The sequence below is a fragment of the Arvicanthis niloticus genome, chromosome 7, assembly GCF_011762505.2.
Source record: "Arvicanthis niloticus isolate mArvNil1 chromosome 7, mArvNil1.pat.X, whole genome shotgun sequence".
Classification (NCBI taxonomy): domain Eukaryota; kingdom Metazoa; phylum Chordata; class Mammalia; order Rodentia; family Muridae; genus Arvicanthis; species Arvicanthis niloticus.
The window spans coordinates 74,260,096-74,470,103 of record NC_047664.1 but is presented as its reverse complement, the minus strand read 5'-3'; the positions used below and the strand labels follow the sequence as shown (position 1 = coordinate 74,470,103).

General features: G+C 44.0%; 4 protein-coding genes across 18 annotated transcripts; 2 read left to right on the top strand and 2 right to left on the bottom strand.

The window, feature by feature from the left end:
• Positions 1 to 18,872: 18,872 nt before the first annotated feature.
• Spata18 (spermatogenesis associated 18) lies at positions 18,873 to 53,620 on the bottom strand. 4 transcript variants are annotated; one of them, XM_076938653.1, is made up of 13 exons: positions 53,259 to 53,618; positions 45,528 to 45,633; positions 45,290 to 45,405; positions 43,824 to 43,930; positions 36,571 to 36,666; positions 34,290 to 34,475; positions 32,384 to 32,732; positions 30,901 to 31,059; positions 28,809 to 28,984; positions 25,277 to 25,400; positions 23,603 to 23,722; positions 21,635 to 21,680; positions 18,873 to 21,327 (listed from the first exon to the last, which is right to left on the bottom strand). In XM_076938653.1, the coding sequence occupies exons 1-13, from the start codon at positions 53,343 to 53,345 to the stop codon at positions 21,320 to 21,322; spliced, it is 1,680 nt and encodes a 559-aa protein (XP_076794768.1). In that variant the 5' UTR covers positions 53,346 to 53,618; the 3' UTR covers positions 18,873 to 21,319. The 4 variants fall into 4 exon arrangements, with proteins under 4 accessions (XP_076794768.1, XP_076794769.1, XP_076794770.1 ...); XM_076938654.1 differs by having other exon boundaries at positions 23,639 to 23,722; positions 53,259 to 53,617; XM_076938655.1 differs by lacking the exon at positions 36,571 to 36,666 and having other exon boundaries at positions 53,259 to 53,620.
• Positions 53,107 to 73,600, top strand: Sgcb (sarcoglycan beta). Of its 2 annotated transcripts, none has more exons than XM_076938657.1 (6): positions 53,107 to 53,226; positions 61,460 to 61,669; positions 65,644 to 65,829; positions 66,531 to 66,722; positions 66,962 to 67,093; positions 70,669 to 73,600. In XM_076938657.1, exons 2-6 carry the CDS (start codon positions 61,490 to 61,492, stop codon positions 70,870 to 70,872), a joined length of 894 nt encoding a protein of 297 aa, XP_076794772.1. In that variant the 5' UTR covers positions 53,107 to 53,226; positions 61,460 to 61,489; the 3' UTR covers positions 70,873 to 73,600. The 2 variants fall into 2 exon arrangements, with proteins under 2 accessions (XP_076794772.1, XP_034364764.1); XM_034508873.2 differs by lacking the exon at positions 53,107 to 53,226 and adding an exon at positions 58,031 to 58,132.
• A 140-nt stretch (positions 73,601 to 73,740) lies between these two features.
• On the top strand, positions 73,741 to 99,484 carry Lrrc66 (leucine rich repeat containing 66). Of its 2 annotated transcripts, none has more exons than XM_034508339.2 (6): positions 73,741 to 73,947; positions 75,801 to 75,914; positions 76,172 to 76,651; positions 90,355 to 90,524; positions 95,586 to 95,775; positions 97,270 to 99,484. In XM_034508339.2, exons 3-6 carry the CDS (start codon positions 76,177 to 76,179, stop codon positions 99,042 to 99,044), a joined length of 2,610 nt encoding a protein of 869 aa, XP_034364230.1. In that variant the 5' UTR covers positions 73,741 to 73,947; positions 75,801 to 75,914; positions 76,172 to 76,176; the 3' UTR covers positions 99,045 to 99,484. The 2 variants fall into 2 exon arrangements, with proteins under 2 accessions (XP_034364230.1, XP_076794767.1); XM_076938652.1 differs by having other exon boundaries at positions 73,905 to 73,947; positions 75,401 to 75,914.
• Positions 99,485 to 133,079: 33,595 nt separating this feature from the next.
• Positions 133,080 to 200,876, bottom strand: Dcun1d4 (defective in cullin neddylation 1 domain containing 4). Of its 10 annotated transcripts, none has more exons than XM_076938650.1 (12): positions 200,617 to 200,753; positions 181,629 to 181,735; positions 181,437 to 181,507; positions 181,226 to 181,265; positions 173,570 to 173,684; positions 170,972 to 171,063; positions 162,515 to 162,585; positions 159,503 to 159,594; positions 149,978 to 150,086; positions 138,491 to 138,595; positions 136,440 to 136,542; positions 133,080 to 136,259 (listed from the first exon to the last, which is right to left on the bottom strand). In XM_076938650.1, the coding sequence occupies exons 5-12, from the start codon at positions 173,638 to 173,640 to the stop codon at positions 136,204 to 136,206; spliced, it is 699 nt and encodes a 232-aa protein (XP_076794765.1). In that variant the 5' UTR covers positions 173,641 to 173,684; positions 181,226 to 181,265; positions 181,437 to 181,507; positions 181,629 to 181,735; positions 200,617 to 200,753; the 3' UTR covers positions 133,080 to 136,203. The 10 variants fall into 10 exon arrangements, with proteins under 10 accessions (XP_076794765.1, XP_076794761.1, XP_076794760.1 ...); XM_076938646.1 differs by lacking the exon at positions 149,978 to 150,086 and adding an exon at positions 140,422 to 140,503 and having other exon boundaries at positions 181,629 to 181,707; positions 200,617 to 200,750; XM_076938645.1 differs by having other exon boundaries at positions 181,629 to 181,707; positions 200,617 to 200,746.
• Between the last annotated feature and the right edge of the window lie 9,132 nt (positions 200,877 to 210,008).

Here is a 210,008-nt window from a genome sequence, read left to right as displayed (position 1 = left end):
GACCCTAGCTAGCAGAAAGCTTTCCTGCAGCAGGCTCCATGGTGTCGGTGAACTGGAATTTCATTAAGAATGAGACATGCTCACGCAGAACCAGGATAAATAGAGGAGGGAGATGCTCTAAGAACCAGCACATCCCCTTCCACAGGAAATGGGGAATGTTTTAGTTTCTTAACAAGCATATCTTAGATGCTGGAGTCAAGAGGGGACAGAGAGACAGTGCGTGGTGTCTGGGGCAGTGGTAGGGTCAATGCTCACGTATATGCAATAGCTGATGGTATGTGGGGCTTTTTCCTCAGAACATCAGATGTACCCATGCTAATCCCAGCATGATGAAGAAGCCAAATATTTTCCTGTAACTAAAAATATAAGTCATAGAGTGAAGTGGAAAGTTTTTAACCCCATTTCTTCATAATGTGGGTGGGTTTTTTTTTTTTTCTTGATACGTTTCCAGTAAAACTGCACAGTGTTTCTCCACAGATGTCAACAGCAGCCCAGGGGCAGCTGGTGAAAACCTTGGCAAGCAGACCATGAGTCGGAGTGTTCTTCCACCAGACGTCACAAACTGTCTAGAGCAGAGTTAAGCCCGATGTGTGCTAACTCCCAGGTGGCAGTTATCCCTGTTTCTTACAGCAAGAGTTATAAGCTGTGTCTGAATTTCTTGGGTTTCATAAATTGTGGTAAACAGAATCCATTTCTTTTTCTTTTTCCAATGTAATTGAGCAACTGAGATCCCTGCTCTTGATAACACTGAACAATAACAGGCTTGTTGACCTGTGTTTGCAGGGCCTGTGATAGGTTTTATAAGTCACTTTCACAAAAGCTTCTTGTGCTTTAAGGTCAAAGCGTTCTTAAGCACCTACTAGAGTGATTTTTTTCATTCCCTTTGTATTTCTGGATTAAAATCCTAACCTTTAGTGAGTTTCAAGTTTAAAAACCCAAACTCTTGCAAAAAAACATGTCTTCTGGATTAGATAAAAAGAAAAAGTTCTACCAGGTGGTGGTGGCAGCACGTGAATTCAATCCCAGCACTTGGGAGGCAGAGATGGATAGACCTCTGAGTTCTGAGTTCAAGGCCAGCCTGGTCTACAGATCAAGTTCCAAAATAGCTAAGGCTACACAGAGAACCCCCCACTTCCAAAAAAACAACAACCAAAAAAAAAAAAAAAAACCCAGAAACAAACAAAAAACAGACAAGAAGAGAGGGAAAGGGAGGGGAGGGGGAAGAAGGGGGAGGGGAGAGGAGGGGAGAGGGGGAGGGGAGGGAATGGGGGAGGGGAAGCGAGGGAAAGGGAGTGGAAGTGAGGGAAAGAGAGGAGAGGGGAGGGGAGCAGAGGGGAGGGGAAGGGAAGGGAAAGGAGAGGTTCCATGAATTTGGTCAGCCAAGTCTGAAAGGCCTAAGGACCCTATGTAAATCTCAAAGGAAGCAATAAGAGACTTCTCTGTTATCCCCTTGGTAGATTATCTGAACAAAGATGGCTGCAACTAAACCCAGGCCCCTCGAAGTGTGATCCCAGCACCCAGGCCCCTCTCAGTGCACTGCACCTGCTGTCATCAGGAGGTGTGTTGTTTCTCCAGTCTGTACATCTGGGCTGGGCTTACATCCTTAGCTGGCGGGATCTGTGAGAACTGACAGTGTTCTGGACTTTGCACAGTGCCCACATCTTTGTCCTTCACAAACAACACAGGGTAGGTTAAAGGATCACTAACTTTGTCATCTTTGTCAGCAGCAATCATGTTAACATTTTTTTATATAAACCATCCCACCCCTACTCATGACTGACACTTTGTCTTACTGTTGTAGCTTCTGTACAGGTACTGGTCTAACAGTGACCTGTATTCACGACTGAAGTCCACGGTTACATTGCCGTCCACCGTGTTTAACCCTGGATGGGCTTGACCAGCTGTATCTATCCTTACAATATTAACATGCATGTTATCCTCATCTTCTTTCTAATCACTGGCAAGCACTGACCAGAGGTATCTCATTTAACCCCAGAAGAAGCTGTTCTTGGGCTCAGTCTATCAAGAAAGAACTGAGATTGGATACACTAAGCTATACGCATGAAGGACAAACAGTAAGCACAGAGCCCAGGAAACTCCTGTCTGTCTTACCTTAAGACCTGAATTCATTTTTAGTCAATTTTTTATTCATGAACTCACTAATAGAGCTCACTATTACAATTTCATATACAAATGTACTATATTTTATCATTTTATCTCACCTATCTCTCTCCAACTTTGTCTATGCCCCTCAGTATCATCTTCTCCTCTCAGATTCTTCTATGACTATTATGTATTATATTATGTATTATGTATTATGTATTAATTATGTATTATGTATTATATTATGTATACACGCACTTAGTCCAATTAGTTTACTCATATGCTTCCATTAAGACTGACCACTTAGTCTTGAGTAACCTATCAGAGGAGGTCACCCTGGAGAAGATTGACTCTCTCTCTCTCTCTCTCTCTCTCTCACACACACACACACACACACACACACACATACACACTGTCTCTCAGAAGCTATCGACTTCTGTAGTTTTCCATTGTTTTAATTTTTATCTTCAGTTATAAGGGAAGGTGGGCATGTGCATGTGAGTGAATGTATTTTTCCTGCAAAAACCAAAGATCCTTCTGGAGCTGAAGTCACATGTGTTTGCAAGCCACCTGAGGCTGGTGCTGGGGCTCGAACTCAGGTCCTCTGGAAGAGCTTAATTTCACAGGTTAATAAGTGCTCTGCACTGATGAGCCACCTTTCCAGCTCCCTGCCTTTAGCTTTTCCATTAAAGGTGGGGCCTTGTGAGCCAGTTCCCCATCCATGGTGGTTTGGTGCAATCTTATGCAGGCAGCCATGTTGTTGAGAGCTGATGAGTGCACCCTTGTCACATCCAGAAGACACGTGCTTGCAAGAGTACCCCTCCCTGGCTCTTTGTAAGGGACAAAGTGGTCAGTCATGGGCTACATTGTGAATGAGGGCTGGAGAAGACTGTGGAGTCCTGGGAGACACGTGCAAGTGAAGGAAGAATGAAATCAAGGACATTAAGACAGAAGAGCTAGTAAAGTTAGTAAGGTGACAAGAAGCCCGGACATCATGTGACAGAACAGGTGAGACACCTGGGAGAGCTGGGTGTCTCAACAACCCTGATGGATAAAACTATTTAATATGAAATTCTGTGCCCATTGTTTTACAGTGGGATGAGACAAAGCTCCCAGGAGGATCAACAGAACCCTGACCAAAGCACTACCACAAGCCACACCTGTGTATTCATGATTCCTGAGATGGACATCTCCAAGATCTCTCTAAGCCTGGAGTCACATGGGGGTTTGGTGTAGCTATAAGATTCAAAGTGCAAATTAAGATTTCAATAAAAGGGGACAACTGAGTCGGAGGTGGACTTCTGAATCTGACGTGGGCATTGGTCTTTATTTGAGGTTTGGTCCAGCTGCTCCCATCTCCATCTTAAAAGTTCAGGAGACCCCGGATGACATCCAAGTTACATAACCATTGGGTTCAATCAAGAATTTTCAACTGAAATCTCCCAGATGGCTCCATTCAACCTGTTCCAGGCAGAAACAAACAAACCACATATTTGACCCTGTATGACAGACAGAACGAACAGAGTGAATGTGTGGGCCTTGGTGGGTGTATATTTTCCCAGCTGCTTTTGCAATAGAAAAAACTTGTAATTCAAGATTTGCATAGTAGTTATATCAGAGACAAAATCAACTTGTGCCTTCTAGATGAAGATGAAGAACATGGAACCTCCACTTGCACTGAGCCAGCAGCAGCTCACACATCTTTAGAGTATAGGACATTTGAATATCAAGCTCTTGTCACTAAGGACTATTTATTGCATATTTTTAATCACCATGATACCAATATTGATGAATTTTCATAATTCACTTCTCACAGCAAATATTATTAAGCTAAAATGGGAGTTAGAAACTTTGTTCAACTGTGACTAGTTTAATATATGGAAAAAATAATGGATTGATGACATAAGAATTTATTCTTTCATATGACAGAGACCTGGAGATCGATCAGCCTTCCAGGGATGATGTCATGATTCCAGGAAGTACCTACAACTCTTCCTTAGTCCTGCTCCATCTTCAGCTGTGGCTTGCATCCTTAATGGGGCCACTTCTTCCTGAAGACTGCTAGAAATTCAGCCAAGACAGGAGGGGGAAGGAAGGAAAGGGAAGGGCTTATCTGTCCCTTTTACTGAACCTTTTTAAGAAATCCTTCTCCCAGTCCTGTTACAGATCCCTGGCCAGAGCACAGATAGCAGACTGCAGCCACAGCAAGGAAGACTCCAATATATTCTTGCCATCAGGGCAACTGGTTCAGGGTTCAACTGAAAAAGCAAGAAAAACAGAATGGAAGGCAACCTGCTCTTGCCATCCGCTGTGGCTCCTGATCTGCTTTCGGCTAGCACTTTTCCCTTCTTCCATTTTACTGATGTTATTCAATCAGTATCAGGTACATCTTACTTAAAATTTATAAGGATGTGTTAAGGAAGCCATGAAGTGGGTAAGGTGCTTGCCTAGCATGCATGAGTACTTTGAATTTGATCCCCAGCATCACATGGAACTGAGCATGATTGCATGAGCCCATAATCCCAACACTGAGGAGCAGGCAGGAAGATCAGTAGTTCAAAGTTACAAATTGAGTTCCAGCCAGGATGAGCTACATGTGGCCCTGACGCAGAAAAACAAAATTAAATTTTTAAATTCTCAGGGAAGACTTAATCACTCCCACATTAACTTCGACGAGGGTATAGTTTGTGTCATTGTGAAATTGCTTTTGAGCATATGATCTCTAATAAAGTTGAGTTTTCTATGATCAAATGTTGAACTTTAAAATTACCTTTAAAAAGACACTCTCAAGTATATTCCATGCACAGTTTGGATGTTGGAAATCTACCAAAAGTCCATGTGTTGAAGCTTTCACCCAACAGATGGTAGTGTAGGGAAGTGCTGTGTGACTTTAGGAAGGGGAATTTGTGGAAGATTGTTAGGTCTTTGGAGGGTGCCTTCAAAGTGGACTATTGAACCTCAGCCACTTCCTTTGTCCTTTTCTTTGTTTTTGTTGTTGTTTGATTGTTTGGTTGGTTGGTTGGTTGCTTGCTTGCTTGCTTGGTTTGGTTGGTTGATTTGGTTGGTTGGTTTGGTTGGTTGGTTGGTTGGTTGGATGGATGGATGGATGGATGGATGGTTGGCTGGATGGCTGGATGGCTGGATGACTGTCTGGCTTGTTGGTTGGTTGGTTGGTTAGTTGGGTTGGGTTGGTTGGTTGGCTGGCTAGCTGGCTGGCTGGCTGGTTGGCTGGTTGGCTGGTTGGTTGGTTAGTTGGTTGGTTGGTTAGCTGGTTGGTTGGTTTGGTTGTTTGGTTGGTTCGTTGGTTCATTGGTTGGGTTGGTTGGTTGGTTTGGTTGTGTGTTTGTTTGGTTGGGTTGTTTGGTTGGTTGGTTGGGTTGTTTGGTTTGGTTGTTTGGTTGTGTGTTTGTTTGGTTGGGTTGTTTGGTTGGTTGGTTGGGTTGTTTGGTTTGGTTGTTTGGTTGGGTTGGTTGGTTTGGTTGGTTGGTTGGTTGGTTGGTTTGTTTCCTGGCCATGGCATGAATAGTTTGCTCTGCCACATTTTCCCCCAATTGCCACCTAGCATGTGACCTGAGACTCAAACCATGGGTCTGCCTCTTCTTAAGACGGAACCTCCAAAAGACAAGCCAAAATAAACATTTTTTCTCTGTAAGTTAACTATCTCCGGTATTTGGTTACAGAAGCAGAGAGTTAACAAACAAACGCACCATATATAGCAAAAAAAATGAAAATAATATTTCATGTGTCAAGAAAGACTAGATTACACATTAATAACTCATAAACATTAGCCAAGATGCCAGATGAACCTCTAAAGAAAGAGCCAGGCTAGTGGAACCTCAGAAACATGACTTATGCACCCCAAATAACAGACACACAGACTCATGATGCTCAGTCTATACTCACTTCAGAACCTTCTTAAAGAAGAGTTGTAAAATACTCAGAAATTATTCTCTCAGACACTGGATAAAACGTAAAGTTAACTCATGCATATAAACTGCATTAGGGTCCACCCAGTCCCCACTGATAGGACTGAGAAGTCCCTGGAAGCACATTCATGAGTTCTATGTCAATAGAGACACTTTCTTTATTTCTCTGATTAGAGAGAAGCCATTTGTGGATGTTCCAGAGCTTGAAATTCTAATAACCAAAGGGGTCCACACATCCTGCTTACTTCTGTAAGTTCTCCTAGTGTCTCACATAAAGTGCATATGGTTGACCTTTCTATCCCCATTGTACAGCAATAAATGAAGGGGTCTTCTGAGTCATAATATAGAAAGTGGCAAGACTAGAAAGAAAGATTTAGTGTCTCCAGCCAGTTCTCTGTGCACAAAGCAAGTGAACACTACAGGTCCAGATGCTTTGCCAGGGATCACAAAGCCAGCCTGTGCCAGGTAATGGGTACTGCTCTCTAGGGACACTGTCACTCCCAACTCTTCCCTAGAGTAAGTGCTGAACTGAGATTGTCATCAGGCCAAGCCTGTCTGCCCCTGTGCTCCAGTCTTCTCCCCAAACACCCACAAAACACTGCTAAAGCTCTGGGCTCTATCCCCCATGTCATTTCATGCCAAAAATACATCATTCGCTGTTTCCTCCATCCCACAAAGCTTCCTTGTGATGTGATTCAACTAAAATCAACTCTTGAAAAGACACAAACTGGCCTGACCGATGACAAAGTTCATTGTTCTTTCTTGCTACTTACTGGAAACCCATATTCAAACCCTTGTTGAAGCCAAATGGTTGCAGAGCCAGCCACATTATCATCCACAAAAGCATTTGTCATTTCCCAAACTAGTTACAAACCAAGTTCGGGTTCACAGGAAGCCCCCAAGGTCAGACAGTGTTTTCAAGGTCCCAAGATATGAGCTGTGTTCCCTTTAAGGTGGACTGAAAATCTAAACTTGAAATGATGGTCTCTGAACCCACTCCTCTTAGCCTGTGGGCTCCAGCTGCTCCAGTTTCATTAGGGTGACTTCTTGAAGCCTTCAGATCTTATTTCACATCAGGCTAAGTCTGGTCCTGATTAAAGTTGTGGTGGGAGCATATGGCAGTCAGAGAGGTGGAGGCTGAATAACAAAGCCCTGCAGGTTCATGCCGGAAAAAAAAGAGCCCAGGAGCTGCCTGTGAGTTTTCCAAGTTGGGTTCCACATAAAACCCAAGCTCGTGCCCTGCCTGTGTTCATATATTCAAGTTAATTAAATTTTTAATTATTAAAAATGAGAGCAGCCAAAGGATTTACCAAACATGTATTAAGGTATAAATACTATTCAGAGTCTGCTGCAATCCATTTTAATAGGAAAATGAAGGGGTGGGGGTGTGCTGTGACCATTCCTGTTTTGCTAGACTTTTTCATTAGCAGAGTGGGAAGCCTTCAGTGTTTGACTTCCATCGGACTAGACAGAAAGTACATGTGCTCAGAAATGCTCCCATTTGATGTCAAAACTGGCTGTGCAAGGAAGAAATGGAGTCTTACTTCCTGTTAGCAGAGCCCCAGACCAGAGCAAATCGGAAATTATGCCAGTTATTTGGTTCATGTAGGACGGGGATTCTGCAAACATAGGCTTATTATAGAAAAAAAGAGGTGGTGCACTGATCTTTGTACTGAAGCTTGTGGGTTCTTCATGGCAAAAACAAAAGCAGAGAATCCTTACCTCACAGTTCTGAGGTTTTCTTCCTATATTATAATCTTGCAAAGTATTTCAAAACAGGGTGATAGGATACAGTGAGATGCTCCTGGTTAAGGCTGTTTGAGGGGAATGTTTGCTTTATTTTTAAATATGCATTATTATTTTTTGCTTGTGTGTGTGCATGCGCATGCGTGCATGCATGAGTGTGTGTGTGCGTGCGCGCATGCGCGAATGTATCTGTGTTTATGCACCTATGCATAGAGCTACCTATAGAAGTCAAAAGAGGGTGTTAGATTCCCCAGGAGCTGAAGTTACACTTAGTTCTGAGCCCCACATTTGGAGGCTGGGAGCCCAACTCCAATCCTTGACAAGAGCGCCAAGCACGCTTAACTGCTGAGCCATTTCATCAGCCCCCGTTGTTTTCTTGTTAATCGACATGACAGTTATCCACCTTTATGAGTACAATACACATACATTGTATAATAATCAACTCTAATAAATAAATATTACTTCAAATACTTCTCATTCCTTTGTGGCAAAACAGCCAAACTACTCTCTTTGGCAGCTTAAAGGCTGTTTTCAAAGTGTCCGCTCTCTTTTCCATTAAGAAAACAAAACAAAACATAAGTCCTTATGCACAATTCTCATTGCTTTTCAAAAAAATTGCTTCTATGCATCTGTTAGGAAAACGTGTGTGGTCACAACCTGCACACTTTGCTAGCTCTTTGCACCATCAGTAAGATGAGGTGCTGACCCAAGGTTAAACTCCTGGGCTTCCTAGAATGCCTATGATGGTCCATGGTCAAGACAGAATGGCAAACCAGAAGAATGTAGTGACTCAGAGACATGGAGATGGAGGGCTTGGGGCTGGGTAGAATTTCTTGGGGAAGCAAGGTGCTCAAGGTGCTCCTGGTAACTTCTTCCACAGCTGCTTCTCTTCTGTCCTGTGGTTTGTGCTCTCCATGCATCTCTTTAGCATATGGTTAAATTCAGTTCTTACAAGCATCCCATTTTACTCACCACGAAAGATAAGTGTCCTAGTTTACTTTTCTATCGCCATGATAGCAAAGACACTGCAGCCAAGGCGACTTATGCAAGGAAACGTCTTATCTGGGCTCCAGTTCCGTGTGGAATCCACGATCACGATCATCCTGATAGGGAGAAGTTGTGGATAGGCGAGCATGGTGCTGTAGTGAAGAGCTTATATCCTGATCCACAGGAAGGAGAGGGAGAAGGAGAGAGAGAGAGAGAGAGAGAGAGAGAGAGAGAGAGAGAGAGAGAGAGAGAGAACACTAGCTGGGAATTTTTGGTCCTTAAAGCACACTTCCAGTGACACATTCCATCCAACAAGGCCACATCTCCTAATCCCAATCCCTCCTAAACTGTTCCAACAGTTAAGACAGTATTCAAGTATGAGTCTGTAAGGGCCATTCTCATTCAAACCATCACAGTAAGTCTCTGGGAAGTTATTCAGTGTCCTTGAGTTCACAAAGGAGTCATGGGCAGACCCAGGGTTTCCAGGCATCTGACTTAAACATAAGATCTGAGAAGGAGCCCAAAGATCAAACCACCTATCCTGGTACCCAAAGGGTAAAGGGTTGGTTCTTTTTCAATAATGGAGTTGGATGTGGCCCCAGGAGACAGGAATGGAGTATGAAACCAAAGAAAGTGAACAGACTGGCTGCCATCTCAGAGGCAGAGGCCAGTGTTCACACCTTTGCTTCTATGGTGTCTGCCACTCTTCTCCACTGACATAGTTTAAATATGGTTGAAGTGTGTCCCCCAATGGTCCATTACTAGAAGTTGGTCTGAAGCACAGTGGCAGATAGTAGAACCTCTAATACAGGGACCCAGTGGAAGACATTTGCTCATGACAGCTTGCATCATCATGAATGACTTAATGTTGTCTCACAGGAGTGAAACAGGTCTTGGGAGACTGAGAGCATTTCTTGCGAAAATGTGAGGCTGGCATATCCCTTTGAGTCCCTTTTGGGAACATGTCATCCACCATTGTCACTTGCTCTCTCATCAATGTGAGGCAATCCACAATAAAGCCCTCACCAAGGTCTACTGGATACCAGTGCCATACTTCTGCTGAGCTTTCAGGCTTGTAAATAAACAAACCTCTTTATTGGCTGCCTAACCCCTGGCATTCTAGTATCACAAAGCTACAACATCCACCTGTTTCTCCTGGCTCTTTCCTCCCCACTTCAGATACATCCCTCCTACCGACTCCTCCACAAGCATTTTCTTTCACTCTCTCCCTTTTCAATACACAAAGGGGAACTCCCACCTGCTAGTAGGAAACCTTGTTAGAGTTAAAAGAGTCTTCCCAGCTAGAAAAAAAATGCCAAACAGAGAAGAAAAAAAAGATGAAAAAAGAATTCAGATTGACAGTATGTATCTGCAATATGATACCCTAAAGGGGGTCAATGTAGGTGATTTCTGATCTTCTGTCTCTATCCTCTTGGTTCTACTGTATCTACCAGAGCCTTTGGTGCCCCTCAGCCCCTACACAATGGAGACATGGTCCTATAGATGAGGCCATTCCTCATTCAAGAACATGCCCTGGGAAACAATGATAGAAGCTCTTGTAACTGGGGATTCTGGGTCTCAGAATCTGGTCTCAGAGTGAAATCTCTCACCCAGCTAAGATGCAAGAAGATCCTAAAACAGAAACCTACTAACCTTTGTCCAGGATTGCCTGAGAACAAAATGCCACTAAATCTCTGACATCCTGGGAGGATTTGTCATCCTCTTAAAGAGGTATTGGCACTCTATGTCTGAAGCTTCTGACCTACAGTTTACAGCTGAAAGGGATCCTGGTACCCTGTGTCTGAAGCTGGCATCCACTCCACTCAGAAGCTACTCTGGGAGGCGTGGGTGGCTTCAAGAATCATGGCTGACCAGACTCTGAGCCTTCCCTTTTGGACACAAGCTTCTGTACCAGGATACTTCACACATTCAAGGCAAAACCATCCAGGGCAGGCTCCAGCTTGTGTCATGCTAGAGTCTGAGGCAGACAGTGAGCTTGCCTACTTTCAAAGAAAAGACCAAATCCCATCTTGCTTGGGCTGGTCCTAAGAAGTGCTGGTCTAAGTCAGGAGGGAACCATTCATGGTAACAGGCAATGTCTTCATCTCAGTGCACCCTACTATCCCATGTTACTTGGAAGCCCACGTTCCCTGGGGAGCCCAGATAGTCCACTGTTCTTAAAGCTCTGAATGAGGGAAAGTGATGAAGTCATACCCAGCTGTCTTTCCTCAAAAAAGTTTGGAGACTGTTCTGTTTAACATCACACTATCCCTGTTCCTCCCTCCATGTTTGCTGTGCCTCCCTCTGGGCTCTGGGATATAAAAGCTCAAAGGTCAATAGTTAGGCAGAGCTGACACTCCAGGCAAGATTGTGGGACATTGGGGACATCATGGAACAAGCCTGCTGGCCCTGGTGTCTGCTGATTGTAGCTACATGTGCACATTTTAAGGGAACAAAGGAAACACAAGACACCAAGACAATTGTTTGTAGTTTCTGACAATAAAAAATGGGACTCTCACCTATGGGAGATCTTGAAAAAAGCCACGGAGGGTGTAAGGAGAGCTCAAGTGGGAGCTTGTTTTTATAAAAACAAGACTGGATTCATACTGTATTCCCACGAATGTATTTCATATGTAAAGGATTCAGAAAAAAACTAAGGTGCAGCCTCTCACACACATGTATAAGCCAGTCATATGCCTTTATCTGAACACTTGGGAGGCAGAGACAGGTGGATATCTGTGGGTTTAAGGTCAGTCTAGTTTACATAATGAGTTCCAAGCCAGCCAGGGCCACTTGGTCTCTGCATTGAAAGAGAGAAAATGAGAAAGAAAGAAAGAGAGAAAGAGAGAGAGAGAGAGAGAGAGAGAGAGAGAGAGAGAGAGAGAGAGAGAGAGAGAAAGGAAGAAAGAAGGAAGGAAGGAAAGGGAGATGGAGGGAAGGAAACAGAGGGAGAGATGAAAAGGGGAGGGGAAGAGAGAGGGACAGAGAGTGAGACAGAGAAAGGACACAGAGGCAGAGAGAGAAGAAAACAGAAATTAGTTCATATAGGCCAGGCTGGTTTGTTTTTCTGTCTGAAAGCATGAGGAAGTATTCTGATGTTTACCCCCTCCCTAAAATTACTACATTTTTAAAACTATGTGTAAGTATACCAAGTGTATGCCTGCTGTCTATAGAAGCCAGAAGGAATCGGCACACCCCCTGGAACAGGAATTACAGGCAGTTGTAAGCCACCATGTGGATGCTGGGAATAGAACCCAGACCCTCTGCAAGGTCAGCCAGCACTCCTAATTGCTAGGTTCTCTCTCCAGTGCCTCTATTTTCAAATATTAAAAATCAAACCAGAAACTTGCTGGAGGTCCAGTAGCTGGTATTATTCAAAGGAAAACGGAAGGCTTCTTTGGTTCCCACAGCTTTACTGCCAACATTGGCATATTTGGAAATTAATGACTATATTTAAATGCATTTAATTCTCTGGAAAAGGGATCTTAACAGAGAGGTGGTTTAGTGGGGAGCCTCTCCAAGCAAACTCTCAGACTTTGGAGTACGAGTGTTAGGTTAACTTTGCTTAGGGCAGCTCTTCATCATAGTCAAAAAGATACACATTTCAAAACCCTCAGCCAAAGAATGTACAGAAGAGCTGCAGTCAGCAGTCAGCCAGGCTTCACCATCTGTCCGTATCTGTCTTTCCGTCTTTCCAACACAAGATGTTCTCTTTCAATATGAATGAAGATATTTTACTCAAATAAGAGCTTCTGGCTGCTGAATTCCTTCAGTTGGGCTCACTGTCCCCTTGGAAGATTAAGCACACTATTTTTAGAGAAGCCAGTCATGTCAGACTGACAGTTCACCTCTACAACAGGCCAGGGCGTAAAACGCTTACAGGAATAAGGTGGCATTTGGTGACAGGATCAGTTCCTACCCACAGGCGTGTCACCAGATACCGGAACTGAGCTAGGCTAGGCGTTGTTACACACACACACAAACACACACACACTCTCTTTGGTTTCACAACAGCAGAGACAAGTTACTGATACATGTTATTTCATCTGGCATGAGAAGTCACTTCTTGGGTTGGATTTTGTTTCCAGCAGGACTTAATGAACAGACACAAATCACCATAGGTGTCTACCAGCCAAGTTAAGCTGGTTTGGAGACAATTCAGTAATTCAGAGCTTGGACAATACATTCCCATAATCCCCTAGGATGTTGACACAGCTCATCATAGATTTATTCCCTTGTTTCTTGATACTGCGTTAAAACGTTATTGCTGAGTTATTAAACAGCTTAACTTACCTCATTTGAATTCAAATGCTGATCTGTTAAACTTTTCCTCTTGCGCAGGCTCACTGCAGGCCACTGGGTGCAGTGCAGTGCCAGGGTAAACTGTTCTCAGAATGGTCTGTCTCAAGCAGTAACGCCACTGCAGGTCTCACAGTTTAGTTGTAGGTTCTTCTTAACAAAAACCTTCATTCCCAGTGTAAATCAGCTGTGTCCCTAAGCAGATTGGTGAGGACCATTTTGCTTTCTCAATTGCAGTAAGACTTCTTTTTTAAAGATAATATTTTTATTAATATGTTGAGAATTTGTACAAGCAAGCAATGTGTTTTGATTATATTTACCCCAGCTCATCCACCTAACTCCTCCCAGATCTAGCCCCCATTTCCTCTGCACTCCATCCCAAGGTGGCGTTCTGTTTCCTCTTAAACAATTTACCAAGTCTAGTTTGTGTTCCTCATATCCTCATATGCTTGGTTGTGGGGCCAATCCACTGGATTGTGATCAGTCTACCGGGGCCACACCCCTGAAAATAAAAGGATTTTTCCTCCACTAGAGGATGTCAACTGCCAGTAGCTCTTCAGTGGTCCAGACCTGTGAGCATTACCTATGATGCTATAAGACAGCTCTACAGCTGTGTGTGTGTATATGTGTCTTCCTGAGTTTGTGTGCACCATGTATGTGAAAATGCCTTTAGAGGCCAGAGGAGGGCATCAGAGCCTCTGCAATTGGTGTTAAGGTGATCGATCATTAGTCATAATGTGAATCCTGAGAATGCAGCCCAGGTTCTCTGCCAGACAGGAAGAGTAAAAACTGACACCCCAAACAGTTCATTGCATCCATCTCAGAAAGAATTCCAGGTTGGTGGTGTTAGGTTGAATTTTTAAAATACCAAGATAGATACATAGATACACAGACAGACAGACAGACAGACAGATAGATAGATAGATAGATAGATACATACATACATACATACATACATACATACATACATACAGATACATAGATACATACATATAGATACATAGATACATAAATGATTCACAAATGATAGATGATTGATAGATAATAGATAATAGACAGATGATTGATAGATGAGAGATGATTGATAAATGAAACAAATAGATGATTGATAGATTGATAGATAGATAAATAGATAGATAGATAGATAGATAGATAGATAGATAGATAGATAGATAAGAATTATTCCCACCCTCACCCCTTGTGCTTAAATTGTTTCTTGAGCCTTAAGAAGATCACATACATACATCCTTTATGTGGTGCTGTGACATATCTGCTTAGTAGATTTTCTGACACGCTATATTTTATTCTGACCATTCATTATCAATATAAGCTTTTTTTCCAAGTTTACAGTGGGCAGCTAAGCTAGTGATGACGTTGTAGATATTATCTGAGGGCTAACTTATTTTTTATTTTTGAACCATTGCCAACAGTAAGCATGCTCCTCTCATTTCCTAAGCAATATTGCCATCTAGTGCCTTCTCCCAGACATTTCCCAGGGAACTTCTGGGTCACAGGCCTGAGTTTCCCTGGGAAGTGCTACCTGCTGGGATTTCTTCCAGTTGTGGCAGCAGCTTCTTGGGGGGGGGGAGGGGCACCATGAAGAATTATGACTTTGATCTCCTAAATCCAATGCCTTTCCCTTTCCCTATTACATTCTCACCATTAGACATTCGAGAGAGAAAGGCTGAATTCAAACAAAGAAACATTGGAAGAGCCATCATTTCCAGCTAACCTTGTTTAGAGAATTAGTAACCCAGCCAAGCCTCTCAGAAGTTGTCTCACTCAAATTAGAGTTGCATGTGGCTCTTTCTTTAAAGCCTACCTCTCACCACTAAGACGCTTGGTGTCGGCAAATTATATTGGGCTTTGAAAGAAGGGTGTGGGGGGGCTTCGTTGTTCATTAGGGAACAAAGCAAGTTCATTTCTGACAGTTCTGGGGTCACTGATATTTTTTCCGTGTAGAAGTCCAAACTGTTCTGCTGAAGGTCTGAGGGAATTCCAGTCATGGCAGGCCACCTGTGGGGTCTGATGTTCAGATGTCACCTTCTCTCTTTGAGATTTTCCTCTAGAGACACGGGAGTAATAACAAGCCTGGGTCATCCAGGGAACTCCTAGCTTCCTTTGGCATGTAACGGCGACTCTTTGGCTGCACTGGGGAGTCACGGTCCTAGCTATGACCCCAGCTTTCAATCAATCACACATGCTGAGCACAGATCTCTGCATTGTAAGGGGGTATAGAGATATATTTTTCTCAGCAACAAAACAATGTATCCAACACTAAGAACAAGAAAATATGGATATATTATATATATATATATATATATATATATATATATATATATATATATATATATATATATATATAATGAGCATTCTCTCCCAGCCTCTACTTCTGTGGCCAATGATCTGCCATAGGTTCTAGGTACAGATGCAGATAAGGATTACATATGCTCAATTTTCAGTGGCTTACAGTATTTCTGGATTGAAACAAGTAGTTGAGTTCGCTCATAGTCTTTAGGTTACACAGCATTCGCTGTTGAGAAAATCCCGGGCATTACATTAGGTCTACTATATCCTGTTTGAGGGTCAATAAAGCCTGATCTTAGGCCAGTATTTCCAAACCTGCCTGTTTGTGCTGATACAAATGCCCCAGAGACGGTTACTAGGCTTGACAGAAACCCACAGATGCACCTTTGATGTGCAGACCAAGTATTTTTGTCAACAATTTGGGAAATACTAGCTAATATTTTCATTGAATTCAATAAGCTAAGAATAACCATAGCTCAGATTTATTGTACATATAGTTTATCTTTTTAAGTTGTTTTTAACAGCCTAAATATTTAAAGTTGGAAATAATTTGAAAGTTCAGTAAAATGAATGCAATCTATGAATCATATGTGAATCTTTATGTGAAATGTCATTTGCTGTCTTCAGAGCCACTCATACTTAGCTTAAAGGTTAGATGCTTATGTGTAAGAGAAAATGCATGGGTGTCAAAGAGATGAGAACACCCAAAACCGGGAAAAGGGAGAAATTCACAGAGAACCAGAGAGAAATTAGAAATGAAAAATGTAAACATATAAGGTAGAGGATTTAAAGGAAGACATATGCACTGGACAAATTCTGGCATCAGCATTGGAAACGAAGGGAATTTTATCTTATAATACAAATATATAACATATGATATTATATAATATTATCTATTAGAAAACAAAGATAAGCATGTATAAAACGCACAAGAGATTCCCAAGTGGGGCCTTTTACTGGGTAACCAATTGTATTCATACATCTTTTACTACTATAATAAAATACTAGAGGCAGGTTATTTATACTAAAGAAGTAAGCTTTATTGTAGCTTAGGGTCCTGAAGGTACGTGGGACAGAGAGTGGTAGTCTTCTTGCTAACAGAGTCCACAGATTGCACAGAGTTCCACACAGCAGAAAATACTGAGTACATGTGTTTATGTCTCTTCTGCAGCCACCAGGACTGAATCATGCCCCACCTAATGACACTATCACCTCCCCTTAATAGAACCAAGATTACACCCACACAGCACCCCACAGTGTGAGTCAGGTATTACTAAGCACCACCTTGCAGTACACACAACCCCACAGAGCTTACTAGGCCTGTGTTTATTAGATGACATCGCTCTGATATGTCAATCTCTTGTAAAAGTTAATATAATGGTTGCCATTAGTCATCCCCATATTTAATTCTTTAAAAAATGAACCCCAAAGACAAGCATGTCCTAAAACTGGGTTTCTAAAATGCCACCCTGCAAGAGCTCTGTCAGAATCTCTCTCCAACAACTGGAAGTCAAGTCGTGGACTATCCTGTAACAACAGCAAGTTTCTGGAATGATAACAAAGGGAACCCACTCCATCCCACCTCACCCACAGGGCTGGACCAATGCTAACATCTATCTACTAGTCTATGGCAGGGCTCTGATCTAAAGAGACAGAACTATCATGGGAATGCCCCAGTGCCCCAACAAAAGAAAGGAGTTACTAAAGGACCTGATTCGTAGCATGACACCCAAGACCTTCTGACAATTGCCCAATGACTATGTAGCTTTTCTAGTACACTTTACAGCAAGTTTTAACACATCATTTCATTACTAAAATTTCTAAAAGCACTATAACTCAATCTGTAGTTAAATCTGCAACACACATACTTGCCAGTCACCCAGTAGAAGGAAACGGATGCCCAGCTTTGAGGGAGAATCATGGGTGACAATTTGGAAAGCCTGTTCGTGCAAACCCCTGCTGGGCGCTTTTCAAATGTGAAATTGTCCACTCACAGTTCCTTTGAAATGAGAAAGCTGGCTCCCATCCTACTCTCAAGGCCTCTGCTCAGTCCTGGATGAAGGCTAACCTGCCATTCTAAATATCGTTTATTCATGTGGTCCCTGGGCTCACAGTTCCATGATCTAATGCAGTTTGTAAATGCTAGTTTCTTTAAAGTTCCATAACATCCTCACCCTTGATTATATGTATGAAATTACTCAAAGCCATACCACTAAGGAATCTTCCACCAACTCCGGCCCTACAGAATGATCTCAGCAGCACTCTGCCCACTATGGCATGGATGTATGGCGTGCCTAGAAACAGATTAGAGTGGTCAGCAAATGCCCTGCTGTAACTTAAACATACAGGGGTGGAGCAGCCAGCTAGGCTGATGGGGCGTGTTCAAAGCCATGTCCTGGGAGCGGCTTCTTCCTTCTTATACTGATTTCTTTTAGCAATATCAGGATTATAGATTCTAGCATCGAATTCTATTCTCTAGTATACTTAACCACATTATTCTACCCTTCCCTTTCACACCACTCATTCCCCTTCTCCTGTGTGTGTGTGTGTGTGTGTGTGTGTGTGTGTGTGCTCATGTGGATGTGAGTGCATGTATGTATGAGTTGAATGTGGAGGCTGAATGTCTTTCTCAATTTGTTTCCACCTTCTTTTCTTTTTTTTTTTTTTCCTTCCCCTTCTCCCTCTTTCTCCAGTCCCGCTCATTCCGGGCCCCTGCTCACTCTGGGGCCCTGCTGGCTCATATGAGGGCATCAGATCTCATTACAGATGGTTGTGAGCCACCATGTGGTTGCTGAGATTTGAACTCAGGACCTCCAGAAGAACAGTCAGTGCTCTTGACTGCTAATCCATCTCACCTGCCCCACTCCACCTTATTTCCAGATTCTGAGGCTGATGCTCTGCCTACTGCTCTAAGGAGGCACCCATACCACTTTATTTTCAAGACACTCCCCCCACCCCCGTCGACCTGAGCTCACCTGTTTATCTTAGGCAGGGTGACCGGGAGCTCCTTGCCTTGGGCTTGTCTCCACCCTCCCAGCAATGGAGTGAGATACAGGATGGACTGTCACGCTCAGTCTTACGAGTGCTAGGATCCAAACTCAGATCTTTACATGTGCACAGCACGGACTTTACTGAAGGAGCTGTCTCCCAGCTGCTCCATCTTGTTTAATCAAGAGTTACTTGCCTGATAATATTTTTGAATCCTACAATTGACAGCATTTTCCTTGCTGTATTATTGGGCCTTACTGTGTGTTTTGCTTTCTGCTTGTTGAAACAAGGCCACCTTATATGGCTCAGGCTGGCCACAACTCACAGGGGGCATCCTGAACAGGTGAGAGAAACAGGGAATAAGAAAATATAGCCAGCAGCCATGTTTTCTCGTGAGCTGAAGCTGTCCCAGGGCAACTGTGGCAGGGTACAGTCAGTATTTACTTGAATGTGTGATCATGGTTCACTTTCATGGATTAGTGAATGTGGCGGGGGGCACCGCCAAACCCACGAATCTGGAAGAAAGAACTCTATTGTGATTTTATTATCAGATGCCAAATAACAACACAGAAACTCACCATTGACTAGGAGTACAGAACTTTCCAGCTTCAGACACCCACGTGCCATGAGGACAGGCCAGCCTTCTTTGGGTTTAGAGATGCATTCCAAAAGATACTTTTGACCCTTTGGCTTTCCCTGTGTGGCTATAGTTCACGTTAGATGCTTGAGAAATGGCATGTGGCCCCCTGAGAGTAGGAGTAATAACTGGACTATTTTTCCATAGTGGATGCTATCGCAGTTTCAACATGCACTCAGTTGTTTAGGAATGCTGTAGCTGTCTAAGTCGGGTGAGACTGGCTTTTACCTGAAATGTTATCAAGAATAGCCCAGCATCTCAGGAAGCCACCTCTAAGGGCAATATGGCGCTTCCTGTGCTGGTGTGTAGCACCATATGTGACTTCACATATGGATGCTGGGTAAAAATCCATCACTTAATGCTTTAATTTTACTTTCAAAGATGGTCCTTGACCATTTTTAACTAAAAAGTTTTCTTGAAAATTGCTCAGAGTCAGTATACTATGTCCACTGTTAAATCCGTGTGGCCACTGACTTTAGTGGATATTCCAGGATACCCAGAGTAAACGCTTTGCTATGTGAAGTAGTGAGTCTGTTAGAATTAAGAGATGTTCACTTTTACCCAGTCTGCTCTTTCTATAAAGACACTGAGCTCAGAGAGGTCAAGGAACTTGCTCAAGACTACACAGAAAGCTAATGGCCAATGGGCAACAAAGGTTACCAGGGTACAAAGCGTTTCTTTCAGCACGTGGCCTGGCATCAAAGAGATCATGGCAAATATGTGTGCACATGCATGCGCAAACGTGCGCACACACACACACACACACACACACACACACACACACACAAAGAGGAAAACCCAAGCCTCAGAATGAGCTGCTGATCACAGATTTCAAGGAGCAGAGACTAAAGGGGGTCCTCTAACCCTGCCCTCCAGCATAGGAGCAATTTGCTTAAAGAGGTTGGGTTTTGCATTTGTTTGGTCCACACAAAAAGCAATAGGTGCTGGTTTGCACTCTGACATGTGTGTATGTGTGTAAGGCTGGCCTGAAAGGGAAATTAGAAAAATAAAGCTTGGTTATCTGGAAAGAAGAATTGTCCATTCCTACCTTGACTATGTACTCCCAAGTACATCACAGTGAAGCAGTGAAAAGAGATAAACTCCATTTAAAAATTGGTAAATTGTGCTGGAGCCGTGGCTCAATGGTTAAGAAACTGATTGCAGCTCCAAAGGACCCAGGTTCAAAAATCAGTAAATCAAGCCCCTCTTTTGGGGCCCTGAATGCATGTCCTCCAGCCAGAGGCTTTCATGGGAGGTCTTCGATTCCAACTAGATACGTAAGTGGAGGGGTGGTCCAGGTAAGCATTATGTTTAACACCTGCATTAAAACTTTGAAACCCTCCCGGTCAGGAGATAAACATCACACGATTAACACCAGTCTCAAACTGACCTCTGACTGCAGCCGCGCTCTGCCGGAAACTCTCACATGGCCCCCATTCTGGTGCATCTTTTATTACTCCACATTGATCGATCTTTAGTGTGTTGCCAGTCTATGAGCTGATTAGTTTGTTAATTAAGACTGCATGTTAGTTAATTGATTAAGTTTGCTAATTGATTGTATAAGAAAAGATGGAAAAGGGGAAATGTAGGGGACGTTAGTCCTTGAAGCCATAGCTTTCAAATCTGAACTGATTAAATAGCACCTGTATACAGTGGAGAGAGAGAGAGAGAGAGAGAGAGAGAGAGAGAGAGAGAGAGAGAGAGAGAGAGAGAATATAAAACAGAAAACTCATGAGCTTTCCCAAAGAGAGAAGCAAGCTAATTAATTCTATCCTTTTAAATTAATGTCTTATTAGTGTCTCCATTTACCCTAAGAAAATGGTATTGGAATAACTATGGCTGCCTTTGAACCCTTAAGAAGGGATCAGAAGACCAACTAAAAACTTCTCAGGAAGCTAAAATCTGAGTTAGCAATGAGAGTGTTAATGACTGATCTGTAAACTAAAATCTCTCGTCCTTTCTTTGGGCCTCAGCTGGAGAATGACTTCTATTTGTGCTCCAAGACTTGCTATGAAGGAGCCCCCGTACTTCGGGAGGGAAGTCCATACCTTCGAAATGGACTATGTCCAAATGAATATGGTCCTATATGCCTATATAATCGTCTTTTATGAAATTAATGGAATTTGCTCCTATAAAATAAGATGAACTGCTATGTACCCAGAGTTACAAAGGCACTGAACCACAGCACTGAATGCTCTGTGCAGAGTGATACACAGAATTGCCTTTTCATTTCATGTTAAGCGAGTCGGAGGCAGACAAGGCAGGTGGGTGGACGCTCTGAAGAAGCTGGCTGTTCCAACCGTGGCAACGAGCGTGGCTGGTGGGTTTAATACCCTAAGGAGAGAAATAGACAGCTTGTTACCATGGCCACGTTCTGCACATCCTTCAGAACTGCCTAATGGGAAAGAAGTAACCAATCTTGGGTCACCGCAGTTCAGTCTCTCCATGGAGGTCGCTCTTTCTGTAACTCATGAGACCAGCCCAAGCACCATCGGTGAGAGGACCCAGAGATGAAATGAACTGTGTGAACCAGAGAGGGAAGCTATTCCTTAGGAATAATCATTTTGCTCCAAAATGTGGCATATGCCAGAAAATATTGAAAAAAGCAGAAAGCTTGCTTGGCCTTCATTGTCCCACTTACTTGCGAACGTACATCTTATTGGAGAAGGGCTTCGACTGCGAGATACCTAGAAATGTAAAAGAGTGATGAAGATTACACAATCTCAGAGGGTGGATTACCCATAGATAGTTCTTAAAACTAGCCAATTTGTTGCTCTGAGGGACTGAATGACCTGAGTCTCCCTCGGCTCATTAAGTAAATTCATATCTAATTTGGTTTAAATTACATTGTTGACTGGAAGTTGGGTTTTAAGAGAAGAAAAAAAATCTTAACATAATAAGAGCTAAAAATGATAGGTTCAATGGATTAATAAAAGAGAAGCTTTTAATGTAATTAACTAAAAAGAGCTAAAATTATGACATTAAGCTTAAAGACTCTTTATAAAACTTGTCATGTGTCCAACCCTTTCCCTACTAAAGAAGGCTCTGGGCATCCAAGAAAAAATAATTTTCACATCTCACCTTCACTAAGCAGAAACTACCACATTGAAACTTCAAGTCTGATCCCAGCTGCATGCCTCTCTCCTGTCCTGACCTCTCAAACATATTAGGTAAAAAGATACTGTCCAAGACAGACTGTGGTCTGTGGAAATCAAGGCCTTATTTAAGCCTGAAAGACAGACCGACTGAAGTATTTATATTTCATCTTGTAGGTGCCTCGCGCCTTATTGAAGGGAAAGACAGCTGGGTAGAGAGAGAAAGTTGGCTCAGTTTCCTCTTTGAGAATGTATTGTATATCCTCATCTACACCTGAAGCTGTGTTGTTCTCCCTGAGTAAGAATGATAGAAAGAAGGAGGTACAGACATGTCTCAGGACTCAGTGCAGGGGACACTCCCCTTGAAGAAAACTTCACTGAGAGTTCAGAGTTCAAGCCTCCAGGGCCTAGGGCACTATCTGCTAACTGTAATATGTAAACTACACTCTCCTCTGATACACGGTCTCCTCTTGGGGTGGAGAGACATCCCATCAGGATGCTCTTAAGGCTTTTTTTTTTTTTTTTTTTTTTATGAGGCCACTAATACATGAGCCCTTTTTAAACCTACTATACATACTTATTCGTGAATATATATGAGTACGTTTTGTAAAATTCCCAAGAGCAAGAGGACTGTGTCCGTTTTGTAGCTTTTCCACTTTCCTGGCATTTCTGATGTGGTTTTCTCCCTCTCTGACATCTGTTCATCCTAACCAAATACCAGCTTCTGTGAGCTGCTTCCTCAGCACCCCAAGGTCTTTGCATGGTAGACTATTTTGCACCATGTCACCCGTGGATCTCTCAACTTGATCTGCATCAGGATCCTCTTTGAGAGCGAGGCTCAACACACATATAAATAACAATGTACACTTGAAGGGATAGTGGATCCGTATTGTGGTCCAGCCCTACATTTAACAGACATTGACTGAATGTTATCTGGTGAGTTAATGAACAGTGGTGGGCTGTTGTGGTGTTTTTAGGAATGCAAATACTGTGAGTTTTTCAAAATGATTTCTATGTCATTTTTCAAATTTAAATAGGAGATTAGTAATCTTTCCAAGGATTAATACTAATTAATAATAAGATAATAATTTTATCTTTCCTACTTTAAATTTGGGGACAAATTAATACCTTAACTGCCTTTTGGGAAATATTTCAGTCTAGGATCTTTATGTAATTCCTTCAAATACATGTATGGATTTCTAAAGGAATGAGGGACCTCTGTTCAGATCTGTGACTCAAATGTCACATGTCCATATGTCCAACTGATATCTAACACCCTGGTCAAGGATGAAAAGAATAAAACTCATAGATAAGTAAAGTCTATTATTCCTTGAACTAACAAAATAAGAAAATTGGAGAAAAATAATAAACACTTCTGTTTCTTTCTAGAACACTAAACTTCTTAGCCATAATAGTATAAAAGAAAAAAAATCACATAGGTCATATCAAGGCAACAGTTTCCTTTCTACTTATGGATTTGCAATCACCCCTTTCATAGGAAAGTATTATCGTACGAGGTTGTCTGCAGGAATGGTTACACAGGAATGTACCGTGCTTATTCCAAAACGACCACGAGGACAGATGGGGCTTAAACTCCTGCTACGGCATCGCATTACTGGTCGCACAGAGCTCCACTGCAAGAAAAAGAAAGAGACAGACTACCGAGTCTGTGACAGTAGATACGGCTTACCATAGGCTTTAATGACCCTCACCACCAGTGTGAAAAATGCTCCTATTCTTCCTGCAACATCTAATACTTGCCAAGAACTGCTACGGTAAAATCCCATTGTAATGAACTCAAGGCTACTCCCATTCTGGTGCTCGCCAAGTGTTTCTCTGAGTAAGCCATTAGAAACCACGCTTGGCTTTGGGCTTGAGTGGGTGGTACACTCAATTTAAATCTCTACCACCTCAGCGCCGCATTGAGGTCATATAGATTACAGAAGAAATGTCACTGAATGCAGTAAGAGGCCTCTGTTGACCGGAGTCCACAGAAAGAAGATTCTACACCAAATTCATGTGCTGTTTGAGTTGTGGATCAATACAAAGGTCAAGTGTGGGTGACACACTTGGCGAGAGAAGAGATCAGTAGACAATAACTACTTGACCTGAGCCTGAAAAGTGTGACTGAGCCCTCTCCTTCCCTTCCAAACAGCACTTCATGAGTATAAAATTTCTATAAGGACAAGAATCCTGCTTTATGAAAATATTCACTGTAGAGCACACATTGTCAGACAGACAAGATCCAATTTTGATCGGTTCGGCCTTTGAAGCATAAAACATTTTTAATGGAGAGTTTCCACTACAATGGGATTTTAACTTGTAAAACAATCACCAATATCCTAAGTTAGTTTTTAATAAACTGCCCTATCCCCTACTGTGTGCAACCTCAAAGCAACTCCCTCTCACCCAGTTCAGAGAACAGAAACACAATCCAATGCCCCTGCTTTGTTCTGGGCAAAGGGGCTCCCCTAGGAATACACCTGATTCTGTCTGGGAAAGGCTGAGGTAAATACTACGTCATGGTGTGTGCATATCCAAAGTTTGTGGCCATGAATCTCAGCACACCAACCCCTCCCACTCTCACACATGTATGCACACTCACACACAGTAACACACACCACACACACACACTCAGACACACCACACTCACACATAAACACCACACTCACTCACACACACACACACACACACACACACACCACCACCACCACCACCACCACCACCACCACACCAAAGACTCTATTTGGGAGGCTGTTCAAACCATCCGTAAGGAAGAGCTATAGGAAGTACCTTTCCAAAGCCAAACGGCCTTCTTCCCACTTCCTCTGCCCCACTTTCCTTCATCCTTCCCTTCCTTACACATCATACCAAGGAGAAAAAAAACAGAATAAATGTATAATTTCCCCAGAGTGGAGAATTGGGATGTCACTATATCTCTAAATGGAGGGAGTAAATGAACCACGGCTAGCTCCATCTTCAACTGCAGCAGTGAAGTCACTGCCGCGGGGATTACAGAGAACTGTGGGACAGTCCCAAAACAAGCAGCTGTTTCTCCTTCTCCTTTGTATGAAATCTTATCAAAGAACTCTATTGACTTCTTTCATAGAATCTTTGGGTTTATAAATGTTCTCGAACTTGTGAAGCAAACACTGGGGATGAACTGTCACTATGCAAGGCCACCGTACAAAAGCCCCTCTCTTGGTGACAGCTTCTCCCTTCATAATGACACAGTCATGCTCCATGAGAGCAGGCCACACGTGATAAAAGACCAAGGGAGCAGTGAAGTCCGAGTCATAGCTGCGGCGGTACCTGTGGGAACACAAAGAGACCAAAGATACTAAGAAACTGTTTTCCATACTAGGGATCAAACCCGAGCAGAGTGCAGGATAGACAAACACTCTGGCACTGGGCTATGGTCACCAGAGGGGAGTTAAGTGTTTTGTAGTGTAACTAGGGGAAACCCAACTAAAATGTCCATTTTTGACTAGGCTTAGATCTAAACAGTGATCAGATACTCATTCCTTTGCTCAAGAGATGGTGTGTGTTCTCAGGCTGTTCTATTTCTCATGCTGGGCAATCTTCCTCTATGGACAAAAGCAAAGAAATCTAAAAAAAATGTTTAAATAAATTAATTTAAATGTGATCTAGTGGTCATATCCAAAGAGGGATAATTAACAGATCAATGAGTATCTGAATGAAGATGGTGGGATCTCTCTCTCTCCCTCTCCCCCCCCCCTCTCTCTCTCTCTCTCTCTCTCTCTCTCCTTCTCCCCCTCCCTCTCTCTCTCCCTCTCCCCCTCCCTCTCTCTCTCCTCCTCCCTCTTTTTCTCTCCCCCTCCCTCTCTCTCTCCCCCTCCCCCCTCTCTCTCCTTCTCCTCCCCCTCCCTCTCCCTCTCTCTCCCTCTCTTTCTCTCTCTCCCTCTCCCTCTCCCTCTCCCTCTCTCTCTCCCTCTCCCCCTCCCTTTCCCCCTCCTCCCTCTCCCCTCCCTCTCTCTCTCCCTGTCCCCCCTCTCTCTCTCCCCTCCCTCTCTCTCTCCCTCTTTCCTCCTCCCTCTCTCCTTCTCTCTCCCCCCTCCCCCTTCCCCTTCCCCTCCCCCTCCCCTCCCCTCTTCCCCCCTCCCCCTCCTTCTCCCTCTCTCTCACTTTTTCTCTCTCTTGATTTTTGTATGTGTGTGGACATTTTGTTACATACATTATGTCTGGGCTCTATGTCCCTGCAGATGTCACATATCAACCTATTTGTCAGTGACTTGGTTAAAAAATAGAAAACTTACTCAAAGGAAGGCAGAAAAAAAAACATAGGGGACAGTACCCAATAAAATAGCTCAATAGTCTGGAGCAATAATCCAGTGTAAGAAGATAATACGTAGTATGAATACATGAGGGTGTGGTGGAGAATGGAAAGTATGTTAAGATACAGACAGAGGAACTATATAGTTTAGTCAAGACACAAACAGCAAACAATAATAGCAAGCTTAGTTTTACTTAAAATGAGCCAATGGTATGTTCTAAGGCTAATAGTAAAAGAACTTCTATAACTTAGCTAATTTTATAGCTAGAGATAACTAAGGATGAAAAGGAGTCAGTCCCTCTCTGCTGCTCACTTCGGCTGGGGTGCCTATATCCAATTCTTTGACCCTTGCGTTAAAAAGAAAACTCGACAGAGTGTACTGCCCAGGCCAAGGATCAGAACAACTTGTCAAGGAGTCTCCACCCCATTTCACATGAAAAACTACAGTGGCATGAGGCCAAGAAAGGGATTTCAGTGGTTGCTTCCTGCGAAAGGATGCCAAGTACCAAATGTTTGGGTGTGTTCTGTAACTCCCTAAAGCACATTGAATCCACAGGGGACTGCTTCAAGACCCAACAGATACCATGGTCCACAGAAGTTTACATGCCTTACATAAAATGGTCTCATAGGCCGGGTGTGTGGTGCACACATTCTGCTTCTAACACTAGGGAGGCTGGGGCAGAAGTATTGAGCTTAAAGTCAGTCTGATCTAAGTAAAAAGCTCCAGGCTAGTTTGAGCTACATAGTAAGATTGTTTATAAATAAGTGTATAATATACATATGTGCAATGCTGTAACATTTTCCATAACCTATAGACTTCCTCCTCCATACTTTAAGCCACATCTAGATAACTTACAATACCTGATACAATATAAGTAAGATATGACAATTATTATTCCGTATTAAGGAACGACAAAAAAATAATTTATACATATTCATACTTTTCCCTGCTATTTTAACCACTGGTTGGTTGACTCAACAGATAGGAACCTTTAGACACAGGGAAACAACAATAGAATCAGATTCTGCTGTAGTTAGGAACTCTAACTTCAACTTCCCAGTCATCAGGTACACATGACAGTAGACTTCCTCTGGTTAAAAGCCTGTGATGGAGAAGCCAATGAAGCATGCAGATTACACAAACCAAAATGGGTGAGCATCTGAGTGATACTACCCATATTCTAAAGAAGAAAGAAATAGAGATAGAAAGTGATAAGGGTTTCTGTAAAGAAAAGGACTCAGCTTTGGGGCAGTGTTCGAACATTCAGTTCTTCCAGAGTGGATATATGATAGGAACACAGACACGAAAGAAACTAGAACATATCAAGGGAGTGTAACATGTTCTACCAACCAGAAAGCCCATTCCTGTTATGAAAGAAAGATGTGTGGTCTCTCTCATCAACAAGCTTAGAAGAATGTTGGACAGCTACCTACCCTGAATTATGGCTTTAAAACCTGAAGTTCATGTTTTCTAAGCACTCACCAAATGCCTGACATCATCCTAAGTACACCATCTGAGTTAGCTTAGCTAAACCCTCTGTGGTCCTAGGGAAGAGACATTAGTATCCCCCACCCCACTGTCTTAAAAGAGAAAAAAATGAAAGGCAGAAAAAGAAAGGACTATGACCAAGATCACATAGCAACAAGTGGAGTCAGGATTTCAGGCTAGGCAGCTTGAGGCCAGAGCTGTTCTTCTTAACCACTAGCTTGGCCTCTCCTCTCCAGTAACTAGTAATCTTGAGCTACAGCTGAGATCTTGCCAAGACTCAATGAATGCTTCAGGTTATTTCAACTTCAGGTTTATTAGAGGGGTGTTCGCCATGTGAAATTTGGTAGACTCTAATGGTTCTAGACAAGAGTCCAGAGCCACCCTTCACACACATCAGCATGCATGATTGTGCCTGGTGTTTATGAACCACAGCCCCCCAAGCCCTGAACTAGTACCACTGCAGAAAATAGCAGAGTGCAGTACAGATGTGTGCATCTCTAGTGAATGCCCGGACTGTGCATGCCACACTTTGAGAGACCTGGTCTAAATTATGCCGTAAGAACTGCTCTCTCTGATCCTCGACCTTTGACCTCCACAAGAGCATCCATCTTTCACATGTGTGCACATTATATACCACACACGGAAAAATAAAATAAAATTTCAACAATGGGTTGTATTCACAGAATACATTGGGTTGTTGTTGTTGTTTTTAACAATCAATGCTCCAGCCATGTTCCAGGTATCTCCTTAGCATCTCCACAAAGCTAATGTGTTCAGTGCAGAATGAGCCCAAAATGGGAGTCCAGATGGTGATACAGAGAAACCCATGGCAGGGGAGCGGCTATTGATCCCCCACCCCCCAAGGTTCTTTCCCCTTCACCTTCCTAAGGAACAGAGACAGTGAGCATCTTTTAGCACCTGCTCCTGTGCCTCTTACTTGCAATCGTTAAAGACTTCTCCATCTGCCCCAAATGCGATATCCAGGGGCGGGTCTAAGGACTGCATCGCAAAAGCAATGCAGCAAATCTCCTGGATGAACTCAGTGAGGAGGCAGAAGTCAACTTCCGGCGGGAACGAGATCTTGGGGTTGACGTTCATGGCACGGATCACATCCTGAAAGACAAAAGATGGCACGAGTTTGCTGCAGATGGGTGACAAGAAGCTCTCCAACATCCAGAAGATCCCAACATCAACTGGAACGGGATGGATGGTGGAGAAGAGTGTGTGAGTGAAGGTGAGTCAGTCCAGAAAAGGGCGCAGGCGTGTTACAGGAGAAAGATGCTGCTGCTCGCTAGTAGGAAAAGAAGAGAGAAAACGTAGCAGAAATGACAAGCTAACAGCAAGAAAAGTAGCTTTTCACAACTAAAGAAAGAGGCTCATGGTGCTGCTTTATTAGTTCATGGGGGAGGGGTGCGTGCTCATGTGTGTACATAGGCATGCAGGTACATGTGGAGTCCAGAGGTTAGTGATGGATATCTTGCCAGATCACTCAAACTTAATTTTTTTAAGCCAGGGTCTCTCCTTGAACCTGGAGCACACTGGCCAGCCAATGAGTCCCAGAGATCTACCTCTCTTTGACTCCTCATGCTGTGATTACAGATGTGCCCCTTCACCCAGCTGTTATGTGTGTGCCTGGAATCTGAACTTGGGACTTCATGCTTTGACGGCAGGCATTTTACAAGCTCAGCTTTCTCCCCTCCTTGCTTTTCTTTAGTGAGTAAATGTATGAGACAGCAGACAAAAACTCTGGCTAGTCCCTCCCTATATCATCACATAAGCAAAATAGCTTGGTTTTTTTCTTAAGTGTTTACTATGCACCAAGACTTGTCCTAGACAAATGGCCCACCTCCTTTCATTGAGCCTGCCCGATAACTCTGTGGAACAATGATCTCTACACTTCCTTTCAGAGATGAGAAAGCCAGAGCACTGAGGGTTTAAATTCATGTGGACTGCAACAAAGCAGTCATGTGGCAAAGTCAAGATCAAAGCAGCACTTATTTCCCAGAGCCCTTTCTCTTAATAACTAAGATGTTTCAGTACTGGAGAGGTATCTTGGTGGTTAGAGGCACTGGCTGCTCTTCTCAAGGACCCAGGTTCAATTGCCAGCACCCACATGACAGCTCAAAGCTGCCTCAACTCCAGATTCCAGGGACTCTGACGCCTTCATACAGATATACGTGCAGGCAAAATGCCAACATATGTAAGATAAAAATTAATAAATTATGTTTAAAATAACTAATATATTTCAACTCCCAATCTCAAAGACCCACCTAAAAGAGATGACTATAAAACTCAGAACATTTTTCTGTGAGATGTCTAAGTAAGAATCTAACGGGGTACGCTGGGCGGTGGTGGCTCACGCCTTTAATCCCAGCACTTGGAAGGCAGAGGCAGGTGGATTTCTGAGTTCGAGGCCAGCCTGGTCTACAGAGTGAGTTCCAGGACAGCCAGGGCTACACAGAGAAACCCTGTCTGGAAAAAAAAAAAAAAATCTAACGGGGTGACCCAGTAGATAAAGCATTTGCTACAGGTCTGAGGACCCATGTTCCAATCCCAACACACACATAAATTCAGGGTGGCCATGGCAGCCTAACTGTCTTGGTACTAAAGAGGCAGATACTGGAGAGTGCCCAGGAAACCTGGTTAAAGTACCCAAATCAAACCTGGTTAAAGTACCCAAATCAGCAAGCTCTAATTCCTCAGAATTAGGAATTAGTAGTAACTCCTTAGTAGTTAAAGTGGAACACAATCAAAGGAGACATCCAGTGTCAACATCTGGCCTCTACAGATGTGTACTCACCCTCACAGACACATGCAATACATAAACACATACCTCACTTGCAGATACATGCAAAAAAAAAAAAAAAAGAAAAGCAGCCAATATGGACCAGGGCTTCAGGGTAAATTGAACATTTTTCTCTTCTACCACATACAAGTAAATCAAATATATAGACGGATTCCTGAGTTATCAGTATTCGGTTTGTCTTCATCAGCCACACACAACTCCTCACAAGAGACAGAAGACTTACACTGACACTGCTTTGAGAGTCATAGAGGTCCAGATGACAAACAATATATTCGGAGACTGTAGTCTCAAAGTCATTGGATCCCACGTTTGATGGCGTCAGCATCTTCCTCACCCGGATCTTGAAATGCCTGAATGCCATTTTAGCCACATGAAATGCCTCCTGCACAGGAAAACACAGCAGGTTAATCTAATGAGGAGTGGAGATGAAAAGGTCCAGAGAAAGGACCCAGGAAGAGTTCAAAATGCCATACCACTAAACATGGTTGGTCAAACATGGCTTTGACCTGTGAGATAATACAACTCAATTTTTAAAATTATATATAAATATACATGGCTACCCACTAATTTTAAGACAAGTGAGCCTTGCGTTGGTAACTCTGAGGGCCACAAGCCTGACAATGCAGACCCAAGGATGTGAGTCCAATGCTATGATAGCCCCACGATAATGTTGTGGTGCTTGCCAAGACATTAAGGGAAAGCAATCCATCCCAGATCCCTGTTACAAACTCAGTAAGCCTTTATCCCATACCTGTGATACAATGTTTACTGGTAAGACCTGGTTTCTCATGGAAAATGTGGTCTCTAAACTCACACAGCTTTAGCCAAGTCAATAAGTGACTCTTAGTTACATAAGCCAGGCTCTTGTGAAGAGCTGAATGGTGAATGCTTCAGGCTTTAGGCTTCACTGGCTACCATCTCTGTCACTTAATGTTTTTACCACACCCCTTTAAGTATAAAACCATTCTTCATTCTTAGTTCTTAGGCACAAGCCAGATGTTTTAGGAACAAGCCAGATGTGGCCCATACTTGGCTGATGCTTGACAAAAATGAATAGAGCCAGGATTTCTAACATGTCCGCTCTCCTATTAACACAATGTTTTGTTTTGTTTTGTTTTGTTCATGTTTATTCTTGTAATAGGGTTTTAAGATGCCATCCTCCCATGAGACAAATCTTTGGAAACCAAGGATTATATTTTAAGTATCTTTTACATCTGTGAAACTCGAACAGCTGACAACGCTTGCCGGCGTTAGTAACTGGTAAATAACTTGAGTTGAAGATTGAGTTAACTTATTCTGTAGTTTTCTAAGAGTGGTGGAAGACCAATAAGTAATAATCATTTAAAGCAGTAGCCCTACTGTGTGCTCATGTAGTCATACACTGTAAAAGGCATGGTATCTGTCAGTTTAACATGGACAAATTTGAGCTAGTCTTGTGTTGTGTGACCAACAGGCCAATAGATGTCTGATCAACATAAACGTTAATATATGTAATATGTATACGATATTTTTAGCAGTCATGAAAAACCAAATAGTTCCCAAATATAAATAATGGAAGAATGGGAGGAAAAGAAGGGAGATTTGGAACTGATGGGGAGATGGGAATCCTCCCTCCACAGTGACTTCAGGATGCACCAGCTTTTTAAGGTTGCACCATTCAGTTTGTGTGCTCCCACCACCTCAAAGACTGCAGATGTCGCATTTACCACTGTGGCGATGTAAATGATCCGCTGCACGGTCTCGGCCCTGTCGATGCAACGCCTCAGCAAGCACTGCGCATCCAGGCGGGCCTGGGAATAGGCGTCGCTGAATCGGGACAGGAGAGCAGCTTTGCGAGCCACGCTGGACATTTTGGAATGGTTTGGGGACGGGCTTCTGATCTTGGCCACTGTGGTGCAGGGGCTATTGGACCGGCTCTGGCTGTGACTGTGACTGTGACTGTGGCTGCGGCTACGACTGCGGCTGTGGCTGCGGCTGTGGCTGTGACTGCGGCCGCGCCCTCGCCCGCGCCCACGCCCACGGGTGCCTGGGCTAGGAGACCGGCTCCTGGCCGACCTGTGGTTGTGGAGTAACAAGAATCAGCATGGCAAGACAGATTCACTCTTCCCTTGTTCCTGGACTTCCTAAACAAGTATTGTCCGCACTTAGTTCACAAATGGCACAGTAGCACCATACAACCTCACACATATGAGTGGGGCTAGAGGGGCCTGCGGGGATTATCTCCCTACTACCTGTGGAAGCAGGAGAATGTATTTTTGTCTCCAAAGGCTTCAAAGGCCCCCAGAAATCAGAAACAATACACCATATTTACTCAGTGAATCAGAATTTACAAAGCCCTGTCCTTGGGAGTACCTTAATTTATGTTTTTAGTCACCCCGTATCTCCAGCTTTGACTGTTGTTTATTTCTCAAAGGGGAAACCAGAAGTCCTCAAGGACCGTCTAGGGGCAACTCCTGCAGCGAGGGCCAAAGTTAGCACTCAAGTCAGATGCTAGGGTTTTTTGAACTAACACAGCATCCAAGTACTTCCCAGGGCCTTGTGATTGAACCCAGACTTCTAGCAAGAGCAAAACAGACTATCAGAGCAGCAGCCCCAAGGCAATTGAGACCACAGAGGGAAGTCTTAGGGGAAAGAACTATTCAAGTAGCAGGAAAAAGCAGTCAGCCAATCAGCAGACTCTGTGAGTGGAGAACACCACCTCCCTTCCTGTGATGCCAATTCCCACGGGGCAAATACTTCCAGTGTTCCCACTGGCTATTCAATACCAGTCAGTATCAGCAGAGCACAGAGGAAAGAGCCTCCGCAAAGGAATGACTCAAGAAACATCTAGGTAAACGGAGATAGTTGGGAGCCAATGCTCAGATAACCTCAATTAGGAAATGCCTGAGGGGCAAGACAGGTAAGGCAGAGTTAAAGACACGCGGCTCTGCCCTCATCTAACACTGACATACTCATCTGCTCCGTCTGTCCTGTCGAATGGGAGGGATTTCATGACAACAGCGTATACACGGCCATTAACAGGCTTAGAGAGAAAAGAGGATATGACAGGCAGGTGGCTCACACTTAGAATCCCACCAATCAAGATGTTGAGGCAGGAGGACTGCAAATCTCAAGTCAATCCTGACTATATAAGTGAACTGCAGACTACAAAATGAGACTCTTGTCTCAAGAAAAAAAAAAAGATCAAACAAACAATAACAAAAAAGACAGACCAAAAAAAAAAAAAAAATGCAGTGTAGTGAAAAAAAAAACAAAAAACAAAAAAACCAGTCTAGTCACTGGACACAGGACTCCTAGGCTTCTGGGAAAAGACCCTCATCTTGTGGAATGCTCTGTCAACATGTACTAGCCATGCAAGAGCCAGCTCACACAAGCCTGCTTTCAAAGCCAAGACATCCCGGGCATAGCTCTCAGCCATTTTTCCTGGATAGAAAGATTTAGTTCCAAAAGGTAACCCCTTTACAAATGGAAGCTTCTCGGGCCACGGGGGGGGGGGGGGGGGGGAGGGGGAGTGATTCCACTTTCATACTCTTTCACTGTGCAGACTTTTACCACTAACTCAGAAAGAAACAAAATCAAAGCCTTGAAAGGATCCATGAGAGTCTGTCAGACCTTCCCTGGAGACCGCTTTTTTCAGCAGACAAGACAGCGATCTCGTCCTTGAGATTTTGCAGATGTTTCTCATAGTTGGACACCGCCTCTTGGGGCCGTTGGTCTGCGGTCCGTTTTCTTGAAGCTCGGTGTTCACTTTTAGTGGTTTTGTGGCGCGCATCCTCCTGGGCTTGAAGAGATTTGAGCCTAACAAAGGGAAACAAATAGATGTGAAAAGGAAAGGAAACAGAAGATGGGGAAGGGAATACTTTTTCTAAGAGGTGAGGGAGGGGAACAGAAAAGGAAGAAAGGGAAGGGAAAGAGAAGGAAGCAAACAATTGTCTCCAGTCAGCATGTCATCCTCACATAAGAAAACTCTGTAGGAAATATATGTGAACACATACGATAAGCAAAGAAGAAAATTGCTGAGACAGGGATCCTGCCCACTCCTACAGCTTACTGTGGGTTGGGGGGAAGCTTCCTGAAGAAAGGCTATTCGTGTGGGTCCCCTGAAAATAAAAGAGTGCTTTACAAGGAGTCTCATCTTTGTTGAACAAAATTCCAAAATCTATTGACTTTCAAAACTTAATCCAATGCTGGTACAACCCCTTGCTCCCACCAGTTCATTTCTTGAACAGAGAGTGTGAAGAAAGCCTATGCAAGACTAGCTGTAGTTATGAACTGTAGGAGGAGCTAAGGTGGGAGGAGTAAGGAAAGGAGGAAGAAAAGGAAGAGGAAGATCGAGGAGACGGAGGAGAGAGATGTAGGAGCCATGGATGACCATGCATGTACCAGGAGCAGTCCTGGGTAACAACATATATCTAGGTTAGTTAATTGGAAAACACCTCTAATTGTATGGGCATATTGTTATTGAGCATTACCAAACTTATAAAGCCTTTGATTAATATTTAAGCATTAGAGTCTCATTTTCTACCAGGCCTGTGTGGTTGGCAGGATGGTCTGGGCACAGCCCAGCCTTGCGGAGACAGCATGGAAGATTGTCAGAGCCATTTCCCATGCTGGTGTCTTATGGTTGCAGAGCCAGTGTCTCTGGTCACCTGAGTGGATGGCCTGAGCTGAGCAGTGGCAGTATGCTGCCGCCACCACTCGTGGCCGCAGGCCTAAGCTAGAACATGGCGGCTGATTAAGAAAAGCCAGACTGAATGCCACCGATTTAAAATATTACTATAATAATGAACTTAATGGAGCATGAAGATAAAAATGTTAGAAATAAAATTGGCATCCACATTAATATCCAAAGATGTGACCACTATAAAACAGAAGCAAAAGCCCTGAGGACCTGAGGTGATAAAACCAAGAACTATGGAAGAAGGGAAAAAAGAGAAGGGGCTGGTTAGGATGGAGAGAAGTCAGAAGCTCTGAGGGACTTAAAGATGCATGAGAAACAGCAGAAGACAGCTGGGTAATATCACTCACAAATTCAAAATGGTGTGTCAACCGGGATGTAAGAGGTCAAAATAAGGCCAGGGAAGAAAGAAGTGGGAACAGCATCCTGATAAGCCTCCAGAGTGTTCTAGAACAAATTAACACTAGAACATGTATGGAGAATAAATTAAGCTAAAATAAGTATGAAAAGCATCAAAAGCTGTGTGTGTGTGTGTGTGTGTGTGTGTGTGTGTGTGTGTGTGTGTGTAAACACTTCCTACGTGCTCCTTTGGAGGTAGGAGGGAGCATCAAAGTTAAGATCCAAGGAAATCAAAATTAAGATAAAGGACCTGTGCTCATTGTTTCTCTGTAAAAACAATCAATAAAAACTTTAGGAACTAGTCTGGAGTCTAAATTAAGATTTAACAAAAGTATATCCCATTGTTGCATGCAGCGTTAAAAGTTAGTATCCAAGAAAGTGTTCAACATAAAAAATAAAAAAGCTAAAACAATTGAAAATGATGGAACCCATTTGAAACTGACTTCTGCATTACTTTTTTCTCAGTGATCAAACAAAATAATGTAAAATAAAATGGTAGAGTCCAAGACCAAAGAACTTCCACACTGCTCTTTGATGTTTCCATATACTGTCTGGAAGAACTAACAAGTGGAAACTGTAAGTGCCACTAGAATGGCAGGGTGCTTGGGTTCCTGGATACGATGTTACACTTTAGAAACTTCTTGTATTCAATAAGATATTCTTGTAGTGAGAAAAGAAACTAAATATTCAAAAAAAAAAAAAAGCCTTGCCTTGTTTGTGAAGGGGGAGTTCTCATATTGTAATAAATGACTGAAAAGCTAAACTCAGTGCCTCAGTAGCAGCTGCAAGAATTTTATAGGCTTTTTTTTTTCTTACTGCTTTTTTAGCTGATTTATCTCCTCCTCTGCAGCCAGGAGGGATATGGTTGATCCATTCTTGGCTCCTTCAAGTCTCTTTCCACTTTCAGCCAGACTGTAAGAAAAATCAGTAATCTAAAACCAGATCTTTCCAAATGGGAAGGCTTTCCAACTTGAGGGATAGGTTTTCTAAGGCACTTCTGACCTGTGTTATAAATTTGCCTTAAACAACATCAGATTCTCAGCCCTCAGACCATTGCAGACAGTATGACGGACTCAGACAGAAACACACCATCGTCCCTTGCTTGGTCAAACATGTAAGATCTGCATTTTACACTGTACACCAGTTTCTATTGTTGCTTCTTTTCATGATGGGGCTGCATTTATTTTTCTAGTACTTTTTCAACATAAAAACAGTCACTCGTCCATTATGGTGATTAATTCTTGTGTCCAACTTGACTGTATTAAGAAACACTCTGGTGAAGTATATGTCTGGAGTTATGTTTAGGGGGATATTTTCAGAGAAGATTAACTAGAAAGTGGGGAGAATGACCTTTAATGGAGTCAGGAACATTCCATGGGCTACCTAAAGAAAGAGAAAGTGAGAGCCCCTGAAGGCCAGCATTCTCCTATCTCTGCTTCCTAATCTGTGAAGACATGAGCCAGCAGCCTCCAAATACCTCCCATGTCTTATGCTTCCATCATGCCTTCCTGTCTGTGATAGACTGTAACCCCCTAAACCATGAGCCAATATAAGAATTTCCACTAAGTTTCATCTTTTTGGGTGTGCTGGTTAGTTTTATGTCACCTTGCCAAAAGCCAGAGTCATTTGGGAAGACAGAACTTCCATTGAGAAAATACCCCCACCAGATTGTTCCCTGTGGGCTCAGCTCACTGCAGGCAGTGCCACCCTTAGGGACTATAAAAAGCAGGCTGAGCAAGCTATGAGGAGCAAGCCAATAAGAAGCACTCCTCCATGGCCTCCGTGTCAGTTCTTGCCATTAAGTACCATGAGTTCCTGTCCTGAGTTCCCTGGAGGATGTACTTCAAGCTGTAAGATGAAATAAACTCTTTCCTTCCCACAATGATTTTGATCATGTCTTATCACAGCAATAGAAATCCTAACTAAGACATCAGGTATTTAGTCACAGCCCGAGTAAAGTAACTAACACCAAAAATTGGTCCTAAAAAGTGGCATCAGTGCTGTGACTAGATGACCATTGTCACATTGTCAGGGAAATGTTTTGTGAAAATAATAGGAAAGATTGTGACACTGCAGGCTGGAGAATGCCCTATCAGAGCTTAATGGGCCTCTGGGAGGAGCTCAGAGGACCAGAATGGAGCTATGAACAGTGTGGAGTGTGGATGCATGGACAGGATCTGCTTGCAAGGTTTCAAACTAACAGGACTTTATGGGGACTCAGGCTGGAAGCCATTCCTGTCATTCTGGCAAAGAATCTAGCTGTCTTCTGTCCATGCCCTAAGGCTGAATTTAACAGTGCATAGTTTGTTTGGTAGAAGAAATTTCAGGACAGCATACTATCCAGATTATGGCATGGCTATTGCTCACTGTGTTTCGCCAGATTTACAGTGGGAGTGGGCAATGGAACATAAAGACTGAATAATGCAGTTTGAAGAATGGCATAAACCTGGTTATAAGGATAGAAACTGAAGTGTGCAGTTTAGTGGAGGGAAAACTGGAAGCCAGATAGAGTTGAAGACTGAGCAGGTAAAGATTAAATACATTAGCATACTAAAGAGAAAAAGTTGGATATTGCACAGGGACCATACTTAAGGTGCCTAGAGGACAGGATTCAAGCCAACAAGAAATTCTGGGTATGTTAATACAAACTCATGTGAAAGGAGAATGCCTGGAAAGACAAGATCTTCAAGACAAGGCCCCACAGAAAAACAACTGAACAAGAAAGTGTTTTCATTTTCACCTGAGTTCAGCTGAGTAGGCACTATGGCTCCAGGGAGACAGATTACCTCTCAAGATGGTGGGAGGATTTAGTGTTAGCCACATGGCACTGGTTTGGGTTTTGTTCTGACAGGTATGCAAGATGCAAGAATGAAGGAGGTGTGAAGGTTTATACCAAGGATCCAGAAAACCAGTGAAAGCAGGCAATGTGTATCAAGGTTGGTTTGTCTGCAAGAAGCTCCAGAATGCACTGTGCACCAGACTATGAAAGTGCAGCTTACATTGCAGTGAAGACCCCAGAATATTAGAGATATCTGAAAAATGGGGATACTCCCTTAAAACAACTGGAACCTAGATAATTCCTCAAGAATGCCAAATGTCACACATGGAACCCCAGGATTTGTTTTGGAATCGCTAGATCTCTCTTGCTTTTATCTGGTCTTTCTTTTTTTCTTTTTTCTTTTTCCTATGCTTCAGTTCATACCCTTAAGGAATGAGTGTATTTACTGTGTCTACTGAAATCATTGAAGTTTCTTCTTTGTTTTATATGGGTTAATGGAGTCCCTTGAATATCAGAGAACACTTTGAACTCGGGCTTCTGAACAATTTTAGAACTCTTAAGCCTTCGGGGACTCTTAGAGAAGAAATGAATTCACTTTGCACTTTAAGAGCAGCTTGAGACTATAAAAGCCAGGATAAAATTTTATGATTTAAAGTGGTGTGCTTGGGCATCGGGCTGGCTAGAATCAGATTGGTGATGGTTGGCTTTTTAAAATTCTCTTTTCAGAAGTGTGTGTACTCACACATGCCACAGTGCATGTGTGGAGGTCAAAGGACAACTTGTGGAAGTCATTTCTGTCCTTCTACAATGATATCAGGTATGGGACTTAGGTTATCAGACTTGACAGAAAACACTTTCTAACCATTGAACCATCTTGTCAGTCTCAACACTTAATTTTAACGTCCACTTGACAGGCTAAATAGCATTCAAGGTATCATTCTCTTAGGAGTTTGTCTGTGAAGGCACTTCCAGAGACCATTAACTGAGAAAGACACTCTCTAATGTGGGCACCATCATCAAATCCTCCCGAAGAAAGGAAGAAACGGAAGGAAACCTGCACAACACCAGTATATTCCTCATTTTCTGCTTCCGTCCCCCAATATATGAGCAAGCAGTCTTCTGCTTCTACAGGCAGGAGTTGTTCCTGCTACTAGGCATTTCCTGCCACAATGGAATGCACGACCCTGCCTCTGAACCACCTTGCCTCCATGACATTGGTTTTTCGTCAGATATCTGGACACAGCAAGGAGAAAAGTAGTTTATGCATCCACATATCCCATGGATTTCTGCTACTGATTTCCTCCACTTTCTAAGCACAACTTTCTAAATAGCTTGGTCAAAGTTAGTATCCAGGACCCTCTTGACATCGACCAAGCCACATTATCTTTCTCTGACTCGAGAATTTACATTTAGTGAGTGAAAGTGAGCCATTCAGCATTGGCTGAAGACCAGTGGTTCTCAGTGCAGCTGCCCTGGAACAGGGAGACATCACAGGTTCCCAGAGGGCCCTCAATATCTCTGACTTACCTTCCTGAAATATCTAGGCTGTTCCATCAGAGCAGCCCTGAGCCTACAGACTGCACAAGCTTTTCAGTGAAAGGATAATGGGGGATAAACATTGGGATCCTGTAATGCTTTAGATCATAAATGTATCCTCAGAGTTCAAGAGCGGTAGGCTCGATGTCTGGTTAGAAATGCTACTGGGAACATATGGAGCATTACTTCTTGGAAGATTCTAGAGCACTGCCTTTAATGGGACATGAAGACTCTGCCCTTTCTCTCTTCACTGCTCAGCCACTATGAAGTTAGGTGTTGTACTTCACTGGCAACTTCCTGTCACGATATCCTGCCTTATTATAGTCCCAAGGGGAAGGGCCCCAGAGACCATGGACTGAACTCTAAAACCATGAGCCAAAATAAGGTTTCATCCTTTTAAGGTATTTGTCTCAAGTATTTTGCCACACCTATGGAAATCTGACAAACACAGATCTTTACTTAGAGAATGAGGTAGACTGGGAAATAATGGGATCAGTAATCTCTGCCAACCCCACATATTCCAGGCAATTGGTCACTACCTAAAGTGTAAACCCACCCCACCTTCGACGCCGTGCTACTTGCCACCTGACACGCCCCTCAAGCCCAGTGTTTCCTCTTCCACTGAATGTCATCCACATTCACCTCATATTCATACCACAAACTACTAAATACATTACTCATCTTTACCCTCAGTACCTTTAGGTCTCCATGACGCAAAACTTTGTGAAAGATGAAATGAATGAATGGATAAACAGAATGCCTAAAGTCTAAAAGGGTGCTGGAGAAGAAATGACTTAATATGGCTGTGGTAGGTTGAAGGGAAATTAGATCGTTCTAATAAAATTTGAATAAGATTTTAAAGGTAAATATGAAAAAAAAATGACTTTTTTGATCAGAGAATTGAAGAAAATGAACAGTAGTCAAGAAAATGGACCAAGAAGAAACGTGCAGACATGGAGAGGATATGCATTCCCTCCTTACACACAGCATGGGGGTTTGCACAGCCACACACAGGCACATGCACTAGTTGAACGTGTTTGGATGACACAAAGCATAGTTAAGACTGGTGGAGATACTTTCTTGAACTAGAAGCTGTTTTAGTCCGGATAATATATTTTATTTAAATGGTTTGTGGTGGATTGATTTGATATTTTTCTGAGTAAATTTCTGAGATAAATGATACTCAGACTCCACCATTTGGGAGATCTTAAATAAAGAACAGAATAAGAACCAAAAAAGGTGTTTAAACAAAACTAAGCAAGATAGGAACATGGCAGCAAGCATCTCGGTGAGTGTAAATGATTCTGGAAGGGAAACAAGTCACTCGGAAATGATCAAGAAAATGGGGCTCGTGAGATGAAAGGGCCCGTGGGTGTGGTGGGCACTCTTCTTACAAAAATATCTATTCACCAGTGTGGTGATTTGAATAAGATTAACACCCATAGGCTCACATATTTGAATGCTTAGACATCAGGGCATAGCACTGTCTGGAAGGACTAGGGGGTGTGGCTTTGTTGGAGGAGGTGTGTCACTGGAGGTGAGCTGTGAGGTTTCTGAAGCCCAAGCCAATCCCAGTGTCCTCCTCTTCCTGCTGCCTGTGAATCCAGATGTAGAAGTCTCAGTTTCTTTTCCAGCACCACATCTCCATGCGTATTCCCATGTTCTCTGCCATGATGACAATGGACTAAATCTATGAAACTGTATACCAGCCCCAATTAAATACTTTCCCTTATGAGAGTTGCTTTGGATATGATGTTTCTTCACAGCTACAGAATACTGGCTAAGACAACCTGGTTTCCTGGTCTTGTTACTCATTAAAAGTGGTGTGAGACCTATTCAACTCACAAAAGGGAAGTAGGAAATCTCAGACCCATCTTTGCTGGCAGACATCAAAACTCAACCAATTCTCAAAGCTTTAGAGCCATCATGACCTGAAGCAGCTGCCAGATAATGTTTCAGGAAAAGGAACCAGACAAACCCTGATGCAGAAGCCACCCGTCTAAGACACTGGAGCTTAGAGGGGACCAAGGCCACAGGGACCACAAGGCAATGCAAGACCCCAAGTGACTCGCCTTCAGGATGCCCAAGAATAGAGCAGAAGGAAAGTGGCCCTTGGAACTTAGTAAACATTTTATACAGAGGACTATGATAAACAAGATAAGCCCCTGCCAACTAGAAGTGGTGAATGGAGGGATCGGCTAACATGGTTGAGACACAGCAGAGTCCTTCAGAGGAACTCAGTTTTTGTGTGTGTGCACTCAGCTGCTGCATAGATATGTGTAGAGGTGTAAGCACACAAAAGCATATCTGGAGTCAAGTATGACAAAATGTTGACAGAGTGAGCTAACATGACTTCACCTTTACATTTCTTTTTCTACATATTTGAGAAGAAAATTTATATTTTTTTTTTCTACATAGATAGAAAAAAATGGGAATTTCATCAGAGAAAAAGATGGAGAGACACACACTATCTCACCCCTGATTTCCTTGCTGTCTTGTCCATGGTAGGAATGAAATGGAGGCTGGGAGTTGAGGTTTTTTGTTTTTGTTGTTTTAATTAAGCATGTTGAATGGTGTTTCATATAAATTGTTTACCTTCAAGTCAGACCCAAAGTGTGAAATTTCTTTGCAGTGGTTTCAGAAGCTTATCCTGACACTGATATTTCTGCTGCCTGACATTGTTTAACTTTAATATATAAAATATATATTATTTAATAGTTACTAATATATTATTAGTTATTAATAGGTATTGTTAATATCTTAATATATTACTTAAATTTTTATATATTTATATATTGAATATTATATATTAACTATAATATATATTATATAATATGTACATATAATAGCTAGCTATTCCAAGATATAAATGTTCCTTTAAAAGAGAGCTATAGATAGATGGTCAATATTGTTTTTCTTTTCTTTTTTTTTTTTTGTTTTGTTTTTGGGTTTTGGTTTTTCAAGACAGGGTTTCTCTGTATAGCCTTTGGCTGTCCTGGAACTCACTCTGTAGACCAGCAATATTGTTTTTCATCTTGATAGGATCTAGGAGATAAGTCATATGCATGGTGGCATATGCCTTTATGTCTTATATCTATCTCTCCAAAAGCAAGGTAGGTGGATCTCTGAGTCTAAGGCCTGCCCTAGTCTACAGCTTGTCAAACAAAAACAAAAACAAACAAATAAAATTAAAAAACAAAAAACTAAACAAAAAAAACCTCAAAAACCTGGGATATAAGGCATGCCTAAAGGGATTATGTAGATTAAACTGAAGTAGGAAGAAGTAACCCCAAATTAAATGAAACTGGAGAAGGGCGGTGAGCCCAGCACTCATCTCTATGCTGCTTAACTGTGTATGCAGTGTGAGCAGCTGCTCCCTGGTTCAGCCCAGGCTTCCTCTGCTGTGATGGGCTGTATTCCTTAAACTGAGCCAAAATTAACCTTTTCTCACTTACACTGCTTAAAACTTTTCTTGTCAGATATTCTGTCACAGAGAACAGTAACTGGTAAGGTTTCTGTCCCACTTACAGTTCCTGCCTGTCTGATTTGCCTCATCTTTTCACACACACACACACACACACACACACACACACACACACACACGCATGCACGCATGCACGCATGCACGCATGCACATGTACTTATTTACAAACACCCACATTTAACATAACCCATTATTCTTTTTCCATACTTAAAAAGTAATTAATTTTAGAACAATTCTGTTTGAAAAAAAGATAACTTGCATTCCTCTTACTCGTCTTGAACCTGGTTTGGTTGATTCTCTGGGATGGATTCAGTGTCTGATTGCTGTTGGTCCTGATCCAGGGCATTGTCTTTGTTTTTGCCTTTAGGACTGAAATCCTGTAAAGAAAGAAAAAAAGTAGTACAGACTTTGAAAATAACATGGATAGATTACAAGAACACTGTGTTAAGCAAAAGAAGCCATCCACAAAAGAGCACGGCTTCCTGTGTGTGAGCTTCTACAGCAGAAACCCTCAGTCCGGAATAACAGAAAACAGATCAGTGACTGCTCTAAAGGTGGCACAAGGCAGGCTAGAAACAGGGGTGGGGTGGTGGATGGGGGTGGCTGATGGTTTGTGGATCAGTACAGGAATGAGTTTTGTGTTTGTTCCTTGTTCAGAACGCATCTGCTGTAGGTTTCACTGAATGTAAATTACAACTTGATTTTAAATGAGGAATCTAAAGCACCATTCTATACCATCTCTATGCCCAGAATAAAAAGAGTTTGAAGCATAGTCCTAACTTCTGAGTGCAGAATAATACCCACAGGAAGTAAAACTCTGACCAGCCTAAGTCCTCAAAAAATAGTAATGACAACTGGCTTCTCTGAGCAGAGAGAAATTTTACCATGTGCCAGGTTCTCTGCAAAGAGGAGAAATGTCTTTGTATACCTACCACATTTTAAAAATCAGGATCCTACCATTAAACTGGCAAAATCATTGTCCCCTTTTGGCCAGTAAGTATATGTAAACATAAAAATTTACAACTTTGCCAAGATCTGCAGAGAATATGGGTTTCTCTTCAGTTTGGTTCCATCCTTTAGCTACTGTTTCTTGGTTAGAACAGCCCACTTTAACTACTTCCATTTTTAGAAAGAATCTCTATAAATCCATTTAAACATTTCAAAGCAAAACTACTCCCTGCCATGGTATACAATATGGCTACACTGTCTCTTTCAAGAGCGCACAGGTTGGAAGCTTGAGTCCTAGTGTGGCCAGGGGATAGGCAGGACCCGACAGAAGAAGCAATTAGAACATGGAAGGCCAAAAGTTCTCACAGGACTCTGGCTAGTTCTCAAGAGAGTTATCGAAGGAGCAAGTCTATCTCCTCACACGTTTTAGCTTCCTGCCGTGCCATGTGATCACTTCCTCCCATACATACCACCACCAGTGTAAAGCTGTCCCCTGTGAGATGTTCCCTGGAGTTTGCACCATGCTGCTTAGTCTTTCAGACTCTACAAGTGTAAAGTAAATACACTTATGTGTACATCAGCCACCCTGGGGGAGCTTGTTGTGACAACAAGATACCTTAATTACGGTGTATATTGTCTTTCCAGTGTGGGAACTTTAGATGGTGTCTAAAAGCTAACACTGGCCATTGAAAGTCACCAGTCCCAGGCCCAGTGAGGACACTTTGCTAGTTGTCCCATCTTGAAAGTTTCAGTGTCATTGTGCTGTGGTGATCCGTGGGCATCCCTACCTGTATAGGATGGATCTCAGTATCCATAATTTTTCCCATGTTTAAAGAACTGAAGGAAGTCTGCAGCAAAGGCAAAAGGCGACTCTTGATCGTTTCCACGCCTTCATTATGTCCCCCTAAGAGAATGAACAGCGAAGTTGAGCAGGGGTTGATGGGGAGGAATCTGACAGAGGACACACAAAAAAAGCATAGAGCAAACAAAGGGAAAGAGGCTGGGGGAAGCAGAGGTGGCTCTTACCTTCTTGAGCTGTCACTGTGAGGATCCCAAAGAGTTGTGCCTGCACTTTGGCAACTTGTTCGATGAGTTCGATGCAGTAATTTAGATTTTGATCACAGGTGTTTGACTGTAACGTCGAAACAGAAGGTATCAGTAAAGTATAGTTTCTGGAACCCACTGCAGATAGATAAGAGCCTGTGTGGTCCAGGGGCTACTAGGTTCTGACAAGCTCTGACAGAGACTGCTGGGCACCACCAAAATCTAGTCCCCTGGACACGTGGCCAGGATTGAACTGTGTGGCCCCACGCAACTCTATAACTGAGTTCAATTGGTCTGGGATGTGGTGTGTATCATGACCAGGCCTGGCAGAAGAAAAAAAAATCACCTGAGAAATCCTGTTTCTGGATTTCCAGATCTGTTATCTAAATGCAGAGGAAGCACCAGAAATCTCTAAGGGGAGAGGAATGTGGAACTGCAGGACCCCACCAAGCTGTTAACCTGACAAACACTGACACTGAACAGATAAATGCCTGCGAAAGTTGTTTTGTGAATGTGTGAGCCACTGAGGTTTGGGGAATTGTTTCCATAGCAATGACTCTACCCAGTAGAATCCTGAAAGAGAGAAAAAAATAAATCCCCTTACAAACTGAAGACACTGCTTACACCACAATACACATTGCCGCCTTGTTTATCTCTCCACCAATTAACTCATCGTGTACTTAAAGTTTAGTTTCCAACATTGTATGTGCAGAGTCTACAACTCCTCCTTTAATAGCAAGAAGAGATTGTGCTAAGAGAAGGATACAGTGGGAAGAAAGACAAAAGGATCTCCAAGTCTACGAGCCGAAAAACAGTGACAGGAAGTGTGAGGGGCATCAAGCCCACTGAAGAGCCACCATCTTGAGAAGCTGGGGAAACGTTCTAAAGCCTGTGAATAGTTTATATTATATCTTAGTTTATATTCAGCTTGGATCATTATTTAATGTTCATAGCTAAACCTCAAACTTATTTCAACACTGAAAAAAAGGAACAAACCCACAAAGAATAAATCCTGTGGGTTCAAACTACATAGATTTATGTAGGGATCAGCACAAGTTTCCCAATCTTGCTGAATGGACTTATTTCCCATCCCATACAGTAGAGATGGTAATACCCTGCAGAGCGTTAGGGAAAAAAAACTAAACAAACCACACCCAACCCTTCGAGAAGTAGAAGGCAGCTGTGAGGTGGTGTGTAGCATTGAAAGGAGTCAGGGATTAGGAATCAAGCAACCCTGGGTTCAAATCCCATTCTCCAGTAACGAGATGAGTTCTTTTAGGAGTGAGATGCTCTGTATCCTCAGATTTAGGAAGTGATTGACTTTTGGAGCTAACTCCAAGCATAGATCTTAAATTAGAAGTATGTCCATGGCATCTCACTCTCTGCTTCCATGCCGTGCCTGGTATCCAAAGGAGCATTTGTATACACAACACAAATATTCAAACAGGATATGCCAGGACATGTTACAACACGTCTAGCTCCCCCACACAAAGCACTGCATAAGATGCTTGAGTTACACATTATCCAATCAGCCCCACCATCTGATAAACAGAGAAAAGATGAGAATTAAATGCATTCTGTCCAGAGTCCAGAGCCTCCAGATTCATTCATTCAAAAGTTCTTAGACGTTTCAGCCCCTGTGCCAAAGTTACTCTTAAAATTAAACATGTTGACTTGGAATGAGCTCAGCAGCTGGTGAAGTGGATGGAGAGTGAGAAGCAAATGGGTTCTAAATGATCATCCCAGACTATATCAATCAGGAGTTCTGTGTAGGCAGAAACTAGGGGCTGAATGAGACCAGCTCTGAGGACGAGGAAGGGAAAGGGAAATGGGAAGTTGAGTTCACATCAGGGTGATTCTGGAAGAGAGGCAGAGTATGTGGGACAGTCACTGGTGTGGGGATGAAGTAGGAGGGCAGGTCAGGCTGAGGGATGTTGAAGTAGGTACCCACGGTTAATCACGTCTACATCAAGCAAGACCCCACTGGTGCCAGTGTTACCTAAGGTGCCAGCGTTACCCAAGGGTAATGAGTTTTGGCTTTGGCGGTTCAGGGTCCCAGGAGGACAATCAGATGAAAATAGAAATGCCTTATGAGAATCCCCAACCTAGCCTCTATTCCCTCTCAGCACATACACCTTACAGGATGATCCTCAGAATAACCCTATACCTCAGCTACCTTTACCACAGAGACTCACCAACACAGGAAAGTCAGGTCGTTTGAAGGGAGGATGGCTCAACTGGGCTCTACACTGCTTCCCACAAGCTCAGAATGTGAGAAATGCTTCATATCATTCATACCACAGCTCTATGAGAAACAGGTAGAAAATGCATCTGTAACTCTAAAGAGAGGCTGCACTGGGGGTGTGGCTTTGGATGGGAGAGAGTGGAAGCCCATAGAAGAGAGATCACAGGGAAGAGACAAGATGGGGAGATCATGCTCAGGTCAAGGAGGACCATCTTGCTGTGTCAGAAGTGGGCTGGGGAAGAAAGGACAGTAAAGAGCAAAACTAATGGTGAGGAAAAAAAAGAGAGAGAAAAGGACAAGATGAAGAACCAAGACAGAGAAGCAGAGGAGGGTTCTGGAAAAGGAAGAGCAGGCCTCCACTATGCTGTACCATGTACTTGCCCTCTCAGCCACTCCTTAGCTGCCTGACCATCAGAGTGGAGCCGTAGAACTATGGTCATATGACATTTCTCTTACTAGCCCCCTGGTTCCACATCGGCATTCAGTTTGGGTAAGCCTACACTGTCATGCTCACAGAGTCAGCCAAAAATGTCTTTCTCAGAAGGTGCTCCCATCATTAAGCGATGCATAACAGTGTTTCTGGCAAAAGGACGATGAACAAGGCCCATGTGTCATTTAAAAGCAGAACAAGTTTGCTTCCTTCCCCTGCATCCCTTCTAAGTGGCACATGAGATACCAGCTACGTTCTCACAAGGTGAACTGAACCAGAGATGAAGAGCTTCCCTGGGACTGTTCAAGAGAAACATCTTCCCACTGAGACCTTGAGGTTCAAAGACTTGTTCATTCCTGCAGCTTGACCTAACAGTAAAAAGATAGCAAGAAAGATAACGTTGCCTACAAGTTTACTGCTTAGATTGCCTCCTGAAGAGTGAGTTAGTTTACTGATTGGGGCGTGGTTACAGTGGGCAAGGAGTCTGTTTGAATACACCACGGCAACATCGACAGACCTCAACCACAAATACCAAACAGAAGACACACCTCAGTAAGATCTCCTTTTGTGTGGTGATATTTAATACCGTGTTTTTAACTATTTTCTTTAATGTAAGAGAAGAGTAATACAGAGAGAACTCCTCTTACATTACCAGCTTTCCCATCAGTCTCATTCATTCATAAATTAAATATCCCAATCTTTCCTAAGGCTAGGAATTGATAGAATGCTTGCCTGCCATGCAAAAAGCCCTGGTTCTGTCCCGTGCATATACAAGTCACAATGGTTCACAGTGATCCTAGTTCATGAGAGGGGAAGGAGAAAAATTAGAAATTCAAGTTCATTTCTAGCTACATAATTAAGTTTGAGGCCAGCCTGGGCTACGTGAAACCCCTTTTCTTAAAAAGAACAAAGACCAAGCAAAATTTCTGAATGATAATGTCCTTGCATGTATTATTCTACTTTAAAAATATCATCTATAGCAAGATAGGATGGTCTACCCCTGTAAACCCAGAACACCCAAGAGGCTGAGGCAGAGTGACTGCAAGTTAGAGGTTAACCCGGGATACAATAAGACCCTGTCTCAAAAAACAAACAAACAAACAAACAAACAAAAACTTGTCATCTATCCTGTCTTGAGGATACAGTATAAAGGATAGCATAGTGAGCATTTGCTACTATAATTATAGAACACACTTCTTCAGAGCCAAGTCGTGGCACAAATAACTCAGGTTCACTCCTTACTCCACAGGACTTTGAGGGGAAATGGAAGTATCTCGGAGGGAGGGAGGAGGGATTCAGGCCTGGGCTGACCTACTGAAGACACTCTAACATAAGATGAATTTCAGATGGCATCTCCAAGCAGTGATTGTCATCCGAATTCAGCTCTGCACATAAGACGATACATGCCTTTTGCAGAAGTGGCTAATAAAAAATACAGATGCTGTGCCATACATTTCAGGTAGTTAAACGGCATGCTCTCCCATGAGCCTGAAGGGGAGTTCTTGGTGTCTTTCATCTTGTCTGCTTAGTATGGCAGACTGATTCATTCGTACATTCTGTCGCCTCAAGTATTATCCAGCTCCAAACCCTTTTTCCAGAGGTTCCCGTTTCCCCGTCACAAGAGAACTAGAATGGCCTGTATAAAACCTAAGTGGCCCTCTTCCTGCATTATGCTCTCAGTCTCTCTCTGGCTTTCAGAAAAGGCTGAACTCCCAAACTCCTCAAAGCTCTCTGACATCTGCCCCCAACCCTCCACCTTCTCTGCCTCAGCCCCTACTAACCCTACATCTTGCACTCAGAGTTTCCTCTACCCTTCTTTCTCTTCTGCAGATTGGGGCTCATCATTAAAATTCAGCTCCATCAGGAATGGAGAGATGGTTTCAGAGTTAGAAGCTGCTCTTCTGAGGACCCTGGCTTAGTTCTCACGTGGAAGCTCATAGCCATCGCTAGCTCTGGCTTCAGGGGACCTGCTGCCCTCTTCTGGTCTTTTCAAGCACTGCGAAGTGATGCACAGGCAAAACACCCATGCACATAAAATTTTTAATTAAAAATGTAGCTCCCTGCTCCACCTGGGTATCCATCCCATGTGCAGTTACCAAAGGCAGACGCTGATGTGGATGACAGGAAGTGCATGCTGACAGGAGCCTGATATGGCTGTCTCCTTAGAGGTCTGCCAGAGCCTGGCATATACAGAGGCAAATGCTCACAGCTAACCATTGAACTGATCTTGGGGTTCCCAATAGAGGAGTTAGAGAGAAGACTGAAGAAGCTGAAAGGGTTTGCAGCCCCATGGGGAGAGCAACTATACCAACCAACCAGAGCTCCCAGGGTCTAAACCACTAGCCTGGGAATACATAGGGAGAGACCCATGGCTCCAGCTGTATATGTAGGGGAGGATGGCCTTGTCAGGCATAGGTGGGAGAGGAGGTCCTTGGTCACATGAAGGCTGGATGCCCCAGTGTGGGGGAATTCGAGGGCGGGGAGGTGGGAGTGGGTGGGTGGATGGGGGCACATCATAGAAGCAGGAGGAGGAGGACGGGATGGGGTTTCTGGGTGGGGGGAATGGGGTAAGGGAATATCTAAAATGTAAATAAAATGTCCAATAAAAAAAAGAAAAAATATATAGCTCCCAATGCTAATCCTCACACCAAGTATAGGCAGGTGCACGATACGCTCTGGAAAAAAAAACGCTGAGTAAGTAAAGATGCCTTGCAAAAGTTAGTGTCGAGCTCACTGACTTGTTGGCCAATAACTATTTGTTGGATGAGTTGTTAAACTCTTGATAATTGTCTCTGTTCCTAGCTGAACAATGATGGTGAGCAGCAGGCTGAAAGCCGTGGATCCAAACCAAGCTGCCATTGAACTTAAAAAAACAATCTTTAAAGGCACTTGGGACAAGGCTTACACTAAGTTTAACATCACCAGAATGGCAAAGAGAAGCAGGACCATTTGTTGTTGGTTTTAGTTTGGGGGTTTTATTTTGGTTTGGTTTGGTTTGGTTTGGTTTGGTTTGGTTTGGTTTGGTTTTTTAGGAGATGGTTGAAAAACATCCTCTTCCTGGAATATTTTTAATAACACTTTATTACATTTAAGTATGGGTAGGAGGCGCAAATGTACCCTGGTGCCCCTGTGGCAGTCAGAAGACAATGTGTGGAAGTCAGTCTTCTTCCATCATATGGGTCCTGGGGATGGAACTCAGGTCAAGCAAGGCTTGTCAGCACAGGGCATTACCAAATGAGCCATCTCATCTGCCCTAAAAATGGATTTTGTTTACCTCAATGAGGAGGAGGAAAAACTTCTTTCATGACCCAGAAGACTACTGTACTGGATACTTTGAGAATAAAAATAAGTCAAGAAACATTTTTAAGGCTTTAGGGCATAAATTGAAATTCATAAAGAACATCAACTCCCCATTTGGAAGCAGGCAGTGACTACCCATGGGTAGCATACAGCTTTGTTTACTCTGGACAACTTTAAGCAAGAAAGAATCAACCTCCGGCAGAGATCTCATCACTTCTCTGCACACAATATAAATCATAGCAATTGGGTTTGAAATTTTTAAATTTTCAAACCAGGCTTTTGTTGTTGTTGTTTTTCATAGTGGTTAGTTGACACTGAGGAAGGAGAAACCATGGATAAAGAGAAACTAAGGCACAGTACACAGTGAAGCCTGTCTCAAGTCACAGCTACCAGTGGTGAGCGCAACGGTGGGGCTCCCCAAATCAAGGCAGAGATGAGATGGGCCAGAGAAGGAAGCCTCATGAGGGAAATGAAGGGAAAGCTAAATCTGGTGTTAACCCAAATCATCACTAGCTGGAAAAAACTTGAAATTGTGTGTTGTATTTAGAATTGATCTGAGCCATTTATTCATTTTCTTTTAACATTTCCCACTGGGGAATGGCTTTAATTGGGTTTGTGATTCTAAAGAATTACGCACGGCTTAAGTTAATTCTAACTAAGCCAATAGGAGTACACTCTGCAACGTCAACCTTCCAGGCCAACACAGTTTACAGCTTTTTAATAAATGGAGTTTCCTACAACGAACCTTTTAACAACTAGAGTTCGCTGCAGTGAAGATATATCTGAAGGTTTAAGTCAAAATTCCCTGGTACTAATAAAACCTCTTTGGGGATTACACGGCTGTGCTTAGCAACGAACCCAAATCGAAAGTACATATAACAAGACATGGGATACGTTCCGATGTAAGTGCAGAAACAAGATGATCTAGATTTTATAAAGCTCAGATCTAAAAAGTAAGTTTACATATTGTTTAATCCATTCCCAACAATGGGACAGATAAGGTACCCAGGGTAGCTAGGAAACGTTATTTGACTAGTTGTAGCCACAGATAGCACCTAAATGTCTCTCTGCCGACTGCTCCTCGCCTGGGTAAAAAACTCAGAGCCTCCTACTGAAGACACTTCTATCAAAGTGACCCAAGTTCAATACGCAGCTGTTGAAATACAGCTGAAGTGCCATTAGTGAAGTTTGGAGTGTGCTTCCGAGTGTGACAGAACGCTGGTGACACAGTAATTTCTTACAAGTCCTAGCCAACACCTCCTGGAAGCTGCCCTGGTACCCTAATTGCCATGCTGACCAGCACGCAAACAAAAAGTGCAACCTTTACAAGTGTCCCTTTTCCTATAATAACACCCAGGTGTACATTTAGAAAAGTTGACTCGGATAAGATCCTGGGACTCCCTAAAAAGTGAGAGTCTTACGGAAAGGCAAGGAGGAGGAGGTTGGATGCAGTGGAAGATACTGCCAAAGCAAGCCCAGAGAATGGGAGTGGCTGGCAGCTCTACCCTATCCTTCTGTTGCTAGACTCGCGGGTGTCCATGGTTACCGAACACTGGTTAGCACCCTGCCCCTGGTGAAGAGTTCCGATAGACGTGGGACTTTCTTCTTTGACCTGAGTAGGAATCTGAGATCCCCGTTAGGGTCTCAAGAGCCGTGGCTTTGCGGAGAGACATCCCTGTCAAGGTTGTACAGAGAAACTAAGCAGGGTGAGCCATAGTATCCCCCAACCCTGACTTACCTTGTAGTCACTAACCCAGTAGGTGACTTTTTCCTGCAACCCTTGAAAAGATTCGCTTTGGGCCAACTTCTTCACGCTCTCTGCCATCGCGCGCTCTTTCGCGCTTCCGACTCCGGGAGGTCTAGTTAGTAAAGGGGACGAGGGGGTGGGTGGCCTAGGCTGAACGACTGGGTGATGTAGCTTAAGGATATTATCTTCCACACGGGCTCAGAACGCGGCTGGAGTGTCCATCCTCCCCCTCGGGTCGGACCGGGCAGGTCCCCCCTGCCCGGCGCGCTGTTCTGGCTCCCCCGCAGCCGCCTGCCAGCCAGGCCATAAATACCCCGGCGATTATTAAACAAACCTTGACGTGGCGGCCGGCTGCCAGGGACCCGGGGCTAGCGTCGGAGCAACGCCCCGCCCCCCACTCCTCGCGCGCAGCCTTGGGATCCACCGCAACTGCGACTTTCTCCCACACCCCCGCGGTGGCGCTGCCGGCCTGGGGCGAAGGCACCGAAGCAGTCGGAACTCCGGCTTGTGCCACCCGCTGGGGTACATCCAGACCCTGGGGTAGGGGTGGGGGGCTGCTGTGGGACTCTGCGCTGGACTTGGACCATCCAGGAGAAGAGGGCTGGGAAACCACAGGACACCTAACCTGGGCTGCACCTGGCTCTGGGTGACAGTGCGTACCTAGGAAAGCAAGTTAACTCATGAAAATTTTGAGTAGACTTTCTGAAAGCCACTTCCTTGGTTCTTTCTTTATTCCTTCCTCCACCCCTGGGGTCTTTAATTCTCCATTTGTCTTTGTGAAATTGGGACCCCAATTTCCGTTTTTACTACTTTTATTCTGGGCTTTGTGGCCTCCTACTCTGTGGGTCTGTCCGTTGATTTGTACTGTATAGAAAGACACACAGACAGCTAGCTACACGGCAGGATCCTCACCCTGACTTCCAGGTCTTCCTCAGCAAGGACCGGTGCAAGTCTGTGTTGTGTGGGAAGTCGGTGTGGGTGGGTGCCATGACACTCTTGTCTTCTGCTCTCTGTGTCCGGGACCTATATTGCTGTTCAAAGGAAATCTAGCTTCTGTTCCATTTGCACGAAATTGCTTTTCAAACGGAGTTTCCAATGGTAAGATTTCCCAGTCTCTGACGTTTTTTGTCATGCAAGCTCCAGGACCTGAGTTTGGATCCCCAGGACACATGGTGTTTGTTTGGTTTTGGTTTTGGTTTGTTTGTTTGCCTGGTTGGTTGGTTGGTTGGTTGGTTTTGTTTTTTTTACAGCTGGGCACTGAGACAGAACTGCTGACCAATTAGTCTAGATAATTCCTGAGCTACCAGTTCAAGCAGAGATCCTGTATCAAAAAAAATAAGGTGAAAAGATTAAGACACTATCTGGCCTTCACACATAAGTACAAGAGCAGGGAGAGGGAAAGAGGGAGAGAGGGAAGGAGAAAGAAGGGAGGGAAGGAGCAAGAGAGAAAGAGAGAGAGAGTATTTTGTCCTATATGTTTTCTTCCACTTAAACAGCCAACACTCATGAGAGGAAGACTCAGCCGGTTCAGATGGACACTGAAGGCAGGTTCCTGGACTAGGAAGCACTGAAGCCAAGGGTGCCTGTATAGTACCAATGCCAGCATGCATTCTCTCTGGGCAGACCAAAATTATTTTCCTGTACAACTTCTCCATGCCCAGTTTGCCTAAAGTACACAGAAAAATGCAGAAATTGTAATCTTTCATAATTTTAGTAACAAAACATTTACAACTAATTTAAACACAGAATAAAAGAGAAAAACAAGGTAAATAGATTGTATTGACCCAAATACCCCCTACACCCAACCAAGGTTTTTGTTATAGTTACTTCAGCACAGAAGGGATCTCTGCCCTCAACTTTTTCAGCGCTAGTACAAGACAGGAGCAAACACTCCATGTGATGATGGCCATCAAAGGGGAGGTCTAAGCATGCACCAAGACACTGTGGGAGTGATGTGTGGTCAGTGTTGGCAGATACCCTTCAGCATCTCAGAAGAATGACAGGGTACAGCATGAAGGCAGTAACTGAGATGGGTGATGTGGACATAGATCATTTTCACACATTTAATAGCATTTAGTGGGTTTTTATGATGACCTACCCATCTGCCTCAAATATAAAAGGAATAAAGTATGAAAAGTATGAAAAGACTGGCTTCCTGCTCCCTGGGATCTTACAATCAGTAGGAGACATAAGAACCATGCCTCAGCGTACAACACACTAACAGGACAAGTATTCGACTGCAGACAGTGATTCTTCCCTCCCTTACCTCTTTCCCTGTCTTCTTGGAACAAGATTCAGAGGCAGCTCCGTAAGAATGGAGGAGTCTACTAGGAAGAGACAAGAAAGTGGATGCAGAGACATAAATCCACAAGGGTAAGAAACAGTAGTGTCCACCGTGACTGCAGAGTCTGAGGCATGCCAAGGATAGTCCTGGGTCTGGGCATCATGAGCCTGGTGTACCAAGAGATTAATGCTTATTTCGTCAGCAGTGGGAAGGCAGCCAGAGATATAATCAGAATAATATGTAATTAGATGTCTTACATGCCATATGAGAGTTTCTAGAAGAGGTGGGACTGGCCTCAGCAAGAGCTCTTAGGAGGCACAGAGTGAGGGGAATGTGATCTTTCTCAGAGATATTGTATACTGAGTGTGAAAGCAGATCTATGTCAGAGATACTTAAGATATTTTACTTTCAGTGAAAAAGATCGGTATTGAGTCATCAAAGTTATTTAGTGTTTAGTGTGTGTTTGGTTCCCTCTGTGATCAGGACTTGGGGTAATATGTCATGATATACTGTACTCAGTCTGCAAGGAGCACACAGTCTACTTAGGAGAAAGTTATGTTAAAAGCAAAATAATACAAGATAAAATACTGAATATCAAGTGGGTGTCATAGTGAGCTGGTATAACTCCAGTTAAAACAAGACCGCTGTGATAATTAGTGACATTGCAAGAACACAGCACCCTCCAAGTATTTCAGAAGGGGGAAAAAGCTTCAGAACAGAGCCATTAGGCATGACTAACACTACCCTTGTGGTTAAGTCAGTGAATTGGTTCTCTTTTTTGAAAGACAAATTGTGGGGTTGGAGGGATGGCTCAGAGGTTAAGAGCATTGGCTGCTCTTGCAGAGGTCCTGAGTTTGGCTCCCTGCATATGTTTGGTGGCTCATAACTGTAACTCCAGTCCTGGGACATCTAACGCCCTCTTCTGACCTCCACCAGCACCAGGCATGAAGGTGGTGCACATACATATCTGGGGGGAAAAGCATTCATGCACATATAATATGAAATCTTAGAAAACAACAGCAACCAAAAGACACACTGGCAACGAGAACCACTGGGTGTCCTGCCAGTAATGCATCAGCAACAAGAATCCAAGGAGAGGAGACCCATCTTCAGACAGCCGAGGGCCATCTGACTTCAGAAAACTCCATTATTGAAGTACCTATGTGGAGATGAGTTGAGAAAAGCAAGGTGGGGCTTCTTCTCTTCTTGAAACCTGGAGTGCCAGACAGCTCTGGGAGACATTTAATAAGTTTCATTATTTTGAGTGATTGAGACATGACACAAGATTAGAAACAGAGTGCCTCATACTGGTGACCAGAGCTTCAGGAGGCTTGGAAGAGAATGTGACATTTGATGGGTTCTTGGGGGGACAAAGGAGTATGTCTGTCAGAGAAAAAGGAAAAGACTTGGGCATAGTGTCAGTGAAGCACAGGAACTCAGAATCAGTCAAAAGCCATGTTGTCAAAGTTGATAAATGGGACCACAGCCAATCTATTACACAGACACTGCCGATTCTCAAACCTGTGGATTGTGATTTATATAGTCTTCCTGACTAAAATGCAGGTTTGTCCCAGTCAGTGATGGAGCAGGGCAGTTTCGGCAGTTAGGGAAGAGGACAGGAACAGGCAAATGACCACATAGATACAGCTTATATCCAAAATCAGACATGAGGGTGGAGATGGGAAGCAAGGTTGAGAGACATTTGTTATATGTCAGAGTATTTAACTCCACAGAGAAGTAGGTTGGAGCAGCAAAGTGACCGTTGGGTTACAAAAGCAGCGCCTGGAGAAACGGAAAGGGAGTCGGACATTCCCCTGGGTGGCCTAGCCTACTTTTTAGAAACTATTCATGATCTGAGGAACAGTTCTTGAACTTCGGACGCTACTCGATTGTTTTCAACTTCACGGATTGTTATAGCAGACAGCAACCAATGTGTACCGGTTACCTGCAGCTCTTGAGTGTCTTCCTAGTGCTCACTGGTGTCAAGTTAGGTTCCTAAGGACCTAATGTAGTCAGCACATCTCCAATATCGTATGTATGGACAGACAATTTGCTTCTAATGCCTCAAAGAAAGAGTGCCAGATTTGACTTTACAGTACTCCGGGGTGGGGGTGGGGGGAGTGGAGGGAGAGACTAGTTTGATTGAAGCTACTTAACTCCTTTCCACTTGGTATGGCACCAAGCCTCACCCACGAGTACTCTCGATGGCATCTCTCCCTCCCAATCCGTCACAGCTAGGGATGATACAGTATCCCAAGATGGGGAGTTGATGGAAGACAAAGGCGTGTTACGGATTTTGAGGGCGTCTTTTCCAAAGAACTTGAAGACATCCCAGAGCGCTTGCGGTCCCTGCCACGCCCATGCAACCAGGCTTCACCGTAACGAGTTAGTTACGGGCCTCCAGGGACCCGAGCCTACACAGACTCTTGCCCACTCTGGATTTCTTTCGGGGGCGTGGCGAGGGCGTGGCGAGGGTGTGGCCGTCGAGGGTGTGAGCCCCACCCCGGTGCCAGAGCGCAAGCGCGGGCTGCGGCGGGCCAAGATGGCGGCAGCGGCGGCGGCGGCGGCGGCGACCGAGCAGGTCTGTGAGCCTGCTGCGGCCGAGGGCTTGGGAAGCCGGGTGGCTGGGTCGACCCCATAGAGGGCGGGGACGAGGGCGCGAGGGCTGGGCTGGGGCGGCGGAGCGAGGCGGCAGGGCGGGGCAGCAGGGCGGGAGCTGTCCGCAGCCAAGATGCTGGTTAAGGCCGGGCTGGCCCCTGGGCAGAGGCTCCCGGCCGGCCAGATAGGGGATCTGTCCCTCTGCGGGAGTGACACGGGTCATGGCCTGCGGAGCCTGCGCCTGGACGTGCCTCCCCGCAGCCAGAAACCATGAGGATAAAAATAACGTCAGCTAGGGCTGGGAGACGGCCCCATACCAGCCAAGTCGTGGTCAGCTGTTGCCTGGCGTGGATCGTGGCCAGGTCTTGTTTCTGCCATGCCCGATGTGCAGACGGCCCAGATTTCCCCGCCCACTTTGGTTTCTCGGAGATTCAGATACCAATATAAAACTGACCCGTGTCTAGTGGGTTTAAGATTACTTTTAAGAAATGCGTTATCAGATGTTTCCTGGTCTTCGTTGTAAGCCTGGAATATACAGGCTTCCCTTCAAATAAATATCAAGCTGTACTTGAGCATGCACATGTGTGTATGTGCGTGAAGTGTGTGAATACAGGCTCGTGCATGTAGTTGCCAAAGTGACTTATTATAATAAAAAGCTGTTTTTGTAGTCACTACTTTACTGTTGTTTCCCTTTGTAAATAACCAGTAAGACGGTTTCTCTGTAGAAGTCTCATTCTTCAGCATCACTGCTCCGAGAAAGTGAACGAATGAAGTTGAAAATATTCAACTGGGGAATATTGTCTTAAGTGGCTAACATTTTAGCAATTGACCTGTTAAGTATATGTTCCTGGAGGACTCATTCTAGGAGGTATGAAAAATGGACATGAAATCTGCTTAAACAGACAACAAAATCCGCTGTGACAATAGGCAAGTAGAGATTCAGAACAAGATGGAGAGGAACAGGTGAAGCTGAGAGATAGAGTGGACTTGCCGGGAGTGAAGCTATTCTTTGGTTTTCCTAGTTTACCCCTTAACTAAATCAGCCTCTGGGTTAGAGGAGTCTTTGTTCTTCTGCGTGTGCATTTTGATGCTCTGAGGTTCTTCTATTCTACTGAAAAGTTACAATGGCCTGCTCACTTGGCTAGCCTAACCAGAGCAGGGCTGACTGAAGACAGCTGAGGAGAAACAGACATTGGGCTTAATGATCTGCTTTCCTCAAGTTTATATTTGAGCATGATCGGATGCCTTTGTATTTGGGATCCCGCTAACTATGTAATCTATTCTGTTCGGGAGTCATTGTAGTCCCTGCTGTATCACAGTCACTGGGGCCTCACAGTTCTGCCTCTTAAAGCTTCTCCCCCACCTTCATCGCCAAAGGAAGATGCTGGTATCATCTTCTCCAGCTCTTCTATCCCAGTTCTCAGTTGGAGCATGAGTTTGCTCCAATGTAAATGTCTTCAGGAGGAGCTGGCAAGATGGCTTAGTGGATAAAGGTGATAGCCACAAAGACTGACAACTTAGTTCCCGAGTTCAGTCCTGAGAACTGTCATGGTGAAATGAGAGGCCCAACTCCCGAAAGTTGTCCTTTGACCTCCACACACATATACCATGGTGCATGTGTCCCTTCATACACTAAATTAAAAAAAAAAAAAACACTAAGAAGAGGGGGAGACTGGGGGAGGGGGAGGGTGGAGAGAAGGAAGATTAGGAGGAAGAAGGGGAGGAAAATTAGGAGGAGTGGGGAGGCGGAAAAGGAGGAGGAGGAGGCCACCAGCAGCAGCCTCAGAGACATGCCCCAGGATGAAGTTCATCTCATGTATGGTGGCACCTTTGTGACTGCCACATCTTTTGCTTCATTTTTCCCTTCATGGGTGTCTCTATCCCACCCTAGTTTATCTCAGTACCTCAAACCTCCATCACCACATAGTCGGCAGGTGTCTGCTGACCTCTGTAAAGTGTTCACCTAGCGTTTGACATGCTGAAACACATGTCCTGTGTGCTCAGTAACCTCCAGTGACTCCCAGTTAAACAGACCATAAGATTAGAAGAGTCTACACCCTGCTGAGAACTGGCTCAACCCGGCTCCTCTTTCTACCTTTCTTCCCCAGTGTTGCCATATCTGGCCTGCCCATTCCTCCCGTTTTCCTAACAACTCCAGAGCGTCCCAGCTCTCCCGTTTGAACTCTGCAGCATGTATTGCCTGTACTACTGACTCCGGCACCCTGACATAGAGAGTGCGTGTGCCATACAACACAATGCAGGGCCTTAATAACTACAAAATACAAGATTGTGTCCTCCTCTCTTATGTCCAACTTCTTGTGACAGCGTTTAAGCATAACAGTTAGTGCACACCTTCTACAACGAATGAATTGTCTCAGAGCTCTGAAAAAAAAAAAGCATGGAACTTGGGCAGTAACCATTCCTGCTGGTCCTTAGGTGTTTGAATCACATAACGTGGTTGCTTAATGACACTTATGGTCAAGGTTGGAAGTTCTCAAGTTTCTTTTTTTTTTTTTTTTTTTTAATCCCAGACACTCTATTTATCCTCTTAACTATCCATTGGTATTTACTATATTAAAAATTAACCTGAGAAATTGTTAAGACATAGAAATGCCTGAGCAAGTTCTCCATTGACTCCTAGAATGGTGATGTTATTGTAAGTGGTCACATGGCCTCTGCAGACAACAGCACTTATTCCGAAGAGTGGAGGAGTAAAAAGTACAAATCTCACAGGTGTCTTTCAGAACGTGACTGACATTTCAGACCCTGAAGGGAATTCGGTTGACATCCCTCCTAAACATATATGCTCATGCAACTGCCCCGAACACTTCAAACATTACTGATCTAGGATAATATAGGCTTTAGTCCACTGAGTTATAAGTAGCAGTCTGTGTCAATCATTCCAAACTCTTTTCACGTAAGCAAGAAATATGAGTAAAACTCTAATAGACCATTAGTAAAGATAATATTATCGACTGCAATGTGTATGTGCATGTGTGTGTGCGTGCGCGCACTCATTAGTATCGATAATATCCACTGTAACGTGTGTGTGTGTGTGTGTGTGTGTGTGTGTGTGTGTGCACCAACTCTGCCCAGAAGTGAGCTGTCCCCGTGTTGACAGTGGGATGACCGGAAGCAGAGAGAAAGTGTGCTATATGACAGTGACCCTGAAACCTGCAACTCACTGTGACTTGCAATTTATTCGTGGGACACCTACCAACAACCAGTTCGGCTTTCTTTAATTGTGAATTCGAACTTAACAAACGCATCAAGAGGAGAATACAGCTGTTGCATTCTGTTTTGTTTATAGCCAGGCTCCAATGGGCCAGTGAAGAAATCCATGCGGGAGAAGGCCGTGGAGCGAAGGAACGTCAACAAAGAGCATAACAGCAACTTCAAAGCTGGGTACATTCCCATCGACGAGGATCGGCTCCATAAGACCGGGCTGAGGGGGAGAAAGGGCAACTTAGCCATCTGCGTGATCGTCCTCCTGTTTGTCCTGGCCGTCATCAATCTACTGGTGAGTACGTGGGACACCGTACTCTCTCTGAAGTTACCTTGGAAGAAATTTTCATCTTTTTATCATGAGATCATAGATTCCGCTGGCAAACTCTGTATTGGGACAGTCTGTCTTCTGCTCCTGTACTGTGTGTCTGTCTTACCTTCTGCTTTTCTATGTGTGTTTTTATCTCCTATTGGACTTTAGTCAGTGCTTGAACATAAAGAAAACCTAATAGGCTTCTCTCTCCAGTACCACAAGAATAAGTAAACAAAACTGAAAAATCTAGTAAGATAATATATGCATATATTAATCTCAGGTAGTAAAACACTGATGGATTTAAGGGAGTTGTCTTTTAATGAAGGCTGTGTAAGGTCAGTGGGAGAGAACTTCACTGTGACTCTATTGCCCTTTTCTCTCCAAAATATACAATTTCATTCAATGTTGTTTGTCAAACATGAGCACTCTGGTGGTGTTGACCATCTGTGTCCCATAGTCTCAGCTCCACTATCAAGCTGAAAGCTCTGCCAGGCCCATTCTCACTGAGGTCAAGGCCCTGGCCTGTGCCTTCCCCTGGGTAGTTAATGTTTTAAAGAAGAGGCTTCCTCATATGGCATTGTAACTGCGGTGGTTAACCCTGGAACCTTTGGCACAGGCTTCTCCATGAATGATACTATCTGTTAAAAGACAGCCAGTGACTTCTCTCTCTTTTTTCAGTGTTCATGAGAAGGCTTTGGACTCTGCATTCCTCCAAAACATTTGTGTGTAATCCCCCACTGAGATTAGAGCTGCCACACAGTTTTTAAAAAATACCATAAATAGCTTTACTGGGCATTCTAAATTTATTGTGCCTTATACGTTTGGAGACTGCTGGCAAGGATGACTGAATTAAGACATTTCAATCCCCTTCTCCAACACAGCAGTGTCAGGAAACACAGTTATACTTGAAGGGAGTGAGAAGTGGACGAAATCCTGAGGCATAATTTATGATGACAAAAGAAGAGGGAGAATGGCAGATAAATTATCAGAAGGGAAACTGTGTGTGTGTGTGTGTGTGTGTGTGTGTGTGTGTGTGTGTGGTGTGCGTGCATCTGCGTGTGTGTGTGAGTGTGTGTGCATCTACATGTCTGTGTGTGTGCATCTGCATGTGTGTGTGTGTTTGTGTGTGTGTGTGTGTGTGTGCATCTGCCCATGTGTGAGTATGGAGACTCACAACCTGTATTGATAAAGTGTACAGAAGCCAGAGTTAGAAGACAAGGGCCTTACCAATCAGAATCAAGACAGGAATTGAAATAGACAAATTCTGTTAAAAATATGTAGTTAGTAAAATTCCCTGAGCCACATTTCCTAGCTAAGCAGATTCTTCCTCTAACCACAGCTAAACCATATGTATCCAGATACCCTGGACCACAGCACGAGTGAGTTTCCCTCCTGAAAGCAGGGCAGCCTGATGGAGCACAGACTCACTTCCTACACTCCTTTACCTCCATCCTCTGGCTCCAGCTTCCTCCAAGCAGGCCAAAGATGAGGACCCCTCCTCCCTGGAGAGTTAAGACACCCAGGCTAGAGATGGAGGACCCCTCCTCCCTGGAGAGTTAAGGCACCCAGAGAGAAAATACCACATGACAGTGACATTTGGCCAGTAAAAAGCCTGTAGATCAGGGGCCCGCCCACAGCAGGAGTCCTCTGTGCTGGTGAATGCCAGTGGAAGATGCTAAAGAGACTGATCACTCAGATTCTCTCTGGGCCTTTTACAGCTGCACACTTAAGTGTGTGCACTGTGTCGGGGGTCAGGAGACATGTGAGCATAACAGTAAGAACTGGAAACTGATAGAAACCGACATACCCACCGTGGGCAAAGCGGAAACTCAAGATGAGAAAATGTAACAGAGTCAGGAGGATCCGGAGTTCAAGGCTAGCCCCCACTACATAGGATATGAAAGGCTAGCCTGGACTGCGTACGATCTTGTCTCAGGAAACTACAATACAAAGAACTCCTTAACACTAAAATCAGTTTCTTCAGAAAAAAAATAATGATATTCCATTCATGAAACAAAAATAACATAACATTCAAATGGTGCAATTAAATAATGAAGAAATCATAGAAATTCGCATATGTGGCTGGAGAGATGGCTCAGCTATTAAAAGCACTAGCAGCTCTTGCAGAGGTCTGGGATTGGTTTTCAACACCTGCATGGCAGCTTACAACTGAACAGTTCCAAAAGATTTGATGCCCTCTTCTGGCCTCCGAGGGCACTGCATGCATGGGGTGCACAGACAATACACGCAGGCAGGACACCACCACCACCCCCCCCCAAACACACACACACACACACACACACACACACACACACACAATAAACAAATCTTTAAAAAGGGCAATATACACATACACGGGTGGGTAGGGAGGTATTGGAAAAATAAAAAAGCTCTTCCATAGAGTCCTACAAAATTAAAGCATCATTCTGGGAGCATTCTAATAAAAGCAGATTCAGAAAATGAGAACAAAGAAAGCATTGAAGGAAAGAAATCAAATAAAACGATTTTAAGAAAATTCTCTGAAGCCCAGTGTTGGGGCAATAATCTTTTAATTCTAGTTGTCAGGAGGCGAAAGCAGTATCTCTGTGAGTTCAAAGCCAGCCTGCTCTACAGAGTGGATTCCAGGACAGCCAGGGCTACAGTGAAAGCCGTCTCAACCTGAAAGAGAGAGAGAGAGGAAGAAAATAAACAAAGGAAAAAAGAGACACTTCTCTAGAAAATTGAAAGCAGTCTGGGCTCGGTGTGATATGCTTTAAAAGAGAAGGCAGCAGAAGGAGGGAGAGACAAACAGACAGACTGCACTATCACTAACTTTTCTAGAGTGGCGATAAATGTGTTTTGTGGGAGAATACAAGTACAGAGTGTCCCTGTCCCTGGACCTGTTGTGAGCTTTGGAAAAAGCAAGGCAATGGAGCTGTGGCCTTCAGAGGTCAGAGGTCAGAGGTCAAGTCTCAAAAACGTGTGTGGCCAGATTGTCTCACATGTGTGAGGGACTGTATAGACTGTCTCACCATACACGTGTGCCAAACACCTCTCCTTCTAAGTAAGCCTCTGTGCTACCAGAAGAGTCTCACCATACACATGTGCCAAACATCTCTCCTTCTAAGTAAGCCTCTGTGCTACCAGAAGAGAGCCCTAAAGCTTAGAGCTTGAGGGCGCAGATACAGGAAACTGGGCGTCTCATGTGTGAGAAGGCATGAGAGGGAAAGTTCACAGCTCCATCATGTGGGTGACCCAGAGACTGGCCAGTCCTTGGTGGAGCAAAAAGACCAGGTCCAGAAAACCCAACAAGAAATGAAAAACAGAACTGACGTTATCTGAGCAGCTTGAATTGCAGAACATTTATTTTTCCGAGATTTGCAGAAACATACAAGTGTTCGAGATCTAGTTCAATTTATCAAAGAAAAGAAAATATTGAACTATGAAGACATAGATATTAAAAAACAAGTTAGAGTATAGTGTTTGGTATGATGGTGACTAATACATGGTCGTAATCAGTAAATACTGAGCAGAGATTTGACCGAGTCTGTTTGGAGCTGGAAGAGAAAACACATAACAGTAAGCCTAGATTCTCATCTGCTAACATAGGAGATAAAGCAGAGAAAACCTTATTGGGTAAAGGAAGGAATACAGTACACATTATTTAGAAGTAGGAAAATCGGGTCTAGATGGAATAGCTTAAATTGACGAACATGGTTGCTTGTCCTTGGGGAACCAATGAGGAGAGAATAGGGAACAGTAGCACTGCTGTTTATGACGGACCTCCTGACACAGCCAGCTCTTGACTGTGTGTGCTTAGTGTCTTGATAAAAATATCCTCTAAGAAGACCACCAAGGAGCGTGTTCATCTCACTGATTAAACATGTCAGGAGACCTCGCACACTGGGAGAGCACTGCTGTTTGCTTCCGGTGTGCCTGGTGCGTGCCTATTAAGAGCAGACATGCCTGTCTTTCAGATTACACTTGTCATCTGGGCCGTGATTCGCATTGGGCCAAATGGCTGTGACAGCATGGAGTTTCATGAGAGCGGTCTGCTGCGGTTCAAGCAGGTGTCCGACATGGGTGTCATCCATCCACTTTATAAGAGCACGGTGGGAGGAAGGCGGAATGAAAACCTGGTCATCACTGGCAACAACCAGCCAGTAAGTTTCCACACCAAGGGCAGTGTGTGGAGGTAGAGGGGCGTGGGCAACAGTTCTCACGAGAACCTACAGACGAAAGCTGGAAATTAGTATCTTCTCTTTTAAAAATATGCATTATATACACAAACGTATCCATGTTCACAAATACTCAACAGTAATAATGTTGGCTTTATGATCTTGCTAGAGTTAGGTACTTAATATTCTAGGTTTTTTTTTCCAGTAGAAGCACTCACTGATGTAAGAATATGTAGATCACTGTTTTCTCTTCCATGTGACAAAGCTATCGCAAAAGCCCCCTCCCAGATCAGAAAGCCCAGATTCTGGGAATCAGGAAGAGAACTGCTACTCGCTGGCAGACAAGCCCAGTGCTGCTAACACACAGCATTTAGCCGAATGAAACCTCAAGGGCGTGCCATAACACCACCATGTCCGTCTTAGGGCCCAGCCATGTTCCCTATGACCTGTGTTGTTGCACAGTGGGTCACGTATGAGCAAAGGAGTGTACAGACCTGCGTTTTAAAGTTGATTATCGTCCAGAGTCTTGTGGGCAGGTGCGTTGGAAAGAACTTAAAGTCTGGCTCTTACTGTCCTTTTAGACTTTGTCCTTTCTGATCTGTAGCACTCTTAAAAACAACAGTCTTCCTAAATTTTGTCTGCAGCATTCTTTGAGAACATACTCATAATGAAGCATTTTTCTCCAGATTGTTTTCCAGCAGGGGACGACCAAGCTGAGTGTTGAAAAGAACAGAACCGCCATCACCAGTGACATTGGGATGCAATTTTTTGACCCAAGGACACAAAATATTCTATTCAGCACGGACTATGAGACTCATGAGTTTCATCTGCCAAGTGGAGTGAAAAGTCTGAACGTACAGAAAGCGTCTACTGAAAGGGTTCGGCTCATTCTCCCATCATCACTGACGGGCTGGGGGAGGGGGTTGTCAGTAGCTACGCCCTGGGGTGAGGGCTTAGGCCACCTGAGAACCTGGCCTTAGCCTGCACTCGGACTAAGTCCTCTCTTTATGCTAATCTCCACAATTATAAACCTGCCCTTCATAGTCTAGAGTTGAGATGTTCCCTTCAATTCTCTCATTACCCACAAACTCTCCTTAGCATGTGCTTTCATTTTTAGATTACCAGCAACGCTACCAGTGACTTAAACATCAAAGTTGACGGGCGTGCAATTGTGCGTGGCAATGAAGGCGTGTTCATCATGGGCAAGACCATTGAATTCCACATGGGAGGGGATGTGGAGTTAAAGGCTGTAAGTATTTTTTTTTCTGTGTGAATTTAAGATAATTATTTTGGAATAGTGTATAAATACTGAAAATGACTTTGTCAGGATGAGATGAGATAGACTGTGAAATGAAAGAAAATCATAAAATACTTTGTAAGATATCTCATTTCTTCAGAACGTGAAGTTTATAAAATCTGGAAGGATGCTGTAAAGTATTAATAGTGTTTAGCTAAGAGTGGTAGAATAACAGGTGATTTAATTTGTAAATCTGCTTATTTGCATTTTTACATTATTTTAAAAGGAGGAAAACCATAATCCAAACAGACGTTCTGATAGAGCATTTTAGCAGATCAGACCATGTGTCCTGAAGTAGCTGATATTGTCTCATTGAAGGTCACTCCCGTTCATTTCCAAGTTGTGTATTCAAGAGGAGAATACTTGAATGGGGACACACACTTTTATCTGACACCTGTTAGCTGTGAGGGAGAAAGGCTGTCACCACTGTGACATTTGCTTCAGCTTCCCCGATTATCCCAGAGCTTCAGTCAGCCTCCTGCTTCAGGCAGACGAGCTGCAGCCTGCACCCTTCTTCCTAGGTTGCAGTTTCAGCCAAAATAGAGTTACCTGAGTGCCTCTGGGCGCCTAGCTCACGCCACTTACCTAGGGCTGAAGACATCTGTGTTACCAAAGACAATTTGTGTTACATATGCCAATAGCATTCTTAAACCTGAACACTTAGAAGTATTCACCCCTCTCAAAAAAAAAAAAAAAAGTTCAGTATTCTTAGAAATAATAAACTTTAGGAAGAAAACTAGGTGTTTCACTTTGACAGTTCCCCCAACGTGCTTAGTCCCATCCCTGGATGCTAAAGATGAATGTGAGTTATAACTCCTGCCCAAGGGGTCACAGGCACCCTGAGGTTTCCACTGTGCTGTGGTGGGAGCTCTCTGAGGAATGACAAGCAGCCCCCTGAGGGTTGCAGCTGACACTGAAGGTCCGAGGTGAGGTCTGAGCCCTTTGTGTGTAAGCTTCCTTTATTCTGCCCACCAGGAAATCCGTATCCTATTCTGCCTTGTCAGTGTGACAGGCCATGAAATAGTCTGAAGTAGTCATACCTACTAATTTCTAGTACTGAAAAAATACTCAGCTTTGTAAGTCCATTGATATCGATAGAGTATAAACTAATCACTAGCAATTATTTTACCACACAACTTTTTAAATGTTTTTTCACTTTTATTTTAATTGGCATGTAATATTCTTATTTATGTGGTACATTGTATGTTTTGATATATGTGCACATGATCAAATTAGAGTAAGCAGCACGTACATTATCTCAGATATCACCTAATGCTCTTAGATGAAGAGCATTCAAATTCATCTTTCCTGACTATTAATACACAAATACTGTTAACTTTAGTCACCCCTATGCTACAACGTATTGGTTGCTGTTTAAGAAATATTTTCAAGAAAGTAAAATTAAATGACCACAAGATGGCAGCATAGAAACGAAATCTGAAACAGCCCTTGCCACTGCGTTTCCTGCCTGTAACTTTCAGAATAATATTGAGTGCTTTGTTCTGAAATTTTGGATGGTCTCCCAGTAAAATCCATGCAGGTATTCCAAAATAAATAAACTTGGAATATGAAATGGTTCTATTCCAAACAAAATGGTTCCAGGCAAAAGCCTGTACACAGCAGTGGCCATTCTGCCCCTCTGACAGTTTTAAGCCCCTCCCTGAAGTGATGACCCCCATGCTTATGACCTGTGCGCTGGCCTCTCCTGTTAAGTATGGTTCTCTAGTCCAGCTGCCCGGCCTCCGTTCCACAGTCCACAACCACAGGCATCTGAATTCTTCAAGTGTAAAACCTTGATGTCCTGGCTCCTCACCAGACTGCATTTCTATCTGTGCTCTGCCCAACCCCCACTGGCAAAGCTCAGCTCTACCTGCAAGTTCCCTGCAGCCCCTGGCTGCCTCTCACCAATGCAGCAGACGTGGTGAAACTACTGCACTACCTGGACTGTTGGAGCAGACGGTTGGCCCCTCTGTGCTGTTCATCCATTAGATAGGAGCTACTTCTCTACTCAGAAGCTAGGAGCCACTGACATTTTTTATGAGATGGGGTCCGACCTGTACCTTAGGCTGACCTGGACTCAAATCTTCCTGCCTCTCAAGTGCTGGATCAGAATGCTGGGATTTAGATTTGTGCCTCGGCACCTGCCTCAGAGGGACCTTATAAGAAGACCCTGTCTCTTATCACCCTCTAAATGGGCTCCCCTTCTATTTCCAAATAAAACCCTAAGTCTATCCCCCAGCCTTATAGGTCTCCCCCATTATTTCTTTGTCTCACATCCTACTGTACCCCCTTCCCTTAGCCTCTGTGCTTCATGTACCCTGAACCTACATAAGATACACCCTCACTGCGGCCCTTCCAGTCAGTGTCCTCCACTGGAGTGCCTTCCCCAGTGACCCACATGCCCCACCCACTCATGTTTCCACTTTTATTGGAATGTGACCTGATCAGGAAGACTGTCTCTGCACCTTGTGTAAGCTACAGTCCTCAGCCACCTACCCTTTGTTCGCCCCGCTTGTCCTCCCTTGTAGCATTTATCCCACCTTGTGCCCTACAGAGTGTCCTATGTGTTGATTTATTATCTGCCTCCCTGCACTCAGTGACACTCTATAAGAACGTGTCTATTGCCCATATGTTTACTGTCATCTCCCCAGTACCTAGGATGGTGTCCAGCAGATGACAGCATTTAGTCATTGTTTGTTAAATGGGAGAAAAGAAGGGAGAGGAGGGGGAGGGAGAGAAGTCGAAACTCAACTGGTCTCTCGGGAGGCTGAGATGGCTCAGTTGGAGAAGTGCTTCCAAACAAACATGGGGACCTGAGTTCAGATCCCTCACACACCCAAATAAAAGCCACGCATGTCAGTGGCATGAGCCTATCTATACTCCTGGCACTAAGGCTGTAGAAGCAGATGGATCAGACACAGAAGCTGACTCTCTGAGCTCCAGATTCAGAAGGAAAGAGACCTTGCAACAAGGAGTATGATAGACAGCTACTGACAAAGATGTGCGGCATGCACACACACACACACACAGTCTTTCTTAAGACTACAGTATGAGAATGATTCTGTAGCTATAAGTATAAATAAGAAACCTTCAGTTTCTTTGAAGGCCTAGTCTAATAAACTATATAGTTTTAATATTTAATTGAATTTCTATTAATTAAAATTAGTTTCCTATAAGAGAAAAATACACACTGCCCCCCCCCATCAACAATATCAACATCAGTCAGTAAAAATTCTCTGGAGTCAAAAATTATCCAAGACTTTGTCTCATGTGCAGGATGTGATTTTGACTAGTGCTTGCAAGCTATGTTGCAGACTTACTGGCGCACAGTATGGGCTGACTAAGCGAGGAGTCGCCTTTGAATCCTTGTGTATTTTGTTTTTGCTGTGGCCACAGTTGTTTTGATCATGGCTTTACTCTCTGACTGCCGTCTCTTCCTCTTTATAGTTCCTAAGTCTTGTCAAGTTTAGTATCTTTCTTCTGTGCCCACTGATGGAAGTGACTAACCCGTGTTGCTGTCCCCATAGGAAAACAGCATCATCCTCAATGGCACCGTGATGGTCAGCCCAACACGTCTGCCCAGTTCCTCCAGCGCGGACCAGTCAGGGAGCGGTGACTGGGTGCGCTACAAGCTCTGCATGTGTGCAGACGGCACACTCTTCAAAGTACAAGTAACAGGCCACAACATGGGCTGCCAGGTCTCAGACAACCCCTGTGGAAGCACTCATTAGAAGGTGCATCGCAGGGCTCAGTGTGTTCAAGCCTAACTTGACCTTCCCCTTTTTAAGAATGCATGTGACCCATGTTTCTACAGAGTTTGCCATAACTTGTAATTATTTTAACTGGGGAGTACCACTGTATCTATTATGTACACTCCATATTTAAGGGATTTTTGAGTGCCTAAATTCTAATACATTTTAGTAAGTTGCACTGATACTCAAATGACAGTTCTCTAAAACAGTTATGAGAAATTAATAAAATCAAAATTAATCTTTGAGGAGTTTTTAACATTTTACTATCTCTTGTCCTAAAGGACAAAGGGCTGAAGCAGTTAAGACTCACCATCAGTAAGCCTTTGGTCATTTCTAATGGGGAGAGATCCACTACAGATGTTTGGAGGGGACAGGGACACTGTGCTCTGTCTTTGGCTTTTAAAGGGGAAGGCACAGATTTTTAATGCATTAACCCAAAGCCACATTTTTCACAAACAAATCATTAAAGAACTTTCCATATATAAGCTTGTAAGAAACTATGTTTCCTTAGTTTTGCACTAAAGAAAATACTGTATGGTATGTTTACTTGAAATAATGATACATGTAAGTATTTACAGTGTGTGGACATTAAACACAATCACAGCTCTCACTCTTGTGCAGTGACAGAAGTGTCATCGTCAGGCCTCTCCTCGCCGAGCACTGTCCTGGGCACTGTACAATCTCTCTGATTCTCACTGCACCTCTCTAAGTAAGTGCTTTGGTCCCAGCTTACCCATCAGGAAACGCAAGGTCAGGGAGGTTCAGGAAGCTGCCTGTACTCTGTGGTAAAGGACGGACTCAGGGTTGGAAGTCAAGTACAATTCCAGCCCAGGTGAGCCTAATTCCAAAGGTGTTTCTGCCTTTTTTACTATCTACACTGAACTTTCAACTATTTAAAACTCTCAAAGGATGAGAAAAGCCTAATCCTAATTTACCTAATAGGTAAAAATCAAGAATGTGTGCTACTATAGTTAAAATACCAATGCTAGCAAAACATGACCAATCACTGTCAGATTTTAAACTATCTTGAGCCAGTTCTAAGCTGTCATTCAATAGACAGATCTACTTGGTCTGCTTGTCATATAGAAGCACCTGAATGAGTTAGAGAGGCTGCTGGCGTACTTTTCCCTAAGCCTGGGGAAGCTCAGTGGAAAGAAGGGGGGAAGCTAGGCCTCAGTAGGCCCTGCTGTTCTGAGGTTGTTCCTCCAGTGTCCCATACCAGCATCACCCTTTAGAGTATATTGTGCCTAGAAACTATACACATGAGAATATAGGGTGCTACTTCGAGAGATGATGCAGGTCATTTTAGCTAGGTATAAAACTTTTATCTCTGTTCCTCATCTCAGTCTCATTTTAATTACTTACAGTCCTCAAGCCAATTGACTTGTAGCATAGTTTATACTTTATTTAAAAGAATTTCTTGGTATTACTAAGACACATGAGATCTGGGATGAAGAATACATCGCTCTAAAGTAGACATTAGTGAGGTATCATGGACCTAGCTACAGAGAAAGATGTTTGTATCCTGTCATGGTCACTTAGAACTGTATGGATAAGAAATCAATACATAAAACAATTTATGTTCAATATTGTCACAATTCTGTCAAAGGGGAAAACTGAGTACCTTGTAGATTGTGAATTCGGGCTAAGGTAAGAGTTGACTTGAGACCTGACACTAAGTGCAGATTTTATATATATGTAAAGAAAGAGAGTAATTTATACCTCTGGATATATTCAAGTATTGTTTAATAACTAAATAATTCTCAGAAAAAAACATGCTTGGAATTCGCATCTCCATGCTCAGTGTATTTTTAAATTGTACATTTGTTACATGTTCTATTTAAATTTGTTTTGAGAGTTTCTTTAAATAAATATTTTTACTAATTCCACAGAACACTATATTACAAAGTATTATTTACTAAATATGATTCATGAAAAAGTGTATTTTTACATGTCTGTGAGAAACACTTGTGTTTTGATACATCTCCATTGAGCACTTTGAAGTTTGAGAATATCCTGATGCTTTGTAAACTCGTGGTTACTAGGTATGGTATTTTAGACCACATTGCAGGTAAACCCACTGACACACTGACCTGGAAGCTCTGATTGGTGCACAGTGAAGCTGCACTGTTAAATCTGGCCACCAGGGGGCAGATTCCTTCTCATGTGTTCATTTCTTCTGTTTTGAACATTCCACACTGAGAGGACTTACTGCAGCCCTGGGGAAGGAAGATGCAAGAGGAACCCAGGGAGGAAAACAAACACACATTTAAAGTAAGGAGAGCATTCTAGAGGTGAATATAATGCAAAGCGATAGAAGAAATAAAAGTAAGACTCCTTTCAGATTGTCCAGTGGGGCTGGGGGATATACAACACAAAGCAGGAGCTAGCTGCCTGCCATCAGCCACAGCCTTTTAAAATATGCTTTATTGACAATCTTTTTGCATTGTGACAGAAGCAAAATAAATTTTGTGTGATAGTTTTGATGATGAAATGTAGAATTTCTACCTGGTTTTGATGAGTGTTTTTTTTAAGGGGTTAGAATTACTGTGTTAAACTGGATGAAGAGGGGAGCATTGAAGTGCCGGTTATTATAATCTTTTGAATGACATCAAGAAGGGCAAAGGTTACAAGTTACTCCGCACAAAAATATACCTATGTATTTCAGATTGATGACCTCTGTTTACAATAAAACTCTGAGAACTTTGCTGTCAGTTTCTTCATGACTTTATTAATGAGCGTCTACATTGGCACAGACACACAGACTCTAAACATGGCTGGAGGCTGAGGCGTCGAGAGCTGTTTATATGAACTTTCTGCAGTCAGAGGTAGAAAGCTGCCCATTTGCCCACCCTCTGGGCCTTATAAGAAGGCTTCTCCCCCAGTGGCCAAAGGAAGGGTGAACTCAGTAAGGGAAGAGCCTAGAGATGAAAGGGTTTGACTGGCTGCAGAGCTGGGTAGGATGGGCGGAGCCTCAAGGGCACAGATTTAAAATCCTCCCCTGGCTGGACCAACTGGAGACGTACCAGTTAGAAACTACCTAAGGACACTAAGGTAGGCCCCAGGAGAGCGTCCTGTCCTTCCCAGGCCTCATTACCTGAAGGGCTTCACTGTTTCCAGCTTCTTTTTCCAATTTCTTAGAAAAGAATTAATCTTCATCTTTTCTGTACTTTTGTTTTCCCTGTTACCTTCTCTGTCTTTTTGACGTACACCTCCCCAGTTATTTCTAACTGCTTCCTCACACTTGAACCCGAATGAGTCTAAAGAGTCACATTCCACTTAATCACTTGTACTTTCCTCTGGAGTTCTCTGGTTTGGGGGGTGGGGGGGAGACGTGTTGTTGTTGTTGGTGGTGGTGGTGGTGGTTGGTTTTGGCTTTTTAGGTTTTTTGGAGTTTTTTGGGTTGGGGGGTTTTGCCACACACATAGACGTTTGTATGTAATATAATGTTTCTTTTCATCTTAGACATAAAATTATCCTAATCTGCCTGTTTTTAGAACAAATCTCTTCACTATCAATCTCTTCACCTTGAAAAGGGCCGGACTATAAAACCCTTTCATTTATATGCCGTTTTAAAATGTACCTTTGAACACCATCTTTTTCCTCACTGTTGAAAGAATGTGCATACTCGTGTTCACGGTATGTTTTTGCTACTGTTACATTAGCTTGGCATCCAGTTGTGTGCACAATGATTGCAACTTTAGTGTCAAAATAAATCTTTCTCTGACCAAGAAAATGAATTCAGTTTTCGGTATTGCGTAAGGGGTATACTATAATTTCCTGCTTGCTGTTGGTAGGGCACCTTTGCCGTTTCTGTACCTAAATTTAGATGTTCTCTGAGAGGTGGGAGAGTTGACCTTGCATGAAACAAAAGTTTAGAAGTTGCAGCAAGAATGTCCTTCATTCTGTGCATGCATTCATGCAGAAATCATAGCCAGTGACAGACTCCAGAGCCTTAACTCTAGGAGGGCCGGTGGAGGAGGCAAGCTACTTGCTCTCCTTTTGCTCTGTGTGCTAACAATGTGTGACGGCATTGACATTCTGTCAAGTCGAATGGAATTGAATGCACTCACTCAATATTCACTGAAAATATCAGGACAGCAAAGGCACAGAATTAGCTACTGTAAGAAAGACAAGTTCAGACCCTAGGAATTGAGATGAGACTTGACAGATGTGCCCCACGACTCAGACTGTAGAGGGGGGTGGCATTGATCATGGATTAAAGGCAGGTGAAAAACTCATTTCACTGTGAGGTAGACAGACACATTCCTCGCCCAGGCCAGAGCTTGCCATTACCCTACAAGAGTGGCTCGTCAGGGTAGTTCCAGTACAGGAAGTTTTGAATGCCTACCTTGGAAATTTGGACTATAGGCAATTAAAAAGCACTTAAAATTTTCAAGGGAGAAAACTGCATATGGAAAACGGTATTTGGGGGAGGGGAGACCAGGCAGGAATGGGTGATTGGTGGCTGAGAAAAAATGTTTGTATTCTGGCTTTGTCTTCGCAGGGTTTAGCTTAGAGCAAGTCTCTCCGATGCATCTCCCTCATCTCTTCCAGGTGCTTTCCTGCATGCATTCACCTTTGTAACGTGTACACACTGCTTTCCAAACCTACAGTTGCTCCCCAAGAGTGAGGGGGGCAAAGACTTGACATTTCTATATTTTATGGCACCTCATGGCTTGGGGCAAACCATCCTTTTCATGACCATTTTTATCTACTCTGTGTGCGTTTAAAAGGTTTTTAAAATGATGTGAAAAGTAGCAAAAGCCATAAGCATAAAGCCTGTGGCTCTCGTCAGGAAAGACTCCAGCGTCTGCTCTGTGCTTGCACTTTGTGTTCGTCGGTGAGGTTCCTGCTCTAGGGAGACTGCAGTCATTCATGTCATAAACCGCATGACGGTGTTCTAGATAAACAGAGCAGACTTTGCCCGATGCTGGGGACACGGACCTGAGGCTTTTCTGGGAGGAAGTCGGACTCACTGGAAAGCAGATCACAGGCTGGAGGATACTGAGAAGGCAGAGGTAAGGCCTTGGTCAATGTGTATTTCATGAAGACCCAGGGGAGGTCTTTCCATTAAATGAACATCCATGTCATTGTAGTCTACAGTTACACCTTTTGGGTAGTTTCTTTTCAGAACCTAGTTTCTAAGAAATCAAATGTTCACTTCGGTTGATAATTGAGTGGGTTTTCTAAATCTCGAATTGGAGATTCAATTTCCTACTTTTGATTTGCTTTTACATGTTATTTTGAGTGGTCTGATTTGTTTACCCTTTTCCAGGCATTATGAAAGACTTCTACGTCAGTGTTACTATCATAGTTACAGGTCTTTGCTTTGTGGAAACAGTGACAAACCCATCAAGAAAAAGCAGTGTTTCCCTGGATCCTGAGTACCAGAGGGATGGGGATCTTCTGGCAAACTGGTCTTCTACAAGACACACATCCCAGAAATCAGACGCCATGGATATGAGTTTCTATTTCTTTAGAGTTCTCTTCCAGCCTCACACAAAAAAAGAACAGCACATTAAACACCTGGACCTCAGTAACCATCGCATATCAAAACTGACCCTCGCCCCTCTCTCGAATTTGCATGCTTTGGAGGTACTCAACCTCAGCATGAATGCTATCCACTCCCTCTGGCTGGATCTGCCCCTGCCTCCTTCCTCAGAGCAAAGGCGCCACAAAAGCTGCTCCCACAGCCAACTCCCTCGGCTAAAGGTGCTGATACTTCAAAGGAATGGACTCAGTGGCACTCCTAAAGGTGAGCGATTTGAAAGCATAGATGAGACAGAGAGAGAGTTTGTGGGGAACTGGTGTTTTCTGTCAGCAAGAGTTCTTCTGTATTTATGTTCAGTTTCAAGGGATCGGCTGAAAAGGCAAAGCGGTGACCGAGAAAATACAATAAAGGCGTTTCCAAGAGGCACTGCCTGCCAGAGAGGAATTTACAATTAGTGCAGCATAATGCCCCACTTTTTCAGTCGCATTAATGTAGTATGAGTTTGTCAAGAAACACCAGGACTATCTAGGTGCTAGATAATAATCTCTGATGTATTTAGTTTGGGCTTTGGCAGTTGTTTGTTTGTTTGTTTGTTTGTTTGTTGAGATAGAATTTCACTCTGTAGCCCAGGCTGGTCTGGAACTCCCTATGTAGACCAGAGATCTGCCTGCCTCTGCTCCCCAAGTGTTGGGATTAAGCATAAATGCCACCAAGCCTGGCTACGCTATCTATTTGCTTGCTATATGTATTTATTAATATGTGCAAGCAGTGAGAAATAATGTATACAGGTATTTTAATATATAATATCATTTAAATTAAGCATGTTGCCACATTTACAATTTTTTTCTTGAAACATATTTTGGCTTTTTAGTGTGTCCTCTAAATGTAGACCAGGAATATCTCAATATCATATAGTTGCATGTAAAACTTCCTACTATGAAACCAAAATCAGAATTTAAGCTGCACCCTGGAGGTACCGCCTTCAGTTTTCTGGAACAAGAGAGTTTTTGATTCAGAGCCGAAGGAGGGTCTTTTAAGGGGTACATAAAACAGACTTACACCAGCCTCCTCTTCCCACCCAAGTCCTGTTCCTAAACTGGGGCGGAATTTCAGAGAACATTCCCCCCATCCGACTTTCAGATTGGAGAAAAGCCTTCCATTTGTGCTTTTTCAAAGCCCTTTGAGAAAAACCCTGGCGATTCCCTTCTCTGCTGCCAAAGGTCCCGGGTAGAGATGGGCTTCTTCCTTTTGAGGTTAAACTTCTGGCTTCAAGAATAGAAGAGGGGAAATGGTGAATTTGTAGAGGGAACCACAGAAAAACAAAACAAGTCAGTCCTGCCTCTGGGGTTCTGTCAGAACTCTGGCAAATGACGCCTTCAAGTTAGGAAGGATTCGGACGCCCCGAGCCCACAAAATGTGAGGATCTGATTGGGCATCATAGTCCTTTATCCAGTCCTTTCGTGATGTGAGCTCACGGCCTGCAGTCAACATACACAAGAAGTTTGCCCCAGGTTGGATGCCCGGCAACACCCCTTGCTGTTCTCCGATTCTGTCTAGGGCTGGCCACACAACCTTGAATCCCATCTCCGAGGGGAGGAGTTGGTGAGCCGTGCCTCTTGGATAGTGTCCCAACTGCTGACCTGCCTTTTTCTCCTCCTTTTCTGCTCATATGTCTAAATGATAATGTCTAGATAATGCAGCTGCCCCCCGGTCTATAATCACCATAAACCCATCACAGGCCACAAATACCATAGGTCAGAAATTTATTTATATATACCTGTTGGAGTTCCAATATTAAATGACTCCCACTAAAGGCTCACGTGTTTGAACACGTGGGTCCTTAGGTGATGATACTGAGTGGGAAGGTCACAGAAATTTTAGAAGGAAAACAAAAATCTTGCGGAAGGAAGGACATCACTGCGGGGCGGACTTTGGGGCCCTTGCCATTCTCTCTGGGCTTCAAAGCTTGGATGCAATGTAACCAGCCAGCAGCCTGCTCCTGCACCACCCTGCCTGTGGCCACGCCTCCGCAGCCATAGTGGGCTCTAGCCCTCTGGAACTGCGGACCAAAACCCCTCTTATCCTTATGTTGGCTTTGCCAAGATAGTTTATCATAGCAATAGAAAAGAAACTAACCAGGCACCTCACCCAGCAGGCATTGCTGCTTGGCTCACCTTCCCTTAGACCTTCTCAGGACACTTACATTAGCAGGAAGCTTGAAGAAAACCGTGGAACACAAAGTCCATTTTCTGATAAAATGGTGGGTAGATATCTCATGTAACATTGAACACAATACTGAAAGGTGTGAACCCGTGGCTGCGGGACACACTTCCATGCCATCGTAAACCAAGAAAAAAAAAAAGTAACTCAAAGGCTCCATAAGCTTTATTCAAATTGTTAAGATTCAATGTAAAAGAGCCCTCATGCCTCTGTAATGCAGGAAGTCGTGCTCAGTACGTGGTAGCAATTAAAAGATGTAAAGGTAGTTTGGAAACCTGAAAATGATTTGCAAATATTGGTTTTTATTGCTCTCTTGGCACAAATTGAAAACAACGGTATAGGAATAAATGATTAATTTGCTTCTCTCTAAATCTCAAACTGTCTTTTAAAATGTTAAATGGTTATTGGCATGAAGGGGATCCATAGCCCACTCTAATTCATGAGCAGAGCACTGTGCATGTCTACTTAGCTGTGTTTTACTGGTCCTGAACAGTAATAAATTAGAAACACCACAGAAGGCAGCCCTCCAGCAACTAGCCATGTAACATACACTGCCTCAAAATTCATGGCTTGTATCTTTAAATAGTGCCTGTCTATATGACACTCAGAGTTATTATACAGTTAAAGCATCACACTGACTAATCTATTGTCAGGCAATCCTGTGTGTTGAGTCAACTGTGATGTCACCAATAAGCTTTATGTTGAGGAAACACCCTGGTCAGGTGCTGGTCAATACAAAAGAGAAGCCAGGCATGAATTTAATCTTAATGATAGTTCCACCTTCCACCCAGAACCTTGGAAGAGCTTAACTTAATTAACTCTTGAAAAGGGAATTAGTATCTTTTAATGGCTTAAAAATCAGCATACTGGTTTTTATATGACTGTAACATAATACCTGAGATGAACAACTTAAAAAGAAGGAAGTTTTAAGTCATAGTTTTCGGCCCATGGCAGTTGGTTCTGTTGCTCTGGGGCCTGTTTTGAGCTGTACATCATAACAAAAGCACTCGGTAGAAGTGTCTGACCTCGTGGTATCAGGCAATGAGAGGTCACAAGAACTCCAAGTCCAACAGTCCCCAGCAGGGGCATGTCCCCAGTGGCCTCAAATTATCTCTTCAAGGTTCCACTTCCTTCCAGTAGCTCTGAGCTGGGGACTAAGCCTGTAACACATGTCGTCTTGGGCACACATATCCCGGCCACAGCAATCAGTATTTTAGAAGTTTAAAGCAATGGGGTCAGCCTCTAAGTCCCTCACCAGGCAGTATTTCAGTACTTTATACAGTGAACATGCTGGGGCAAACACCTTTCTGTGGTTCCTGGGAGGCTGACAGGTTGGACTGCTGTCCTCATGTTAACCCATCCAAGTTTCAGAAACCAGAGGGCTGCCTTAGAGGCAAGGTGAGAGAAGAGTTGACATTGGAAATGAACAGAATTGAGCAAGAAGGAAAATGCAGTGTCTTATAAAACAAAAGCTTTCTGTATCCTTTAATCCTGTACCCACAGGATTTAGATTCTAGAAATAAAAATAACTATTGTTCTCAAAATCAATTCAGTTTCTGAAGGCATAAAATGTATGGACAACATTAGGCTAAGAGGACAGGGCTTTGAGTCCCTTACACACCTTGATCACAATAAGGGAGGACATGTCGAATAAAATGGCTCACCCTGGATCATTGTAGACACTACTATAATTTTAAGTACTTGGAGCATGAAGCCATAAGGCCAGAGTGGTGGTGTGCAGTTATCCGGTGAGCACTTGGGAAGGCATGCAGAAGTTCATAGTTCAAAGACAGTGCTCACTGAGGTGGTGGTTAGACTCCGGTCTCCGCCCTTGTACTTACTGACCCTAATATGATTTCCAGGAAATAGTAGGACTGTCTCTGGCCACTTAGATACTGGATGATTCAATTCCACCCCTTTCTAGCCTAGGTAATCATCAGAATGAAGTTCTATAGTTAATTCCATTTCCTCAAAGTCGCATCTGAGTTTTCCTCTCAGCACTGAGTGTTCCTCTCTGAAAACATGGACTCTAACTGCCGCGGATGTTCCAGTGCTGGCCAGCACCGCATCACTTTGTTCATTTCAACTACCCATCACCAGTGGCTCAAATAAGAAGCACATTCTTCCCCACTTAGAAATGCACCCTGGAAACATAGATATGTTACTCAAATCACCTAACTCCATATTGGGAGACCTTAAGTAGGCAATGGCATTTGTAAAAACCATACCAGTCCCTTAATAAAACAAAATTTTAATCTTCTACAGTTGAAAGAGGTTCCTGATACTGAGTCCTGTATCCACAAGAAATTTACCCTGTTTGGGAAATCTTGGGTTGGCTTTATGAGGGAAGTTGAATAAGACATCTTACTGTCTTACTGTATTCTATTTACTTACTGACCTTAAACAACTCACCATAAGGAAGTCTTATCTCTGAGAGCGAGGAGTATACAGGATCAGCAAACATGGCACACACTGTGTAAAGACCAGAATACAAAGTGACAGTCATATAAAATAGCTTAGCACTGCTTACTTCTCTCTCTCTCTCTCTCTCTCTCTCTCTCTCTCTCTCTCTCTCTCTCGTATGGAATAGAGTTTATTTAGGGCATGGGGGAGTTGAGAGGATAGTAGAGACAGAGAAAGGCAGAGAAGAGGGAGGAATGTAGAGAAATAGAGGCCGGCCATGAACACGTGGAGGGTAGGGAGGGAGTGAGGAGAGAAGGGGCAGAGAGGGAAGAGGGTAAGGGGGTAAGAAGCAAGAGAGCAAGAGAGTGTTTGTTCCCTTTGGTGTTGATGGATAGCCCCGAAGCTCTTACTGTGGGGCCCACTCCAATCTTTTCTGTCCTCATTTCTTCTTTGATTTCAGGTACAGTAGAATATTAAAAGATATTCAGGTGATCCACAAATGTTTGAGATCTATATGCAATGCAGGATATTTCTCAACTGCCATGTTGCTATATTCACGCTTGTGTGGACCTCCATAGTGTTGGAGGCCCCTACCCTTGCTTGCTCGGAGCCTTCTTGGATCTGTGCTCTGACGGTAAGCCATCAGACCTGAAAAACAAGCCATCTCCCTCTCCAGATAGGACGGAGCCATCACTGCAGATGTTTCTCCACACCCTTAGTGTACTCTGTCCTTCCCCTTCGGCTCACCAGCCCCCCAGCTCAAGCAAACACTGGTTTTTCTCCTGCATTGTAAGCTCACACTTATGTGAGTGGAATCATACAATACAGACAGAACTTGACTTACACTGGTTCAAACTGAATGTCTCTTTGGTTTTACAATGATGACAGAAGAACGCAGTCAGTAGAAACTGAACTTTCGTTGTAGAAAATTATTTAAATCCTGGCCAAGAGTTTTCCCCTACCTTTGTTATTGAATTCCCAGATAAAAACCACATATAGCCTTTATATTTTTAATCAGCCTTAAGCAGCACAGTAGCCGGGCAGCCGTCTACCCTCTATGTTGTTGGGTCTTCCTTTCCTATAGATAACTCCAGAGTTATTACTTACCAGTTCCATCTGGACTGCTCTTAACTACAATTGGGCAGCCCTCAGGGCCATGCAGCTCTGACCCTTAACCCATAGCGGCTTCTCCTTTCTCTCCTCACATTCTTCTTTGTGGTCCCAAGCCCCGGAAACCTAACTCCCTATGTTTCTTCTGCCCAGTTATTGGCTGTTGGCATCTTTATTCACTAATCAGAATAAACTTGGGGGCAGGCTCCCAGGAACTATGTGCAGACTCCAGGTCTTGGGGGCACGAATTTAACATTCAATAGACAGTAAAAGACAAAACCTCAACATACTTTGCACTTTGTTTTTGTTCCCCTGGGGCCTTTGATACGTAATATATAGTTCTGTATGACACTGGACACTGGCAGAGTCATGGCTCCCAGTCTGCCTCTTGATCATGAGGGTAAATAGCCAGTGACTTTGCACTGCATAGTAAGCTATTAATGCTTACAATATTAATAATTTAATATATTATTTGGCAGGTTAGTGTATTAGTAAGAGTTCTCTAGAGTCACCGAACTTATGGATAGTCCCTATATAGTAAGGTAATTTATTATGATGACTTACAGTCTGTAGTCCAATTCCCCAACAATGGTCAGGTGTGAATGGGAAGTCTAAGGATACAGTAGTTCCTCAGTTCCACAAGGAGTAGATTCCGACAGACGTGCTGGCAAGTAAAGGCAAGCAGGTGAAGAAGAGCAAATCTTCCTTCTATCAATGTCCTTACATAGGTCTCCAGCAGAAGGTGTGACCCAGAGGAAAGGTGTGCACCACCATGCCTGGATCTGGGACTTGTTTTGACCCAGGTTGACCTTGAACTCAGAAATTTCCTTGCCATAGTCTCCTGGGATTCATAGCCACTATGTCTCAAGATCTCATGTCAAGATCCAGGTCAAAAACTTGTATTTCCCAGCTTCAAGATCTGGATCACAGGTGAGCCTTCCAATTCTGAATTGTAGTTCATTCCATGTATAGTCAAGGTGTCAACCAGAAACAGCCATTACAGTTTGTTATATTAAAGCCATTTTGACATGATATTTTTAGCCTATGGGTTTATTGAAATGCAAAATCATTGTACATCAGGGAGCATCTGAATGTACTTTTTTGTTTCAGTCCAGAATCTTTATTTCAGCGTAATTATTTTGATGTTTACTCATGTTATCATAAATATTAAATTTTGTTATTTTTTTATTGATGAGTATAAGTCATAAGTCCATCATCGACCTGCTGGTAGATAGGCTATTATGCGGGAGGGTCTAAATGCTGCAATGAAGTTGGGTGGAGAAAGATAAACTACTAAATAGACACTCAGCAAAAGAAAGGGAAAGAGTGTGTGTGTGTGTGTGTGTGTGTGTGTGTTATGCATATGTTGATTCCATGTATTTTCCTCTGTTGCTTTCCAACTTAATATGTTATGTGTATGTGCATGCATGCTTGTACTATGTGTGAGCACACATATGTATGAGTGCACATGCATGTGTATGTGCGTGCATGTAAAGGCCCAAGTTTGCCATTGAGTGTTGTTTTAGTTTTATGTCGTTCCTTTGATAAAATACCCTGACCAAAAGTGACCTGAGAAAGAGAGCTTATTTGGCTTAAACTTCTAAGTCACATTCCACCATTGAAGATGTCTGGTAGGAACTCAAGGCAGAAATCTGAATGCAGAAACCGCAGAAGAAAGCTGCTTGCTGGCTGGCTTGAAGGCTTGTACTTAGCAAGCTTTCTTGGGGGGGGGGGGGTGTATTTTATTTACATTTCAGATTTTATCTCCTTACCCCACTTCCCCCCACCACCCAGAAACTTCCTATCCCATACCCCCTCCTCATGCTTCTATGAGGCTATGTCCCCACCTACCCCCACCCCCAGTCTCCACTCCCCACCCTCACATTCCCCTCTGTGTTTGTCCTTCATGGGACCAAGAATCTCCTCTCCCACCTATGCCCGACAAGGTCATCCTCCCCTACATATACAGATGGAGTCATGGGTCCCTCCCTATGTGCTCCCAGGCTGGTGGTTTAGACCCTGGGAGGCTCTGGTTGGTTGGTATTGTTGCTCTCCTCATGGGGGCACAAACCCTTTCTGCTCCTTCAGTCTTCTCTCTAACTTCTCCATTGGGAAACCCTTGATCATATCAGTGGTTAGCTGTGAGCTAAAATCACCTTCCCAGGAAGTCGTGCTGCCCAGAATTGGCTGAACTATCCTATAACAAGCAAGATAATCCTTCACAGACCTGTCCACAAACCAGTCTAACTAGACAGTTAACCAATTAAAACCCTTTTAGGATGTGCCAAGTGGGCAGTTAATTCTAAGTATGACAAGCAACTTCCTTGAATGATCTCCACCTTCCATTAAGGCAAGGTCAGTCACTGAACCTGGGGGTTTTCTGTTTTGGCTAATGTACCTAGCCAGCCTGTTCCAGAGATTCTGAATTTACCCACTAGTTGCTGAATTTACAGGTGGCCTACCACCACCACCTGGCTGCTTTTATATGAGAGCCAAACACTGGTCTTCATAGTTGTATGATAAATACTTTACCCACTGAGCCATATTCCAGCCCTCTACCTTATTTTTTGAATATGGTAATAAGTCTCTCACTTAACCTAGAGCTCACCATGTTGGCTAAACTGGATGGCCAGCAGGCTCCTGGGACCCTCATGTCTCTGCCTTTTCACAATGGGGTTCTACACTCACTACCGTGCTCAGCTTTCATGGGAGTGCTGAGAGTCTGAACCCAGGTCCTCCTGTTTTCACAGAGGTAGTTATCCCCTGAGCAACCTCCCAGCCCAGAGAAGTTCCAGACAAAAGCCTCAGAATGAGAAAATTATCAGGATAAAGAAGCCCACTGCATAGTGATATGGAGGCTCTTTCTTTAAAGATAATAACAACCTGTAATAATCCTAGACACAAATGCACTTAATGATGAAACATATGGATACTTGGGGAAAAAAACATAGTTCAATATCCCTCATCAATAAATTGAGGAGACAAGCAATCAGTAAGACTCTAGCTGAAGTGATAGTCTTATCAAAATGCTTGATCCAGTTGGCATATATAAAATGATCCTTCCAGAACTAGAGTGATGGCTAATAGGTTAAGGGTTCTTGTTGCTCTCATGGAAGACCCAAGTTCAATTCCCATGACAACTCATGACCATCTGTAACTCCAGTCCCAGGCATCAGGAATGAACATGATACACACACAGACACATACAGACACACACAGACATACACGCACAGAGAGAGATGAGAGACAGAGAGAGAGAGAGGCAAAAAATCATACACTTAAAATAATGAAATAAGACAGAAGTTGGTATCAAGAATTGGGGTATTGCTGTGGCAGAACTGACGATGCTATTTGTTGAAGGAATATGGAAGACTTTGAGACTTTGGACTAGAAAGGCAATTGGACACTCTAAATGGGGCTTAATGGACAATCCTAGCAGGAACATGGAAGACAGTGCTAGGGGAAACTGTGGGGGCCCAGCTCTAGAAGTTTCAGAAGAGAAGAATGTTAATATGTGGCTTAGAGACCATTCTTGTGATATTTTGGCAAGCATGTGGCTGCTTTTTGCCCTTGTCCAAAAAAAAAAAAAAAAAAAAAAAAAAACTGCCTTAGGCTAAACTGCAGTATTTTGGATTAATGACAATGACATTGGCAGAAAAGATTTCAAGACAGCCTAGTATCAACTGTGCTGCATGGTTACTAGTGATGACTCTTAAACAGATCTGCGATGGAAAGGGAGCAGGTGGGACAAAGAGGAGAAAGGGAGGGAGCACCAGGAAAGGTAATGGAGATAAATCCATGCACCAGGAGATAAAAAGTGTAAAGAAAACTCTGATGCTAAATGGAGTAACGAGAGTAATGACCTCAAGGCAAGACTCCATTCAGCTCAGATAACAAGCTGTGAAATAGAATTCAAGAAAAGCTTAGGCAGAGAAGGAAACCATTCACAACAGGAAGCTGTTGCAGCTGTAATTGATCAATGGGGCCAAGTTGAATCCCCAGCAAGTAGCAGAACTTGTTAGTTTTAGCCACATGGTTCTGGCTCTAAGAGTCAAGAATACAAGAAAGCAGTTGTGGAGTCTTCCTCTGCAGCTAAGGAATGCTGCTAAAGCCAGGCGTGTGTCAGGCATGCATGGAGGCCCAGAGACTAGGTGAGGCTGTGAAAACAAAGCCTTGATTGCCCTGGAGACCCCAAGATGCTGGAGATGCCAGAGTCGTGGGATACACACTGAGGAGAGCTGTTAACAGGAAGTGGAACCAGCCCAAGAGAAAGAAGAGTGCTGCAGTCAACAAAGATGAGAGAAGTTAGAGATCTGAGGAGCCTTTTGACATCAGACATGGACATGCAGAGTTTGGAGTTTGCCCGGCTGGTTTTAGGTCTTGCTTTGGTCCAGTGTTTCCTCACCATTCTCCCTTTCCTTTCTTTTGGAATGGTGATGTATATCCTGTGCCATTGTATGCTAGAAATACGTGATCTGACTTTTAATTTTGATTTTACAGGGGTTACAGGTAAGAGATTGCCATGAGTCTCAGAAGAGACTTTGAATTTTGGACTTTCAAGCAGTACTGAGACTGTGACAGACCATGGAGATTTTGAAGTTGGACTGGATGCAGTTTTGCATTATGATATGACTATGATCCTGTGGGGACTGAGGAGTAGAATGTGGGAGGTTGCCTAAGAATGGCCCATAGGCTCATATATTTAAATGTTGGGTCTCCAGGGACTCCACTATTTGAAAGGATTAGGAGGTGCGGCCCTGTTGGAGGAAGTGTGCCCCTGCAAGTGGGATTTGAGGTTTGAAAATCCAGACTCAGTTTCTCTCTGACTGTAGATCCAGATGTAGAACTGTCAGCTACTTCTCTAGCACTATGCTGGCATCATGCCACCATGCTCCCATGGTGACATGATAATGAAAGACTAAGCCTCTGAAACTATAAGCAAGCCTCCAATTAAATGCTTTCTTTTATGAGTTGCCTTGATCATGGTGTCTCTTCACAGTCAAGCAAGAAACCCCGGGACTTTGTGAACATTGAAAGTGAAAGATTTTTGAAGTACTTAGAGTATAAAAAGTGCCCGATTAGCTGGGCTGTGATGGCACACGCTTTTAATCCCAGCACTCAGGAGTCAGAAGCAGGTGGACCTCTGAGTTCAAGGCCAGCCTGGTCTACGGAGTGAATTCCAGGATAGCCAGGGTTACACAAAGAAACCTTGTCTTGAAAAAAGGAAAAGGAAAAAGAGTGCACAGTTAAGCAGAACCTTCGAGTCGTTGTTTTCCTGCCCTTCAAGCCTCTTCCTCTACTGAGCTCCTAGAAACTTACTCAGTTCAGTTAAGCATTGGGATATTTTAGGAAGCATGAATTCACGTTTCTAAATAGGCCAGACAAACACAAGAAATGTCAGAGAATCTGTGGTGCTCTTCCCAAGGCCCTCCCAGTCCCATATGTTTGCACATTCAGATATGAAGGATTATCCTCTGCACGAGGAAATGTGTCTTCTTTAGAGGTTGTGTTCAAGTCTAGAGGTTGTTGACAACTACCCTTCTCCTCGGCCTCCATGTGAACGCCTCTTGGCACTTGTAATAGAGCTGAGAATGAGCTGAGTGAACAATTGGGAATCATTGGGAGAAGAGGCACTGGCATCTCAGGACAGTGGGCACCACACAGGGACTCCAGGCACAGACGTTTACAAAGTAATATGGTATTTCACACATGTGCATGCTAAGTAATACCAGCTTTGGCTCGCTCTCTCTCTCTCTCTCTCTCTCTCTCTCTCTCTCTCTCTCTCTCTTTCTCTCTCTCTCGTCACTTTTTGATATAGTTTTCTTGACCAATTCTCTTTCCTCCCCCCCTCTCTTTCTCTCTCTCTCCAATTCCTTCTCTCCTATTTCATGAATGCGGGTGACACTGAGTGGGGGGTGATAGTGGAGAGAAGAACCCACAAAGTAGCAAAGCTGGGCTGCATATTTCAGTTATGTTACCCTCTCTCTTCATAATCAGTCTTGTCATCAATACCGTGTACACAGTAGGCAGGAAATAAACTGTCTGGAACCAAACCAACTTGATCTGCTACACAGACATTAAAGACTGATGTTTGAGAACCGCGCCAAAGAAACGTGAAATTGCAAGCACCTCCCTGGGAGACCCATCTGGGAATTAAGTTTGCAAGGCTGCTGTGACTAGCACCTCGTTCTCTGACTGACTTCTCAGTGCCAACAGGAACTTCTGTGTACTTCCCAGAACAAAGTCAAACAGGAAGGCAGAGGCTAGATCTCCATCTGATTCCTGCGCTGGAAAGCAAGGCCTACCTGTCATCTCTTTACCTTTAAAAAAAAAATCTAAGAACATTTAAAAATAGTTATAATACCAATGATACACAGTTTTAAGAATGGAAACGGCTAAAATCAAAGACATGCATGTGTGGGGCATGGAGTAGAATCAGAACCGGCAGTGAGATTTTGGTTTGTTTAAAAACCCAAATATGTTCTGTATGGTCTTGTTTTAATCCCAGGTGTGGGATAAGAGGCTGCTTCGCAGCAAGTGATTATGATTTGCCACGTGCACTAGCAAGGGCGTGAATTTTGCCAGCTGCAGATAGTTTATTCTGGGGACTCTGGAGAGGGCGTAAAGGGGAGAGCCCTGAGAGAGCCTGAGGGGGCTGCTGCTTCCCCTGCTTATGGTCCCTGCTGTTGGGGTTTGTCAAGGGGTCCTGAGCAAAGAGATGAGAGGAGGAAGTTGGAGAATTCTAATGGAGACTGGAATGGCCCCAAGAAGCTCAACATCCCTAATCAGCAGGAAGTAGTGTGAAGAGTTCCACGCCCCCTTTCCTTCTAACCTTCTTTCTCTCCTACCTAGTGTTGGAGGGTTGGACGGAACTAGGATGGAGTAAAGGTTGGGAAGGAGGTAGAAGTATAAGAACCCAATTATAAAGCAAAAAAAAAAAAAAAAAAAAACCACCTACAAGAACCCTCCAACAGAACAAATGGGGAGGATAGGGGTGGATATTCAACATACAGTATACACTTACACACAGTATACACTTACACACAGTATACACTTACATACAGTATACACTTACATACAGTATACACTTACACACAGTATACATACACTTACACACAGTATACACTTACACACAGTATACACTTACACACAGTATACACTTACATACAGTATACACTTACATACAGTATACACTTACACACAGTATACATACACTTACACACAGTATACACTTACACACAGTATACACTTACACACAGTATACACTTACACACAGTATACACTTACACACAGTATACATACACTTACACAGAAAACATTCTTATGTAATACAGGACCATGCAAAATGAATATACACACTGAGAACCTTTTATTTTTTAAAAAAAAGCTTTAAAAACTGAGTAAAAAAAACCTTTAAAATTGGAAGAATTCATTTACATAGTAATAAAGCCTCTGGATCACTTTTTCCAGTGCTAACATGGGAATATCATTCAGTTTTACTCACAGTTAATCAAATTGACAAATATCTGTTAATTACCTCACTTAATCATGGTTTGATTTTTTTAAAAATTGATTCTTAGCTAAAAAGAGCACACACTAACTAGTGAGACAGCTCAGCTCGTCAAAAAAAAAAAAAAGGTGTCTGCAGCCAAACCTGTGATGATCTGAGTTCAAATCCTGGGGCCCCCATGGTGGAAGAAGAGAATAACTCCTGATAGAAATCCTCTGCCCTCTGCACATGCACTGTGCCATAAACATATAAATATACAAGAGATAAATAAATTAATAAGTGAATGTGTGATAAAAGAATAGTACATGATCATTTGAAAGAAAGAACCAATGTACATAAAGTTGAAAGAGAATTTTTCCATATCCCTCTTCCCCTCCCTCAACTGTCTTACACCAGACTATAGTGACTATTAATAATTTGATTCACCTCCTTATTTCTGCCTACTCGAAATACATACCTACATGTGCTTGTAATGTGTATCCCACCAAGAACATTGTGATTAATAAGTCTATACTACTTTGACTTCATTTTTTCCTTCCTATTCAGTGAGTTCATGTGCTAATTGGCCCTGGTTTCTCTCAAGACCACTTATTTTTTCCCCCCAGTGTTAACACACTCTGACAACGTCCCACTCGAGAGCCATTAATACCTCCCGTTTTCACCACACGCCACGCAGCAGCAAATAGCACCAGTTTAGGTTTTAATCTGCTTTTCCTTTTCGCAGGACTGTGGAGGCTGAAGTCATTGCAGAGTGTGGATCTGTCATTCAACAGGATAGTTCACATCGGGCTGTCTGATTTCCGTGGCTGCCGGCAGCTGGAGAGCATCTATTTAAAGGGCAACAGGATCCGCACGATTCACCCAGAAGCCTTCAAAGGGCTCAAAAACTTACAGGTTCTAAAATCTGTCTTACAACCGTCTTAAATACGCAGGATTGTGGTTGACTAGATTAGAGAGCTGTTTCCTTTTAAGAGTGTTTCCATGTGCAGGGGTACTGGCTTGTTAAAGTGTGTGAGTCTATTTAAGACCTCCTGAAACAACTGAAGTCTACTGCTCAAAAATTAAAGGTCACAACAATGGACATGAACTTAATAAGAATTCTCAGCAGCAAGAAGTCACATATTAGGCCTAATATGGCTGTGTTGATAAGGTGCCTACCCAGAATGCCTTGGGCCCTAGGTTCAGTCTCCAGCACACAGTTGTATTCTGGGGTGGGGATAGAAGCAGGAGGATCTTTAAGTTCAAGATCATTCTCAGCTGCATACCAAGTTCAAGGCCAGCAGGCTTAGAAGAGACACTGTCTAAAAAAAAGAAAGAAAGAGAGAGAGAGAGAGAGAGAGAGAGAGAGAGAGAGAGAGAGAGAGAGAGAGGAGAGAAGGGAGAGAGGGAGGGAGGGAGGCAGGGAGGGAGGGAGGGAGGGAGGGAGGGAGGGAGGAAGGAAGGAAGGAAGGAAGGAAGGAAAAATAAATTGTTATATTATTTACCAAATCAATATTAAATGAAATTCAACTCCAAGTGCCCATTGACCAGTTGGCAAGGAATTAAATGTGCTCTTTAACAGTTTGAAGGCAGAGTAGTTCCAGGCCAGCCAGAGTTATAGAATGAGACACTGTTTTAAGCAAACAAACAAAGAACCGATGCCACCTGCCTAGGCGGTGCCAGGACTCTTGCACAAACTGGAGCCTTTGGGAGGACTTTCTGAGCCACTGTGGCCAATGCTGAGATGTCACCAGCTCAGGACCATACTGGCGGCTGCTGGCCATGACCCTGTAGTTTTCATGTCCAAAGCATACCAGGGCAGTAAAAACAAGAGTGGTAACAGTTCACATGTGTGCACCACTCACCACACGCCACGTGTTACTCCAGACACCACTGGCATTCATCGAGGGGCAACATGAAATTGTCTTCTACATGAATAATTAATATAAAATTATCGAGGTGATATATTTTACATTCCATTTTTCAGACATAGCCCTTGATCTCTATTGTGTGTTTTGTATCTCCACATTTTAATGCTCAGTGGTCACGTGGCTACTGGCTGTCATATTAGGCAGCCTGGACAGAGACCATAGGTCGTTCCCCAGCATTATATGAAGCACTCTTAAAGATAAGCTTCCACTGCTCCTTTGCAACCACCATGGCTCCCTGAACGCTCCTTGTGGAAGGCAGACTGAGGAAGCAGAGATGAAGTGGGGGGCGGGGGGCTCACTGTCTGAAATTTAGCCTAGACTCACAACCGCATCACAAGCAAGCTACAGTGTCTCTGGGCCTTAGTCTCCCGTCTGTATAATGGTTCCCTGTAAGAAGGAGCTTAACTGTGTATGAAGCACTTAGCACACCACCTGGGGTGATTAAAGCTGTTCTCTAATATACAGATCCAACGGGGTTGCTCCTGATGCTTAGAACCCTTCCAAGACTTTACAGGCAGAGCCTGACCCCTGCCTGCCTCTCCAGCCTCATTTCAAGCTGCGTTCGCCTCGTGTATTACTGTCCTGCCTGCTTGCACTTCGGATCTCCCCTACCCCCACTTGCACCTCCTCTTTACCCAGAAGACCTAGGGCCATGCATCCTTCCAGCTTTGGTTGAATGTCACTTCCTCGAGGAAGTTTTCCTTAGTCTCTCTTTTCAGAAGCCGTCAACATGGCTGCATGTTTCCTCACTGCACCGGTGCCAGCAGAGTTTGAGCATGGCTCATTGTTCATGCCCAGCCCCTTCCCCGCTGCCACCAAAGGGCAATCTCATACTTGCAGAGAACACATTGTACCTGATTTTGTTTCCTAGAGCTAAGCTGGGTGCATTTTAAAACGCCTGTTGAATAAACGAAGGGATGGATAATGGGAGATGCCCCAGCGTAACTTCAATTGTCTATTGATGTATCCGGATTTACCGTAGCTTTGGAGGTAAAAGTGCACACATAGATCACCTGGCAATGTCTATGGGTCAGGGATTCAGACATAGCTTAGCTGGTGGGTGGGGGGGAGCTCCAACTTATTATGGTCACTCAAGATACTTCACTGGTGTCATGGCTGGAGTCACACCTGAAAGTCTTACTGGGGAAGAACAGCCACCTAAGCAAGGTGGGCAAGATTGCTTCCTTATCGGGAGGCTGGACTAAGGGCTCGGTTCCTTATCAGCTGTTGGGTTAAGTCTCCCCTCAGGTTTCTGCCCTGAAGTGTTTTCCGCCAGGCTGCCCATGATATACCATCTTTCTTTGGAGGTAGTCATCTCTCTGACATTCTCTGCACTCTGTTAGAAAAGCATCTCTACTATGGACTGTCGTCATGAAAGCAGCATCCCATTGTTGCTGCTGGAGACAACTGGCTAGAAACCAAATCAAACTTTCCACCTGCACTGGAGGGAAGAAATCATTTAAGAGCCTGAATGCCAGAAGGTAGGACTATGGAGAACCACTTTGGCTTCTGTCTGCCATGGAAGATATTAGAGTGGAAAAGCCCCCCTTCCCTTGGCTGTGCTCCCCACTTGGCTCTGCTCCCCACTTACTTGGCGGTGCTCCCTACTTCAAGGGCAAGAGCCTGGCAGGTTGTGAAGGAGCCATAACTGGTGTGTACTGGTTATGGGCACATCTATATGTGGAGTTTGTCCTGTATGTTCCGTCCTGTGCATTTTATTGTGCTTTATGAGTCTCCGAAGCTCGAGGTTTTAAAAAAAAATTAGCATAGGCAAGGTATAAATCATCTCTGAGCGTGTTGGGGGAAAAGCCATAATCAACAACTCGCCAGAACTGGGAATCCTCTCCCAGTCCTGTGCGTGGCATCCCCTTGTGTGTGGTTGGCAATAGCCCCAGATATTGGCGGTGGACTGTGATGAAGATGTTTGGTACCAGGAAGCTGCATAGCACAGTGGTTGGCTTCTCTCCTCTGCTTGATGAATTTCACATTTGCCCCGTTATGTTAGCCTTCCTGTGGGGATACCTTCCCAGAAGCCAAATAGATTTTTCAAAACATAAATCCATCGGCATACTTCAATGGGATGAAATAAGTTTCAGTGACGTTTCAGATTAGCTTTTCTTTTCTTAATCTTATCTCGTTCTTCTTGGACATGGTGTTTGTGCTGTAATACACTGCCTGGCTCCCAACCTTCCCGGAATAGATGTACCTTTCAAATGCTACAGGAAGGTGATTTCTTTTGCTAAGTTCAATTCCATTTTTGTCTTTTCTCAGAAATTACTCTTCCTGCATTATTTCATTCATTTCCTTTCCTCCAGACTGGTTTTCAGTGCCATAATTTGTAGTTCTAAAAAAAAAAAAAAAAAAAAAAAAAAGCTAAGACACGTAAATACACTAAAAAGAAAATGTCTGCTCAAAGAACATGATAACTCAGTGTGATGCTGAGACCAGGCACCCATGAGAGGAGCTTCTGACGCTAGGCAATGCCAGGCCCAAGCACAGTGCTTTTCCTCCCTGTCCTGACCCCCTGCCTCCCATTTTCAGGAGCCTTCCATGAGCATGAAGACCGCATAGCTGCTCCACACAGGAAAGTCACCTCATTAAGTTCGTGAGAAACCCAACTCTATTTCTCATGATTTTCGTTCGTGATGAAGTTTGGTTGTTTGGCTTCTCTTATCTCAAAAATGTATATAATCTAAGGTGCTTATTTAAAAACCGGCCTCGGTCAGAGGTTGAGGGAAGGGGATTGGCATGAACTTGAAGCCAGCCTGGATCATATAGTGGATTTTTGGTCATTCTTGGTGGACAGGAGAGAAATTGTTGACCTTGGCAATGCATGACCTTTCTGTCCTCTTTTGATAAAGCGAGGTTGGAATTCTCTGTTTCTGATCTTCTGTTCAGCTGTCACCACCTGAGAGTTTCCAGATGTCTCCTTCAGACTAATGTGGTAGCTCACGGAGGGTTGTTTTGACGTGAAGACACACAGCTACAAGGCCAGAAACCATTGAAATTCTGTCCTCTAATCCTGTGGAATCTCCACTCTTGTTGTTTGAGGCAGAGTCTTACAGAGCTCAGGATGGTCTCAAACTATTTAACCTTTATCTCCTGACCCTCCCGTCTGTAGCTCCTCAGTGCTGGGACTACAAGTATGTACTACCACACCAGATTTATAATATGCATTCGTTACTGAGTACCTGTGACCCAGACCCCTTTCCTGACTATGTTCTGTGTGGAATACACTGTGTGGCTTAGCTGAACTTCTTCCTCTGTGGGAAAGGAGAACTATGGAAGTTGTTGGGAGACTCTGAGATTATATATATATATATATATATATATATATATATATATATATCACTCAGCAGAATGCCTGGCATACAGTACACCAGTATAGCACTAACCACAGTCATACCTAAAGTAACTTCCCCTGCTGTGTCATGCCCTGTGGTGTACAGCTTCAGCACACCCTGCCCCACCACTTGAGTCACAGAATCATTTCTGTCCCCTGGTTCTACACATATCTGTAACTCTGCGTCATCTTGTAGTTACTGAACAGCCAGACACAAATACACAAAAAAACCCATGTGCTCCTACCTGAGATAGTAAATAAATCACAGTTCTCCTGGGTTCCACAGCCTCTTCAGTAACCATCCTCTGATATATCCAAGATGATGGTATTTTGAAAAATTCTTGGCCTGGATACCATTCTGAACGGTAATAGCACGTGAGTTTGGGTTTTACCATAGGTAGTAACTCATAAGAAACAAAGAAGATGGAATGTCTGGGTGTCTGGAGAACTTTTACAAGCATCTAACACATTCAGCAGTGCTAGGAGGTGAGCTCCTAGAAAGCAAAGAAGTGTCAAGACTGCAGAGGCTTTGTGGACAGAGCAGTGTTTTCAGCCCAGTCTTCACTGAATTCTCTACTAGACCTGAATTTGTATTGCTTTTGCCTTTATACAGATAGACATATCTCTGTATAACTCCATATGTATACTCGTTTTTAACCTTACTGTCCTGTGCACAGACTGACCTAATTTGTTTCGTTTCAGGTGGTAGACCTCAGAAGCAATGCACTGACCACTCTTATGCCGATTGTGACCATTGCTCTAGAATTGCCCCACCTAGAACTTGGCTTGGCTGATAACCAGTGGCAATGTGGTGAGAGCAACACCAGCTTCCAAAACATCACCTCTGCATCCTGGAGGGAAATGTGGAATGCTATCTGCAATGTATCTATGGGTAAGCGAGAGGCATTACTTTCTGATATGGTTTCATTTTGACCTGGAGAGTGAATATAAGAAGGCAGTCTCCTTAAATGTAGTGACAGTCTCTAGAAAGGGCAAGGATGCTGATACCTACCTGTCTTAGTCATGGTTCTATTGCTCTGAAGAGACGCCATGACCACAGAAACTCTTATGATGGAAAACACTTCACTGGGTTTGGCTTACAGTTCAGAGGCTCAGTCCATTATCATTAAGGTGGGAACCATGTTGGTGTGCAGACAGACATGGTGCTGGGGAAGTTGCTGAGAGTTCTGGTAGATACCAAGAACAGAATGTCACACTGGGCCTGGCTTGAGCATCTGAGAGCTCAAATCCTGCCCCCAGTGACACACTTCCTTCAACAAGGACACACCTCCTAAGACTACCACTCTCTCTGAGCCTATGGCAGTCATTTTCTTTCAAACCAGCACACCGCCCCAGTCAGCACAGGGCTGGGTCACAGGATAATCCCTGGCACTCCACCGTCTCCCTTGGCTTCTGATGGTTTTCTTCACAGGGTCAAAGAAATGAATCAGTTCTTTAGCTAGAAAAGAAATCTTGCCTAGAAGCTTCCAGAATATCACAAGTTCATCCCAGTTCTTAATGATTGATTAAAGAAATGGCTTTAAAGTCTGAAAAATTATCCCCAATGCCTACCAACCTCTACAGTGTGACCTCTGGGTACAGAACACATGCACACAGATTTGAAAAGTAAAGTTTCATTTGGTCTGATTCTCATCCCTTTCCCATGAGCAGATTATACCACTGAAGTGGGGCAAACTGGGAAGGGTTTATCCCCCTGTTACACTAACTATCCTGAAAACAAGATTTATGACAGACAAAAAACCCTTGACTCTGACCTATTTGGGTCCATCATTAAAGCAGACCATAGCTATGGAGTTAGAAGACATTCATGAAGAGCAGAGGCGGTGTTCAGCCGGGATTGGCATTCTGAGTGCAGAAGACAAAGTCGGATACTTTACTGTTTATCAGAACCGGGGAAAAGTTATAATACGAATACTATTACAAGCCTATAACAAATAAGACACGAGAATAAAGCAGGTGCTATATAGGGGTAATAAAATGTTCTAGCAAATGCAAAGTAGTTGAGGGTGTGGAGGAAGGAGAAGCCCTCTTATCCTGCTTCCTCCTTTCTGAGCCTCCGTCACACAGAAAGCCAGAAACAACCTCCTGGGCCCATGCGTAGCAGGCGTATGTCTCACAATCTTATAAAAATGTACACAGAGCGGTATGCACACTGTGGGCATTGAACAATGAATGAATGAATGAATGAATACATGAATGAATGAATGAATGAATGAATAAATACATGAATGGATACATGAATGAGTAAAATTACTTTTTATCTGAAATATAGCTAGACAGAGATTAAGGAGGGTTCACAAAAGTTCTGAAAGCCTGGGGTCATTCAAACATCTCGTCAGTGTGTTTTTCTATTTCCCTCTTGCAGAGAATGAGAAGCCATATGTGGAGACTCCCCATATCAGAATTTCCAGGGATACACACCTTCCTCGCTCTCCTCCAAGTCACTTGAAAAGCCTCATCCAGAGCAAAGCAGAGTGGCCCCGGGCAAGAATGGACAGGCACCTTTCTACTCTGGGGAAGGAGGCAGAGGTTGGCTATGGTGATCTCAAAGGGATGTGGCCACAATCCCTGACAGAACTCAGAGACTCCCAGGATGAACATGTCATTGGCAGAAATGGTCAAAAACCCCCAGACCTTGCCTTGGCCATCTGTCTGTCAGTGCTCATCACGTTTGTGGTGGCTTTCTGGCTGGGGGTTTTCGCAAGGCCCTATATGGACCAATTACTACTACGGCAACAAAGACACCTAAACAAAAGGCATGCCTCAGATAATGCCTACTCAAACGAAGGCTTCCATGATGACGTTGAAGGTGCTCAACACCAAGGGACAGATCTACACCAAACTACCCACCACCTAAATCTTTTTGAGAACCAGAACCCTTCCTGGATGACAGAGCCAACCCCACATGGTGCTGTCCTATCAGAACGTATGCTGGGAAGCAATGGAATGGACCTTGATAGTCAGCAGAGCCCAGAGCAATTCGAGGACAGCAGTGAGTCAAGAAGTGACGATGGCAATGTGTTTCCAAATGGCCATGTATCCCATTCTACACTGCATGAACTTCCAAACGCTGATGCTCACAAGCCAATTTCAACAGTGCAGGATGACCATGCTGTTCTCGAAGAATCACATTATGACATGGTGGCTCCGGAATATTCTCTCGTTGACGATGTGACGGATAGGTCTTCCATCACTAGCCCTCTGGGAACTTTCCCCAGCTCTATCAATAGCGGGCAGGATGAATTCTACCCATCACAGCCAAAAGATGTTGTGAATTCCTTCTCTAAAACTCTAGCACATACAAACACTCAAGAGGCTGAAGAGAGTATGGAAAAGGGGTGCCCTGAACCTTTGGGAGCCATGGGCTCACAGGTGGAATCTTCTGAGGAAAGGCATGTGACCGATTCCCTTAGGGAGCTGGCCACACAGCAGCCAAGCTTCCAGGAAGCTAATGCTGAGGAAAGACTTTCCCATGTCTACAGTGAGGTCCTATACAATGACCCAGCCTCCCTTATGCCAAGATGGGGCAGTGGCCAATATGTCAGCCCTGCTATTGAGGAGCCTGTGGAGAGGGATGCTCCTTTTGACTTTCATTATGACTTGGTGACCAACTACGAGTCTGATTCTGACGAGGGCTCTTTGTTTACCCTTAGTTCTGAGGGTTCTGAGGACACAAGGAGCTTGGTTGAAGAACAGGCATCTGTGGAGAATGGTGGGGCCAGCCATCCCCTCCCAAGCAGAAACCTGAGGGAGTACGAGGACAGTGTGATATCAGCAGAAAGTGTTGAGGACATCACATCACAAAGGATTCTAGAGAAATGTGAAACGCAGGAAGCTCACCTTGGAAACACTCTCATTTCTGGTCTAGACTCTTGTGTGTATGAGACTCATCTGGAAAATGACTCTAGCTCCCTTGACTCTGAGAATATATCAACATGGCCCCAGTCCCCGGGACATAAGCTATCACATCATGAGACTCTGGGCACATTTGTATATGATGACATAGGGCCCCAGTATGAGGCAGTAGACTGGCACTACTCCCTGAGAGACCTGGAATTCTCAAATGCAGATAGTTCGCCATCACCACCGTATTCTGATCAAGATCCCTCAGATCCTGAGGAGCACACCAAAGAAAAGTAAACATTGGTAAACGGCACCTTTCAAGGCCAGAAGACAGAGTTCTGTTGGTAGTGTATTTGCTCACCATGCACAAACCCCTGGGTTCAAACCACAGCACTGTATAAATTGGGCACACTGGCACATACTGTCAGCCCAACCGTTGGGAGGCAGAGGCAGGAAACAGGCATGAGACTGAAACAGCTTTTGCGGGGTAGATGATGTCATGTTCTAGCAAATGTGGGCTCTATTGCCCAACAGTCAGCTCATGAGAGACGTCAGCTCTACATATGACAAGACCCAGTCTCCCACCCAGATTCTAGGATCACATCCTTAACTGCAGCTGCCCAAATCTGCATGGTTATACTGGAACCGGAAAATCATAATTTTTCTTCACAAACACGTGCTCCAAAATTCACTTTCTTAGTCAACAGTACCACAGTGTCAACCCAGTCAACCCAGTCAACCCAGTCAACCCAGTCAACCCAGTCAACCCAGTCAACCCAGTCAACACAGTCAACCCAGTAAACCCATTAACAGAGTTTAGTCTTGTCTTCTCTTTTATGTCCTATGGCCTCATAGCCTCTAACCCAGTGGTTCTCAGCCTTCCTAATGCCGTGACACTTTAATACAGTTCCTCATGTTGTGGTGCCCCCGCCCCCCACTGTAAGCTTAGACTTTTCAAGACGTACTTTATTTGGGGTTCTTGAACACTTCAGCCTCCCTTCTAACCCACCAACCAGAGGTAGTGGAGGAAGAAGGTTAACAGGAAAAGGGGATTTGTGGACCTGTTTAGAAGTAGCTCTTTGGGGCAATTCCAATCTTTGTTGTCAGGATATCAGCAGTCCAGTCCAATAGCCACAAAACATGCATCAGCAACAGCAGCTCGATCTGGCAGAAACCTCAATGCTCTGCAGAGACAGCGGGAGTCAGCAGAAGCAGCAAGGATCCACTGGAATACCACGAGAAGTTCTTTAGCGTGTAGCAATGCAAGAACATCCTCTTGCTGTCCGTGGGGTTATATTTATACTCTTTCTAAACATCACACACCTTCTCAAGCGTCTGCTCCAGCAAAACATCAAATGCCCTCTCAAAAGACACTTTCCAGAAACACATACATCACGGGCTCTCTCACAAGACAGCTTCCAGAAAGACATAACATGACAAAACTGAGTTTCCAAAGAAACCAGAAGTCTCCACTTCATCCAACCATAAAATTACTTAATTATTACTTCATATTGTAAGTCATAATGTAAGTATCTGATATGCAGGACATTTGCTATTCAACCCTCTGAAAAGTCATTCAACTTCCCTGAAGGGGTCACGACCCACAAGTTGAGAACCACTGTTTTGTGTTTGGACCACACAAGTGTAGCGTGAGTTCTTGGCTGTCTGTGTGAGGGGACACTTGGCATGCAGTCTGGATCTGGGTAGACAATTTGCATTGACTTAGGGTTTGTATGGAAGATGAAATGTAATGGAGTTTGGAGGGAGGGCGCAGAGAGTCCTCAGTTCACTTCATGGCATCGCTGCTAGTCCTCCAGGACCTAACTCCTCAACAACTCTTACTAAGGCTCAGGCCTTGACTCTCTTGCCTTCTCCATTGGCTCCCACTCCTTTGTGAGAGTTCTCATGTCTCTGGGCTTTAGCCACCATGCCCTCTCCGCTAGCATTTCTTACTTCTGTAACTCTAGCTCTGAAATCTGTTCAAGGTTTTATGCTCACATATCCAGGTGCCTATCCTATTTCAAGATGAATATATCCATACTGAAGCTTTGTCCTGCCCCCAATCACCACCAAATCTGGTCCTTCACACCCTTATTGCACCATTCAGACAACGGCTCCATCCAGATCCCTAAGGATTATCCTGTTGACATTTCTCTCCATGATCCCCATATCTAACTTATTTGTCATTAGATATAAACAGTTCAGATTCTAAATGTCTGTCAGGTCTGTTTCATCTTCCCTGTCCATTCTGCCAGAACTTTAGCCTGCACTTTATCAGTCCCACCAGATCAGAACAGCACACAAACTGCCTCCTACAAACTCTGTATTAGCAGAGAGTTTCCAAAGAAATAGACTCTATAGAATTTCTTGAGATATGTAAGAAAGATGTACTGTGGGAAAATGACACACATGATGACAGAGACACAGAAGTCCCTTGATCTGATCTTCCCAAGCTGGTGCCCAGGTAAGCCACCATTCCAGAACCATCCAAACAATGAAAGTCAAGAATAGGTGGATCTGATGTTATGAACCCCAGTCTGAATCCAAAGCCTTAAGAACCAGGATCACTGATGTCTAAGTGAAGTGGGAAAATGGTTGTCCCTAGGCATGATGAAGACCTAGTCTCAAGTGGGCTTGAGTCATTGGTCAGGGTTACAGGCACCAAAACCTTGGCCAAATCAGTGATATTCCAGGTTCTTTGTATTGTAAACCCAAAATTTCACAGATAATGAAGATAACTTTAAGGGGCTTTATTTATAGCGAGAGAGCAAGTATAGAAAGTAGAAAGAGTCTCAGGAGAAAGTTGCCTCTGAGGGGCTTTGTCCAGGAGCCAATTAGACTTTTGACTAAAGAAGTAAACAAGTCTTTGAAATGACTGGGCTGAGAAATAAGGAGAGATGGCCTGGTCATCCCAGCCAGTCCAATCACAGTTCCTCACAGAGTGTCCATGTGCCTGACTCTCCATTCTTGTGACTGGGCTAAGCTTCTGGCACAAGTCTTCAAGGTCCAGTGAAGTACCTCTTCATGCATAGCTTCCAGACAGCTGTGTTCTATTGCTATGCACAGGAAAAAAAAGATTAAGTAAATACATACATGAATAACCAAGGACATGAACCAAACCAATGCCTCCTGGCCAAACATTTCTGGCATTTCCAGTCAGATCAGAATAGTCATAGACTCAAGAGTGTTGCTGGCTTCTGGTCAGGAGAGAGAAGGTTGATTTTGGAGGTCCCACCCTAACCATCTGTCAAGTTTCTTTTTCCTCATCACAAGGGCGAAAAGATGGAAACTCCAGCACAAGAAGTGAAGGCTACTCCCTCCTTCCTCTGCCTTGATCTTCTTCTTGGGCCTTTGGTGGACTGGATGATGCTGTCCACCACATGACGGTAGGGTTCTTCACTAGGTCTACTGAGTCAGTTACTAATCTTTTCCGAGACAGCCACTAGGCACATGCAAAAGTAGAGCATCCCCTGCTACCTGACCGTCCATCCCTTAGCCTTCAAAACAAACTCTACCACCACACTCTCCTCCTTCCTCACAGTGCAGACAGCATGGCTGCTGAGATGCAGCTATGACCACAAGGCTCCCCCCATCCCCCAAGCCTGTTTCTATAAAACTCCAACCTAATTCTGTTTCTGGACCTCTGTCCATGTCACATCAGCCCCAACTCCTCTTTCTGAAGCCTCCAAAGGAGCCTCCTTTAGCTGACTAGCATCTACACAGGACTTGGCTTTCTTGTTACCTCCTTGGGGAAACTCTTCAACCCCAGAATTAGTCAGATTCCCCTACTACAACTCTCCTTACACACCATTAATTTTCACAAAGAAGACACGTATCGTGTGTACAGTTAAATAATTATATGACCATCAGCTTAAAGTCTGTCTGCCCCTTTTATACTAAATGCTTCATGAGAAGAATAACAATAATAAAAAAAAAAAACCCACCATGTATCTGTCTCGCTGAGACTTCACCTTTAGTAGATTCTTAATATATACATTTATTGAATAAATAATGAATGAGTGGTCTCTGTAGTACAGTCCAGGGAATTCCATGATCGGGTCCCACTTCTCATACAGCTTGCTTATTCTTTACATCCTGCCTGCTTATGACAACCTGAACCCAGGCGGCCAACCATACAAATTCTCATGCTTACAAACACCAGCCTATGTCATGACACGGGCTGAGCTGTGCTGCAGCCTACTTGTGGTGTTGGTTGGTGTTTCTAACACCAGCATCTATCTGTCCACTCATTAGAGGTACATCTCCTCCATCAGTCTTTTCATCCTCATTCTACCCAGGTAGAAATGACCACTTCATTTCCTACTAGGGCCACCATAGTACCATTCGCCTTGTGGAAGCAACAAGACTTCATATGGCTTGGTTGGGACCCACTAGACTCTTCTATTAGCCAGTCTCCAACTCTTGGTGGATATTGAATGTCCACTGGGGTTTCAAACTTTTTGTGTCCCAGAATCAAAAACCTAGACAGAGACACATGGGTCATGGCAGAAGCAAAGGGAGTTTATGGAGAAACAATGTGCATCAGGGAGCAGAAAGGGGCCAGGGCTGGGAGGAAGTTTATAGGTTCGGTGTCAAATGCTGTACAAACTGCTGTGAACTTTTATATCCCAGGCTGTGGGGGTCATCCACACAGCGTGGGCCTTTTCTGTTCATGCTCTATTTGTTCCATGTTGGCCTTGGTGGCAAAGAGCCTCCAGTCTCTGTGCCAACCGTTCCTTTAATATGCTAATGTTGACCTCACTCACCAAGCTATTCCCCTGCCTCACAACAGTTGGGTAGGATTCAGCTTCAGTGTGGAATCAAAGAGGATGACTGTCATCTCTGAGCCGGCACTTATTCATAAGGTGAAATCCTGCTTTCCGTCCGAGAAGCTCATAGAAAAGTGTACGTGGGGCTTTGTCTCTATTTATTTGTTCTCTTGGGTTTTTTCCAACTTCCAAAAGAGCTCTCGTGGTGTAGCAGAAATAGTGTGGACACCACAGCTCAGCAGCCCAGTTCCTCAGCAAGTCCCTAGTCTTTTGTGAAAACACATTTAACCCTCTCTCAGTGTGCCTGCTGTCAGCTTGGCCAGGACTGGAAGCCTACAATTCCAGATTTTGACACTCTCAAATCTTGGCTTGAGTTCTGTGAAGTCCTCTCCCTCGGCTTCTCCTCTGTTTATTTTCTCTCAGATTATGTCTCCAGTTCTGTTATTCCCCATATGACTTTTAAACATCTTGATTTGATTCAGATCGCCCTTTTGCATTTCTATAGCAGAATTTTATTATAACAAATTCTAACAAATATATATTGTTTTATATATCTAAGTATATAACAAATAATATAGCAAATTTATTTTTTTATTTAAATTTATAAAATTTATAAAATTTATAAAATTTAAATTTATAAAATTTATTATAACAAATTTGCCTCAGTCTTACAGTTCCATATAAGCATGTCTTAACCCAAGAAAAGCTTTAAAGAAAAATCCCTGGTATAATTTACCTTCCTCTGTTTCTAAAACCATTAAATAAATAAGTCTTGGCATGGGCTGAAACCCCAAACATGAAGCACAGCAGTCTCAGTCTCTTTGAAGACCAGCAAGTATCATAAATCACTTGTCCTTTACTGTCACCCCCCAGTGAAGTCCCTTGGGTACCTGACTGACAGCATTTTCTCCTTATACTCTAGTAAGGTACCAGGTGTGAGGTCTCCATGTTTCTTCGAATGAGCGGTTGTTTTGAGTGAACATATAACTCACTGGAATAATGATGATGACCAGAAAACTAACAAATGCAAGCCAGCAGACACTCACACATTTCTGGTCTATTTAAAATATAAACCCCACTCCTCTTTGGACTACAGGCTATCCTTGAAGCACGTCCAGATCAAAGGAGACAAAGCAGGTAGGTTAGAAGTTCCCACATACTACAAATAAAATGGTTTGATGAGGGTCAGTGGTGCTTATAGTAGACTCTGCTGTTAAATAGAGACAAATGTCGAGCTTACACCCCCTGGTCTCAGAAGCCTATCTGCTAACACGAAAGGGAGAGAGGGCGCCATCAGTTCACTTTCTGGGAATCTCATATTTCATATTCTAGAAGTTCAGGAAAAGACCTACAGCTAACTAAATCCCATTTTGCACAACCCTTGTCCAGATTTTATGTCCAGATGTCCACTTTAATGTTTCTCTACTAGCTCAAAATTCTAGGCAATGAGGGCATCAACGGGATTACTGTATCTTAGGGCTTTTCAGACTCTCATATAACCTAGCAAATGGTAACTATTCTTTAGTCACCACAGCCAAGGACACAGACAAGAAATCAGCTCAGCCTTTGATGATTTCGCCTGCTTGTGTGTGAGTGTGTGAATATGCATGTGAGTGTGCACTTGCACGTGTGCGTGTATGAATGTGTACGTGCGTGTGTGTGTGTGTGTGTGTGTGTGTGTGTGTGTGCGCGTGCGCGCGCGCATGCGCGCGCACATTTAAAGGACTAAATGTGAATAACATCCCTGTCTATTTCAGTAAATACAACCCGGATGTAAGTCTTGTTATTTAAAAAGAAAATTCTCATTATTTCCCTTTGGCTATCAGTACTGACAGCTCAACATAATTTTAATTCACCATCATTTTTGTTTTATTTTTAGATGTTCAAATGTTCACAAATGGGCCCATAGGCTCCCCTCCCCCCACTACCTTAAGCTATTTTCTGTGTCCTTCTCTGTTATTCCTAAAGTATTACTGCTTTTCAGTAATAAATATTTCAGTGCAGTCCCGACTGTTCCTCAAGAATGGAAATTGCTCTCGCTCCAGGGAGCTCTGCTTCCTTTTAGTGGAGATTAATGACTTGGGTTTTTCCTCTGTGAGATTTGTATCACTGAAAAGGCTCGCATTCTGTAAATCACACACTACAAGCCAAGGGCAGACCAAGTGGGAGGCTACTGACAGGGGTGTGGCCTCAGAAGCAGAGCGCTAAGCAAACGTCACTGGTCCCTTGGAAATCACTGGAACTACCCCAGCAGGCTAGAGGATGCACCCATCGTTTTAAAATGCACAGCAGCAGCAGTGGGGGAGGTGGTTCAGTCAGTAAAATGCTTTGTGCACACACCAGCCTGCAATTCCAGTGCTGGGCAGGAAGAACAGAAGGGTCCCTGGGGCTTGCTGGTCAGCCAGTATAGAGGAAATGGTGAGTTCAAGGTTCAAAGAGAAATCACCTCAAAAGGGAGGATGGAAAACAATCAAGGGAGATGCCAGATGTCAATCTCTGGCCAACACACACACACACACACACACACACGCACACGCACACACGCACACACCACATACACACATACACCACACACACACACACACACACCACATACACACACATACACAACACACACACATACACCACGTTCACATAAACCATTGAATGGAATACTGACACCATTGGAGCAGAACTCTGAGATGCTGGGACAGTGTACACTAAAGGACTCAGTCTAGGAACTCCATAGGCACGAGACCCAAAAGTGGCCTGGCATGGATGTGTGTGTCTCATGTGTCACTGTGGGTTTCCCTGGGGCTTTTGATACTTGTTCCTGAGCTAATTAACATTCTGGAAACACACTTAGGAAGCTATCAGCCTCCTGCCTCTCGGCATGTAAAGCATGTTTGCTCTTCCTGATCCTGAGTCTGAACTGACCTGGTCCGACCAACGGACAACAAATGCAGTGACACCGCAGGGCTTCTGTGAATATCAGGAGATGCTTTGCAGCCTTGGCTGGGTATCTTGGAATGTTCTGGATGAAAGGTCATAAGACCCTAAGACAACCAAGCTATAAAGAAGTGCAAATTAATCCACTGCTGGGTGTGAGGGACATAAAGAGAGCATGCCCCACCAGCTGGCAATTGATCCAGACAGCCTAACTTGAGTGCTGTTGGAGACTGGTTCTAATGCTTTGATTCAGTCGGGAATCCACATGCCCAAATACTAAAGGTCCTTGTCCCCAATTGGTGTTCGATCGATCGATCAATAAAGATGCCAATGGCTAATGACTGGGCATGGGGCAGGACATGTATAGTTGCGTGGGCAAGGACACAGAGAAGAACGAGGGAGATTTGCCATGACTCGGGGGAAGAAGGATGGGCCACAGTAGCGGCAGGAGATAAAGCCAGCCAGCCAAGTGAGATTTTGAGTAAGTGGCCACTTCCCCAATTGGGCCTGAGGTAGCAGGGGAAGGAGTGCCCAGTCTTTGAGGTAGCCAAGGCATTTAAAAATAAGCTAGTGTGTGTGTGTGTGTGTGTGTGTGTGTGTGTGTGTGTGTGTGTGTTTCTTTCATGGATCCAAAAATAGCTCCTGGGCAGGTGCATGCATGTGATTCTCCGGGAGCCAAAGGAGTGTAGCCAAACCACACAGCAACAGGGTACCCTACATGTAATTATGAGAATGGCTTCCGCCATGGCCACAGCTGACTATAAATATGATAAGGTGTATATCAAGAATAAAATAGCTCATTGTCAGTGTAAAACACGGTTCACACCTCAAGGGGAATAAGAGGTAGTTTATTCTGAGCCAAATGTTAAGTGACTCTGGCCCACAGTCCCAGATTCATGTCCCTCCAGACAGCATGTGGAAGTGTTACACAAACCTTCACAGTCACAGAAAAAAAGAAAGTCATAGATCGAGGTATTCGCCAAACACTCCGGACGGTCCATCTGTCAGCTTACAGCAAAGAAGAGAATCCCTGCATCGATGTCAGATGCTGGCTGGTAGGCTGCTTAGCTTTGTGGTTGGTGGCCTGCTACGTTAATCCATTCCTTTACCTAATTGTTAGAAGGATGTTAGATATAGAGGAGCATGAGGAACGGCTACTAAAGACAGCCCCGAAGATTCTGGATATGCAATGTTGGTCTTCCCACAGTCGTGAAGTTCTGTTGAGTCAATCAGGAACGGCTACTAAAGACAGCCCCGAAGATTCTGGATATGCAATGTTGGTCTTCCCACAGTCGTGAAGTTCTGTTGAGTCAATCAGCTTTGTGGAAGCTTCAAAGTAAACACAGCTTCCTTTTTTACTTTTTTTCCTTACCAGAACTTTGGTTTGCATCATCAGCCTCCAAGCTCTGAGAAACAACAATGAGCCACTGAAGCTGCTTGGTTTGTTTATGCACCGCTAACAGGAAAATAGGTCAACATTGTCAACATTGTTCCAGTTGATCTTGATTGTCAACTTGACTAGACTGGGAATCATCGTGGAGCTTGGTGAGGCACATTTCAAATCTGTGATGTGTCTGCGGAAGCATCTCCAGGGACGAGTCAATCACTGATCCTGAGGGCTCTGACTTCATGCCTGGGCTTTCCCACCATGGGTTAAATTACCTTGGCATTATTGAGAGAAGGAGACAGATGAGAGTGAGATCTTGATGGAGTCAGCAGGCCATTGTGGGTTCATCCTTGAGTTTAGACCTTTCCCCTGATCACTTCTGCACTCTTCCCCTGTACTTCCCATTATAATATGAGATGGTCTATTCTTGCTGCCATGATAGACTGAGCTCTCTGAGACCATGAGCCAAAACAAATCCTCCGTTCTTCTTTGTTGATTGCACCAGGTATTTTATTGAAGACATGAGGAAAAGTAATCAATGTAAATATACAGTGCTAATTATTAAAATCAGGTATGAGGGCACAATAGCCCTGAGTGCTGAGTTGGGGGCTGGGCTATGACAGGGGTACACCTAGAAATAATGTCTTTGGCATGCAAGAGTGCCCATTAATATTTATTAAGTTTAGTCTCGGTTTGTTCTGTGATACAGCTAATACAAACTTCAGTTTCCATCCTGGGCCCTGATTTTAATTCCCCCTCTTTTACAACTCGCTGAATCAGGGTAAATGAAGGCTCCTGAAAAGTGTGCAGCTCCCACTGAGCCTTCCACAAGGCTGCTGAGCTGATTAGAGCTTCACTGTGGAGAGATAACAACGTTGCAAGCCCAGAGCCACTTTACCTGGGAGCATCTTTAGACCTTTGAATAGTCAGTGAGTGCCCTCTTCTGTACATGGCATAGCATCTTTGTAACCATTAGGTAAATCCTTTGGCATGCATAAACAGACCCCTAGTTTCCAATCAACCAATGGACAAAGAATGATGTCAGATAGAATCTGATGCCTATAGTGGGGTGGATTCGTATTGACAGAGAGCTGTGCTGTCTAGTTTTATGACAACTTGACACAAGTTAGAGTATGTGAGAGGAAGAAACCTCAACTGGGAAGATCCTTCCATAATATCTGGCTGTAGGCAGCCTATAGGACATTTTCTTAATTAGTGATTGATAGGAGAGGGTCCAACTCATTATGTGGGGAGGAGTTCATCCCTGGGCTGGTGGTCCTGGATTCTATAAAAAAAAAATATATAAAAGCCATGGGGAGCAAGACAGTAAGCAGCACCCCTCCATGGCCCTCAGGTCCTGCCTCCAAGTTCCTGCCCTGCTTGAGTTCCTTCCCTGACTTCCTTCAATAATAGGCTGTGTTCTGGAAGAGTAATAGTAATTAACCTTTCTTCCCCAGTTACTTTTGGTAGTGCTGGTCCATCACAGGAAGAGAAATGCTAAGACAGGCTACACAAGCCAATGTTTTCCCAGGATCAGCAACCCAGGTACTTAGAAACCACAGAAGCTGTGGTCCAAGGGGCCTCAGATACTGCTCACATTAGCAGCTGACCTTGGCGTTAGCCATGTGATGCTGGTTTTCTAGGTATATGGAGAGAATTACAGGACCATGAATGACACAGGCAACATTGACAAAGTTAAGTCCCTGCAGCTGGGATTCGTGAGCTGTGAGGTTGAAGATGCCGGTAATGTGGATGTCTGAGGAGGAAAGCCGTGGGCAATGAGGAGAGTCAAGCAGGATGGAGACCATGTGAAGCAGGGCTGCCCGGACTCATTGAATCTCTTCCTGCCAGCACGTGACCCAGACAATGGGAATGGAGTTACAGTATTTAACATCTGTGCTCTGGGTTTGGGTCTTGCTTTATTTCAATCCTTCTTTCCTTGTCTCCCATCTCTCCTTATAAAAAAATAAATAAATATTTTTCCTCCCAGCCCCTGATCCCAGAATGACAACTCTTGAGACTAATTATTCTTTAATAAATGCCTAGACCATAAACTTCAGCTTTTTCTCTGACTTCCTCTTAATTTATTATCCCTTTATTCTAACCTGGGTTCAGCTACATGGATGGTTTCCTCTCCTTGGCTTCTTACATCTATCTCCTCAGAGTTCTTGGGGTGAATCTCTCCTTTATTCTAACCTGAATGTATCTACCTGCTAGTCAGTTACTTCTCCTTCAGTACCCACCTGCTTCTTTCTCAGTGTCTGGGTGGCCAATCTCTTACCTCTTACTATTTCCCAGAATTCCCCCTCCCTTGATGGATGTCCTACCTCCTATTTCCTGTCTCAGCTCATTAGCCATAAGTTTTTCTTATTGATAGGTGATGCTTGTGAGAGATTTTCTTTACACCTCCTCTTTAGGATGAGGGTATTTACATTGTGACATTATATTCTGCAAGTATTTTATACAGACCCATAGCTAAAAATTTGCCTTAAGTCTCAGAAGAAACCCAATCAGGATTTTTTTTTTTCAGAAATATCAGAGCTATTAAGGTTTTGAAGATAGCCTAAATGCATTCTGCATTATGAGATAACTAGGAGTCTTTGGTGATTGGAGATCAGATGAATTATGATTTGAATACAGAATGTGCCCCTTGTGTTTTTTGAATGCTTATTCTCCAGATATCAATGCTCTTTGAGAAGACTGTGGGAACAGAAAGTCTAGAAGTAGGTCACTAGAGGTGCACCTTTGCAAGTTCATCAGGTCCCCAGTCTCCTCCATCTCTGCTTCTCATTTGTGATGTGATGAAGGTGCTTCTCCAGCCCCTGCTTCTGTTGTCATAGCCTGATGCCAAAATGCCAGTAACCGGAGGCTGAACTTCTGAAACCAGGAACCAAAGTAACTCAGACTCTTCACTGGTTTCCATCTGGGTTTTTGGTCACAGCAATGCAAAAGTAACTTAATTCAGACACAAAAGTATCAGTAGAACCTGCCCCTCTTCTCTGGGATATTTTATGCTATACTCAGAAAGGATGAAAAACATTGAAGCTGGGTACCGTGGTGTTGGTTCCTGTGCCTTCCAGAACTATATGGATATTCTCTATATAGTGAGTTTAACCTGTCATCCTGGAACCAGTAAGGTGACACTTAGAGCACTGCAATCTGTGTCCTGCAGCATCTACATATAGAAAGCACTGGGCTCCTGGATGTCTTTTTTTTTTATCGACTTGACACAAATCTCAATGTATTGGGGAAGAGAAAATGCTTAATTGAGAAAATGCTTTCATAAGATTGGCCTGTAGGTAAGTCTGTAGGGATATTTTCTTGAGTAATGTTTAAAGTCTGAGAAGCCAGCCCACTGTGGGTGGTGCTGCCCCTAAGCAGGTGGTCCTGGATTATATAGGAAAGCAGGCTGAGCAAGCCATGTTGAGTAAGCAGTGCTCCTCTGTGGTCTCTGTTTCAATTCTTGCCTCCAGGCTCCTGCCTTGACTTCCAAGTGTCTGCTCTGATGCTCATCCGATCCCCAGTGGTGGGAAGTGACCCGCCCCTTAAAAGTTAAGTCAAGAAAATAAGCTCTTTCTTTCCTCCCCAATGTGATTCCAGAGAGTATCTTATCACAGCATTAGCAACTAATGACTAATAATAGGGTAAGGATCAAGTTGGACACCTTTCTCTTGCGCACTGAACTCTAACGCACATCTAGATCCAAACTCAAGGAGGCAGAGTTTCATGGAATCTTGCCTGTGACTCATTCCTTTCAACTGAAGAGTTGATTACTCAGATTTATTGAAAAGTGGCTACATTGTTGCTTTTTAAGTAGACAAGGGGAGCCTGCAGAACTTCCTCGGAGGTTACACTGTCTCTTTAAGTAGACAAAGATTGCCTGTAGAATGTCCTCCAACACTGTGGTCCTTAAACCCCTTATCATAACGCATTCAGTAAAGAGTGGGCGGGGAAGAATAGGCCCAGGAGTTCCCAAAATTATCAAACTACGGCTTAGCATAGAGGTTAGAAATGCTTCCAAAGTCAGATGGAAAGTTCTCTCTATATACAGATGGCCACTTATGAGTACTTGACATTTTCTATAAGTTCTTTATTTTTATGTGATATTAACCCTTCCTCTACAAGAGACATCCTTAATAATACCAAGTGTAAATATTGCTGTCATTTTTTTTATATCTCAGTAATGAATTTTTACCTACGTGCACCTATGAAGAAAACCCAAAGTTACACCTCCACTGACTGTGAATGCATTATGATAAATATTGTTTATATTCTAAAAAAAAAAATCTTGCTGGACCGCACAGCCAGAGTTAATAATACACCTTGAGGTCACTGAAGATTGCTCTCCTGTGTAATCAGCCTCTTTGTTTGACCTTCCTTGAAGAGAAGAAAGAAACAATCAACCTTTCTTGCCCTGAATTTCTCATGTTAACAATTTTTACAACCTAATCTAATGTGTAGCTTCGACCTTAAATCATGTGTGATTCTTTGCCTCTGGACCAAGAGTAATGCATGTTTGTGTTTGAATGAGTGTTATGATCACCATTTGCTGAGGACAGCAAATATAGGTTGAAAACAATCTTATAAAACAAATATTCACCACAAACGCTGAGTGCAACATACAGGCATTTCTTGATAAACAGTGATGTTTATGATACTGTCTGTTATTTAGGTCAGTTGTGGTCAGTTGGAGTCAGTAACTGAATTCCTTGTTTGAAAAAAAAAATCATTTAAATATTTCTGGCAAGTATTCTGCATCCCTTCCTTGCTCAGGATGATAGAAAGCACAGGGAAAGCAAGAATATTCAAATCTTGGTTCCCCTTGACACTAAGGGGAAGCGCTTTGATTTACTTCCTTAATGTGACACTAATGCATTATTGGTGACGCCATTTATTATAAATGTGTTCAAAGTGACCGCAATGACCATGTAAAATTTTAAAGTTATAACCAGTGTTTTTCTGGTGATGAAAGTCGGGCTTCCAGTATGCAAAGCTAGCAACAAACCTCTAAGTTACATACCTCAGACTACAAACAGATTTTAGATTTTTTTTAAATTAACATTTTTCCCAGAACTTGTTTTTTTTCTCTTTAAATATATGTTTCTGCCTCTGAAAAAGAAGTACTTATATTTTCTCTATGCACATAAATTTGTCTGTTTGTGCTTAAGACAGGGTCTTGCTACATAACCCAGGATGGCTTTAACCTCATTATGTAGCACAGGCTTGCCTCAAATTGATGGCAATCCTCCTGCCTCAGCCTTCTGAGTTCTGGGCTTAAAAACATAAACAGCATTCTTGCTTCATAAATTTGCATATAATAAATGTCATATACTCATTGGGTACTGATAAAAGATGTTTCTAACACTAAGAAGCCTAGGTGAAGGCACACAGTGTCAAATGTTTTCCATCCAAAACAATATTATTTACAGGTGTTTCTAGATTTTTCATTTGCATATAATAAATGTCATATACTCATTTGGTACTGATAAAAGATGTTTCTAACACTAAGAAGCCTAGGTGAAGGCACACAATGTCAAATGTTTTCCATCCGAAACAATATTATTTACAGGTGTTTCTAGATTTTTCGGACACCTTGTCAGTATGATAATTGCCTCAACATCAATTCATGGCTGTTTATCATACTGCCTGGGTGCCTTCCTCACATCCTTCAGCACTTAAGAAGTCAAGTTCTGATGCTGGCCCGTGGAAGGAGATGTGAGAATTATACAGAATAAGAATACATCGCCTCTGCCTCTCTGTTTTCTGACTCTCCCATCTGTTCTTTCTCACCCGCTGAGGGAGGACCTGAACTGACACCGGGGAGGCATCATTCTGCCTTGAAGCAACTCCCAGTGGAACAGTGAGATCAGTCTGAATTAACCAGCCATTAACAAGATCCTGTTCTCAAGATGAGAAATCTGAATCATTTGTGCCCTGGTCACCTCGTTAGCTCTTGTTTCCAACCAGAATTCCCTTGGAATGCCTGGCACCAAATGAGTCGACCTCTTATCCTCACGACCGTCGCCCTTGTCATTTGCCTGCCCGCTGGCTTTCTGCTTGATAGAGAACCCTGGCACAGGGTGATTTTAAAAAGACTCTTTGCAGGATGTCACAGCATGCTGCAGACACTCCTTCCTGGAATAAGCAGCTATCTGTGGTGGCAGATGGTCCTGATTGCCCCCTCACTGTGACAGACAGCTCAAGTCTTGCAGGTGGATTTCATCTACAGTTCCCAGCCTGAGCCATCATGTTCCTGCCTTCTGAGATGATCTTGCAGCGCTGCTGACCCACTTCAAATGCCAGAGCTTCTGCCACAATTCCTTTTCTCTCTCCATCACTCCCCTAAAGATCCAGGGAGCCCTGTGGCTCACTCCCTCCTGCTTCCTGCAATGAGCCCCCACTGGTTTTCCCCCTAGGCTTTCCTGGACACAAACTCTCCCAGGCAGCAACCACAACCATGAAAGGAGCATCAACTGCCTCCCCCCTTCCCTTTTATTTTTAGCAGCTCAAGTGTGTTTGTTCTGAAATTGTGTCTTCAGCAGTTGCAAGGCAGCTAGCAAAGGCCTTTTTCTCTCTAACACCAGTCTGTCTGCCTCTTTATCCATATCTCTGCTGGCCCAGCCCGCCTTGCTCCCTTTCCAAGCAAAGTCTGTACAGATCGGAAGATCCTGAGACAGAAAAATGTTCCATCAATTCTTTCCCGTTTCCTGAGGGAGACATTTAGCCAACAATTCTGGCTGCAGCTATGATTTCTCCTCTTCTCTTCTCTTCTCTTCTCTTCTCTTCTCTTCTCTTCTCTTCTCTTCTCTTCTCTTCTCTTCTCTTCTCTTCTCTTCTCCTCTTCTTCTCTCTTCTCTCTCTCTTCTTCCTTCTTCTCTCTTCTTCTTCTCTCTCTCTTCTTCTTCCTCTTCTCTCTCTCTCTCTCTCTCTCTCTCTCTCTCTCTCTCTCTCTTTTCTTTAATTCATGCTGCCAGATTCAGGAAATAAATAAAGAGACAGGCTTCCCAGTTAATGTTTGCATTTCAGATAAGCAATGCCTTCTTAATATTTAAGCATGTCCCGTGCACATTATATCATGTGTTGCTTATTTGAAATTCAAACAGCTTTGTGGTCTGTATTTTATCTGGCAACCCTATTTTAATATTCAAGCAAACTGGAAAAAAAAATAAAACCCTTCCACGCAATGTGAGGATCATTTCCACAGTTGCAGGAGGTGGAGGAAAGCAAGTGCCAGGAGCATCCCTAGATGCAGCAAAGATGCAGCTGTCGATGTGCGTGTGGCATCGGGCATGCCTGTCTACAAAAAAAATACACAGTATTCATTCACACCCAAACCTGGGTGGAGATCTCAGAATACCAAGTCTTTCTCTCAATTGCCAAGGAAAAACTCAAAAATGTGGCAAAACAAAATACTTGTAAAGATGATTGTTCTGAATAACACAGTTATTCAGAAAGAGGGGGAGGGGATTATGTAAAACCCACACAGTTTGCCGAGAGCTTTCCTGAGAGCCTTCTGATCTATTCTGTTCTGTTCTAGCTCAAGGCATCAGAGCCCAGCCATCCATCAGCTCCCTGTGGACCTAATGGCATCAAGATGCATCAGCTTTGATTGTGGCTGACTCAAAAAGCTGGAAGTTACCTTCCTCCATTCCATCACTATGCAACACATGTAAAACTACACTGCCTGGCTGGGATGTAGCTCAGGTAGAGTGCACGCCAGCGTGCAGAAAGCCCTGGTTTAATTCTCAGCCATCACATTAACTGGAAGTGGTGGTCCATGCCTGGAACCCCAACACTTACTCATAGAGCATGTAGCATGCTTGCAATCCCAGCACTCAGGAGATAGAGGATCTGAAGTTCAAGGTCACCCTTGGCTGTACGTGAGCCCATCTCAAAGGGAAAAGGAAAGAAAAACCCTACACTACCATAAGCATTTCTCTGGCTGGCTAAACTGTGTGCACATGTAAGGAAACACTCAGGCATTTATCATTCAGTCAGGCTAAACACCACTAAGGTGCACAGTGCCCCATGTCCACGATGCTCCCACAAACCCAGGATGCAGGTGGGATATGAAGGAGGTGGGATGTAAAGACTAGACAACCTTCCGAGAACCTGGAATCTTAGTATTGGTGGGAGAGACTCCCCAGAAATCCAGGCATGCGCAGTTGTGGGAGATCAGTTTCAGGTTTAGGATGAGTGAAGGGGGGCATGAACGAAAGGCAAGGGAGGAGAAAGCCCATGCTCTAGGCTGCCACCCATATCTTAATATAATTCATAGATTCGTGCAGAAGGAATGTCACTATGTTACTTAGACTAAACATCTAAATAATAGCAGTAAAATTGCATGCAGAAGAAAATGGGCTACAGCCCCACATGCGTCACTAAAGAGAAAATCAATTTGCAAGTTCATGAACAAAATTCTATTTACATTTAGTTATGAAGACCCAACAACTTAAGACAATGTAAATCTACAGATGAAAGCATGCGGAGATTCTGTCTTTTGAGTACGGAATATTACAAAATTCGGTATGTGGGCAAAATTCGACATAGTGGAAGAAATGAAAATGTGAGTTCATTTGTACATGAGTAGGATTATCATTAGGCAAGACATAACATAATTCCTCTAAGAGCACTGTGAATCCTGACCCTGAGGCAAATGCACAGATGGGCTTGTTCTCTATGAAAACAGCAGAGACATTCCCACTGGGCAGCCAGAGCAAGCTGCTGCCCTGTAGAAAACCTAACTCAGCTTCTCTCTTGGTCCAGAGTGCTCTTTGCTAGCTGCCCTGGCCATCTCTACCCTGGCCTCATCATTTGCCATTCTCCCCGGTACACTGCTTAGGGAGCATTGGCTTTTCTCTGCTCCCGGCGCATGGCATTTCCTTCACTGTCTTCTCAACATGCAACATATCATCTGTGCTGCCTACTGTGGTTTCCTTGGTGTATGTGTTCGTGGGAGGTGGGGGGATGTTCACACGGGGGCTTGTACATGTGTGCACGTGGAGGCCTGAGGTTGTCCTCACATGTCATTCCTCAGGTTCTGGCCACTTTGTCTTTCGAGGCAGAGTCTCTTCCTGGGATCTGGGGCTCTCCAGTTCGGTGAGGTTGGCCAGGGAGCCCTAGTGATTTTCCTGACTCTGCCTCTGCTGTGCTGTGCTTACAAGTTCACGTACTACATCTGGATGTGGATCCTAGGATTGAACTTGGGTCTAAACGTTTGTGGGGCAAGCGCCTTGTGATCTGAACCCCTGGGGTTATATGTTTGTTTTATTGTAATGAAGATCTCGCAGGTCACCTCTCACCTCTGCACACGGGCCTTCCTATCCTACCTTATCTGGGACAGTAAATCCCCAAACATTCTCCATCAGCTTTGGTACTTACTGCCTTTGCATTTCCTAAAATGATGCACAAGATTATACTTTCCATGGTCGTCTTCCCAATAAGGACAAAAACCTCACGTCCTATGGCAGACATAAGTAAGCCAGCATTCTCAGGCCTGGGATAGTGAGTGACTGACAAATAGTTATTACTCAGTACATATTTATTAATTGAACAAATACATTTGAATATGAATGGATCAAGAAGAAATAGCACTTTTCTCTGGCCCAGGGAACCCAGAGAGGAGGGAATCTGCTTCTTTTAAACCGACCTGACCTCTGCCTAGGGTAGTGTCACTTCACCCCTCAGGTTCGTACCTAGAAAGTAGCCTGGAACAGAGATAAGTGTCCCACGTGATGGTCATAGTCAGATGGTCATGAAGAACTGCAGGAAATTGCATGGCAGTCATCCTCTTCCACAAGGTCACCAAGGATTAAGATTCAGAGATTCTTCCAATGACCGGAAGATTATGCCCAGACCACAGACTTGTTGAAGAAGGAGGATATGAAGAGATGGGAAGGAGAGATGGAGAAGCTTCTCCTTCCAGTGAGTGGTCTTGGAGGATTGTGTGAAATAGCAAGAAGAAGAAAGGGCAAAAAAGTGAGGTGGAGATCAGAAAAGCACTGGGGCCTCTGCAAGAACTCAGGAGGATGTGCTATGACTTCCTCAGAAGTCGCGCACACACACAGCAGCCTGGGACAGCTGGGGAGACTCACTAGTGTCAGTGATGGGGAAGTTGGAGGGCAGGCAAAGAGTTTTCCAGAGCAGCCATTTGTTGCTCCATGATAGGGCAGCTCAGACTCAGGCCTGCAACAAATGGCATCATGTTAGTCAGGGAAAGCTTTAGGCCTTGATAAAGCCAAGGCCAGTGACTTCTGATTACAACCAGAGAGGGACAATGGGATGAGCAGCCATTGGACGGTCCAGCACACTTCCTGTCAAACCAGATCTGAAGGTCCTTCTCCATGCCGCTCAGACCTGAGAGGGACAAGGAGGGTGAGTGAAGGTCAGAGAAATGTCATCCTGGTGAGGCTGTCCCAGCACTGCTGATAGAAAGTCAATTAATTTTAATAGATTAATGTTTTAATAAAAAGCAGACAATTTAGATGGAAAGAGCATTGTCCGGCCTAAGCCACCCATGCTACCCCACGAGATAGGGGCCGGGAAGGAAAGAGACATGAAATAAAAGAGATGGCCTCTGGTCTACAGGTCTGAGTGCCTTGGGTGTGATTCTGTGACTCTGTTGTAACCCACTGAAGTAATGAAGAAATCCTTCACTGTAGGCCAAGGTTCCAGAGACTGGGTGTCCCAGAATAGTCCTGGACGGACAGAAACTAGGCATGCTAATTTGCCACTTGGTGACTGGGGCTAGCTCTTTACTTCCCATGACTGATCAGAGATCCATGATTATAAGTCAAATGCCTATAGGGACCAATCAAGTAATAATATGTTGGTGAAGCTGGACAGATAGGAGCTAGTAGGGTCTGGGGGGGAGGAGGGTTTGCCTTGTATACATAGGGATGGTGACAGTCTGGCTCTGGCAGACGGGAAGGCGATGCTCCCACACCGGCTTATAGTTATCTTGTATTAGCGAGTCGGTGATCTCATTTGCAGTTCACAGTATCCCTACAAGGGAAGTTCTGCTACTGACACTATTTTAAGATGAAGAAAAGACTGAGTTATAATATTCCACCCAGGAGTTAAGGAACTTGACCATGATCCCACACATAGGAAGTAACAGAGCTGGGATTCAGACTCAGGCAGTCTGGCACTGGGACACACTCAGAACCATCAGAACATACTACCCAGAGGTGTGCACGTGTGTGTGTGTGTGTGTGTGTGTGTGTGTGTGTGTGTGTGTGTGTCTTAGTTAGGATTACCAATGCTATGACGAAACACAATGACCAAAAGCAATTTGGGGAGGAAAGGGTTCACTTGGCTTATGCTTCCATACTATCTTGTTAGGGTTTCCATTGCTGTGAAGAGAGACACCATGACCAAGGCAACTCTTATAAAGGACAACATTTAATTGAGGCCAGCTTATAGTTTCAGAGGTTCAGGCCATTATCATCATGGCAGAAAGCATGGCGGCATCCAGGCACATCCAGGCAGACACAGTGCTGCAGAAGGAGCTGAGAGTTCTGCATCTTGATTGGAAGGCAGCCAGGAGAAGATTGACACCCTAAGGCTGCTAGGAGGAAGTTCCGTTTTGCAATAGGGAGAGCATGAATGTAGGAGGAGACCTCCAAAGACACGCCCCCCCACACACACAGTGACACACTTCCTTCAACAAGGTCACACTTCCTAACAGTAGCACTACCTATGGGACAAGCGTATTCAAACCACCACACGTATCATTGTCAGGAACTAGAACCATAATCTGGCAGAGAGGACATGGAGGGGTACTACTTACTAGCTTGCTCCTCATGGCTTGCTCAGTCTGCTTTCTCATAGAATCCAGGACCATCAGCCCAAGGGTGGCCCCACCCACAGTGGGCTGGGCCCTCTACTTGAATCACTAATTAAGAAAATGCCCTACAGGCTTACCTACAGTCTGATTTTATGGACGCCTTTTCTGAGTTGAGGTTCCCTCCTCTCAGATGACTCTCACTTATGTCAGGATGACATAAAACCAGCCAGCAGAGACACTTCGGAAGTACAGCAATGACTGAAATAACACAATAAACCTGAGTCATTGCACGCATACCTTGGCAGTTTTCAAAACACTAATTAAAAAAAAAAAATACCCCATTACCAGGAAAGTCAAAGTGAGGGCCAAATATAGTCTCTGGGTTTCCAGCTTGTGCTTGGCATTCCCAGAGAATTGCTTATAAGGTATCCTTGGAAAGCAATGCTTCTTTGAGTGGTGTGTGTGTGTGTGTGTGTGTGTGTGTGTGTGTCTATCCAAAAATTCACAGCAGAGTTTAAATTCACAGCTTCCTTTAGAGTAGCCAGGTGGGGGGATACCTGGAAAGTTTTGCCAGATACAACTTCCATTGCCTAAAATATCCTCAGATGTCTTATGTTTGAACCTCATTCAAAGGGTTTACAAATCACGAAGACTGTTTTGTAGATGTGTCTCGTTTTCTGATGGAGCTGGCATTTCCCTGCATGGTACTCACCTTCTTCACCAGCTGTGGCTCGGAATCACTTCTAGCTCCTTTCAGACTTCACACCCATTCTGATTATGCAGTGTTACACTGCCTGGGGAACCATTCAGGGAAAAGTGTCCCAAATCCATTGATTTTTGCTCAGAGCCTTCAAGGCAACAATGTTTCAATGTACAACGATGTTTCAATCATCTGCTCACATTTTCATTAGTACAAAAAAGTCACGAATATAAATCTCATCCATTTGACCTGGGCTGGCAGGTCTGAGTCATGCTGTGATATTACCCCTTATAGATTCTGTCCTATGAGATCATCTTTTATTCTGGTGCTAAGAATTGTGCACAAAATACAGAGCTTGAATACTTGAGGCCCACAGTAGGACAGCACTTGTCAAACAGCAGATGACTGGAAAAGAGGCTTATTAGGACAATGGGAGAAATACATCTTTTCAAAACACACCCTTTAGAGTCATATCTACCGTGACAGCTACTGTTAAGAAAACTGTAAAATATAGGAAGTGTTTGAGAAGATGTGGGGATACTGGAAGGCTTGTGTGCATAATCAGTGAGGATATTCAATGGCACTGCCACTGTGGAAAAGTGTGCAGGATCCCCAACACATAGAAAAATGTAATTATCATATGATCCAGCCATTCCACTTCTGGGTATATATCCCACACAACTGAAAATGGAGACTCAGACAGATGTATGCATAATCATTATAAGGCTCCCCACAAGTGTTCAAAGTGGAAGCAATCCTGTTGTGTGTCTGATAGGACCGGTAAGCAAAGGGTAGTATGTGTAAACAATGGGACATTAGGTGTCCTGGTTAGCTTTAACTGACAACTTAACAAAATTTAACTTCCCAACTCCAGTCACTTGGAAAAGGAGCCTCAATCAAGAAATTTTCTGGATCAGATCGGTATCTTCACTATTGATTGATGTAGAAGAACCCAGTCGACTATGGGCAGCTCCATTCCCTGTGGGCATGTAGTCCTGGGCTGTATCAGAAAGGAAGCCAAGTGTGAGTCTGCAAGCCAGGCGACAAGCAGTATCCCCCGTGGTTTCTGTTTAAGGTACCTATTTGATTTCTTGCCCTGACTTATCTCAGTAATGGACTATAATCTGTAAACTGAAACAAGCCCTTTCTTCCCCTAAGTTGCTTTTGATCAGAGTGTTTTATCACAGTCTTGTGTGGTGGTTGGCTCACACCTGTAATTTCAGGACTCTGGGAAACTGAAGTTAAGTATTGTGGTGGTTAGCCTAGGCTACACTGGGAGGGAGGAAGGGAGGGAGGGGAGGGAGAGAGAGAGAGAGAGAGAGAGAGAGAGAGAGAGAGAGAGAGAGAGAGAGAGAGAGAGAGATTGATTCTGAGTCCTGCTATGTAAATGAACTCAGAGGCTATTGCCTAAGTGAGCTAAGGTGGTAACACGGAGACAAATGCTATGTGATTCCACTTACACAGAGCGACCAGAATAATCAATTATCGATTTCATGAAGAGGGAAAATATCAATTGGCAGAGTCTGGGTAAGGAAAGTACTCAGAATTATTTAGTGGATTAAGAGATTCAGCTTCTAATGTGAGTAGGTTCTAGAAAACCACTGCCCATGTGGTGGTTTGAATAGGAATGGCCCCCATAGACTCATGTGTTTGAATGCTTGGCTCATGGGGTATGCCACTATTAGAAGGTGTGGCCTTGTTGGAATAGGTGTGGCATTGTTTGAGGAAATGTGTCATTGTGGGGATGGACTTTGAGGTCTTCTATGCTCTAGCTGTGCCCAGTGTCATGTGGTTCCTTTCTGCTGCCTAAGGATCAAGATATAGAACTCTCAGCTCCTTCTCCGGCACCATGTCTGCCAGCACGCTGCCATGCTTCCCATCATGATGATAATGGACTAAACCTCTGAACCTGTAAGCCAGCCCTAATTAAGTGTCTTCCTTTATAAGAGTTTCCTTGGTCATGGTGTCACTTCACAGCAATGAAACCCTAACTAAGACAGCCTGACAATGTGAATACAGCAACACTACCAGCCACTCCTACTGGTAAGGATAGAAAGTGTTATGTTGTGTGTAGTTCACAAGTAAAAACAAATACAATAAATAAAACCACCAACCTCTGTTTAAAAAGTAAAACCTTACATGAGTATGTCACTCACATCTCAGCAGGCTGACAAAACCATCTTGACAACAGGCGCGACTTCAGGGCCCGTTGGGGACCTTCTGACCAGTGAGTTTCCTGCTCATGGCACAGACTTGCAAAGGGACAGAGCAAAGCAGCCTGAACTCAACCAGAAAGGAGCACAAGTATCATTGAGTCAGCTCTGTCTGAGGAGCCTTGGTGTGCGTCCCAGGCAAGGGAAACATGTTTGTCTCTAACTATCCTTGGCTCCAAGGAAGGACTCTCAACATGGGAACACATGATTTAATAGGTAGATGACAGGTGAAACTCTTACTTCTCTAAAAGCTAGACTCAACTCCGTAAAATTGGCATTTGTCACCTACTAGCACAGCTGCTGTACCAGGCTGATGAGCATCACTGTGGATGAGAGCCTTTCCAGGGGAGGGGAGGCTGCATGTGGATGCCAAAGTGTTTCACATTGCCAGGACCACTGGAGTCATAATCCTGAACACCAGTTCAATGCCAGCCCTATCTTTGAGCTTCTTAACTGAGGTATTTCTGAAAGTGTCCCAGCCTGCAGCTGTGGACCAAGAGCCCAGTCTGTTCTAGCTGGTTGCTGAGAGGAAGCAAACTGGCCTGGATGAGTTTGGAGATGGAGGGGAAGAGACGGAGTCAGCAGCTAGCCTGGCTGGAGAGCTGGGAGAGAGTTACCTTACAGAAAGGCTATGGGCAGGGAGGAGGAGCCCGACTGAGAAAGTGGAAAAACACCTTTCCCCTACCCTCAAGGGCACTCACACAGCCTGGCAGAAATAATTAACCTTACAAACTTTTAAACTAAGGACAGCCACCGTTTCCTCCCACCACTCCAGTAGAGCTTATACAGAATTTTAAAGCATATTTTGGAAGCCAGCAAGCCAATAAATCATCTGGTTGCTTCAGGAAAAAGTTAACCTTCGATCACATTCAGCTCAGCAAAGTCCTGGAACCATAGGGTTTGACCTGGCCTCTGTTTGACCAGTCTCCCCTTCTTCCAGACGGAGGTAAGTACAGTGATGGGGGGAGAGGACCACCTTGAAAGCCAGCTGTGGGTGGAACTCAGTGCTAGAACACTTGCCAAGCACGCTCAAAGCCCCAGCACACAAAAAGAGGAAAGAGAGGAAGGAAAACGGGGGGGGGGGGGGAGGAAAAGAAAAGAATGGAACATAACAGAAAAGAATGCAAAGAACCTGCTACAAAGATTGACTGACAGGCAGGATACCTTCAATGGCGAAGCCCTGGGCTTTACAGTTCAAACCTCTCCACAGATAATACATAGCTGTGCCCAGGTACAGCCGCTCACCTTTGCTGGCAGTTAAATAGAGGCATCACATTGCCAGAACAGCAAGAATTAGTGGATGGGTCAACAGTAGAATCCAGTCTCCTGCCACGGCAAGGGGCAAGGCCGTCTAGCAACGCTGACTTGCTATTCCCTTCCTCTGGTGAGTATTTCCTCTCTTGATTCATTCAGCAGAGACACATGATTTCAAATGCAACTGCAATACAGTTGGGTTTAAGAAAATTATCGCTGGCAATAGGAAGGTGAGGGGAAATGGAGGGGGTGGGGGGAGAGTGTCTGGAGCACAGCAGGACCCATTATGATGTTTATTGAGTGTAAACATTCCCCTCAGGGTAGCAGCTATGCCAAAGGAGAAGAGGAGGAGGAGAAGGCTTGGTTGTTTGTTACGGGAGCCACTGGATAAAACAAGTATTTTTCATTTTTTTTTTTTCACCCAGGAAGTCTGAAGCATCAGAGATCAAGATCAACAATCACTTCACATCCTGCTGCCAACAGACCAGTCTGAACTCTTCAGAGGAGACGGCTCCTCCAGATTAGAGGCTTCCGAGGGGGAACTTGCTAGTGCCTGACAGAGTTCTTACAGGACGCTGGGGAGAACTGCATGTAATTCATAGAATTTTCCCTCTACCATGGAGGGCACTGCACAGAAACCATCTCTGTGACATCTCTTGAGGTCAGGGGGATAATGAATTAACTTTCTGTAAGCCTTCCAAAGCCAAGGACTAGGATTGTGTTGGCATGACTTCCAGATCCTCCCATAAGCTTCTGGGTAACCTTCTGTCCTCAGTCTTGGTCGCCCAGCAGAATCCTAATCTTGACTGGGGCCATGGACACCCGGTTATTCGGTGCTTGATTTAATATCCATGAAGTTCCATGTGACTCACTAGAAGGAACCTTGGATTGCGTTCTAGTCACGGCCTTGACCAACGGCCCAGTGACCTTGGCTCTAGGGCTCTGTGCTTGGTTTTATTACTCAAAAGTGGACTGAATCATTGCCAATTTTTTCTCCTTGCTCTAAAAAGCCATTGAAGGGGTCAGCTCAGGAAAGGCCCAGGGAAGAGAGAGACTAATCAACATTCCTCAGACAACAGGGGAGAAGACCAGGCCTGAGCCGGCCTAGAAGGCATATGTAAATCATATAGAGAATGGTTCATATGTCCCTGGGTCTCTATCCTGCTCTGCTGCTTTCTCTCTCCAAGCTGTCCCTGGGACCTGGTTGGGGTGCAAGGGAGTAATTCCCTTGCTACCTACTGACAATGGAATAGAGATTTTGGTGTTCATTATAAATGGCTCTTTGTGACATGTAGGGACCATCTTAAAGAAGGCAGCTGCAGCCCCATGGCCCTTCCTCACACATCTCTGAAGAACAGTGGTAAAGGGACATCCTTGCAGCTCTCCAAAACAAAGGATTGCCAGACATCAGACATACTGTGACATAAACTATGACTAATATCTTGGCTGGATGATCAGAGACTTGGGACAAAGAAGACTGTAAAATTGGAGACAAAGAAAAGGATGAGCGAACTCAACCCCTGTACATCCTGTATGAATGCCCACCAAAGGTGTTCTCAACAGAGGAAGATTTGACTAAGGGGGTGATGGTTGACCTTCCCTGTGGATACCAGCCAGCCTTTATTGCCAAACATTCCTGTCATTGTCCAACCGGTTCGTGAACAAATGACTGTAGTAGCAGAAGTGGCAACTACACATAGGCTTAGCAACCAAGGTTGGTCTGGTTAAGGTCAGTGCTGGGTGGTCAGTGTGCCAGCAGCAAAGGCTTAACACTGAAGCACAGTGAGAACCATTCGTCTGGGATGATTAGTGAGTTATCTCACAGCAGCTGGATCGCACTGGGCAGCTTCCATCATGGATAGGACAACGTTTTGCTCTATCAGATTAGATACCTAACTCTAGATATGAATTTGCCTTTCTTACATGTAGCATATTCAGCCAAACTCCCACTTGTGAACTTACAGAAAGCCCCACTCTCCAGGAGCGGCATACAACACAGCCCTGCTTACAATCAAGAAACTCACTCCACGGCAACCCAAGTGCAGCCACGGGCCATGCTCATGGGATTTGCTGATTCCCACCAACTGAAAGTAGCTGGCGTAATATTATCTGTGGAGTGGCCCTTTGAAAACTCACGAGATAGCAGTGCTTTGAAGAGCTGGGGCAAGGTTGCCCACAAAGCTGTACATGGCCTGAATCTGTTGTGCTGTTTTCTGGAAGCTAGGATTCATGGGTCTAGCAGTTGAGGGGTGGGAAGGGGAGTGTGGCACCGTTCGTTATCACCTGTTGTGACTCACAAAATTTGTTTCCTCAGTCCACAGCTTTTGCTCTGCCAGCCAAGACATCTTGGTGCCAAAAGGAAAATGTTTCCAGCAGAAGGTAGAGCAATAGCTGCATTGAGCTGGAATTTAAGACTGTTCCTGGCCATTTGGGAACTGTCATACCTGGAAACTGACATAAGGGATACAGGTGGTTTAGGGACACCAACCCAGTCAAAGAGAAACTATGCTCATTTCTCAATGGTGGGAACACATTCAGCCAATCCAGTGGGCATAGTTCATGGCTGCATTTATTTATTTTTCTGTGAGGTGACTTTATTGATGGCAAGCAATGCTGTGCACATGCTGTTGTTGGTGAGGGAGGCATTCTGTAAGCACACAAAGACAAACATTACAGATAAGGGACGTTTGCCTGGAAGACAGGAGATCCTGTAGGCATTATGTCTCCTGAGAAAGGATCGGAGGCTGAGGCTCACCTGGAAGAGCACTGGTCTAGCATGCTCAAAGAAAGCCCTGAGTTCAATCCCCAGCACAACATAAATTGGCCATGACAATTGGCCATGACTTATAATCCCAGCACTTGCAGGCAGAAGGATCGCAAGTTCAAAGTCATCTTCTGCCATGTAGTGAGTTTGAGGCCAATGTAGCCTACATGTGACCCAATCTTAGAAACAAGGTAAAAATAGAATAATTTTAAAAAGAATGAAGAACAAAGGAAACTATGATGGCCCAATCTGGGAAAGACTCTGGCTGGTCCCTCGTCCTGGTAAATAACCATGGCCAGCTGGCATGCTTGTTCAGGGCAAAGGGAAGGCAGCATGGGTAAAAGTTATAAGTGCCAGGCTTCCACATGGCCAGTTACAGACACAAGGGCTGTAACTGTCCCAGTACTTCCTTCTACTGCTACATTGTGAGTCTATGTGACAGTTATCAATTATGGCATCCATAACAAAGTACAGGAGCCTTCTAAGCAACAGAAGTGCACTTCTCAGAGCTCTGTAGGCAGCAAGTCCAAGGCCAGAGTGTTGGCACAGCCAGAGTCTACGGAGCACCCTTCTCCAGACTGCACACTGCCAACTTCCCTTGATTTCTCCAATGGCAAACAATACTCCTTGGACTCTTTTTTTTTTTTCCTTTCTTAGATAAAGATACTAATCCTTTCATGACCAGAGACCTCCTAATGTCCCTCATACTGGGGAGTTGGAATTCCAATATTTAAATTTTGTGGCAGCCACTAAATCTCTCCCTCCCTCCCTCCCTCCCTCCCTCCCCTCCCCTCCCTCCTCACCACCACATTCCCTTCCCCTACTTCCTTCTCAGTCCCTTAGAACAATTATGAAGTTTATATTATATATTTAAGTATTTACTTCTATAACTAGTATTTAAGTCATGGTATATACTTATACATATACTTAACTACAAGGAGTGTAGTTACTATAGAATTCCATTTATATGAAATTCTGGAAAAATCAGGTAGGAAAGGAAGGGTGGATCGGGGTACCTAGGCCTGAAAGAACAAAGAGGGGACTCCTATAAAGGGCATGTGTGACCTTTAAATGAACCAAGCAGCCCACAGAGATCACTTTTGTAGTTCCTGACAGATGTCTGTGGTATCTTGAGCCTTCTCACCAAACAGGAATGGAGAGAAGTATCAGCTTCCCAATTATTCAGATAAAGGACTTAACTTAAACAAAACAAAACAAAACAAAACAACTAGATTCTGTGTTGGAAAAAAGATAACTTTTTTTTTTTCTGAGCATCTCCCTACAACACAGATGACTGTAAGAGCAAGTGGCACCTAGATGTCCTATAACTCAATTCTGACACTGTTTCCTAGAGATAGCATCGAATCCCATGTCTGAGGCTCAGTTCCCAGGACTGAGTCCTTAACTTCCAAATGTTAGTCATGAGCTCTGGGAGTTTTACTGGAGCTTTTCATTGGCTGGCTATTAAATAGATTTTCACACCTGCTCCTGCAGTTAATTTGTGTGAGTTCACAGAACTTGGGGGATACACCCCTATACCAGATTATAAAAGATACTACTTGGGACACAAATGAAATGACAGGGGTATGGTGCTGCTAGGCCCTCTCTGGGACCATCACACCCCAGTATCTGCTGTATGCCCAGAAGCTCCTGCGCTTTGGATTTGGCTGGGTATAAATGAGGCATGGGGAAGTGTGTTGGAATGTGGCAGGAGATGAAATGAATGCCCTAGCACTAGTTGCCTGGGTTGAAACACAGCAAGGCCTGCCCAGATTCTTCTTGGTCTCAGGAAGGCATTCCCTCTCTCCAGGTTATGGGGCAGCACCCCTCTAGAAGGAATGGGTCTATGACTATCAGACCAAGACAGCTAAGTGAAATAACTTACAGCTATTCCAGGACTGAGAGGCAGGTGGGGAAGAGCTTTCATGACTTTACTGAGTTAAGAGACATCAAAGCTTGCATGTGTTCTAGCCTATGCTGGGGAGGGGTAATTCAGGAACCATGATGAAACCCAAAAACTAAATATATCACCTTCTTCACCTCATTTTCTCTATATGCTTCCTAAAATGTTCCAGGGTATCGATGAGACCAGTGTGAAGAGTCTTGTCTGGCTGAATGCATTCTCCTCTGTAACTGCCTTGTCAGTAAGCCATCGACCAGACTCACCTGTGAACTCACAGCATGTAGACAGCCAGGCTCCACACTGCTTAACTAGCAAAGTTAGATCCACGAGAGCACATATGCCCTCTGAGGAGACCCTCTGCTTTCTCCTTCTAGCCTCTACCTACACAGCAGGATGTCTCAGCTGAGCCGAGTCAGTGTCTGAGTCAGTGTCTTTCTGGTCTACCGTGGGCCTGGGGCTCATGCCCACTGTGGTGGTTTGAATAAGAAATGTCCCCTATAGTGTCAGATATTTGAACACTTGATTCCCAGTTGATGGTGTGATGTTGTTTGAGGAAGTACATCACTTGGGGGTGAGCTTTGAGATTACATATCATTATACTTCCAGTTCTCCACTTCATTTTTGTAATTAAGGGTATGGCCTTTCAGCTTCTTGCCTTGGTCACCATGAGTGGCTTGTTGCCATGACTCCCTGCCATGATAAGACTCTTATTCCTCTGGAACTATAAGCCCAAATAGATTTGGTTTGTTTGTTTGTTTGTTTTGTGTTTGTTTGTTTGTCCATGAACTATTCTCGGTCCTCTCATTTCTCAATCTGTTGACTTTCTACTTTTTGGTCCCTTCTACACCCTCTTACCAATTTCACATGGAAAGTCTGACTAATACACAATTGAAGTTTGATAGCTACACTGAGAAATCTGAAAAGCAGTGTTGAGGTGAAAGGATTCTTGCACACTGAGACACGAGAACGGCTGCCAAGAGGTGTGACGTCATGTTTTCAGATTGTCAAAGGATTACAGCCTTACCCTATGCTCTGTCTCAGGATGCAACACAAAAGAACCACCACAGGCCAAGGAACACAAATGAATCACTAAGCTGAGAGAAAGAAGACCCGCAGTGTGGCCTGGGAAGCCAGGCCCATTCTTCCGGGATGCAGTTCACTGGTAATGGGGATAACTACAGCTTTCTCCTCTTATTTGTTCTCATTTCTGGAAAACACAAGTTTGTAATTTTAGAACTTCAAACTAGGACAATCCCAAAATGTCACTGTCACAACGTTATTAAGGGACAAACACCCAGGGCCTGTTGAGCTGACTTCCAGCCCAGACTCACCACGGAGTGCCTTCAAAGGGATGTCTTTAAGTGTGAACACATTTCTTTGGGAGATGGGACTTCACTTTTACACACTCTTTAGAATTATTTTGCTTTTGTTTTTCAGTTTCCAATTCTCACTGTGACTTCCGAAAATGTACTTCTTTTCTGTTCGACTGGAGATGAAATGCCAGAAATGGGTTCAAACCAGAGAAAAATTAAACTCTTCTCCCAATAGTAGTATGTGTGCCCATATTGGGTGGTCCTTTGCCTCTGCCAAGATTAGGATGGGGCCAGGAAGCCGCAGGTATAATCTCCACAGGAGTCATTTGTGGGCTTAGCAGCTGAGAGAACTACAAAGACAAGTGACCTCTAGTGGAACCAGAAACACTTTTCTGGGATCGTCTACGTAGAAGTTACTCTTCACATAAGGATTTGGAGATACAAGAGGAGTTCAGTATAAAGGCGCGAATGTGTGTGCAAGCGCAAACACACACACACACACACACACACACACACACACACTCTCTCTCACTATAACATCTCTGTGAAAGTGCACCTTGCCTTTGTTAGGCACAGACAGATCTCTCAAACACTAGCCACCTCTCTAGCCCTGTTGTTTGTTTTTGTTTTTTAACTTTCTTGGTCAGGGTCTCAAACTGTAGCCCAGACTGGCCTAGAACTCATGGGACTCCTGCCTCAGCCCCTCTGGTGTTGAGAGGCATACACACCACCATGCTTAGCCTTGGAAACTCTAGAGCCATTTCTCAACCTTCCCAAGGCTTCAGCCTTTTAATACAGTTCCTCATGTTGTGGTGACCCCCAGCCATAAAATTATTTTTGTTGCTATTTCATAACTGTAATTTTAGTTATGAATCATACTGTAAATAATTTTGCAGACAGAGGTTTACTAAAGGGATCCTGACCCATAGGATCTCATGTGTGGTGCTGTAACCAAGGCCTTGTGCGTGTCAGGCATGTTAGGCAAGTACTACTCTACCTCTAGACTCTGTCTTCAGCCCAATTTCCCATGTCTCACTCCCAGATCCCTTTCCTATCTCATTATTTCCAAGGGTATAAAAGGTCTTTTGAGAGTCACCATCTTGTAACTTCTCTGAGTGTCTGCAATGTACCTCAGGTGGTCTGACTAGGCCTTGGTGACTTATTTCCCATTTATCTTGGTCCAATTACACTGCTGGAAAATGTATATCCAAAGTGCATCAGACTCTCCATGTGGGTAAGTGCTGTCCAAGACTCTACAACTAGGTAACATACTCACACTTCTCTGCTGCAGGACATAACCGAGTCTCATGCCCTATAGGAAGGTAGGACCACCCCAATCCTTCCCATTAACTTGTAATTAAATACTGTATTTAGATACAATATGTCCACCTGCCATCTTCTCTCCTGGGTATCTGGAAAAATAATTTTCTTGGCTTGCTCCTTAGCTTTTGGGCCAAATGCCAATCACCAATTTGAAGAGTATGCACTTTTTTTTTTCTGTTTAAGTTTGAAAAACATTTAGTGTCTGTGGGGGTAGAGTTTCAGGATGGGGTCTTTAATGACAAAATAGATATATTGTTAAACATGTGCACATTTTTAGAAAACACAAGATCAGAAGCAGTACTGGGACCACGTATAAAATCTTCTTTTTCTTGTTCTAGTGTCCCCTTTCTTCTTCCAAGGCTACTCCAGGGTCATGGTTCACCATCATCGAATAAACCCACTCAGGACACCACATGCTACGAAAAAACAAAACAAAACAAAACAAAAACCTGGAATGTATTCACATCCTGGAACATACCAAAATTAATGTCTACTTTAACATTTCCACAGAGGTAATTCCTGCAACTCCTATATAAATGTAGGATGGAGTTATATTTATATATCACAGACATAGGACATTAAGGCAAAAAAAAAAAGTTATTTGTCTAAGTCACTTGGAGATTCAGAATCTTAGCACCTAAAGTCCAAGATGGCCTGACATGAACCCTGTTGGAACAATGGATATTGCTGCCCATGTTGGCTATTAGTTATCTGAACTGGCCTAACAGAGTATGTACTTCTTAATCATCTTGCTATTTTTGCTCTCCCTAAAGCTTGTGAGACTCCAGAAACTTCCTGATGTGGCAGTTTGAATATCCTTGGCCCAGGAACTATGAGGAGGTGTGGCCTTGTTGGAGAAAGTGTGTCACTGTGGATGTGGGCTTTGCGACCCTCCTCCTAGCTGCCAGGAAGACAAATCTTCTCCTGTTTGCCTCTGGAACAAGATGTAGAACTCTCAGCTTCTCCTGCACCATGCCTATGTGGATGTTGCATGTTCCTACCTTGATGATAATGGACCAAACCTCTGAACCTGTAAGGTAACCCCAGTTAATAATACAGTAATAATAATACAAAGTTGCCATGGTCATGGTGTCTCTTCATAGCAATGGAAACCCCAACTAAGACACTGGCCTTTCTCATTTTTACATCCATATCTTCCTGGATTAAGGTACATGTTGACAGTGCTTTGCCAGACTAAAAACTATGACTTCCTTCCACAAAGACTTTCTAGTCTTCCAGGATGGGTCAAAGGCCTTGTCCTCAGCTCACATTTTAGGATGGAACACAGAGTGGAAAGCAGGCTGGTATGTACGCACAGCTTCCTGCATGGTACCCTTGGGGGTAGAAAAATGGTCACTGCTGCCTAGTTCTTGGCCCATAGTCACTTATCATTAGCATTCAATGTTTAGTAAAACAAACAGGCTAGATGGTACAAACCATTCTGCCATCACAGTTTGTGAGTGTCTAAATTGTCCTTGCCAAGACTTTTAAGATGCTCTACATGGAAACATTCTTAGAAAATTCTTATCCTTGGCTGGGAAATAAAATACCTACTATTGATACAATTAGGGAAATTTTAGTTCTGTGTATCAAGTAATGTTACAATTACTAAAATTCTTGAGTGTGCTCATTGCATAGTATCACCATGTATAGATTCTATCTTATTCCAAAATGTCAGTGTGCTGTGTCATATGTAATTCACTGTGAAAGGTGAAAGGATTCCGAAAATGAAGTATTATCTGTCCATCTCTCTCCCTCTCCCAAACACACACACATACGGGGGGGGGGGGGGATGCCAAAAGGTATGTCTATATAACAGGAATATACATGTTCATTTTATTACTCTTGCATTTTCCCCCTGAACCTGTAAAATTTTTTAATAGAACAGGCTGAGAGAAAAGAAGAGGATAAAACATTTAAATTTTTTATAAAAGTACTTTAAAAATAGTTTGGGCAGAGAAACCAAGAGTACAAAGAACCCACAAATCAGTTCTGAAACCAAACACAAATATCTGTTTATTTATGGGCTATCATTTTACATCAGTTCCATTAAAATCTAAACCAGTTTGCTGTGCTCGTTAAGTGGCATAACAGTATTTTAGTTAAGCTGGGAGTCACAGGACTTGCACACTTTTATGAATGTAATGCAAATACTGACGACACAAGGCATTCACAGTTACAGGCTGGCTGCTGTTCATTTCACAGCAACGCCCAATAGAAATTATTTTATGAAAAAAAGCAACCCACATTTTGGTCTCATTTACAGATACCCAACATTTCAGTTGGTCAATGAATTCTATACAAGTTTATACAACTATGAAAGGATAAAGGATAAGGCTTACAGAGGTATTTTAGCAGTTGTAAAAATAAAAACCAAGGGCACAAACTAAACTCTTAAAGCTTTCTGTATAAACTTCAAAAGTATGGTTAGGATGGAGACTTAGAGGCAACAGAAATCTGTTAAACCAGAATCTAGAGATTTGTCTAATCAGTTATCAATACTGAACTCACGAGTTCATGCTTCAGAAGAGGCGCGCCTAAGGCTACCATGGGTATCTGGCAAATCCCACCAGATAACTTCTACCTAGTGCAGTGTAAACGTCTGCAAGTTGCATTCCCCAACAAGAGGGCGTTGCCACGCCCTGAAACACAAGTGAAGGGAGCAGGGGTGGCTGGAGTTCGGGTACTAGAGAACCGAAGGCACCCTGCCCTGGCTTCTTCCAACAATGGCCATAAGTGCTCTTGGTGATCATTCAACTTGTATAACTTGGCAATTCTTCAAGAAAAGATGTCTTATTACTTGGTCTGACTCCCCTTAAAAATAGCTCTGTACAAACTGAGAAATCCAAAGGCAAGCCACAGTCACAGTGGTTTGTTTCTCAAGGCAGTTCAGAGATTATCTGGAGTTGTAAATATTGGTCATCCCCTCCAGAATGCTGACTTCCATCCTATACATCACGGTGGTTTTTACTTGAGTCTCTGTTATCAAAATGTTTACTGTAGATGAAATGGAATTCCTCACCCCGGTAACACCCCTTTATTTGCACATTCACTGTGCTTAGTGTTTAAGCATTCTCTAGACTCTCACACAGCATTTAAAACAGTCTCGCCTGTGATCCGTCAATCGACAGTTGATCTACCTCAACAAGTCACCCTGAGAGAATGACTCTTTAACCTTGGGAACACTGAAAAAGGAATCCTTCTCCCCAGAGCTGCGCCTGACTTTAGCAGTCCCCACTGTCACACACCTGTCTGCACTGGAATGCCTTTCACAAAGTAGTCTCAACAGCTGTGGTTGTCCAAGAGTTTACCTTGTACTCAGATACTAATTCGTAATTGAGACTACAGACAGAGGATGATTAACTGGGCTAAAGCAATATTGGGTTGTTGGTTTTTTAAACTTCTGATTTCATAGCAAACCAAACCTCATTATTTGGTAGAAAAGGGCAAGGATTTGCATTCCACCACATCATGATTTTGTCTATGCACGCACACGATATATACATACAACATTTCTGTCTTTGGTGGTTCAATCAGGGAAAGAAAGAATATGAAAATAGCAACACTTTGAAAAGGAGCTGTAAGACAGTGGTCAGGGGTAGCAATGTCTGTGTGCTCCGCTCATTTAGTGCCATTTAAGGTTCACATTTAATGTATAAGACTTTTTTTTTCTTTTTTGGCCGATAATCCCAACATCTTTCAGTCATCGCCTGCCTGGGCGGGAGAGGATCTTATCCCTCCAAACCGCTGACCCAGCAAAAGCCATTAGCTCTTTTCTGGGTTAAATCTTAGATGTGTTTTCATAAACTTCAGGGACTGAGTGAGTCATAGCACCGAATAGTTGGGAAAACCTGTTAACCGTATACTTCTGCAAGAGGGGCAAGACAACCAACTACAAATCTTAGACATGAGACTTAAGATACAAACTCACAGCTACCACTGTGTTGGCTCTGGTTTCCCTCCACATAATGGCTATCGCCCTTCTGTACCCGTGAGTGACTCAGGGAATGACAAGTGGCCCCTCCGAGAAAGATCCCAATGTGAACAGGGTTAGTTCAATGCTGGTGGTTTCCAGTCCACTGCCTGCAATGGACATGTTGCCAGGAGACACCCAGCAGGGAAGAAACAAAGACAGAAAACAAACACGTCTCACTTGTGGTTTAAAACAAAAAACAAAACAAACAAACAAACAAACAAATAGAAAACTCCAAAACCCCAGGGAAGGGGTTACAGACACCATAAAAGGGTAACTAAAATCTCAAGCCATAGTTCAAAGTGCTTTGCAGTTCTGCCGCCAGCAAACCAGGAGGCTCATGGAAGAGACAAAGGACTTTTGACTTACAGTGGCACGGGCAGCTGCAGCAGACCAAACACAAAGCGGAAACAGCAAAAGGTTTACGGAAACTTCAGCTACAATGTAAAATAAGGGGCAATTTAAGGGAGGGGGGGAGGGAAGGAAAACTCCATAAACCTGTACTTCTTGTGTTAGGAAAGCTTTGTAGCATGCCATGTATCTGTGCATTCACATAAATTATAGCTTTTTATAACTTTAAAATACCAAAGTTGTCAAGGAAACCAAGTCATATTTGGCTTATGCCACAGTAAGTCATGGCTTTGACTTCTTCCAGAAGTTGGCCTCTTAAGCAGTGAGGTTAATTCTGGCAATACTTGCTTGTGGGGACAGTTATGTTTTCTGAAATGCTACATCTGACCAAATAAAGTATAACTGGTTCATTTGGAAAAAAAAAGGGGGGGGGGACTAAAAATATGCCACAAAATTATTTTTACCATACATTTTTGCAGAAATAATCTCTAGGTGAAGCTTTTCATTTTATACACATATACAAAATTTAAACAGCAATATACACATAATCACAGTGAGGACGTTGGCAAATTCACCAATCTGTAGTGTGAGAACGAACTGCAGAGCAGCCTCCAAGAGAACAACGCTACACATCAAGCAGAACGGCCCATTCAATAGCAAACACCAACACACCCCTGCGAGAGGCAGACAGTGCAAGAAAAGCAGCATGCGCTTCCATACAAACAGCAGTTTATGGCTAATGGGTGACATAACCGTGGTAACAGTGACTCTCGCTGCTATGCATAAGGTCCTAGGACATCTGCTTGTCTTTATACCATTCCACAAATTCGTCCAACAAAACTGGCCCTGGAGAGACAAAGAATAAACCATGTGAGGCCTGGAGATGTTGCAGAGGTGCAGCACTCAGCTAACACGCACGGGGCCCGAGGTTTAACGGGAAGGAAGAGAAGAAAAAAGGGAGAGGGAAGGGGAGGTTGGAGGCTCTTCCTGGGGAGGAAGGAGAGCTGCTCAGCGCCCAGTACTCACATGCTCCGTCTTCATCGTAGTTGCTGAGGTCGAGACTAATTGTTCTGCTGAACTCCAGCACGTTGCACCACTGGTCTTTGTTTATCACTTTATATTTTGATTGCTGATGGGGGAGTGATATGATTAATGACACAAACGAAGGGGACGGTTTCAGTTTCTGTATGAGCCAACTTAAGAAAGCTCATGCAGGGTTAGTTCAACTGAAGCACCAATCTAGGAAGATCGGCAGAGAAAGCAATTTAAAAAGGCAATGTTTTCAATGCATTATCATTGTGAGGCCGCATCTAAACCAGTGGCAGCACCCGCTTCACAGAAGTGCTGCAAGGATAAATGAGAGGACTACCAGTTTACAGAAAGTGCTTTAGCCAGTACTTGGCAGACAATAAATGCCAAACCCAACACTACAGTGCTGCTCGCTGCCAAGATGCAGACTTGAAGAGCATGCATCAGGCGGCCACTTGATGGGGACTATGTAAATGCTGCCAGTGGCTCAGAGCCAGGAACTCTTGCTATGACTCTCAGAGAAAGAACTGGAAGAAATATGAGGTGGTTGCTCTATCATCCTTAGACATGAAATCTGCTACAGGTAGATTAATACAGTATCTTAGAGATTTAAAAGCAAAATCCAGAGCCAACATTTTAAAAGTCCTTATGGAAATAAATAAATAAATAAATATCAAAACAGTTTATATTTATATATATATATATATATATATACTTATATATACATAAATATATATCTACATGGATATATAGATAGAGATATAAATATAGATAGATAGATGATAGATAGATAGATGATAGATAGATAGATAGATGATAGATAGATAGATAGATAGATGGCAAAGAGTCAAGTCAAAGTTTTGAGGATGCAGGCACAAGACAGGCTGAAATGGAAGAGTTGCTACCCTTCTTCTAAAAGAAAAAAAATACTAATGTACAAAGCATAGACTTTAACTTCTGAAGTATAAAAGCTTCAGAAGTTTCAAAACAGCCAGTTAAGTTCCTGGAACTAAGTAATGTCAAATTTACTCACAGCCCCATCTTTTAGCCAAAGGACCCTTCACCTGGCGGTTCAAATCCTACTAAACTCCCGTGTACAGGAACCTACTGCCATTTCTGTTCCAAGAGTGACGGCTTATGTCATGGAACTGTTAGAAGCTAGAACCGATCCTAGGTAGAGCAGACCATCCTGCCAACAATTAATTAGCAGCTTGTATTAGCTTTTTACGAAGTTCCAGATACTCTTACAAGTCGCTTCTAGTAACAAGAATAACATCAGTTGTTTTTTGGACTACTACATAAAGCAAGTAGTAAGAAAGGTTATTTCAAGTGGGAACTGAATTGGGCAAGGTACAGGATTCTCTCAAAATCCTACAGGGCTTGAGTAGGACGTTGGTAAAGCAGATGCCACATTCAACTGTCAAAGCAACTCATGTCTCTGCTTCATTCAGGTTCTGCAAAAGGACATTTCACCAAAACCCACTGCGAATTATTGGTGGCTCAAAATTCTTGACCACTGTGAAAGCAAACAGCAGCAAAGTAAGGGAAGAGCTGGCTGTTTCTGACACTAGGCTAAGCACATTTAAGCTGAAGAAAACACTGCTGGTGTGCCTAATCCAGTGCTCACAGCTATCCAAGTACTCAGCCAGGCACTGGGACATGAGCAGTTATGATTAGATTACAGACTAGTTTTGGTGAGAGGCAGATGGCTTGTGTTAACATCTGAAGGTAACCTTGAGTTCTGTTGCTACAAAGAGCTGGGGATCGAGCGCCAGTGGAATCTCCATGGGCTTGGGAGGATCGAGGGAGAGCTATGGCTGTTCAGACACACAACTTGACACAGACACACAACTTGACACAGACACACAACTTGACATGAACACACAGACGCACTCCAAAACATGCAGCTGCTGACAGACAGCTATCAGGGAACCACAATCCTGTGAGCAAACAGCTACAGCAAATAAAATCACATAAAATGGTTAGATGAAGTTTGTGTTAGTTCTAAGCAAGCAAACATAACATTTCATAAAGTAGTAACTTGGTACCTCTAAGAATTGGTGAAAAACTGGAAAAAGGGGCCAGATTTTTCCTAATAACAGTCCCAACATGCACTTGGCAGTGTTTATGTCTAGGCTGCGCTGGTCCTTTTCCTGTTTAACAGACAAAAACAAAAGTAAGCCAGATGCTTCTGAATCACAAACTCTAATAAAGCAAACATGCAGTTCACTTCAGCAAGAAGCTGGTAAAGAACGGCTCACTTATTACACATCGTAAAATCCTGAGGGGCTAGGGATGGCAGCCAAGACACAGTGGAGACCTAACATTGGAGTGTCACACAGACATTTTGAGAAAGACTGATGCCAAGAGAATAACTTTACCCTGATACCTTATCTATCATGCAGTAGTATCTACAATCATTTTCTGGGCAAATGAAAACCATGGCCTGCTTGTTTTACATTATAATAATTACTAGAGTTACAACTGCTGACCAGAACCCTGCAGTGAACTCAGTGGACTCCAGTATCCTGTTTCTGAGTACTTTGAATTGGGTTTCCCCAAAGACTCATTTTTCCAACAGGTTTATTTTGTGTAGTAAATATTTTTCTTCTACCTAAATACACTGGAACTAGATTCAGCTCCTGGGAAGGTTTGGAGCCATGGATGACGTGTTCATCCAGCTGCTTTAGGGAAGCAGGGTCTCTGTGTCTCCTTCCGCTGCTTCACCTGGTGTGTTTTACTCCTGACTCCTAGCACAGTGTCTACTGACTATGGGAAACTGGAAACAGAACGAGTGTATATGCAGAGTATGCTTATTCCACTTTTAACTGTAATTAAATATTCTATTTCTCATTTCACACACATCCTATTTTAAAACGTAAGCAGGCAGTTCCTACAGGGGAAAACTATTCTCCAACACAGGAGGCAGGCTCCTCCGTCTACAGCTCTCCTTTGTGTGGTCCATCACAGAGTAAAATCTGCAAGAGGACTTCTGTACAAAGGGGTGAGGTGCTTGGCTCTCCCACTGGAGTAGAATGTCAAGTGTCCAGCACATTAAGGAATCATGCTGCAACCACCGCTGGCCATCCACACCTCCTAGCAAGAGCAGTGATGTGCTGGTCAGTGCACAGTGAGTTTTCTACTCGTGCCATTGATCCTCAGAGGACTTAAAGTGGTACAGCATTGAGGCTCACTCAGCACACTAGCAATGGAAAAGAAGGCACAGCAACTTGCCATTTAAGAAAGACGTACAGGACGCTAAGTGTAATAGCTGCTCATAACAGTCCAAGTCAAATGGCGCAGCATCACCCTTCCTTGTCAAAGGCTACACCACTGAGGCTGGTGATGGAGGACATGTCTTTCTTTGCACCTGGGGATGGAGTGCCCATTTCTCTGCCTATCCTTTGGCCAAGCAGATGACCCCATCGCGTCTTGGCAGCATTAACTCTGCTAGAGGAAGAGGACAGAAGAAATAATCTAATGATGGAAAGTCTTTCAACGACCTGGTTGGGGTATGTCTTTCTGGTTTTGTGGTACACTGGTAAAATGACATCACTTAGCCTGAAATATGGATATGGCAGACAGCAAGAGCGCACCATGTCATGAAGCAAGCCACAAGAAAAATAGTAAGTTGCTGAGAAACACACACATGACCACAAGATCTGGCCAAAGTCCATTTAACGAAAGTGTGTTCGGCACCAACTGACCACACTGGCACCCCAAAAAGCTTCCTTCTGCTGAATTTATAAGCATTCGTTAGCCCCACCCCTCTCGTCTTGAAATGTTGTATGTCTCCTGTCATCATAGGAGCCTTGTCATTCTTGACATGTACTACAGTGACAAAATAAAAAAGGGACAAAAGACCTGGACAGACTCTGCAACACGGCAACCATCTGACAAACTGATGTCAGCAAGGGCTCTGCTGCATGTGTGTGGCAGCCATGCCAGAACATGGAGGGAAGGAAGGCATGAGACTCACACGAGGCCAGCTGAACAGCACTCGCTCACTCCTGCTCTGCAGGGTGCAGCCAGCCGCTCCCATCACTACCACCATCTTCTGCCTAGCGAATAAGAGAGAGGCATTATGGACGAACGTGCCACCTCAACAGGAGCATCTCACTGACAACCAGCAGTGCACATGGTGGCCTTGTGGCCAAATGCCATGACAGAGTGGTAAACATCCAAAACTCCTGGGAATGCCATGGTGGAGAGGGCCCATGGCAAGCACCTTCTCATGCACTCAAACTGACACTGCCGGGTCCCCTGACAATGATTTCTGTGAGGGAGCTCCTGACTCAAATGAAATGATCCTGCCAGGATGTCACCAGGCAGCCAAAGACATAACGGGCTTTATTTAGTCAGTTATTTAAAAACCACCTTCCAAATTCAAGGTACAGGCAGAGACATCCAAGAGTTCTCTGCTAGCTACCAAGGTAGTACAACAGCAGCCACGGTTCTGGAGCTGCTGCTCCTGGACACGGAGAAGCAAGGGCAGACGGGCGGGTACGGACAGAAGCTCAGGTTTGCTGAAATGGCTGCCAAGAGCCCTGACATGGCCGAAGGACAAGGAAAGACAACTCCTGTCTTCCCACCCACCTCCAGACCCAAACACTTTGTAAACTTTAACATGCTAAAACAAAGAGCGTTGTTCTGTGTTACTTCTCAAGTAACAGCACCCCAGCAGGAATGGACACTCCATACATTCTGACAGCTCCCGTCTTCCTTAGAGAGTAAAGCAGCGGCATAGTACCAGGCTCAGGCTTGCCAGTGCAGCCCTCAACCTCAGGACCTTGGCGAGACTCCAAGATGGCACACTGTCCAGAGGAGTGCACTCCAGAGGCCTAATACTCATGACTAATGTAGAAAAATAACCAGGGTTTATTAAAGTCAGAATTTTTAAGAGCCTTTGATTATGTCAGACCATCCTAGTATAGACCCTTGCGAGGGGTGAGAAATATTTTTTCTCAAGGGACACTTAAGGATTCACCAAAAACTAAAGAGTCTTTAGTATGTAAAAGTAACTCCAATGTTACAAAACAAGTCTTTAAAGCTGTATGTGTCCGCACTGCTTTATCAGAGTCCCTTAGCGGCCCATCACAAACTGTCAGTCTTTAATGGCTTCAGATTTATATTAAACTTACTTTTTTCGTTGAAGATTTATGTTTTCATTTTAAGTCCAAAGTTTTCTAAGAGGCTTTATTAGACTCAAAAACAAAACAAAACACAAGTCCACAGAAGCTGCCATGACTCCTATGGTGACTGGTAGAGACCAGGTTAGTGACTGGCACATGAAATCCAAGGCCTGACTGCAGGTCAATCGCATGCGTCCTGGCACAGGGAGGGCAGCCCTTCTTAGTGCAGCCAACAATAGGAAGAAGTTGAGAACTGAGGGCTCAGAACTCAGACCTTCAGTCCTGTGGCTCAGCTCATGAAACGTGGAAATATGATGACCTAGCCTTTTGGAGTAGGATTTTTAACATGCACAAACAAATAAAAAACAAACACAAAAAACAAAAAAGTCACAAAACCTGAGAAATATCCTCTCATTGAAAAACAAATAAACTAAAAACTATGCTCTTTGAACAGCACCAAAGCATTAGTGTACAGCTCACAGAGCTGAGGAGCTCAGATTTCTCCCCAGGAGGCACTGCCTTCCTCACCATCATGTCTGGTCAAGCAGATACTGAGAAGACTCAGCAAGGACACTTTCCTGAACCTGTGTCAGAGGACTCCCAGCTTCTGCACCCCAATCTTTACATTCAAACTCAAGCCATGCTCACCTCACATAAGGAAGTGACAGATGGTGGTGAGGTCCATGCTCTAAGATCTATTGTGCTTCCAGGCTTGAGTGCTTCCCTCTGAGTGTTTCCCTCTGAGGTGCTTCCCTGGGCACAACTCTGAGAACAGAGACCCCCAAGTCAATGGGCTGGACAGCAGCTCCTGCGCAAGCAACTGCAGCCACTGGTAAGTCCGAGCTAAACTAGCCCATTTCCAGGGTTACGGATCTTCTCCAGAGGTGGGTCAGGCCCCAGCTAATAAAAGGGGAGACTCAAGCACAGCCCAAAGGTTTTCCTGAGTTACAGAAAACACACTGTAAGCCAAAGAGGAACGAGTCAAGAGTCAGAAAACAAAGGCCTGGAAGTCTCCAGAGTCACCTCTAGTCTTTGGCCACGCAATTATTGGCCCTGACTAACTGCATCTGATAACCAGCTAACTTGTCACAGGGGCTTTTCTCAAACTTCTATGTGTCTTCTGCCTCCATAAACATCCTTCATTCAAATGCTATTTTAAGAAGTAGAAAAAAAAATCAAGCCCCCACACTCACATTAATTTTTCTGTCCATTATTCATTCTCTTCTCTTCTCTCTTCTCTCCTCTCTCCTCCCTCTCTCCTCTCTCCTCTCTCTCTCTCCTCTCTCCCCCTTCTGTCACCATCATGAAGGCCTCTTCTATTCACATATTCCAGCTCTGCCTCTCCCCACTGTCCCCCAAGTGCCATCATCTCTCTCTTCCCCAGCAGGCTCCTCCTGACTCCTGGGCTCCAAGCCCACACGCTTCTCACTTGAGGCCATGGCTGTTTTCCATCAGGGCAGGAGAGCGCTGTGGTAGAAAGGCTGCCCACGATAGACCAGGAACAGTGGCCACAGTATAAATTCAGCCTTTGGTCTCCCCTGGCCTTTGCCACTGCATGCAATTGTCACCTTCACAAAAGGCCAGCCTCTCCAACTCTCATTACAGGAGCCGGCCCCACTAGGGAGAATAGAACAGTCAGATACACTCAAACTGACTGAAAATTCCTCTACTTAGCTCTTTATCTCGATTTCTCTATTCATCATCAAGTTGTTTTCCCTAGCTCCTTTTCAAATAAGGAAGCAACGGCAGTTGTGGTGGTCTGTGCACTGCAGCTCTTCCGGAGGTTGAGACAGGAGGACAAGTTGAAGCTTGTCAGGAGTCATCTAGGAAAGGCTAAGACTAGCAGGTGGCCTTCCTGGAGGTGGTCCACCTTTATGCATGGACTAAGATGGGTGAGCTCTGAGAGTCAAGGTCCCAAAGAGAATTCATCTCAGGATTGCTTCTTGCAGCTGATATGCATTTCCTGTCATTACTAAATTAATACAATAATCCCTGGACATTAGCCCACCCTATTGATCAGATTTTCTGCAGATCAACATAAAAATGAATTTTCATAAACTAATGCTGTTTGATGAATTAATAATTTTATAGAGTTCCTGATTTGATTCAAATAATCTTAGGAAGAAAGTTTTAAGAGATGCTTTTAGTTGTTTTGCTGGAAAGATGTAATAAAGTTAAAATCAAGAATAGAATATGCCCACTCCTCAGAATAGTAAGTAAAGGTTGCATAATAGGGAATACAATGAGCTTCTAAAAGGAGCACTAAAGGGAGAAATAGGCTTGTGATAAATTTATGATCAAGGGAAAGCATTCATTCTAGGTCAGGGCCAATGATGAAGCCACAAGTGTGCACTATGATAAAGGAAGGTCATGTGAAAACTGTTGCTTTGAACTTATAATGAGCTCACAGAATGAATGAAACACTGCTTTGAACTTATTGTCAACATCCTTTTGTAACTCCCATTTTGTGTAACATTTTATCTGTGAGGTAACTTTCTAAGAACTTCTGTCTATAAAAAGGCCAGAGAAAAGAAATGAAAGAGGATAGGGTTGGTTAGGGAGCTCTGCCCAGTTTGTCCATCCAAACGTCTGTGTCTGTTGGTTTCTACATTCAAGTGTAGGTGTACGTATGCAAGCACGCATGAACACTTGAGGAGTTGACTCAGACAGGCTGCTGGGCCCGGCCAGACTGTGTATATGTGCATGAATGTATATGTGTCTGTGCATAGCTGATTCTTTTCCTTTCCGGTCCACAAAGAGTTAACCAGCCTAGTCAGTGAGAGGCTTCCAGAGGCTACTGAAACAGGATCACTGTCAGTAAACCCTTTACCTATTCTCCTCCCCACTTCTAGGTTAAACAACAGTTGTTAATTCACTGAAGCCATTGGCTTCTGGCCCCAGAATAATGATATTATTAATAATAAGCAAACTTTTACTTTTGCAAAATCAAGTCCCCCTACCCCTTTTCAGCTCTACCCCCTCAGTTGCCTTCCAGTTGCCTGCTTGGGCAGGTTCCCCAAGCTCCTGGGATAACCTGGAGTCTGGGATCAGCCTGCAAAATCACTGCCAGATACTATCTCTATAAAAGCTCAAGGGAACTGAGGGAAAACACTATCAACTGGGAAGACTCTTCCATGGTAACCAGTTATAAAAGAAACACAACTTACTCCAAGGGGAAAATCTTATGCAGAGAATACTAAGAGAACTCTTGCAAACTTTGTCTTTTATTCCTCTATTTTCCCTTGTAAGACCCCAGAGGACAAAGGCAAAATTGAGACAGGGAAGGCAACATGGCTCTGTGGAAAGAGTGGCAGAGCAAAGGCCTTCAATTGCCCCTCCCGTCTGGCACCATTTCACCAATGAGGACTGACAAGGCTGCACCAGGTGACCTCTGAAGTGTCACAACTGTACAACATCAACAAAACTACAGAGCAGTGAGAACCAGAGGAAACCAATACAAAAGCTTAGTGTGTCCCTGCACATATGTATGTACACCACATATGACCAATACTAAAGCTTAGTGTGTCCCTGCACATATGTATGTATACCACATGTGACCAATACAAAAGCTTAGTGTGTCCCTGCACATATGTATGTATACCACATGTGACCAATACAAAAGCTTAGTGTGTCCCTGCACATATGTATGTATACCACATGTGACCAATACAAAAGCTTAGTGTGTCCCTGCACATATGTATGTATACCACATGTGACCAATACAAAAGCTTAGTGTGTCCCTGCACATATGTATGTATACCACATGTGACCAATACAAAAGCTTAGTGTGTCCCTGCACATATGTGTGCAAGTGCCCTTGTGAGCATCAGAACCCGTAGAACTGGAGTCACAGGCAGCTGTGAACCACCATGTGGGCGCTGGAAGCCACACCAGGCCCTGAGTATGAATGAGCACTCTTAAGCACTGAGTCATCTCATCACGACCATATGCTGCCAGTTTTAAAGATGAGAAAAATGATAATTCTCCTGGACTACAATTTTGGTGAAGAGCCATCAAAGGGGCCATTTTACCATTTTCTAATATTATATTATGGCAGTGGATCTCAAGCTTCCTAATGCTACAGCCTTATAATACAGTTCCTCATGTTGTGGTTATGACCACAACCATAAACTTATTTCATTGCTGCTTCACAACTGTAATTTTGCCACTGTTAGGAATCGCAATGTAGTATCCATGGTCTTAGGTGACCCCTATAAAAAGACTGTTTGACCCCTTCAAGGGAGTCTGGACCCACAGATTGAGAAGCACTTTAATATATCTCGTTGATATATTAAAGTAGCACTCAGAACATTTAAGTATTATACACTTGTTATTTTGAAACATTTAAGATATTATTAACACTGTCAAGTAGTTGAACTTCATTGAAACGACAACTAAAAAGATCCATTGTGCTAACTATAACTTACGACTTGTAGGGGTCATTTTCCTACTGGTGCACAGGTAGAGGGAGAGGTTTGGATTCTGCTTTCACTTGGAAACAGCTCTGGTTGTTTTCTGAAAGTGGAAGCAGATAGGAAGCACCTGCTCTCCCACCCTGACAAAAGACTAAGCCCAACAGGAGATCTTCTCCAGAGGTGGGTTCCAGGACCCAGCAAATAAAAGGGGAGACTCAAGCACAGCCCAAAGGTTTTCCTGAGTTACAGAAAACACACTCCAAAGAGGAACAAGGAGTCAAGAGTCAGAAAACAAAGGCCTGGAAGTCTCCAGAGTCACCTCTAGTCTTTGGCCACACACTTATTGGTGTGCACATGAGAGCCTCGAGAAGGATCTACTGGAGCGGCTAAGCAGAAACTGAGTTGACACAGGACTGAAGATGGTTTGTGTTTCCATGGCCGTATAAAGAGCTCACACTAGGCACTAAGACAGCTCTACTTTAACATACCAAGGCACTGTCACAATAAAGGCTGGTCTGGATCACCCTTTCAAAGCACACAACTGATTCCAAGTAGGAGACTCAACCCAGCAACCTGTAACACAGAACTCACATTACTCCCCAAGGCAAGGACTAGGGCAGTAACTCAACCACAAAGCAAGAGTCAGAATCAGGAGGCCTTGCCCAACACAGCATGCAGTGGAAGACACATTCGGTTGGCAATTATTCCTATCTAATAAACATACTCTAGATGTTTAGGGAGATACAAGGACACTGTCCTGAAAAGAAAAACAGACGGCATTAAAAGAAATGGGACTTCTGAGATGAAATAGTGTTTGCAATGCAAGATGTTAACAGGGGATTAGAAAATGTTAAAGATTAATATGGGAGAACACAACAATAAAACTCTAAAATGAGGCGAACGTGCTATCGGTGGCCCATAAAACAGTATCAAGAAATATAACAAACATTTTATAGTTGAAGAAAGAGATAGAACATAACACACATTTAAAGGGTAAGGCCTAAAAGATTTCCCAGTTTAATATCAACTATGAACCGACAGATTCAAAAGCCCAGCAAATCCCAATCAGGTTTCCTAATAACTGGGAAAACTGTGTTGGAAGCATTACGGCCTACTTGCTGGACAGCAGAGAAAAGAGAAAAACTATCTCAGTAAACAGGCACTACGCTCGGAGAATAAAGATGGGAACGGCACTGGATGCCACACTGCTGGAGACAACGACAGACATCACTGGGAGGGCAAAGTGCAAGCGCCAAGCCTTTACCCAGAGAAGCACCTTGTGAAAATGATGGCCAAGCCACAGTCTTCATAAGCAGCAGCAGGTCTGCCTACAAGGACTGTTAAGGAAGTTATCAGTTATCAGAGACTGGTCTGCATAAGAGCAAAGAAGAACTCGGAAGCAGCAGCAACTGGGTACCTGCAACAGACACATCTACCTGTTTAAACAAGACCACAGTGTAAGACTCTTAGCGTGAGTAAGGTGCACAAACTATGACGGCAAAACAAGTCACTTTTGCCAAGGCTCTTACACAGCTACACATGCAAGTGCAAACTGTAAACCTTTAACACACCACGTCAAGGCCTGGGTGAGCAGCAGAAATAATACAATAGAGATATGGTAATAAATCATGGAAGAAATGACAGACTCACAAGAAACAAAAAACCCCACCTCAGTCCCACAGAAGGCATGAAAAGAGGCCAAGGCACGGCAATGGTGTTTTCTCCCTTTGAAGAACAGGTCTGATAAGTAGGGAGAAGCAGCAGAACGGGAGATATGTCAGTTACATCCACATCAGACGCAGCCCCAGCATCTGTAAGACATGCACTGTCACATCTGCATGCATGACATCTTTCTGAAATCAACTCTAAACACACAGACACCCATGGGCTAAGGGAAGGGAAAGAGGGAACTGACACACCATGCAGTTTTTAGCCAACGAGTGCCGTTTGTACTGTGTTCCTCACAGTAACTTTGGAATAAAGAAGAGACACACTTCATAATGCAAAGTGGGTCAGTTCATTCAGGACGTAACAGCATGTGTAAACATAACATCACAACATCAAAATATACTGGAGTAGGTTGGATACAGGGTAATAGAGTAAGTTAGAACTGAAGAATTCACTGTTCCTCAGTTGACAGAACTAAGAGACAGCAGTCAGTAAAGACCTGAGCACCTCCAACTGAACTGACCCAACTTAGAGTCAGCAGACAACAGAGACACGTGACAACCGAGAGCAGGCCGTATTTTGGACCATGTATTTAACAGACTGAAATTGTACTTCTCTGACTAACAGAAGTAAACTAGGTATCCATAATACAAAGATTACCCAGGAAATCCCAAATACCTGCAAAATAATCAACATATTTCTAAATAATGTATCGAAAAGAAATGACAAGGGAGAGAGGCTTAGGGGCAGGGCCAGGAACTGCGCTGCGCTGCGCTGTGCTGCAAGCCGATCAGAACAGAACCTGCAGATATTCTAACTGAATGCAAATGAAAATACAACTTCCCAAAACTTGTAAGATACACCTAAGCAAAAGAAATACTATCAACAGATTCTCCTCAGTGTGTATTCAAGCTGAAATGGATGGCTTTGGTAATTAAATGATAAAAATGAGTAGTTATTATTCATTATTGTATAAAAAGGAATAATTCACCACTATCTGTTGAAGATGTCCCTCAAAACCAAAGACCTCTACTGAACACATAGAAAATTCACAGTTCTAGATCTACCAGGAATATGAAGAGAGTGTACCCAAACTCCAATGTCACGCCAAGGAGTTACTGGGGTGTGTAGGTAACTGGCCAAGTCCTCCAACACGAGCTGACCCCGCAGGCTGCAAGTAGAGCAGCCCACAAACCTGGAGATGGATGTGGGAATGCAAACAGGGATCCAGGCAATGGCCCAGCATGACCAGAAGCAGACAGCAAAAAAGCTGACAGGTCAGGCATCAGGCTCAGCAGGTCACACAGAACACAGTTCCCTGCAGGTATCACCAAGTCAGGAGCTTGGCACGGGATCATGTCGGGCTGGAGGGAGTTCCAGATTCACGTGCTTCAGTGGGAAATCCACTGTCTGTTAGTAATGTGACAGAGGTCACTTCTCTACTTCCCTCTGGCGCCCTTTCCTCCTGTATGAAGTGGGTAACACTTCCCGGCTGCTCTGAGGCAGCTGCATCAGCCCCATCAGGACGCACATGTTGGCATGAATGTAGTGAGAGGTGCCGAAGGCTTCAGGAAGAAGGACTGTAATTCACCACAGAATACATTTGTGGTGCTAAAACTGGGAAAGCCGACGAGTAGAGAATAAAAAGTGTCAGCACAGAGAGGGAAAGAATCACGCCTCACTCTACTGGGAACAAACAAACCAGCAAGTAAAAAAGAAAGAAATATAAGAAAGTGCAACCAACCAAAGTCTAGTCATCTAATTCCAACAAACACCCAGAGAAGACACTAATCTGGAGTAAAATATTGCTATAAGGGCAGAGGCCAGTTTTCCAGGAACATAGCACTGAGTCCTTTGGAACTTGCTCCCTAAAGTGAGCAGGTTTTATTCACTCCTGTCACAAACACGGACTTGATAAATCAACAAACAGGAAATCAGCCTTGGCTTAGGTCGACATTTTTTCCTATGACATCATTCAAAGTGAAACTGGATTAGTTATGGTCAGTATTCTAGTCTCCCTAGGGGAGAAGACTTGTTATGTGAAAACGGACTTTCCAAGACTATCCAACAGTGCTAAGCATCAGATGCAGGGCTCGCATACAACCTGCTCCTACGCCCGTCACAGGAGCCGTTCAGTGGCAGCCACTGAAGCTTCCAGCCAACATACACATTTGCCCAGAATCAGTTTTTCAAAGCATTAGAAACACTAGCTCATGCCCTGGGAAATGCACCCGTTGCTGTGGTGTAAAAAGCAAATCTCCAAAGGCAATAAAAGAGGGGAGGGAGAGGGGAACATCTGGACAGGTTCCAGAGAACTCACCCGTGCAAAGTCAAACGCGTATCTGTAAATGAGCTTAAAGTTTGTTGTATCGTTTAATAATGATCTTAAGTAATCCAAAGTGGTTCTGAGTTTTTCTGTTGTATCACATCTAGGAAACAGAATAAAGGGAAATTACAACCTGAGTGTTTTTTTTTTTTTTTTAAATCGGAGTAATTAATATAAAAACCAAAATTAAAAAAAAAAAAAGTTGGAAACAGGACTGTGTCCATAATGATCAGTTGCTTTCTGCACTTTTTAATAAATGGTAAAGGCATAGAAGAGTGGATACACAGCAACCCAGCACAGCTTTACACACTCCCCTTCACTTATGCTCTTCTCACGTGTGTGTGCGTGTGCGTGAGGCCTGAAAGCTTCAACGACATTTCCCATCAATCCTCACACCATTTCAGTGTTCCGTGTTTACTTTCTCAGCTAGCACATAGCCTGCACTGCCTCCAACTGTTCTGCAAAGTGCCTTTGATGTTGCTTTTCAGAGACCATTGCAGTTGTCTTTGCAGCATGTCACTCTGTCATGTAGGTTCCCGTGATCACTCACGCATGTTGCTGATGGGAACATGGCACTGTGTCCTTATGTCCTTCCAGGGCACACCATGAGGAACCTTGCCACATCAGGCTGTTCCCTATTGCTGAAATTAACTTGTATTAATACAGGGAGAGGGATACCCCAAATTCTCTATTATTTATTTGTGTGTTCATATGTGTGTGTGTGTGTACATGTGGGGGCCAAAGGTCAGTTTCAAGTACCACTCCTCAGGTGTTGTACATGTACACCTTGTTTTGAGATATCTCTTATTGGCCAGAAATCTACCGAGTAAGCTAGAATAGTTGGCCAGTAAGCCCCAATGACCTACCTGTCTCCATCTCCCCTGGGCTGGGATTTACTTGTGTATACTTGTAAATATGCTTGGCTTTTAACATGGGGTCTGGGAATCAAACTCAGACTCTAGCCCTGTACAACAAACACTTTGCCAACTGAGCCTTCTCCCCAGCCCTAGAGTGTATTCTCCTAGCTATGAAATACTAAGCAGCCTGTGGTGCCACCTCAAGACTGTGACTACCCAGTTCATCGGTTTTTTTTCAACTTGCTGTTTTCCTGATGCCTCAATTTCCACTTAAATAGTCTGTAAATAAACTTACAGATCAGACATACTAGTGCAGAGACACTGATCCTGACTGTGACATTCAGGTACATCAGTGAAAGCCCTTCATGCCTTCTGCTGGTAATCTCCAACAGCCCCTAATGACGGTACCTGTTCAGAGGTCCTAGCCACTGCAAGCACCCCCTCCCCCAGCCTCTGACATCTCACATGCCTCTCCTAGCAGCAAGTGCAGCAGGGCTGGACGGCCACTCAACACCCACCTACACGAAGCAGCTTTACAGCCCTGCAGGACCACACCTGAAGACACAGCACATGGATTCCTGAACTGCCATCCTCCTGTGAGGAGCCCTGGACAACACTGTTCTCACTCTGTGGACTTAAGAGTTGCCATTTCTTTTAATTCGGTGTGTTCATCCATTGCTGACTTGATTCTCTGCAATGTTCAAACCGTCCAGTTTGGGCAGTGGCCCTGGAACTAAGCTGCATCCTTCTGATGTGAGTTTACCAGTCTCTACACACTTCCTCCTTCTCTGGCATAGAATTCCCCAGCCCCCATTTTGTTTTTTCTCTGCTTCAAACTTGAAACCAGCTGTTTTCTAGGAGCCCTGATGGTGACAACCTGTGTTTACCAGTAAGTAATAGTGTTTACCTTTGATAAGGAAGCACACTAATTAGTCATTTTTACAAATTAACTTTATTTGCAACATGTAAGCCCTAAAAAATGAGAACCAGGCCAACAAGATGGGGGGTGGGGTAAGAGCGCTTGTCGCACAAATCCGGTGACCACAGTTCTATCCCAGGAAACTCACTCAACAGTACAAAGTCCTCCTGTGACCTTGTAATGAATGGTATACTGGTGAACTGTCATGTACCATCTGAACTCATTGGTAAGCTGGCTCTTGAAAGAGGGGTGGACTGTCCTCTGGTCCCAGTCCCATCCTGTACAGCCCCTGCTCAAACACACTTAAGTGTCATCTTTGTCAGGGAGCTGTGCTGCCTTCCCAAGGGAGGCAGAGATTAAGGAGAACAACTCAACAGCAGACTGTTAAAGGCAAAGCATTCTCCCACAGACGTTACCATGGCTTGTTTACCCAGTAGTATGAAAGCACCTAGAGTGCGGGAAGGAGGGTGGGCAGTGGGAAGGCTGGAGGTCAGCCAAGGGACATGGGGTTGGGGGAGCTCCACTGGACCGCCTCACTTCTCCAGTGGGTTTCCAGCTGGACCACCCAATCAGGAACTATAGCCAATGCCTTAGTGGAGCTTCCCAGTCACTGGGGCATGTGTGAGCTCCTGACCCAATGACGTCACTTTCCTGGTGTTTTTGCTCTTTTACTTGGAAGTTCATCCTAGGGGACTCAGCTCTGCGAGGACTCTGTAAGAAATGCCATTGGCTGCTTTAACAGGGCGTCCACAATCAATTCTGCTGGGTAGTTTGAGCCCTCAACTTCATGTTTGTTACTAACTACATTTATTATTTTAATTTCATTTGCTATGATATACTTAATGAACTCACTCGTTCAAAACCGAAAGAATGGCTAAACAAGTCTCCCACAGTCCACTGTGAAAACTTTATATTGAATCCTACAAACAACAGAGGCAACCTCCTACCATGGGCGAGATCAGGCTTGCACCCTCAACAGCTTTCAGATCTCCCAAAATTGGGTTAGGGAAAGAAAACAGTTGAGAAGCTGAGAGTGTAACTATAGACCTAGTGTCAGAAACCAAATGAGGATGGCAGAGACAAGAAAGAGAAAACCACTCAAGGCAGCATGGTGGTAGGTATGGCTGGGAAACGGTGTGGCAGCTGGCTTAGGCTTATTTGACATTGGGTGTACTACTGCAGAACAATGACCCTATTAATTAAAGAAAAATTAATAATTTACGAATGTTATGAATATTGAGGGAGGGTTTGGAGAGGGGGAAGCTAGTCCATCCAAAACCATGTAAGGCTGGGTTCCTAGTCGTCACTAGAAATGAAACCCAAGGGACACATTTATATGGGCTGTTTATCCGAGCAACAGATTCAGGTGCAGGAACCTGAACAGAGAGAGCTGCTAGAGAGAAGTGTGTGGTGCTGGGGCAGAACAGTGTATGAAACCAAACCAAGACCTGGGCCAGGCCTTGCTGACCTTTCTCCTCCTACAGAAAAACATCCGCAACTCATGTCCAACTGTGAGAAATAATCAAGTCTCCTATTTAAAATGAGATCAAATATCAAATGTATATCCAAAATTCCACCTCGAGTATCCAGCAGTACTGGTACATACATGTATCACAGGGTCTCTTCTCTGTAAACTCAGAGCTCATGCCAACAGGAAGACAGGGCTCAGCTGCCCTGCCTGGAACAATAGGTTGCCATCTAGTGGCCACCCAACAAGGACCCTGTGAGAGGATAAAGGACAGTAGAGAAACCGTTTGTGTTATGTCCAACCCAGAGGGCTTTCTGGAAAGCGGCTGTGTTTCCACCTCAAGTGTCACAAAGCTCAGTGAGGGAAGCACACTTCTCAGTACAGACAGCTGTCCCACAGGCCTCAACACCTGCCTGCATCCCTTCATTTGGTCCAAAGCTATTTTCCTAGCCCACCAGAGCTTTGCACAAACACTGGCTACCGTCCTAAGCCCTCCTCAAACTCAAGGCTCTTCCAGTTCTAAAACATCCCCACTGTGAGATAATAACCACCCTGAGAGTCTGTCTTCTCACTGAAGGTTGGACTGCTACAGTCTCTACCTGTGTCTGCCCCTCTCTCATTCATACAGGCCACCAAGTTGTATGCTGAAATCTTAATCCCCAAGGCATTGTATTAAACTGTGGGGCATGATGCCTAGTGGTTGGCCTCACACCCATGCACACAGGGAAGAAGTAATTACATTCAGGGGTTATTAATAACAAAGAATAGAAAAAAGGGGAGGATGTGAAGTAGGTAAGAGGAAGATGGGGTGAGGGTGACCAGGAAAAGATGGGAAGAGTAGTAAACTGTTATGATCAAAATATATACATGTTTCATTAGATTTTAAACAAGCAAGTTAAAAATATTTTTAAAAATTTGGAGGTGAATTTTAGACTGAGTATGAAGGCAAAGCCTTTGTGAATGGGATTAATATCCTTAAAAAAGCAGCCTAAAGAAACTCGTTTGTCCTAACCAGCGTGTGAGCCACACAGCCATAAAGCACTCCTGGACAAGCCAGATCCAAGCTGTCCCTAGATACCAAAGCTGCTGGAGCCTTGGCTTATAGCTTCACCCAGAACTCTAAGAAACAAACTTCTGCTATTTATAAGTATCTCTGTCTATGGTACTTTGCTATATCAATTTAAATAAAGTAAAATGTGTATCACTGCATATAAATACAGATTTTTATCATATACACATGGCTTCCAACTTGAATCTATAGTATTTAACAGGAAAGATTTAATAAAATGAAACTGACAAAAACCAGGAGGAGATATCTAAAGAGAAGACAAATGTAACTAGAAAGACAGGCCACTTTAATTTTAGTACACACAAGCAACTTCCCTTTGAGTTTTTCTATGAACTAGGAACACTTACATCTTACAAACACAGGACTTAGCTGATTCAACGAGCAGAATGACTAATATTTCTGAACTTTTTAAGTATTACTTCTAAGTCCTGCCCCTAATGAACTTTGTTTTGGTGACAAGTTACCTTCATAGTCAACCTGGCTGCACTTAGAATCACCCAGGAAGTGTACCTCTCGGTGCCTGTGAAGGTGTTTCTGGAGAGATGACTCAGGGGTGAACACCCGCCACCCTGAGTGTGGGCAGCAGCACCCCAGGGGCTGGGGCCCTAAACTGAACCAGAAGAAAGGATAAAGATAAATGCCTAATGGTGTGGTTCATACACATCTGGAACCTAATGGTGTGGTTCAAACACATCTGGAACCTAATGGTGTGGTTCTTACACATCTGGAACCTAATGGTGTGGTTCTTACACATCTGGAACCTAATGGTGTGGTTCATATACATCTGGAACCTAATGATGTGATTCATACACATCTGGAACCTAATGGTGTGGTTCATACACATCTGGAACCTAATGGTGTGGTTCAAACACATTTGGAACCTAATGGTGTGGTTCATACACATCTGGAACCTAATGGTGTGGTTCATACACATCTGGAACCTAATGGTGTGGTTCATACACATCTGGAACCTAATGGTGTGGTTCATATACATCTGGAACCTAATGGTGTGGTTCATACACATCTGGAACCTAATGGTGTGGTTCACATACATCTGGAACGGATTTACTGGAGGATTTAAAGCTGCAACAGTTTTAAGGCTAGCAAAGTTCTAGAATGTCATAAGCAGAGCTTACTGGGCAAGCCTGGTCAAAGTGTGGAAGACTGGAACAACGAAGGGACAACTACTCACCGGCTCTCAGGAGGGCACGTGGTGGGGCATAGAGCTTGGGGAACTGGACTGGAGACCAATCATATTTGCTAAGGAACTGGCAACCGTTGGCTCATATCCTAAAAACCTGAAGGCTGAGTTCAAAAGTAATCGCCTATTTTGTCTAACAGGAAATTTCAGGACAGTGTAAAATGTCCAAGCTGTAGCATGGCTCACATGCGTTCACCTCCATTTGTAGTCAAGAGAACAGGAAGAAAAAAGCATGAACATGGCTGGAGGTGAAGACAGAAGTGGACCAGTTTGGCGAGGATTTGAACCGTGTTAATACTGGGATCAAGATGAGAACTGAGCAAGTGCAGACCAGCTAGCTAGAACTAGTAAGAGAGACCAACAACACTGCTGAGGAAACCCTCAGCCTTTGGCTCACACTGGTCACACTTCAAAATGCAGCAATGCAGACTCATTTGAAAACTCTTACTTGGAGAGTGACTGATTCAAGCGACACCTGGAAGAAAGTCACCTAGGAATAGTGGAACACCTAATTAGGATGGCACTTCCCTGGGTTCAGCTTTGAAGGCACACGGGGGCTGCTGCAGCCTGGGTCAGGTTGTATTTAGAGCTGGCAACACAATTTGGCACAATTTGTCCACATATGCTATGTTTTTAGGCACGCACACGGTACTAGAACTTCAGAGTCATGGAGAGAGAACTGCCAAGGTTCCCTAAGGACACTGAAGCCAGGCAACACATAGTAGAAAAAGGAGGTCCTGCACAGAACTCTGAGTGGGCAGAGCCTCAAGCAGTGGCACTAAAGCCCACGATGCAACACAGATCCCAAAATACCACAGATGGCAACCAGAAGGTGGTCATGTTTACTGAGGAACCTTTGCAAGTACAGGAAGAGCTGGCCCAAGAGAGATGCCATGTGTCCCACAGGTGACACAATGGGAGGGACACTCCAGCCCAGTGGAGCTCAGAGAAAGCCACTGCGAGCCCTCAGATCCTGGGCATGGAGCTTCAAGGTTTTGTGTTCATTTAGGGCTTCTGGTCTTAGGTAGATCTTTCCTGCTATCCTCCCAATTCCTCATTTTGGGAATCGGAGTGTTTACTCTATGCCACAGTATACTTAATTTTACAGGGCCCACAACTAATCGATTGCCTTGACACTCAAAAGAGATTTTGGACTTCTAAAAATGTTGGAACCCTAAGACTATGAAGACTTCTAAGTTGGTCTAATGCATTTGGCATTATGAGGTGGTCATGAGCCTATGCAAAGTGTCCACTTTAGGCTTATGTTTTAAAATTTAGTTTCTAATTAGTGGCATGGTTTTGAGAGGCTGTGGAGCTCTTGGGAGGTGAGCCAGGCTGGAGGAAGCAGACCTGCATGCCTCTGCTGCCAGGCCTTCCGAGTCAGCAGACATCTACTCATGTCGTGTGTCAACACAAACCTCTCCTCTCTCTGAGCTACTTCTCCCATTAGTTAGTTTTCTGTCATTTTGATAAAACACAGTGATCGAGGTAACTTAGAGAAGAACAAGTTTATTCTGGCTTACAATTCCAGATGGCTAAGAGTCCATCAGACAGAAGGCACAGAAGCAGGCACAGTGGCAGGAAGCTGCTAACAGATCACATCTCAACCTCAAACAAGAAGCAGGGAGAGACGTAGAAGGCAAGACTATAAGATTTCAAATCTCAACCCAGTGACATTCTTTCTCCAGCAAGGACACACCTTCTAAATGGCCCCAAACAGTGCCAGCAACTTGGGGACAAAATGTTCAAATACCCAGGCTGTGGGCCACATTCTCATTCAAATCATCACACTTCTTGTCAGGTCCTGGTGACAAGACAGAGCTGTGGTTTCCAACCTTCCCAACGCTGTGACCCTTTAATACAGTTCCTCATATTGTAGTGAGCCCCCCCCCAACCGTAAATTTATTTCATTGGTATTTTATAACTGTAACTTTGCTACTGTTATGAATTGTACATAAATATCTGAGTTTTCCAAATGGTCTTGGGCAACCCCTATAAAAGGGCTGTTTGACTCCCCCAGGGGGTTGTAACCCACAGGTTGAGAACCACTAAGATAGAATTGTGCTCACGGTTTTCTCTTCCAGGATGTGGCAACTGGCATATCAGAGCCATTCAAATATTTCCTAAACAGACTGCTAATCGAGCGAGGCTACAGGAAGTCCTTACAACCTTGAGACTGTACAACACTTGAAGCACAGAACGATAACTCTACCCTGAATGATCACCTCCATGTTAGATAAGAAAACCAGTATACACATTTTATACCACACACACACAGAGCAGATTTCTCTGTCTTTATAGCGGGTCGTATATCACCAGACCCTGAATTTCTAGAATTAGGGCATAACCACCTTTGAGAATCCACCCATCACAGACTGCACTACGTCACAGAACAGAGTCCACAACCAAGAGCGTCATGGAGTCCTGTGTCCCCTACAACTGAAACACTGGCCTCTTTGCAGAAGTGTAGCACTCAAACACACAGGCAAGGCCTGGCATGAATAAAAAATCTTATGAAGATAAATGTCTGACAGAATCTAAAGCTATATGAAAATGAGTACCATCCCTTCAAGAACAAATGAGCGCCGGCCTTTGAGATGGGCCTGAAAGATGGTGCTGCCTCTGACAAGCTGAACAAAGTCTCCATACGCCATGCACTCGTCACAAGGACACTCAGAGAACAGCTACGAATCACTCTTTTCTGACAGCAGTAGGAAAAGCAATGAGGGAAAGAATGGGTCAGCAGGCTCTAACATGACAGACACCATTACCCAGGCATTTCCTAGGCCGCCACCCCATAACTGTAGTGCACAGACAAGAAAGGTATCTGTAAAAGAATAGTGACTTCCGCCACAGATGATGCTGGCAGAAGAAACTAAGTTAAGAACCAAGCTTTGGTTTTTCTTCCCAGCCCTCCTCTCACGAGTCACATATCACTCTCCCTAAACCCTCAGTTTCCCCATCTGTGCAATGTGCAGAGTTAAGTCGAGCTGTCAGTTTTCATACTGTGGGGTTCAAACAGGAAAACAGCAAAGAGAAGGTACAATGTGCACGGCTCGGGCTGTACCCACAGAGGCACAGGGACACTCAAGTCCAACAAGTCCATCATGGTTTCAATAAAATCATGAAACAATCTCGGTTACAACTTTAATCCAATAAATTATAAGTCTGTTATTCCTAGTTAAAGGGAAAAGAAAAAGATAAAGTACTCTTGGTTCTTAGACCAAAGCTAACTAGTCTTTCATTCTGGACACCATCTGAATTGTCCCTCTCTCCCAAGTTGCTCCTTCCCATAGAGCAAAATAATTTGTCTTTTTGAATGAAACTCTAAGCTAAGAAAGTACACATACCACACATGCACATACGCACGCACGGTGGGGGGCAGGGGAGATGTCTGTACACACACACCCACACCAAGTAAATACATAAAGCTACTAATTTTTTTTCTTAGTCTGGACTAAGGGGTTCAACATGGTTAATAAAACTGACTAGATAGGTTAAAAATGTAAAATACACAATAAGTTTTTAAAACAAAGAATTTTAAAAGAAAGAAAACAAAATAGCTTAACTTTTAAAGCATGATTATATACTGGAGTAATAATGTTTTGGGTATCTGTGGCTAAATAAAATGTATTGAAACTTTATTTTTTTAATGCAGCTATTATAAAATTTTACTTTACATACGTGGCTCACATGTATGGGAAAAGGGAGACTTATTTCTTGCCAGAGCTACACCAGAGAAATACTACTGCTTTCTTTGCCATACATACAATATATAAACACTTCAGTCACTAAACTATACCATCATTATCCTCAGGATGGGTTGTGGTCTTTCCATATCTGGCCAAAGGGAGACTGCTACACTACCAGGCTTCTGTTCTCTCACATCCTACCATGTCCTGAGTTCCCAGGAGCAAGGAAGTCCAGACAGGCTCCTCCTTTACCCTACCCATATTCTACACCCCTCTACTAACCACCCGAGACCCTCACAACCCCCGGACTTACTGTAGGGAAGTCATTCCTTTCAGCCACTCCTGTAGAGTAAAATAGCCCATGTTTTGTGCATCCAACTTCCAAGCTAGGACAAGCATAACTACCTGTTAAAATACAGAGATACAGTAACAAATCAGACCTCAGCAATTAGCCAACCTCCTGCAAGAGCTTCTGCCCACAGTGTTCCAGTCACTGAGATATGAAGGGTGGCTTCAAAACAGAGTTAGTTGGGTTTGACAAAAATAATATAATAAAACTAGTGATAAAATTATTTTTATTTTAAAACATTAAAAAATCAGTAGGATTTTTAGATTTAAAGAGGTCAAAATATGATTGCTAAATAAAGGTAAAAGAAATATGATTTATAAATTAGTGGGCTGCTAAGAAGAGTTTCTCTCCCAAAGGGCACACTATACGTTCTTCAGATTACCCATGGTAGATTTTCTCCTAGCTCAGAGGTGTCCTGCAATTCTGATGTGTTAATATCAATTTACTCAGGTAAACCAACCTATAGTTTTGACTGTGTGTTATTATCAAGCTTAGCCTCTATTCAGTCCTGTCACAAAGACTAAAAGTAAACATGAACTCAACATGGAAGGCACCAATGGACATGCTAACAGGGATAGGGAAAGTCCAGGAGGCCTCAGTCCCACACAAAGAACTACAGGCCAGTAAGGAATGCCAGTCAAGACTGCCCAGGGTGGGAGAAACAGTCTGTCCTGGGGAAGAATGTATGCACAACACACACACACACACACACACCAACACACAGAAACACACACACAGGCACACACACACACACACACACACACACACAGGCACACACACCCACCAATTAATGAAAAAAAGGTCATGAATTTTAAAGAGCAAAGAGGAGTATATGGATAAGTTTTGAGGAAAAAAAAGGGAATAGTGTTTGAGTATTTGATACTAATTAGTATCTAGTGTGTAATACATGTAATAGTGTTTTTAAAGTTCTGCATAAAAACATGTTTAATAAGCAGCTAGAGTGAAGGAACATGAATTTATACACATGAACACACATACACACACTTAAACAGGTACAGTGGACACTCACCATCCTTGGGTTAAATCAGTGAGAAAGCTATGTGCTTTTAAGGACCCTCACTCCTTAGTAAATGAAAAGATATTTAATATTGTTGGCCTGATAAAATCAGGAAGCAGGGAGTTAAAATATCTTTGAAGTGTTAGTAGAAGCGGAAAAAGGCTTTACAAACATTGCCCTCAGCCATTGCTTTGCTTGCTTGGCAGGCTGCAGCCTGAGGACTGACAGCACAGTGGAGTTTATAAGCCCACTTCTTACCTCAGGAGATGAAATACCACCACTACCTCTGTGCAGCCTCAGAGCTGAAGCACAGCAGCACAAACTTGGAAACAATCCAATTCTGAATTTAGTCTTTTAGTCCTCCACATAATTTTACATATCAAGACTGTCTCTTCCTACAGAAACAGAGTTCTAAAGGGTTCCTAACTGCCAACAAGGATGCCAGGAATAGCTAGCTGCCTTTTCTCCAGAACTGTTATTGGTGAGGAGCTTTGAGCACTTTCCTTTTCCAGTCAGAATCAAAGCCAGGACATCTCACATGGAGGCAGAGTGAATATATGTTCAGCCCATCCCTCAGACCCTGCAGCCTAACACCTCAACTCCCACTCTCACTGGACCTGCGGCCAGCCCTGCCCCTCTTCCATCTCTCTTCTTTGCCCGCCCATTTCTCTAACCTCTGCCAGCCCAACTCCCTCCCAGCCTTCAGCCAACACCTAGAGAACCCTCATCGTTCCTGCACAGCAGAGGCCACCAGGTGAAACACTGGTGACTCGCTTCTCTCTAAATGTTTAGACCACAGTGAATAATTTACCAAAATATTGGAATGAGAACACCTTGAAATAATTTTTAAAAATTTCAAAACAAAAATCCACATAATAAAACACATTCTAAAGGTACCTTAGAAAATTTAACTCTTCTCTTGGAGAACCTGTGGGGAAGGAGTAGTTAGCAAGGTGCAGAAAAGGCAAAAAGATAAATGAAGACCAAAAGGTGTGAAACCTCAATTTCCAGTTTTCATCAGAAGCACAGTACACACCATGGGCACCAGATGACTTTAAAAGTCTGAACAAAAGGGACAGTCCCTTGAGACCTCCTCCAGACCATAAACTCCCTTAAGATCTGCCATGTATATTATACTGGCAGTTAGAGAAAAACTAACGTGTATCATTTATGAACAGGGCACACATGTAATTTTTTATTTTAGTGTAACATGTGAGAACAAGACAGATGATGCAGAGAACTAAGCAAAAATAATTAAGCATATATAAAATAATTCTAAATTCTGAGGGAAATATTTAGTGCTTTTATACTAAAAGTCAGTCAGTTTTTGAGTTAAGTTCAATTAGACGTGAAAGACCTGAGGAAATTTTATGGTAATTACCACCTACTCAACCCTTCATGAACAATTATTTAAAATCTGGAACTCTTTATTAAGTGGGAATAGCTACTGAGGGGATAAAGACACACAGCACACGGTGACTCGTACCCACTGATCATCTGGCACTGTGGGTACGTGTGTTCACACCCTTCTTATACATCAGAAACAAACACTTAATATACAAGAAACCAACTCAGAAAATGCCCACAGTTACAGCGCAGCTCTTGAAGGGAAGAAACCAGGCCGGGCAGTGGTGGCGAACACCTTCAATCCCAGCACTCGGGAGCAGAGGCAGCTGGATCTCTTAAGTTTAAGGCCAGCCTGGTCTATACAGCAAGTTTCAGGACAGCCAGGGCTACACAGACAAATCCTGTCTCTCACAAAGAAGCGGGGGAGGAGGGAATAGTGAGGGAGAGGGAAAGAAAACATTCCGTTTACCAATCAAACTAGAATTAGAACATGTTTCTTAGCTGGCCTCACACAAACCAACACACAATTGCATCCTGTTTTACTGCTTTACTCGGCAAAAGACAAACAGGCAAGAAAGAAGCACTGTCCACTGTCCCGGAGGCGGACTTACGTTTTCTGGTTCAACACCAATGTCTTCACAGAACTTCTCCATGCCTTCAGGACCCACCGCATCCTCAGCTCCTGTAATGAAACGCAGTATCATGTGCATTCAACCCTGCACACGATCAAATACGCCCGAGAAGAGAAAAGGCCTAACTCACTCCTCTGGGAAGAAATCAAGTACAAATTAGGAAACACTCAATTGAGCCCATTAGGATTAAACTGTTGGGAGTCTGCTCTGGACTCTCCCTGGACTCAGTGTGCTCTCTGACTTTGGGAGTCTGCTCTAGACTCTCCCTGGACTCAGTGTGCTCTCTGACTTTGGGAGTCTGCTCTGGACTCTCCCTGGACTCAGTGTGCTCTCTGACTTTTGCAGAAGGCAGTCACTTCTAGGGACAAGGCTATTCCAAACCACTACTTTTTAAAGGATCTAAAAACTCTGCATCTTACTTGGTAATGCTATCTGTAATAAATACATGCAATCATTTTTAGAGTCATCACAAAGAGCCACTCACTAGTCTCTATAAAATAGGACCTGTAACATGTTTTTATATAGAAAAAATCCGATGCAATCCAACATCTCTAAATTCAAAGTTTTTGAAAAAAATTTCAATATTAAATCCATACTGTTTTTTTCCTTGCAATTATTTCCTAAGTAGGACATAATATATACCGACAGGGCATATAAATTATACTATGTATTTTATATTAGAAATAAAATCTAGAAATGATTTAGAGTAGGTAGGAGATTCTTTACAGGTCATATGATCCGAGTGCTAGCTCATTTGACACTAGAAACTTGAGTTCTGTGGAGTTTGGTCCCCTCCAGCCCTGGAATCAATGTCCAGAATGTATCATGGGACATCTATCATTTTGTTCTCTTTTTATAACCTCTCTCTCTCTCTGTCTCTCTGTCTCTCTCTCTGTCTCTCTCTCTGTCTCTCTCTCTCTCTCTCTCTCTCTCTCTGTGTGTGTGTGTGTGTGTGTGTGTGTGTGTGTGTTTCTCTGTCTGTCTGTCTATGCATCTTCTTGCCTGTTTTCTGAAGCTCAAAGAGAGCTTACAATGCACTTGACCTAGGGTTGTACGTGGTTACTAGCGGCATGAGTGAGTGCCCGAGCTCAGTCCCCAGCAAGCTCAGCACATCTGTCCAGCCAGATTTGACCATCTCCCCAACACCCTGGTTCTACCTGTTCCTTCCCAGAGACTACCTGTATCTCCACTTCAACTCATGCTTGTTCTTTCCTGAAATTTTCTCTTTCCTACACCTATCTTTCCCCTGAAATTCTTGCCAAAATCACCAGAAACTCCTTACCTCTCCAATCTAACGGACAACTTCTATCTGTATTGTATTTGATCTCAAGAGGTTTGACATAGCTCTTTATTCAAGAAACTCCCCTCCCACGGCCTCCAGAAATGTCTTCTCATCTGGTTTTGCTCCTCTTTTAGGTTCTTTGCAGGTTCTTTTGCTCATTAAAATGGATGTGTAACATTAACTGCTAGTCATTAGACCAGCAGGTTCTCAACCTACTGTAGGTCATGACCCCTTCAGTAAACCTCTATCTCCAAAACATTTTAGATTATAATTCATTTCAGTAGCAAAATTAGAGTTATAAAGTAGTGACCGGAGTAATTTTAGGGTTGGAGGGGGGTCACCACAACATGAGGAAGTATATTAAAGGGTCACAGCAGTAGGAAGGGCAAGAACCATTGCTTCAGACTCTCATCCAAAATTTGTAACCACTGAAAGTTTAACTTCCCAGATCTCATCCTGACCAATCTACAGCCTGCGCCTGACTACTCTGGTCCCACATCTGAAACTAGACCAACCTTCTTCCCAAGCCCACTGCTACCTCACTTCACTCTCCAGCAGCACCTCAAGATGACACCTGGCCTGTCTGTGTCAACCCTACATACCTAGAAACAAGCCTGGGAGTCGCTCCCTTCTCCCTCACTAGCCGCCCGATACCAAATGCCCCACCTCCTCAGTGTTACTCATCAGTTCCCCTCCAGTCCAGCCCTGGCTCAGGCCCGTTCCCTGAGACCACTGACTCATCTGAACAAAGCTACTACTAAGAGGTCTTCTCCAAGTACGAATCCCATGCTTGCTTAAATCCTCCAACAGCTCGTTATTACCTAAAGTCTGAGCCCAAGGCTCTAGCACATTAGCTAAGGTTCTCTATGATTTAGCAGTACACACATGTGCGCGCGGGCACACACACACCATCACCACCACCACATGCAGGCACACACGCACACAGAGGTCCCATATATAAGGGCGACAATAATGATCCAAGCCAGTAATCCTAGCACTCAAAGTGGAGTCAAGATCAGGAGCTTAAGGTCAGCTATACAAGCTAGATGGAGGCCATCATGGATTCTGGGAGATTTTTTTTCTCAAAAACCAAAATGGATGGATGGATGGATGGGTAGATGGGTGGAAGGAAGGAAGGAAGCAAGCAAGCTAGCTAGCTAGCTCCAGAAACACCTACTGACCTTTGTGATGTTTGGCGATACATGACAAATGCCAGATGCCAGATGTGCTTTGTGCCTTGACCTGTCCTCTCCTTCCCCTTCTTCCCTGCATAACTCATTCAACCACTGAGAATGAAACCAAGTGATCTCCCCCATTCCCACCTCAAGCCACATTAACCATGTCCGTTCAATGCTGAGGACGGTGTTCCCTGTTCAACACATTGCATTCGAGAGTGCCAGCCGTTTTCCCTTCCCTGACAGCTCAGGAGCAAGACCCATTCATTCTACAACCACAGCACTAAGCTGGCATTACTAAGAGTTTACTCAGCAAGTGAAGCATAATAGGGGAATTCCTGCAGACCTTATTGCAGGTCCAACAAGCCACTCAGTCCAGCAGAATCGATCACCTTCCTATGTTGCTGTTTCATCAATAACATTTATTGAAGAAGAAGTCACTGACTATGCACTGTGGCAGTGATCAGGATACAAAAGGGGCCAGCAGTGCTAAGGCTTGCACCTCATTAAGGGAGAACAACACCAGAGCAGTTTCAATACAAAATGATGACGGAGCCACAGTAAAGCACACAGTGCCGACCTTCCAGGAGCAGCTGCTGCGAAGGCCTGCATCACTTCCTGCCCCACATCAGCACCCGATTCCTGACAATCTCAACAAAGAGAAGCACTTTCCCTATGCTACCATCTTCCCTTTATTTGCAAATGTCCTATTTTTTAAGAACAGATGCTCTGTCTTCCAAAATCAACTGCCATCTCTTTCTTGGGCCTCCCTTCTTACCTGTTACTTTTTTATACTCCTTAATTTTAACTTGACCACTAGAGAAATCAAGTTTAACTTGGGGGAGGCAATGGGACTGTACATTAATATATAGTACAAACATCATTTGGCAGTGAAAATGAAAATATTTAAAAAGCAGATTTACCCTCTAGGTATCCTTCCTAAATAAACCCTTCACAAAAATGTCAATGTATGGAATATATACAAACTGGGATCATGTGATCAGGAAATTCTCTTTGGCTATCCAGAATACCTTAATTTTCCAATATTTATATTGAATTCTTTTTCTTATGCAATAGCACTAGCTAGTAACCTCAAATAACAGCAAATAAGAGCAGTGAGGAGGAACAGGCTATGCCACTCACAACTCAAGTGGGAAGACATTTATGAGTCGATGCTGACGTACCTGCAGCTCTGGCTCAAGGACACAAGATCACGCGTGCATTCCTGAAGGAATTACACATTAATGCATTTACATGAGAAAATATTCAGGTATAAAAGATACAAAGTAAGAAGCTGGAAGCTGCATTTCCCTCTCCTTACTGATTGGGCACGCAGCCCCCTAGGCTTGTTACACTATGTGAATGCAGTTATACAATGGCTGACAATCTTAAAGCTTGCTCACACTTTACCTGTAACTGTGTTTGTCCTTGAGTCTGGCACTCCCTGTGGCTGACTATTCATTCTTGCTAACTGGCGCAGAGGCCAGAAGACTGAAGATTACTAAGGAAAGACCCTTCATTCCCATCTTGCTAAGGTTCGCTTCAAGGAACAAATGCCTTTCTGGTATTTACAGACCTTCTTGTCAATTGTTTTAATTCCTATTCTTCCTGACTTTAAAAACACTTTCATTGAAGCTGACTACTGATCTTACACACCTGCATGTGTGTGTGTGTGTGTGTGTGTGTGTGTGTGTGTGTGTGTGTGTGTATGTGTGCATCTTGCTCTGCTCCTCTGGTACCTGTAATATGACACTACTATTCACATTCATTACAAAAATGATGGTTTTCAACTTATTAGCCTGAAAACCACACTAGAAACTAGAAACAATGTACAGAAAGCCTTTAACCAGAGTTAGCATCTGATGTAGCAGCACATGCTAGGGTACTTGAGAGACAAAGGCAAGTAAATCTCTGTGAGTTCAAAGCCAGCCTGGTCTAGATAGCCAGTTCTAGGACATTCAGAGCTAACAGAGAGAACTGTCTGTGTATTATAAAAGAACATGACTTCAGTATATAGTTTATAATGTTTTACTGTCAAAGTGTATTCTAAAAATAGCAAAATATAGCTTGTTATTTAAAATTAGCTCATCGCCCTATCATATGACACTGCTTTCAATCTAGGTGTCAGCAGACTGCTCACTGAGATTGTGCTGGCTACCATATATGTCAACTTGACACAGGCTAGGGTCATCTGGGAATAAGGAATCTTGAGAAAATGTCCCCATAGGACTAGCCTATAGGCAAGTCTACAGGGTATTTTTATGAATCAATGAAGGGAGGGAGAGAGGGAGGGAAAAAGAGAGGGAGGGAGGGAGGGAGGAAAGGAGGGAGGGAGGGAAGGAGGGAAAGAGGGAAGGGGGAGGTAGGTAGGGAGGGAGGGAGGGAGGGAAAACCTAGCCACTATGATTAACAACTGAACTGCACTTATACCTGCTGGGGAAAGGAAAATCAGTTTTTCCAAAAGACTGACGCTGCGTATAGCAACCACTCCAGGACAGGCCTCATGTTCAGGAGGAGCTGACCAACATATAATGGACTCCACAGGGGTTTGGGTTTTGGTTGGTTGTTTCTTGGTATGCTTTTATTTGGTTACAGTTTGGTGTTTTGTTTAGGGGGTGTGGATTTATTTTTTCTTGGTTTGGGGAGATTTCATTGCTGTGTTGGGTTTTGTTTAGGTGGGCATGGAGGGGAGAGGATCTGGAAAGACTCTGGAGAGGGGAAGAATATGATCAAAATAAATTTAAAATTGTCTTAAATTATAAAAATATAAGAATAATAATAAAATACAATAAGATTAAACAAAAGCTAATATCAGAATTGGACAAACAGAAGGAACTAACATCAGAATTACATAAAACAAACAAAAGGATCTTGATCAAGAGAAGGCACAAGAATCCGAGACTACTCATCTGCTGACTCAGGAATCCCATAGAAACACTACACTGGAAGTCATAAGAGATACACAAAGCATGCGACACAGGCCCATGCAGGCCCTGTGCATGCTGCCCTCATCTCTGAATTCACATGAGCTATGATTGCTTTGTTTTAGAACAGTAGTGTGTGATTTTATCTTGGGTCTCTGGGCTATCTAGTCTTACGTTCTAGTTACACCAAGCAGCAACATGTATGGGTTCCCTCTCAAGGAGTGAGCCTTAAGTTAAAGGCAGATTATAAGAAAAGTCAAAACGCTGAGTGATGCCCCCCTACTTCCCTGCCCCTTAAACAGGGTGCCTAACTAAACAAATCTAACTTTTTCCTGACCCACAAGACCCTCACACTGATGTTCTCATAACAGTACTTGGACATATCACTGGAGCAAGAGGCTCTCCTTGGGTCTCTTTGATGGTTTTTAACATATCTTTCCAAAAGACACTTTCGCATTTTTATGAATACCCACTTTGGCATTTTACACATTTTTATGAATATAAAATACTTTATATATTCTATAAATAAATTTTAGAATATGTTTTATACTATCTTCCAAGTCTATAATCCCACTTTGTTTTGTTTTGTTCCTGGGACTAAAAGACAAATAATACAGAATTTAACTCAAAATAGCCTAAGGGCTTATAGACACAGCCTACATAAATAGCATGGCCTATGTAAGTGAGCACTGTTTAAAAAATAAATAAAAAATTTTAAAACCTGTAAAAACTATCCTGACTTCTTATTGTTATAGACTTTAGAAATTAGAAGGTCTCTGGTAAACTGTTAATATAAAATTGAGTATTTCCATTTTTAAAAAAGACTTGAAACTAAACCTGCCTCTTCCCTGAGCCAACCCTATTTCCAAATTAGAATAAGGAATAAATGAACAACCACAGACACTGGGAGGAAGAAATCCCGGAGAAAAGGGTTTATTAACTGAACATCTGGACTCAGTGACTGAGTTTACACTGGTCTGGAAGTCTGAGAAACTCCATCTTAGCATGTGTTAAACCATGCTGGCCTTGGGCTGCAGGCTCCTCGGAGCAGCAGTAGAACTGGAGCCTCTGGACTAGAGAACCACTCATGTGACCCCGTCTACCCAAGGCCCTACTCTGCCCACTTCACCTCAGGTTAAAAGGCAGGGAGAGTGCTTTTGTCCTCAGCCCAAACCAGCACACTCACTCCCAGGCCACCCTTGTGGAGCCTCACAGCCTTTACCTACAGACACATGCCACAATGCACACCCAAGTCCACGTGCCACTCACAGCCTATGACCAACTGCACAGAAGAAGAGGATAAAATGAGGGAGGGTGTAAGGGACCATGAGGACACAGTTGAACCCACCCCACACACTCTGCACAGATCAGTGTCTATAGCTGCCCAGCAGGGACCCCAAGGAAGCTAAGTAATGTGGCTGGACTTTTAATTACAAAAATGTCAGCTTCTGAAGTCAAAAAAGAGCAAGCAAGATGGCAATTCCATCCTGCCTTCTTTAAAAAAAAAAAAAAAAAAAAAAAAAAGACCTTTTTTTCATCTGCATTTAAAGAAAGACATACACCCAAAAGAAAAGTTATGTTACTATGCCAGGTTTTGTTTAAAATTTCCCTTTGGTAACTTATTTTCATAGGGATAAATGTGACTCAGTATAGGCCACCAAATCTCCTAACTTATTAAGAATGTGGAACAGCTCTTCACCCACTCAGCTGTTCCTGCACCCGTGGAAACTGTCAAGCACTTGTACATCTAATTAAGCATGTCTTCAAAGATCCATGTTCTAGTGAAGCAGGAGAACAGACACACTCCAGCACCATGAAGTGTTTGCACCAATGCCCATGCCCTGACACAAAATCCAGCTGGGACTTCTAGATGTACAGAGGAACTTCCCAAAGATGCTACACGGAGTGAAAACGAAGGGGGCAGGACTGTGTCCTTTCAGCAGCACTGCCTCCACCCCTGCACACACAAACACTCTTCTTCCAGCACATGTCTGCAAAGCCCAGAACCTGGTCCCCGTGGTCAGTCTCTGTGGGGAAAGGGGCAACACTCTCAGTAGAGCAACAGGTCCAGTGAGAGCAAGGGGAAAGGGGAAGCAACTTTTATACTGGAAGTTGGACAAAACAAGTTATGACCAAAGTCCTGCAGAAGTACAGAGAGGGCCGAAAGCTGCTGTAATTCAGGAGCCCCAACCTGGCTCTCACGGGTCGGTCAGCAACTATGGGTAGGAGGTAAAAAGAAGGGTTCCTGTCAGATAGGAAAGTGGAGAAGGCATCCCTGCAGAAGAACAGCATCCTGGAGGCAGCAGGGATTTTCAAGTGGCAGGCAGTGAGATGTCAGGGAGAAGAGCTGCTCCATTCACTTCTAAATAAGACAACCAGAGATACATGGGACTCACTCTGGAACCACTTTTTTGCTGACACAAAAGTGGGTGTGAAGGCTGTTCAAACAGTTGAGACAATTGTGCAAAAGTTCAACACTCAGGTTGAAAAGGCCTAAAATATGGTGAGAAAGACGGAAGGTCATAAAACTTCTAGCCAGATGAGACTCTCCCTCCCCCTCTCAGCACAGGGCACAGACCGCAGGGCCCAACCTCAGGACAATTTAAAGGACACTTTCTGCCTTATGATCTTCCGAAACAGAGACACTAGGTATACGGAGACCCCACCGCACCAGGTCGGAGTCTAGAACAGCAATGTTTACTTTAACTTGGAGGCTTAAACCAAGTCTTTACCCATCATCGGCTCTCTAACTAGGTTTCGTAGCCATGAAGGGTTGCTCCCAAGGACACTTCACCTTTTCAGTTCCTGTCCACAGTTCTCAGTTCTTGGGCTGCTGGCTATAAATAGGGTATTAGTGATTGGCTCCAACTACATCTCTTTCTTCCATTCTGACTCTCTGTCACAAGCCCTGACCCCATCCCAACACACACACACACACATACACATACACACACGCACACATGCACGCACACGCAGCTTTTAAAAGCTTTAGAATTCTGTAATCCAAGATGTCCCTATTTCCCTATGGATCAGTTTTACAGGATACAGGACCTACCTGCATATTCATAAAACCACTCCAGGCACCGCTTACTGGAGAAGGCCTCTTCTTCAGTCTTTATTCTAGTTGACTCGTATTTCCTATACATGCTACAAAGTGAAAAGGCAGCTTTATGTTATTTAAAGACACTGGGTTCAAGAAGCAGATAATTTCACTTTGTCCTAAATCATCCATCTAGTCCACCAGGGCTTAAGTATATTTTAAACACTCTACTTCCTGTATTTTTAAGCATTAGCAGTTTCAAAACTAGTGCAGAAATAACCCACATTTTAATAAAGAATTAAATAGTAAGCACTTAATACAACTATCTTATCAATAATCAATTAGAATTACATAGATTAGTTATTTAATAAACTTTCCTCTGCCTCAAAACCTAAAATTCACTATAGAAAGATTCTAAGTAAAATATGGCAAGAAATTAAGCATTAAAAATGATCCTTAAAAACATGAATTATCCCTATCGCTGTATTAAGTTCTGATTTCTGTGTCATGAGTTAAGCACAGGCATAGGCTAAGGAAGAATTTGTCAGTAATGATGCCAGAAAACCTTACGCAAATAAAGAGAAACAACTACTCATGTCCAATCTTCTAGAACAAAATTAATCCAGGTGCAAGGCTAAAGAAAATGTGTCTCTGGTGGCTCCTGTATTAACATAACCTTTGCTCGTTAAGAGAGAGAACAGATCCTGACTCCTAGTTCCCACTGTAAGCCTGCTAGGCAGCCAGGGCTGGAGACATGAATGACAGGGCAGGGCAGTCCTGCAGCTCAGGAGTCCCTCATCTTGTGATAAGCCTGAGGAGAGCCTCCCACATAGGCAGACAGACAGGAGCAGGGGCTTCAGATTGCAAGCTAGATACAAAACGTGTATATAGTTTAACCTATCACAGATACCCAGATATATTAATATTTATGGGTATAATTTTCATTTATGTAACAATATAAAGATCTTAAATAATTCTCAATGAATTTATATAAACATTATTTGTGAGTGACTGATTACCTGTGTAGATCTTTGACAGAAATGCTGGCATCTACCACCTCTTGAACATTATGCTGAAAAGTATTAAGTTATCAAAACTGCAAACCTCACGTTCTCGTTCTCCTACATAAGGAAGGTATCCCAGCTAGATGCGGAGGATGCTAGCTTAGGGCTCAAAGAGAAAAGAATAAGAGTATTCCTATCTTAGCTCAGAGCCTGTTATTTATCAATAGACTTGTAGTTCTCTGGTATGGCAGCATTAAATTAAGAATTCACTATAAATAAAATTTGCCCAAAACCATACAATGGAAAAATAATGCAGCAGCTAAAAGAAACAAAACATTGGTGCACATTATCACGCAGGTGCGCCTCAAAGACACCATGCTGACTAGAAGACGTGAAACTCAGAAGACCACTTAGACGAGCTGCTCGCCTAGGCTGCCATAAAGTACAGGAGTGACTGACTGGGACAGTGGAAATGTTCCAACACTGACTTGTAATGACAGTCTGTAAACTTAGTTAACTTAAAACCACACTGAATTAGACACTTACAAGGTACTGACTTTAGGGTATCTTAATAAAGTCACTAAAAGGCCAAGAATCAGACTCAAAAACTTCACTTAACTGCCAGTGTTTAAGCTGGCTTTTCCACAGCACAATAATATCATACCAAATTATGCTGAAGAAAAAAATACAGCGTAGATGCCTACATGAGTATGAGAGTTTATCAGTCCCCTGATGCAAAAGTACTTAGCTTTGTGACACTGAAAACCACTGGCCGGAAGACAGCTGGTGATTATCTTAGAAGCCACCCTCTTCTCCTGCATAACATTTTCTCTGAGATATTAACTGTGGCGTTATTTTCATTTTTGCTGTCCGTCTCTGCTCCTCCAATTGAGTTATAACAAACGAAGCATGACAGCAAGGAAGGAAGCAAGCTCACCTAACTCCTCCATTTACAGATGGGAACTGCAGCCCATGGGAGAACGACCCACCCAGCAGGAAAGGGGAAAGACAGAAACATGGGAAAAAGACAACACATCAAGTCTGTTATGTGAAGAAAGACTTACTTATTAAGATCAAAGGCAAAACAATAAAGATACCTAACAAAAACACTAAAAGTATGTTGGCATCACCATGGTTAACATGTAATCTGTCTGGGTGTTACTTAAATAGCCTTGTTTTTCAGTTTTCATTAAATTCTCAGCTCTATGAGAAGAAACTGACTGACTGACAATCCAGGAGGACATTCAAAACAGCTGCTTCCCTCTGGCCCTGTGGCTGCAGCTAGTGAGCCCCTCTCTGAAGGACAGACACCCAGTGCTGACAGACTTTGCCAGCCAGGCTTCAATGGAAATAAACTCATGTTCCACCCAAGTTTCAGAAAATCCAATTGACTAGATGAAACTAATTTCTAATAACTCAAATTGCCTAATTTTTTCTTGAATACAAACCAAGACGTAAAATAAACATCATTAAATAATTACACTTTGAAGAATAACCTACAGAAACAGAGGACTCCAGCCCATCTGCAGGCAACAGTGCCCTTCACTGCACGGGGTGGATCTCACACCTCTGTGACTCTTGCTCTGAGTTGGTGGCCTTTGTACCCTACCTGTCATGCCTGCTTTTTTTGGCAGATAAGTCGTCTCCAGAGGCAGGTCTTCTCTTTTTCCTGGGTGGCATCACTTTGCTAAAGCAGTCCGAAGAACTGCAAGACCGCAGGCTTCCTATGGAACAAATTTGGAGCACACAGAATTGAGGCATGGTACACGCATTACTTCTGAACAGAGTCACCACTAAATAACCAACCCCATGGCCTGCCTGCCCTGGGAAGTGCTTAGACGGTAGCAGTCAGGACCATTAAGAGAAGTGAGTTTCAGCGCCTCTTTTAGGAAAATGGAATGGATAGTCAAGAAACCAACCTTGCCATTACACAAATAAATCCTCCTCATCACCCCTACCAGAGCAGAAGCAGAAGTGAGCGCCACTGTCGAGATGGCACTCAGGGAAATCATGTCTTACATGTCAAAGCTCCTGCAAGACAAACTGTCTGCTGTCACAGACACACTTCACAAGGCTGAGCAGACTAACCAGCAGCCCTGCCTAGAACACACACAAGCACACCAGTCCTAACATGGGCTTCAAGGGATACCGAGCAGGGTGGGCAAGGGTTTGGGAAGTGGGCAGAAGTCTCACATAAACTGCTCCCTGGTCCCGCCACTGGGAATGACTGCCTCCTTCAACTAGGGCACATCTGAGGAAGTGTAACTGTAACTTAGAAAGGATATGAAAATCTGGCAATAGTAACACCACGTTGTTACTATTATAGTAATATCCACGGCCTTACAGGCCCCGTTTTCAACCCGTGCATAGACATACTCAGTCACATTCCTAATGAAAAGGACAATAAAGAAAGAGGCACAGCCGAGAGGAGTAGTCCGGACCCAGGAGAGTGGCGAACCAGGGATTAAATGTGGACTGTCACACTGCAGACTCAGACTGTGATTAGGAGATATTAGATACCCTGTCTGGGTACAAGTACCACTGGACATGGCACTTAATCTCACAAGAACTCCACACACGACAGGCAATGATAATTCTCTACTGAACAGCTCAGAGCAACCACAGCTCAGGCATCTGGCAACTTCCCAAGGTCTCTAAAATGCTTAAAAGGCTGTGGATAGCCATGCTGCAAGCATGCAAGGCTACAGCAATCCGAATTCAAAGTCAGCTTTCCAGCTAACACTGTAGCATGAGCAACTGCTGACCTATCTTAGGCCTCTTGTTCATTCATCATTTGAGGAATGGTAAAGGTGTCTCTCTTGTTCACCCTCTCACAATTATCATGAGGACAAACATCTATTCGGCAAGCATTTGAAGATACACACTGTGTGAGTGTGTGTAGCTGAATGGTAAGGGGACTCAGGCGGTCAGTGGTTCTCACCCACCATCAGCTGCAAGCTCTGTAACTCCTACCCCTAGGAAGTACAGCTATTCAAGAGACCAAAAGGGAAGGTTAACAACCTGGCAGAACACAGGAAAAGGAAGTTAATAACTTCTATGATGTCCCAGTCTGGGGTGGGGGCAGTGGCTCCATGGCCACATGAAGGCTGCTGTGTGCGATGGCTCAAGCCACATTTAGTAGTAAGGAGCTAGGAAGATGGACTGGGCCAGAGCACAGTCAGCTGAGGCATGGCCAGCAAGGCAAGCGTGGTCAGCAGTCAGAGCCGCTACCTACTGAGAGCAGTGATGAGCTGCAACCAAATGCTGGCTCACTCTTAGGCTTGTACCACTCTGCTACGTTTCAGGGTCTCCTAGATGGGCTCAAGTCCTCAGCCCATGCTGGACAGTCCCTGGGCATCAGAGCCTGCTTGCTCCCTCCGCCCAGAACTGATTCCAGCCTAGGCAGATCACTGCCAGCTACCTTATCTGAAGCCTAACTACGTCTGTCCAAGAGTGAAAGGTTCCTCAGAGATACAAAGCTCTCTCTACCTCTCCCAGCAGCAGCTGAGGACAGGAAAAGAGCCAGAGAGGTGTGCCTACCACCCTACACACTCAATTCACCTTCCCTAAAGAGAAGTCTCCAGTTCTCAAACCACACCCCAGCGTGTGCCAAGGTTCAAACCCTGCAGTGACCTAAGCCCCAAAGATGCTGTTATCCCTGATTACCAACCAGTGCCTTGGGTCAGGCCCGCAGAAGGAAAATGTGGGCTACCTAACTGTACAGCCTGAGACAGTGTCCAGAACTGGGCACAGCAGCACATCTGGGGTGAACACAAAACCTATTCACCACAGCAGCACATCTGGGGTGAGCACAGAACCTACTCACCACAGCAACACATTTGTGGTGAACACACAAACATCTTACATCAACCAATTTTCTTACACTGTTTTCTTACTGAGTGTCTTAGTTTGGGTTTCATTGCTGTGAGGAGACACCATGACCATGGCAACTCTTATAAAAGAAAACATTTAATTAGGGCTGGCTTAAAGTTTCATTATCTTCATGGTGGGCAAAATGGCAGCATGCAGGCAACATGATGCTCTCGAAGGAGCTGTGAGTTCTACATCTTGATCTGCAGGCAGCAGAAGGAGACTGAGTGCCATACTGAGCACAGCTTGAGCAAAGGGCCTCAAAGCCCACCCTACGGTGACACACTTCCTCCAAGGCCACACCTCCTTTTTTTTTTTTTTTTTTTTTTTTTTTTTTTTTTTTTTGGTTTTTCGAGACAGGGTTTCTCTGTGTAGTCCTGGCTGTCCTGAACTCACTCTGTAGACCAGGCTGGCCTCGAACTCAGAAATCCACCTGCCTCTGCCTCCCAAGTGCTGGGATTAAAGGCGTGTGCCACCACCGCCCGGCAAGGCCACATCTCCTAATGGTACCATTCCCTATGGGCCAAGCAAATTCCTATTCAAACCACCACACCGAGGCTTTCTTCTTTATGTTTCACAAATCATTTTTTTTCTCATATCTGTATAGACCTTACTCATATCCTCAAGTTTGGTACCTTACTGTATTCAAAAATTTTATCTACTAGCTAGGAGACATGACTTTCATTTAGATCTTTCTGCTCTAAGTATCCGCATAAGTGAGTAACTGTTACTGGCCATTTTTCACAAATACGCCATGACTACTCTCTGATAACCAGTATTCAAGCACGCCCCGGCCCCCTCCTCTGCCCCTCTGCCCCTCTGCCCCTCTCTGCCCCTCTCTGCCCCCCTCTGCCCCCCTCTGCCCCCCTCTGCCCCCCTGCCCCTGCACAGCAAGCCTCGCAAGATGGATGGGAAAAGCACAGACTCATAGAGAATTTTCCAGGCTACAGAGAAAGCTACATTTTGCATGTTTACCATTTACTAACAAGACCTGAGGTCATCCGCATATACAAGTTCTGCCGAACATCTGCCTGCTGCCTCTTCCGCTCCTCCTTTGCTGGCAGATCACAACCACTAGGACTTCCTAAAGTGCATCTTGGACAGGAGCGCTCAATGCCTATTGTGTCAGCCTGAAATCACTCACTCAGGAGGCTAAGGCGGAAAGGATACAAGTTCAACATGGGCTACCAAGGAGAGTTCAAGGCCAATGTGAGTTAAAGATTAAGACACTCTCAAAACAACAACAAAAACACAGGAAAGGGAAAAGGCACATGGTTGTTCGTGGTCTCCTGTTGGTTCACTGGTAATATATACAGTAAATGTAATAATTTATAATAGTAAAATACATTTACTGAGTTCTATAGACAAGTAAGTGAACAAATGTGTTCATACAACCTGCATAAATAGAGCTGTTTAAAATCAGAGCATTCCTAGATACTGAAACGGCTGAGTAGAAAATGCACGGTAATGCACCAGACCTTCCAGTCCACCGCTCCATTCATCAGCCAAGCTGACTTCATCTTTACTGGTAGGTAGAGTGCATGCTTCCTAAAACAACTGAGGTAAGTCTTTTTATAGTTAAAGAAAATGTGTAAATCTGAATGAATGTTCTATAAGTTCTTATGTATTTCTATCAATAAATTTAGGCTGCAAAGCTTAGATACATACTTTACCTCCATTTAGCTACACCGTTACAGAAAGAAAATCAGAAAGCAGACAATACAAGCAAGAACTCCTGTGAGGCTATCTACTTCAGAAAACAGGCTACAACCCCCGTGACATTTTGGGCACAGCACTTCCCCTTACAGCACGGAGTTAGGAGCTCACCAAAGCCAGGCAAATGCTCGACTGCGGACCAGCATCCCAGCCCCTTTCACGAAGCTCACTCCACTGAGTGAACAAAATTTTCCTACTATTTAAGACTATTTAAGAAATTCCCTTTATCTCCAAGTAACATGGACTCTGGCACATGCGATCATTTTCCTGACTGTTTTTTCTTTCCCCTGTTTTTCTTCTGTTGATCATTTCTCTACTCTCGAGCTACTTTTCCTCACTCATCTTCCTCTGCCCCACGGAAGATCAGGAGCACGAGGCAGCACATGAGACGCCCCACCTTGGACATGGCCTTGGCTCTACTGTACACAACACTTATTATTCAGACTCCCATTGGACCAAGACAGTCCAAGGAAAACTCTTGCTCATATCTCCAAGACTCGTGTTCACTGTCTAATTTTACAGTGTGCACTGCAGCGTAGGAAACAACAGATGCCATGGTCAGGAGTGGACTGTGGTGACGGACTGGTAAACAAGCCCTGGTCCAGGGAGATGGTTCCATAGATAAAGGCTTGTCCTACATACATAAGGACATGAGTTTAGATCCACAACATCCACATCCAAAGATAAGCATGGTGGCATGTGTCTATTCCCAGAGGAATAAACAAAGACAGGCAGATCTGGGTGCCTGCTGGCCAACCAAGTCTAGCCAAGACAGTGAGCTCAAGGTTCAGTGAGACTGTTTTTAAAAATAGGGTGAAGAAGCAAGTGAAGACATCTTAATGTCAACCTCTGGCCCCTACATGATCACGCAGTGTACCTGCACATATGTATATATCAGTATACACACATACACACACACACACACACACACACGAGACAGTAGGCTCACCAAAATACATATGGTATATATATAGCATACACACACACACACATATATATATATATACACACACACACACACACACACATATATATATATATACCACACACATATACACATACACATAATATACATATCATATGCACATATTATATATACCATATATACACACATATATATCATACACACACATACACATATATATACACACACACACAGACCATACATACACAGACACCATGAGCACACATACAGATGAGTACACATAAACCATGAGCACACAAACAAGCACATACACACACATACACACCCCCCACAAGCACACATACATCATAAGCACTAATCAACACAGTCCAGGCACTGTCGCATGGCAGTGACCACACTTCAGACACAGCTGTGGACCAACGGCAAACAGCCCAGGGACAAACACCCTGTCCTCCGCTACTGTCCTTAACTGAGACTTACACTTATCATACTGCCATTTTCAAGTTTAACACTTAGATATGAAATTACTATAGTAACAATTACTCGTTTAAATCTAAACTCCTAAATTAACTATATAATATTCACAAGTCAGAAATAAGAGGAGGTGTTACCATAGCTAAGATAATCTTAAGAGTCTTACTAATACAAAATCTTACTTAAAAACTAAAACTACCCCAACTCTTAGGGGAAAAAAAAACCCAAACCTTCACAACCACTGGCAGTTTCAAGCAGAGATTTGTGGTTTTCTCCTTAATTATCAAGTTGACCCTTGGAAATTAACTTGGAAATTGTATTCCAGTTTTACTGAAGATAGCCAAGAGTTAGGCTCAAGCATGCAAGTGCACATCAGGAGGCTGAGGAACATACGACATGTCTATGAATTAAGCAGGAATTTAAAAAGAACACAAATCCTTTTTTATTTCATGTGCTTCTGAAAATGGACTGCTTCCCCCAGACCTCCTCAACACACCTGCCACGGTCTGTTCCCCTGTCCCATGAAGCAAGGGTTCTGTCTGGTCTGAGAGCCAGAGAAAGGATGCTGAGCCGAAAGCCAAGCTCCTCTGAGATGCTGCCACCCCAGCAGAGCAGGGCCGGTGGAGAGCACGCAACAGGTGTGCCAGCCTGGACCCTGGAGTACTGAAAGAAAAGCCAGTGCATTCTTCAACCTCACCTAACTGAATCTACCTGGAGAGAGGATGAGGATGAGACCTACATGTCAACAATCTACCATTAAATGTAAAATCCATGGATGCTTCAGAAGACACAAATGTGTATGTGTGTCAAAGTATCTGGGAGGAAAAAAATGACAGAGTACTTCTGAGCAGAGTGTTAGACTAGGAGAGTGAAGACCACCAAGTTTCACTCCATTCACTTTGGTGCTGTTCAAATGTCTTCAACAAGCTGTGGCCTGAATGTGTAACTACAAAACTCATCCCTGACATCTAATCCCCAAAGTGCTGGAATGGAGAGCAGGGGTCTTTGGGGCTGAAACCTCAATGACTGAGAATGAACCTTTTTAAAAGAAGGAAGCCTGCAGGAAGCCCCCAACCCCTCCAGGGGCCCTCACCAGACAGCAATCTATCACCTGCCTCTCCAGCCTCCAGAACTGGGAGTCAGACATGACTATTTATAAGATACTTGCTCTAGGGTGTTCTGTCACAGCAGCCTGAATCAGCTGACATGGAGTGGTGCTGATTTTTCTAGTGTACAATACATTCAAAGGATTTTTGCCACAAATTTTGTAACTAGATCAGGTGCGCATTCCTGAACTTTATAATCATAACTGGCTTAGAGAAGTGGTTCTCTGAGTCTGGTCCCCTGGTCGGCTGCATCATGACCTAGGTGCCAGTCAGATGGGCAAACACTGAGACCACACCCTGAATTTACAGCAGAGGACTGAACTAAGGCAATCATTGTGCTACTTAAACCCTGAGGACCTGGGGCCAAGGCAGCTTTAAGATTTCCACTTTCCCAAGATTAGGTCTCAAACCTGGGACAAAGGGCTAACTGAGGTGCCTATTAACATATAAAAGCTGGCACTGTCTCCCAGATTCTCCCAGGAGGTAACAGGGTCCTCCTGACTGGTATTCCTCAACCCTACCCTAGACTTTTCTAGCCAAGGACTAGGCTGGGCTGCCCCTCCCTCAGCTGCAATTCCCTAGAACCCAGTCATTTTGGCTACTGTTTTTCTTTTGGCCTCTTGCCCTCTTAACCACTGCTCCTGGTTCCTCTCTTGACCTCTCTTCCCCACCCCTCTCTCCTCTCATGGCCCAGTTCAGTTAGCAGGTCATGTTCAGTCTGGCCCCTTCCAGATGCTTCTGTGTATGCTCTCCCTCATACCTACCATACTTAAGAGCAGTTAGGTACTCTGCTTATTTTTTCTAATTCACTCAGGACCCCTCAGGACAAAAAACTCAAACACCTTCCCAAGTTTCAAACCATTCCACCCTGTAACTGACACACACTTTTCCAGGGCCTTTCAAAAAGAGCTGAGACACTTAGGTAAGAAAAAGGATTGCTCCTGAAAGCTACTGAAAAATATTCAGACCGGCTGAAGACATCAGACACACCTCAGGAATAGAGTCCCTACTGGGAAGGAGCTATAACCTGACTGCCTTTTCACCCCTGGTCCTCAACAGTGGCAACTTGTTAACTGAGGGCACCAGGGGATAAAGCATCTGTGGCCACTGCTTCCCTTGCACAGTGACATCTCAGCACAGTTACTTAAATGTCAGTAGTGTTGTTTGCATTTACCTGTTTGGTGATCGTCTTGGCCAACGTCTTCTGTCAGATTCTGTAAGAAATACGATCATTAACACCAAGAAATCGCATACCCTACAGTAAGCACGAAAACTCAGTATTGTCATAAGCAAGTGATAGCCACAGTATAAATTCTTTTATCACACACACTTGCACAAAAGGACTGCGTCAAAGCTGGCGACTATATCTTTAAAGACTGACTTACTAGCTTGTTAAGGGTATGGTAGATCTTATGAATGTTTGCCAGTGTTGAGAGATGAGAGTTCAGCTGAAAGTCTTTAAAAGAAAAGGGAGAGAAGAAATCAGTGTTAGCTGTTTCTCATACAGCAAGAAATTGCAAAAGCTCGAAAGTAAACGTGAATGGTTGTCTTAGTAGTTCAACTAACAGGATACTTACAAGTAAACAGCAACACGTAACTACTGAACCAGCCCCCAGGAATAAGCTCTGACAGGAAAGTCAAATCTCCAACCAAATGCTAAAAGTCATGGGAGTTCATGTCAGCTCTAAAGTAAAAAGAAAACACCGCAGTGGCTCTGGAATCCTGCCAGCAGCCAACCTGCATTTCTTAGGAGGATATAAATAATGTTAGGAACTCAAATGGTCACGCAAATAGAAGACAGCTCAGGTCTCAGAGGATATAGGCTCGCATTCCCATCCTTCCCCAGAATTTTGGTATGATAAGCATGCTCCTGGGCAGAAAAATGACAGAATGGTGTCCCAATGTCCAGCACTTTATAACCTAACAATATATTGCTCCAGATTATATGGTTCTATCACAGGAATCTATCACCCTCCACCTCCCCTTAAGCACGTAGATAAAGAACTGTCTTATGAACTGTTGGTTCCAGAGCGCAGGGGAGTGTGCAGTTACCTGCAGGCCCTGCAACAGTGGAGAATGCCAGGTTCTAAAGCTGCACTCCTGGGGAAGCAGCCCCAGTACAGAGCATCCATCCACCACCTCTAAGCACCTCAGGACTGTGTGCTAAGTCAGGCGTGAGAGACTCTGCAGGCTGCTCAGTCCCAGAACCTTGCAACTGCAGTATACTACCAGGCTTTGGGATCTCCCATGTCAAATGTTTTCATAGCTGAGAATGCAGCTCAGGGGTAGAGTCCTAACCCAGAATGCATGAAGCCCTAGGTCAATCTCTAGCACTACATACATGCAAACGTGTTTTTATAAAGTATGCCCACATACATATATGCAGGCTATACAGAGGCGCTGAACGGTTACTAATAATTTCATATTTGGAAAAACATTAGTAAATATTTTTATAAATACCAGGGTTTGCATTAATTCCATTTCTTTCCTACCATAAGTGATAGGAAAAGACTGAAAGTGGCCTAAAAGAGAGACTCTCTATTCTAGGGAGTCACACCATTCCAGGGAGAAAGAAGTAAGTCACTTCACTGAGTTGTCACTTGGGACATGCACCAGACATGAAGAGCACAGCCAGGGGTCAGTGCCACCCTGTGAGTTGTCTGCTGGGCTGGACCCTCTGGCAAAAAGGCTCCCTTGCACTAAGAATCCATTCACGAGCAACCCTGCAGGGTTAGGAGCCTAGCTATAAGCCGCCCCTGACAATCACAGGTAGGCAACACATTTCCACTATGCACTGCTCTCAAGGTCACTGTCACCACTATCTAGAACCAGTGCTGGCAGAGTGACAGCCAGAGCAGGACCTCAGCCTCTATCTACATGGGCCCTAAAGATGGATGCCTGGCCAAGTGTGCTGGAGCAATGCAGGGGTGGGGGGACAGCGTGCTCAAGACCCAATCTTAGAAATGCAAACACACACACACACACACACAAACACACACACAAGCTAACACCCCTGATAATTGTTTGCAACTGAATAATCTAGCCATGCTTAAGGTAAATGGCACAGGATCTATCCAAATGACCCACTTAGCACAACCACACAGGAAAAGTCCAGAAAAGTATATAGGTGAGAGTGTGCTATGTGCCTGTGTGGGCAGTGTCCATAATGCCTAATGTTTATACTTGATAAAAGTGGACAGGGGTCTCCAAGCCAGAACAATGGTGCTTACTCAGACCACTAGAGGCTGTGAGGAATTGAAATACACAACGTCCATACCCTTCTGTGGCTGCTAACGAACCACAGAAACCATCTTAACATTTCGGTTTACAAATAGGAAACCAGGCCAACACATTCCACTATCACTTTGCTCCATAGCCCTACCCTGAACCAAAGCTGAGACAATGGCTTGTGTGCTACAGAGGACAACAGAGGAGAAGGCAGGAAGGATGCGTCAAAGGCTTACACACACATAGCGTGCATCCTTGTGACCACCATATGTCACTTTACAAGTCTGTGGTTCAGGACATGTCAGACTTTGCATAAGTGTCGAAACAAACAGACTGCTAAACCTTCCTCTTCCTGTAGTAAAGATGGAAGACACACTAGATAAGAAATAAATTGTCCTTACACTGAATTCCCAGACTTTGATGGGCTACTACTCCCTGCCCTGGCTGCCGAGTGTCTTTCACTCCAGTCCACAAATCCTTCCCTTCTCCTCCACTTCAGTCTTCCCACTACACTCAGCCTAGTCCACAGAGCACATACCAAAACCACCACTGGGCTTCGCATTCTAACCTCTGGGCCTAGAAGTTGGTTCAACTCCAGCCCACTGGTTTAGTTTATTCAACCCAACTTTTAATTTCATCAATAAAATGAGATGCTGTCCTGTATAGTGTGGTAAAGATGAAACTACGGAACTGGCTGCCTACCGCAATGCCCACATGTGTCGGGCCCAACCATAACTCCTAGAGTACAGTAAGTACTCAATAAAAGCTATCAACTCCCCACCAAGTAATCAGAGAAAAGTCTCAATTTACATCCTTCTAACGCCAGCCCTGTATCAAAGACCCGAAAGTCAGAGCTCCTCTGTGACTGAGGTGAGCGGCCTGAGACATCTCCATAGCCTATGAGAGCACTGCTCTACACACGGAAGTGTATGTATATACACAACGATGTTGCCAGGGAACCTCCACGCACTAGAAAAGACACAGGCGTGCTTACGGTTACATTCTATCTGTGGAGTTGCCTTCGCTCTAGTCAATGAAAGGGTTCACTTCACAAGTCACATACTATGTCAATTATCTGTTTCCATTCCCAATTCCTAGCACAACCACAGGCCAGCTGTCACTGCACTCAAAAGGCAGTGACTCAAAAGGGAAAAACAGATGACACCAGTAACATGAATGGCCCTTTCCTCTCAGTGTAAGAAGACATGAATTTAGAAGGCAAAAAAAAAAAAAAAGAAAGAATAGAAATAAAAATAACTTCACAAAGGTTAACAGATATTGGATTTATGGTTCATCTGCTCCATGCTCAGGGCAAGTAATAGACCTTGAAATCTAAAATAGATTTCAAATCCTTAAAGCAGAGATGCCAAGGTAAAGATCAAACGCTTTACAGAGAATACATTCAGGAAAGCACTAACTGATTCATAAAAATCTGCTCGTCTCTCAATTCCAAAGGATAAACACAAGGTTAAGTCAAGTGTCCTCCGTGATCCACAGGCTTTCCACAGAGGGCAGTGGAGGTCTGACTGCAGGTGACAGGCACCCTCTACAGTTCACATTAAGGCAACCATCAGCTCTGAAAGGCACAGTCTGTCTGATAAAGAGTCCACCTAAATTATCTTCTGGACGTTTTCAAAGCCACCAACAAATGCTGACTGGGTATGAAAACGTTGTCTGATTTAATTACTATTTGCCGTGATCTATGCAAGATGAAAGGGAAACACAGACCACGCAACTAACCACTGTAGACATAGAACTCTGCAACGTGACACAGGAGAACTAGCAATCAGACGATCTGAGGTAGTAAATGCAGACATGAATGTCAAACAACAACAATTTAAGTTCTAATAGTTTATATAGCCCTAAGAATCAGAAACCGTTTCTATAACAATAAGCACAATCCTTCCTTTCTACCATAATGCCAACTGTAAACTATAACCAAGAGACCTCGATTATAATAGCATCAAAAAGCAATTATACATATAGGAATAAACTTCAAAATGTGAGACAGAAATGCAGAAAACAATCACGTTTGGTGAAAGATGTCATCACAGAGATGGTTATTTCTCGAAGGGGAAAGTGCCAGCATTATGAAGCAATGGCTTCCCCCTTCAGAAAACTACAAATTAAAGGCAATCAAATTCCTCTTCAGCCTGCCCTGCAGTTTTCACACACCCCACCCTTGGATCTCACCCATCCCCCACAGGTGGCTATCTCCTACTCCTGGAAAAAACACAGGAGGAAAAAGAAAGGGAAGGCTTGGAACCAATCTGACAATAAAGATGCTGGGCCTGTCAAGCAACTGTGGAAATCAATGTGAAATATGGAGCAGAGGCAGAGAAACTCTAGGGGGCAGACTATGTATCTGGGGCTTTGTGACCACTACTGCTCAAGTGCAGCGAGCTAAGACATAAACAAGGAGTGAGGCTGTTTGCCAACACACTATCATTTGTAAAACCTAGGTGGTGGGTAGTTGAAATGTGCAGCAGGTACAACAGGACTGTGCAGGACTCAGGTAACAGAAGGGAAGGATAAGCCTAGTCTGTGTATAAATAGATGCATGTAATTAACACTGTAACAGAGCCTATTTGGTCTCTCTACAAAGTCCTGGCTGGCCTGGAGCTGACTGTAAACCAGACTTCTGCCTTGAACTCACAGAGATCCTCCTGCCTCTGCCTCTCAGGTGCTGTGACTGAAGAAGTACACCACTAAATAAGAGAACATTTCTATTTATTAGAAAGAGGCTGTTTTCCAGGAGGAACAAAGAACAATCAGCAAGCATTTGAAACCAACTGAAATCGGCTCCCACCTCAGCCACAGTAGAAGGGGAGGTATCCAGGACAAGAGACAGCACTCATCACTGGGCCAGAGCCCCCCAGAGACAGCACTCATCACTGGGCCAGAGTCGTCCAGAGACAGCTGCTCATCACTGGGCCCGGAGCCCTGCATCTCTTCAGCTTCATACACTTATTTTGCCCTCACCACTCTGCCAGACTCCGTGCATCAACTGCACTGTCTACTGAACTAACGGGGCAAGCTAGCTGCTGCAGCTGCTGCAAGCTAACTCCCTCAGAGAACACACATACTCAGACACTCGTGAGGCCAAAAGGAAGTCTTTATTTGCCTTAGAGAAGAACTTAAGAAATGGCCTGTACACAAATCTTTACTGGAATGCAGCAGAGGGGAGGGGACTGGGATTCCGTGGAGATGGCCTGCTCTGTATCTGTCCCATTCTCTTCCTTTTCACTATCTCAAATGGGGGTCAGAGTGTCTGTGGCCAACCTGGGAATATGTCACCCTTCCTGTTAGCCCAAAGCCACTTCTCCCAGTCTGCCTCCCTATGAGACTAACACCGCATCCCACATACAAGGTACTATCCTGTCAAGTATACAAATTATCTTAATATTAAAGGAAAAAATTAAACTGGCTGAACCTCTCTCGACCATGTTTAAGGGGGGAAATGGGCAAGAGAACAAAATAAAGAACATGAAATAGGGAAGAGGCCAAGTTATCCATCTGCAGACAGAAGATCTGATTGCTTAATTGATCGAGACAGATAGGCAATGTAGACCATTGACCAACACCAAAAGTGGTTAGAACTCATAAGTCCAGTACTGTCCCAGGGATAGAACGACATGCAAAGACCAGAATCTTTGTCATACACCAAGAACATCACTGTTCAGAAAGGAACTAAGAAAGCAGCACCGCTTATGAAAGCTACAAAATCCAAAAGACCTGCAAGGAAGTCAGCCATCTTTTACACTGAATACAAAATCCTGGTAAAACTGGACAGGCCACAAAACAGAAAAATGGCCCACACTCATGGACTAGAACACTGCCAAAACACCCACAGCACCCAAAGTGATCTCAATACAAAGAGATTACTATTAATAATGACATCCTTCACAGAAGTAGGAAAGAATTAAAAATCTGGCACTTACAAGACTAAACAATGAAAAAACTCCTGAGCAAAAAGAAAAAAGATCTTGAGGCTCTAATACTTGGCTTTTAAAACACACTGCAAAACCTGGAGATGGTGGCACAGGCCTTAACATCAGCACTTGGAAGCAGAGGCAGGAGGATCTCTGAGTTCAAGGCCAGCCTGGTCTACAGAGTGAGTTTCAAGGCAGCCAGGGCTACATAGAGAAACCCTGTCTTAAAAAACCAAAACAAACAAACAAAAATACACTACGAAGCAACAGTAATAATACTACAAAAAAATCAAACCCAGCATGATACTGGAATTAAAAACAAGCCACACAGACCAATGAAACAGAGTAAGGAATCCAAGAATAAATCTATATATCTACAGCCAGATTGTCAATAAATGCAACAAGAACATACATTACATAAAGTCTCATCACTAAATGATTTTTGAAAAATCATACAAAACAAGAAAATCAGTCTCTCAGTCTCTCTCTGTGACACACACACACTTAAAAGAAAAATCAAGGCCTATGCATCCAATCCCAGCACTCAGAAGACTGAGGCAGGTGAATCTCTGTGAGTTGAAGTCCAGCCTGGTCTACAAGGTGAATTCCAGGATTCTAGGGCTAGAGAATGAGACCACGCCTCAAAAGCAAACACAAAATAGACAGATAGATAGGTAAGGAGAGAGGGAGGGAGGGAAGGAGGGAGGGAGGGAGGGAAATATATAGATAGCTGATTGATAGATAATAGATAAATAGAATGAATTAAAAATCAATTCAAAAGAAGTCAAAGACTTAAACACAAACCCAAAACTATACAACTGCTGTGAAAATACAGGGGCTAGGTCTGGATAAAGATTATGTTTTGGACATGACTCCCCAAAAATTAAGCTGCAAAAGCAAAATTGGACAAATGGTAAATGAAAATCTTCTGTACAGCAAAGGAAACTATATATATATGGAGAGAGAGAGAGAGAGAGAGAGAGAGAGAGAGAGAGAGAGAGACCACAGAGCAGAAGAGAGTATCTGAGAGTCTCTCTATTACCTGGGAATTCATTAAGTCATGAACGATCTTAAACATGTCAACAGCAAAAAAGAAACAAGAAAAATCCCATTTAAAAATGGGCAGATAAGATAACCTACAGGGACACTGGCTTAAGAGATCTCTTAAGAGATTAGACAAGTGAGTAACACAGGAATGAATACAAAAACCCTTCAACATCAGTACCCAGGGCGGTGCTGTTCAGTCATAACAGGACATCACTTCTCACAGGTTAGCAGGTTAGAATAGTATTATCACAAGACAGAAAGAAACCACTGCACTGGTGTGAGCAGAGCTCTTACACGCGAGGCGGCTGGTGGGAACAAACTAGGGCTTAGTTATATAATACATTAATTAACTAGCCATGGATATCTAACCATTAAGAAACAGTGTGGGACCCCTTAAAATCTAGGAGATGCAGCCCTCCAGATGGAGCACCTCCCTGCTGGGTGTGCACAGAGGGACTTGAGAAGGGCATGGGCGGCTCCGCACATCTACTGGGACACAGCTCACTAAGGCAAGCGGTCAGGCTCAGCACACACCAACAGATGAATGCAAAAACCGCGGTACATGGACACGGTGGAACACTATACAGCTGTTAACAGAATGGAATCAGTCGCCTGCAGTGACACAGAAGGAACTGGAGACCATTTAAAGAAAAATAAGACAGAGAAGACAAATACTGCATATTTTCACTTGGCTTTAATTGGCACGTGGTAACTGTACATGTTTTGGAGGTACAGTGTGACACCACAAAACGTGTGTGTGTGTGTGTGTGTGTGTGTGTGTGGTGATCAGGGTGACCTCAGACACATGTCATTTCCATGGGAATATGCATAATTACTGTAAAAGCTAAGAAGTTTTTTTCAAAGTACAGGCCAGGCACTTGGGAGGTGGGAGCAGGAGGATTGGTGGGAGTCCAATGGCGGCCTAACCTACAGAGCGAGCTCGAGGCCAGCTTAGTAAGCTACAGTGAGCACCGGGACAGTCTGGGCCACAGAGTAAGATCCTGACCCAAAAGGAACAGAATACTGGTCAGCAGAGCTTAGCAAGGGCCTGAGGGAGGAAAGAGGGATGGGCTCAAGAGTCTGGGGTAAAGGTGGACATGAGGGATCGATTGGTTCCCCTGTCGCACAGAACAGGAGGCTCAGCACACTTGACAACAATTGCCTGCATATTTCAAACTACCTAGTTGAGGTCCCACTGTGCTCACAATAACTGCCTTCCTTCTCTGTGACAAAGGCATGAGATAACCCTGCAGGGGAAGTAGGAAGGGGCTCCATGGTAAGGGCAGGAAAACAGCCACGCTATTGGCAGAAAACCAAAACAAAATGAAAGGTTATCAAAACCACTGCATCACTTGCAAAAACCAAGTAGTGCAGGGCTGTGACTCTCCCATGGGGTTCAAAGCAACATGCTGAAAGGGCCTCCATTTTTCTAAGTGTTGTGGAAAGAGAAAATCCATTGTAAAAGCAAGAGAGTACTGGAGTGACAGCCACCATTAAGGTTGCCTGGCTTCCTTCCCTCTAGAAATGTTAAGTCCATGCAAGGTCCCATGTCCTCCAGACTCATTCCACTCCTTGACCACTCGAGGGATGTCCTGTGCAGGAGCCTTGAAATGTACTCTGCCCTTTGCCTTGACGCCTGGAATGCACAAGGTTCAAAAGCTGTCTTCACCAACTATCTATTGGTGTACGCCCTCATGGGCTCTGGCTTCCCCGCCCTGGACAGAACAGCATCCCCCAGGGGACTCGCGGGCCTTCTTCCCCTTGCTAATATTCTCAGCAGCTTTGTTGATATACATTCCACACTCCATATCCTTCACTGTCTGAAGTATACGATGCAGTGGCTTCAGTATATTCAGGGAGTTATCTAACCATCACCACAATCAAATTTGGGCCATTTTTATCACATTCGTGGCCATCCTTACTTGTCCCCCCCCTCCTTCACCTGGAGGCCACTGTGACTCTTCCTCCTGCCTCTACAGATCTGCTTCTTCTAAACATTTTAAAATACAGAAAGGCCCAGGACAGCACTTTCACAAACAGAATACTATGTGTATTATCTACACTTCCATCTCTGTCCCTACTCCCAAAGACCAAGGTTCAGGGTAGGGACTGCTCACCCTAACCCCAAACTTCCAAGGGCACAAACCTGGTACATGGCAGGTATGGCTATGCAAGAGAGCTACATGCTCCAAAAACTGCCATTGCCTCAGCCTCTCAGCCTCTCAGCCTCTCAGCCTCTCAGCCTCTCAGCCTCTCAGCCTCTCAGCCTCTCAGCCTCTCAGCCTCTCAGCCTCTCAGCCTCTCAGCCTCTCAGCCTCTCAGCCTCTCAGCCTCTCAGCCTCAAGCCCTCTGGGAAGACAGTGCGGAAACCAGAGTGCATGGTAGGCTGGGGGTGGGGTGGGGGTGGAGGAGGGTGGTGAGCCAAGTGTTCAAGATGTTGTGAGGGGAGGGCAGAGGTGTGTGTGTCACCTCTGCAGTTTCCCCTCACTCTCACAGGACCTAGAGATGAAGCTGGTAGAAGAAACCCGAGAGGAGGCATGCCATCCAGAGCCCTGTCTGTGCCCGCCACTGTCATCTCAAAGGATCCGGTCACTTCAGGACACATGGGCTGGCTGTGTTCCCAATGTGACAAGGTACAAAGGCCTCCAGATTCCTTCTTCTCACCCTGCCTACCACTGAGAACAGAGTTTCATGGGGTCACTCAGAGACAAAATACCATTCAATCTTGATAATGTTGCAGGGCCCAGGTTTAGAGAAAAGAATGTCAGGTCTAGTACGTGCTAGTCCAGAGTCCCATCTCTGCTGTGCCCAGCTGAAACAACTCATATATCAGCAATCTAACTCATGGTGCCTCAGTGCCCCATCTGTAGAGCCAGAATGACAGAACCCCCTCCACAAGCTCCGGGGGACAGCAGTAAGCAGTGAGTGAAAGCACACTGACAGAGTGCTGCCCACACCCCACATCCCACACCCCCATACCCCATACCCCACACCAGCTCTACTTGAATGGCTTCTAGACCTGGAACGGCTATACAGAAAAAACACATAAGAAGGGACAGCAAGGAGATGCATCTTTAAGGCCATTAATACAATATTCCTTGGACTGACTTACAACATCGTCCCATTTAATTGATAAGGACTAGGAATTGGTGGAATGGCATTTGTGTTAAAAATAAATACTTAACCATGCCCTAAGATATAAAAACGGGGATGGGGGATTAACTTCATTATAAAAGGTACTGAATGGGTGGCTCTAAGCCAAGTCTCATTCTCTGGCTTTTCTGCAATGGTGTTAGTTATCACCTGTATTTTCAAACTTGCAAGAGTATTTCCATATCTCCAACAACTTAAAACTGCTTCAGCAGCAAATAAAAGAGTACAGAGTACTTTTGGGGCCACAGTTTTCCAGCAGGGTTAAATACCTGGTGTCACCTCAAATCACCTTGCCAAGAGGTGTGCAGAAGAGCAAGCTGCAAGACCCTAGACATCCTACCAGCTACACTGTTCCAAGAGCCCAAGGCAAAGGAGGGAAGTACCACTGGGCTCTGACCTGCCCACTCACAGGCCAGGACAATGTACCCTCTGAGGAGCAAGTGAAAAGCAAGAGTACAACTGAGACCCGTTCACTTGCAGCGGAAAGCACCCAACCCTGGAGTTGGACTGCCAAGGCACTGTGTAAGAGCCTCAACCCCAGCGGCCTTGAGGTTTCCCTTCCTATACTCCAGCTTCCTGTCCTGTGATCTACTTGGGGAGGGAGTAGAGGACACAGTAATAAAGGGCCTTTCCCCCTCCCCTTGTCCCTTTATACCCATCTCCGCTCCCTGCTTCCTCTCCACTCATACAGCCCACAGATCCCACTCTGCATTTACCTCCTCCTGCCCTAGGCTCGCCCCCACACACACCTAGCTGTCACAGGTCTGCCTGGTCGGTCAGCCCTGTCCTCTCAAACCTGCTCCTGAACTCAGTTCTTTCTTTCCCCAGTGAAATACCGACAGCTGAGCCACAGCTAACTACTAACTCTTGTAGGAGGTCTAGCTGTGTGCCTCCTCCTGGCTCCACGCACCCTGACGTCCATTAATCCAGCATCCATCCTTCAACCTTCACCTGCCCACCGCCCTCTTTCCGCCACAATCTTTTGAACAGCAAGCTCCAGGTGACCTTGTCTGTTACAGGAGTGTCTGGCAACAGTGGAATGACAGAGTGCTCAAATAACAGAATGTCTCTTTTTCTCCCCGGTTCCTATGATGCCACACCTACCAAGGAAGCCACCACTACAAATCAACAGCAAGAGAAGCAGCTCGGGTGTCTCAGATCATGGGTTTCTTGGACCATGTCTCTCCCCAATTCCCCTCCCTGCATCCCCGTCTCCTGGCTGTTCCTCAGATCAGGCCGGCCCTGCACCCAGAGCCTGTGTACTGGGGTCCCTCCCATTAGCCTTCTCTGACCACACACACCCCTCCACACACACACATGCTTCCTCTGCTTTGTTTTTCTCTCAGAACTGATCACTATGAAACATGTATTTATTATCTGGCTCTCACCTGCAACATAATGAAAACTTCCAGACAAATGAAGAACTGGGCCTTGCGTACAGTAGGTACTCAATATTCAAACCTGGTAACTGCCCCAGAGAGGCTGGTTTTATTTATGAAATCTCTGAGTACAAAATGGCTGATGAACTCACTCACAATCTCACAACTAATAAATGGCATAGGGTGGCTGTGAACCCAGATATTCTGACTCCAGGGTCTATTCCTACCAAGCACGCTCCTACTTCCCAGACTGCCACAGAGCAGTGGAAGCCACCCTCCCACTGCATCCACGGTACAGGCGCTGGAGTGGGCCTGTCTTTGGGCCACAGAAACACTGCACCAGAAAACGTTTAGAGTCATCATTCTCTGTGGCAAAAGCACCAATCATGAGATATAGGGTCCACGCAGCATCGACAGTTTCCTTTAGATCAGCGTGTGATGCTGTAATATCTTCATGAAAAGAAAAACAACCAACCATTAACATGAGGAAGGCCATAAATACATCCTAAGAGCCAAGTATCTGGGGTGGGGTCCTCAGGGAAGCGCTGACTCACAGGGACAGGGACATAGAGAGACTCTCAAGAGTGACAGACATGCTCTGTATCTTGGTTTATTAGTTGTTCTGCAAGGGTATTTGTTTACCAGTCTATCCAACTATACATTTAAGTGGCTATAATTTTTTAACATGTAAATTATAACCTCAGTAAAGTTATCCAGGAAGATTTTAAAACTATCAGACATTATTTCTGGCTAAACAAAATACTCCACCCAAGAAAAACCTACAAATAGTATTCTCAAATCAGTATTCTCAAATCAGATGGTGCGCAGGGGCTTAGGGGACAGCTTCTGAGCATCCCACCTCTGAAATAGCTTGCTCTGAGACAAAGAGGCTATCTATCCATGCGGACAGGAGTCCACAGCTAGCTGAGAGCTAGCTTTCTAGCCTGCCAGTGGCTGAGTGTTGTGTTTTATAAAAAGACCAGGCTATGTTTTGTAGAGTGCAGTATAATGAGCTGGGAGGGGTGGCTCATGCTGAGGTGTCCCTTCCCCCTGAGGTACCAGCCATACAACGGATGTAGTATAGAACAGAGTTTATTTGGGCATGGAAAGGGGAGTTGAGAAGGAAGTAGAGACAGAAAGGGAGAGAGAAGTGGAGGGTGGGGATTGGTCAAGAACACGTGAAGAGAGAAGCAGGGCGTGAGAGAGAGAGAAAGAGAGGAGGGGGGGAGAAGGGGCAGAGAGAGCAAGAAGGGGCCAGTTTTATGGCAAGCCAGGCCTCCCTGGCTATTGCCAGGTAACTGGTAGGAGGAGCCTAGAAGGGATGCCAACACTAAGTACCTGCAATGCTGGCTCCTGTCACCTACAAGTGGCATTACAGAAATCCTTCAGTCAGGTTTTTGGTCACCCTGAATGGAGCCTACAGGCAGCTACACTGAAAAGGGAAAACGCAGCTCTTCTCCACAAAAACCTCTGCCAGGTAAACGGACAAGTGAGGGGCTAGGTATCAGTTTGTAGTTGCCAGCACTGGAAACCAACTGTGGCGAGTTTAAACAAGAAAGTGTTGGCTTGGTTTGTTTTGTTTGTTTGTTTTGTTTTGTTTTAAATACAGCACTAGACTCACTAGGAAAATGAGAAAGCCAGGCCTGTCGACCACACAACAGAAAGAATCCCCATGGGCACATGACGAGATTCCCCACAGATAGAACTAAGACTGGACCAACTCCAGCTCCAAAACCAACAGAGCAGGCATGGCTGAACACCCAGCACAGGGGTTCTCCACAGGCTACAGCCTTCTTCCCTCTGCTGACCTCCTCCTTCAGGAGGTACGGAAGTGGGAGGGTGCTTCTGAGCAGCTCTCAGCTCAGGAAGAGATTCCCCAGCCCAGATGGCACTGTTGGGATGACGCTGCAAGCCCTACTGATGCAGGCAGTGGTAAACAAAGGTTTGCTAAACACTAATTAGAAAAGGAAATCCCCAAAGAACTACCAAAATCTAAACAAAACAAACAAACAAAAAAAAAAAAACCCATCCCACACAGAGGGGTGGTGCTGCCTGGAGGTAGGGGTCTCTTCCCTATCATTTAGTGTTATTATTCCATACATTCAGGAGTTTCAGAAACAACTGCCTGCCTTCCTCGTTTAATATTTTCTAATTAAAAGAAAAGCAATTCAAACCTCAGGTAGTAGGCACTCTCTCTAGAAACACTGACACTCCAGAAAGAAAGAAAAAACAAAAAGTGGTCCTGGCTCTAAAACTGTCATGTGACACTTACTAAAGCATGACATTCTATTTAAAATGCATTTCAGTGGTTTTCTCCCGAAGATACACTTTCTAAAGTATGTTCTTAAAATAATAATTCTCAAGAGGTACTTCTGACCTGAATTTCACAGTAAGAAGACGCTGTAGGAAGCAATCAACACCAATTCGGGCTTCCAACCAGTCTACTTGCCTGTGTCAATGTTAGCTTTACCTTACACAGCGGTTAGCACAGTACATGAAAACCCACTAACAATCTCATTGTACTGTTTTCTGGGTTTGTGTGCATTTCATAATTTTATCTGCATGGATGTCTATGCAAGTGTATGACCTCAGAAGCCGAAGAGGGTATCGGATTCCCTGGAACTGGAGTTATAGACTATGGTTAGCCATCGTGGAGCTGCTGGGAACCAAACCCAGGTTCTCTGCCAGAGCAGCTAATGCTCTTAACCACCAAGGCCTCTCACCAGCTCCTATCTCACTGTACTGTTAACTGAAGAAATAAAGCCTTAGGACCAGAATATGGCCATAAGTCAGAAAAAGAAAAACTAAAATAGTGCCATCCCATTCAAACAGACCTGGTGACAGATTTAACCGTTGGTCCCAAGCAGATTTTTCCTAGTCCCTTGCACATACCTTGCAGCATTTAATCTCTCCATATAAAACATACTGTTTATGTACTGCTGCTACGTTACAGTTTGAATAGGCAATGTTCCCAAAAGGTTCACATCGTGAATGATTGGTGCCCAGCTAGTGCTGGTACTTGAAGGCTGCAAAAACTATAGAACCTCTGGAGCAAGGAGGTCATTGGCAATAGGTCTTGAGGAGATGATATTGTCCTGGCCCCTTATTGTCCTATGCTCTGAGGACAGGGAGGGGGGAGAAAGCCTTCCAAGGAGAGAAGCCAGGCCTCAATGACAGAAGCTGTCCTATATCACCAGGTTCTTGTTCTGAGGAAGCCTGGAAGCCCTCAAGGTTTTGAGTAGGAAAGGAAATGCTAAAAGCAAAGATGGTTCAACTACTGAGAGACCAATGTAGCACAGGCTAGGCCTCACACAGAATCACTGGTTACCATAAAAAAGACTACCTCAGACCCAAGATGGTGGTAATGAGTCAGGAAGAGGGGGCAATTGTAGGGGACAGGAAGAGATACAGCCTGTGATCATTTATCTTGTCAACTTGCCTGGATTTGGAATCATGAAAAAGACACACTGTGGGTCTTTCTGTGACAGCACTTTTCAGGGGAGTTTAACAGGAAGGAAGACACAATGTGTGTGGGCAGCACCTTTCCATAAGCTAACTACAAAAATGAAAGCAGCAGAGGGCCAATATCTTCTCTCCTTCCTATTGACACAATGTAACCGTGCCTGCCACTCCTGCCCCTCACCCCCAGAGTGTATCCTCTCTGCTCTGCCAGAGTATATCCTCCAACTGTAAACCAGAATAAACCCTTCTTCAAGTTGCTGTGCTCAGCTATTTGGTCACAGCAACAAGTTAAATATTGCGTACACAGCCTCTCCCTTCCACTACCAGACAAAGATGGGAAGCATCTAAGGTTCCAAGAAAGGTGATTAAAATCACTGTGGCTTCATTAACCAAAGGCACTAAATCAGCTAACTAGTTTTGGTTTTCTATTCCCTTGACTAACTACAAAGCTAGGGCCGCATACACAGACTATTTCCAACACACTGAGTACCTTGGTACAACCTCTAAATGTCCCTGGGAATGAACACTTACCAAAGTCACCAGGCTATACAGTACCAGGTACTTAACTGACAGACTGCATTTTGCTGCTATGTCAGCTAAATTACTGGCTATTAATTGTTAGCTACAATTCTAAGGATGACCATGGTGATGATTAAGATGCAAATACTGCAAACATCAAAACAGGAAGAAGGAAGGACGTTACCAGGGGAGGGATACCATCAAGCATCCAGCAGGGGCCTTCTGTGAGCCATGAATGGAGAAGGAAGAAAGTCACTGTACACAAATCCCCAATAGGAAGAGAGAGCTTTTGTCTTTGGCAGTTATAGATGGTTATTCTCAGTTGTCAACTTGACTATATCTGGAATTAACTAAAACCCAAAATGGAGTGGCATGCCTGGGAGTGATTTTTGCTTAATTTGAAGTGGAAAGATCCACTTCTAATCTAGACCTTTGAGGTGGAAAGCCATACCTCTAATCTAGGCCACGCCTTCTGCTGGAAGCCTAATATAAGGACATGGAAGAAGGAAGCTTTTGTTCTTTGCCTACTTGCTCTTGCCTCACTACCAAGTCCATTCCTTCACTGGCCTACTTCTTCAGGATTCCAGTATATATCAGCTGAAGCATCCAGCCTAGTGGACTGAACAATTACTGGATTCTTGGACCTTCCATACATAGATAGCCATTGTTGGATTAACTGGACAACAGCCTTTAAGTTATTCTAATATATCCCATGTATGTGTGTGTATGTAAATATGTACTTGTATATATATATATACACACAAGTACATATTTAGGATTTATATGTACACACACACACACATACACACACACACATATATACAGATTCATTCTATAAGTTGATACTCTTAAAGAACCTTAATACAACTACCCCCTCTTCCCCGCCAAAATACTTTCAATACAGAGTCAAAAATCTTCAATAAAATTTTCTGAACTGTTTAGATGCATAGCAAAATCCACAAGAAAATATAAGACCTAGCCAAGGGCCAAAGGTCGCAAACACTAGAGTACCATCTGAGAGCACTTAGGCCTTTGGGGCTTACGGACTAGCTGGAAAATAGTGTGAGGAAGGGCATTCATCCCTGAGAATGTGATGAGAATGAATGAAAACAGAAGAAATGCAGACTAATGTTTTCTTTAGATCTTGAAGACAGTTACAGAGTTCATGCAATTTTTTGCCCTTATCATTTGGCAAGAGCAAATCCTAGATTAAATACTTTTTTGAAAAATGTCCATAATATATACAAGACAGTTCTTAGAGATTTTACTGCAGGTATAAGTCAAAGCAGGATAGATTTAAATTGTTTCCCTAAAACACCATCATATTCTAATGAGTTTCTCAGACCTTATTTCAAAAGCCATCCTGTAAGGTCTAGAGAGACGCCTCAGCACTCAAGAGTGCTTGCTGCTCCTGCAGACGATCTGCGTTCACTCCCAGCACTCCGGTGAGGAGCTCACAACCTCCTGTAACTCCAGCTCTAGGGGATCCCAAGCCTTCATCTGATCTCCATGGCATCGATTATGCACGTGCACATACCCACATATATCATACTTAAAATAGTAAAAATAAATTAAAAAAAAAAACATTGTCTAATACATATACAAGTTCAGTACTGTCTTAACTGTGTCAAGTGGTTTCCAGATCTTAAAACTCGTCCTCAAGATGTTTTACCACTGGGCTATTAAGACACCCCCTCCGATAACCATTACAATTATAAATGTTTTATAGTATCTAATATGCCACACAAAAATAAATCTTATAGCCCCTACATTTGATTTGGGAGTGATCACTAAGGAGGACTGGCAAAGAATGTGGTGGCTGGAAGTCCACAAACTCAGGAAGACCTGTAATGGTCAAGAGGGAAGGACTTTTAAAGCCCAGCATACAAAGGGCAAACAGCCGCCTCATTTGCTTTACTTACATAAAAGTTAAGACATCACAGTTCCCCTTTGCTCACCTTTAGGATTTCATTTCAGGTTGTAGCATGAGACTAGCTCAACCCCAAATTCCACTAAGCTGCCATTCTTGATTCGCTTCCAAAAAAAAAATCCCGTAATTCTTGGGCAAACCAAGTAGCCCAAGAAATACCGCTGCTGTTATCTGTATTTTCTTCACGAGGAATATATGTGCCTCTACTTAGTTTCCATACTTATTATGTAAGGCTGTATACTTCACCCTAGACTTCCATACACTGAATACACTCTAAATGTTCCATGATAAAGGTTGTTTTAAAACGACTGTGTGCAGGATGGTTCAAGACTAAGCTTTCACTCCGCAAAGCTACCAGATGCAGGGGAAAATTAACTCGGAGAAAGGCCTGGCCTCTCCCTCTGCAGTGGACACTGTCCCAAGGAACCCAGGCATCTCCCGGGAGAGAACGCCTTGGGTCTCCGCGGCATAAAGCACGAGTTAGTCAATCAGGGAGGTTCCAAGGGGCGCACTGCATTCTGGGCCTCGTTTCCACAGTTACCCACGTGCACCCAATCCAACTGCGGCCCAGGGTCGCGGGGACTACAAGTCCCAGAATTCCGCGAGCCTGTCTTCCCCTTTACACCGGCTCCCGGAGCTAGACCCTAAAGAAAAACCCTAAAGCACCCTCCCGGTGCTTCGGTCGGAGGTAGCTTCGAGCACGCGCGTTGCTGTCTTCAAAGCGGCCCTCCGTAGAGGGTAACAGGTCTTGACGCATCAACCCCTACACCTGATGGTCAGAAATTAGGGAACTGCGTCACACACTGCCAAACCTACGGACCTCCAGGGGACCCTGACAGCCTCTTATGCTAATTCCTCCACCCCGCCTCCAGGACCCCTGCGGGTCGGGTCAGCTCGCAGACAGCCGCCTCCCGGTCCTGTAACCCCGGCCCGCGCTGACCTCGCTCTCCGCTGCTCGCCAAACGCAGCGGCCACTGCCAGCCTCCGGACACCTCCCGGGTACCCGGCCCCGCCCCCTCTCCTCAGTGCACCCGGAGGCTCAGGGTGGTCCTCTCCTAAACTGGACCCGGCCTCTCCAGGGAAGAAGCGCCCTCCCCCAATGCACAGTCCAACGCTCCCCACCCCGCCCAGAGAGCACCGAACCCGAGGCTGACAGCACTCCCAGTCCCCGCTCCTCCCCACCTACTCTTCCTCCTAACTCACTCCGAGCACCCTCCCCGACCCCTTTTCTCAGCCCCCAAACTGCACCGCAATCCTGTCCGCCATCCACTCCTCCAGAGACACCCCCCCCGTCCCAACACCTGTCCCCCCAGCCCTCTCGCCACTCCCGGCCGCCGTCCCGCACACCAGACTCCACAACTCTCCCATCCCACCGGTGTCTCCCACTCCGTGCCCCCGTTACATCAGCCCCCAGCCCCTCACCAGCCCTGCTGCTGCCCCATCTCCCCACCCATTGTTCCCGCCCCCGCCCTCCTTCTCATTGTCCCCGCCCCCGCTCCCCTCGCACTCCCCCGCCTTCCCCGGTAGACCGCACCGCTTGGGCCCCGCAAGCCTCACCCGGTACTCCGACAGTAGGCCCTCTCCCTGCCCGCTCATTCCCACCCCCGACCCCAGCTGCCTGCGCCCGCCGCCGTCTCCACCTCCGTGCACCACCGACTCTCGGCCCCCGGCCTTCAGAATATGTCCCCCCTCCCCCCACCGCCGAAAGACAGCCAGTCCCCACCCCCGCCGCCCCTGCCCCCGCCCCAGCCGCCCGTAGCGTCAAGGCCCTCGGACTCCAGGAGGGGATCAATCCGCTCCCGGGCCAGGGACTCCAGCGCGGCCGGAACTGGAGAAGTGGAGAAGTGGAGAAGGGAGCGCGGGAGCGGACAGGATGTGCAGGCCCGCGCCGGCCCGCTGGCTCTGTGCTACTCACTGACAGCTGCAGCATCCGAGTGCATTTTCGGGCAGCTCACACCCGCCTGCCGCCCGGGCTCCCGCGCTCCACTCGCGGTCCCCCTACCGACTCCCCAAACCTTAGCTCGCAACAGAGGACCGGCGGCTTCTACTCTGGTCCGCCCATCCAGCCCTTCTCATTGGCTAGACCCCAACCGGGGGACCGCCCCTCTTCAGCTCTCATTTGACCGAAAGAGTGTTGGTTGAACCGCCTGCAGCTGGCAAGGAGGCCCCGCCCCCTAGGCTGCAACGTGATTGGCCCCGGCACCTCGCCTCCGACCGCCCCTGGTAGAGGCCACTATTCGGAGCCGCAGGTTGGACCCAACGGCTGTCAGTCATTCAAGGGTCCGAAAGCGCATGGAGCGGAGAGACTGGGGAATTGGTCCACCTTGACCCATAAGCTCCGCCCTGTAGCGGGCGGATCCTGGAGCGGGAGAGGAGCCGAGAGACCAACCAAGAACCTGGGTTAAGCATCCGAAACAAAGCAGCCGAAGGGACCGTAGAGCCAAGCTCCGGGCCACAGGGACCGGTGTTCTCTGGGAGGCAGTCGGCCTGATCCTGCCACTGACCGCGCCCGGGTCGCGCCGGTTCTCATCAGTCGTTTCACATCGCGGGAAATTAAAAGAAAAAAATTCTCCGCTTTCCTCCCTTTTATGCCACAACCTTTCTGTGACCAACTTTGAGAATGCGCTTCTTTTTCAGAGTCAATATTCAGAGTCATACGATACTTGTGCTAGAGGTTTCGAATGCTGCAGACATTGTCCATCAGACACCTCTGCGGTCCCCAGACAGCGAGAGAAAAACGCAGTGCCACATTAGGCGCTGGGGTCAGCCTGACACCAGGACAAGCCAGGTCCCCTGACTATAAGTCTAAAAAACATAAGTCGAATCTGGCCAAACCGCTGTTTAGCAGAGGGAAGCATTAATGGGGTTGTGATTGTTAGTGTCCTAAATCAAAATACTGCTTGTTGTTGTTTCTTTGCGTTTTTCAGCACTTGAAAACCAGTTCTCCACAATCACTATGGTAATGTAAGAACGCTAAGAGATGGTCAAGAAGGGGCGCCCCGCCCCCACCGCAGACCCACACTCTACTTCCAAACCTCCAACAGCCCTTGCCCCAACCACAACCTAGACAGCCTGTAGATTCCGCTATAGACATTGAATGATATGACCATAGATAACAAACCGGTCCAGCGTTAGGATTCTGAATTCTACAGTCCAGGCTCTTGAGTTGCAGAGTTCTGAAATCTGGACAGATGTTATAAGAGCAAAATAGTTGACAGTCCTTGTCATCTACGTCACTGTGTTACTGTGATAACGTTGCATCTCATCATCTTCTATCTCTCTATAATTACATTGAATCCCAATAATTGCTATCTCTCATATTTGTCATTCAAATGCTTATGATTCACTTCATCAAATTGCATAATATCAGAATTGCACCTGAAGACAAGAATCATTCATAGAGAATTCATTTGGGTCTCCTTAACAGGACAGAGTCTTAGCTAAGCCTCACAGACAAAGGAAGGAACTTGTGAACTCCTAAGTAGGTAGCTTCTGTGATTTTTTTTAAAAAGGTGTTTATTATGGGCAAAGTCTTCTTGTGTTCAAGATTTTGTTCCTGATTTCAGACTGATCTAGCAAGAACTACAGTTCGTTCATGTTTCTGAGATTTCTTTTTATGTATAATATTTGTATGTGTTTGAGTTTTGTTTCCCATATTGTTTTGCACAGAAAAGGGCTTGCTTCTTGGTACTTCTAAATTAAAATAAACCCGTGATTTATATTAGCTATTAATTTGCTATATTGATATATCTGCAGCAAACTTTATCGTTGTGAGATTATTAAATCTAAAGGACCTGCCAGTTTGCTTTCTCCCTGGCTTTCAGAACTTCCTTGACACATAGTATCCAGAAAAAATATATATATAAACAAAATTCTAACCTTTGCTGTTTCTCAGTTTATGTTCCACTAGGGTCAGTCTGATTGTTTTTAAATAAAATACAGATTTACCCAGATCAGCGTAGTAGGTAGTGAGTAGGTTCCAAATAGTGGCCTCCACCAGGGGTCAGGCCCAATCATGATCAGCTAGAGCCTGAGAATTGAGAGGAAATACTCTTTCTTAGTCACCTGAGCCTCACTATTCCACAAGTCTCGTGAATAATAAAACAACTAAATGATGCTCTGTGAATATCGCCCAGACATTTCAACCTTTCATTAGATTATAAATCTTCATGGTCAGGGAACTTGTTATAGTTATATTTTCTGTCTTCCAGCACTGAGCACAGTGGCTTTCAATAGTGGACACTGATTCACTGTTCCTAAGAGTGAAGTGGATGACAACTATTGGGGAGCTTTATATCTGAAAGGAACCTCAAAGACTCCAAATCCAACTTCCTCATTAAAAGAATATGAGACCCGAAGTTCAAAGGAATTAAGCATCTAATCCAAGTTATTGGGCTACACAAGAACAAAGCAGTATTTAAAAACTCGAGTTTCCAGCTTCTTGTCTGCAACTCTCCGTCACTATACTGGTTTAAGGAGAAAAATCTCAGATTCCTGAGACAGTAGCCTCCCCAACTACTTAAAAGTAGTACCACGCTAATACAAATTCTATTCTTCATATTTGGAATATAGCCTTTTCAAGGAATCATTCAATAATATTATTTCAATTTTTTTCTCATTCAATAACTTTCCCAAATAGCAAGGTCCCCCTGTAGAGATGTTGACTGAAATACCATCTTTTATATTCAAATGGGGTGGGGGGAGTAGAGAATGTCTTGAGACTGGGGGTGGGCAGATTTGAGAGTATAGTCCATCATTTCGTTGCACTTGGTTATGATTTAAAACATTAAGTAACAATATGAACAAGTTACAAAGTGTATTCATTCATCAGGGTTCTCTAGAGTCACAGAACTTAGGAATGTCTCTATATATTAAAGAAAAATTATTGGTATGACTTACAGTCTGTAGTCCAACTAACCCAACAATGGGCAACTGTGAATAGAAAGTCCAAGACTCTAGTAGTTGTTCGGTCCAACAAGGCTGGATGTTTCAGCTGGTCTTCTGGATAAGCTGGAATCCTGAAGAAGTAGGTTCCAACAGATGTGCTGACAAGTAAGTGCAAGCAGGCAGAGAAAAAGAAGCCTTCCTTCTTCCATTATCCTTCTGTAGGCCTCCAGCAGAAGGTATGGCCCAGAAGGTCTGTACCACCACATCTGGACCTAAGCTGTTCTTTACTTAGAACTTGCTCTGTCTCGGGCTGGCCTTGAACTCAGAAATCTTTTTGCCTCTGTCTCCTGGGATTAAAGGCATGTATTACCTTGTCTGGGCCTAAGCTTTTCTTGGCCACTATGCCTCAAGATCCAGACCAAAAGTCTGTGGCTTCCAGCCTCAAGATCTAGATCCCAGAAGTGCCCTCCATTTCTGGATTATAGTTCATTCCAGATATAGTCAAATTGACAACCAGAAATAGCCATCACTTGGAGTGTTCACTGGTGCCTGACTTACCTATTTTCTTACTTGAGAATTTGATGGAAGTCTAGTGAGAGAAAGAATAGCACAAGTTTTGGGGTTTAAATGTTTCCTTGCAATATCACAAACCCCAGTATGTCGGCTTGTCCTGTGTACACTAGGCTTGGGATAATGAATTGAAAACAGCATAGTCCTGGAGACTTAAATAGAATTGAGCCTGCTTAGATTAGTAGATAAATGTGTCCCTGGTAAGGCTTGAAGTGAGAAAGGAAGCATAGCATGTTGGAATTCATGTGACCTTCATTCATGAGAGAGTATGTGAAACTCCTTGAGTTATCAAAAGTCAGGCTAAGTCGGTATTCAGGATATGGAAATGAAAATGAATAGAAATTTAAATGTATTCATAGAGGAAGACTAGTTAATTTCCTCAAACTTTATAGAATTGATGTTAGTAGACTGTAAGCTTAAAATGCACTTAAATACAAAAATAAATAAATAAATAAATAAATAAATAAATAAATAAAACCCCGTTGTGAGGGGTGGACACTTTCATGGTGCTTCCATTTTCTTATGAGCCACCACTGTACCTCTAATATAGCCTCAAATAGAAAGCTGGAGAACTGTCTCAGTGGTTAAGACACAGCATTACTTTTGCATAGAACTGAAGTTCAGTTTCTAGCATCCATGTCAAACAGCATATAACAGACTTGTAACTCAGCTCCGGGGATTCTCAGCCCCTCCCAGGGTACCTGTATCCACATACACAAAGGCGCACACATATACACAGTAAAAATAAATGATAAATCTTTACAGCATATCCCCCAAAGATTTTTTTTTTAATTAACACATTGAATTTTAAGACCCTTCTTGAATCAACTCCTCACTGGGCATTTTAGCTTAAGGAACACTGTTCATCTTTTTTTTTTTTTCAAAATAGTAAAAACAATAGGTTCTATAATTGCTTATAATACTTGGCACAGTGTAGTTCGCTCTCTGAATGATGGTTAACACTTTAGACTCTTGAGTCCTGGAATACAGGTTCAGTGACCATCCCCTAAGCAGCGGTGAGACTGTTGCTATGACTACCGCCTGTCAGTACTATCACATTCCATTGCATGCTGATTCTCAAACACTGCCTCTCTTTTGCCTAAGCTAGTTCCTCACTGGATAGTAGATATTTACTTAATGTGCTAGTTGGGTTTTGCCAACTTGATGCATACTAGAGTTACTTGGGAAAGGGGGAAACATAATTAAGTTCTTGCCTCCATCAGATTGGCCTGTGTGCACGTCTGTGTGGCTTCCTCTTGATTAATGATCGATGAGGCTGAGACCAGCCCCTGGGCACATGTTCTGTTCTTGGTTTGTATATGAAAGCAATAGCTCTAAGTTATCGGCTTCAGATCCCTACTCAAAGGTCCTGCCTTGAGTTCTTCCTTTGGCTTCCCTAGACGACTGCCTGAAATCTAGAAGCCGTATAATCCCTTTTCTCCCCAAGCTGCTTTTGGTCAGTGCTTTCTGAGAGCAACAGAAAGTTAACCAGGACATTTGGATTCATTCTTCTCTAGCTTCTAAAATTAACAGTGACGGTAAAGACAGGTATGCAAGAGCCAACTAGCCAGGACAAGTCACCAGTGCAGCCTACTTTGACAGAAACCGCAAACATTTTGTGTAACAAAGAAAAAGTCATGTTCATATTGGGAATTCACACAGAGAAGTCTTGTGAATACAGAAAGTTAATATCCAAAAAATAAGCCAACTGAAGTACACTCTAGAAGATTCTTCTATGAATAGAGACTCATACTGTATTCTCATAATGAATGATTTCTCTTCTTTGTACTTTGAAATAATTACTCTTCTCTGAGAGCCACAGTTGCTGATGTCCAACACTGTGTGTGTGTGTGTGTGTGTGTGTGTGTGTGTGTGTGTGTGTGTAAGTAAGTAAGCAAGCATATACTTGGGTGCACATATACAATGATCAGAGTGCTATCAAGTGCCTTCCTTAATTGTTCCTCACAATATTTTGTTTGAGACAGGATCTCCCTCTGAATCTGTTGCTCACCTAGAATGGCTAACTAGCAAGCCACAGGGATCTGCCTGACTCCACCTTCTCAGTGCTAAGATTTCATGCATTTCACGAGTACACTAAGTCACCTAACTTTTTTACTTGCCTCGTGCATCCATAGCAAACACTGTTCTACCAAGGCATCTTCCCAGCCCTGCTTAAGACACTTTGAATCTGGTAGGCTTAGCGTGAAGGCCATTGATTTTGAGTACTACTCATGAGGCAAGCTGAATTAAGAAAGACCCTACCATTTCCAATCATGAAATGAAGACGTTAAGCTTATCTGAGAACCAGGAGACTGATGCAGGAGGATGACAAGGTCAAGTCTACATAGCAAGGCTTGTCTAAACAACAACAAAAACCAACTTGTCTGGGCTTCAGTTTCTTCACCTACAAAAACAGGAATATTTTTGCCAAGGTGTAATTCAAGTGACAGGGTCAAGTATATAAAACTTCTAGGATTAGGAGAACACAGCAAGAAGGCGCATATGAATTCCCACTGCCCAGGGGCTCTTCCTAGTTTCGGATGAGCCTAATGCACGCCTGTCTGGTAAAATTGGCTTCTTCCCAACTCAGGGATAATTTCAACTAAAAATGACTCTTTCTTGATGAAGCAGTCATCTGGAGGATCCCTTAACAGAGCTGAGAATTTTCCAATTAGACTTAACATCGTGTTCCCATTTTGGTCTCATTTAGCAATGAATTTGTTTTGCCTATAGCGGCAATAAAGAAATTTTGGGTTTTTTTTTCTTTTTAATATTTCTAACTTCCAAGATTTCTTGTCATCAGGTAGCATTAATAGATCTTTTAACTAATCTCTTTTTTTTTTTTTTACTAGAGCCAATGTGGGATGCTTCAGCTGGGTTTTTCCCCTCTATCCAGGGCTTTTTACTTTGTGGAGATTACGCCTGCCTAGGGAATTAACAGAGTTTGAATAAAAATGTATTCATTCCTTACCACATAGTCTCTGAATTGGATTTTCTCTCCTTTCTCCACATCAAGCTAATCAAGTCCTCATGATGCTGCATTTGATTCGATCTCAGAAGGAATAACTTCCCAATTCTAAACAATGCCTGACCTTGGTGCTGAATCTCATGAATATAGCATTTCTTCAATTACTGCAGCTAGCAGGAGATGGACAGAAAGAATCACCATTCTCCTGGTACAATGGCTTCTGTGTCGAGCTCTCCATTTCTCTGCCTCCCCTCCCCTGCTTTCATGAATACAATGTCTTTTTAACATCCCTCTCAGGGCGGTACAGGAGACCCCATCCATCTCCAGAGTTCAGTGGCTGCAAGGCAGCCAAGCATCTCATTATGGCAGAGTGAAGCATTCTGGGAGAATGGATGGAGAAGGCAGACTGCACTAGGGAAGAGGGGGAGGGGAGAGAAGAGAGCAGGAGCTACAGGAAATATATGTTCACTTCACTTGTCGGTGACACTACACTATGGGGTAAGAACTTCCTATTCTAGAAAGAACCAGCTGCAGAATAACCAAGCCCCATGACTCAGCAGACTCCAGCCTCACCTACACAGTTGAAACTGCTTTTCCTCTTCACACCTCCCTCCCCTATTGGATGCTACCTACAACCTACCGTGGGTGTCACAAAGATGGGACCAAAGCACGCTATCTTACACACTCAATTAAGTTCAGCGGTTCCAAACTTGGAATAGATCATTCAAACACCCACATGTGGTTCAAACGCTGGCTCGTATTTATCTACATGAAAATTATTTCCTTCAGCTAACCCAGATATTTTCCTATTACTTTATTTTCCTTAGGGCAATGTCCTTAGCTCTCACTCTGGGGAGTCTCAGACCCTTTTCAGAGTCATTGATAATTCTCTATCAAAGGTCTGAAACGCAGCCATAACCATCCCCAACACTGTCCTCCACAGAGAATACCTGGTTTGGACATTCGTTCCGGCACAAAGGTTTGGCCTTCTTGAAGTCCCAGGGCTTCAAGCAACAGTTGGTGGTTACCTGTAACTTTGTCAGGGTGGGATTAATTTCCTTCTGTTAGTTTTTCTCCTAAGCATCGATGACAACTGTGCCCGTGCTCGAATATGAATTCTGTTGAGGAGCTGGTAGGTAAGGGCAGCAGCTTCAGGCTGAGGAGCTCCTGGTGGCACCTTCAGTGTGACGATCCTGGGCACTGGGCAAGAGCAGCCATGTTCTTTGGGACAGAAATGCCAAGAATAGACTTTTATCTTGCTCCAGAGTTTTCTTCCAGCTCCAACTTGGATTCAAGCCAGTGCTGCTGCTTGGGAGCCCACTGCGTCCTCCCCGGCTCTGCGCCCTGTCCATAATCCTTCTGTATGCCTTTGCTGTCATCTGATGATGTCCTCTCCTCACTCCTCTGGCTCCAGGACCCCAAATCAACTTCTTGCCCCTTCCCCAAAGGGGGCACCAGGGCTCCCAGCTGGCCTGTCCCCCATCCTTCCGTTTTTGTTACAGTCATTTGCCTTGAGCTCCACGCTGGCCCGTGTTATATTTTCTATCCCTCCATCTCCACCACTTTTTCTGGCTCCGAAGCTGTAACACCACAACCTCCATCTACATACATTCCCTAACTTCAGCTTTGCAAAACCTTCCAAGACACCACACGTAACAGATTTCAGAACAGAAATCTTACTAAACTTGCCACTCACATTGTGCCAGGGACTGTTCTGAACACCCCACCCCACCCCCAACCATGTTAACTCACTCCTCCCAACCATCCTAGTAGGTTCTTTTGCATAACCCGTTTTACAAATGAAGAGACCAAAGCACACAGAGGTCTGGTAACTTGCCCAGGGTCATCCAGCTACTTTGTGTGATGCTGGGAGAATCTAACCCAGCAGGCTCGCCTCCAATCTCTTTTAACCAACATGCTCTATCATTTTCCTCTCCAATCTTTTAGCCAGGATTGCTTGTTCACCCTTAAAACACTCTCGGAGCCCTTGAACACTGATGGTCTGTGTCTACTCTTCTAGCCCCAGTCGCCAGGCACATTGAGCACAGTCCTTGGGCGCAAATCCATTCTCCATCCCCATGAAGTGTTAATGAGAAGTGCAGATCTTTGGTCCAGGACAGAAGCCTTTCCTCCCTTCCTTGCTAAGCAGCAGAGCAGATCTAAAGCAGGATCTCATGTTGAGGAATATTAGAAGAGGACCCAAAGCAGCACAGTCGTCTGGGGAGGCGCAAGGGTAGAGCTGTACACCCTCCCCCATTTTCCCCTTGTGAGCCTGTTGCCTTTCCCAGCTTCCTTTCCAGATACCCAGGGGACCAGGCTGAACGGCTCCCCCAACATGATTCATATTGCTAACCTATCCTTAGTTGGTGAAGGCAAGCCTCAGTGTTACTTATCTGTGTTCTAAGTTGAAGAGAATTAACACTGGGCTTGAACAAAAGCCAAGAGGAAAGCCACAGAGGAGGAGCCTGGAGACTCGAAGCAGGAGCCAGCAAGATCCAAGGTTATATGAACTTAATCCTGGGAAGCTGTTGGGGCTGACTGCATGAGTGCAGAGCATCTTGCGACTTAGCAGCACAAGATGGAGACACTTCTTTCTAATGCCTTGGTCTCCCTGCCATCCTTTGAATCTGGAATGCCCTCCCCCCCCACACACCCCCAAAACCATGATTTAAAGTCTAAGTCCTCAATTAGACACAAAGCTTAGGTCACAGAGAAAGGGGAGGGGGACAACGACCCACTTGGCATGGCCTTGAAAAGGGCTGTGGTGCTCTAATCTCTCCTTTGCCTCTTGAAGTCCCTGCAATGTGCATCTTTCCCTGCCAGCCACGAGCTCCTGTCGTAGTGTGCTGCCTTACTACAGATCCAAAACAGCAATTAATCAG

Coding starts and splice junctions, on each gene's coding strand:
- Spata18 (XM_076938653.1), bottom strand. CDS start 53,345: ATGGCAGAGAGCGTGAAGAAGTTGGCCCAAAGCGAATCTTTTCAAGGG. Junction 31,060..32,383: donor TCATTTACATCGCCACAGTG/GTAAATGCGACA, acceptor TTTCCTGTGCAG/GAGGCATTTCATGTGGCTAA. Junction 21,681..23,602: donor CCATTCCTGCAGACAACCTC/GTACGATAATAC, acceptor TTACATTTCTAG/GTATCTCGCAGTCGAAGCCC.
- Sgcb (XM_034508873.2), top strand. CDS start 58,094: ATGGCGGCAGCGGCGGCGGCGGCGGCGGCGACCGAGCAG. Junction 58,133..61,459: donor CGGCGGCGGCGACCGAGCAG/GTCTGTGAGCCT, acceptor TTTTGTTTATAG/CCAGGCTCCAATGGGCCAGT. Junction 61,670..65,643: donor TGGCCGTCATCAATCTACTG/GTGAGTACGTGG, acceptor CCTGTCTTTCAG/ATTACACTTGTCATCTGGGC.
- Lrrc66 (XM_034508339.2), top strand. CDS start 76,177: ATGAAAGACTTCTACGTCAGTGTTACTATCATAGTTACAGGTCTTTGC. Junction 76,652..90,354: donor ACTCAGTGGCACTCCTAAAG/GTGAGCGATTTG, acceptor TCCTTTTCGCAG/GACTGTGGAGGCTGAAGTCA. Junction 90,525..95,585: donor AAGGGCTCAAAAACTTACAG/GTTCTAAAATCT, acceptor GTTTCGTTTCAG/GTGGTAGACCTCAGAAGCAA.
- Dcun1d4 (XM_076938645.1), bottom strand. Junction 171,064..173,569: donor AAAAAAAGCAGGCATGACAG/GTAGGGTACAAA, acceptor TTCACTTTGTAG/CATGTATAGGAAATACGAGT. Junction 136,260..136,439: donor CTACGATGAAGACGGAGCAT/GTGAGTACTGGG, acceptor TTGTCTCTCCAG/GGCCAGTTTTGTTGGACGAA.